Here is a 281,716-nt window from a genome sequence, read left to right as displayed (position 1 = left end):
GGGGAATGAAAGGGAGGTTGAATGAAAAGGGTAAAGGGGATCAAACACAAGGAACACAAGGTGACAAATTAAAAAAAAAACATACAAGGTGACAGAAGGAAACTAAACTTCAGGTTGTGAGCATGCAATGGAGGATACAGAGATTGTATTGTAGACTTGCATACCTGAACTAATATTACCCCAATCAATTTAATTTGTTTTTAATTTTAAAAGTTATGTATCTTGCCCTAGCTGGGTTGGCTCAGTGGATAGAGCACCAGCCTGTGGACTAAAGGGTCCCAGGTTCAATTTCGGTCAAGGGCAAATGCCCGGGTTGCAGGCTCGATCCCCAGTGGGGAGCGTGCAGGAGGCAGCCAATCAATGATTCCCTCTCATCACTGATATTTCTCTCTCTCCCTCTTCCTTCCTCTCTGAAGTCAATAAAAATATTTTTTTTAAAGTTATGCATCTTGATCTGAGCAGGGTTACCTGTAACAATTCACCAAGTCTTACACTTAGTAGCTGTACATTTTCTAAGATTTGTGAATTTTGCCCAGCCAGTGTGGCTCAATGATTGAGCATCAGCCCAGGAGGTCAGGGTTTGCTTCCTGGTCAGGGCACATGCAAAGGATGTGGGCTCAATCCCAGGAGGGGCCATGCAGGGGGCAGTTGTAGAATAATTCTCTTCCATCATTAATGTTTCTCTCTCTCTCCTCTCTACCTCTCTCTGAAATCAATAAAAATAAATTTTAAAAAATTTTGTGAAAGTTGATGCCTTATGTATATATATTTAAAATGCTAAAGAGCAATACACCCTGTCTATAAAATCTTTAGTAACAGAAAAACTGATGGGGTACTTTGAAGGAAAAAAGAGATAAAGATTGTGAGCCTCTGAGATATTTTAGGAGCTCACAGTAAAAACTTAATAAATGGAAACCAATGTTAAATGTAACAGCAACATCATCATTATCATCACCCTTCTGTGATTTTCTCCATTGCCAATTGATTGGAATGCCCTCAAGTATCTATGTTTTATCATAACATCTCAGTTACTGCAGAGACTATTCTTTGTCCAAGCTTGGAGTCTCAATTCCAAAGGGCATGGTGAGAGGGCAGGACGGGGTGGGGCTAACTCCTGACTCCATTTTGTTCTGTGGGGCAGGGCGGAGCTATCCTCCATTTTGTGTAACTGGACCCTAGCCCTCACCCAACCAATCAGGGTCAGCCAAAGCAGTGACATCACCACCCCTATAAAACCCCTTGATCTGTGAAGCTCCTGCTCTTCCGCCATGCCAAAGTTGGTATGAGTGGGACAGAGCCCATGCTGGCACGGAACAGGCTTTCTGCTATTGCATCGGACTCGGCTCCCTGGTGGTCCTTGGGGATCACAAATCTGGGCGTAACAATGGCTTTGCTTTGCTTTTGCTCCAGGGCCTCGGAAAAAAGTACCAACATCCACCTGAGACCGTAGGTCCCAAGTCCAATGCCAGCCCCACCCAGGAGAGCCCCCGGCAGAGCGTCAGGAGGAAGGCAGGGGACGGCACGGGTCCTTCTCTGACTCACTGTCCAAGCACAATCACGAGCATTCTTATTTCACAGGAGCTCACGGGATTACATCAGAAAGCAGCATGGGGTGGGCAACAAAGTGCTCTCGCACGAATAATCATCACTCCTGGCCTTCACTGAGCGCTTCCGGTGTGCGGACACCGTGCTGAGAGGCGTATGTCCCCTTTCCCCCCTTTAGTCTTTAGAATGCCTTTAAAACACATCGCTTGGTAGCCTGCCTCTTTCCCCCTTCGGCAGTACACTTTGGGCATCTTTCCATGTCAACAAATATAACCAAGGCGGCGAGCACTTGATTCAAAGGCTGAGAAACTTAAACAGCCCCGCAGCCACTGCCCAGGTGAAGATCAATAATAGTTAACATTTATTGAGTGCTTGATTACGCCTAGCCCTGTGCTAATTGTTTAAGGTGAACTGTCTCTTATTTGATCCTTCAGGCAATCTCGAGGGAGCTGCTATTATTATTCAGATGAAGAATCTGAAGCTCGAAGAGGTAAAGGAACCCCCCAAGGTCAGACGGCCGCTGTGAATCAAGCCCAGGCAGGTCTGACTGAGCACTGGGCTCTCAGGCCTCGTATTTGAAGCACCTGAGGGGGTAGGACACAAGGGAAGGTCCCTCAGGGGAGAAAGCAGTCCCTCACCAGTCCTGAGGGCGGGCCAGAGGTGGTGTGGGGAGGCCACGGAGGAGGCAGTCTCTGAACGGCCGCAGTCCACAGCGGAGGACACAGACAGTCTTCCTCGGACACGGATTCACATCCTAACTGTGCCACTCCCTAGATTTGTGGTTGTGTTGTGTTTTGTTTTTAAACAGCATTATTGAGGTATAATCGATGTACAATGAACTACGCCTATTTAAATTGCATGATTGGATGAGTTTTGGCATACGTACATACCCATGAGCCCGTCACTACAATCAAGATGATGGCCGATTCTGTCACCCCAAACTTTCCTTCTGCCCCTTTCTCCCCGTCTTCTCACCACCCCTCTCCTTCCCTGACAACCACAGTCACTGAAGATGCGTTTCGTTCACTGCAGGTGACTTTAAATTTACGGAATTTCATGCAAGTGGAAACACACAATTCGTACTTTTTTCCCCCCCCATTGAGCAGAACTATTTCGAGATGTATCCACGTGTTAGTAGCTTCTTCCTGTTTATTGCATATATTTATGTTTGTTTACCCCACTCTCCTGTGGATAGACATTTTGCCCCGGTTTTGGCTATTGTAAGTGAAGCTGCTGAGAACATTCATGCACGTGTCTCTGAGTGAACAAGTACTTTTATTTCTTTGGGCAAATATCTAGGAGTGCGGTTGCTGGGTCATATGAGTATATGCTTAACTTTTTAAGAAACTGCTGAGGATTACTTTCCAAAGTAGTTGCACCGCCTTGCATTCCCACCAGCAATGTCTGACGTTTTAGCTGCTAGGGTGTCTCTGTATATGTCAGCCATCCCAGAAGCCCTGTTGTTTTTTTAAAAAAAAAACAAAAACAAAAAAAACAAACAAACCTGTGGAGCCCATTGATGGCTTCCTAGCCTTTCTGGGTTCGAGGGGGGCCCATAGAGATGGTGAGAGGAGAGGGAGGGTATCACTCGACAGGCACCTTCTAGCTGGCCTCAAAGGCTCCGGACGCAGCAGATGCTAAAAGCTGCCCCATTCTGTTTCGGGACGCTGTGGTGGACTCGTGGAGACTGCCATTTCGTTAAGTCCTTCTCACCTTTGACCTCCATGGGTGCACCCTTCTTCCTGGAGGAGGGGGAGGGGGAGGGAGGCCCTTGCAATTCTTCTTCCATCTTTGGGAATCTGACATCCAACTCCAGCTTCTGGCTGCCGCCACCCCTCTGCCCCTCTAGGAGGCGCTACAGGACAAGGCCCACGTTGGCTCCTTGTACCTGCTTTCTGCCCACACTGGTCTGTGGGAAACAGTCAAGCAGCCTTTCCCAGGGGCACCTGGAGGGCGGGCTGACCTCCGCAGACCCACTCTCTGGCTCCTTCACCCACACAGCCAGGCATCCCGCTTCTCCCGGCCTCCAGATGCTCCCGCCCCATCGCACCATTGGGCCCTCGTGTAGGGGTCACACGTTAAACTCTCCAAATGGCCACCACCACCCGGAGGAGACCCCGTGGTGCCCACTCCACCTTCCGAGAAGGTGACCCCAAAGGATTCCTTGCCCCTTCTTCCCACCACAGAACAGCTGTGGGCAACGTGAGGCGGGATAATACATCACGGAACTGGGGCCAGGTTTGAGCAGGTGTGGGCTTTCCCTGTGCTCTTGAAAAGCAATCCCTGCCGAAACCCGTTTGGCTCAGTGGATAGAGCGTCTGCCTGCGGACTGAGAGGTCCCAGGTTCGATTCCGGTCGGGGGCATGTACCTTGGTTGCGGGCACATCCCCAGTAGGGGGTGTGCAAGAGGCAGCTGATCTATGTTTCTCTCTCATGGATATCTCTCTATCCCTCTCTCTTCCTCTCTGTAAAAAATCAATAAAATAAAAAAGAAATCCCTGGCTGTCACAGCAGAAGTTTCGAGTCACATCCACCTCCCCGGGCCCCCGTTTTCTCATCTCTTCGTGCCGGTGACCGTACTGCCCAACCAGGCTGTCGGGAAGGCTGAGCGACACAGTGACTCGACAGAGCATTGCCGGATGGACAGCCTGTGATCCCACAATCACGGACCTGACGCTCCCTGCCTGTGTGTCTGTTTACAAGTGCCTCTGCCTGGCTGGGTCTCCTCTGGCTTTCTCACCTCTGCTCCATCGCCTGTCTGTGAGGCTAGCTGGGTGAGTCCACGGCACCGTGCTTAGGAGGAGCCTGGCATTTGGTAAGAAGCTGGTCCTGTGGGATGTTAATACACAACGGAGTGTGGGCCGCGTGGGCTCTCACGCTGGTACCCGTGAGGTAGAGGGGGTGCTGTCGCCCCCTCTCCTCGTCCGCTACCATGCCCAGCCCGGTTTTGAAATGCTTCAGCCTGACTGGGAGGCAGAGCCCCCGGGACAGCGAGGACGGACGGCAGCTCCTGGCAGCGGTGCTGAGTCACGTTAGAAAATCAATGTGTGACCAGAAACACACAGCGGGGCTCCCGCCTCTTCTGGGAAGTCCGTGCAGCCAGCCCCGGGCCCGTGGAAGGTGGGCAGCTCTATGCTGGGTCCTGACTTTAAGGCTTCTGGACAAAGCCTGGCACACAGGAGCCTCTGGCTCCTTGAGGCACACCCAGCCCATGGATCACAAGCTTCACACGACCCCCCGACTGGGGTCAGGCATGTCTGGCACTTGCCAAGCTCTCGACTTCTCCCAGCCCCAGTCTGGATGCTTCTCAAGCCAAGCCAGGCTCCGGACCACTGATTGGGCAACCCATGACCTCAACCTGGGTCAGATCCACCCGCTAGCCATCTGTGTAAGAGGAGGAACATTTTGTCCTTTAGAATCTGAAGGGCCAAAGAGTGTGAACCGTCCCCACCACAGCGCAAACCCCCAACTCTTCCATTTGTTAACCTGGTAACCGGGCAAGGTCTTCATCTCTCTGATTCCAGTTTTCTCATCTAGCAAAGGCGGACTAACAAGTACCTCTATGGTCCAGGGGAGACACACACATTGGCAGGCACTCCATAGGGGGAGTTATTATTTGTACAAAAAGGGGCACTGGCTGAAACCGGTTTGGCTCAGTGGTAGAGCATCGGTCTGCGGGCTGAAAGGTCCCAGGTTCGATTCCGGTTAAGGACATGAACATTGGTTGCGCACATCCCCGGTAGGGGGTGTGCAAGAGGCAGATGGTCAATGTTTCTCACTCATCGATGGTTCTAGCTTTCTATCCCTCTCCCTTCCTCTCTGTAAAAAAATCAATAAAATATATTTTTTTAAAAGGGGGGGGGCACTGAACACCAATTTAAAAAAAGGTAAGGTAGGCACACACACACACATACACACATACACGATGAGATATGGGTCAGGCTGCCTGGGTTTAAAATCTGACTGCTCTGCCACTTTCTGTGAGGCCACAGATGACCTCTTTGAGCCTCAATTTTCTTCCCTGTATAATGGGGATAAAAATAACAAGGTTGTAAAAATTCAGTTAGATTACATGCACTAGGAACTGTCCTGGCACATAATAATTACTTAATAAGCATCAGCTACATTTAATTAGTCACACAAGGGAGTGAAATCACACAGGTAAGGGTTTTCCACATGATTGACAGGGAAGGGGAATCATATTTAGTGAGCACCTGCTATGTACCTGGTACTCCCAGAAGCTATATATACATATACTAGTATGTATATGAACACACACAAACACATACAGAGTGAAGTAGTTCTGTTTTCATTAAACACACACACACACACACACACACACACAACTTTATGTTGTTAAACAAACCACAGGTGCAGAAAATCATGCAAATTAAATTTGTAGCTCAGGGAGTCATTTCAAGACAAACACCCTTGTCAATACCACCCAGGCCAAGAAATAGAATTTTGCCAGCCACCCATGAGTCCCTCCATGTCCCAGCCACAGCTCTTCCCCTGACTTTTATAGCAATGATTTCCTTGCATTCTCTATGATTTAATCATCTGAGTGTGCACCCCGACATTCAAGCTCAGTCTTGCCCATTTAAAAAAACTCAATGTGCCGAGACCGGTTTGGCTCAATGGATAGAGTGTCGGCTTGGGGACCAACGGGTCCCGTGTTCGATTCCGGTCAGGGGCATGTACCTTGGTTGCCGGCATATCCCCAGTGGGGGGTGTGCAAGAGGCAGCTGATCGATGACTCTCTCTCATCGATGTTTCTAACTCTCTATCTCTCTCCCTTCCTCTCTGTACAAAATCAATAAAATATATTTAAAACAAAAAAAAAAAACAAAAAAAAAAAACTCAATGTCTTTTAAGCCTCTTTCTGTGCACAGGTTCCTCCCTCCATCTCTTTCTTTTCCTCGCAGTTTATCTGTTGAAGAACTCAGGCTGCTTGGCCTGTATAGTTTCTCAAAGTCTGGATTTTGTCAATTGCATTCTCATTGTACAGTTCAGCTTGGCCCTTTGACCTCCCCATTTCCTGCAAATTAGGATCAGACCCAGGTTTCATTCCTTTGGCATGATAGCAGGTGGTTCTGGGTTTTTCATCAAGAATCATGTACATGGCTGGAGTTTTGCGCTCTCTCTCTCTCTCTCTCTCTCTCTCTCTCTCTTTCTCTCTCTCTCTCTCGGTACATGATTTTATAGCAGGCTGCAAAATGGCAATCATTCTGTTTTCATTTATTCACTGTAATAATTTTTTAATCCTTAACTGATAACATGTTTTTATTGATATTTTTTATAAAGAGAGGGGAAGGGGGTGAAAGAGGGAGAGAAAGATTGATGTAAAAGAGAAACATCAGTTGGTTGCTTTCTGTATGGGCCCTGACTGGGAATGAAACCTGCAGCCTAGGAATGTGCCCTCACATTCAAAACTTTTGGTATATGTGACGACACCCTAACCAACTGAGACAGCCAGCCAAGGCAATTAGCTATAATCCTATCTAATAAAGAGGGAATGTGCAAGTTGATCGTCATTCTGTAACACACAAGATGGCTGTGCCCACAGCAGAAACAGGAATTCTGTAACACAAGATGGCTGTGGCCAAAACCGGTTTGGCTTAGTGGGTAGAGTGTCGGCTTGCGGACTGAAAGGTCCCAGGTTTGATTCCAGTCAAGGGCATGTACCTTGGTTGCGGGCACATCCCCAGTAGGGGGTGTGCAAGAGGCAGCTGATTGATGTTTCTCTCACATCGATGTTTCTAACTCTCTATCCTTCTCCCTTCCTCTCTGTAAAATATCAATAAAAAATATTAAAAAAAAAAAAAAAGAAAGAAAGAAAGAAAGAAAGAAAGAAAGAAAGAAAGAAGAAAGAAAGAAAGAAAAAAATGGCTGTGCCCACAGCAGGGCTTGATGGGGGACCTCAGGCCATGCCCTCCACTTGGCTGGGGTGAGTCGGCCGGGTTTGGGTCTCGAGTGATTTTGAGGTGCACGTGGGTGGGCGGGGACTTGACTCTGGTTCCCATGGCACACCTCAGACTCTAACAGGAGGAAAATTTTCATATACATTTTACTAATTTTCTTTAATCTCTGACACTTCTATTATAGAGAAATAGCAATATTAAAATATTTCCTCTAATTAATTCCCTTTTAATGTGCATGAATTTCACGCACCGGATCACTAGTAATTTTACAAGAAGTTGTTTTTCTTAACCTACTATTTGATTACCCAGTGGTATAATTAATAAGTAAAAAGTGGAATATTTGCCCAGCCAGCATGGCTCAGTGGTTGAACGCTGACCTATGAATCAGAAGGTCATGGTTCAATTCCCATCAGGGTACATGCCCGGGTTGCAGGTTTGATCCCCTATGGAGGGCGTGCAGGAGGCAGCCGATCAATGATTCCCTCTCATTATTGATATTTCTGTCTTTCCCTTTCTCTCTCTGAAATCAATGAAGGCATTTTTTTAAAGTGGAGTAATTGATTCTTTCCTTTTATTTACCTAGTTTTTAAGAATATAATTTGTTTCTATGCCATCCTCAGAAGGTGATTAGTATTTTTGCTGAATATGAACTCTTTTTTTGCTGGTTTTATGAATTCAAGGATTGAAACGTATTTGATGAGTTTCAATCAATTGCAATGATCTTCATTGCAGCTGAAATTATCTCATCTTCAGGTTGGTTTCTAAGTCCTTTCGATGTGACCCTTGTGCCTTTGATAGCTTCTTTGTTATCAAGTATGACAAGACATTCCAGCCTCATCTTGTATACAGTATCTGTAATCAGCAATTTCTCTGAGCGGTCCCTTTACGTTTTTAAATAGAAAAATAGCATTTCAAGGCTAAAATCTGTGTTAGATAGGCTCTTTGTTACTAGATTAGTATTTGTTTCTAGGCCTTTCTAGGGGATAGAACTAGGCATGTTAAATATACAGAATATAGTATATTAATGTATGTGCCTATATATATGTATGTATACATACATAGTAGTATACATTTCTTTCCAAAAATAAAACATCTCTTGAATTCATACTGATATTTCCAATGCAAATGCAGCATTTTGGGGCTTTTACTTAACTTCTCCTATTTTACATATGTAGTTTCTTTCTTCCACACAGGAGATAAAATTCAAAGACTCTGTAATGCTGGTTTTCACACAATCTAGCATCTCACACTCGGGTCGGTTCCCATCTCTCTGGGCCCTCTTGCCCCTGGGGTGGGGAAAGGAAGGAATTAGTCATCTCTTGGGTACGCCTTTGGAGTTGAGTCCTCCTGGATGACAGCACATCTCTCTCCAGAAATGGTTTAGCGTCTTTTCTCTGCCTGATAGAGGGACCTAGCTTTCTCTCAAAGTTGTCGTTGCACAAAATACTCTATATGTTGGCGGCCTGGGGATTTTAATGGATAGGGGTTGTTGGCTAGTAGAACCTTATTCAATTTACCACTCCCATCAAGGGGACTTCATGGACCCCAAAGCAGAAAAGAATCCTGGAAGGCTAATCCCGAAATCTAAGTTTAAAGTAATTTACTCCATTGACTGCCAGTTTCCCTTTCATGAAAGTTTCCATCAATATGAGGATTTACCGAGAGAATAAATGCAAAACACCAGGCGCACGGTAGCTACGTTCTCTGCAAAAGGCAGCTCTTTTCCTTCCTTCTCTGGGCCTCAGTTTCCCCAGCTAGCCCATCTGAACGTGCAGGCGTCAGCCAGCCTCTCCCCGGGCTCCTGTCCCACTGCGCGGGCTCCGGCCGCCAGGTGGCGCCAAAAGACCGACACCGCGGCCAGACACCGCACATGCGCACTAACGGCGCCGCTTGTCTTCGCACGCCCTGGCACGTCACTTCCGGTTGCGCGAGGGGCGGGACCGGGCGGGCCAGGAGTGCGGGTCGTTCTGCGCGCGCTGCGGACGAGGCTTCCGCCGCCGACTGACCCGCGCTCCGCCCCGCAACCGGGCTGGTGAGTGCCTGCGAGCCCGTCCGTGGCCCTGGGGGACAGGGAAGGGGACCCTTGAGAGGGAGGGAAAACCGGAAGTGGGGGACCCGAGGAGAGAGACCCCAGGAAATGGGGCCTCCTGGGGAAGGGGTGACAACCGGAAGTGGGGGGTCTCGAAAGGCTGCTAGGGAGGTAGGGTGTGTGGGGGCTCCAGGAGCGATGGCCTCTAGACCTCTCCTGGTTTGGGTGGCGTGGGGAGGAAGGTGATGCAGGATGATGGTGATGCTCACGGGATGATGGTGATGCTCACGAGATGATAGTGATGCTCACAGGATGATGATGATGCTCACAGGATGATGGACTCAGGTGAGGAAGATTCGTGGCTCCACCCTAACTGATAGGGTTTGCACTCCTCCCTGGGCCTGACAACTGCCCAGACCCTGGAGATTAGCCCGGAGGCTGCAGGTGGAGTGTAGAGCCCGCTGGGTGTGTACCCCTGGCTCGTCACTTACCTCCACACCATCCGCCGACAGTTCTGAGCATCTGTGAACGTGCCAGGCAAATTGTCTGCCCCATGGAATTTACATTCTAGTGGGCAGTTTCCTCCCTTTGTAAATGGGAGGAGTAATAGAGCCGTCCCCAAACACTGTGAAGATTAAAAGAAAAGTTGTTATCACCATGCTCAAATACATATTATCCCTTCAGTATTCCACTGTAAGTTGAACTTCCTAAGGCCAAGAACTTTATTGTTCGCTGTTGTATGTCCATTGCTGTGAGCACAGTGCCTGACTCATATGATAGGTGATCAGTGATTACTTGACAATGAAAGGTTGGTGAGACAGACCCTGAGGAGTGGTTTATGTCTTGAACTGCCATTTCTGAAAGAAGCAGGTGCTGTGGAACACAAGGGAGTTACCCTAGGGCCGTGGTCGGCAAACTGCGGCTCAAGAGCCACATGGGGCTCTTTGGCCCCTTGAGAGTGGCTCTTTCACAAAATACCACAGCCTGGGCAAGTCTATTTTGAAGAAGTGGCGTTAGAAGAAGTTTAAGTTTAAAAAATTGGGCTCGCAAAAGAAATTCCAATCATTGTACTGTTGATATTTGGCTCTGTTGACTAATGAGTTTGCCAACCACTGCCTTAGGGGAATCAGGGAAGGCTTCACAGAGGAGGTGACAATGAAGCTGGGTCTAGAAGGTGATGAGTTGTCTGGGTGAGAACAAAAGGAGAGGAAATTTCAGTAGAAATATCATAAATGCATGAGGTGTTCTGAGAATGGTGGGACATTAGTTTGTTTTGACTGGCACTTAGTATGCATTGAGAGGTGGGAAACTAGGAGACAGTTGAAAAAGACCCGAGGCTGTAACGTGGACGTGGCAGTCTTTCTCCTGGGTAAGCACGGAATTGGGATTACAGGCATCTATGGTAACTCCCCTGGAAACAAAGCCCAGGGTGGGTCCTGTGAATCTGTGCTTGTTCCATTCCTTGCTCAGCATACCTCTGCCAAGCAGGTGAAACTCATTCAACAAATATTTATGGAGCTCGGACTGTGTGCCTGGCATCCTGGTAGGTGTTGGGTTTAAGGTGATGAGCAAGACAGTTGTGAATGCCGCTCACAAATTGCCCACAGACAGCAGTGGAGTGGGAGAAGTGCTATGTCAGGGAGTGGTGGCCTGGAGTCCGAGAAGGCCTTCAGCTTCAAGCACCGCCATCTCCCGCCTGGATTATTGCAGTGGCCTCTAAATGGTCTCTTCACTTCCATCCTCATCCCCTTCCAGTCCATTTGCAAGACAACTGAACTGTCCTCTTAAAATGTAAATCTGGTCATGTCACTACTCAGAACCCTCTTGGCTCCCTCCAAACTCAAGGTCAACTTTATTGGCCTACAAAGCTCTGGTCCAATGGGTGCCTCTCTAAATTCCTCTGCTAGTACTCCCTGCCTTGCTCATTTGGCTCTAGCCACACTGGCCTCTCTGTTCCTCGGAAAGGCCAGGCAGATTCCTGCCTCAGACTTGACCCTTGTTCCCCCAGATACCCACCTGCACAACGTGCTCCCCGTCTCCTTTGTCTTCACTCCATTGTCATTGGGTGGGGCCTTCCGTGACCACCCTACTTACAACGGCAACTCCTGTCCCCAGATACAGCCACCCCCTTCCTGCTCTGTCTCTCTCCATAGTGCTTGTGGAGACTGTATAGTTTATTTTGTTTATAGTGCCCCCCACTAGTATCCAAGCTCAATAAAGGCAGGATTTTATGTTCACTGCTGCGTCCCCAATGCCTGGAAGTGATCCTGGCACATAGTAAGTTTGTTGAATGAATAAAGTGGCATCTAATTGGAACTTGAGAATGAATCAGGTGATGAACTAGAGGGCGAGCATATTAGTTGGAGGAAACAGGATGTACACAAGACAAGAAAACACCTCTGGGAGGAAGTGAAAGAAGCTGGGTAGGCTGGAGGTTAGAATGCAAGGAATGGAATGGGCAGCCCTGAGATGCAGGGCAAGTAACCTGGTCACAAGGGCTGCTGTGCCCTTGGCATGACTGGCTGCATGCAGAGATCCCTGAGATGGCCCTGCCTTCCTGTTGGGCTCCAGGGGTTCGGTGACAGCCCTTGGACAGCCCTACTGCTGTCTTATTCCTGGGATGTCTAAGGCAGCTGTTTTTGTTTCTGTTTTTCACTTGATAAGTGTGTTGGTTCTGGTCTTCTAAGAAGCAGAAACTAAGATGAGATTAGACATGCAAGAAATCCACTGGCAGCAACGCCCATGAAGCATAAAGGGAGGGGAGCTGGCCCTGTGAAGGCGGTTCGGGCAGTGAGACTGCATGCAGGGCAGTGAAAGGTTCGGCTGGCCAGGCTGAGGGCGAGTCCCTGAGGCAGAGGGTTACCTGTTAGAGGAGTCCCATGTCTCCGTCATTGGCTGGGGGCAGTCTGTGCAAAGTGTGAATCCCCTGGATGGTGGATCCAGGGGGAAAGCAGCTGGGGCCATCTGTCACTAATACTTCACCCCAGCAGGAGATCTGATGAATTGAGTTTCATGACCACCATAATAAGTCACATTGCAAATGGTAAAAAAAAATTCAAACAGTACAATAAAAAGTCTCTCTCACCTCAAATGTCCACAGTTGTTCTCTGGGAACTATTGGCAACAGTTTCCTGTATCTCTTCTCAGAAATTTTAGGTATATTGACAAGTGAATATATGTATACATTTTAAAAACATAAGTGCTATTATTTTTATTGATTTCAGAAAGGAAGGAAGAGGGAGAGAGAGTTGGAAACATCAATGATGAGAATCATTGATTGGCTGCCTCCTGCACGCCCACTACTGGGGATGGAGCCTGCAACGCAGGCATGTGCTCTGACCAGGAATCGAACCCTGACCTCCTGGTTCATAGGTCGATGCTAAACCACTGAGCCACACCTGCCAGGCCCTCGCAACATGACTACTTTATATACATTGTTCTGCAACTGCTCCCTTCCCTTATCAGCTTCTAAGTTCTGCCTGACTTTCATGACCGAATAGCATTCCATTCATTTGGCAATATTACTTAATCAGTCTGCAACTAGTGGATAATTAAAGTGTTTCCAGTCTTTTGCCTTTATAATCCCACAACCTTTGGGTGTACAGGACGACATTCTAAACAACTGAGCCACCCGGACAGGGCTAAATTTTGATAGATAATGACAAACTGCAGTCCAAAGAGGCTACTTAGTTTATTCTCCCAACAGCAAGCATATCAGAGTACCCATTTTGCATTTTGCCAGTCTGAATTTCAGAGTTGTTTTAACTCATGTTTCTTTAATTACAAGTTACGCCGAGCCCGCATGCATACCTCTGTGAGCGAAGCCACGGTGTTGGGTGAGGAGTGTGCGTTTCCTGCTGCAGGTCTGGGCGCCTCCATAGAGATTCTAACTTAATCCAGCCTGGGGTTGGACCTGGGCACGTGGCTCAGATCCAGTTCACGCCTGCACCCCAGTTGAGACTCAGTGCTCTGAGGTTACTTGGCTTAACAAAAATGTTCCTGTCCCCTTACATCGGCTGCCCTGGGGTTTGAGACGGCCAGTTAATAATGCTGCACTTTGCTAATCCGCTCGGGGCATCTGTCTTGACAGGCATCCTGGTAGCTAATGTCAGAAGAAAGTGACTCTCTGAGAACTAGCCCTTCTGCGGCCTCACTTTCCGAAAATGAGCTGCCGCCAGCACCCAGGCCTCCTGGCTATGTGTGCTCGCTGACGGAAGACCTGGTCACCAAGGCCAGGGAGGAGCTGCAGGAGAAGCCAGAATGGAGGCTTCGGGACGTGCAGGCCCTCCGCGACATGGTGCGGAAGGACTTCCCCAACCTGCGCACCTCTCTGGACGACGCCTTCCTGCTGCGCTTCCTCCGGGCCCGCAAGTTCGATTACGACCGGGCCCTGCAGCTCCTGATCAACTACCACAGCTGCCGGAGGAGCTGGCCCGAAGTCTTCCATAACCTGAGGCCGTCGGCCTTACAAGAGGTCCTCGCTTCCGGATTCCTCACCGTGCTGCCCCACACCGACCCCCGGGGCTGCCCTGTCCTCTGCATCCGCCCAGGTATTGCCCAGAGCTGTTGTGGGGTGCTTGTGCACTGCCTCAGTTTGGGATGTGTCTGGCCAGCCCCTCTCTCCCTTTCCTTTTCCGTTTTATCCCCTCCTTGTGTTAGTCAAGGCCTTTTGATGGCAGATAACAAACCCTACTCAACTTGGCTTAAGAAAACAGGGAGGATTTAGTCTGAGGAGACAGGAGCCTCTCACAGAACCAAGCCCACACCTGGAGCCCGGAGTCAACGCAATTTTACCCAAACGGTATGGTTAGCGTGGGAAGAGGTGGTTCCCCCAGGAAAACCAGGGTGATGTCCTGAAGATAAAGGGACACATCTGATGGCAGAAGGCATAGGTGTCCATTTAGATAAGTATTATTGACCTGGCTGGTGTGACTCAAGTGGTTAGAGCATCCTCTCTCGCACCCAAGGGATACGCCATCACGGCCATGATTCCCCATCAAGGGCACGTACCTGGGTGGCAGGTCCATTCCTGGCCCTGGTCTGGGTGTATGTGGGAACCACATTGATGTGCTCCTCTCACATAGATGTTTCTCTCTCTCTCTCTTTCCCTTCTCCATCCCCTTGCTTTCACTTGCTCTAAAAATCAATGGGAAAAATAAACTCTGGTGAGGATTAGCAAAAAATAAAAATAAGTACTGTTATCCCATTCTATTTATGAGGCGATGTAGGCTCAGACTAAGGAAGTAACTTGCCCAAGGTGTAACTTCAGAGTTCACACTTTTGACTTCACCACAATTGCATTTCCATTTCAGGAGTTAAGAAATGTCAGCTGCTGCTGAAGGTGTCCAGTTTCCTAACCTCAATAGAGCCATGCCAGTTGAATATCATCTTGCTTTTCTGCTTTTAAAGGACAGTGTTAGCACAGAGATAAAGCTTAGCGTGTCTGATTGTTTGTATGTATTTTTGTAGCATACTGACCGTCTCTTATGACCTTAGACAGATGGATACCGAGCAACTATCCAATTACTGAAAACATCCGAGTCATCTATTTGACATTGGAAAAACTCATTCAGTCTGAAGAAACCCAAGTGAATGGAATTGTCATTCTTGCGGACTACAAAGGAGTGAGCTTATCAAAAGCATCTCACTTTGGCCCTTTTATAGCCAAAAAGGTGATTGGCATCCTTCAGGTATGGCCCCCATGTGTCGTGCGCCTGTTCTGTTGTTTCCCCAGGGCCCTGTCCAGTCACCCATGTGATACGCACACCCCACTTCCCGTTCCTACAATCAGAAAAATACGAAAGCGTTAAAAGTTCTATTTACCACTCATTCCCATGAGGGTCTCCAGTAGTTCTGAGGTACCTTTAATCTAGGCAAGATCAGCTTTCAGGACAAGACTCCAAAAACCAGAGCAATGCTTTCTGCTCTTTTTTTGGTCAAGGAGACAGAGGAGAAATTCTCCTAACAGATGGAACTGGGAAATTGTGTTTCTGCCCACGGTCACAGAGCCTGCTGTGCCGCCTGTGGGACCTGCGGCGGGGAGGCCTGTTGGACTGTTTGGCCCGATGCTTTCACCCCTCAAGTTGTGTCTCAGAACACAAGTCACTGAGAACCATCAGGTTCCCAACATAATGCAAGGCCCGGTCATTATGTATCTTCACAGGGTGTAATGGTTGGCAAAGAAAAGACTTTTACCATCATCATAACCCATTCAGTGCTCTAAGGAATCCTTTCAGATAGACAAGTCAAGAATTCTTTTTCTTTTTCGGTTAGGCGGAGAAAGTGTGGCCCAGGTCTCTCCGGCTTGACTCCTAGCTCATTCTGACCCAGCCCATGGGTGCTGGCTCCTGTGAGCTGTGGGGACCAGAGATGGAACAGTTCTCAGTGTGTTGGAGGCCCTGCTGTGCCCCAGGCTGAGGACTTCAGAGTCACATTTGGTCATTATTTGAAGTTTGAATTCTGGCTTTGAGGCAGCGCTCTGGCTTTCCTTGGCTTCTACTCTTCTGATGCCTCCTGCTAAACCCCAGGTAGATTTAAGGGTCAGCATAATGAGTTTAGATTATTGTTTGCTGTAAGATGATCTGAGAGACAAAATCCCAGGGTTAAATAAATTTGAGAAATATGATAAAGCAAGTCCCTTCCTTGTGACTGTCACTGTAAACATTTGCATTTAAGGCTCTGAACGTCCTGCAGTTAAAGGAAATCTGGCTGACTATATTTATTTGCTACTTCTCAAACTCATTTACCTGCCACGGAATGCTTTACATCACACCTTGTAACATCCTGAGAAATACATTTGGGGCAGCTCTGATAGTTACTAGATCCATCCACCTAGGCTCAGACCACTTTTTACCTTCCTGTTTAGCCCCTGCCTGGGTTTCTTTGAGGAGACCTTGAGAATCAGACCAGACTGAAGGTTTCACGAGGGAGGCAGGCTGTGGTAACAGACAGTTTGCAAATACTCCGTATGTTCTAACATCCCCTTCCCTTCCCCCACAGGATGGCTTCCCCATTCGGATTAAAGCTGTCCATGTCGTGAATGAACCTCGAATATTTAAAGGCATTTTTGCCATCATAAAACCATTTCTGAAGGAGAAAATAGCAAACAGAGTAAGTGATGGTCCTACTAACTTAAGATACTTTACTTTTGTTTCTGCTTCCTTGTTTGTGACATCAATAAACTTAGTTTATTATTTATGCCCTGGAACTATTAATTTGGAAAGTACAATGAACAATACTTTCTGTGAGGTGAAGAAGAATAAGAATATATTTGACAATAGAGAGAGCAAAGCCAGAATTGTTATCTAAGAGCTTCGCTGCTCTGTGATCAGTTAGACATTTTCATGTCCTGGCTGGCCATTGTAAACCAACATTATATTTTACATGTAAGAGGATGGAAAGGGGTAGTCATGTGGCAGGTGCTTAAGAAGAGCTTTGGAGATTTCTTACTACAGCTCCTTGGGTTTCAAAATACTATTTAAGCCTTCCCAGTTACCTAATTTGTTGTCTTGCTGTATAAAGTTTGTGGAATAATTCAAGGTTCATGAGGTAGTTGAGCTTTTAGCTTAATTCTTATTTAAGAAAGGGTAAATGACACTTGAAAAGATGGAAGAGCCTTCTCCAGCTCCGTGATTGAAATGAGGTGGGTGGTAGTTTTCCGCTCCCGAGCCTCGGAACATTGTGATCACTCCAAAGACTGGGTCTTGAATTACATAATTTTTTTTTTTTTCAAAGAGGAAGCACAGAAAGAGAATCTCAAGATTGCAAGAGAAAGAACTTAAAATCCAGATCCCCAGACCTTTTTCTGAAGATTTTTTTTAAAATATTTTTTTATTGATTTCAGAAAGGCAGGGAGAGAGAGATAAAAACATCAAAAATGAGAGAGAATCATTGATCAGCTGCCTCCTGCATGCTCATACTCTCCACTGGGGATCAAACCCACAACCCTGGCATGTGCCCTGACCAGGAATTGAACCAAGACCTCCTGGTTCTTAGGTCAACGCTCAAACCCTGAGCCACACTAGCTGAGGTCCCTGAAGGTGTTAATTCATCAGCTCAGGGGTAGAGCCCAGGAATCTGTGCTTTTAAAATCTCCTAGGAGATTCTGATGCACAGTTAGGTCTGAGAACCACTAACTTGGTGGCCTCCAGACCTGGGTTTGAGCCTGTGTTGGTTTCTGGAGCTCCTATTTGGAACTGGCTTTTTCCAAAGCAGGCTTTGGGCCAAGTCTTTTTTCTACATCTGTGAAATGACCTTATTTGTGGCCCACAATCTTGTTCCTTTGGTCCTTCATATGGTCATTCATTCATTCAAAAATATTGATCAAATACTATGTGTGAGTATGTTCTAGATCAGTGGTTGGCAAACTCATTAGTCCACAGAGCCAAATATCAACAGTACAACGATTGAAATTTCTTTTGAGAGCTAAATTTTTTAAGCTTAAACTTCTTCTAACGCCACTTCTTCAAAATAGACCTGCCCAGGCCATGATATTTTGTGGAAGAGCCACATTTAAGGAGCCAAAGAGCCACATAAGGTTTGCGAGCCGCAGTTTGCCGACCACGGTTCTAGATAAACAAAATAGACCAAATTCTTGGTCCCCAGGAAGCTTACATTCTAGGGCAGGGGTGGAGAAATTCTAGTCCACAGGCCATATAAAGTCCACAAAATCATTTGGCCTGGCCCTGCCAAGGCAATAGGGGTGAGTCAAATAAATGTTTGACCAAACATAGCAGGCTGATTTTTAAGTTAATAATTTTGTGTGGCTTGAGAATGATGTTATAAATATCCAGATGGCCTTTGGCAGTAAAAAGGTTCCCCACCCCTGTTCTAGGGAGACATAGACAACGAATTATATGTTACCTGGTATTAGAATGTGATGAGTGCAATGGAGAGAAATGAAGCAGAGGAGGAGTTAGTGAGTATGGAAGGGGGAAAGGGTTGTAGTATTCAACAGGGTGGTAGCGTCATTGAGAAGTTGGAGTAAAGTATTGAAAGAGGCAAGGGAATGAGCCTTACAGATCCCTGGGACCAGCAACAGCCCTATCCTGGGGTGGGAGCGCGCCTGGCATACAGGAGGGGCAGCAGAGGGGAAGTAGGAGAAGGGGGAGGCAGAGAAGTAACGGGGGCTAGATCATATGACCTTTGGCATTTAATCTGTGAGATGGAAGCACTGGAGAGTTGTACAGAGGAGTGACATGATCTGACATCCCCCGAAATGAGCTCAGATTGTGGTGGGACAAGGTGCAAGCAGGGAGACCAGGAGGTGGTTGTGGGAATCTAGGTAGAGACGATGGTGGCATAGCACCATTAGAGTGGCAGTGAAGTGGTTGGATTCTGGGTATATTTTAAAGAAGCAGTCTACGGCCATACCACCCTGAACGCGCCCGATCTCATCTGAAGGAGCAGCCAACAGAGCACTTGGTATAAAAAATAGAAAATTAAGGATCCTCAAGCTTTTCAAGGAACTGGAGGGGTAGAGTTGTCATCAACCATTTCTTAATTCATTCAAGATATTTATTTGAGCACATCGCATGAAAGAGGTCAGTGAATTACTGACTAACCTAAGGCCAGGTGTGTTTTCATTTCCTTCCCCTCTAGTTTTTCCTCCACGGGTCTGACCTCAACTCTCTCCACACAAACCTTCCAAAAAGCATTCTCCCCAAGGAGTACGGGGGCACGGCTGGCGAGCTGGACACGGCTGCCTGGAACGCGGTGCTGCTGGCCTCGGAGGAGGACTTTGTGAGAGAGTTCTGCCAACCTGTCCCTGCCTGCGACAGCATCCTGGGGCGGGCCCTGCTGCCCGAGGGGCTGACCTCAGAGGCGCAGTGCGATGACTCCATGCGGGCCGTGAAATCACAGCTGTACTCCTGCTACTAGCCAGTCCCTCTGAGCATCACCAGCTTTAAGTCCTTTCCTTTTTCTCTTTGGGGAGGCACATGGAGAATTTTAGGTGCCATGGATTCTTGCTCCTGCAGCATGGAGGAAAAGCTGAGCGTGAGTGAAAGGGCACGCCCTTTATTACTTGAATTATTCCATGGAAGACATGGAAAACGTCCCCAATGATTCCCAAATTTGTGGAATCCCAGTTTGCAACCATTCATCTCGAAGTTGTATCTGGTTCTTAAACATCTCAAAGCAGGAAGAATGAGGACCAAAGTCACTTTGATCCCATCTTCGGGAGAAAACAACCGATTGGCCAGTCAGCACACTATGAAACACCGGGGTCAAGCCTGCATGGTGGCCAAATGTGAGACTTGAGGAGTTTGTGTCTTTCCCGTGAACCCTAACTCCAGACTTCTGTTGCTCATCAGGAATCTACAAGTCTTCGGCCCAGGCCCGTTGCCATCATGGGTTTGGAAAGCACCTTACCTGGATCAGGCACACAGTGGGACATCAGCAGCTTGACCGGGGACTTCCTGGTCAAGTTCAGGAGCCAAGGCTTCAAGCACCTGTAGGATTCATTGGTTGAATCTTGCAGTAGAAACTTGTTTTCCCAAATCCATAAAGCCTTAGTCCTGGTTCTCAACAGAATCGTGCAAGGTCCGAGAAGTGTATAATTTTATTCAACCCAAAATACAGGAGGCCAGGCCTGTGTGGCTAAAAGAATGCTGGCCAAAGAATTAAGAGACCTGTGCTCCAGCGTCAGACGTGTGGCTCTGTGAGCTTCAGTGTCCTCATCTGTAAAATGATGCTAAATGAAATGACACATCCGCCCCTTTGGGCTGCTGAGGTCCTGGGGTCTGGTTTCGTTATTGGACCTTAGACATTGCTTTTCCGCCTAGAAAGAGGACTCTCTAGATGCAAGTGGCAGGATCCTGTTTTCTGTGGTACACCTGGGCCTTTCCAGGAGGGATGTGTCAGTCAGTCACCATTTGGCCCTGCCTTTAAAGAAACAAGTATGTATATTCCTGGAACTCAGTGATACCAGCCTCCTTTTCCTAGTGAGGGTTAAACGTGAATGGCTTTTGTGAGGGCAGGCAGGTGAGACGACCAGGTTCTTGTATGAACTCCATCCCTGAGATTCTGGTCGTATAATTGTAAAGCTGGCAGCAGGGAATGGTTAAGTTACTTGGGATTCTGAAATTTTGGTCTCTGGAAATGAATACAAGGTCACTCCTGAGGGCCCCTGCCCTCCCAGACCCCCGGCATTTCTCTGTGTTGTGGATGGGCACACTTTAGTCTGTCCAGCCAGAGTGGATGTTTGTTCTGCAGTTCCATACTTTTAGACTCATCCTGTCAAGAATTTAGCCTTTGCCCAGGCATCATATTAGGTGGTTCATCTCATGGCTTTTGACTTATTTCCTTTCCTATTCATGTAAATGATGATGTTAAAGGAACCAGTACTATGTGTTGTGTGTGTACCTTCTCTGTGCACTTACTCGGCCACCAGGCAAGGTGGAAGTGAACAGTACACCGAAATTCCAAGGCCAGTCTGTTGCAAATAAGCTATTCATCTTTATAGCACTTTAAAAATGTCTGGAGAGGTTGTTGGTAGGAGTTATGTACCTCATTAGTGCCAATTCTAGGGAAAGTTCTTTTCACCATGATACTAACCCTGGATCCTCTAGGGACCTGGCTAAGCTGAAAGTGTCAAAATGTACACCCCTGGCTGCCTCTAGTTCCGTCTTGACAGTGACGGTGTGACTGGCATTGCTGAAAAGATCGAAACAGGACAAGTGGGGTGGCTACTGCAGGTAGAGGTTTAAGACCCATCTGCCTGGATGGGAAAATTGGTTAGAGGCTTTCCTAGTTCCCAAAGAGATTTTTTTTTTAAAGGAAAAAAAATTTTTTGAAAACCACTAGACAGAGAGAAATGAGTTGCTCAGCCCCACCAAGTTTCCAAGGTTGAAACGGCATCCATTGCATGCCTTTGTCTAGGTGACTTCAATAGGAGTGGCCAAGCTCACCTAGAGAATCATCTCAGAGACCAGCAAGGCTGCTGGTCAGGCCTTTGTCATTGGACCCAGGAGCTGTTTCAGCTTCTGAAAGGAGTCAGAGCCAGGGTTTGTCTGCCTGCCTGCCTTCTAGAGCTGCTGCTTTGTAGTGGCCCCTCAGAGGGATCCAATCGTTTGGCACCTGAGGAGTCTGAAGCAAGCTGGGAAACCAGGGCCTCCCTGCGGGAAAATCAAGGCAGTCTGTGTGTGGCTTCACAAGCATCTCATTTCCCCATTAGGAGGACAGGCAGCGCCCAGGGAGCCACACTCATTAGCGGAGGCACACAGATGGCACAGCCGTGAACAGCGGAGAACGGGGAGTGCTTTCCTTTAGGGAAAAGCTCCAGCCCATCCCACAGGCTCCTGAAAACGGACTTTCCCCACAACGCAGGGTAGTGTGTAGAGTGGGGAATGGAAAAGAAGAGTCAAGCAGGAGACCTGAGTTCTAGCTGTACCTAGCTGTGTGGTTTGGGGTGCACACTCCTGAATCCATTCTGTACTAAACGGGATCACACCCTGACTCTGAACCCTCCCTTCCCAGCATCGATCGTCCTGCCCCAGTCCCTTCTCCCTCCCCCCGCCCCAAGCTGGGTAATTCAGGAAGTACCTAAAACTTGCAAATGTAGGTTTAGGTAATATGGTTCCTCCTTCCCCCATACTGCTACACAAAAGTGTGTCTCTCCCTGGAATCCCATTCTACATTCATGGGGAGGTAGAATCTATAGAAAGAAATAGAAACAGCCAGAAATGCAACCCTGGCTACCTCTTGAACTCCCTCATGTTTCATCCTGCTTTCACAGGGAGCCACCTGTCCTTAGGTTTATAAACACTTTAATATATTTTTATTGATTTTTTACAGAGAGGAAGGGAGAGGGATAGAGAGCTAGAAACATCGGTGAGGGAGAATCATCGACCAGCTGCCTCCTGCACCACCACCACCACCACCACCACCCCCACTCCCCCCCGGAGATGTGCCCGCAACCAATGTACATGCCCTTGACCGGAATCGAACCCGGGACTTTTCAGTCCGTAGGCCGACGCTCTATCCATTGAGCCAAACCGGTCTTGGCAGGTTTATAAATACTTTAGCTTATAAGATATATATATTTATTTTTTTTAGCCAAAAAGTGGCAGGGTAGAGAATTTCCCCTTAAATTCCTGTGAGACATTGAGCCTTTCAGAATTCTCCCTGGTGGGCAGTTTCTTTAAATGCCATCTGATTCTCAGATCAGTTGTGGGGTTATTCTTTTTATTTGGGTAGGCAAATGAAAAGGTGGTGGTACCCTGGCATTATTATAATACCTCATATTAAAGTTTTCCTTTGAAAGCTCTTTCGTTGAGGGAGTAAAATGATAGCTAATGTGTAAGTATGGCTGTCCTGTGGCATGAAAGGGGTGGAGATGCCAAACATGGACTGTTCGGGAATGATGGCGGTTCTCACACTCCTGGGTACTGGGATCTGTTAATTTTGTGAATTTCACTTCATTTTCTTTCTGCTTTCTGGACTCAGAAAATGGCTTGCTTGAAATGCAAAGAGCAGACATCAGTCAGATATCCCTCCTTAGCATTTGCTCCATGGGGAAGCCCAGTGTGATTTGTGGATGAAGATGCTAGTGATGAATTCACCGTTTGCCAATTCGCTGCATTTCCTTCCACCTCACTGGGCGACGTGTTCAGCCGGACAGCCAGTCAGCTGCCCTCGGGGATTCCTGCAGATGTGCGTCGCCTCCTGGCACATCAGGTGGGACCCTGTCACAAGTGAAATACTTGAAACTTTCCTGGGGCCAGCAGCCTCTGACCCCACTCTGATGGGTGGGAGGTGGGCCAGCTTTCTGACCAGATTGGGGCACCATTTCAGCCACTGGTCACATTCCTCACTTCAAACTGAAATTCAGTTTGGCTCTGAGTATAGGGACACATGGTGGTGGAGTCATCTACTTCAGTGTTTGTTTTGACCAAAAGTTTATTTTTCTAGTGCATTTTCTAAGTCAAAGTGGTGAAAACGTGTAATTTTAGTATGCATGACTGGGTCTCCAACAATAAAAACCCCTGGAAGGACAAACGTGTGTAGAGTCCCTTTGTGACAATGGCAGCTTGTTATCCTGGCATGCAGGCCGGACACAGCCTCCCCGCAGCGGAGGCAGGGGGGCGCTCCCAGCAGTGCGTCCTACAGGCGCAGGGCTGCTGCCCTGGAGGTCACGTGCGATTAGAAGACGCCAGTGTGTAGAAAGGAGGACGGAGCGGATGCAGTGGTGCAGTGTGCACATTTTTTGGTTCTCAAGGCCCAGATGCACTTTCTGGAGCAGGCCTGAATCCTTCTAGTGATAGCGAACAGTTCCTGAGAGCTCAAGTGGGCTGAGCATGATGGTGTCCTTCACATAACCTCGTTTGTCAAGGCCCTTAGTGAAGCAGGATTATTGCCCGGTGGGGTGAGAGGCAGAAGCTGAGCATTTTGCCCAAGGACACACAGCTAACCCAGTAGAACTGGGATTCAGAGCCCGGCATTCAGCTGCTAGGCTGTGCACTTCTAATTCTTATTGTCAGTCCATGGACAGAACACAAAAGGGAGGAACTTTTAGAGTGAGGGAGCTCTAAAAGGCTTTATTTAACTTAGGCTTCTTAGAAAATACAGAGTTTCTTAACTTCTGACACCCAAGTTGTAATGGAACATATTATTCTAGAAGCACCTATAAGTAAACCTACACTCCTTGGAAGGGTAATGGGTATGGCTTGATCAATGGGCCTCTGCATGCTTAGCCGTTTCTCTACCTGTCCCATTTGTTTCTATAGAGGACGCACTCTGCCCCAGAGACAAACCCAGGTCCCCATGGTGGGTCTTGTGTGTTGGTGATGACTCGGTGAGAAACACTCATGCAGGATGTCCATACATTCACTGTTGGCTTCTGATGACTCGACAGGTAAGGACTCACATTGCAACATAGCTCTTCAGGTCAGTCTTCCCGGAGGAACCCTTGGGGCTTATGCTCAGTTTGTCTCTCACACCTGGAAACATGGAGCTAATGGCCCCAGTCCTCACCTTACAGCAGTGTTACAAGGTAGTTATGACGCACTTTATAAGCCACTGGAGTTACTGTCTATGTTATGAGTCAGCATTTTCTTCTTTTCTAAAATACCTTAGTTTCCCTCCTGCCCACTCTTGACATAGTACTGGTTTGGCATTCCTATAATAAATGGCAGCAATTATTTCACATTATTGCATTTATAGCTGGTGAGTAATAAAATCATTTAAGGTGCCACTTTACTGGGAAAAATGTTTTTAACTAAATGTTCACCCTCTTACCTGACAAGGTGCCAGCCATTAGAGATAGTGACCTATTAAGATGCTAGGTACTGCCTTTGGGGGATGACTAAGTTTCCTCTATTAAGTGATGGGTAAGCTTAGAGCGCCAGCTGACTCCTCTGTAGGTCCAAGCAGTCTCTAGTTGACATTTCTCCTGCATCCTATTATAGTAGGCCAAGGGACAATGGGGCCTAACTGAGGAAAGAACCAAGCTTGTTTCTGTGTAACTGTGGGCAGATCACAAAGCTCTCTCAGCCTCGGTTTGACCTGGAAAAGAGAGAACCGCCACCACATCGCAGGGGTGTGGACAGTGTGTGTTCACTGCTTGGTACATGTAGGTATTTATGTGGTAGTCATGACTGTTCTTCGCCCGAGGTTACAGGCATGGCGTGGTGAGTCACCCAGCAGGACTTAGAACATCTCTGAGTAGGTACCACGATGGAAACAATAGACCAACACAAAGAAGTAAAGAGATGAAGTGCTGCTCCCGTTAGTAAGCATAAGCCTGGTATCTGCCATCAATCTGCAAAGATCAAATGCATGACTCATATTATTGAATACTCATTTTAACTTAATGTATAAAAAGAAAAGTACAGTCCAACAAGGACTTGGACAAAAAAGCTGTCCTGGTTTAAATTAAGCTTGAGTTAGGATTGGGCCCAGAACATTAAAAGCACCGACAACCAGGTTCATGGTCATTCTTTGGCAGTATCTTCGGTTGTCAAGAGAAAGTTTTATTTCCCAAAGAAATGAGTACCTTGTAATAACCACCTAGAAAATAATGGACCTACGAGCTTTCTCCCAGACGTTGCCTTTGATGAATCCCTACAGCATACTGCGGACCTCCAAGCCAGGGCCTGGTCAGTAGTCCTGGGAGACAGACAGGACTGTGAATGGTGATGAAGCCCTGGGCGACTCATCTGAGTGAGATGGCACCATGAGGTCTGAGGATTCAGAATACCCCCCTGCTTTCCAGTCTGACCCTGGGCTTAGTCAAGATGCTGATACCTATGCTTGTTTGTGAGTCAGCACTCATGTGGGCAATCACTTCAATCTTGGCTACACTACTGTGTTTTCAACTTAACACTATGTACAGGGGGACACTGCCCCCTAATTTATAAAGAAAATTTGTTATTTTAAATTAAATATCAAATTTTCTATCATGATAAGAAACAATTTAAAAACTTTATGAAACCTATTTTACCGTTTAGTATTGCTTTTATTTTGAATTATATAAGGTGGCGAAGGGGGTGTACCATGTTTCCGAAGTTTAGGACCTTTAATGAGTTTGATCTGGGTGGCCCTGCTGTTAAGGAAAGTGGGGTATCTGCTTTACACTGGGAAAGGGCTAAACCTGCCCTATCTGACCCCCAAATCCTTTACAACCTTATCTCTGCACCCCAACATTAACCACTGGTTTAAAAGATGGTAGTTCCAACAATTCCTATTATCAAGCCCTGCTTCCCTACCCCCCAGCACCTGCACCCCAACCGAGATTGTGGCCTCTATGTTCTCTGTTTAATTCTGTAAGAATACCTCATTCTAGCCTGCACTAGATTTTGGCTGAAAATCTATGACTTCGAATGTTGTCCAGTTGCTTTTTAGCCCATATTCAGATTACCAGCTACTACCAGAGAGCTCAAGGTGGGTTAAGCACTTGACAAAGTAGCTTTACTCTCTAAGCAATCTCACGTACTAGGTGCTATCTTTTGTTCAAACAAAGAAAACAATGAGCCTCAGACAGGTAGTTACCACCCAGGGTCATAAAGCTTAGTATATTCTCAATAAGTATTAGATGTTTGACAATAGAAAATGGCAAAACTGATGCAAACCCTGTTGGTCTTCCAAGCATATGCTCTTAGCCATTCCTAAGGGACCACACCTTCATCCTTCTAACACACCTTGTCCCTCTTCCTGCCCCTCCCATACATATAGAACCACCACTGACCTAGGTGATTAAACCAGAGTCACTCAGGAATCTATTTCTCCCCCATAGCTAATCACCTGCCCATTTTAAAATTTTAATTACTAAGCAGCTCTGATCTGTCGATTTCTCTCCATCCTCATGTTTACTTCTCTGTTTCAAATCTTACATGGACTACTTTGGTCTTCTCTCTCTAACCCCATTCTCTATATACAGTGATTGAAGACACAATTTATTCATGCCACTATGAATATGCTCCCCACTGCCCTCAATGTCAGGTCCAAACTCTTTAGTGTGGTTTATAAAGCCCTTCCTAACCTAGTCCCTGCCCATTTCTCCCCAGTCCAGCTTTACTAAACAAGTCTTTAAAAACCTCCCTGCCTTTAACATGCAGACTTGTCTGCTTTCCAGCACTGTGGTCCCACTTCCCATCTCTTAGCTAACGTCTAACAATTCGTGGCTTACACATCCCTTTTTCCAGGAAGCCTACCATGAATTGACACCCTCACCTGGGCACCTTTGCAATTCCTAAGTCACAGGACTAATCACACACATTGTACCAGTTGTCAGCTCATTTTCACCCTCTTGGAAACTGAGTCAAGATGGTAGAGCTAGTGTCTGTCATTCTTAAAGCTGTATCCCAGAGCCTGATGGGCTGGTAAAGAACAGACAGTAAATCTTCGCTAAAAGAACAGATCTCTAACTCCTTGCCTGCTCTCTCTCATGGAGGGTTCCCGCCAGTCCCTGTCCCCGCCTCTCACCTACCCAAGGGTCTTACCTAGAGAAGGTATTTATTGGTACACTTTTTGAATGAGTTCAAGACTTTTCTCACCAGTCCTTAAGTTTTAGAAGGAATAGATGCATTCTGCTGATAAATTTGACTGCCTATACAAGTCTAAAAAAATATAGAATGGCTGCTAATTCATAAAAGCTGTTAAAGGGCCTTAAAAGTGTAAGTCTATTTTAATCAAATACCTTATAGTGCAAATATAATAAATTCACGTGCATTTTACTTTTACATACTCATAACAAAATAATTACATAGACTGAAGCTGCAGTTTTTTCCTAAGTGAGTCCTCATTTTTAACCAAACCTACAAAGCATTTATTGAAATTAATGTTCTGGCAAAGCCACATACTTGAATCAAGCAGTGTCAATGCTGTAGTATAAAAAAATGAAGTCTTAAGATGCAGAAGCAGCAGCCCTATCAGCAACCCCTCTTTTGGGGAAGGACCCCAAATATACTCCTTTGCCCAATTATTATGATACTATTCCTCTTAAGAGTTTATGGTCTGAACAGAATGTTTGCATCAACAAGTAAAGACTTTCACAGAGGAAAACTGTCATAGAAGTACATTATTACTTTTTCTTTCTGCTCTTAAAGGATATTGCAATAGAAATATATTAACAATGGCCTCAAATATCCAATATTTTTCTATTTTAAAACAAAATTGTAGGAATCTACGAGTCTTAATAAAGAACACTCTTCACAGCACAGCTGTAGTTCACTTTACAAGGCAAAAAGTTCCCTTTGCACTATTATATCCTTAAAAATAAACAATGTACATGTAAATAAAAAATTCAGATCCTGTATCAATCATAATTCAATCTTGCCTGGGGATATGCACTTGGATATAGTCAACTTCGCAAAGCATTCACTTAATAGTTTAGTTGAAGCAAAAGTAAAAGGGCTTTCCGCAAAAGGAACCGTTATGTGGTGTCCCGGGCACTCAGAGGTTCAGCTGAAGTCTCGACTGGTGAGGACAACTGGAGCCACAAGGCTCCAGGCGTAGAGGAGGAGGCAGACCCAGCTGGAGCTGATCTTGACCCACACAGCTGGCCACTTGCTGGTAACATTCTGGAACTCTGCATCAGGGCTAAGAAAACAGAAGAAAGTCAGAAAAAGGAGCCTGACACTAGAATCGAGCAGCCCCCACTCCAAAGCCAGGAAATTCTCCAGGGAAACTTGGCTGACACTATCCTTAGTAAGGTTCTAGAAGGGATCTAGGAAACGGCTACTTTAATTTTTTTGAGCAGGGAACCCTACCTCTCCAATGGCTTGTATCTTCTTGCCAGCATGAAGAGCCCTGACTACTCTAATCTTTGGGCAGAGTTCTTTGGGAACATCTGATAAAAGTCTAGATCAAAATGGTCTCCCTGAAACTCACCTTCCTTACCAATCATTACTTGGATCAGAATACTCTATATGACCCTCTCTAGACAGAGAAAAATTAGAGATCAAAGATTAGCTTTATGTCATGATTTTCTCTCTCAAGCACTCAAGTTTGGAAGAGCTCCCCATAATCTGCACTGTGAGAATCCCAACTGGATTTTAAATCCAAGAGGAGAAAAAGTCAAAAGTATTTCAGAAAAAGAGTTGGCATTGAATGCAACTTGTTCTATAGGTAAGATAAGGGATTCTAAAGTCAGGAAAATGGATGGAGATTTAGTCAGTGCAAGAAGGCTAAGTGATCTTCCATCTAGTTGTCTGAGCCTCCTACCTGTACCAGCCAGTCACGGTCATCATGATGTACAAGGAAGCCAGGCAGAGCATCAGGTGGAACATAGCGTAGCTATACTGAACGCCCTCTTTCTCGTTGTCCACAGCCCGCCGCGGCTGTCCCTCTTCTTCGTCGCTGGCACCATTGGTAGATGTTTCACGGAGGATCACACTTTCACTTCCTGACAGGGTCAGCTTACTGACCTGGCTATTGGTAGAAGTGCGGATGCTGGAAAGTGATCCAAAGGAAAACAAATCAGAAATGGGCCATGAAGATGAACTGCGGCCATTGGTTTATATACGTACATGAAGGTTATTTCTGAACTGCTCCTACTTTGGGGTCTGACAGGCTTCTGAAAGGCCTGCTTGAAGTTCTGAACTGTTGCCTGCCAACACAAGACAGACAGTACTCTCCTCGGTTACTCCTTGATGGTTTAACTGCTTAGGAGTTTCCCCAAACATACTATGCTCTCAAGGTCTACTTCCATGACTTCACACATACCTCTTCTATTCTTAGAATGTACCGCCCTCCAACCTTCCCCCAGCTAACTTACTTTTCCTTCAGTTCTCTGGCTACGTGCCATGTCCCCTGGAAATCACGAGGCTGGGTTAAATTCCCACAGCTCTTTATGCTTCCCTCTGCCACAGCACTTAACCATTCTTGTCTTTCTTGCTATTCACAGAACTCCTTAACAACAATGACCTTAGTCATCTATGCTTTCTGGCACATAATATATGCTCACTAAAGTTTGTTAAATGACTCAATAACAAAATACATATAAATACAGGACAAAAACTACATAATCATCTCCAAAGACATAAAATAATGCATTCGACAAAATTATTTTTAATATGACAAAAACACTCCGATGGGAATAGAGGAAAATTTTCTCAAAATAATAAAGGGCGTTTATGAAAAACCCAGTGCTAAAATCTTAATAGTGAAAGACTAAAAGCTTTTGTAAGATCAGGAACAAGACAAATACTATACTCTCATTCAAACCAGAGCAATTAGGCAAAAAAAGATAATAGGCATCCAGATTGGAAAAAAGATATAAAATGATCTCTATTGGCAGATGATATGACCTTGTATATGGAAAATACTAAGGAATACACACTCTTGGAATCAATAAACAATCTTGCAAGATACAAAATTAATATACAAAAATTAATTCTACTTCTTTATATTAGCAATGAACAACCTCAAAGATAAATTAAGAAAAAAAAATCTCATTTACAGTGTCATAAAAAAAATAAAATAGGAAAAAATTTAACAAAAAAAATTTAAGACTTGTATACTAATAACTACAAACCACTGAAAGAAAGTAAAGACCTAAATGAGATATCCCATGTTGATGGACTAGAAGCCTTAATATTATTGATCTCTTTCAAAATCCCAATTACCTTCGTTATGTTTTGGCAGAAATTGACAGGCTGAACCTAAAATTTACATGGAAATGCAAGGGACTCAGGATGGCCAAAACAATCTTGTAAAAGAACAAATTTGGATGACGCACACCTCCCAATTTAAAATTTACTACAAAATAGTAGTAATCAAAAAAGAGGTATTGGCATAAGGAGGGACATACAAATCAATGAAGTAGAATTATGAGTAAAAACATAAACCATTACATTTATGGTCAACTGATTTTTAATGCCAGGACAAGTCAATGAGGAAAGAATAGTCTTTTCAACAAACGGTCTGGGACAGTGGTCGGCAAACTCATTAGTAAACAGAGCCAAATATCAACAGTACAATGATTGAAATTTCTTTTGAGAGCTATATTTTTTAAACTTAAACTTCTTCTACCACTTCTTCAAAATAGACTCGCCCAGGCCGTGGTATTTTGTGGAAGAGCCACACTCAAGGGACCAAAGAGCTGCATGTGGCTTGTGAGTGGCACTGTGCCGACCACGGGTCTGGGACAACTGGATATCCATATACAACAGAGTGAAGTTGGACCCCATACTGCAAACCATATACAAAAAAAATAAAAAGACAAGCCAGTTTAAAATATCCAATTGTCCATCAACTCATGAACGAATGAATGAAATATGGTGTTATCACACAATGAATATTATTTCCAGCAACAGAAAGGAATTAAAGATGATATATATTACAACATGGATGAACCTTGAAAACATTAAACTAAGTGAATGAAGCCAGTAACAAAACCATAAAGTGTATGATTCCACACATATGAAACGTGTGAAAAGCAAATCTAGAAACAGAAAAGAGATAACTGTCTGCCAGAGCAGGAGGGTAGGGGGAATGGGAAGTGACTGCTAATGTGCATGGGTTTTCTTTCTAGACAAGTAAAATGTTAAAACTGACTGTGGTGATGGTTGCACAATCTGTGAATATACTAATAAACAATTGAACTGTACATTATTAAAGGGTGAATTTTGCGGTATGTGAATTATATCTTAAAAAAAAAAAAAAAAGGCCACGCCGAAACCGGTTTGGCTCAGTGGATAGACTCGTAGGGGTGTCGAACTCAATCAGAGAAGGGGCCAAAATCTAAAATCCAGCCTAAATCACGGGCCGAATGGTTTACTGAACAGTCATAAACTGACAATGTCATAAACTGACAGCGGAGTGCAGTGATGACAGCGCGGTGCGGGCCACATTGCAAGGCCTGGTGGGCTGGATTTGGCCCGCGGGCCTTGTGTTTGACACATGTGGGATAGAGCGTCAGCCTGAGGACTGAAAGGTCCCAGGTTCAATTCTATCCACTGAGCCAAACCGGTTTTAACTAGGTTGTGGTTTTGATCTTGTGTTGGGGCATGTGAAGTTTTTAAAGATAAGCCATTTCTCTAGCTGATCTAGGATCAGGGGTAGACTTTCTTCTCCTAAACAAATGAGAAGGTATCTTTTTGTAACGTTGGTTGGGGAGAATTATTTGATGAGAGGATTTAATGAGCTTTAAGAAATGGGTAGTCAAGGCAAGTCAAGGACTTTTAATAAAGAAGAGTTAGGCTGTTTTTAAAAAATTCCTCATACTACTTTTTGAAAGCAAAAAAGCTGCTTCACCCATATTAACCTTCATGAGAATCTTGTTCTAAGTATTTTTAAACTTACCTAGAATACACAAGGCAGAGAGCAAAGGTTAACAGCCCAATAAAATTCCCATACTCCAGAAAACGCCCACTTTGTGTTGGTAGATCAGAGGTAGGGACCGGAGCAGTTGTATTTGCAGGAGCCAAAGTTGGTGCAGTCAGGTGTGTAATGATGCTCCATAGGCTTGGATTGCAGGATTGATCTGAAAATGGGAAATATTTTATTATCTTTAGTTATCACCCATCCTGTCCTCTAAAAGATTTGAAGGGTTTGGCTACACTTGCAATTATGACATAAAACATGGGAATGCTATATTTAAAAGAACTTGAAATTAAGCAGCCAGTAACATATCTGTGTTGCAATCAGTGACTTAGTTTTGGGGGAAAAAGAAACAATAATTTGTCAAATTTCACAGATATCAATCTTGATTTTACTGGTTTTGAAGTTTAATAAATCTTCTTGGTTCTACAATTATGTAAAGGCTTTGAGCATAAGGAGTTTATCCCTAATTTTGTTGTCACATATTGACATAAGAATATAATAAAAGTAAGTTGAGCCTGGCTGGTGTTGCTCAGTGTTTGAGCATTGACCTATGAACCAGGAGGTCATGGTTCCATTCCCAGTCAGGGCACATGCTTGGGATGTGGGCTTAATCCACAGTGTGTGGTGTGTAGGAGGCAGCTGATCAATGATTCTCTCTCATCATTGATGTTTCTCTCCTTCCCCCTTTCTCTCAGAAATCAATTTAAAAAAAAATTTTTTTTTTAAGTGGAGTCATCATTAGAGTTTCTGCAATAATTGTTTTCCTTTCAAAGGAACCCACAGAATACTCTATTGAGAAACAACCCTATAACTGCCCAACAGGTATGGCTCAGTGGTTAAGCACCGACCTATGAACCAGAAAGTCACAGTTCGATTCCCAGACAGGGCACATGCCCGGGTTCGCAGGCTCAATCCCTGGTTGGGGACATGCATGAGGCAGCCAGTCAATGATGCTCTCTCATCATGGATGTTTCTATCTCTCTTTCACTCTCCCTTTATCTCTGAAATCAATTTACAGATATTAAAAAAAAAAAAAAAAAAAAGGAAAGAGAGCCGAAACCGGTTTGGCTCAGTGGATAGAGTATCGGCCTGCAGACTAAAAGATCCCGGGTTCAATTCATCAAAGGCATGTACCTTGGTTGTGGGCACATCCCCAGTAGGAGGTGTGCAAGAGGCAGCTGGTCGATGTTTCTCTCTTATCGATGGTTCTGACTTTCTATTCCTCTCTCTTCCTCTTTGTAAAAAATCAATAAAATTTTTTTAAAAAGAAAAGAGAAACCACCCTATAATAACGACAAAAGTAGGTTTCCTACGGCTGTTTCCTCTAGAGTCTGTAACACCAAAGTAAAACACAATTAAAACAATTCTACAAAGAGCCAAGACAATGTTGTGTTTTCTAGCTCTCAACTAGTTTGACTTAGTCCAGGGAAAAGCCTAGAACAGCAATTTTCAACTGCTGTACCACAAGAATTTTTAAAACATGCAAAATCTGACTATTAGTCAGGGGCACTGACCTTTTCCCCCTTAGATTGTCAAATAAAAAAAATGATAACAGCCAACATTGTAGTCATCGGTGTGAATCAATCAAAATATATCTTTTTTTTTTTTTTTTTGTCAGATCGGCAAAAATTAAAGGTTGAAAATCGATGGCCAAGACTAATATAAAGGATTGCAGTTCCTTAGACTGTCAGCTATGAGTAGCTATGAAAAGACATGGAGAATAAAACTTGAAAGGCAAGTATCTGCAGTGACATTATACTTTTCAATGAAGTTTAAGTTTGTTCATTTGTTTGAATTTGCTCTAGCTTTAGTTTTAACTCTACCAAAGGAATAATTTCCTACTTTCATTAAATGAATGTGCTATTGCCATTCTCTTACCAGGCTCATTGGTCAGGGCTGACCATGTGAGGTATATGGTGTAGAGTGTGATGATGGAGGACTGCAGGAGGCCAGAACGAGGGTGGTGTTCCTATGGAATCAAAAAGAAAACAATGCCTCAGGGGTTGCAAGGGCTGACATTCTAAAACTCTCTGGGATCCACTGAATTGTTATTCACTAAGAACCTTCTGATGTTGAAAGATGACAAGTAACCTTTCAATTTAAACTAGCTTGAAAAGAACCCAGGAAGAGGAAGCATATATAGGCAGTCCTGGGGTTACGTCGGATTCGACGTACATTGTTTCGTAGTTATGTACATTGTTTCGTAGTTATGTCACCATCTCCCATTTATTTATAACAAAAAAGAAAGTTGCGTCATTTCTTTTCTTTTTTTTTTTTTAAATATATTTTATTGATTTTTTACAGATAGGAAGGGAGAGAGATAGAGAGCTAGAAACGTCGATGAGAGAGAAACATCGACCAGCTGCCTCTTGCATACCCCCTACAAGGGATGTGCCCGCAACCAATGTACATGCCCTTGACCGGAATCGAACCTGGGACCTTTCAGTCTGCAGGCTGATGCTCTACCGCTGAGCCAAACCGGTTTCGGCGAAAGTTGCGTCATTTCAACATATGCACATATGTGCTTTATGTTTTTTATTATTTATTTACCACAAGTAATGGTCAGTAATTGTTATCTTTTTTAAATTTTTTTTTATTGTTTCACTTTATTACTGCTGTGTATGTGCTCCATGTGAGTGATGTAGGTACTTATATAGGTGGGTTACAGCATGCCGTAGGAACGGATCTCCAACGTAAACCAAGGACCTACTGTATTGGTTCTCAAGGCATTTCATAATCCTGGAGATTTCTGTTTACCACAAAAGGCTTTGATTTATTAGTCTCTTAGTGCAGAGGAATCTTAACTCAGCTTTGCCATTAATTAGCTGGGTGACCCGTCATCTCTCTGGATCTACTTCATTTTTAAAAGGAGGGGTGATGTCTAGATGTTCTTTTCACATCCTATATAATAAAAGGCTAATATGTAAATCAACTGAATGGTGGAACACCCGGTCACTATGACAAGCACTGACCACAAGGGGGCAGACGCAAAATGCAGGAGCTGCCCCCGGTGGTCAGTGCACTCCCACAGGAGAGAGCGCAGCTCATCCAGAAGCTGGGCTCATAGCTGGTGAGCCTCTCCTGCCTCCATGGCAGCACTAAGAACAGCTGAGGGATCCCGGACTACGAGAGGGCACAGGCCAAGCTGAGAGACTCCTCCTCCCCACAGCCCCAGTGCACAAATGTTTCATATATAAAACCCCATTAATTTTTAAAAGTATGGTATTTAAGTGATAAAACTTAGGAGCATGAGTTTTGTTTTTAAGTATTAATAATTCTTTTTTCTAGTTTAATTCCCCTAAAATATCTTGGCTAATGATTCATAAGTATCATTCTCAAGTTGTAAACAATCTTATGAAAATTATAAATTCTCAAGTTGCTTACTTTTTCTTAAATAAGGAAATTATTCATTTAATTATACTACAGGCAACTTAATGGCATATTTTATAGTTACTAAGTTATAATAATATGAAAAATGTTTACCTTGGACATAAATTCATATAGGTTAGCTAGGTTTCAAGTTTAGCATTAGTTAAAAATCTCACAGGAGGAAGAAGCAGAAAACCACCATACCTGAATTTTTGGATGGATGGATATAATAGAAACCACAACACAAAAGATCAGATTAATACTGATAAAGAACTTGTTCTCTGTGCAGCCATCTGGTTTGGTGTAGTATATATAGAGCAAACTGACAGAGATGATTGAAAGGGTATATAGGATGCTTGTGATAAATAGTAAAACTGAAAGAAAAAAAAAGAAAACCAATATGAATACCCAATCCTAACAAACTTTTATATTGAAGACCAATTTTCTTCTCCGTATAAAAGTAAAGAGACATTATTTCACTTTTATGATGGGTTACTCATTTACAGTAAAATGACAGAAACCCCAAGGTTGAAGTTTCAGATTGTGTTCGAGTTGGCTCAATGTAAAATTATAAAATCCACCAAACAACTGAATTCATTTCCTGCATTACCTCACTTGAGTTCATGGGTTGAAAAACCAGACATCTGGTCATTCCAACCAGAGTAAATCCTAACTAAATACAAAATATTGTTCATTATAAGCTTTCCTTAGGAACCTGAAAGATCTCTTAGCCTTCAAATGTCCCAGTTTACAGCAAGCTGAGTGCCAGGGATGGTTCTAGCACTAAACAGGACAAGCATCTTTTGTGGCAGTTTTTCCTCTGTAGCTGCTAGCTACATAAACCTGTTTCCTATCACAACATGACCACATCGGCAGGACCACTGCCCCAATTAGGGAGGCCCAGGCCACCGACAGGTGGGCTGTGGTAGGTGGACGGGGCCTCCCGGGGGTTGGGGGGGGGGTGGGAATCCATCAAGGACCCTCGGCTGGATGGGTGGGGCCTAATCGGTTGCAAGGCTCTTGGACTGTGAGAGGGCACAGGCTGAGCTGAGGAATACCCCCTCCCCAAGTGCATGAAGTTCGTGCACAGGGACTCTAATGTTACTATAAAATGATGATGTACATTAGGTTACTAGAAAGAGTTCTTAATGCTTTTCTATCTGAACATACAAGATTTCTCTACTTTTAGTTTCTCCAAAGTAGGGTATATCTACAATTCATTATTAAATTCTTCTATAGTTGGAGTTACACAAGATGAAATAGACAAAACAGAAGTAAATAGGTAAAAAAAAAAAAAAAAAGAAAGAAATTTTATTAGTCAGAAAGAAGTTGTTTCAGGATTTCCAACCCATAAAGGTAGACAACTTAAAAAATCTTTTTCTGCAATGAACAGACATTACAAACAGTTTAAGTGACCAATAACAGGGCAATGGTTAAATGAATTATGGTACACCATGCCATGGAACATCAGGAATTTTATGGATTGGAATACCATGCAACTGTTAAATAAGTAAGACATACCTATGTTCACTGATAGGAAAGAATACTCATTGTAAAATAAGTGAAAAGAGCTTCCCTAGCTGGTTTGGCTCAGTGAAAAGAGCATCGGCCTATGTACTAAAGGGTCCCAGGTTTGATTCTGGCCAAGATCACATGCCTGGGTTTCAGGCTCAGTCCCCACTATGGGGCATGCAGGAGGCAGCCGATCAATGATTCTCTCTCATCATTGATGTTTCTATCTCTTTCTCCCTCGTCCTTCCTCTCTGAAATCAATTAAGAAATACACTTAAAAAATAAAGAAACAAACTGTATTAAAGGTTACCAAAATTAAAAAAAAAAAAAAAAAAAAAAAAAGCAAGACATGGAACAATATATAGTATAATCCTATTTACGCTGAAACATAACTGAATTCATTCTTATCCAGTTGGTACTGTTTTTATTATCTGTGCTACTCCCAGTGGTTACATCTGGAGAGGAAAGTGGGTTGTTGCAAGTTGGTAGAGCTGCATGTTTTATTCTTTATAAAATTCTACCATTTATGTTATGGTGTAAATGGTGCTAATTTTTTTTTCTTTTTTGATTTAAAAAGAAGCATCCTAAATATGTAAGATGAAAAGAAAACTGGACAATTTGATAACACGTGCTAAAAATATTAAAAATATCCACACCCTTTCACTCTTCTACTTCTGGGAATTTATTCTAAGGAAATAATCAGAAATGTACTCAGAAATATGTTATTAGGTATTTATTGCTGTATCGTAGCCAAACTTATTCACAAGCTATTTCTAAGTTGTAGAAATGATCAAACTATAAACTATTTGAATATATACTATGTTTGAAAAATAAATAAGATACAAAAACAATATACATTTTTCAATAATTTTTTCCTAGACAGAAGATACACATGTAGACTACTATGTTAACAATGAATAATTACTGGGGAATTAGATTATGGGGGAATTTTTTTCTTTTGTAATTTTTGATTTTCAAGTTCTTGACACAGAACAGCTATTATTTTATAATTGGGGTGAGGGGTTTGAGGTGGAGTCAGGGCAAGGAATCTCAACCATTATTTTTAAGACTAAAATACAGCTGGGTCATTGCTCCTAATAAGGGCTCCAAAGTCCCTCCCCATTCTTACAGGCTATAAATTGTGTTCCCAACCTAAAAATGTTAAGTACCCTTTTCCACCAAAAGGATTTCACAAGGGGCTTGGGGTCATACTCTGAACAAAACAGTAAGTACTATTCACGTTCTTCTGCCTATGTTGGCAGATGTCCCATATATACAATGCATCTGAGTCCCCTCTTCCAGGGAAACAAGGAAATATAAACCAGAACTATGCCACTAAATACAATTTCCCCCCTTATATAAATGCATGTACTTACATTACAAATCTCAATATAAGTTAATTGGGGGAACCCAATTATTTATACTATCTGTGCTACTCCCTTCCAGTGATGCATATAATTCAGAATTAACTCAATGGGAAAGTATAGTTTTTAAAGTCAGCTTGACCCTGAAAGTCTGTACATTTAAATCAATGGAGATTTTTCTTTTTTGCCCTGTTTAATGTAGCATAATGCAGTGTGGCTCTCATAGTTGAGTTTAGATACTTACCAGCATACCAGCACCTTGAGTTTCCTTCTTCCATTCGATTTACGCAGCATTCATTCAAAGAGTGAGCCATGTCTATCAACAGCACCAGCTGGATAAGAATGAAGATAGTGGCCCCAATCATGCCAATAACAAACCAGACTACAAATTAAAAGAACAAAGTTATTCTTTACCATACAAGTAACATATCACAATGTTTTAACATTCTAAGAAGATTTCAATTCAAGTAAGAGAGAGGAGGTAAAAACATATTCTGTCTCCAACACTACAGAGCAAGATTACTCTAATTCCAAAATCAAAGGCATTGTCTGAGAAGCGTTCGGTGGGTTTCAGACCTTTTAAAACTTGTTTGAGCTTGTGCCAAGGGGAGCCTAGGATCTAACATTCCAAATGCTCTTATAAGCCTTTTCCTTTACTTTACAGGAAGGAAAAAAATCATAGTGGAAATCCACCTGTCACTCAATGCCACGGTAAGGAAGGAGGCTAAGACAGGGTTGGTAGAGCACATGAGTTATAAGTCCTTATGTTAACAAGCTCTCTGATGAACTGAGTATTGTCAAGTAAGAAGACAGACTGTTAAAATATTGACAAACAATTAACATCTGGTTCCAGAACTGCTGAGAAGTGACCTGACTGCCTTAATATCTAATATTAGTACCAAGTCATATAATAGGACACCATCTCCTTTGTCAGTTCTACAAAATCAATACTGAAAATATAGTTTTAACTTAATCATGTAGAGTCTGTATATTTCACAATTAACCCCCTTAATAGTGAGCCATACCTGTGGTGAAATAACCCCCAGGAATGTAGAAAGATCCAACCATGATACCAACAATGGCAGCAATTTTGAAGAACCAAAACCTATTAAAATATTTAAAAAGGCATTTATGAAATGCTAATTTTCACCCTAATAGTGAGAAAATGAATTTCTAAAATGCAAAAATAAAGGCTTAGTAGCGTTTCCAACATGACTTGACTTAATATTCATTTGATATGGGGCTACCTCATTCAATACTTCACAAAATGTAGGAATAAACAGCACAAGGAACAGATCATTCACATTAAGAGGAACATGTATCCTTAGAGTTTCCCTACTTTTAGCACTTAAAGAGAGGACTTTTTCTTGAATTCTGAAGTGTTCTAGACAAACAATGTTAGCTACATATAGGGCAATTAACTATTAAGTGTGGGGAAAAGTTATTTCCCAATCCTTCTTTTACAACATAGGATATAAGGGCCTTGCTCACAATTACACAGTTCATCACTGGCAAAGCCAAGACCAAACCTGGCTTTTAGTTCATGATCTTGAAAGACTCCTTGTATGGCAGAGTGAAAAGAATCAGACTTTGGAGCTGCACAGACCCGAGTTTCAATCTCAGCTCCAACCCTCATTGGCTGAGATCACAAGCAATTTATATAACCTCTCTCAAATTTAGTTATTGCATCTATAAAAAGGAGATAATTTACGTATAAAGTTTACAAAACTCCCTTTACTCTTCAAATGAGAACTGAGACCAAGAATAGAAAGAAACAGCTGAAGCTGGTTTGGCTCAGTGAATGGAGCGTCGGCTTGGGGACTGAGGGGTCCTGGGTTCGATTCCGGTCAAGGGCATGTACCTTGGTTGCGGGCATATCCCCAGTGGGGGGTGTGCAGGAGGCAGCTGATCAATGACTCTCCCTCATCGATGTTTCTGGCTCTCTATCTCTCACCCTTCCTCTCTGTACAAAATCAATAAAATAAATATATTAAAAAAAAAAAAAGAATAGAAAGAAACAGTAAGTAAATCAGTAGCCCAAATATATCCAGTTTATCTTTCTGAATACTATCCTATATAATAAAAGTATAGTATGCAAACTGTCCCCTTGACCAGAATTTTTCCAGGAGTTCGACCAGGAGGCAGGCGGCCGGGGGGAAGGGAGTACCTAGCCAGCAGCCACTAGGGACCCTACCAGTGCATGAATTTCATGCACTGGACCTCTAGTTTAAATATAACATGCACATTTTATCTTTTAACAATTGAAAGGAAAAATAAATACCTTTATTGATGTGGTACCTAGCATTAATGCTTGAAATATTTCACAGGTGTTCAATAAAATCTAGAAACTTGAAAAAAAAATGCCTGGGATGGGTACAGAGGTGGGATAGAATAGAAGGAGTCAATCAATAGAGGAAAAGGAGGACACCTGGAATATTTCAACAATAAAGATTTAATTAAAATAAAAAAAAGCCAGCTGGTGTGGCTCAGTGGTTGAGCACCAACTCATGAACCAAGAGGTCACAGTTCAAATCCTTGTCAGGGCACATGCTGGGCTTGCAGGCTCAATCCTCAGTAAGGGGCCTGCAGAAAGGCAAGCCGATCAATAATTCTCTCTCATCACTGATGTTTCTATCTCTCCCTCTTTCCCTTCCCATCTCTGAAATCAATAAAAACATATTTAAAAAAAAAAAAAAAAAGGTAGCCCTAGCCAGTTTGGCTCATTGGATAGAGCGTTGGCCTGCGGACTAAAGGGTCCCAGGTTCGATTCTGGTCAGGGGCACATGCCCAGGTGGCGGGCTTGATCTCCAGTGGGGGAAGCATGCAGGAGGCAGTCGATCAATGATTCTCTCTCATCATTGATGTTTCTCTCTCTCTCTCCCTCTTCCTTCCTCTCTTAAATCAATAAAAATATATTTTTTTAAAAAAAAAGAGAGAGATAAGACTCTCCTCATCCCCTCTACCTCCTCCAATGCTACAGGTCTCCAAATGAAAATGACACTGAAACAATTTCACATGTACAAGGGGTCAGACATACATCTGGGCCACTGATTTACATACTCTACTGTTCCCATCAAAATGGTAGCATTAACAGCTGAATGTGAAGGTCCACACCATAATATGACACTTAATAATAAATAAATCTTACATACCCATTGTGTATTGCTGCTCTGGGATCTTTGCTCGTTTTCACTTTTAACATGAGTAGATAAAAGGCAAAGAAAAAGATGGCCAAGGCAAAGCTGATCCGATATGCAGCTTTAAAACCGACCTGCACATCACAATCTTTATCAGCCTTTAAATCAACCACCTTGATTTTAAATTCCCCTTCACAGAATCCAGGAACCTGGGAAAAATAATGTCAATGTTATGGGAACACCCACATTTAAACAGAGATTCTACCCCACCTTAGGAAAGGCTGGATTTACAAAACTGACTACTTCAACAACTGCAAGACTATCCTGTGGGATTATACTCTGTCTTCCAATCATTTACAATCTTGTCACCAGAGAGTTTAAACAACTTGCATGTTGGAAATAAAAGTGAATGCTCTCTTCTTTGCGCTTTTCTACTGATGAGGTTATCTCCAATGATCCCATGAATTTTCATGCTACAACTCACTCCTTTCAAAGGCCCAGATCAGTTTAAATGTTTAAGTTTTAGGGCCACCCTTTTAATATATGTTTTCTCTCTCAGTTGTTAGACTAGAACCTGAAGATGTCCACTTAGACTTCCTTTTTTCTGGGAAAGGACTAATCCCTTCATATTCTGTATCTTAACTACATCCCAAATTACAATGAATTTGATTGACTTTCGTAAGTGAAGAAATAAGTAAGACTCTTAATGTCAATTAAAATTTCGAAGAATATAAAAATAATACATTTAAGGGTTCTGTTACTTCTACTCACCTTCTTCAGCTGATTTTTGACCCCTTCCGTTTGCATGATGCAGGATACAATAGTGCCCAGGATGAGAATAGAAGCATAAATGAGGCGAGTCACAGTGGAATTCTTACTGTTAGGGCAGCAACCGCATAGCAAACATGATGCACCACCACAAAGGCATGGGACCTGTAAGAAGCACAGATGGCTATCTGAGGTCTTTCATGACACAGGCATCGCACCACAGAAAACGAAGCAAGCTTTCACAGAGAATTACAACTGGGAGGAAGTGGTTAAAAGCAAGGGCTCTGGAGTCAATGCTATTTCTGCCACTTTATCTCAGCGCATCTTTTTCTGCATCTGTCACATAGATTCTGACAGAAACTTCCTCCCTCAGACATTATTGTACTAAATAAACACTCAACACAGGATTTAAAACATAGTAAGAGACCAAGAAACTTTATTTATATTCACTCAGGTATATCATCTTTAAAAACAACTTATCTTACTAATGAGAAAAATATAAACCTAACTGCAATTGCTATTTACCAAGAACCCTGGTTACCAAATTTGATATTATAAGCAGCATTACATGGAAGCCCTTATAAATAACTAGAGGCCTGATGCTTGAAATTCGTGCAAGAGTAGGCCTGCCTTCCCTGGCCGCCAGTACTGGCTTCCCTCCGGCACCTCTGGCAGCCCCAGCTGTGTCTGGAAGGACATCCAGTCCAATTAGCGTATTATGCTTCCATTATTATAGATTATCACAGATGATAGCAAGAGCCATTGTGCTCCATTCAAGAGTAACCCAGAGCCCCGGGCAGTGTGGCCCAGTTGGTTGGAGTGTCCTCCGGAACACCAAAAGTTAGTGGGTTCGATTCCTAGTCACGTGACATATGGGAGGCAACTGAGGGATATTTCTCTCTCATATCGATGTTTTTTTTTTTCCTCTCTCTCCTTCCCTTCCTCTCTCAAATCAATAAAAATAAATAAATAGTAATCTGGGAGATTCCTCAAAAAGTTAAACATAGAATTACCATAAGACCCAGTAAATCCACTCCTAAATATAAACCCAAAAGAACTGAAACAGGTATGCAAACAAAAGCTTGTACATGAATGTTCAAAGCAGCACTACTCACAACTGCCAAAAGGCAGAAACAACTCTAATGTCTACCAATTGATGAATGGATGAGTAAAATGTGTTATAGCCACACAATGGAATATTATTCAGCCATAAAAATGAATCAAGTACCTAGTGTGTAAAGATACTTAATCTGTGGAACAAACCTATCCTACTATATGTTTTGTCTCTTCCCTATTTCTAAATGACAACTATTCTTCCAGTTTCTCACTCCAAAAACCTTTAAGTCATCTTTGATGCCTTCTTTTCCCAAAACACTCATCCAATCTGTCAGCATATCAGCTCTACCTTCAGAATATACCCAGAATCTGACCATTTTCATAGCATCCTTAGCTATCATGTTGGTGTAGTCTAAGCCGCTAACATCTCTCACCTGGATTAAATACAATAGCTCATTTCATTACTGTAGCAACCCATTCAGAACCCAGAGTTAGTATAAAGATTATTTTAAGATGAAAACATTTCAGATTCAAAATAGAAGTAGAAAAAGAAAAGCCTTCTCTCAGAGCTTTCTTCATCTGACTAAACACACAGAGGTGAGGCTGCTGTAACTTCTCCCTCCAAGAGTTTTATGGCCAAGAAGAAGATAAAGACTTCTGCATCCACACAAACAAGTTATTGTCACAAACTTTCTTATCTATTTGTTCTCCTAAACACCCATTTGGCTGGGCTGGTGTAGCTCAGTGGTTGAGTGTTGACCAGGTCTTGGTTTGATTCCCCGTCAGGGCACATGCGGGGACTGTAGGATTGATCCCTTGTACCGGGTATGAAGGAGGCAGCCCATCAATGATTCTCTCTCATCTTCTATCTCTCTCCCTCTCCCTCTCCCCTCCCTTCCTCTCTGAAATCAATAGAAATATTTTTTTCTAAATCACAAAAAAACCAACCCATTTGTCTTTCCTAAACAATAAGACAACTTATTTGTTTTTCCCATAGAAGCCCTTTTCTCCTACCTCCTTTTCCCCTAAAGTTAGGAATATAAGCTCTATATTCTAACCACCCCTTTGAGTTGTTCATCACTAAGCAACTGTGTGTGAATGTGGGTTTTGCACGCTAATCTGTCTTTTTGTCACAGATCCCTAACTACCAACCAAGGGGGGAAGAAAAGTTTTACTCCCCTATTTTGTAAATAGTGAGTTTAGCCCACTAGTGGATTGTAAAAATCAATTGACCAGAATTTTTTTTAATGTGGTAGAAAAATTGTACAGCAGATAGTAAAGGTAAGATTTCATGAAACTTGTGTCTAAATGGATGTATTAACTCAATTGTATAAAACTTATTTACTTTGGGTCAAAATAAAAAAAAATTGGAAAACCACTACTCTCAAGGAACCTACCTTTTGTATTTAAGACCTACAATCTTTTTAAAAATATTTTTTTTTATTGATTTCAGAGAGGAAGGGGGTTGGGAGTGAGAGATAGAAACATCAATGATGGGAGAATCATCACTGCCTCCTGCATGCCCATACTGGGGAATCGAACCCACAACCCACTGCCTCCTGCATGCCCATACTGGGGAATCGAACCCACAACCTGGAAGACCATGATCTTCCGGTTCATAGGTCCACCTCAACCTGGAAGCGGGGGAGAGAGGGGAGTGCCTAAGAAATAATAGTGGAATGAGCTCAGGGAGTCCTCTGAAGTGAGTATACGAGGGAACTCTGCATATTCTCTTCTATAGATCCTAAAATTTCCTTTTTAAAATATGGAATTTAAAGTCTACAAAATGACTCAATCGTATCCCACAACAGCATTCCAAGCGAGGAATGCTGGAGTTATTATCCTCGTCTCACGGGACTTATACAAGGTCCCAAAGTTCAGACGACGGCTTCCAATTTTGAAGAAGAATCTACAAGGCCTTCTCCCCCTTGCACCAGGACTGCACAGGCCTCGGTGAAACTCACAGCTCTGCCACATACTCTGCAGCTTTGGCAAATCCCGGGCTACAGGATAGAAACATTATTCAAACCACGCAAATTAGATGGCGCCACCTGAAGAAGGTGCTTCGAAACCAACCAGAGAGCTCCTGCTCTGGGAACTCATTCCTTGGTCTCATTCCAGCGGCTGGTGAACCCAGAGGCCGGAAGGCTCCTGGGGGCGGGGCCACGGAAATTGTAAACAATGGCGGCCTGGCCGCCCACATTCGTCAAAAGCGGAAAGTGAGCCGTCTGATCCCGATCGCGGATTTTGGCCTGGATCCTTGGATACTCTCTGCAGCTCAGGGCCGGTCCCTTCCAATTCCCAGGCGTCTGAAGCCGAGGCCCGTTCGGGGCTGATCTTGGGGCTCACTGTTGTACTCTTCCCCCCCCCCTTCCGTCCCCCGTCTCGTCCAAACCACAGATCAGATCGAGACACTAAGCCAGGAACTCACCCAGCTGGCCAGGGAGCAGACGCCCAGCACAGCTCCCATGGCGACGCCGGCGATGGAAGCGGCGGATCCGGAGGCTCCTGGCGTGCGCTGTGACTGCCAGTTGAGACGTCTCCTCAGAAACACGAACGTTTCTCAAGCCGGAAACGCACGGCTAGCGTCATGGCGTGGCCCCGCCCACCGCCCTCGGCCGCTGCTCAGTGGGAGGGAAAGAAGGCGGGGCTAAATCCTCGCCACGCTGCCATTGGTAGAGAAAGAAGGCGGGGCTAAATCCTCGCCAAGCCGAGGGAGAAGGCGGGGCCAGACTTGCCCGTGCTTTAGGGGTTGTGGAGGCTTTATTTCTCCGCCTCGTTTGTATTCCCTGGGAGCCCATTAGGTGTCACTATCTGGGGTACTGAAGTTGTTAGGGGCAGAAATAGAATATTAGAAATTAACTATAATGATAAGGAATATTGATCATGCTGTGTTAACCGTGATTGTTATTTTCTGATCAGAGAAAGCATAGTCTAACCTCGCTGAGAATTAATTGTACACCCTGGGGCATGGGAGCTAATATCGGAATGCAGTCTGTCCTTCCGAGAACTGCCTATCAGTTTGGAAAGATTTACATCCTGGTGGCGCCTAGGCCTGCAGGCACCTGCTCTTTACAACCCCCTGCCCCTATTACCTGTGATCTGGTCCCAGGGCGCAGAGGCGCCCGCTCTCTGTAACGCTCCCCCTCCCCCCAGCCCACAGGATTTGTAACCTGTAATTCCTACTTTTCCAAGTGATCTTGTCCTTCTACCCAATAGAAGCAGTTGCCTTCTGGTGGGGTGCAGAGCAGATTTTTGTGGGTGACCTACTGCTCTCCCATACTGCTAGCAGTACTGGAATAAACGCTCATATATGATTCACCCCTGTCTCTGCTTAATTGGCTGAAGTAGTGACAGGCAGCCCAGACCCCTTGGTTGTCCGATTACAAAGTGTACAAGAATTTATGGCCTAGTTAAGAAGAGACTGACACCATAAATGCACCGTTAACACACTGTGATGAGTAGTACTATGAAGAAGTAACATAAGGGAATATTCTTTCCATAAAAAATCTAATGCCCACTAGGTACAGGGAAAGCAATTTAGTTGGGGGTGGGAGGCCTGGGAAGTTGTTCGGAGGAATTTAATCTGAGCACTGAAAGATGAGTCACGTTTATCAGGGAAAAATGAGCAGTTTCCTAAAATGTGGGCTGAATATATCATTGAAAGGCACAGAGAAAAGTCCTGTTTCAAACCACAGAAAAGTTTGAAACAGGACTGGTATGTATTTAACATTTTTCTAACACTTGCTTATCTCCCTTTTTAACAGAATGAAGGCTTCATTTTCCACATCTTTCCAAAGGAAACCGCATCTACAGTTAAAATAGCCATTTTGTTTCAGGGTTTGGGTGTGTGTGTTTACAAAAAAACTTCCATTTCTACCAACCAAAGCTGGTTTTCCATTTAAGCAGTGAGGTAAACTTTCTTTTGTAGATGTCAGCAAAAATTAAGATTCTATTTAAAGAAAGAAAACTTGAAAATGATTTATTTAAATGCATAACAGTGTAAGTGGTAGGTAGACTTGCCTATGATGTACAAATGCCCTAAGCAGGGGTAACATTTACCTGAGAATACAAGAACCTGTAGAGTTTGGAATTCTATAATATTTATATTGGAAGACACCTTAGAAATACACTCAGATCTCTTCTTTTACTGAAATGGGAAAAGGCTCAAAGTGAAATGCTTTGCCAAAGGCCACAGGAAGAAGGGTTGACGGGCAGAGGAAGAATTACGCAAGCTTTTCTACTTCCTGCCTCAGCCTATCTCCTCCCCCACCCCCAAACAGCCGCCCAAGTCAGGTTGCTAATTTAGGACCACTGAGCCTTCCAGGTGTGGACGGAAGGAGCCACGTGCTAACCTGACAGGCTCAGGGGAGGCCTGCGTGGCAGTCTTGCAAACTCCGAGACCTAAAATAACCACAAAAGATGGTTTGAAAATTAAATATCTAACTACAAACAGGTTACTGTGGGTAGTCATGTCCCAGGCCGATATTTTCCCTGACAAAGATCAACTTAGATCTTCTTTACTGAGCCCATTTGCCATTTGGCCTCTAAGATAGCATACTGTTTCACAGATAACATATCTGTGAGATGTCTGGTTAACTTGTAACTTCCCTTTTTCTGGAGCCCCTGAGGCACAACCCAATGTGGTGGGCCCCAGGGACAGATGCCTCAAATTCCTTCATTATCATATTGTTTCTGTACCCACCTAAGTATGTGTCCATCATTCTACTTTTTATCCAATCCCAGGGGTTTCCCACCACTTTGCTTTCTCCCACCTCCTTAATCCATCACCAATGAATTTCATGTAACCCACCTATGTCCCTCCTTTGATTGCAATGTATAAATAGAAATATAATCTGCCTTAGAAAAAAAAAGAAAAAAGAAAAAAAGAAAGAAATGTAACCTGCCTTTCTTCGGAGCATTATCTCAATTCATTGAGGTTCTGCTTCCCAGCATATGTCGACAGTTTGGCTCAAACACACAAAATTCTTTACAGGTTTCAATTTCTTTGTTTTGTTTTGTTTTTTCATTAACACAGGTAGCTCTTAAAACCCTGTTATCAAAAAGATTTATTTATTCAGCTTGTTCACTAAGGGAGAACACACACCCGAGAAGCCGTGGGGGATCCTGGTAAGAGGGACTTGGAGTTTATATTAGGATTTGGGTACTCTAAGGGTGGTTTAAGGAAGTGGGGAGTTGTTTCGAATTGGACACAGTCAAGAAGCAGGGACAATTTGATGAGTAGTTATCTTAATTTTTATCCTGGAGGCAGGAAGATTAAGTAAAGCAGGGCCAAAATTGTCATTGAAAAGGAGAAGAAAAAAAAAGAAGGTAGGACTCACTCCCGTTAGAAGAGGAAGTTGTTGAATCATATTTGTCTCTGCCTTGTTCCGAATAAGCAGTGGCCTTGTCTGGTACTTGTTTACATTCTGTGAGCACTGTTTATGTAAGGAGCACGGGGTCAAGCCAGCAGCTGAAGAGTTTTTCATTTTCTTTTTTTTTCTTTTTTTAAATATATATTTTATTGATTTTTTGTATAGAGTGGAAGGGAGAGAGACAGAGAGTTCGAAACATCAATGAGAGAGAGTCATCGATCAGCTGCCTCTTGCACACCCCCTACCGGGGATGTGCCCACAACCAAGGTACATGCCCTTGACCGCAATCGAACCCGGGGCCCTTCAGTCCCCAAGCCGACGCTCTATCCATTGAGCCAAACCGGTCCTGGCGAGTTTTTCATTTTCTGACCTGCAAACATTAGTCCTCCCAAATGTGGTATCCTGCCCATCTCTGTTTTTAACCCTAAGTGGGTAAGTGTGCCTCCTCTGGGCGGCAAAGTTGGAGGACGGCACATCTTTGAGATCCTCTACTCCTACTTTCCACCGCAGCAACGTCTCTTCTAAGATGGTGGGCTCACTGCCACCCAAACAGCCCCTCCCATATTTGCCTGTTGATTGTCAAAGCTAAATGTGTTTTTTTGTCCCCTGTAGGAGAGGAAAATTTGTCTTCTCCTTTTAGGTACAGTGACTGGCCGAACATGGAGGGTTTTATACTAATTGATCAAGACCGGTAAACTTTAAATTTGTAGAGAAGTGGTAAGACAGTGGAAAGGGGTTTAGGCTTTTAGGGGGCATGCTGTGGGGAGGTAGATACATGGCAGAAATTAATGGAAGATAAAGATCTTTTTTTAAACAGGATTTGTTATATAGATTTTCTCTCACTGGTAAGAGTCTAGAATTATCTCCTATGATTATTTTCTGCCTTCCCTGGGGAATAGGAGGAGGGGACTTTACAAAGGGAAATTTATTGGATGAGGGCAGAGAGTCTTTATGTGTCTATTTCTCTCAATTGCCTTCAGCTCAAAATAGTCCTTAGAAAGTAGCATATTTTGGGGTGGCATATTCTGATCTCCTACTTTCCTATATGTTGTTTGGAAAGATAATACATGTACTTGTTTTTTGAAAATATTACATTAAAGCCCTAGCCAGTTTGGTTCAGTGGATAGAGCGTTGGCCAGCAGACTGAAGGGGTTCCAGGTTCCATCCCAGTTAAGGGCACATGCTGGTTTGATCCCCAGTAGGGAGCCTGTAGGAGGCAGCCAATCAATGATTCCTTCTCATCATTGATGTTTCTATCTCTCCCTCAGTCTCCCTTTCTCTCTGAAATCAATAAAAAAAATTTTAAATGCGACATAAAAGAATATACAATGGAAATGCATTATCTTACGCCTCCATCTCCCAGATCTCTTTCCACAGTTCACATGCTGCATATGCCAGCATTATATGTATTATCCATCACCCCCCTTTTACAAGTCTACATCTAAATTGTATCTACATCTTTATCTTCCTGGGCCTCTCTCTGACTATAGTAAGCTGTTTTATGGATGCACCATTATTTATTTACTCAACCCCCTACTAAATGGACCTTAAGACTGGTCTTAACACTTTTACAAACAGTGGAGCAAGGCTTAACCTTCGGATTCGTGTTCCAGTGTATCTGCATGCTAATTCCAAGAAGTGCAATTGCTGGTCACAAGTTAAATTATTTCCAATATGAAATTAAATGTGGTAACCTAATTCTCACCTTGAGCCCAAAGAAACAGGCTTCTTATTTGACACAGCACCGCTTCGGAGATAAAAAAAATAATAATAATAAAAATAAAAATAAAAGGCACCTGCCACCCCGCCCAAGTCAGTTTTGCTGTCTTTAAATATTCCCAGTGTTAGAAGCTTCCACCTAACGGTCTGCATCACAGGTTGCAGGAAGAGAAATTGAGGCACAGGCAGGTCGGAGGCTCAAGGCTTCCGCCGGCCTCGCCGCCCCCCTTTCCCCAGCATTGCCTTCCTCTCTCTTCCCTGGGGGCCAAATCCCAGCAAGCCGACCCCCACGCTGGTCCCTCGCCGCGCTGGGGCCCGCCGCCCACCCGCTTCCCCTCCTCCCGGCCGCGGAAGGCCCGGCGCGCCCTCCGGTCCCCTCCGAGCCGCCGTAGCGGGAGCCGCGGGAGTAAGCAGCTCCGGTCGCCAAGGCAACGGCTCGGCTGCGCTGCGGGCGCGGGCAGCCGGGGGAGGCGCTGCGGGCGGGCGGGCGGGCGGCGGGGCTCGGCGCGGCGGCGGGACGGACGGCAGGTGAGCTGGGGCCGCATGGCAGCCGCGGCCAAACGCGCCGCCGGGTGTCCACTCCGCGGTGGGCGAGCGGCTGGGCGGCGGGGGACCCGGGGAGGAGGCTGGGACCGGACCGTGACCCCTTCAGCCGCGCCGGAGCGGCGGCCCCTCGTGTCCTTTAACCCTGCCCGGCGCGCGTTGGGGCGGTTCATTATATGTTTGGAGCCATTCGTTGGCCCGATCCGAAAGTTTCTTTAAAAAAAACCAGAAAGCCCTTTTTATGGGAGGACCGGGAATCACTCAAAACTGCAGGACATGTCTGTCTGTGTGACTCTTCGGGAGCCAGAGAGGGTTGACTTGGTTGTCAGTTTTCCTGTCTGCGAAATGGGGATAATGATAGCACCTGTTCTCATGAGATTACAAAGTACCTTTCTGTTGAAATTGAAGTCCTCAGTCCTTGGGAGCTTTTGTAATTCCGGCTACAGGCATGCCTCGTTGAATCGAGGTTGGCTTTCCTTGCGCTCCACAGGTGTTGCGCTTTTTTTTTTTTTTTGCAAATTGAAAGCAAGGCCCGCGGCAGCAAAAGGATTAGGACTGACTCTGGGGCATTACTTGCTTTGTTGCCCAGGTCTCGAACCCGAGCTGCAGTATCCCCGAGGTGTGTGCCTCCACTAAAACACGGAGCGTGTTTTCGTGTGCCGGGGCCTGGGCTGGTTGCCACGGGCAGGAAAGTGAACGAGGCGTCTTGCCTTCGGGGAACGCCGCCGTTGTGCAGGCGCAGATAGGCATTTGTTGTGATTCCCATTGTGCTCGCGGACACACAGGGGACTATGAATACGCAGAGGAGGCGGTTAACCCAGATTTCCAGAGATGAGGTTGGGGCGGGTGGTCAAAGACAAAAGGGCATGACTCCCAAAATGAGACACGAATATGCCTTTCATTGGTCAGAAGAGGAGGCTGATGAGTGCCCGGTGTTCTCAGAGAAAGCAGTGTGTGCAAAGCCCCGGGGAGAGCGTGCAGGCTCATTGGGGATTTGCAGGGGTCTCACAGGCTGACCAGAGTCCGATTCCGAGAAGTGGGCATGGTCTGGCTAAATAATGTTTGAGAAATGAGAGGTGCCCCTTCTGAAAGCCTTCTCTTGTGTCTCCTTGCAAGTTTTGAGGAGTTTGGACTCTACCTTGGGGCCACTGGGGAGCTATCAAAGGATTTTGAGCAGTCAGCTGTGTGGGTCATGAGTGTGTGATGTGTGTGATTTGATTGAGATATGGTTACAGAAAGATCAGGGGTTTTTGTTCACTTTTGGTGTCATCAGTTCTCCAGTCTTTCACATTGCAGCCATTCCTTTGATTCAAACATATTTATTGAGCATTTACTACTACATGCCAGGCATTGTGTAGGTAGTAAGGAATTAGGTCCCTGCCCTCATGGCATGTATTCCAAACATTCAAAGGTATATTCATGGAAATGAATGCAGTCTAGTACATAATACTGGAACTTAATCAGCATTGGAAAAGACCCATCAGAGAGGTTAAATATCATTTAGGGCTGCTGCATTGCACACTCTTGGAAGAAACATTCACTTAGACAACACCAAGAAGAAATGGGCAGGTAAGTAGGAGGAAACCTAGGATTGTGTAGTAATGAAAGCCGAACTTTCATTCTCAACTTTGCTGTATACAGCTGGGATTTCAAATTAAGTTAAACATTAAAGTGTCCTTTGGCTAAAGAAGTATCGAGATCACAGGCTGGCAGGGGGGGCAGTTGGGGGTAACCAGACCAGCAGGAAGGGGCAGTTGCGAGTTGGGAGTTGGCTGGCAGCAGGAGGCAGGTAGGGGCAACCAGGCCTGCAATGGGGGGCAGTTAGAGGCAATCAGGCCGGCACGCAGAGGCAGTGAGGGGCAATCAGGCTGGCCGGGAGGAGGGGTGGGGCAGTTAGGGGCGACCAGGCAGGTAGGCAGGTGAGTTATTAAGAGCCAGCGGTCCAGGATTGTGAGAGGGATGTCCGAATGCTAGTTTAGGCCGGATCCCGAGGATAAGGTATCCTATATAATAAAGAGGTAATAGGCCGGGGATTGTGCCTGACCCGGCAGTCGGACATTCCCCAAGGGGTCCCGGGTTAGAGAGGGTGCAGGCTGGGCTGAGGGAACACCCCCCCACATGCACGAATTTCGTGCATCGGGCCTCTAGTTTATTATAATATCTTTTGTACTCTTGTTCATGTTTAATATCTATATATATAAAAGCCCAAGCAACTGCTACAACTGGACGGCAGGATGACCGGTAGCTATAGTATGCACTGGCCACCAGGGGGCAGATGCTTAATGCAGGAGCTGCCCTCTGGTGGTCACTGTGCTCCCACGGCCAACCTCCTTCAACCAATCAACCTCCTGCAGTCCTTCCCCGCAGCCGGCTGACCCCAATTGCCCTGATCACCCCAATCGGGACAGCTAGATGGCCCTGATCGGCCAGAAGGGACCCCAGCCAAGCATGAATTTGTACACCTGGCCTCTAGTTTTCCATAATTAGAAACTATACCAAAAACAAACAAATAAACAAACAAACAAAAACCACACACACACACACACACACACACACACGAAAACCTGGATTCAAATCCAAGGTTTATTAAATGTAGGACCTGGGAAATCCCTGGAATTCTCTGATCTTCAATTTTTTTCATCTGAAAATGGGAATGATAATCCCCACCTCATAGAACTGTTTTGAAGAATAAATGAGATCATGGATTGGATTCTTACAAATGTTAGGAAAACAGTCCTCTCTCTCTCTCTCTCTCTCTCTCTCTCTCTCTCGGAGGCACTCTGGAAACAGGCAGATTGTAGGTGTGTGGGAGGAGAAATGGTAACAAACTGAATCTATTTGGATTCTTAAGAATTTTTTTTTGTAATAACTACTTAATATGACACTGTTTACTTTGTATTGGCCCTTTTCTCTCAAAAGGAAAGTGTCGAAGATATTTACAGTAAATAAAAGTTCTCTGAGTTGCTTATATTTCTTGTTTACTTTCATATTTCCCCCATTAAACATAGAAAGTAAATTTACAGGAGACTGTGTTGTTGAGATAAAACTGAACACAAATAGAAATCAATGCAATCTAAATTGGACTTTGTTGAAAATATTCCAGGTGCGTTTAGAAGAACAGATATGTATCTTTCAGCACTAATGCTTCATCGCAAAATGAAAGGAAGTTAACAGGGGTTCAAGCCTAAGGAACACAAAGGGAACGTTGGCTTTAGTTTGTACAATAGAATGGGTTGGAGGGAGAGTCAGAGTGACTCTCTATAATACATTTCTGATTAAGTCATTTCCCTTCCATTCAATGGCTTCCCTCTGCTCTCAGGAAAAAGTCCAAGCTCCTGAACAAAGGCTCAGGTGGCTCTCTGGCTCCCACCCCCTCTAGGACTGATGGCCCCTTCTCACCCACTCCTCTCCCCTCCTCCACTCCTCTCCCCTACCTCTTAGCTTTTTCCTCCTTCACTCCTCTCCCCTCCTCCACTCCTCTCCCCTCCTCCACTCCTCTCCCCTACCTCTTAGCTGTCAAATCCTGATGCTTCTCCTGACATGTCTCTCAGATCTGCCCCTCCATCCCATTCCTGCTCCCACTGCCCTAGATCAGGCCTTTTTTCTTTTCTTTTTTTTTTTCTTTTTCTCCTGTAGTCCTCCATCTCCCCAAACAGGATAAATATATCCATACTGCTTTTTCTGATTATGAAGGCAATTCATGTTAATAAAAAAGAAAAAGAATGCAATAAGGAAAAGAATAAAAGTCTCCCCATGATCTATTTCGTGACACAGACATAAATAATTTATCTTTCTAGTACATTCGTGTTTATGGTAGCATTATCACAAAAGCCCAAATCAGGAAGCAACCCAAATGTCCAAGTATGGAATGAATAAACAAAACACACACACACTGTATATACAAAATGCTTTGGAATATTATTCTTTTTTTAATGTTTGTTTATTTTAGGGAAAGAGAAACATTAGTTTTGTTCCACTTATTTTTCATTGGTTGATTCCTATATGTGCCCTGATGGGGAATCGAACCCATAACCTTGATATATTGAGATGACCACAGGAAAATATTATTCATTCTTAAAAAGGAAAGAAATTCTGACACATGCTACAACATAGATGAACTTTGAAAACATTATGCTACATGAAATAAGCCAATCACAAAAAGACAAATATTATATGATTCCACTTATATGAAGTATTTAGAGTAGTCAAGTTCATACAAACAGAAAACAGAATGGTGGTTGCCAGGGACTGGTTAGGGAGTGGGAGGAGAGCAGGAATAGGAAGTTGTTGTTTAATGGATATAAAGTTTCAGTTTCGCAAGATAAAAAAGTTCAGGAGATAGATTATACAACAATATGAATATAATTGCACAATATATCTTTAACACTATTCAATTGTACACTTAAAAATGGTTAAGATGATAAATTTTATGTTATGGGTATTTTACCACAATTAAAAATAATAAGTTTCTTCTTTTTTTAAAATAAATTTTTTTGAAGAACTCATCTTTCCAAACTTGTTTTCCTATAAGTATGTATGCATACATCTAAAAAGTAAAAAATAGGAACATACTGTGATCTGCTTTTCATACGTAGCCATATGATGTTAAACATCTTTCTCTATGTATACACTAGAGGCCTGGTGCACAAAATTTGTGCAGTGGGGGGGAGGGTGTCCCTTATCCCAGCCTGCACCCTCTTCAATCTGGGATCCCTCTCACAATCCAGGACTGCTGGCTCCCAACTGCTCGCCTGCCTGCCAGCCTAATCACCCCATAATCATTCCCCAGTCAGCCTGATTGACGCCTAACTGCTCTCTTGTTGGCCTGATTGCCCCCAACTGCCCTCCCCTGCCAGCTTGCTCACCCTAACTGCCTTCCCCTACAGGCCTGGTCGTCCCCAATTGCCCTCCCCTACTGGCCTGGTTGCCCCTAACTACCCTCCCCTTGCCAGCCCTCTTGTGACGACCGTCTTTGACAACATGGGGGCAGCCATCTTGTGCGAGGGCATGAGGGTCAATTTGCATATCACCTCTTTATTATTTAGGACTAGAGGCCTGATGCATGAAATTAGTGCTTTGTCCAGAAGGTCGTTTGGCTGTCTGGTCTAATTAGCATATTATGTTTTTATTATTATACGTAGATAGTTCTGTTATAGGCACCTCTCACCAGCACCAGAGAGGCGTTTTCCTGTCAGGACAGCCCCCTGAGCCAGTGGGAAAGGATTGCTCCCAACCTCGATCCTTGTTTTCTCATACAAATGAATTTATATTAGAGACCTTGACTGCTTTGTGAGAAGCCAATTTATTAAAGTGTGCATCTTCATTGACAAGAGCAAAGCAAGCAAACCTATAACACCTGGCTTCTGAAGCACAGACCAGCTCTCAGCTAATCTGAAGAGCAAGTTGGGTGGGGTTTTGAAGCGTTATGTATCCTCCTGTCCGTAGGCTCCAGAATTCCTCTGCTGACTATTTTGGTACAGATTAATTCTCAAGTTCCCTTTTTTTACTCTGTTGTGGCCTTCCCAGAATTCATAAAAAGCACCTGGCAACTTTATCTTGCCAAGCCTTGAGATGGCTGGCTTCTCTGCTTAGGGAGTAAAATGGCCCTTGTTTTCCTTTCTCCTTTCTGCATTCTCTCTTTAGGAAGGTTTTATTAACCATTTGCTCTGTGTTCTTGGCTGGGGAAGATAATGGCTTGTTAGTTATAAGCTGACTGCAAAGTGCCCACATTGTTTCACCTCCTTTTAACTTTCCTGCCTTGGTTTCCCTATTCCTCCTGCCCTGGAATCCTGTAACAGTTCCCACTTCCTTCTTTTTTAATGGCTAGTAGTACCCATTACATGACTGCACCATAATTTAACCAGTCCGTTTGCAGTTTTTTAATATTATTAAAACATCATAGACAACATCTTTGCATATTTTCTCATTCGGTCTTATGACAGACATCTGGTTTTTTACATATACCCTTTTGAGTATCAATGTCTTGATTTTCCCAAGGGAAAAGAAGTATCTCCTCTTCACCCAGACACCTGTCCTTCACCCTGCCTCCTCCCTCCAGCCAATTCTTGTTCTGTTTGGCTAGCCTGGCATATTTATTTTAATGTTTATCTCTGGTATTTACTTCTCATATTGCCACTGTCATTTCTCTGAAAATTACATTTTCGGACTATTATTGCTTGCATAATACAATTTGCTTTTTGTCTATCTTGTAGCTGCTTGTTTACTTAATTCTATATCTAATTATTTTAACTTAATTCTGTTGAATTTTCTCAGCAGATAATCATATCAGAGACAGACAATCCTGTCATCTAGATAGTCATTAAGACTAAAAGCTCCAGCCTGAACCCATTTGGCTCAGTGGATAGAGCGTTGGCCTGCGGACTGAAGGGTCCCAGGTTTGATTCTGATCAAGGGCATGTATCTTGGTTGCGGGCATATTCCCAATAGGGGGCGTGCAGGAGGCAGCTGATCAATGTTTCTCTCTATTCAATTTTTCTAACTATCTCTCTCCCTTCCTCTCTGTAAAAAATCAATGAAATATATTTAAAATAAATAAATAAATAAATAAAAGCTCTTGGCTCAGGCAGACCTGGATTCAAATCCCATGTGACCTTGTGTAAGCAGTTTTCCTTGGTTTCTTCACCCACAAGCTGGGAATGTAAGGAGGTGCTCTAGCAGAAGCCATTAGACTCCTTTTAAAGGACCTGTGCTGTGGATCTCATCCACTCTCACCTCAGGAAAGTTGTGCGATTGTTTTCCCCCTTCATCTTCCGCATTTCCTCAGCCTCTCTCTCACTTCTCGTTGCCATCAGCATTTAAATCTGTCAGGTATCTCGTGTTTAAAAAGGTTTCACCTGTTTCCCAATCACTCCAGCCTTCTCTCTCTTGCCCTTCACAAACCCTTTCAGCTGCCTACACTTTTGTCTTTACTTTCTCATATCCAGCTCTCTTCACATCCCAGTGATATATTACGCTGAACCTTTGGAAGTTGTCACTATTATAGATTCTGCCCCCACCATTTTACCAAACCTGAACAATTTTGACTTTTTTAAGTCTTTATTGTTGAAAGTATTACATATGTCCCTGTTTTCCCCCCCATTGACCATTATTTCTTAGAACACATTCTCTATTCCTTGCTCACTTTCCTCTCTTTCTGGCACACCTATTATGTGAATATTGTTACATTTTATGTTGTCCCACAGATCCCTTAAGCTGTCCTGTTTTTTAATTGTTTTTCCTTTTTGGTTCTCTGATTAGTGATTTTTTTCTACCTTGTCTTATAATTCACTGATCCAATCCTTGGACCTACTAATCTGCTGTGTATTCCTTCCACCGTGTTCTTTATTAATGCTATATTATTTTTCATAGTTATTATAATTACTCTGAATTCTATGTCAGATAAATTTCTATCTCCATTTTGTTTACCTCTTCTTCTGGAGAATTCTCTTGAATTCTCTTATTCTTTCATTTTGGGCTTTTTGTTTGTTTCTTTGTTTTCCCAATTGGGCTGCCTATTTGGGTCTGTGTCTATGTAGTAGGTAAATCTGCTTTGACTCCCAGTCCGTAGTGCAGGACAATGTCAGACAGTGTTTGTGACTGGCCCTCAGTCCCCTGTTTGGAGCTATGAGTAATCCACAGCTTATGGCTCCCTGTGGAAAGGCCCTGGATGTGCACCAGCCTCTGCTTTTCCTGGCCCAGGCCCAGAACTTATCAGGTAAAGACTCAAAGCCTCCAGAAATCCTCATCTGCCCGCAGTCCAATTGTTATTCTCAGTCTTAATTAGCCTCAGTCTGTAGACTACCGGGTGGGGTGAGAGGTCTTCCAACAGGGTGGGGCAACTCCTTTCCCCCAGGCAAAAACCAGCAGGATAACTGTGGAAAAAGATGTCCTCCCAGGGTGAGGGAATGACTCAGCACAGAAAACCGGGGTGTCCGACCTCCGAGCTCCAACCCCAGAGCCCCCCAATCTTGGACTCTCTTCACACAGCTCCAGTCCACTCTGCTCTCCCACTGCTGGAGTCCAAGATGAGTGGCTACACATGAAATTTTGTGCATTGGCCCTTTCAGAGGATGCCTGCAATTCTAGTTGTCTCTGGCTGGCAGATAGCAACCCTGCTGCTTTTCACAGCCAGATGTTCTGTGGTCTCCTTTATCAGTTCTGGTTTTATGGACAGGGGAATCCAGCTTGGGATTTAGGCCCCAGAGTTCTCAGTGGGAACCCCCACAGCTGAGATATCTCTCCAGACCTTTAGCTGCTGTCTGTGGGAGCCCATCCAGCCCTTTTAACACCTCTGCACTTCCTACCAGTCTCTCTATGATCTCCACTTTCCGTCCATGGTCATCAGGGTTCTCTTCAGGTGGTCTTCAGTTGATTTTTCAGGGTGGTTTTTCTGTATTTTAGTTATATTTCCAATTTGGCCCTAGGACAGTGTCCATGTAGCTTCCACTTACTTTGCAGCCATTTTAAATCTCCTCCAGAATATTTTTAAATAATGCAAAAGCAAAACAAAAATAATGGAAAAAATGGCAAAAGCAAAACAAAACAACAACAAAAAACACACACAGTAAAATAGTGCAGCCTCAGGGAAATCATAGATGTGTTTTTATGTATTCTAAAGAAGCAGTACAAAGTTATAGTTAGGAGGCACTGGAGTCCTTTGGGCTTGACTTCAAATACTAACCCAGGCACTTTCTGCTTTCATGCATAAATTCCTTAATCCTTCTAAGTTTCACCATCTTCTCATTTGCAAAGTAGATGTAATGAGGAATGCATGAGATTCAGGGCTCATGCATGGGGTCTGGGGGTGAAATTATCTTTAGGCTATTCAGGAACAGAATTATGTTTCTGTTAGGAAGGATATTTTTCTGTGAGTAGGAGCAATGTATGAGTAACTGAATTGTGTTTCTGTTAGGAAGGATATTTTTTGTGAGTAGGAGTAATGCTAAGTAGATTGGTCAGCTAGAAATTGTGTTGGCTGCTGATAACTGTGTTAAAATAATGCAGGTTATTTTTCTTTAAAAATAATTAAGTCTAGAGCAGGCAGTCTGTTGATTGGCTGGCAGTTCAACAGTGCCATCAAGCAGTATAGATTTTTTTCTCATTCTGCTTTACCATCTTTATCACATGGCACTCTCCTGGTCAGCTTGTGGCCACAGTGGGCTTCTGGCTCTCTAGCCAGATAGTTTTTCCTTGAGGCAGGAAGCAGTATGAAAGGGGAGAGAAAAGCACACCCTTTAAAGTACTGGAAGTCCTAACCAACTTGTTGAGCTTACTGTCTGTTCTCACATTCTAGGGGAGCTGGTGAATGTAGTTTCTTAGCTGGACACATTGCTCTTCCCAACAATATAAGAATTCTGTTGCTATAGAAGAAAGGTAAAATGGACATAGGCTTGGTAAATGTGTAGTGCCCACTAGGAAAATAGCCAACAGTGTTCATTATACCCTCCATGTGGAGGAAACCAGCTCTATATATACTGAGTGACCAGATCATTATTCATTATGATCTCTGAACACATAATAATCTGGCTACTCAGTGTGTGTGTGTGTTGTGTGTGTGTGTGTGTGTGTGTGTGTGTGTGTATTTTAGAGGCCTGGTACATGAATTCCTGCATGGGTGGGGTCTGGCCAGCCTGGCCACAGGGAGGGGACATGGGCAGTTGGTCGGCCTGCCTGCTGGTCAAACTCCTGGTCCAGGGGACAATTTGCATATTAGCCTTTTATTATATAGGATCAGAGATTATAATAATCTGGCCACTCAGTGTATGTTTATTGTCTTTCTACTTTTGATTTTAAAATCAAATACTAATGATATCATACTTTATATACTGTTTTATAATTCATATTTCCATTCAACCATAATATCAGTATCTTTTCATGTCAGTTAATATATAAGTAGAAGCTTTTTAACTAATCTCCATCTGTTGATCCTCTCCATTCTCATTATAAAACTAATGTTTAATTCCCATGGCTCTGAATGTTCTCAGCTAATAAACAACTCTTCTGTGCTGCCCATTACAGTAGCTACTGGCCACATGCGGCTGTTAAATTGTAGCTAATTAAAATTAAATTGTATCGGACAGCTGTTTCAGATATAGAACATTTGTCTTATATCATTGCCGAAACTTCTGTTGAACAGCACTGCTCTAGAGCACCAGCACACTGAATCTCACTTTTTTGGTTTTAGGGAATTTTAGTGTAGTGGTTGAAGTCACCAGCTTGGAACCAGATTACCTGTGTTAGAATTCTCTGCCATTTATTAGTTGTGTGACCTTAGGCAAGTTACTTAACCCCACTGTGCCTCAGAGTCCTTATTTATAAAGTGATGGTCAAAGTAGTACCTAGTCTCTGAAGAATAGAGCACTTCATATATGTAGAGTGCTTAGAACAGTGTCTGGCACATATTAAACACATTGTAAGTATTTGCCTTGATAATGACGATGATAAAGATAAAGATAATGAATAAAATCAGGTAGGTTTGTTTCCATGCCTGTTCTACTTGTTATTGAATTACAAAATGAGTATTAAATTAATGAAATATGAGAACTAAAGGGGGGCAAAAGACATTGTTTTTCTTAAAAAATAAGTTGAATGCATTTAAAAGACCCAATAAGATAAATGACTAAAAAAGTTCTCGTCAAATTATAGACAGACAAAATCTCTGAAAAGACTGACGATGAACGTTCATAAAAATTTAGGATTTTGGATTTTGCCTTCAGACTTCATTTCACAAGTGGTTTTCCAGTCAAAACTGGAAATCATAGACATGCATCATGGGGTGTGGTTCATGTAGGAACTTTAATTGCCAGAACTTATTCTCAAAAGCCTTGGTTCCTTATCAAGTATCTGATAAATGAATGTACATTTTGAATGATTCCTCTCTAACCAGCTGTTGTTTTGGTTTTGTTTTTAATGAATTCTGCCATCAATAGTTCTGATCACATCAGGGAGAGGATTTTTACTTTATTTCTTTTTAAATTGTTATATGTGGGTTATTGTGCATCAGTTGACATGAATAATATCACCAAACCCTGTTGTTGGACATATATATAGTTTTTCAGGGTTTTTTTTGTGTGTTATAAGTGATGTTATAGTGATTTTCTTTCCAGCTAAATCTTCTCTAATAAGTATGCTTTGATCTTGACTTTTGAGGAATTCTGCCCCTTTTCACCTACAGGCCTGAATTTCTGTCTGGAGATGATTATATTATCAGATAAGAGGGCATGTGGACATTCCAGCCCTAATTTTGGTTTTGGGGTTAGCTCCATTTCTTATTGTGTTTAGATAATGTTTAGTGCTTATTACACCAAAAAGTTTGGATTGTCCCAGAGAGTCACATGTAATGGACTTTGTCCTGATGTGATTTCACTTTCCAATTCACATAGCACTTTGTTTGAACTTTTTATAGCATTTCTCATAAATAATCCTCCTCTATAATTACTTTTGCACTTGTTTTGGTCTGCTACTAAACCCCTAGCTAATTGAGGACAGAAACCTACATTAGACCTTTATTTATCCTAACATAATGGGCACTCATTTTATGTTCGTGGAATAATATGACTTTCTTCTCTTATTACATAGCTATTTTCCATAACACTTCCCTTTTTTTCCTAAACATCTAGAAAATACATATACATATATACATACATATATATGTGTATATATATATATATATATATATGCACACACACATACATATATATTCTTATTGATTTCAGATAGGAAGGGAGAAAGAGTGAGAGATAGAAACACCAATCACCAATGATGAGAATCATTGATCGGCTGTCTCCTGCATGACCCCCACTGGGGATTGAGCCTGCAGACCGGGCATGTACCCTGATCAGGAATTGCACTGTGACCTCCTGGTTCATAGGTTGACGCTCAATCACTGAGCCATGCCAGCGGGGCCATAACACTTCCTTTGAGTTCATTGTTAGTGGAGGCCAGTCTTCCAGGCTCTTCAATAGATTAGATGCCACATTAGAGTAAAAAATGTTAAAGTTTTAAAAGGCAATTTTAAAACATAAAAGTAGAGAGAATAATATAAAGAAATCCCCATTACCCATTATCCAAATTCAATAATCATCAACATTTTAGAGCCAATTTTGATTTGGGATGAGGATAGAGAAAACATGAGGACTTTGGGGTGCTCATTGTAATTTGTGGGGAAAGATGCAGAGATGTTTGGTGGCAAGATTGGTGGCCCAAAGACAAACCTGCCTATGTACCTCAAGGGGTTGTCGTGAAGGTTACATGAGTTGACATGAATGGGGCAAAGAATAATGCTCAGCATGTAGTAAGTGCAACTTAAGTGCTGTCACCGCTTCCATCATTACTGTCATTGCCATTACTGCCACTAGTGCATAGCTTGAGGGAGCTCAGTTTGGTAGCCATGGCATTTACTAACTTGGTGACTTTGGACACCAACGTTTCTGAGCTGCAGTTTTTCCATCTGAAGAAATGGGAATGATAATAGCATCTTATATACCACACTAGGCAATGAAATTATTTATGCACATGTGTTCTGGGGTAAATAGCATTAAGCACAGTTTTCTAGAGTGGCGTTCTGGGCTGAGGGATGGTGCTTTTGGAGTTTTGAGGAAGTCCGACTTATTCCTTTTATGGACTCTCCTTCTGAGGCTTCATATCAGTGGGCCCGAGTTATAATATTTTTCAGCCTAGCAAATAAACATTGTAGTGCAGCAAGCTTCGTTTCCTTTTGCAAAATGTTTGTTTCTAAAGCATGCAAATAATTTTGCTTTATATAGCTTGTCCATATATGTACAAGAAATGAAATACTTATCAACCAAGTTGATGAAGGGATTAAAAATAGTTTGCTGGGGATTAGTGTTGGAAACATTTTACAGCAGAATCTGTTTCACCATCTTTGAAATATAAACACTGTCTTCATTTGTCTATATTTTTCTTACAACACTTTGCTCAATTCCTAATTAAAATAGCTTTATCAAAGCCAGAATTCCTCTAAAAAATGTTTTTTAATGAAGACTAAGTTTTAAACACTCTCCTTTCTCCTCAGTAGTGTAAAGAATTCTAATTATGCAGAGCATTCATCCAAACCACACACATAAATGTCTGCCTGAGATAAGAATTAGTAGATACTGTGGGAAGAGAAGTGGAGTATCCCTGATGGTTATAATAAATGTCTGCAGTGTTTGTTTGGAAGGGCAATCAGCTGTCACGTCTCCTGGGTATGAGAGTTGTATAAATCCAGGTCAGAAAGTCAGTGTCCTAAACTTAAATTCTCAAGAAGATTTTCTCTTTTCAAGCGACCACTTTGCATCAGGTTTGACTTTTTAAAAGTTTGATTCTTGTTGTTTCAGTAGTAAAAATGTGGCCTTTCCAATTGTGATTTATAATATATGGGTACTTTTATAAACTTCTTCAGTCAAACAAATTAAAGACCCATTCTCTATCCTCAAATAACAAAAACAAATAAATACAAAGTGCAGTTTTATCTCAAAAAGAACAATATCTTAATGCCATTCTTTGGCCCCAATGATATATGAACTCTCAACTTGATTTTCCATGGACTATCCTGTTAAATGTTTCATTATATAGTCTCTTTTCTTGAGTCCCCCCCAACCCACCCCACGATTTCAGTGTATTTTGTTAATATTTCTTTCCAAAGGATCTAACACAAAACAATTCTAATAGTCATCTAGCCAATGTTGTATTAAAAGATACGCTACTTTAGCCCTAGCCGGCTGCTCAGTGGTTAGAGCATTGGCCCAAGGACCGAAGTGTTCTTGGGTTCGATTCCCAGCAGTTACCTTAGTTGCAGGTTCCTCAACCCTGGTAGGAGCACCTGTGGGAGGCAACCAATGTTCCCTCTCAGATCAATGTTTCACTCTCTTCCCCTCTTTCTTCTCATCCACACTCTCTCTAGAAATCAATGGAAAAAATATTCTCAGGTGAGGATTTAAAAAAAAAGAAGAGATAATACTTCTAATTTAAATTGCCATTTAAATCTAATTTAAACTTCTAAATTGAGAGAGTTGACAGGAAAAACTTTGGACTTTATATAATTATGGGAATTTTTTACTTTACATATTTATGTCTGAGTGAAAAGAAAGTCTAAATGTACTCCTTGATCTTCTTTGTTAATGATTGAAAAATGAAATTTTGAACTAGTTCTAAGTTCTGAAAGAATTGGGGATTTTACCCAGTATCTGTACCTTATTTATTTATTTATTTATTTATTTTTAAATATATTTTTTTATTGATTTTTTACAGAGAGGAAGGGAGAGGGACAGAGAGCTAGAAACATAGATGAGAGAGAAACATCAACCAGCTGCCTCCTGCACACACCCTACCGGGGATGTGCCCGCAACCAATGTACATGCCCTTGACTGGAATTGAACCTGGGACCTTTGAGCCCACAGATCAATGCTCTATCCACTGAGCCAAACTGGTTTCGGCTGTACCTTATTTTTTTTTAATGTGCTGGAAGTTTAGGATCAATTTTTTCCTTTAATTTCAGCATGGATTGAGTATTTACATACAGTATGTGCTTTGCATTTTGTTCGTTGTTCTACATATTTGGTTTATTTAATTCTCAACAGAAGCACTGTTAGGTAGATGTGATTTAAGCTCTAGTTGCTTAAGCTGAAAACCTTCTCCCTTGCTCTCATTATCCTATTCACACACAGTTCAGTTTGGTTACATTGCTATAGCAACAAAACACCCCCTTCTCCACGATTCAACCTGTGAGCCATCAGACAATAGCAGCAGCCTCCTCACAGGTCTCCCTGATTCCTTTCGTGTCCCCTATAAGATTTATGCTTGTATGTTTAACACGAATACATTGTTATATGTCAAATACATTCAGTAAAACTGAGTAAGGGGAATGAGGACTAAGAGAAACAAGGTCAGGGTTAAATGCAATTATCAAAGGCCTTAGATAGAACTCTATAGTTATGCTGTCCAGTATGGCAGGTAACCATTAGCCACCTGTGACTTTTGAGCACCTGAGATGTGGCGAGTCTGAATTGAGATGTGTTGTACCACATTAGATTTCAAAGACATAGTGCAAAGATAAAGAATAGGTCATTAATCATTTCATATTGATTATCCGCTGAAATGATAATGTCTTAGAAATACTGGGTTAAGTAAAACAGATTAAAGCTTAAAAAAGTTTTATGTATGTATATCTATTACGTATGTATGCATGTATGTATGTATATAAATGTCTACATAGCAGCCAGGGTGATTTGGGGGTGGAGGGGGGAGCTTTTTGAGATAATTGCAGATTCCTATGCAGATGTAGAAAATAATGCAGAGAGATCCATGTACCGTTTTTCCCAGTTTCCCTTAATAATAGATCTTATCTCAAATGTCACCTCCTCAGGGAAGCTTTCCCTGACCACTGTAAAGTAGCCTGCTCTCCCTTCTTTCACTCACCTGTCCCTTACTGTTTCATTTTCTTAATTGAATCTGATACTGTCAGAAATTATCTTACTTATTTAATTTCCCTTTGTCCAGTAGAAGGTGAGCTAAAGAGAATGGGAATCTTATCTATTCTATTCATTACTTTATCTCCAGAGCCTAGAACAGGACATGCATGCAACAGGCACTTGATAAATATTTCCCAAGTGATTGAACTTCATGAATGAGGAAGCTGAGCTTCAGAGTGATTGAGAGACTTCTCTGTGGTCACACAACTAGTAAGTGGTAGAACCATGACTTGAAGCCATGGGCACAAAGGCTTTAAAATAGAGCTGAATTTGTCCGGCTCAAATTACAGATAGAACCAAGAGGCTGGATGGAGGAGGATAGGCAATGAGAGAGAAGGGAGGGGAGGGAGAGAGAAGAGGAGAGAGAGAGAGGAGGAGGGAGAGAGAAAGAAACAGTTTCAAACTGGAGAAAGAGCCAGTCTGGGTCCCCTCAGTCTTTGTAGAATGTGATGAGGAATATGGATCTCATTCTGAGAACAGTGGGAGATATTAGGAGGTTCTAATAAGCAAGGGGAACATTATGAACAACATGGTCCAGCTTAACTCACTGGCATTCTGCCGTGGTACTGGGGTCACATTCCTAGTCTGGAACAAGGCTTTCCTTTTCTTGCTTTGCTCCCATGTGTATACATTTCTCTTGGTAACCACCTCAGGAAAAGGGCCCTGGTCCTGTCACCTTCAGCATATTACCCGTTCATTACACTGGTCCTTCCAATAGGAATTCGGGTAGAATGATGGGTTTGCTGAGGGGAAGATACAGCTCATGCCGGGGTTTGGGGACGTTCAGGAGGAGTTCAGTGTTGCAGAAGACGAGAGAAAACCAAGCAGCACTTTTAGAGAAAAGGAATGACGGTGTTTATTTACACTGGCAGATTTAGGGAATAACTTTCCAAATCTGAGTAAAGTAACATGTAGGGGGCTTTTCTTTTATATCTTTTTGGGGTCTTTGTCCCGCAAATATGGATTATGCTTCCGGTTCTTTTTGCAGGCCTTACAAGAAGGCCCCCAGGTGTTGGGGGTCTCCAGGCCATATCTGATGGTCTGGCCTGGCGCCAGCGTTCATAACCGTCCCTCCCGGGCAGTGCACTGTTCACAGTTTTATGGCCTCTGCTACAGGTTCTGCAAGACCAGTTTCTGGGAAAGAGGTAGTGACTTAATTACAGGTTATCAAGAATGTACACTGAGCTTGCTGGCATGGATTAAGATTGCTAGGTCTCCCCCCCCCCCCCCCCCCAAACATCAGGGATACATTGGAATTAGCGTTTTAGCCTCCTTACCAGGTGACATAGGGATCAGTACTTTAGTGCGTCCTGGCCTCTGAATGTGCAGCACCTTGGAATTCTTTGGGACCACCCTGGCTTTATGTTAGCACAGAAGATACTGTGAAGTAAAGTGTTCTGTTTGGGGCTAAACCTTTGGGTCAAGTTTTTTCTGAGGCATCATTGAAAACAAGGGCAGGTTTCAGACAGCAGATGCAACAGCCTAAATCAGAGCAAGATTTCATAATGAGTCTTCCTGAGGGGCTGTGAGAAGCCTAAGAGAATATATCACAAAGAAAGGCTTTGTCCTCAGGAGTTTAAAGTCTATTTAGGGAGAATCTACAAATGGAAAGGTAATTGACACTTTAAAGCAGCTTATGCTAAGTTTCTGGGAGATTCCAGAGGACAGCCAAGGGATGGCTGAGTCTGGCAAGACTCATAAAGGAGCGCTAGCTACTTGGCCCGTATCCCTAAAGATAAGTAAGAATTAGGAGGGAATATAAGTACAACCAATGGACACAAAACTCTGGGGAGGGAGGGCATGTATGGGGGGGGGGGGGGGCAATGGTATGTGTACACAGATAATAATTTAATAATAATTAAAAAAAAGAATTAGGAGGGAGGAAGGAGTAAAGGTATCCAGGTGGGATGGGGAGGGAATAAAATCAGATGTCTGTGAGAAAAAGAATGCACTAAGTGTTAGAGGCCAAGGAAGAGCTATCTGGCCAGAGCAGATTCAAGAAGGGGGAGAGAGGGAAAGGACCTGATGAGAAGGAAATACAGTAGTGTGAAAAAATTTCCAACTCTTCAACTTGCACAGGTAACTCGAGAGATGGGAGGTATGTGGATGGGTACTGTTTACTGAGGTATGATGCCAATAGCTGTGTCTTCAATAGTGCATTTCTGTGCCCAGCTCTGTTCTACGCAGCTTCCACTTACCATTTTATTTTATCCTTATAACAGCTCTGTGAGGTAGGTACAGATGGGGAGACTGAGGCACAGGGAGGGAAAGTAACCTGTGTAAGGTCACAGAGCTCTAGAGTCTGTGCTATTAGCCTCTATTAATTACCTCTTATTTAATGAGAGGTAATCCCCCCCCCAGAGTTTTATTATGAAAAATTTCAAACATACAGAAAAAAACTAAAAAGTACAATGAGCATCTACATATCAAACAGTGTTAAGGTTTTGCTAAATATGCTTTATCTGCATATGTATATGTGCTTTTCAGTTTTGCGGAACTATTTGAACGTATGTTACAGACATGATAATTTACCCCTAAATACAAAATAGAGCATCGTCTTTCTTTTACATGGTATTTATATCTTTCCTTTTCCATGCAATGTATATTGCCTCTAAAATCAGGCAAAAGTACTTTGTAACACATAAAAGAAGTTAAGTTCTAGGCTCAGAAAATTAAAACAGGTTTTTCACTAGCATGCATATCTTGGTACTATTTGAAAGACAGGTAGGGTAAGGGCAATTTTTGTTTCTAAGCGACTGCCATCTACAATTTTTGTTTCTGAAAGATTTCCTCACAATTTGCTGGATGTTTAACCTCCTGGTCCCCATCTACTAAAAACCAAGGAGGTAATCAACTATTATGACAACCAAAAATGCCTTCCCTTTCAACAGACTAGAGTCCTTGACCTAACTAGTCCCCTAGACCTAACTAAGGAAGGAGCTGTAGGTTAAATTCAAAGAAAATGTATGGTTAGGGCCGACACAATTTCCTTTTCCAGCTTCATTTTTCCATGTTTTGTGGAGGAGCTAAAGGATTTATCCCACTGTCTTGCTCTCTGTACTCCACTGATCTTTGTTTTCACTGTTGCCTGTCAAAATCCATTTGTCAAGCTTATCTCAAATGCCTTGTAGTTCATAAATCTTCCTCAGAGCCCTGATCATGATATAATTAAACTCCGGTAGCAAGTTCTCTCTCTCATAGCTAACCACAGACTGCCTTGTGTTACATTTGATTGGTGTTTTCTTTATCTTCCACATAAATTTCAGGAAATAATGTCCCAGGAAACTCCTGTAATAGGCCTTGTTCCAGATTATGGATGTTGAGAAATAAATCTCTCCTACTAATCCTCTTTTCCTTCTTGATAATTGGAGTAGCCTCATTGCCTTGTCTCCCCTGTGGTACCTTGTGCATTGCTTTGCATGTGGTTATTCATATGTATTTTTGAATTGAGTTTGGGATACAGGGAGACAAGCACTTCAAGTCAGATCTAAGTTCAAATCATAGTGCTACAACTATGCAGCCTTGGGTAACTCAACTTTTGTGAACTCCAGATTCCTTATCTGTAAAATGTTGATAATAATACCCATTCTATGGGATTGTTGTAAGTTTAAAGATGAATTATATGAAGTATCAGGCAGTTTTTGGCACATAGTAGGTGCTCATCCAGTGGTAGTTATCGGGTCTAGTAATAATTAATGTCGTTTTTAACATTCGTTTAAAATCTTGCTTGGCGTTGACTTGTATTGACATAACCTTCAAACACGTGGTATCTACAGAACGTGTGAAGTGCAATTAACAAGTTTTGCTTGAAAAAGTTTGTGTTTGGTTTGGTTTTTGTTGCAAAACTAGGGCTAAGAAGATGGCGGATGAAGAGCATATTCGGCACTGCATGCTTTACGAATTCCAATTAGGAAGAAAAGCAAGTGAGGCTGCAAAAAACATCTGTAGTGCTCTTGGTCAAGATGCAGTTAGTGCCAGAAAATGCCAGCGTTGGTTTGAGAAATTTCGCGAGGGAAATTTTTCGTTAGATGACAAGAGTGGTCGAGGCCGTGTGTCCAATTTTGATCAAGAAGCTCTTCAAGCTCTTTTGGTGCAAAATCCTCAAATTACCCACCAAGAGCTTGCGACAACTTTAAATTGTTCACAAAAAACAATTTCCAATCAATTGTGTGCACTTGGCAAAGTCCAAAAGTTTGAAAAATGGGTTCCTCATGAGTTGACCGACAACAACCGTAATCAAAGAGTCACAATTTGCAGTTTGCTCCTCTCTCATCAAAACCGTTTGCCGTTTTTAGAGCAAATTGTTACCGGAGATGAAGAATGGGTGCTGTATGTTAATTTGAAAAGGCGGCCTCAATGGTTGGACAAAAATGAGGCTCCGCAGCCCACGCCAAAACCTGACTTGCATGCGAAAAAAGTGATGTTGTGTGTTTGGTGGAATTTTAAAGGAATTCTTCATTATGAACTTTTACCATCTAACCAAACCATTACAAGTGCAGTGTATAGTGCCCAATTGGAAAGGTTAGCCCAAGCTTTAAGAGAAAAAGAACCCGCGCTGATTAATCGGAAGGGCGTAATTCTTCACCACGATAACGCACGACCGCATACTGCAAGAATCACTGCTGAAAAACTGCGCCAGTTGGAATGGAAGTTCTCCCTCAACCTGCATATTCTCCTGATATTGCCCCTTCCGATTACCATTTGTTTCGTTCTTTGCAAAACTTTCTTCTTGGAAAAAAATTTAATAATGAAGAATGCCTCAAAAATGCATTGACCGAATTTTTTGCATCAAAATCACAAGAATTTTACAACAGAGGGATTAAAATGCTTCCTGAGCGTTGGGCACAAGTAGTAGAAAACAACGGCAACTATATTGTTGATTAAATTTTGTTGTATTGTTTAAATAAATTCGATTTAAAAAAGGTATTAGAAAACGACATTAATTATTACTAGACCTAATATTATAAGGAAAGCTCAGTCATTCCTTCCTCTGCTCTCCCTCTCCCCCCATCATTTATTTAGGGTCACTTCTGGGAGCAATAGGAGTATTTAGGGTCTTAATTGTCTTAAAGGAAATGCTTACCTAGTCTTGGGGCTTCACAAAGAAGAAACAGGCCCTGGAGAGAGTTTGGCCCATCTCTGATGACCCTTTGTAGAGTCAGTGATCTGAGTCTCTGTTTTGGAACTACTTATATAATGTATACCCCCTGTTATTTGTGTACTTTTAGCAGCCGAGTCGGGTAATCCTAATCATAAGATGTTTTAGTAGAGGGAAAACCCCTAAATGCTTTGTAGAATTCCAAGTGTCTATAGTAGACAGAGCACCGAAGACTGTTTTTTTTTTGAGGTCTTCCTGGAAGGACTCCCAGGCCATCTGCATTTTGAAGACAGCTTTCTAAAAGCATGTCTGGCTACAGAGGCAGTGTTTCTCCTGACTTCATTGACAAACACAGGAAAATAATCACCTTACTGGTTATTTTTGTTACCTACAGAACATGTGACATTTTCTTTTTCTAACAGTAGGGTATTAAAAACGTCCCTAAATGCCTCTGCCTCAGCCCTGCCACCATGGCTTTGTCCGGAAGGAAGTCCAAAAGGTCTCCCGATTTAATTAGCATATTACCCTTTTATTAGTATAGATATTAAAGAACACCCAAGTAAAGGGAGAGATAGATCATATTGCAAATATTAGGAAACTCACTACTGTAAAGATATTGGTTCTTTACAAAACATGGAGTGCAATTCTAGATTAGAGGAGAGTTAGAAATAAATAGTCAAGTTCAAGATAGAGTTCATGATTGGATCCTATATCCATAAAAAAAAGAAAGAAAAAAAAAATCTTCCTTTCATCCTTACCCTTCAGCTACTCTGGAGAGACCTACCATTGTTTCCAATTTCTCATGCATCCTTCTAGAAATACTCTATATGTATGAAAGTAAATATGCACTGTTTTTTCTTGTTACAAATGTAGTAGTATACCGTTCATATTGTTGCACATCAGGCTTTTAAAAATAAATATTTTGGATATTTTGTATCACTAAATAATTATCATTCTCTAAATTATTATGCCTACATACACTTCTATTGTTTGGAAGGACCTTGGTTTATTTAACCTATCTCTTATTGATAGATATTTATATTATTTCTAATCTTTTACTGTAATGCACTCAGTGAATATACATTTCACACTTGTGAATGTATGCTTTTATGATAAAATCCTAAAAGTGAATTTGCCAAGGCAAAGGATGTGTGAATCTATTTGATTGCCTAATGATATTATACCAATGTATGACTATTATACATCACAAATAGATGAAAATTCCTATTTTCTAACACCAAACGGTGTATTATCAGATTTTTTGACATTATCCAGTGGTAGAGGAAAAATAGAGTATCAACTAAGGTTGACTACTTTCCATATATTCAGAATTGTATGTATTTTCTTTTCTGTAAATCCCTGCTCATATTCTGACCTTATTGTCCCTTTGGGTTATTGGACTTTGATTTATCAATTTCTAGAAGCTCTTTATAGATTAAGGAATAGGTTATTCATCATATGAAATACATTTTTCCCAATTTGATTTTTACTTTGCTTATAATTATTTTTACCATGCAAAATAATTTTATTTACACATGGTCAAATTTATCAGTATTTTCTTTAATGACTTCTGTATTTTATATATTTGTAAAGGCCTCCTCCCCCATTGTGAAGTTATAAAATGTTCTATTCTGAATTTTTCTAGTACTTACATGGCTTGATATTTTTGCATTTAACTTTATAGATCCAGGAGTTATTTTCAGTGTGAGGTTTGACTCTAATTAGTAACCTCACCTTCTCAGCTAATAGTAGATGGAGAGATTAATTTTGACTGCAGAAAAGAAAAATCTGGTAGAGTCTTGATCATCTTTTAGGGGATAGAATCTCTTATACTCACAGTAACTGGAATAAGCACCTGAAATCAAAGTTCCCTCTTCCCCACACACAGCAGGTGGGGAAAATGTCAGTTTTAAACTGAGTCCTTTTTAAATATTCCTTTTCACTTCCCCAAATCTATTACCGCTGTAACATAGGCTTCAGAATGTGTTAGGATTTTGTCTCATTTTTGTGCCATTTTGAAGTTGTTAGTTTCTGATGTCAGGAAAGGGCACGCCTTCATTTCATGTATAAGCTCTATCTAAATTGTGGTGTAGCATGAGTTATGAATTTTATGATCATCAGTTTCAGTGCAAATAAATTAACACAGCCATGTTAATTTATTTGCACTGTTTCTATGGCTGCTTTTGCATTGTAGTTGTAGGACTGAACAGTTGTAACAGGAGCTACTTGCTGTATTAGTTCTTTAAGGTAATCAGTTATTGCCCTGGCTGATATGGCTTCATGATTAGAGTGTGGAGGCAACCAGTCAATCTCCCCTCCCCTCTCATCTTCTCTTGTCTTCTCTTCTCTCTTCTAGTTCTCAGCTTCAGATGGTGTCTCCATGTCATAGAAGATCCTATTATTAGAAGTCTAGTAAGCACTCTGCTATAATGTATGATCTTGAGAAATGGCTAGAAACTAATGGCTGTTGAGGAGTACTTAGATCAGTCTTTCCTGTAAGGTAACTAAATCAGAATTATCCTTGCTGATATTTGCAGATAATGAAGTCACTGGTTGGGTGCATAAGCATTGTAGGGACCATAATTCAGGTATAACTTTGTTCTTCTCTTGTTTCAACCTATGAAATATATTCAGTCCAGACTGAAGTCTTCTGGTCTTATTCCCTGATTCTCCTACTGTGGGAATCTGAGGGATCGAGAAGTCACAGTGTCATTGTCCCTTCCAGGATTTTCTTTTTTCACATTCACTCTGAGCTTATTGGCCAGCTTCCTCTAGTTCTGTAACACAAGAGGCCAGCCTGCTTTTGTTCTCTTTCTAATTTGTTTACATTTATCTTCAAGTATGTCACTTTTCTTCTTGTTCTCCTCCTTGGGGCTTCTAAAGACTTTTAGAAACATCAGTACCTACAGTTTTCTTATCTCACTGCCAACAGCTTTTGTCCAGCCAGATAGGGAGGGAAGGGTCCCTTTCATCTTTTGCAAGTCGGCTCTCCTTAAAGTCAGGCCTGGAATTTGTTCCTGGCTAAGAATTTTTATCTGTGGACACAATAGCCTCTTTGCAGCTTCAATAACAGTCTTTTTATTGGTTGTATGATTACACATTAGTTTGAAGTTACCTTTGGACTAGAGGCTCATAGCCTTACTCTTAATTTAATCTTTCATTGTACTAAAATCCACTGGATGTATAGTTATCATCAAGCTGCCAGGAGCAATATGATCAGTCATGGGAAGTGGGAAGAAAGCTCTGAGTCCTTTTTCTGTGATGTCTCCTGAAGGCTTTTGAAGGCGGCTCTGGCTAAGAGCTTGGTGGCTGTTCAGGGCACTTCCCTCTGACCCGAGGGTCCTGCTTCATCCTCCCAGGTTTCCATCTGGCCTTTCTAACACTCTTCCGTTTTCTTCCATTTTATTTCCTTTTCTTTTCCTGGCATCTGCTTCTCTCCTTTCTTTCGCAATTCTTGCTGGGCCTGACCAGCAGCCCCTGAACAATGGATGAACAGGTTACTCCAACAGTTTCACTGTGAAAGAGAATTGCCTGCCTCCTTAGCCTTTTATTGTCGCAGCAGTTGGAGATAAAGTTTATCTTTAAGGTACAGTCAGCAGGGTGAGTAATCTTGGGAGGACACACGTGTTTACATTGTTCTCTAGGCAAGGGTATCCAAGTATTAAGCATGAGGATTCCAGTAAACCCGTGAGGGTCTGCACATGCACAGGCTTATTTGGAAAGGTCGAGGAATAATTAGGGGTGCTGCTTTCGACACTCCCCTTAGTCTCCCTGATGTCAGAATTCCGATAAACAGGGCAGGCGGCCTTTCACACTTTGCTTTTCTCAGAATGTCCTCCTTACAACTTTCCAACCAAGGCTCATGCTTCCCCACGTATTCTTATGCTCTTCATGATCGTTGCCGTCATCAGGTAGCTTGAATATGGTTGCAGTGCCTGAGCAGAGCTTAGAGACTTCATTTTCTCCCTCTTTCAGGGGTGCCTTCTGTTATGCCCAGATTTTGTGATCCCCAAGGACCACCAACCAGGGAGCCGAGTCCGATGCAATAGCAGAAAGCCTGTTCCATGCCAGCATGGGCTCTGTCCCACTTACACCGACCTTGGCGTGGCGGAAGAGCACAAGCTTCACAGATCAAGGGGGTGTATAGGGGTGGTGATGTCACTGCTTTGGCTGACCCGGATTGGTTGGGTGAGGGCTAGGGTCCAGTTACAAAATGGAGGATAGCTCCGCCCTGCCCCACAGAACAAAATGGAGTCAGGAGTTAGCCCCGCCCCGCCCTGCCCTCTCACCTTCTACATGTGGGAAAGGTCCCAGTGCCTACCCCCTGTGCCAGGCACAAGCTGGCAGCACACCTCCTGGGCCAGGCCAGGGGAGTGGAGGGCAGGAGCAGGGCCCTGGAGACTGTGCTCAGCTGGCAGAGTGTGGCTCATGTCTCTCCACTGTTTCCAATGGCCAGACAATGTGTTTAATATTTTGAATGTTTCCATTCTTTCATTGTTATTAATCACTGCTATAAATATCTCTCTCACTTATAAGTCAGAGTGTGTACATATTTGTGGCACTTGGTATATATCATCCGGAGGAACTTAAAAATAGCTTTTTGTCTTTTTCTTTTTATGGAAGTAATACTATGTTTTTATTATAAAATGAATGCTTTTTAGAAAAATTTAAAATACCAATAGACTGAAAGAAAATAAAATTATCTTCAGTGTTCTAGTAGATTGTCTTCTTTTTTATGCAAAATGCTATTTTTCCTTTTTCAAATATGAAACCCTACTGCATACATCTTAAAACGAAAATGAGACTTTTTTCATATCATTGGTAAAAAGTTAGTCAGTGCTGCGCAGGCAGGCTAAACAGCCATCTCAGAGGGTGAATAAAGAAAACTTGAATTTATTTAAGGAAAAGGGGATGGGGGATGGGGATATCCAAAGGGAAGGGCTACACAGCACCAAGCCAAAGGGTACTGGGTTCATGATGGCAGCAAAAATATACTCAGGACAGTGAAACAGGAAGGGCATAGAAGAAGCAACAGGAGCCGAAGCTGGTTTGGCTCAGTGGTAGCGCGTCTGTCTGCGGACTGAAAGGTCCCAGGTTCGATTCCGGTCAAAGGCATGTACGTTGGTTGCAGGCACATCTCCGGTAGGGGGTGTGCAAGAGGCAGTTGGTCGATGTTTCTCTCTCATCGATGTTTCTAGCTCTCTATCTCTCTCCCTTTCTCTCTGTTAAAAATCAGTAAATTAAAAGAAGAAGAAGAAGAAGAAGAAGAAGAAGAAGAAGAAGAAGCAGCAGCAGCAGCAACAGGAGATAAAGTTTATCTTTTAGGTACAATCAGCGGGTGAATAATCTTGGGAGTGCTGCTTTCGCTCACTGAGAAGTCAGAGAAAAGGGGGCTTGGAGACAGATTCAGGGGGTTAGCCCCGGACAAGCTGCCGCTGCCCATTGCTCCCCTGGTTGCAAGTCTCATGGGGACTTAGAGGTTAGGGGATACGTGCTTCCAGGGAGGGAGAAGAGAAGGGAATGGCAGGTCCGTGCTCTCTGGAGGGGGATGGTCACTGGCTCCTTTGTCCTGAGCGTATTTATTTCTCTTCCAGGGTCATGGTCCCTGCTAATTGGTTGGTGCCAGGGCATGGGGTCATTAGTCAGTGTGGCTGGTCCTGAGGTCACCACTGTATCATTTGTCTGGTTTTGCTGCTTTTCTGAGCCTGGAGCTAAAATATACCCGAGGCTTAGATGTTATCTTTAGGGAGGAAAAGGTCAGGGGGTCTAAACTGCTTGACTAGCTAGGAGAAGAACCTGGGGACAAGGTTCTTGTTTTCTCAGTTTTGCCCCTTGTTGAGCATCCTGGGCTTTCTGCCTGCTGAGTTTCTGTACCTCAGCATCAGCCTGCGAACTGAGGGGTCCCAGGTTTAATACCCGTCAAGGGCACATGCCCGGGTTGTGGGCTCCATCTCCAGTGGGGGGCTTGCAGGAGGCAGCCGATCAGTGATTCTCTCTCATCATTGATGTTTCTATCTCTCCCTCTCCCTTCCTCTGAAATTAATTTTTTTAAATGTAAAAAAAATTACATAAATATCTGGTTAATATAATATTGACACGTTGACCTGCAAATTTTTCTAAAATAATTTACATTTCCGCGAGTATAGACATGTTTCTTTTCTTTACCCTCACTAGTACTTTCCTCCTGAAAGTGGCTTATTGAAAGCTTATCTTAGAGACCTTTTTGTTTGTCTTCTAATGAGCTTCCTTAGCAGAGGGAAAAGAAACAAGTTAGTCTCTTCTGTTCCCTCTTCCTAAATTAACCATCCAGCAGCACCCTTCACACTGTAAACCTTTCTTCTCACTTACTGCCCTTTCTCTCTCTGCTAGTTTCTGTCTGCGTAGTGTGACAGGACTGAAAGCCACCAACAATTTAGCCAATGTAGTACGTGCTGATTAACAATCAGTTTTCCCCTTTGGAATTAATGCCTGTCTCGGGGAGATGGCTGATCAGCATTGCTTTTGCTGTAAAAACGAGGGAGCTTTTAGAGGTAGGCTGTTTTTTTCAAACGTGTTTGTTGGCAAAGATATATGTAACACCTTCTGCGAGTTACAACTGTGCAGGAGGCTCTGCATATATTTTCCTTACAGGCAAACCTCTCCTGTTTGGAAATCAGGGCCGTGGGGGGTGATGGGGAGTATTGCTGATCATGAAACACTACAACTGCTTCTGCCCCAGAATTGGTGGGTAGGTAATAAGACATCTTTTGTTTGTTTGGAATGTGTATGCAATTACATATTGTTTGTGGATCTGCTCTTAAACCTTTTTATTATCCTATGTAAACTGTGTCATAAGAAACATTCTCCTGTAAGTCTTGAGCAGGGCTCAGTGTCTTTACAACAGTGTAGGACATGTTAAAATAGAGACCTCATTCCGGTCCTGTTTGCATTTCAGTTGTTTTGTTTTTTATAGAATACACATGTATTAGAATTTAATATCTGATTCACGCCTTAAAGAAAATGATACTGTGTACGGTAGTTTAAACTTATAGACGAATGAATCAAAGTCAGTTGTTCTTGCCCTGACCAGATAGCTTGGTTGGAAAGGTTGTGGGTTTGATTCCTGGTCAGGGCACATACCTAGGTGTTTGCAGGTTTGATCCCGTCAGGGTGGATATGGGAGGCAACCAATTGATGTTTCCCACTCTCTCTCCCTTCCTCTCTCTCTAAAATTAGTAAAAACATAACATTGAGTGAGGATTAAAAAACAAAGGTTAGTTATTTTTTAAATATTGTTTCTTTATATAATATTTTAGAATTCATCAACTTAAGTAAAACACCCCACGGGCAACAAGTGTTAGGGAGCGTGTCTGGGGGTGCTGTGGGGAGGCGATGTGTTTGGTGAGTGTCCGGAGCAAAGCACTGCTCACTTGAAGTGCAGAGATTTGTCATCCAAATCTGTGCAGATTGCCGGTGCTGGAATAGTTTGAACTTCAGTAAACAGCTTCTTCCCCCGAGTTGCTTCGTGGCCATTGTTCCGCTGCCAGAAGAGCCCATCTCACACCAGGCTCATGGCACTAGTGCCCAGCCCTGGGGCTGTTTCTCTGCCAAGCGGAGCCGGAGCCGTTAGCTTACCCGGCAGCTTGAGAGGACCCAGGGCTTCAGTGCCCCACCTTTGGCTTCGCCTGCAGTCTGTTCTATAGCTTTTCAAACCTGCCTCTGCTTAGAGGCACACTGTCAACTATGAAGAGCCTGGGGCCAAAAGGCCTGGACTGAAGTAGCCTTAGGAGATAGACATTCTCTTTTCAGGGCAGAAGCACCCACGGCTTTCCTTTCTTTTGGAGCCAAGAAGATGCCAGTGGTTCTGGGAACTGCTGCTGCCAGCAGCTGAGCTGCGTGCGGTGTGCCAGGCGGGCAGCTGACATTTGAGCAACTGAGGACTGGGTCATTACTCTATTCCTTTTGAGAAAATAGTTTCTTTAAAAAAAAAAAAAAATTCTTGCTTTGGCAGCATTCAGTTAGTGACTCTTATGTCAAATGTCCATGAAGAGGATTAATAACTTGACATTTTATTCTCAAGGGGATAGATGATAAGGAATGAAGGAAAATACTAGTGGATTCTTAGGCACATTATCTAACTTTCCTTAGATTTGTTTTTTCATATGTTGTGAGGATAATCTTGTCTCTCCTGTTTCATGGAGTTGATGAGGAAGTTTATGTAAAAAGTACACATCTGGACTGTACCCAACTAGTGGAATGTAAGGAGCAGTAAGGTGGTGGAAAGAGTCTCCCAAGCCTGGGCTGCTTTGTGACCTTGAGCAAATGGCTAATGTCTCTCGGCCTCAATCTTTTCATCTGTAAAATGGGAATAGCAATACCTGGCTTACAGGACTGTTACAAAGATTAGAAATAACGAACGTAAAGCAATGACAAATGGTAGACATAGTTAAGTGGCCGTAATAGTTATTAGATTTAATGTATAGATGAAGCATAGTAACTTCCATCTTATATAAAAACTGATGTTTGAAATTTTAACCCTGCTATTCTGGCTTCTGTAAACGCTTGCTTGCTTGCTTGCTTAAATAATAGGGAAAATAAGACTACTCCCACTCCAGAGAGGCCATAAACTATGCCCCAGACAGAGTTGTCAGTGCTGGCACTTCTCATGGCCCCTTCCCAGCATGCAGGCCTTCTTTCTCTGAAGGTCCGGAAGTCTCATTCCAAATTTGGGAGACAAAGGACTAGGAAAGATATAGATAGGGAAAGCTTCCTCCGTGTTTTTGCTCAGATTTTGAGAGACATTTTTCTCTGAGCCCACTGGTATAATAATAATGAAGTGTAATTCCATTTCTCTAAGCGTTGCTTGGTTTTTCTCCCGTCTTCTGTAACAGATATTCACACTGGGTTGTTAGGGTTTTTCACCTGGATAAACCGGTTCAGCTTGTAGATGTCAGGATTAGCAAAAGGCCCTGCTAAAAACTGATAGCAATAACTGATGATAATAGATAATATTTTTAAAAGTAAAAGTAATACATGCACATCATTTAAAATTCCAGATATGCATCATTATTCTGCTTAACCCCTTACCCTGAGGGAGCCATTTTAATTTTTTTGTTTGTTAATCCTCACCTGAGGGTATTTTCCCATTGATTTTTAGGCAGAGTATGAGGGAGGGGGAGAGACACAGAGAGAAAATATCGATGTGAGAGAGACACATTGATTGGTTGCCTCTGCACTTGCCCCGACCAGAGCTGGGGATCAAACCTGCAACCTAGATACATGCCCTTGACTGGAATTAACCCAGGACCCTTCAGTCCCCAGGTCAACACTATTCACTTGGCCAAACCGGCTAGGGCTAATTTTTTCTGCTTTTAATTCTTTTGGCGGTTACCTCCATTTAAATATTACCTCCATTTATTTTTTTAAAATTCTTTTTTTTGTCAAAATGGTACATGCACGTATTTGCTTCGTTCTTTTTAAGATAAAATATCATTAAAAACTTACACTAAAAATCACTATACCCTATCCCACCCCTCTCTTCCCTCCTGTTCTTTTCCCAAGAGCATATACTTTTGATTCTATTAGCTGTTTGTTCTAGTATTTTTAATATATCCTAAATAATATGCTTATATAGCTTTATCTTTTTTAAACATATTTTATTGAGCAAATTTTTAAACACATAAAAAACTAAAGAGAATAATATACCACTTCATGAACCACTCATTTCCCAGCTCCAGGAATCAAGATCAGTTTTATTTATACCTACAGCCATTCTCCCCCTGCTACTAGATATCATGTCATTTTATCAATAACTACTTTAGCATGTATCTCTGAGAAAATAAGGGCTCACACACACACACACACACACACAGCCATAATCATATCACATAATTAATAATCCCTTATTATTAGCAAATACCACTAATTCTTTTTTTAAATATATTTTATTGATTTTACACAGAGAAGAATTGAGAGAAATAGTTAGAAACGTCGATGAGAGAGAAACATCGACCAGCTGCCTCTTGCCTCTTGCACCCCCCCCCACTGGCGATGTGCCCGCAACCAAGGTACGTGCCCTTGACTGGAATCAAACCCAGGACCTTTCAGTCCGCAGGCCGACGCTCTATCCACTGAGCCAAACCAGTTTCGGCACACTAATTAATTCTTAAATATTTTGTTGTTGTTCAAATCAGATCCAAACCAGAACCACACACCACCTTACTGCTCTTCCTTTATTCATCAGATTTATTTGTTTGTTTGTTTGTTTTCATTCATCAGTTTTAGATGTTACCTGTTGACCAACAAGCGAGGCTTTAGCTTTTCTAACACCAGAGGGCTCATACATACTTCTCATGCTACTTCTAACTTTTTTCTCCCAGTATCACATTTTGAATTAAAATCTGTGTTACCGAGCCAGTAACATTCTAATTATTTTTTCTTTCTTTGACTATGTTCCCTGGACTTCTTAATAAGGATTTTTTTGTTCCTTATTGCTAAGGCTTTCCATACTTTCCTGTAGACTTTCAATACAGTTTTCAGCAAACCTATCAAGCCGTCCATCAGTTCTGTTTTCCTGGAGCCTCCCACCTTCCTCCTGTGGTCAGACTGGCGCTCCCTAGAGGCCTGAGAGTCAGCCAAGGTCCCGAGCTGCCCTCATCGTCATCCTTGGCATTCCTAGCCTCACTTGTTAGATTCCTGTTTTTCAAATCTCCTTAGTTTAAACCCTCATTTAGGCGAAGTATGTTCTCCAGGAGTTTGCTGAGAAAAGAGTTAAAGAGAAACTTTTCTAAGTTCTTGCATGTCTGAAAATGTCTCTATTGCCTAAAATTCTAGGTTCCAAAAGGGTTCCCTTTCCCCCAGAAAGCATTGCTCCCTTGAGCTCAGGGACCCAGTGCTGCTGATAAGAATTTTGAGCGCATTCCCATTCTTTTATTTTGAAACCGTCTGTTTGCCTCTCTAGAAATTTTTAGGATTTTTTCCATTTTGAATTCTGGAAGATTAGAATCTACAGTCTCTCTTCATCTTTCTCAACACTCTGTTAACTATTCAGTTGGAAGATGCAATCTTCCTTCAGCTTTGAAAAATTTTCCTCATGATTTCCTAGATAATTTCCTGTTGTACTTTTCCCCCCTTTCTATTCGTTTTCTGGAATTCTATTTAGTCTGATGTTGAACTTCCTGGATTACTGTTCTTTAGAGAGATTCTTTTTTATTCTGTGAATATTTTCTCCTATCCTTTGAAAGATTTCCTTTTTCTATTTTCCAGTCCTTACACTGAATTGTTCATTTCAGTATTCATATAATTAATTTTTAAGAGCCCAGTATTATCAGTTTATTTCATGTTTTATGGACACAGTATCTTCAGAATCTCTCTGAAGACATAAGAATTTTTTTAAGCTTCTCATTTGTCCAAATTTCCTTTTTCATTATAGGAACCATTTTCTCTTTATTGTTTTCCTCGGTTGCCTCCTATACATGACCTTAACAGTAGTCAAACCCATAACCTTTAGTGCACAGGACAATGGTCCAACCAGCTGAGCCACCTGGCCAGGGCACATGATACTTTTTAAATTCATGTGTTAACCGAAAAAAACCCATTGCAACCTGTAAAGAATTTTTGTGAGTTTATTTGAGCCAAACTGTTGACATATGCCGGGAAGCACAACCTCAATGGATTGAGATAATGCTCCGGGGAATGCAGGGTTACATCTATATTTATACATTGCAATCAAAGGAAAGGGACCTAGGTGAGTTACATGAAATTCATTGGTGATAGATTAGGGAGGTGGGACAAAGCGAAGTGGGGAAACCTCTGGGACAGGGTAAAAGGTGAAATGATGGACCTAAGCTTCTTTTACAGAGATGGATACAGGATACTCTAACGTAATTAATAGTTGACAATTAACTTGATAACAATAACAGTGAGGGAATGTCTCAAGGCCATTTGTTGTGTCCTGAGGGGTTGGGGGTAAAAAGGAAGTTACAAGTTAACCAGACATCTCACAGATGTGTTATCTTAGAGGAAAAAAGGCTAATGGGCTCAGGAAGGAAGATCTAAGTTGATCTTTGTCAGATAAAATATCTGTCTAGGACATGACTGCCCACTATAACCTGTTTGTAGTTAGATATTTAACTTTCAAACCATCTTTTGTGGTTACTTTAGGTCTCTGAGTTTCCAAAACTGCCACGCAGGCCTCCCCTGAGCTTGTCAGGTTAGCATGTGGCCCTTTTCGTTCACACATGTTATTGCTCCCTTTACCTCAAGCTTATACTACTCAAGATTGTGTGTGTGTGTGTGTGTGTGTGTGTGTGCTTAGAAAATATTGAGTTTCCTTTTCTGTACCAGTGAACAAGGGAGAGATGTTGATCTCACAGAGTTTACAGTCTGGCTGGGAAAGACAGATAACATATACTTCCAATAACGTGTTAAGGGTTATGAGAGGAGAAATGGAGAATGCCACAGGACCGATACAGAAGCAGGAGCTAACTTGGCTCAGGAGGAAGTGACATTTAATCTGACATCTGATGGCTGAGTAGGATTTCAAAGCACAGTGGCAAGTGGCAAAGCGCAGTGGCAAGGGAGAGAGCCTGGAATGATAGAAGGACTTCCTACCGTTAGAGCCCAGGCTCTGCAGAGTCAGGAAGTCTGCCTTTTCTGGACTTGGCGTTCCTCCTCAGGAGCAGAAGGCGATCACATGCCCGTCTCAGTTTTAAACACAACAAGGCTAAGATTGTTTAAAATTTACTCAAGAGTGAGGATCCATCTGTCGCATTACTGCCCCAGTCAGAGACCTGTGGGAAGCGGGTCATGAGAAAGCTGCCAAGGGCAGGGAGGGGCGGTGTGGTGCCCTGCAAACCCCTACCCATTTTCGAGATGTGTGATCAGGCTCCCCTTCTCCGGCCAGCTGTTCGTTGGACTTCGGCAGTAATCTGAGGGGCACAAGGAAGTGGGGTCTTAGAACATGGAACCCTGGAGAAAGCAACCAGTATACCCCCAAACAAACCAACAAAATGGAACATGTTTGTCACCTTTTGTGGGGCTGACTCCTCCCCCCACAAATGACTTAAATGCCTGATTTCAAAACGTTGTTTTGAGAGTAGGTGTGATTCTTTCTGTGTCTGTACCCCAGGAGGATAACTGGTTATTTCTGGGTGGTAGGATGATGGATGATTTTCCTCCCTTTTTTCTGTTCTTCTATATTTTGCTATTTTTTATAATAAGCAATTACGATTATGTTAGAGTATTATATGGCATATGGTAAACATTCGATAAAAGTTTTTGTTGTTTATGGATTTTTATTTTAATAAGTCTCATAATATGTACAAAATGCTCATAATCTAGACCGGATCTTTTCCTTAAGAAGCTCAAATGATAGCAGAGGAGTAAGATCTGCCCAGAAATAAATATGCCTCAAAAGAGAAGAGGAAAAGTTTCTTAAGAAACAGATAAAGCACTAAGGAAATTCCGAGGAGGGAGAAACTCCTTCCAGACTCGGGGTGAGGAGGTGAGAATGAAGGGCAGCTCTGTGGTTTGGGGCTGAGCCTTTCGGGCCAGCTCTGGGCTATGAAGCAGCCAAAGTCTCCTTTATCCTCCATTGGAGCCCCTGGTGCTGGCTGTGAGTCAGGGACTTAAAAATACAGTGTGGGCTCTGTAGATTGGTCAGCCTCTGCACACGTCAGTTTCCACATTTGTAAGACGAGAATATTAATACCTCCTGCACCTGATTGTTGGGAGGATGACATAAAGTGGTATTTATAGAGTGCCAGCAGCAAGCATGGCCCCAAAGTACACCTGCCACTGTCAGAAGACAAAGTGAGTGTGCTGGTGGTGTCACAGTCCTCTCTGTGGATTCTGTCACAGGTGTACAGTTCATCTGTAAGGAAAGTGTTACCAAATACATGTTACAGAAAGAAACCGTATCTTTGTTTTTATGAATGGGCTCCTTACTATTGTATTCATTCAAGTAACAAGACTTGATTCAAAGGACTGAGGGTGATGTCAGTAAACTGACCTGTCAAGAGCCCATCCTCATTTCCTGATGCCACTCGGGCTTCTGGAATAAAGGCCCAGCCAAGCAATGGCCGGCCTCCAGGCCCTCCCCTCTGAGGGCTGCTGCTGAGAGCAGTCAGGCTTTTCCTTCCGTGCTCATCCTCATGTTCTAGAGAAACACTGGGCCCTTTTTCTGGCTTCCCAGCATTCTTGACCGTATTCATTTGTTGTCACATCATCCTCAGGGCAGAGGATGGTAAAACTGAGACAGAATTAGAAAATAATGTCTTTGCTATTAAGATGCTACAGCTTATTTTTTGCAAGTATTTTTTAACTTGTAGTATGTGTCAGGCACCTAACCACATAAGGATTTTGCAGGATATGTGTCATTTTAATTCCTGTTTTACAGTGGTAAACCAAGGCACGTACACAGCTAGGTCAAGGTCATACACAGCTAGGAACAGGAAACCCGGGTCTCTGAGTCATCAACGGCTGCTCTCCCTGGGTCACCAGGCTGGTGTTCTTTTAATTCCACTGCGGTCCCATCCTAACTGTGGGAAAGCCTTCAGATTGGCACACTCCAAGGTGGAGCAAAGTAGGGTTACAAATGTGAGTACATGAAACAGTTTATTCCTGTATTATTATTTATTAGCTAGAAGCCCGATGCACGAACATTCGTGCTAGAATGGGCTTTCCTTTCCCTGGCTGCCGCACTGCCTTTCCACTGCGGCCCCCGGAGCTGCCTCTTTCTGCTCCAGCCCGCCTTCCTGCTGCCCAGAGACAGGGGTGGGGCAGAATGCCTGCATTGTAGCCATGGCAACTGCAAGCGTCCCACCCCCATCATTCAGCCCATATGTGTACAAATTAATCGCCATCTTTGTTGGGATAATTTGCATATCACTTCTGATTGGCTGGTGGCTTAGTGGAAATATGGTCAGTTTACATGATTGTCTATTATTAGGTAAGATTATTGTATTGTTTTCCATACAAATAACTGTAAACTTGCTTTGCCCCACCCTATATATATATGGCCTGCTGGCCTGGCCCTTTTTTGATAAGCATCAAAATTTTCTGAGAACGAATTAAAATTCTGGTTAAGTTCCAAACAACCACAGCCTTACCCACACCTATAAATAGCTTCTTCTTTACCAATGGAGCTCCAACCCCACTACCCATCCACGTAGCATTAAGACAAATCAGATCTGCCCCTTTGTGGGGAGATGACCACACAGGATTCTGGAAGTAAAACAGGTAAGCACCGCCTCTTACCTAGTGGCCCCAAATGTTTTCTTTAAGCAGCAGATTGACCAGCTCTCCCCATCCCTGGCCTGGCTGAGCCCAGGAAAACTCTCCCTCCCACACCTTGCCCATTTGTTTTAATAAGCCTAGCTCATTTTTCTAAGAAGAGTTGATCGCAATTAGAAATCAGGGCCAGACTGGATGAAATAGCCATTTTGAGAAGCAGCATTGGCATGTGTGCTGACCTAATTAAGACTCATTTTCCAAGTCTGGCCCTTTCATCTTGAGCTGTGTGACCTCTAGCACGTCACTTCTCCGTTTCATCTTCCTGTTCAGTAAAAGGAGATGAATAGTGTAGCCCCTGAATTAGAATTAGGTACCTAATTCTCATAAAATGAGACTCAAATGAGGTTATGTACTTCAACAATGAGAGCTACCACCTGTCAACACTTATGTGTCAAAAATTTATAGTTCCCTTACATGTTATGTAATATTCTCACAGTCCTAAAATGGAGGCCCATTTTACAGTAAAAATAAATAAAAACCACCCTGAAGTAGTCACATAGGACTCAGATCCACGTCTCTGGCTCCTAAATTGATGCTGATACTCACTGTACGTGTCACATTGCTTTCCACTGTACACTCAAGTAGGGAGGTTTATATGTCTTCCCCACCAAGCACTCTACAAATGCAAGCAAGTATTATCTCTTGTAACTACTACTGTTCCAGATAGCCTCTAAGGATAGTTAAATTCTCTTGCTTCTTTATCTTATCTTATAATTTATGCTGCCTCTTTCAATGTCCCCCAGGATTTGCTTAGTGAATTTTTTCGGGTTTTCTCCCAGCGAAACAATTCTGCTCCAAAATGAAGGGGGTTTGGGAGCCAGGCTGAGCCTGACCTCTTGAGCAGTGTCCTGGGACTCCTCCTGGGTTCTTCCCGCCCTCAAGCATGTAGTTAGTCAGCTTGTGATAAAATCCCTTTGCATTTGTTAAGCTCCTCAGTCACTGAACTGCAGGAAGGGAAGGCATCAAAGCCGCTTTATTGATTGGGGAACTGACTGACGGCCGTTCATTCAGTTAGGTGGGTGCCTGAGATCAGAATCCGGTTCCTCAAGTTAAGACAAGCGCTCTTAAGCCTTTCCTGTGGGCACCTGTCATTTCCCCAAAGTGAAGGAAAAGCTCACGCATGCACCGTGCCCACATGCACCTAGAAAACTGGGGGGACATTAAACAGCTTGGAAAATTGAGCTGGAAAAAAGCTGGGGGTGGGCTGAGGAAGCAGATCTCCACCCTAACCTGGTAAATTACATCCCAAAGAGATTAGTTAAAATGCTGCAGAGCAGACTAGCTAGCCCACAGTGACTCAGAGGCAAAGGGGTTTGCCGGGAGCCCTGCAGCGAGTGGATAGGAAGCCTTTTGTCAGTAAGGCTACAGTGTTGAAAATTGAAGGAAGGATGTTAGGCAAATGTGACGAAAGCGGGATGTAGTTACAGCCCCCTGGCTCATTGTCCAGAGGAAATGGATCTCTCTTGTGGACCGAGAGTTGGAAACTGAGCACGGGAGCTGAGCGGCTGACATCATCAGGCCGAGCATTGAATTACAACAAATGGGGACTGACTTGGCCGGAGACGTGGGAAACACCCACTAAAACCTCGAAGTGCATTTTATTTAGGAGACACAGGGAGAGTGAGAGGGTGAGAGAGAATCCTGCCTGGTCTGCTTCAAAGGGAGGCTTATCCTCAAAAGAGGCGTTTTGAGTCCTGGTTTCTTAAACTCTACCTTCACCTCTGACTGAGGACCCCTGGACTTTGAAGAAACTCTTTGCTCTTGTAAGTAGAACTTCATTTCCCACCCCGGGAGAAGCAGAGCTTGCAGGCAGAGCTCTCTGGAGAGCTTGCGTTTGTTGGTCACAAAGTGTCTGTTTTTATATTATGATATATTATTGCTCTGAAAGTTATGGCTTTGTCTGAAACTGCTTAGGACTAGAGAGTCTGAGCCTCAGGTCTCACGGATGGGCTCCATTCAAATGCTGTTTTACTTCTTACCCAAGAACTTCGGCAGAGTACCTAGAGCTTTAAAAGCAGCTCTTTGTGTCAAATATAGGTGAAGAACCCCCCCCCCTTAGAAATTGGGGTTTGTAAAACTTGTATGTATTTTTTCTGATTACAAAGATAGTACAAAATTTTTTAGACAGTCCAGAGAGAAATGTCTCTCAAAGTGAAAATTTCCTGCAATATTTTCCTCATATAGTGGAGACTTACCCTTAGATATAAGATTGATATTTTAAATTTAAGATACAGATCTGATTAGACTTTGTGAAGTTATCTCACCACATGTACCCCAGTGCTGCCGGCTGCGTGGGGACTCCAAGATGGGAAGAAGCTTTGGAACGCTAACTGTGGCTTTGTGGTCTCTCTATTGCTTCCTTTTAGAAATTTGCTGTTTATGCCTGGAAAAGAAACAAACTTGTAAGCCCATGGGCATTTTATTTGTCGGGTCTGTTGTCGGGATTTTAATCTTAAACCCTAAGGGTGCCGAGTGGAGGGTTCTCAAATGGCTGGTAGCTGCTGTGTGTCACCTCCCCACCTCCCCGCTCACAAGTAAAAGTCGCTGAAGGATCACAGTTCAGGAGAAAACAAAACGCCTCCATAGTTTAGAAGGCCACCCAAGGGGACTGTGTGACCCTGGGCAAGTGTGTCCGGGCTCCAGCGCCCTCATTTGTATGGCAATGAGGGGGCAAATCTAGTGGATTGCTGTGATCCCAAATTCAGCGTGAAATGAGCCATCAATATTTCTTTCCCCTTGAAGACAGCCCTCAGGGCTTGAGAAGCAAAGTGCCCTTGGTGTTGCGTATCCCAGAGTGCCTCACACTGGTGCCTCTAGGAGAGTTAAAAAGAAGACACAAAACAGACAACATTAAGTTATTTCTGAATTTGTATGGTTTCGTCAGGTTTGGTGTTCCTGAAGAAAGAGAAAGTTTCTGTTTGCAGATGCGTGCGCATGCTCACACACAATGGGGGGTTAGGGGGGAGGGAATTACCATGATTGAGCAACCTCCAAGTGTTATGCTCATCCCTCCATAGCCTGAGGCGGTCAGATCACTCCCTGACTGCTGACCGAGGGTGTCTCCACTCTGTGTTCCCATATTATCCTGAGCTCTTTCCAAGTGTTTACCTGAACTGTGCCCACAGAATTACTGCCATAACTTCTGGCCACTGTGTTTCTGCTAGACCGTATGCACCCTCTCTCTAGGTTAGGGGTGTCGAACTCAATCAGAGAAGGGGCCAAAATCTAAAATACAGCCTAAATCGCGGGCCGAATGGTTTACTGAACAGTCATAAACTGACAATGTCATAAACTGACAGCGGAGTGCAGTGATGACAGCGCGGTGCGGGCCACATTGCAAGGCCTGGCGGGCTAGATTTGGCCCGCGGGCCTTGTGTTTGACACATGTGCTCTAGGTTAAAGAAGAGACTCTCATCTACCTCTGCAACCCTCTGCCTGGCGGAGAGCCTGGCACATAGGTACAGAGGAGACACAGCGACTGAATTTTAACTTAACAGCCCATGGTTCTAGGTCCTGGGTTGGCAAAAGAGAAGGAGGAAGGGGAGGGAGTTCCCTTTATTTGCTCCTTTCCCCTTCATTTCACCTTGACACAGCCTCCACCGCTGCTGGGGCCAGATAGTGGAAGCAAAGCCCAAAGACAAGCAAAGGGAGATGTCAGATCTTGGATAGTGAGTCTCCAAGGTTCTAGGTGTTGGTGATGTAAGGGATTTTTATGTTCAAGGCCATCATAGACCCTGACCCTCAGGGAGGTGTGCATGAATTAAGATCTGGGTTTCCAGTAGGATTCTCAAAGCCCCTCAGCCCTGGAAAGTGGACTGTTGCTGCCATGGAACTCCCCAGGGGCATGGGCAGTGGGAAGGCCTGGACCTCCCTCCACCTCCCTCCATCCCCCCAGGATCTCAGTCTCTGTGTCTCCTTTGAGTAATTTAAAAAGCAATCTCTCCTCCTAAGGAGGTGATGAGGAGATAATAGTATCTGGAAGTAAGTGCCCACGTGGTGCTTGCGGTTCCTGCCTGGGGTGGGGTGGGGGTGGAAGCGTGGTGGAATGCCTCACCGCCCGCGCTCCAGGCCTTCCGGATGACGTGTGTCAGCCACAGGTTTTCAGTGCTCATCCTCACATAATCCACCTGCCTCACAGCACGTTTAGGGCCTCTCAGGACAGGAGGTACGTTGTGGAAGAGACTGTTATGTCCCAAGTTCTTGCTTGGCTTTTATATCTCCCTGAAACACATGTCACACACAGGGCTGGGCATCTTGCAAACAGGGTGGGGCACAAGTAGGTTTACAGTTGTTCATATGGAAAATAATACAATCTTTTCTATTAAAAGAGAAAGAGTGGGAGAGAGGGAGAGAAACATCTATTTGTTGTTCCACATATTCACACACATTGTTTATTATTGTGTGTGCCCTGGTTAGGATTGAACCCGAAACCTTGGGGTATCGGGAGGATGCCCTAACCAAACAGCTACCTGGCCGGGGCTACAATAATCTATTCTAATAATAGAGGAATATGCAAATTGTCCGGACGCCATCACGTAATTATCGTCCAGCAGGCTGTGCCCCTGCCCCCTGCTCAGGCAGCTGCGAAGCCAGGGTAGGTATGCTAGGATGTGATAAGAGGGGATAAAAAAGGAGAGGGAGAGGAAGGCAGGCCTGCATGCAGACAGGCCGAGAGGAGAAACAGAAATGCAGAAAGGGAACAAGAAAAAGACACAGGAATGGAAAAGGGAAGGAAATGTGGGACTGTACGTGGAAGGGGATGGTGACCCCAGGCAGGGGGGGTGGGGGGAGTGAAGTAGCTGCACCCAGTGAGGGGCGGGGCGCAGGTGGCACAGTGTGGGGAGCCCCACTCAGATGGAGGAGGGCGGTGGCCCCTGGCGAGGGCCATTGGGACGGAGGGGTGGACGGTCCGAGGCCTTCCAGGTGGAGGCACTCCTGCTCCGCGGCAGCAGCGCCGGGAGTGGGCCGACCACCCCCGCTGGGCCAGGCGCCTGCCGCACTGGGAGGGGAGGTGCAGCTCAGCTGCGGCGAAGTCGGACACTAAGGAGGGTACCGCTTTCGTCCCCAAGGCCGGACCCTAAAGACACTGGCCAGGGTTAGGTGGGTGTGTGTTAGGTGTACCTGGTTGACTAGAAGTTGGGGCGCAGGTAGGGAATGGGAGGAGGATGGCAGAGGGGAGGCTGGGGAAGAGGGGGTGGCGAAGGCCTGGGGGTTAATGCCCCCCAAATGGAAGCTTTAACATCAAAGTGCGCTCCCTCCGGTGAGGCTGGAAGCAGGTCCCAGAGAGGAAAGGGGAAGGTTCAGAAGAGAGACCAGTGACCATGGCCCAGGGTGGGGTGGGGGTTAATGACAGGGAAGGAGGGAGGGAGAGGCAGGGTTCGGGCTCACAAGGGAAAGGCGAACGGGGTGGGGAGGTGGGAGGAGTAAGGATACAGACAAGGGAGAGAAGGGAGGAGGGAGGGAGGGAGAGGAGCCGTGGGAGGGTCAAAGGGAGGGAAAGAAAGCAGGAAAGAGAAGGATGCTAAAATGGAGTGAGGCCAGGAAAACAGTTAAATAAAAAGAAGAAACAGAATGTGAGAGTGAGGGGAGTTTAAAGGAGGAGTTAGTAAGAAAATTAAGTACAGGGTGATTTTTTAAAAATAGTCGGACATCCCCTGAAGGCTCCCGCATACCTCTCCCCTCTCCCCCCCACACACAAATTTCGTGCACTGGGCCTCTAGTTAATAAATAATAACACAAGAATAAACTGTGTTTCACATATTAAGAACTGTAAATCTACTTTGCCCCACCCTGTATTTCAGTTCATTTCAATCTTCACAGCAACGATGTGAAGCAGAGCATATTTTCATTTACGGGTAAAAGAGTCACTTGCCCTGGACCTCTCGGCTAACAGGTAATAGCTGCATTTCCTCATGAGAGCTGGCTCTCCGGAGGCCCGAGTTCCCACTACACTGACTGACTTTCCCGAATCGCCTTCCGAGTCTCCGCTTCTCCATTATGAAATGAAGTGTGAGGCAGAGTACATTGGCTGAAGCAGAGTGGTTTGGGTTTTGATTTTCGTTTGAATTTGAATGTGTTTAGGTGGGTGTGTTCTCCCCTTTATTCCCAGCTGTGCCGTTCCCTTGCCCAGTCTGTTGCACTCTCTGGTCTCCTGCCTGTCCCTTGGCCTCCATGGGCTTTTGCCTTTTCCACCCCTGGACTGGTTGGTTTCCACAGTTCCTGTCACTTTAGACAATTTCTGGTTCAATGAAAACTGGTGAGGGTAGCCGTAAGAGCTCTATCCTCACCCCCTCCTCGCTGAGACTTCTTAAACAGATGACCCCCTCACAGAGCCTGCTTCTCTTCTGTAAAGTGGGGGTCACCATAACCTGTCTCAAAGGGTACCCTGAGGATGAAATAGGATAGAGCTAGTGTGAACCTAATTGGTACACAGATACATGCTCGGGATTGGCTGCTTTATGGTTTCCAGAGAGAGCGTGTTAGCCACTGCATACAGGCACCTGTCGCCTCTGTCCTCGGATGGCATTTGTCTGAGGAATTTGAAGTCATCTTCGACCTCAACATTGAACCCCCTGTGATGGGCCTTGGAGCCGCCTCTTTGGCTTTTCAAACTGAACCTCAGCACTACTTCCTGTCCCCCAGTCAGGTGCTGAGCCGAACGCAGAAGTGGGTGCTGTCCTAGGACCAGGCGACCTGGCCCAGCCTCTGAAGGAAGAAGCTGGTGGCAGGTGTTACTGTGGAGTGTGACAGAAGCCAAGCTGCTCAGTTAATTCTGCTGTTTTGGCGAGGGGCCAGAGGTGATTCCTGAGTGGAGACAGTCATGGAAAATCTAAAGTTCTTGGAAACAAGTCACTAATCATGACTCAAAGCTGAGCTCACCGCCTCCTGGAAGTCGCACACGTCTTAGGAAAACTTGGAGTGTTGCTGCTCCTTCAGAGAGTGGTTTCTTTGGAAGCTGCAGTCAGCTGGGACGCGGAATGACTCCCAGTTGCACATTTAAGTGCATCCGCTCTTACCGGAGGAAGCCAGCATTTCTCACTTTATTTGAAAGGAGACTCTTTAATTTTCCAAGGTCGGAAGTAGCAAAGCTCTCAGAGAGGGGCCTAGAAGCGTTGCGGAAGAACTCACTAGTCTAGGGATTTAAATTTCCTGCCCTTGCCTTCCGTTGGCTCTTTCAAAACACACCATACACTCTCCCTTCGCCCTCCTCTCCCGCCGTTAGTTCCCGCCCCTGGGTCCAGGGGGAAGGGCAGCTCTATAGGTTGACTGGTGCATCCCGCCTCTGTTTCCCACATCCTGACCATCTGGTTTATTTCCTCCTTACCTACCATCTTCCTTCCCAGCGGCCATTACCCCACCACCTAACTCCTCATCATTGTGTTCAGAACTTTATAGATGTGGTCTTTGACGTTCAATAAACTGTACTGGAGGCCAGCTAGTACTAAGCACGGGGCCAGCGCAACAGGCTGATTAGGAGACAGCCTCTGTTCTCATGGAGGTCTTAGTGCTGCAGGGAATACGGGCAGGTGAACGAGTCATTGCAGGATGGAGGTCCTGGCCTTGAGCTGGGCTGATTACTCCCAAGCTTTCCCTCCATTTCCTGACTCCCCGAGCTTTGTCAGCATTGCATGAGGGAGAAATGAAAGCTGAAGCTTTTACACCTTCCTGTCCCACAAGGTTTCAGACAAAGAAAGACAGTATTCACAAAATGCAGGTCTCTTCCCCGCCTCCCCCTCGCCCCCCAAACCCATTGAGAACCCCAAATCTGCAGTCTAAGTTTAGCGAGGAAACACGGGTGGTGATTTAAAACCACCAATGGGTTTTCTTTTGGTTCCTTTTTATAGCATTTATTGTGTGGGTTTGCTTTTTCAGATTACAAAATTAGAACCTGTTCATGGAAGGAAAGCTTGACAGTCCAAAAAACATACCTACATCATCACCCACTGATTTCATCTCTCTGATTTTTTGTGTTTTTTGTCTTGTTTTGTTTTGTTAATCCTCACCTGAGGATATTTCTTCCTTTGCTTTTCAGAGAATGTGGAAGGGAGTTGGAGGGAGGAAGGGTGTGTGTGTGTGTGTGTGTGTGTGTGTGTGAGAGAGAGACACATTGACTGGTTGCCTCTCAGCAGCTCCGCAAGTTATGTCACAAGTTATGTCGTGCCCTTGTCTGGGAATTGAACCCTTCTTCCATGCGCGGGCTGATGATGTCACCACTTGGCAGCACCGGCCAGGGCTCTCTTCTCTGATTTTTTAATACGGTGTTGTTAGGTCAAAGGAGATGAACTTTTTTTTAGATTTCTAATACAAATTTCCAGTTTGGCACCAGAAAGCTTCTACCTATATAAGCTTCCATTAGCATGCTTTTCCCTCTCCTCCTCTCACCCACACACTACCACTATATATCAAAATTGAAATTAATTTTAATTTCTTCCTGGGCAGAGTCTGTTTGCCAGTCTCGAAGGTGATCATGTTTTCCAAACCTTTGGGTTGGAGGAACCAATGTCTTTGGTTAGTTAGAGGTTGCAGCCTTCGTGTGTATTTTCCCGTATATGCATGAACTCATTCACCTTTGTGTTAGGCATTATGCAAGGTGCTCTGGGGAATACCTATGTAAGTAAGACTTATAATAAGTAGCTCAGAGGCCAATAGGTAAAGAAGTCTTGGATATCTCTTAACACATGATTACTAGAGGCCCGGTGCATGAATTTGTGTAACACTGGGATTTCTCGGCCTGGCCTACAGGATTGAGCTGAAACTGGCTCTCTGACATCCCCTGAGGGGTCCTGGATTGCGAGAGGGCATGAGCCAGGCAGAGGGACCCCACCAGTGCACGATTGGGGCCAGAGAGGGACCATGGGAGGGCTCCAGAGCATGTCTGGCCTGTCTCACTCAGTTCGGATATCATTGAATATCATATCAATGATATTCCAGTTCTGGATGGTGAACAGCAATCAAAGGTTCCTCATTTCTTCCCCCCTCCACCAGGTTCCCACCCCACCCTCCCCCCAGCAGCAAGCTAACCTACCAGTCGAAGCATCTGCCCTCTGGTAGTCAGTGCAAGTCATAGTGAGCTGTTGAGTGGCCTTACCATATCATTAGCATATTATGCTTTGATTGGTTGAATGGACGACTGGACACTTAGCATATTAAGCTTTTATTATATAGGTTGTCCCTCCCCCAAGAGAGGGACAGTGCTGTGCCTGCGAAGTTAGAGGGATGGTAGCTTCTTTCTGGGCCAGCGGTTCTTTGAGTCCCCTTTCTAATCACGTCCCTTGTGACGTCACAGCAGTGATATTCCAGTCCTGGACGGTGAACAGCAAGCAAATGCAGTGCAGGTCTGACCTTCTTCGGCTTGTCCTGAGCAAACTGCTGTGACGCACAGCTGCTGACTGCTAGCATGGCGAGGCATCTTCACTATCCTCCATCTCTGGACTGTTTCTCCTTTGTCTCCTCAGAGTGTGGCTTGGGGCCACCGCCATCTGTGGCTGGAGTAGTCTGGTTAGTTCCTCTCGGATCCATTGTTGCCGGAATCCATATGGGCTGGAGGAGTTTTCTAGAAATATATAAGCATATTCTCCACCAAAGGTTAATAAAGGCATCCTTTCTATAAACTCGTCTCAGGATCCTTTTCGTTCTGCCACACCATTTTCCTTTGGCTTATTCTGACACCTGTGCAATTTCATGGGTGTCCTGCCATCAGCATTACAAGTGAAAAAAATTTAAAGTAAAACATTTTAAGTAATTAAAGCTTGATGTAATTTACTTACAGGAGATTAATCCACTATACCCCCTTTTTTTGTTTTAAATATTATTAAGAGGCTTTTGGAAATCTTGTAATGCAGCCTTGATAGCTTTAAATTCCTTTTTTTTTTTTTTTTTTTTTTGCACAGAAATATGACTGACTGTTCTGGATTCATTATAAGCAGCTTTATTATTAGATAAATCATCAGTAAAAAATTAGTTAATGTTTCAGGAATAGTTTCTTGCTTAGTAAAACTAAGTTCCCCTGAATATTTGTTTTAACTTGCCAATTTAAATTAGTCTGAAATAAGGCTTATTTTCTTTCTTTCTTTCTTTTTTTTTAAAATCAATCTTTATTGTTCATATTATTACAAAGGTTCCTCATTTCTTCCCCCCTCCACCAGGTTCCCACCCCACCCTCCGCCCCCTCCCCATCCCCCATTGTCCTCATCCATAGGTGCACAGTTTATGTTCAGGCTCTTCCTCCCTCCCTTTCCCCGACAGTAAATCCCTTTTCAGATAGTAAATCAGTTACTTAGCATTTTCTCATATCAATAATACCTCCACATGCCCAAAGATACACTTCACACAAAAGACATTTCCAAATAAGTTAACCAACCTCATCCAGGCCTCACCCAAGGCACTCACAGATCAACACCCCAGTGCTATACTAACTCAACACATCCAGATCTAAGCCTTCATCACTTGATTCAGCAGACCCTCAAGTTCCCGCAAAAGTTTCCAGCCATGTCTGAGAGGCAGCCTTGGGGCGGGGGCAGGCGAGGAGCGAGCTGTTCTGGGCCTGGCTGCTCCGGGCCTGGCCTCTGTTGCTCTGGTCCGTTCCACAACCAGCTGCTCCGGGTCTGGCCACTGACGCTCCGGGCCTGGCTGCTTCCAGCCTGGCAGCTGCTGCTCCAGGCCTGGCAGCACCGGACCCGGCTGCTCTGGGCCCGGCTGCTCCGGGCCCGGCCGCTCCCAGCCTGGCAGTTGCTGCTCCGGGCCTGGTGAAATAAGGCTTATTTTCTAACTTCATTTGTGCTTGGGTGTTGATAGTCAATGACACTAATTAAATTTTTGCTATTAGTCTTACATAAGCTTTGTTTAGAGAGGCAAAATGCAAATTATTTTTCTTTTTGAGGCCTACATTGACTTTTAATTAAAATTTCCTAGACCCTTGAACGAAATATCCTTTCATTTTCTCCCAGAGTAATTTCTAGGCCACATTTAGAGAGTTCTTTTAAGAGTCTTTTTCTTTCTTTTACATCAAGCAACCTACATAGTTACTCTGTAGATGCTGACCAATACTGTGATTGCCTACATACTAAGTGACTCTCTTTTATTTATGGTGACTACTAAGGATTAGATTGCCTAAATAATAACCTTCAGTTTACCCTGTAAATATTAGTGGAAGAGATTAAAAAATTTTTCAATTTCTTCACTTTATTAAGCTTAAAATTTACTTTTAAACAGTATTCCTTTTTGCCAGTGCCCATTTGTATACACAGAAGGATCATGGGAGGTCTCATAACTTTCAGAGGACTGGCGGTATGCAAATTTTCTACGTTGGCCTTTGTTAAAGCCAATTACTTACAAAAACATTGGTTTCTCATATAACTGTGTTTATATGAGACCTAGATTATATTTTAAAAAGCTAATTTATTAAGCAATTAAAGTAGGCATCTTTATTGAAAAAGCAAACTTAGACATTTGACCTATGAAGTATAAATGCAGTCCTATCCCCCAACCTGTTTAAAAAGAAGGCTACTAGGGCTTTTTGTCTTAAAAAAAAAAAAAAAATTTTTTTTTTTTTTAATTTTGCTGCTGAGCCTCAATCTGGTCTGGCTCAGTGGATAGAGCGTCAGCCTACCGACTCACTGGTCCCAAGTTTGATTCTGGCCAAGAACATGTACCTTGGTTTCGGGCACATACCCAGTGGGGAGTGTGCAGGAAGCAGCTGATGGATGTTTCTCTCTCATTGATATTTCTGACTCTCTATCCTTCTCCCTTCCTCTCTGTAAAAAGTCAATAAAATATATAAAAAATAAAAAAATAAATTTTGCTTCTGAATTATCTGATTCTGCTTAAGAAACATTCAACAATCCTTCCTTGCCCCCCCTTACAGATTGAAATCTTTATAACATTTAAAATATATGTATATAAATAAAATATGGTTATTAATTTTTATTTAATAAAGCTTTCCATGTGATTTCAAGTATATCAGCTTGGCCTAATTTAGTTTAAAAATATTTTTTAAAGAAGAGAGAATAAACTTTTGAATTACCCAGGGCCCTTGGAATGTCCTAAAATTGAAGTCTTGAAATTAAACTTGGAAAGATTATTAAATATATTACAAAAAGTACATAATATAATATTTAGGTCTTTAACCTATTATGACCTAAAATAATATTAGGTACTTTTTGTAATAATTCTAAACTATACCAATTAAATTTAAACTGGTTTTTATATTAAAAATTTGGTTGCGACTATAGAATTAATCCTCTTTCTTTAATTGGACATAGGTTGAAATTTTACCACATGGACTATAATATATTTGAATTACTAATTTTTCTAGAGAAAATACAAGAATTATTTTCTCAAAAATAAATTTTTATACTTTTGCATTTTGTTATCACAACAATATAATTTCTCCCAACTTAATTTGAACTTTAAACTCTTAGAAGCCTTAAATTTTAGCTGGCAAGTTAAATATTTATTACTTTTCACATTAGTAATAATTCACATTTTAAAAAATACAAGACATGTTTAGCCCTAACCAGTTTGGCTCAGTGGATAGAGCTTCGGTCTGTAGACTCAAGGGTCCCAGGTTTGAGGGATTGACATTTTTTAATAATTAGCCTTTTCTATCCAGAAGCATGCTAGCTAGTTTGGAATATATTCATCCTGTTTGTATATTTTGTTATTTTACCTTTAAAATTTCAATAGGCATCACGAATATTTGTCTAAAGTAAAACAGTATTTCTGTGTTTGTTGTGTATAATCGGGAACCTTAAAAAGTTTTAATTCTAAAATTTTTTTAAATTCTGCTCTTTCTTCCATCTGCAATGTTATTCCTATAAAATATGTAATACTGTCAAATATTGTTGAATTTCTTTTTATCTCATTAGCTGCATTTTACTTAATCAGTACTTCTTTAAATTTACCAATACAATTACTAATTTCTTTGCTCACTATTGATTCTAAAATCTCACTTGTTTTGTGTTCAGTTTCTTTCTGTTGGAGAATGTTCTTGAGTCTCTGAACTTGCTCATTCTTTGTCTAGAAATGTCTTTTTCCCTCACCCTTGCTATTTTTAAGTTGTAGATAGACCATATGTATAATGATCATGAAAGTTGTGCATGCCTCTTTAAAAGTTTTCAATCAAAACAAATTGTTAATGTAAAAAGTGAATGTCTTTCATTCCTTCCCCCCCAGTTTCTGAGTCTAAGAGAAACTACCGTTTATAGTTTGCAGTTCATTTTTTTCTATGTAGATACAAAAAAAGTATATATACACTTTTTTAAAGCATAGTCATGTTCATACTTTAAAAGAGTGATAATATAGCCCATCTTATGCTACTTTTTAACAACACAGCATGCACATCTCTCCGTGTCAGTACAACAAAATCTCCCTCGCTCTTTGTAATGGCTTTATAGTTTCTCATTGTATTGATACACCATAATTTAACTCTTTTCTTATTAACATTTAAGTTTCTTCCTCTTTTTTTTTTCTTTTCCACATTGTTTTGCTGCACATATTTTTATTCATGTGACTCTATCTATAGTATAAATTCCCAGGTGTTTGATCCAAAGGATGTGCATATTTAACATGTTGTTAGATATTGTTCACTTGTCTTCCCAGAAGATTCTTTCAGTGTACAACCCTGGAGTATGACGGGCTCTAATTACTATTTTTTTCTTCTGGTTCCTTAGAATTTCCACACTGATTTGTCAACAGTGGAAAATCTGAAGAGATGCGAGCAGGAAAAAGAGACTAAACCAGGTGGGTAGTCACATTGTCCACACCGCTCCGCTGTGGCGTCACGAGTGTTCGCCTAAAAACCTTCATTTCTGTTTGGAGAAAGACAAGACGGAGGCGCCACATGAAATTAGCCAGGAATTTTGGCCCCATGGAGAAACGGCAGGATGACTCTTTTTAAAAGTTATATGACATAACACTGCAATTTCACAGTCATGATTCCATTTACAGACAGTTTCTTTATAGCATCAGGAAGAGAAATTGCCTCTGATGGCTTAAAGAGAATGGCTTCTTTAGCCATCTGCTTGAGCAGATGGAATCATACACAGGAGTTTTTACAAATACGGGTATGATGTCAACTTTCCCGTCTACCAGTTGTTTGCCATAAAGCTATTTTCACAAAGACGAGGGCACGCTGTGGTAATTTTAATGCTGTGATAGAGGAACAAATGCAAGCAAAACCCAGCCCAGAGAAACGAGCACTGCCCACTGGACTGCTGGAGAGATGGCTCAAGGGCCCTCTAGTTGAAAGAAAAATGCAATTCGTAGAACATGAGTGGCCTGGAGGTATGGCCACCTTGGGTCAGTGTTTATATTGTTATGGCATCTAAACATTTCTGGCATAAGTTAATAGTTTTTACCGGCTTGTGACTCATGCTTCATCCACCTCCCTACGCCCCTACTCGCCCACCTACTCGCCCACCCCCTTTCCGTGCCATCTCCTTGCAGTTAGGGTAGTCTCCAGCCTTTGTTTCTCTGTTCAAGTCCTGATAATCCCGGGAGTTTGGGGGATTTCCAGCTCCTTTGAATTCCCCCTCATGGCCTAGCTGTCCTCCCACACCTCTCCCAGGAGTCCCCTTCTCCAGTGGGCAGTTGCCCTGGACCTGGAACTCCCCAGCAAGTTCTCAGCAGGGCTTCTGGGCCTTGCCATGCAGTAGCTGCCCAAACCGCCAGGCTTGCGTCCTGTCCTGACTCAGTGCCCCTGGGAATCCCCTGGAAGCAGATGTTTGTAGTAATTAGGATGTGGCAATCTGTTCCCAGGGCTGTTTATCTGGCCAGGGCCAGTTTAAGAGGGCAGGCCTGCAAAGGGCCTTCGGTTTCAGCTGCTGTGGGAACGTCGGAGGCTAGAGCCACCGAACCTTGAGAGTGCTTGGGTTGTAGGGAATTTAGAGCTGGGATTTTTTAACCAGAGCTTTATGGTTGGCTTCTGGGACTTCGGAGCCCCTGTAACTGTGGATACAACTTTGTGCACACGCACAAGCGCGCGCGCACACGCACACACACACACACACACATACACACACACCCTTTTCTGAGCAGAATGTTCATTGCTTTCCTCAGATTCTCAGGTGTGTCTGTGACCTCTGAATTTTTAGGACCATTGGTCTAGAGAGAGCATAAGGTGTTGTGGGCCACTGTGTACCCTTGGGCACCAGCCTGTCAGATACCAGGGTCAGGTGAGATCTAACCAGGCCTTTAGGTTTTTCTCTTCAGAGTGAACTGGGACAAATTACTTAGTATTACTAAAACTCAGAGCCATCCCATGGTGTTCGAAAGTCCAGTCATGAGATTGTACCCCCTACCCCTGTTAATATACTGAACATATTATGTGAATTTTCAGGTTTGGGGTCCATAGCTCACAAGACAGCTATACTGACAACATCAAGAACAGTATTGAGACCTAAAATTCAATCTGGGTTACCATTTCCAAGGACAGAATTAAATGCTTTATACACATTATCTTATGTAATCCTCACAACCCTCCATTGAGATTGGTTCTGTTATTTTACATAGGGAGAAACTGAGGCACAGAGAGATCTAGTAATTTTGCAGAGATCACACAGTAAATAAGTGATCACGCTTACCTCAGTGATACATCACCAGAGCACATGAACTTAACCACCAAGCTTAAACTAAAACTAAAAGGCATTTTAGAAGAAAATAAATAAGCAAAAAAAAACAAGGGGCTGTTTAGTGTAGAACAAACAGCCCTGTATATTATAATACTGAAAGCATTGCTGTGTTATACTGGATTTTAATAAATGCTTTAGGGAGCATTTATTAGGTCTGTGCAGCAAGCACTGTGGTAGGTGCTGAGTAAATCACTCTGAAAGTCCGTCTTCCCCATTGTTATAGTACTAGAAGTCTGGTGCACAAAATTTGTGTACAGGTGCTGTCCCTAGGCCTGGCCGGTGATAAAAGCGTGAGCATCTGGCGTGGAAGGGCAGGTCCCAGCTGACCTCTGGGCCCTGGCAGCACCTGGCCCCCCGGGTCCCCACATACCCCCTCCGCCTGAGTCACGGTGCCCAATTCCCCATGCAGAGATGCGGTAAGCACAGCTGGACGCCACGGGCTGGGGCACAGTGTTGGCCTCTGGGCTGCCCTGTGGCGTTGCATGGAAGCCCGGTGAGGAGCCGGCTCTCTCCCAGCCGGCCTTGCACACTGGCTCCTGGGTGAATCCACAGGGAGCCCAATTGGCTCCTGTGATCCCTGCGGCTGTGGCCTGGCTCACCCGAAGACACCGTGTGGGTGTGGGGTGGGCTTCTCACAGGCACCCGGCACCTGAGCCCTGGCATCCCGGGGGAGGGGAGCAGGGGGAATGGACACCCAGCATTCTCACCACACCTCCATCCCTGTCACCCCCGCTCCCAGGTAGCAGGCCTCAGGTAGCCGGCGAGAGGTCACAGCACACTGCTGATGCCCACCATGTTCTGTGCCCTCCCCCCCTGGTGGTCAGCGCACGTCATGGCGAGCGGTCAAATTCCCGGTCTCCAGTTGAACTCCTGGTTGAACGACCGCCCAAGGGAACAATTTACACATTAGGTTTTTATTATATAGGATGTGACCTTCTTTGACCCAGGTGGGGATGGCCATTTGAGCTGAGAAAAGCCAGAGAGGCAGGGAGTTTGATAACAGAACAGCTCTCTGATGGGGATGAGACAGAGCTGTATTATCCACAGCAGGGCAGAGCCATCACCAGAAAGTGCCATCCTAAAGAATGTGCACTGAACCAGGAATGAGGAAACGCAGATTCAAGTCCTGATTCAGTCACTGGGAGAACCTTGGGTGACTCATGCCGAGGGCTCTCTATTGGGAGGGCACAAGAACGCGGTGCCTCTAAAAACACCGTCAGTGTGATTGCGGGAAAGAGGCATACTTGAAGGACTGAAGGAATGACTGAAGGAATGAAGGAACGTGCTGTAAATCTCAGCACTAGAGTCAATTCTAGGCGGCCAGATGACTAGCTGGAGACAGATGTGAATGAGAACAAAGGAGAGACCTCCCTTTCTTCTGCCAGTCGGTCCCCTCCTGCCACTTTAGCCCCTTTAAGCTCACCTTTCTCTAGGGGCCCCACATCCCCTGCCTCCCTGAGCCAAAGAGAGGTGCCACCCTTGGGGCCTTGAACCTAGGAGCCAGCAAGGCTTGGATGTGGACCCAGGGTCCAGTATGTCCTAGTTATGTGTAAAAGGGATTTAATTACACCGGGCTACTTGAAACATAACTAGATGATATGTAGAAAGCACTTGTTACCACGTCTGAAGTATAGTCTATACAACCCCTACATGGCAGCCATTTTTATTTTGTTAATTATCATTGTTTGTTTTTGTCAGGAGCCAGGACTCAGATGGTTATTTTAATCACTGGCTTGAGAGGGTGGATGTTCTTAAGTTCTTGTTTTGTCTGTTTGTTTATTTGTTCATCAATTCGTTCACATGAGTTTATTTATTTGCATCTTCTGTGTGTCGGGAACTGTGCTGGGGATACAGGGACAAACAAGGAGAGCCGGGGTACCTCCTCTTCTTGGAACCAGTTGGGCCCGACCGATAAGAACAAATGCCTCAGTACCTGTGTCAGCCCGGCTGGTGGGAGACTTCAGTACACATTTGCTGACTTTTGGGTGAATTACAAGTGCAGTGATTATCAGAAAGGAGAAGTCAAAGTGCTGCAAGTGGCAAAACAAGGAGGTCTTATCTCTTCTGCTGAGTCAGAGAAGAAGGGGTTCAGGCTGAGGGCCATAGGAGTTACACGGGATACTTGGGCTGGGGGCTGGCAGCCCCATGAGGACTCAGTGCCTGGAGGTGGGGGGTGGAGGGCTGGAATACTGGACTCAGGGGCTGGGAATCTTGTATACAGTGTGTTAATGTGGGCTCCCTGACTGCACCAGGAACTTCCCCTCAGGGCACAGTGGTGCTTTACTGTTTTCATAGCCTGGCATCTAGTCCCAAGCCTGGTACACCCTGAAGGATCAGCTAAATGTTGTTGCCTGAATGAATGGGGAATTCGTTAGCATTACAGAGATATGAGATCTCTCTTTCTCCGCAGTGGGTGAGGGGCATGCTTTCTGTGGCGCTCTGGAGGAACGAGAGGCCCCAGACCTGGACATACCCTTACAGGTCTGTTCTCCATTCCTGGGAGCACCTCACCTTCAGTGCCTAGTGGTCTAAAACAGCCGCAGTCATTTATTATCTCTCAGGCTTTCTGTGGGCAGGAATTGGACATCAGCTTGAATAGACAGTTCTGGCTGGATCTCATGCTGTCGCAGTTAGACAGGGGCTGGTGCTGGAGCAGCCAGGGGCCAGCTCAGCTAGGGGCTGCTAGCCCCGACTCTTTCTGTGCTTTCTCAGGACTCTCGATGTGGTCCCTTCCTGAGGTTAGTTTAGGCTTCCTCACAGCATAGCAGCCTCAGATTTCCTAGATGCAGCTCAAAGCTCCAAAGAGAAGCATCCCAAGAGAGCCAGATGGAAGCTGTGTCACCATTTCTAACCTCATCTTGGAAGTCACATGATGTCCTTTCTGTTGTATTCTCTTAGAAGCAAGTCACCAAAGCCAGCCCATCCATAGTCACCTCTTGATAGGGGGAATGTCAGAGAATGAGACATGTATCAGAGCAGCCATAGAGATGGCCATGTACCCCTGCATTCCACACTCAAACCCCCGAGGCCTGAGGGAAGAACCTCGCCAGAGGGGCCAGCCTGGCATGAGCAGAGCTGGGGTCAGTTCGTCCCGGACTCTGGCTGGCCTGCTTGGAAATGACCTCACTTTCCCTTCCTGCCCTCCCTCCACACTGGGATGGGAACTGCCAGTGACTGGGCACCAAGTTTGATAGTACGTAAACAGCTGGAGACCAGGGAGACCCCACATGGTCTCCAAGCAGTAATTCAGCTGGACCGTCTGCCTCTTTCCAGAGAAGCACAGACTTTCAGGGATTGAAGAGTTTGTGTCACTGTCCCAACCCCCAGGCCTGCCCAGGGTGAAATGTAGCTGCCGGGATGGTAAGAGCTGTACAGTTTGTACCTGAAACTAATTTTACCGTTGCTATGATGTTAGATAACAGACATTAGATGGTGGCAGAATTCAGAGAATCATCAACCCAACGTCACTAAAAAGATTTAAAGACTTTTACCCCAGCTGAAAAATCTGAACAGAATTTTGCTTAAGCAAGGGTAAAAATGCACCTGGGTGTGTTTCCGCCCGCCTTATCGAATGTTTTTTGGGGGACTTTCATTGCTTTCTTCCTCTTCCTTCAGAAATACCTTCTTATGAGGTTGGGGATAGATGAGAATGAAGGGGAGAAAAGGGTCTTTTTAAAAGACCCTCACTATGTAGCAAGTATGATGAATTCATCTCCATGCCTCCAAGCCTAAAAGTACTGAGTGGGCAAGCTACTTAACATCAGCTTCCTCTTCGGCAGAACACGAGTATCCCTTCCTCTTCTTAGAGTCGCTGTAAAATTAAACGAGATAAGGGCTCCATACACGCTGGCTCTGGTTAATCCCAATCACCTTTCAGGGCAGTTGTAACACCCCCATTTTATAGAAGAGGAGCATGCAGTCGGGTGTCACTCAGCCGTGGGGTCAGAAGCTGAGGTAACCCCAGTCCTTGCTGTGGCCACTGCACCACGCAGGACACCCGCCAGGCCTTGGCGTACAGTAATGGTGGGCAGAGGGACTCGGGGGCAGGGCCCCGTGTCAGGGCCTGGAGCAGGAAAGTTTGGAACGTTGAGGCCCAGAATCCACTTAGGAGGCTCTGGAAAGAGCAGAGTGACAGAGAATGTTCCAGGCAGAGAGAACAGTCTCATGAGGAACCTGAGGTCAAAAAGAGTCAGCTGGTTTGAGGAATTAAACGGGGGCCAGTGTGGTCAGAGCAAAATGGGCCAGAAGAGAGTGGAAATGAGACAGAAGGTCACAGAGGAAGGCAGGGCAGACCCACGCAGAGTTTCAGGGGCTGGTGTAGAGTTTGGGTTTTGCCAGATGTGACATAAAAGAAGATCAGAGGTTGAATGAAGCAGAGGAATCACATGACCTGGTGCCTGATCTGAGGCCATCACCCTTCACCCTGGCTGCCTGTGGAGAGAGTAGACCTTGGATGAAGGCCAAGGGGGAAACAGGGACTCGACGAGGGTGCTGGTGGGAGATGGTGGAGACCAAGAGGTGCACGTGGAGCAAACTCAGGCTCTGTTTGGGAAGTGGAAGAGACAGGACCAGTGACAGGCAGGTGGGGGGAGGGGGGGACCCAGGTTTCGGTGTGACAGTGTGGACAGATGTGCCTCACAGAGCTGGGGTCGCCGGGCGGAGCAGGCTGTGACTTGCCATGTGAAGTCTGAGCTGCTGGTGAGATAGCGGAGGACACACTAACTGGGCAGTTAGATTCAGGAATCTTGAGCTCTTAAAACATGCTGGGGCTATTTGAGGATGTCAACACATGCTATTTAGGGAAAAGTTAAGAACCCCAGGGAGTAAATAGAGAAGAGGACCCAGGCCTGGTCCCAGGGCCTCTAACACAAAGGTCCCTGATGGAGGAGGCACTGGTGGATGTGGGGTCTGGAAGCCCCTGGAGGACAGAATGGGGGACCCTCCAGCACCTGCTCTCCCCTCACCGAGAGGACCCCCACAACCTGTCTCCACTGCCTGTCCTGGAGCTGTCGGGCTGGCCTCCAGAGGTCAAGGCCCTGCCTGCCTGCCTGCCTGCCTGCCTGCCTGCCTGCCTGCCAAGGAAACCTCACCAAGGGGCTGCGCTCTGAATGGGCAGTAGGCACTGCCCTGGCAGGATGTCTCTTCTCTGGTGACTCCAGCTGCACGTGGTGAGAACCAGCCGGCCTGCCCTTTGCCAGGTTCTCGGAATGTGCTTGGTTTGGGGCTTTTCTGCTCGCCTCAGCGCCCCTCTGGTTCTGGCTGCCCTTCACAGAGAGGCCGCCTCCCTTTGAGTTGAGGAATGCCAGCTCCGTGGGCACAGTCCTTCCCTCAGAGGAACACGAGAGCATTTGCCCCACCCCCAGGCGCCCTCTCCCATGGGACCAAGTCCCACTCTGCGCTCTGCGTCCTCCACGAAACGTCTGCTTTCTTTTCGTATGGTCTCTGCAAATACAATACTTAATTTTTAAAAAGAAAAAGAAAACAGGAAATGACCTTTCTGGTATATTTGGAAAACAATTTGGAGCTGTAATGGAATCTGCTGTGCGCTGAGGACTCAGCTGCAGACTTGGAACAGACTGTGTAGCTTTTGGCAGAGCTGGGGAGAATGAAAACCGGGAGAAGGTGGCTCCCTCTGGGGAAACCGGCACCAGAGCAGGCACCTGCAGGAGCCGCAGCCTCTGACCCTGGGCCACGCGGGAGAGTCTGGGAACCTGAGTAGAAGGCTCCTCTCTTTTGACAGGGCATTCAGGGTCAGGCTAGTGCCTCACAAGCTTCCAGACCCCAGGAAGGCACCAACACCTCCTGAGGGCGAGGAAGAGGGAAGGGGAATCACTCTTAGGCTCCAGATAAGATAGATCTTAGATCACCGGAGGCCAGATTGTCTGTTAGCTCTGCCTGGGTCACCTCCCGCCTCCCCTTATTATTTATTTATTTATTTATTTATTTATTTATTTATTTATTTATTTTTACCATATGATCTTTAACCAAACCACACAGAGAGCCTGTTTTCTTCTTCCCAGCACTTACCACAGTCTGTGTGGTAGATTCATTTCCCTGGTCAGTACCTTTTTCTCTTTTCAAATTATAAATGTCTTTTTAGGCTTCAGTGTATACTCCATACCTGGCACAGGGCCTGCAGGGCTTACAGAAGGTGCTCAGAAGACAGAATGAATGGAATGTCAGCACTAAAGAGCCTTAGAGATTACTGTGTATCTCAGCCTGGAAGCTGGGGGAGAGGAAGGGACTCCACAGCAGTCGCCCTCCTGCATGGAGACTGAGCCAGACCTTGGCCACCATTATGACGCAGGGCTGTACACCCTGTGGCCCTTTCTACCCTGGCTTCTAGAATATCACTCATTCATCAAACATTTATTGAGCTTCGACTATGTGCTAGGCCTCTCAGGTATAGCGGCGCACATGCCAGCCAGGTCACCACTTTCGTGGAAGTTTCATTCCATTCAGCACCATAAGCACAAAAGAAGGAAGTATTTAGGTTTTGGCCTTCTATGTATCATTAAACAGTAAAAAACAAAGGAGTTGAACAAAAATGTCAAAAGGACAGTTTTATTGATATCACCCAACAACAATAGACTATTCTCATGCTTTATTATTGATATGATCAGTGACCTGTGACTTCAAGGTGATCTAGAATTGTTTTCAGGGTCTATTTGTAAATGAGAACAGCAAGATGGAAAACAATTTTCTGTTTTAAATAAGAAGAAAAAGGAAGGAAGGGAGGGGTGGAGTGATGGGACTTGTGTATTGCATAGAGTATTTCTTGGAGGACATAAGACAGTGCTTGCCTAGGGAGGGTGCCTGTGAGAAGCTCTTCTGTTTTAAACCACATGCACACACAGTCAAAAATGAAATAATTTTAAAATAAAGTGAATGCTTTCACTGTAAAAATTAAGAAAATAGAAAAAGTATTTAAATAACTCATAATTGAATTACATAGTATTAATATATGTGGCCACGTCATTGAGATTCTTCTTCATTTAATATGTGAACATTTCCCCATGTTTTTAAAAAATATTCACAAATAGTTTACTGCCTGAATAGTATTTCACTTGCATTAATTAAATATGTACAGACGTCTCTGTTGTCCATTTAGGAGCACATTTTGGTGTCTTTAGGTTTTGACTAGTATAAATAATACTGTGATGAACGTATTTGTACATTGATCTTCATGCACAACTGGGGTTATTTTCTTAGAATAAGTTATTGTAAGCTGATTTAGTAGACATACTGATTTCCAGGCTCAAGGATCAAGGGAAAATTGAGATTTCTTGATGCATCTTGTCAAGTTACTCCCCAGAGAAGTCCTGACAGCTGAGACTCTTATGAACGGTCTGAGAATGACCAACTCAGAGGACATTGGCTTTTGACTTTAAAGAACAGAGTGAGGGAAGAATACAGATGTTGAAGAAAAACAAAACAATGTGCTTGCACTGCGGTCCAGAGAGCCCCCAGACACAAACCCCAGGCCCATCTTTGGAGCCGCTGTTCCCCGAGGGAATGCAGTGGGGCAGCCAGAGCTTGTCGGCCTGGGTGGTGGTTTCCAGCATTGGGCTTTGACCTTGGCACACTTCCCTCTCCAGCCAGGACGGTCAGCTTCCTGCACCAATTAGGCAGGCAGAGGCAGTTAGCCAGGCAGAGGCAGGAGCCAGCGCCCAGGGTGCCTGTTCCTTTTAGCTGGAGCCTGTACATCCCACCGCGTCAGTTCCTAACGGTAACAGGCACGAACATCAGCACAGCAGCCTGCAGTGAACAGAGCATTTCGCAATAGCCCGGAGGAGTCGTTTTATCACTTTGTCGTCCCCACAGATAGGAAAAGAGGGATGGTGGGAAGGCAGACAGACCAATTCACATTTAATTTGAGGAGGAGTATTGAACGTCAGTTTTGTGCTGGTCAAGAGTCCAAGGATGGAGCAGCCAGAGCATGTGACTTAGTTGCCAGGATTAGGCTTTTCAGTCTGGTGTGGTGAAAATCTAAATAAAAATCTTTATTCTCTGGGAGCCAACACTCTAGTTCAGCGGTTTTCAACCTGTGGGTCGTGACCCCTTCACAGGAATCGCCTAAGACATCCTGCATATCAGATATTTACATTACAGTTCATAACAGTAGCAAAATTACAGTTATGAAGTAGCAACGAAAATAATTTTATGGTTGGGGGTGACCACAACATGGGGAACTGTATTAAAGGGTCGCGGCATCAGGAAGGTTGAGAACCACTGCTCTGGTTGGAGGAAGGAGCACAGACTGCAGGGCGTGGGGAGATGGTGTGGTGCACAGGGCCTGCTCCTTCCTGCAGGCAACAGGCATGTCGTGGGGGAAGAGGCTGGGCCTACGAGCTCCAGGGGCCCAGGTGAGATCTTTCTGAGTCGTGGTTGTGGTTGTATATTTACCTCACTGACCCCAGAGAGCTGTTGGGAGAGTTAGGTGAGGTATGGACAACAGAATGACTTGGTAAATATTACCTTATTGTCAGAATTATCATTTTCACACTCTGTTATTACTGCTATGCAGCAGGCCATTCCCCTGTTCTGAAGCTTTGGGCAGTTTACCCAGAGGGAGAGTGCAGGACTGAAACGTCTATGACCTGCAGAAGGAACCACCTCTGGGACTTCTGAGAGGTTTTTGTTGTTTCTTGCTGAGGAGGAGACAAAGCACAACTAGGGCAATCTCTCTCTCAAGGCAGCTAAGGCCAGGCTGGGCGCGCCCTCTGCTGGAGCTTGGGGGGATTACCTTAGACAGACTGCAGCCCCGCCTTTAACAGATGGGATAACAGGTGCTATCTTGCCCAAGGTCCGGTGGCAGAACCAGGTTCACAACACAGGGTCCCTCTCTTTTTCCTACTAGTGGACACCTCCTAGTAATCTTTGAGTGCCCCCAATTTATTCTTCAGGTGTCTTTTCTGAACTAGATACTGTGATGTCATTCTAGCCAGCCCTCTTCTCTCCTCCCTTTCTCCTCTCTCCCCTTCTCTCTCTCTCACACACACAATCCCCAAAGCACTTACCGAGCCCCACCCTAGGCACTTTGGGGCACTTCTGCCAATGTCACTTACCTTCTGAAAGCATTACACAATGACTTGAACGGATAAAAACTTCTACCTTTACAAAAATATTGTCTTAGAAAGGAAAGTTCTTTTTAGTCCCAAAGAATCATACTTGACAGTTGCTTTTGTGTGTGTGTGTTTCAGCTCCTATCTGCTATCTTTCACCACAGAAACTGGGTTTTATTTTAGGTGTTGTTTTGCAACCTACATTTTTGCAGTTAGCAAGGGTTCTGAGATAAACGGTTATGTCAGTACGGGTCCATCTGGTGCGTTTCTTTTTATGAATACTTTATAACTCATGTAATGCCTGGCTTCCTGCTGGACTTACAGGTGACCCCCTACGGTTCGCCATTACTGACCACATGGGGCAAACATCCTCACCCTACAGACACTGGCATTTTTCATATAATGGCGATACTTGTTGGTAAGGGTGCAGATAAATGGACAGTCTTGTGTGCTGCTAGTGGGAATATAAATAGAACAGCAATGAATTTATAAGGTTTTTTCCCTCATTGTTTTTGTCATTACCAGTTGATTCTTGAACAATGTGTGGGTCGATTTACATGCGTATTTTTAAATTGACCCACACATTTCAGACCTGCATTCTTCAGGGTCACCTGCCAGTTGGGAATCTGAGTATGCAGGGGCTGACTTTGGTTATATGCGGATTATTGACTGCATGGGCAGTCGGCACCCCTAAGTGTCCCACTGTGCTTTTGGGAAGGTAACTTGGAAATGTGTCAAAACAATGTTTTAAAATTATTTCATCCTTCCATTTAGCTCAGCAATGCTAGGAATAAACTCTAAGGATTTACATAAAGACCTAGTAGTGTCTGTAATGGTGTGAAATTGGAAAGTACCTCCATGTTCTTTTCTTTTTATTATTCTTTTAATTTAATTTTTTAAAATTTCTTTATTAAGGCATCACATATTTGTTCTCATCCCCCCATTCCCATCCCCCACCCCTCCTCACTCCTGTTGCCCTTGACCTCTGGTTAGGCTCATATGTGTGTCCTCCATGTTCTTTTCTAGGGGACAGATCAAATCATGGTACAATAACATGTTGGAGAGCGTTCCAAAGAGTAGGCTATAAAATATAATGTATAGTATGATTCCCACATAATTTTTCAAATGTATATGGCTCTTTATATGTATGGTTCTCTTCTCTCTCCAGTGTTTCCCAAAGTGTGGTACGCGTACCCCCAGGGGTATGGGAAGAGTTTGGTGGGGGTATGCGTTGCACCAGAGTTTGGTGGGGATATGCACTGCACCGTGCTTAGCTGCGCCTAATTCTACGTTCTCATGAGTACGAGAGGTACTCAGCGTTACGACAATTATAGAAGGGGTACACGTATGTCAAAAGTTTGGGAAACACTGCTAGGCTATACAACTAACCAGGGTTAGTCACCAAATCTGTGGCCTTGACTTCTAATCTTCTACCTCTCCTCCCCATGCCATGCCCCATCTCTCTTTGGCCTATTCTGCCTTTCCCCTTGAAGGGCTCACAGCATCTCTGAGTTAACATGGTCAAATGGAGCTCTGAATCTTCATCTGCCGTCACTCCCCAAAACACTCCCCCTCTCAGGAAACCACACTTCTGTCCGCTTTTCATCTCAGAAAGCTCTCTTCCCCATCATTCAAACACCAGGTCCTGTTGATCCACCCTCCAAACTACATTTTTGTCAAGACATTGGCGTTGGAGACCAGAGCTGTGTCTTCCCTGCCAAATGCACCTGGGCTCACGGCCCTCCTGCTCTTGTCCCCACAGGCCTGACGAACGATGCGACAGGCATGATGGAGGTCGAGTCCTCCTACTCGGACTTCATCTCCTGTGACCGGACAGGCCGTCGGAATGCGGTCCCTGACATCCAGGGAGACTCGGAGGCCGTGAGTGTGAGGAAGCTGGCTGGAGACATGGGCGAGCTGGCGCTGGAGGGGGCAGGTCAGAACCCTTCAGCACTTTGCACGTCTCCCCGTTTCCGCTGCTAGACAGCCGCCACCCAGCCCTGTGGCTGCCACCTCATGCCCAAGCTCAGATACCAGGTGCTCAGAGGGGCTTTCTCTGGCAGCTCCAATTGGCCCTCCCTGGTCACATGACTCCTCAGCACTCTGACGAGGTCTCCTGGGTTTAAATATGAGCTCCAGGAGAGCAGGGGCCTCTGTTCTCTGGCAAGAGCAGGTGTCTGGCAACCACAGGCTGAATGAGTGGAGGAAACCGTATCTGCTGTCCCCTCGGTGATGCCCCTCTCCCTCCCTCCTTCCCCTGAGTATAGAACAGAGATGACTTTGTGGGGGCATGGGCCGACCCTGTCATGTTATTTAATCTGGACAAGTATGTGCAGAGAAGTGGGTAGCTTGCTCAGGGTCACCAGCAAGTTAACAGAATGAGAACCTGGCTTCCCCCAGCACCTGGCCCAAGGGACACAACCCACATCCCTTCTCTGTTCTGTCAGCCCCCCCTTATCATGTGGCCCACACTCCCTACGCAGGCACACGAGCTCCACCCATCTCACCTGCTCGCCTCAGCTCATCGTTCTCCCGTGGTGCTTCTGTTCTTAAAAGCCCCTTACGGGCTAAGCACCCTGCTTCCTATGCCCTGCCCTCCCTGGCTTTCCCCCTCCTCCTCAGAAACCCAGCTGCTCTGCTGAGAGGCCTTCCCTGGCCACGCCCTCTCCACAGGGGCAGGCACATCCTCTCGCCTCTAATGGCACTCAGCACAGTGCCCCTTCTCCAGCTGCGAGCTTCTCCCACACAGCATCTTTGTCTTGTGCCCGTGGTGCCTGGCAACATTTGGAACATGGTAGAGGTGCCTAGTCAATGGCTGTTCACTGTCCAGCTGCCGCCTGGGCATGCTGCCAGGCCTCTGTACCCGCAGCTCTGGTGAGCTGTGTCAGTCTCCCTCTACCAGTTGCAGCCACTCGTCATGGGCCCAGTCCCTTCTAAAACCTGTTCCATCCAATTCACACTCTCTGAGGGGTCTCCTAGCAGGTGCATTTTCCTTCCAGGGTGCCTGGCATTAAAAAGGACCTGAGAAAGGAAGAGTGCCCACTTCAAGGAAGTGAAGCCCTCATGGTGGAGTGCAGGCCAGACTGGCCGAGGAGCTCTGCTCTGAGCAGTTCCGCAGGCAGGCCCTCCGTGCTCAGTCCGGCACTTACCGAGGGAGCAGCAATCAGAGTCTGATCCTCCTGCTCAGAATATTGGCTTAGAGCTTCCCAGGAGATGGATGCACAGCATGCTAAGTGCAAACCTGTCTTCCCCGATACCTCCTCATGTGAGGAGCACAAACCTTTCCTTCCTTGGCCCTATACTGAGAACAGACAAGACCTAAGGAATGAGGACACTGCCTGCCAGTGGGTAGCTGTGACACATCTTCAAATGGGCCCCAAAAGTCCCAAGGGTGCTGGTTGGAGAGGAAAGTGCTTAAGGCCCTTCTCCTCGGGCCAGGAGAGCCGGGACTGGCACAGAGGAAGCGTTACCATTGGCTGAGGCAGTCCCAGCACACCCCTTCATGAACAGGTAGAGGTGTCATCATCCTCACTTTAAGGATCAGGAAGCAGAGGCTCAGAGAGATTAAATGTTGCCCAGGATTCCACAGCAAGGAAATGGCAGAGCAGAGATTGCTATGGAATCTAACAAGATGCTTCCTACCTGCTGGGGCAGGAGGCACAGGCCCAAATAAGGCATTGCAACGTGGGAAACTTGCCCAAAGTGCCATCTAAATTGTCAGGCTTCTGGGGGGGGCCAGACGGACCCTCCGGGACCAAGCCTTTGTACGAGCATCACCCAGGATAGGAGGCAGCCTGGCAGAGAGACAGATGTCCAACTTCTGCCTGCACCACTGGCTCCTACTAACACCAGCTTCCCAAGGGCAAAATGGTGCCGTGTGGATGGTGACAGGCCTTTATAAACCCCGGCGATGCTGCTTGGCAGGAGTTGAATTTCCTGAAAATGGCACTGGCTCCATCACTTGATCTCAGGCAAATCAATTCACGTCTCTGAGCCTCGGTCTTCTCACCTGTATCAAGCCCCTAATCACACCCCCAGCTGCTGGGTGGGTTACATGGCGCTTGGTATAGGGTGGTGGTTCTTAGTTGTGGGAATTAGCCTGAGGATGCAAAGACAGAGGCCAGAGAGGGAGGTTCGGCTGGTCTGGTGAGGACACCGCAGAATGAAACAGTCGTAGACTCCACCCCTAACCCTGATGCAGGCCATACCTTGGTACCCTCCTGCACTGGCCTGGTCTGATGTCTTTTTCTAATGCTCTTTTCTCTCTTATAAGAACTACCATTCGCTGAGCACCCATGACTTGCTGGGGCCTCCCAGGTGCCATCTCCTCCTGGAGAACCTGCACAGCCCTTGATCCTTAACATCCCTTCGCCTGTTGCTTTTAGCATCCATCCATGATCCTGGCCTTTAAGTTAGTTAATGATGCTAGTAATGCCACATGCATTTTCTTTGTGAGCATTGAAATGTTAGAGACAAGGCTCCAGTTCCCTCCGGCTGCCACCACCTCTCAGCCGGCTCCTTTCCTGCACCCAGGGCTCATCCACTGTTACCATTTTGGCTGGCCCTCCCCTCTCTCCTTTTGTGCTTTACGTTTGTGTATATGTTCCTCTTCCCCTTCTCTCCAGACGGACAGGCGGGGGCAGGTGCCCCAGACAAGGAGGCTAGCAACCAGCCTGCGAGCAGTGACGGGACCACCTCATCTTGAGTCTGACCTTGCCCAAGGAGGCTGGAAGAGAGACCTGCTTCCCCACCTGGACAGGGAGCCCTGGCACTGGCCCGACAGCCTCTTCTGAGCCCCGTGTTCCAGGCAAGCAAGGTCAGACTGAGGCACCCCAGAGGCCCTCACCCTGGGAAGGCCCTCTGCCCACACCCACAGGCTCCACGCTGCCACCTCCTCACCGTGCCCAGGTACACTTCTCAGACACTGTAACCACAGGATGTTATTTATTCACTGGGCACTGAGCCTCGGGGGCTGGGGCCTGCTCACCCGGGGGAGCGGCCCACCCACAGCGGCTCCTCTCCTGGGCAGCCTGGGCGGGCGCCATGGCCCAGTTCTGCCCCCTCGTCTCCAAAACCAACCGTCTCGGTCAAGACCTTCTGATCCGGTCCCTTTTTTAAAAAAGAAACTTTAAAAAATTGTAAACCCTTTTCAGCAGAGAGGGAAGGAGCTGACAATTCACTTTTTTGTGAAAGCCATTTTAATCTAAATTCCGCGCATCTACGCAGCTCTGAGGTTCCCTCCTGGAGCTTTACAGATCCAGTTTTAGGGAAGGGATTTTCGTGCTCAAAACTACCTGATCAACTCTGTCCTTCCTTTCTACCAAGATAAATAACACCTGGGACCCAGGAAATAAATGCTGGTGATTTGTGTGACTGGTTTAAGATTATTATTTCTCCGTTAAACAGCACAAGCAGGGGCTCGGCCACGTCCACAGCTGGCTGTGATCCATTGCTGCCACAGTAAGAAAATACCTGAGCAGAAGCTGGTGTCCGAGGACCTTCTTCCCTCTCGCCCGTCCAGCTTCAGGAACCCAAAAGGAAGGTTTCCCCTTAAAACCCGGAACGGGAGGGGCTGAGAGTCCAGGGAGCCTGTAAGCAGAGGACTCCTCGAGAGAAGCCTGGCTGCTTCGGGAGGGAGGGCAGGCGAGGGCCTCCCCCAGCACGGGAGCTCTGCTGCCCAGTCACAGCCGCCACTGGACAGGCTGCCCTAGACACTCCTCTCTCCTCATCCCACCCACTGGTCTCGCCCAAGACCACACATCACGTGCTGCACAACACCAGCCCTTGGCTACTTTATTGAACACCAGCTTTTCCACATAAATCACCAGAGGAGGAGGGCTTCACCAGAGGAGGGGCTTGATCATGCCATGCTGTGATCGGCAGGGGCACACAGGCATCAAGTAGCAGCAGTGCCGACTGTGGAAATCATGGTCTTCCCCGAGGAGGAAAGGTGGTTCACTCGGCCCCCAGAGCTAAGAAGTCTCCATCCAGGGGGTGCGGCTCGGGGCGGCGGCCAAAATGCCTTCACGGTTGCCGCTCTGCTGGCCGGGTCAGAGAAGCAGAAGGTTAGGCAAGGCCCAGCCTCCAGGGCATAAATCACAGCGTCAGAGCCACAGGCGTCCCCTGCGGAGACTTAGAGCCCGAGATTGCCAACGCCACGCAGGAAAGAGCAGAACAGCCAAGACCTTCAGAAAGTCTCCCCCTCAGACCAGCCTCCAAACAGCATTTACAGAAAATAGGCCAGGCCGAAACCAGTTTGGCTCCGTGGATAGAGCGTCGTCCTGCGGACTGAAAGGTCCCGGGTTCGATTCTGGTCAAGGACATGTATCTGGGTTGTGGGCACATCCCCAGTAGGAGGTGTGCAAGAGGCAGCTGATCGATAATTCTCTCTCATTGATGTTTCTAACTCTCTATCCCTCTCCTTTCCTCTCTATAAAAAGTCAATTTAAAAAAATAAAATAAAAAAACTTAAAAAAGAAAAAAAAAAGAAAAAAAGAAAATAGGCCGGGGTGAGAGGCTGCCCAGCCAGGGCCTGTGCCCAGGCGCCATTGCAAGTCCTTGGTGCTGCCCCAGAGAGGGTGTCTCGCCGGGGGCCCCCTGGAAAGCTACACGAGCCAGGCAGTCAGCAGCCCAGAAGCGCAGACGAGGACATACCTGCAGGTGGTATCCCATAGGCTTTATAGAGCAGATTCAGTAGCTCCTTCTTTTCACCTTCTGGGAGGAAACTGGACTTGGCCGCATTGATATTCTGGAAGGGCCAGAATGGCAGACAACATGGAACAAGAGAATGTGGAAGGGACCCCCGGGCAATCTAGTGATGGTCCACTCTTCACTGAATGGGCAGGTGATTAAGCTCGGAGAAGAAGGTGAAGGTGGATAACTGCCAGGGCAGAGACCGTGCGGTTTGTGATCGCAGCGTGGCACTCTAGCCCAGCCAGTGTGGCTCGGTGGTTGAGCATCAACCTATGAGCCAAGAGGTCATGGTTCGATTACTGGTCAGGGCACATGCCTGGCTTGTGGGCTCAGTCCCCAGTGTGGGGCATGTAGGAGGCAACCAATTAATGATTCTCTTATATCATTGATGTTTCTTCTCCCTTTCCTTTCCTCTTTAAAATCAATAAAAATATATTTAAGAAAAAAATTTTTAAGTGGCACTCCATGATACAGTAATCTGAGAACGAAGTTGGAGAAACTTTGAGAGGCAGGGTGGGATGTAGTGGGCCAAAGAGTCCTGCGGAGACAGGCTCGGGAAGTGTAACATCTAAAAATCAAGAGCTCAACCCTGGATCTGTGAATGGCTTGAAAGTGCAGGATTTTATAGCCGACTTGGGGAGAGGGTGGATGGTTCTCATCAGAGTCTTTGAGGGCAAGCAAAGGGTGAAACACCTGGTCCCCAGGCCAGGATGTCCCCCTGGGGAAGGCATCTAACTCTAGGTCTGGCTTGGCCTATTAAGGTAAACCCACTCCTCACCCTCGGAGGTTCCAGGCCCTGCAGGCCTCACAGTCCCGGAGCCCAGAGCCCACGCCCACTCACCAGTCTCTTAAACTCCTCTTCGGTAAAGCCCATCTTCTCTTTGGTCATCTTGTAATCAGTTTCCAGGGTGGACTTGAAGATGAGCGGGTCATCCGTGTTTAGTGAGTAGTTAGCCTTGTCCCTCTTGAATCTGGATGTGGGCAAGAGCCTCCCTTTACTCTCCTGTGAGCAGTCCCTGCATATTGACCCCGCCACCTTCCCCGAGCCTCACATCTTTAAATACGCCTGGGAGGTCCCCTCAGGCAGAGGAGGAAGCAAATTAGAGAACTTGGGTGACTTGTGCAAGGCCACATGACTATGAGCTCAAGCCAAGCCATCTGATCAAGCCAGAGCCAGGCATCGGTGACACACAGCACCCTCCTCCAGCTACCACCCTCTCTAGCCATCCCCTTCACAGCCAACGTTCTGGGAGGATTGTCAGTGCCCTAGCCCTAGCCCAACTCTAACCGTCCTCAATCCCACCGGGCTCTGCTTCTCAAGAAACTCATGGCACGGTCCCTGCCCACGGCCTGAGCCCAATGACCTTCCAGCTCCCACTGCACGCGGCTTGTGCAGAATTCTACACTGGACTGTTCATGGGACCCTTTCCCTGAATCCTCAGACACCACACTGTGGCTTTCCTCCTGCCTGCCCCCACACTGTCACTTCCTCCTGGGTCCTCTCGTAGGCCCTCTTCCTCCCCATCTTCGTAGGCCATCACTTCTCCCTTCAACCCCCATGTCTGGGTAGATGGCTCTTGAATTTTTCCACAGCCCACAGGTTGTGTGCCCATGTGCCTCCAAGAACCTCCCGGATCGGCCACGGTACTGCACACTCCTCTCCTAAAGCTGAGCTCAGCACCCCCTTGTCATCAATGTCGGAGCCCAAGCCAGGGCTGTCCTGACCGTGATCACCCCGAGTTCTTGCCGTCCTCATCCTGGGTCAGAGGCGGTGGCTATGCCCTCCCAAGGCCTGATGCCACCCCCAGGGCTTAGTCAGAGGACAGTCTGAAGACTGGCCATGGCTGTGCATGGACTGCGGGGTGGAAGCAGTGGAGGGTGGGACAGGCCTTCAGGGAAAAGCTTCAGGGCGGTGCATGTGGGAATGCCCAGAGGAGCCCAGAGAGCCCACGTGAGCAGGAGGCACCCATCCTCCTGACCCTTGGAGGCAGGGTCTGGAGTGCCAGCTTCTCTGGGGCAGCAGGACATCCTGGTATAGCCCAATGGGCTGCAGGCCCCAGCTCTGCTATGTCGTCAGGTTACAGCACTCCCGAGCTTTGGAGTCCTCGTGTGTAAGACGAGGATGGTAACCCTGCTTCCCAAGGCTTCCAACAGACTTTGTAACAGGAGACCCAGCACAGGCGATGCCCCGCCCCTGCATTTTCCCGCCACCCTGGCGCCCCCCCCCCCGCCCCCTACAAGGCTGAACCGGCCCCAGGGGCGAGCCTCACCGAATGGCTGCGTGCTCCGTGTCCGGGTTCCAGGCGCCCGTGAGGTAGCTGGACCAGGGGCAGACCTGGAAGAGCAAGCAGGCGTGCGGCTGGCATAGACATCCCAGGGTGCCCGGCCTGCACCCCCCTGTCCCGGGCCTGGAGCCACCGGTCCCGGCCACGGTCACACGGCCTCCCTGTTGCCGACTCCCATGAGCCGTCGGCCCCAGTCTTCCACCACCACCTGGCAGCTTGAGGGCCCACTCCCCTTCCGCTCCCAGGCCCCTCCTAGTGTCCCACCTCAAAGTGCATGTTCCTCTCCAGCAGCCTCTTGTACAGGGCCTCGTCCTCCACAGTGTGGTAGCCGTGTCCCACCCGCTCCGTATGGAGCCTGTCCACAGCCTGCAGGGAAGCGGATAGAGTCCAGTGAGGGGGTCGGGTGTAGGGAGAGGCCCGCACCCCGCCGGCCGCCGGCCGCCTCACCTCTTTCACCACCTCTGGGGGGCCAACCTCCCCGGCGTGGACTGTGCGGTGAATGCCGCTCTTCACAGCCTCCTGGATGGGCAAGAGCCGGGTGCTGGGTGCCTCGGGGTGGGCCCTGGGGTGCCCCCCTGCAGGCTCAGGGAAGTGAGGAACATGACCAAGGTCAAATAGCCGGGAAGTGGGAAGCCAGGCTCCGAACCCGGGCAGGGACTGTCCGGAGCCCCACTCCCAACCCTGCACCTCACTCCTTCCACAGAAGGCTGAGCCCGCTGCCCAGACAGGCCGGCGAAGAGACCATCTCGCCGAAGGTCACAGCAAATCACAGGCAGAAAGACTCCCCACAGCAAGCGGGGTCTTGTCTTTCTACCAAATTCACACCCCGAGGGCTCGCAGGCCCAATGAGAGGCCTGGGAACCCAGGAGACCTCACACTGAGCAGCCGTGCGACGGCTCCCGGCTGTGGGCAGAGCCACGCTGCTTTCTCCCGGAGCCTCCGCGGCCAGTCCCCGCTCCGTCCCCCAGGACCCACCTCGTAGGCCTTCAGGTGTCCAGGGAAGAGGCTGCTCCCTACGATGGTCTCGTCCCCAGCCAGGTCGATGCCCACCACAGTCTGGTGCCTGTACTTCTTACACAGCTCCACCACCTCGAGGGACCAGTCTGCGGGCGAGACGCCCCCGGGGCTCTGTCAGGAGCCACCTTCCCGAGCGCCTGCTTGCTGCCCCACAACACTCGCCCTCCACCCGAGGCCAGCACATGACAGAGGGCCCAGAGTGCCATCTTCAAATCCCGACTGCCACAGCCTAACCACATGGCCTCAGCAAACTTCCTCTCAGAGACGCACCACCAGCGACTGCACAGGGTCAGCAAGGCTGTGCCCAGATGCTGTGTGGAGCACCGAGGGCAGAGCCTGGGCTCAGTGCACGACCATGGCCATTCTCTCCATTGTCCCCACAGCAGCCCTCAAGGTGGGCTCCTCCCCACTTAAGACGAGGAGAGGGGGGCCCACAGTTTCCCATTTAAATCTAACACGTGACTCGCTGGCATTACTCACCCTATTGCTAAGGAACCGGGGACTCTTAACTGGCAAACTCATTGCTGAGTGTTTTAAAATGAGAGGAAAATCACAGGCTTTGAAACCAAATGGCCTTGGGTTCAAATCAGAGCTTTTTGCCTTCCTGATGGAAGAGCAAGAGCTCCCCCTCTGCCTCAGTTTCCTCATCTGCCAAATGGGATCAACAACGGTAGTCTCACAGGCTGCTGCGAGGATTGGAGGACGTACAGGTGAGCCGCTATGTGCAGGCAGGCTGCACCGACGTTGCTGTGGCCCTCACTCCTCGCGGTGGACAGTGTGCGCCTGAGGTCAGGGAGGGATGGGACTTGCCCACGGTCACACAGTGGGGCTCTGCACCTCGGACGCCCCCTTGAGGCTTGATCAGTGTCAGTCACAAGGGAGACCCCTCAGGACCCCGAAGTCAGACCTACTCATAGTCCTGCGGCCTGAACCACAGGAGGCCTGGCCCACAGGGTCTCGAGGGGCGAACGGTGGGCTGACCAGAGCCTGGCTTAGCTCGTTTTCCGCCGTTCAGGCTCCCTTGGTTTCGAACCGCCTGCAGGTCAGGCGGCTGTGTGCCTGGTCTCCCAGGGAGAAAAGTGCTGCCAGAAGCCCTGAGCCTGCCCAGGAGGACTCCGGCGACTCCAGGAAGCCCTGAGGTGCAGCTGATGGGCTCAAGGGGATACCGGGTGGCAGGGGCGCAGCCCAGCACCGGCCGGGAGGTTGAGGCTGGTAAGATGGGCAGCCCAGGGCAGGGCCGAGGTCACACTCACTGGGCTCGTGGCGCATGCAGCAGAGGATGGACCGCACCTTCACCTTGAAGTCTCGCTCTCCCTCCTGCAGGCCCTGGTTCACTAGGTGCACCACCTCGTCCGGGCTGATGTCCCCTCTGTGTGGAGAGAGGAGTAGGGATGGGCCAGGGACAAAGGAAGGTCTGAAGGACAGCCCTGGGACTGGGTCAGAGGAGGGGAGGAGGGGGAGGAAAGTCCCCTCACCAGCCCACAGCCTCTAAGAGAACACAGGGAGCCGGCCCAAGCTCTAGCACACTCCCTCTGGCTTCATTGGAACTGCCGGCACTTCCAGACCTAGAGAGGGGGGTGGTGTGTGTGTGGGGGGGTGGGCAGCGGCTCAGACACACTCAGCCCTGCCTCCAGGTGGGGGGTACTGCTGAGCTCACCGCGTGTGAGTCCCCCTTGTTCTGTGTCAGAGTCATGGCTAGAAGGGGCAGAGTGGTTGGGTGACAGCACTTCTAGATCCCTGAGGTCCAGGCAAGCAGCAGGAATGGGCCAGACTCACTCCAGTTACGGGGTCAGAGCAGGACCCTGGAAGTCACTGGGTAAGCAGTGACTGCAGGCCTGAGTCTAGGATTAGGGGTGACAAATGCCGAACGCTTTCTCCCGAAGTTAAAGCATAAGCCCAGGTGAGGGGTGGGAACCCTCTCTCAGGACCGAGTGAAGCCCATCTTCCCAAGGCCGCAGACCAGATCAGGGGGATGGGGGGGAATGGGGCAAGATCAAAGTCTTGCTGGGTCAGGGCCTCCCGGCAGTCTGTCCCTCGGGCCCCAGCCCCTCTGCACGGTCACTCACTTCGCCTGGTTCCAGGGGATCGGCTCCACTTTGTCGTTGGCCAGCAGGTGCGGGCTGTAACGCACCTCCACGTACGCCACGCCCTCCTTGGCCTTCATCTCAACGAACTCATAGGCGACCCTTTTGATGGCCTCCCGGCAGCCCCTGGGAAGGGAAGGGAAGAGAAGGGAGCCCTTGGGACAGCCCTCTCCAGTGTCCTTCCAGAGCTCCAGGAACAAGTCTGGCCCAACCCTTGGCAGATCGAACCACTTCTGGCCCCGATCCTTCTCCTCCTGTGCCAAGCTCTGGGCCTCCACTGGAGAAGATCCTAGAAGCACGGCCAGTCCTGTCAGCTCTTGCTTCCATCCTGGCAGTTCTCATCCCCTTCACCCTGGTTCTCTCCCGCCATCTAACTGGTCTCCATGCTTCCCTGTGCCTTTCCTCACAGCAGACAGAGCGGCCTACAAACCAGAGCATAAAGCATAACGCTCCCCTGCTCTGCAGCCTGAGGGCTCCCCTCCTGTGAAACGAAATCCCCGTCTGTATAACGGCCCCTCCCCCCAGCCTCCCCAGCTCTTTCTGTCAAAGGGACAGTCGAGCTTGTTCCCACATCTGGGCCTTCGTGTCTGCAGCTTCCCAGCCTCCATGGCCTTGCACCAGATCGTCCTGTGCTCCCTCCCCTGCTCCACTCAGGCCCCTGCTCCAGTCATACCTCCTCAGAGAGGCGCCCTGACCAACTACCTTATCTTAAAAAGGCCCCACTGGCGTTCTCCGCCCCTTCCCCTGAACATCACTGGTTTATTAGCCAGTTTTCATCTCCCTTCCCAGTGAGTGTGGCCATGGCACAAGGGCTCCTCCATCTGTCTTGACACTGATACACTCCCTCAGCCGCGGCCAGAACCTAGGACACAGCGGCCCCTCGCTGTCTGCTGAGTGATGGATGCAGGCCAGCAGGGAAGAGAAATAAGAGAGAAGGACATACACGGGCCACCAGAGCAAAAATAGACACGTGGGATTGATTACATCACCTGGAGGCTGCACAGCAGAGGAAACCCAGCAGGGAGAGGAGAAGTACGGAATGGGGGAGAGGGCTTGCCAACCGGATGCCTGGTAAGGGACTAATAGCCAAAAAATACAAAGAATTCTAAAGCCTGGCAGGAGTGGCTCTGGGTTGAGTGTCCATCTATCAATATGAGCCAGGAGGTCATGGTTTGATTCCCGGGCAGGGCACAAGCCTAGGTTGTGGGCTCAGCCCCCAGTGTGCGGTGTGCAGGAGGCAGCCAATCAATAATTCCCTTTCATCATTGATGTTTCTAGCTCTCCCTCTCCTTTCCCCTCTGAAATCAATAAAAATATATTTTTAAAAAGAGAGAAAAGGACACAGATGGACAAATATGGAGGGAACTCTGGGGTAGGGAAGACATCTGGGACTCAGACTTGAACCCTGGTTCCCACACTTATCTGCTGCGTAACCCGTTAGTCACCTCTGACACATCCCCCGAAGGGCTATTGAGGACAAGTCAGTTAAACATAAAACTCATCTGAGTCAGTGCTTGGGACAGAACAGACATGCTCAGTGTTCTAGCTGTCATTTCTGAATGTGGGCTCCAGCAGCAAGGCGCAAGCTAACCTGCTGGGCCACTGTGAGTGTGACCAGATGGCAGGGGACCTGCTTCGCTGGGAGTTTCCCCAGGAAGCACGAGGGACGGATTACTAGAAAGCAGACTGAGAGGTGCCCTGCAGAAATGGGCGGCTCCCAGGGCGGGTCACGGAAGGACCTGTGCTTTGGAGAGCCAGGATGAGGATGGGCAGCTGCCTCGGGAAATCCCTGGGGGCGGGGCCAGCCCTGGGGAGGGGGCGGGGCCAGCCCTGGGGAGGGAGCTGGCCTCCCAGGGAGAGGGTCCTTATCTCCCCCATGGCTGGGGGTCCTTCCACACTGCCCTGAGGGCAGGAGATACAGCAAACCGAGCCAACAAAATCCCTGCCCTCACAGAGCCCACAGCCTAGCAAGAGGGACAGGGAAGGAAAGAAGATAAATATACATTCTGGTCAGATGGCGAGTTTTATGGGTACACACACAGAAAGCGGGCCAGGGGAATGTGTGGGGCAGGGGCTGCAGTTTTCAGTGGTGTGATCAGGGAAGTCCACACTGAGAGAGGGACGTGAGCAGAGATGTGAAGGCGAGGAAGTGAGTGGAGTGCTGGGGCCTCCAAGGAACAGTGTACAGGCAGAGGGGACAGCAACGGCAGGGGACCTGAGGTTGGGAGGGGGGGCTTGAGTGATGCCCGATGTGGCTGGAGAGGGGGAGCCAAGCGGCGAGTGGCAAGCGCGGGGGGCTTCCGTGTGACCCCAGTGCGTGCTGCAAGGGGGTGAAAAGTCAGTCTCCAGGGCCATGGCCCCAAACAGCCAGGCAGCTCTGCAGGAGGTGCTGCCTAGCTGCCTGGGTGGGCTGGGCCTGCAGGGACCTGGGCCTCTCTGTCACAGGGCCAGGAGAGGGGTCTAGGCTTGCTCGCACGTTCTGGTGTGGCGGCAGGTGCCTCCAGGGAGGTGGTCTGTGTCTGCATACCGGAGGTGAGGACTGGGACACTCAGTGCCTTCCAGGCTGAGCCCACAGGCTTCCAGCAACAAGTCCTTGCCACACACCGTCCTTCCCAAGGACTGCTCCTACCTGCTTTGCCACTTACCCAGTCAATGCCTCTGCTCTGCCTCACACACCTTCACCCTCCTCCAAGCCTTTCCTCAAGCCTAGCCCCCTGGACAACATCACACCCTCCCTATCCCACAGTTCCTCCTCCAGGCAGCCCTTCCTGACTGCCCCTGCCCCCGTGTCTCTCCCTGCCCCCAGACGACTATAGAAAGCATAGTTCTGTGAGCTGTGCAAATATGATGTTCATCTATGAGAGAGCCTGCTATGAAAAAAAATGGAAGGAATGCAAGGTGACATAAAAGCACCAGGGTGGCGGCTGTCTCCACAGCGAGGGGGGATGCGAGGACAGCACCGTGTCCGGCCCAAACTCCAGCCCCCGGCGGCAGACGGATCACAAGGCCACAGTGTGAACCAGGGGCCTGAGGACCAAGGGAATGTGCCCAACATCACGTCATGAGACTGAGACAAGGACCTGTGTTCCTAACCCCCACATTGTGTCCCTTCTCTACAGAAACTGGATTTCAGTCCATCACACCCACTTTCCAGAGAGGAAAATCAAGGCCCAAAGGCACGGAGAGAGTCAAGCGAGTATACATAATGGTGAACAGCCCCACGTGCGGAAGTGCAGGCCTGGGGCTGGCAGGATGGACTCTGACCAGGGCCCAAGGTGGGGGACTCACGCGATGACAGGCATGTAGTAGGCGAACTTGGCCAGGAAGCCCGGGAGGGTGAGTGGCTTGTCCATGCCAATGATGTTCTTCAGCTCCTCAGCTGTGTTAGCAGGGAGGGGGATCCCTCTCTTCCTGAAAACAGACCATGAGGGTGACGGACTGCCCCTGGGGAAGACCGGACCAACTCCCCAGGGGCCGCAGCTGGAAACCTGAGATCCTCTCCACCCAACTCCACCCATTGGACAGATGGGAAAACTGAGGCCCAGCACATACACAACCAGGATCAGAGTCCTCCCAGCACCTCCTGTCCCCAAGGCCATGACCAGCCAGCGGATTTCCAGGGGCGGGGGCACCTGGGGTTAAAGTCTGTCTGTGTGCATGGACACGTGCCGGGCACAGGAACGGTGCCAGGGCAGCAAGCCCACAACTTTGCCTCAGCCCGAGTGTGGGTACAGCCAACTGGCCCTGCGCCAGCTCAGGGGTTAGGAGGGGCAATAACTACGGGGCAGGGGCAGTGGCCAGGGCGAGCACTGGCCCTCTCTCGCAGACCAACTTATCAGAGAGGCTTGCAGGCCCAGTGTGTGGGGAGGGGGCCGGGGGCTGGCTGTCGACCTCAGAGGCCTTCCTCTCCCGGCCCTCAGCCCCCACACGGGGACACGGCCACCCCAGGAAGGCCTTGCTGAGGACAGCCCTCCACCTGGAGCCCCCTCGTCTCAGCAGCATCTCCGCCTCCCCGGCCAGGGCATTGGGTTCGCTGGGCTGGCGATGCCCTATCCCCTCTGCTCATCCTGGCTCACGGGTCGCCCTGGGCGGCAGTTTTCCCATTTTTTAGATAAAAGAGACACCAGGCACTCAAGAAACACTTCTACCACGAGGGACACAACAAGAGACAAAGGAGTTCTGAGGAAACTAAAAAAGCCGCCAACAAAAAGGAACCGGAACCTAAAATGCAAATCCTCCAGGAGATGAAAGGAGGAGCGTCCTTGGAACAGGAGCCTCGCTTTTTACAAGGGGACATTTCGAGAGTAAGAAAGAGCTGCTGGACAGTTAAAGAATATGGCGGCAGCCATTGGGAGGAAAGGAAAGGGATGGAAAATTCTCCAGCGAGTAGAACAAAAGACAAGGTGATAAAAAAAAGCAAACGGTAAAGAAAATTAGATGATCGAATCAGGAGGTTCCGGCATCCAGTTACCCATAAAGCAAGATGAGAGGAGGAAGAAATGGCCAAAGAAATGGAAGTTGGACTGGACATGCTTACTTACATCCTTTCATGGCTTCCGTTATTCAAATATTAACATGTTTTCCTACACAAATACCTGTGTGTTCTTTTAAAATATTTTATTGCTTTTTTACAGAGAGGAAGAGAGAGGGATAGAGAAACATGGATCAGCTGCCTCCCGCACACTCCCTACTGGGGATATGCCCGCAAGCAAGGCACATGCCCCTGACCGGAATCAAACCCGGAACCCTTCAGTCCGCAGGCCGATGCTCTATCCACTGAGCCAAACCGGTTACGGTTAAATACCTGTTTAAGCCCGTAAATATGCCTTGCTCTCCTCCGGGTGGCTCCAGCCCCTCTGAGTGTCCAGAGGGTATCACCCTGGTCCACCACCAGCCCACAGGCCAGCCCAGCACGTCTCCTCACTGGCCCGCATCCCTGCCCGACGCCAAGCCCAGTGCCCACTGAGCCTCTCCCCTGCTGGCCAGCCTGCCCCAGAGTAACCCTCTCAAGCCCCCCCCAGGCCGCCCCCAAGCCCCAGGCCGCCATCAGGTGTCAAGTGCTGTGCTGTGGCTCACTCTGGGAGCCGGTGGGCTGCAGGCAGAGGAGGTGGTGCTAAGGCTCTGGCTTCCATGTTGGCGGATGCAGGGGCCACATTAGCCTTGGACCCCGCCGCTTCCTGTTGGGGCGCTACCTCCTGACCATTCTCTTCCAGATTTCCTTTCATGGATCTCAACCCAGGACCCAGGGGTCCCCAGTTTCCAACTCCTCTCACACCACCTGCCAGTCTGCCGGGCAGTGAACGGACCGAGACAGACTCATGTGTCTGACCACCCCCTTCTCCTCCCACTCCGGGCTCCACTGGCTCCTCCATCTAACCACCAAGCCAGAGGCAGGGCCTCCCCCCACTCCACCTCCCTGGTCTTCTTCCCGCCTCCCTGGGGCCTGGCCGCGGAGCCCGGCCCAGCGTGTAGCATGGACCCAGCCCCCTGTATGTGCCACCCCACCCCAGGCAGGAGCTGTGCCCTCTGAGGCCCTCCATGTCCTTGTCAGCAAGACTCCGGGCGTCTTCTGTTTGCAGGCACAGAGACGCACACAGGAGGCTCTTTCCGTGTCCCGGTATCACAGCGGGCTCTGAAGCCAAGGGGCCGGGGTGTGCACCCAGCTCCGTCGTAAAGGCTGGGTGGCCTTGGGCCCATTACCCACCCTCTCTGTGCCCACTAGGTCTGGTTCGTGTGAGAAACATTGGCTGTGGAATAACCAAGGAGCAGAGTAGGTCAGAGCTGCCTCTGGAGCACAGTAGGGCCAAAAGCAGACTGGCTTGACCCCGAGCAAGATGGGAGGGACCATGAGAGGGTCTGAGCAGGAGAGAGAGCTGCACAGACCGGTTGTAAGACAATTGTCCTGACTACAGTGCTGTGAGGACGGTAGAGGGGTGAGGCCAGAGTGGACCCCTGGAGACCCGTCCTGAGGCCTTTGTGGTAGTCTAGGTGGGGGACTGGCGGCGGCTCAGACCAGAGTGGTGACAGAGTGAGGACAGCCAGATTGGGACTGGGCCTTAGAGAATGAGGGGATGGGGTCTCGGGAGGAGCCTGGGAAAGTCAGGAGATGGACTCACAGGAAGAAGAAATGGGTGAAAACAAAATCAATGGAGGCCTCCATCAGAGCAGAAAAGGGGCCACGGGCTTTGGCCTGGGGGTAGGCCGCAGGCCAGACACTCCCCTCCTCCATCTCTCCCTCTCCTCAGCCCGGGCCTACCCCCACCAGGAAGCCCTCCAGGACTGCCCTTACTGGAGACCCCCCAACTCCCTGCTCCCCTGCCTCCGACCTCGAGGTCAAACTCCACCAGCATCCCACCCCTCTCCAGGGCCAAGACTGCGCCCAGACACCAGGCGACAGGCAGACGGGAAGTCCAACCAGTCACCCGCAACGGTGGCTCCTGGCCTCCCCCGCCCTGGCGTCTCGCCTCCTGGCTGCGATTCCGAGTGCTCTCTGACCCCTCCACCAGCACCGATTAGATCCCATCTTGGCCTCCGATAACCCGCCCCAACGGCCTCGCCGGGCCCTGTGGCAAGGCTGGCGCTCAACAGTCAAAGGACAGGCAGAGATAAGCCGGGTGCGTGACCCCATTAGCAGAGCCACTGGTTATGATTAATGACACTGAGCTCATTAAGTGCCTTGCTGGAGCCCCGAGTTTGACTTATACCCCAGGTGGCAGGGTCCGGGCAAGGGCGGGCCCCGGTCACAGCTGTGCTTACTAGACAAGTGTCTTCAGCTACCGTGACTCAGTTTCCTTTATATCCGTAACACAGGCGTCCCGAGGGATCCGGACGCTGTTGGCAGGCAGTGAATGCACACACACACACACACACACACACACACACGCACACGCACACGCACAAGCACACACACAGCTAAATAACGAGACCAACAGCAGGACCGCTGGCGTGGGACAGACGGAGCGGCTCCCGCCAAGCTGGCTTGGGGAGCAGGAGCGATGCCCATAGAGCCGGGCTGACTCCAGGAGCAGCAGCTCCTCCTGAGCCCTGAGGGCAGGCGGTCCTTCCGGCTCCACCAGAAGGCAAGTTGGCCGCACTGTGAGGAGCGCAGTGTGCCCAGGGAGGGGCGCCCACCTCCCCAGTCAGCCCTAAGGAAGGCCGCCTCTCACCCTCACCCCAGAGGCCAAGGTCACAGCGAGGAAACCGTCTGGACTTGACTCCAGATCCACTGGCCTTCAAAGCCCCTGTGCTCATAGGTGCAGGGCCCAAGAGCGGCCACCATGGGCCCCTGAGGTGTGGGGAGGGGCACAGGGACCCTTTGGCCGCCAGCATCCAGGGGGCTGCGGCAGGAGGTGGTGCTCTCCCCTGGAAGGTGCGGAGCGTTGGGACCAGAAGCTGCTTCGCGTCTCCCGGAGGCTGTTTCCATGGGGATGTGGGGAACGCTCTGGGGTCAGCTGACCCCATAAACTCTGGACTCTGCCACTGCCTTTGCGTCTCTGAACCTGCTCTCCCTCAGCGAGATGGGGATGGGGAGAGCCTCCTCCTGGGGGGGTGTCACCTGCCACCAGTTCTCTGTCAGAACACAGTGACTGGCTTGGCCCCACAAACTGCTTCCACGTGTGTGTGTGTCCGTGTGTTTGTGTGTGTGTGTGTGTGTGTATATCCATGTGTTTGTGTGTGTGTGTCCCCGTGTGTTGCGTCCATGTGTGTCTCTGTGTGTGTGTCCCTGTGTATGTGTGTCCATGTGTGTGTGTGTGTGTCCGTGTGTGTGTGTCCGTGTGTGTCTGTGTGTCCATGTGTATGTATGTCCGTGTGTGTGTGTCCGTATGTAAGGTGGCATATGCTCCCCTTGGCTCACCTGGAAATAGGAAGACAAAAATCAAAGGCGCCGAAGGCAGGAGACATGGGCTGTGGGTCTCCAGCTCAGAGACCCTTCCGGCCGGGGGCTGGCAGATCCCCAGGGATTCGGGAAGGAGCAGCAACCCCGGATGCTCTGAGTCCTCAGACTGGGGGGAAGGCCTCGCATCCGCGGACTTACCTGCCGTAGTATAAGATCGTTTCAGGCTTAAACGATCCATCCAGGTGGACATGCAACTCTACCTGCAAGGGGCAAAGAGAAGAGAGAGAACACACCCAATGAATGGGGAGGGCCTTCAGAGTCAGTGCTCACTCACCACGATGACCATTCGCCACCCCTCACCGAGCACGCGCGCACACGCACACAGGCACTGACGTCCACACACACCACTGTGACTAATCCTTACCTGTGGGTGGGCCTGTTTCTCCCTCCCTCCCTCCCTCCCTCCCTCCCTCTCTCTCTCTCTCCTCTCTCTCTCTCCTCTTATGCTGAGAACACTGAGGTTCAGAGAGGTTAAGTAACTTGTCCACCGCCACACAGCAAGCCAGTGCTGGAAGCAGGAACCCAACCCAGGCCTGAGTGCTTCCCACAGCCAGTTAACAGAACCAGAATTCTAACCTGAGCCCAATCCCTACACACCAGGACAGCCATGGTCCCGTAGGAGCCACCGAGCCCAGCCACACGGGCAGTCCTGCTCTCAGACAACTCTCTACACAAACTCCAGCGATCACACCACGGGCTGACACACTTCCTGGACCAGCGAGCCATGGGACGCGTTTCAAAAATCCCGCTCCCTGCTCCAGAGCAGATGTGGCTCAAGCACAGCTTCTCAGGGGTCGTACGAAAGCAGCCCCAGGTCCTCCCAGGACTATGGAAACCACACTAGATGCTCGTCCATCTGGCTGATTGTCCCCACGAGCAACGCTCTGCACACCGAGCCAGGAGCCAAGGACCGGGGCTGGGACACGGCCTCTCGGCTCTGCCCTTCCTCTGGCTGCGTGACTTTGACACCACACTCAGCGGCGGGGGCTGCCTCCCTGGCCAAGACCAATGGGGAGGGCCCAGAAATGAGTGTCGGAGGGTCTGCACGGCCCATGAGCAGCCCTGCCTCTGGGTGTCTCGGGCGCTGAGGACAGGAGGGCGCCTTTGGCATCTGCTGGTCCAGCCCCGGAGGAAACGGTTCCTGCGTCCGGGGATCCGAGAACTCCCTGCCGTCTCCCCCAGCGTGGGGCCTGTTCTGGAACTTGGGGATGTGGACAAGCAAGTGGCTGCCTTGGCTGGGGAGGCGACTGGGCATCTGGGACACTCACGGGAGCTGCCTGCCGCAGAGGAACCCCACCCAGGCCCGCCTTTCAGCAGGACGTCCGTCCGATCATCAGAGCTCTCAGCGGCCATCCAGCCGGCTCGGGCCAGGCGGCACCCACACCCAGCCTCGGGGCGTAGCGAGCTGCTGGTTCCCGGACTACAGAGGCTCAGTGGCACTCAGCCAAATGCTTACCGGGTTCCCCTAGAATGCTCAGCATTGGGAACTCTGATGCCTCCAGTCCAGGGACCTGCCAGTCAGCTGTGCGACTCTGGACAGGGCACCCTACCTCTCTGAGCCTCCATTTTCTTATCCTTAAGGCTGCCCATGGGGTGAGGACCCAGCTGTGGTTAGAGCTGGAATCCCAGCTCCTCTCCTTGCTCCCTGGGAGGCCTGGGGTCCCCACCAGCCCAAAGGGAAGGTACAAGGGAGGGCTGACCACGTTAAAGCACGCAGTGTGCTTTGCACGGAGCAAACGCTAAACAATCCTCAACCTCGAGGCCTTCATTCCCAAACATTCGAGGCCCCGCTGGGTGTGGCAGTGGAGCGGTAAGCTAATTAGGACGCCGCTCCTATGACGCTTACAGCCCCGCCAGGGAGAGAGGCAGAGGCGTCACGGCGATAGAGGGCCAACCAGAGCCATGGCAACTCATTGGGAAGCAAAAGCACAGCCCCGTGAAAGAGCCAACACGAGAAGAACCTCGCCCGGCCAGCAGGCGGGCAATGGCTTCCCGGAGGGAGCAGACCTCGGGCTGAGATCCGCGGAGGAAGATGGGAACAGCAGGCAGAGAGAACAGCCTGACGAAGGCGGTGCCGTGAGGAGAGTGTGGTGCAGGGGTGCGGAGGAGAGAGGAGGGGTTTGGGACTGGAGAGGTGCTGGGCCGCCCCCCCCCCCCTGCCCCCCTCTAGGAAGAGCAGAGACAGAGACGTGTCCTGGGACCGAGGATGCAGGGCCCAGGCCCAGAAGGGGTTCCCACCCCGAGGGCCAGGAGCACTGGGGCTTTGGAAAGTCAGATGCCTGTGCCCACCAAGTCAATTCCAGCTCAGCCTTGGGGTGGGCCCGGGCACAGGGGTTTGTTTTGAACACTAAGGCCAAGACCGAGAAGCCCTGCCCTCCGGCTACCACCCCCGAGGCCGGCGTGGGCAGGATCCACACGGGAGGAGGGGAGCCAGAGCAGAGGGAAGGACACGGAGGCACTCTGGGTGGATGTGAACTGTATTCCTTTTCCAGGCGGAAGTGACGTGCATTTCTTTTTCGTGTTTAAACGATGACGGAGGAGACTGAAGTTGAGAAAAGAGTTGCATGAGGTTCGGAAGGCGGGCGAGGTTAGAAGACGAAACCAGAGCACCCCAAAGTTCCCCGGGGGCAGGGAGCCTGGGGGGGTCCGTGAGGCTCCCTCTGCCCGAGCCCTCCCGTGCGCTTCCCTCCCGCCGCACGGACACGTCCAGGACGGCAGCCGCCCCTCGCCTGCGCCCCGCAGGACTGTGACGAGCAGACTGTGACGGGCATGTCACACGAGCAAGCATGGACACCTCTGGCCCGGCCGGCCTGGCTCCGTGGTTAAGCATTGACCTATGTACCAGGAGGTCAAGGTCTGATTCCCGGTCAGGGCACATGCCCAGGTCGCAGGCTCAGTCCCCAGGGTGGGGCATGCAAGACGCAGCTGATCAATGACTCTCTCTCATCATTGATGTTTCTCTCTCCCTCTCCTGTCCTCTCTGAAATCAATAAAAATATATTAAAAAAAAAAAAAGACTGACACCTCTGCCGCCTGACCCCTGGGGACGTTGGTTACTGCAGCAGGCCGGAGTCTATCCTTTCAGAACTCATTGTACCAACAGAGGTGGGAAAAGGAGCCAAAGGCTTGAGGAAAAGAAACACACCAGGGGGTGAGGAGAGGGTGTTGAGGCGGGTGGAGGGCAGTAACTCAAAGTGTTTAGAAAAGATCGCTTTGTGTGGGGGGAATGGGAGGGAATAGGGGAATGAGTGGGGAAAGGAGGAGAAGGACAGAGAGCTGTTCCAGAGGGAACCGCAGGTGCTAAGCAATCGGGGGACGAATTGGTTCAAGTGCAGAGAATGGTGGTGGTGAGAGATGAAGCCAGAGAGAGTCCGGGGGTGGAAGGCAGGGGGACCCCCAGATAACAATGAAGGGGTCCACTGATGTTTCAAAGGGGGAGTGACCTTCTCAAAGCGTTTTCTGCTGCTGCATGGCGAGCCGGTTGGCGGGAGGCAAAACGGAGGACGGAGGGCTGGCTCGGGATCCAGAGGGGAGCTGAGCAGTGGCCAGAATCCCTACGGCATCACACAGGAGGTGCTCAGGAAGCAGGAGCTGCCGGCACTGAGTGCGCGGCCGGAGGTCGCAGGAGGCAGAGGGCCCCTGGGAGGGCGCAGGCAGAGCCCAGCTGCTCACCGTGCCCACAGGGGCCGCCTCCTGTGGGAGAAGCAGAGGCAGAAGCCACCTCCTCGAGCAGCCCAAGCTCAGGCAGGCCTCCCACTGAACCTTCTGGAAAACTGCCATGGAGAAGTGTCACCCAGATAACAGCGAGGTGCAAGCTCAGAGACTGCAGTGGGGACCCTGCTCCGCGGGGCCCACTCAGGGAGAAGGAGCAGCAGGTGCCGGCCCACCCACAGGCATGAGCTTACTTCATCCTGACAACCTGGGAGGTTGGGATGTCACTCCTGTCTTACAGAGGGGGAAACCGAGGCAAAGAAATCTCTAAGGACACAGTCAGTCAGTGATGGAATCAGGATTTGAACCCACGTCTGAGTCTTGAGCTCCCACAGGCTTAGCCTCCGGTGTAAATGCAGCAGAAGGAACAGCAGCTGCCGGCTAGCAGGCCCTTGGTCTCATTTGTCTCAGCCCCTCAGCAGAGCTGCATACGAGCTCCATCGGGACTTGCCAAGCTCAACCTGGAGAAATGCAGTGACCTGCCCAGGGCCACGCTGATCTACGGTGGCCGAGCGGGGCTGGAACCCAAGTCTCTCCAACTCCACGCCCACGTCCTGCCAGGGCCACACACCTCCCTGGCCCTGCGCCAGGCCTCCTGGGAAGACTATCGGGCCCCGTCCCCTGCTCCTGCTCTCCGGGAGGCTGACTCACAAGCAGAACTGCAGGAAATCCTCCCAGATTTGAGCAGGAAGCATCCCCAGTAACCAACAAACATTTACCATGGGGCCCCCTGGGGAAACTCGCCGAGCCCCTCAGGAGGTGCCAGCCGGACACGCGAGGCGCGGGCGGTGCGCTCACCGGCCCAGGCTCCCCCAAGGGGGCAGCAGCGGAGCCAGGACGAGGACCCAGGCTGGGGGTCCTGGGCTGTCCCCTCCCGGGCTTTCCCCAATCGCTGTTCTTTCCCTCAGGGTTTCCCAGGCCCCCAAGCACATCACTGTTTGTTTCCCATCCACCGATTTTAGAATTCCCTCACCAGGCCTCTTTCCCCGCTATTAGTTTCCTGGGAGCAGAGACGGTGCCCTCAGGCTGTACCCTGGGTGCCGGGACAGCGCTCAGCAGGTGCCGAGACCAGGGTGGCCTCCTCATCTCCCTGTCCTAGGCCAGCAGAGGGTCCTCTCCCTGCCCGGAGAAGGGGCTGGCTGCCCCTTGGCTTGGCAGAGAATCTCAACAGGACAGAGTAGCCAGGATTGCCTGACCAGACCCCTGAATCTGGCACTACTGTCAGAACCTGGGCCAGCCCCGGTGCCCACTGCCGGGCAGACAGTCCCTCCCTTCCTAGCCCTGCTCTTGGCAATGAGCTGGGCAGCGCCAGGGGGCAGTGCCACCAGAGCAGCCCTGGGGCTGACCCTGTTTGAGGGACGCCTCCTCCAGGATGCCCTCTGTGCTCAGCCCACCCGGGCTCCTGAGGCTCTGCGGGGCAGGGGGAGGGGGCAGAGCGTCCCGGTGCCTCCTGAGGACTGGGAGCCTGGAAGACTCCGGTGCTGCTGTGAGCTTCCCGGACGGACGGTTCATGGAAGGCAAGCTGTGCCTCTGGCCAGGGGGCTTCCGTGGGCCACAGCCCTGGAATGCCGCAGTCACCTCTCTCTCCAGGTGAGGAAATGAGGCTTGCCTTCGGTCACAGATCAGTGAGTGCACAGGAAGCCACAACCACCCCTTCGCCCTGCATATCAGCACTGAGTCAGCGCTGCTACAATACAATCTGAACAGAATGGTTAATAATACGAGGAGGATGGATGATCAGTTAGCAGTTAGCACCGCCGTGGCCCGCCTCCAGCCCCCGCCCCGCCGCTCTGGCAGCCAGGCCTGTACTCGGTGTTCATGCAGGTGGAGAAACCACGATTCCCGTTTTAACACGGGCAAACTGAGGCACGCAGAAGCAACGCAAACTCCCACCGTGGGCGAGAGGACACAGCACTCGGACCCAGGCAGCCTAGCCCAGCGGCTCCCCGGGTTTAAACTCGCTGGTCTCCCTCTCACTGGGCCAAAGGACCCCGAGGCCACTTCCTCTCAATCCACAGCCCGAGGGCCTCAGAACCCCGAAGGGGAGGGGAAGCCAGCCCCCAACACTCCGGGCAAATACAGATTCGAACTCGCTTTGGCCTACTCTCCTCCCCTGGTCAAGCCAGGCCACGCTCCTGCCCTCCCTCCCGTGCTGTGGGACACGCCCCGGGGCAGCGGGCGGGGGGACAGGGTCCTCTCAGGTCCGGCCCCCAAGGTCAGCTCCGGGGTCAGGAGGCTGCTGGCCTCCTTCGCCTCCCTGTGACCAGACGCCGTGCTTCCCCTCCCTCCTCCTGGCTTCCTCTTCGGTCAAACAGAGACTTCGCTGAAACCCAATCCCTGCTCCCCTGCCTCCGGCTGCCATAGGCGGCCAGGGTCAGGCGGGCTCCTCCCGGGGCACCTTTATTTAACAGGTGGCTCTGGTCACCGAAAACACCGCAGCCCAGAGCGGCGCTGGCTGGCTGGCGGGGGGGGGGGGGGGGGGGGGGGGGGGGGGGCTCTGTGGCAGAAGGGAGACGCGGCAGACGGAGGCTCCCCGAGGCCACAGCGCCCCCCACGGCAGCCCGGGAGGAACATGCTCCAGCCAGCAGGTCACTTCCCCTCAGGAGCCCCAGGATCTTGGTGTATCAGCCCGCTTTAGAGAAGGAAGCTGGGGTTCAGGGAACTGTTCACCTGAGCCCTTCTAGCTGCTAAGTCTCAAGACAGGGATCCCACCCGGGTTGATCTGAAGTCCAAGGTCACCCTAAGTCTAGCTCCTCCCCCAGAGTGGGGGTGGCAGGTGAGTACAGCAGGTATCAGCACCCACGTCAGTTTCAGCTAGCCCTCCCCCCCCCCCCCGCCCCCTTCCTGGCTGTGTGACTTTGGCAAGTTCTTTCCCCTCTGAGCCTCAATTTCCTCCTATGTAAATGAGACTCACAGGACCTACTGCAGGAGGGCTGGTGTGAGCATTAAATGAGTCAATACAAGCAAATATGCAAGTCAGAACAGCGCCAGATTCGGAGTCCACATTCAAACAAGAGAAAGAAAAAGTGCCTAGGACATTTAGCCCCAATTCTCCGCTTCCTCTAAAAGGAACAGTTCAGAGACTGCTGTTCCAACATGGCTGCTCGCTCAGCTCCCAGAATGAGTAGCCTTGGGCAAGCCACTCACCTCCCCAGGCCTCCGCCTCCTAGTCTATAAATGGGGGGCAAAGGGGGGGTACACATCTGCCTCCGTGGACAGAGCAGCATAAGAGGAGGCGGCCCGATGGACAAGCTGAAGAAGGTGCTCAGTGGGCCAGACAATGAGGACCAGGGCAGCCTGGCCGAGGCGGGGTTGGGGGCTGGGGAGGGGGGAGATGGAACCTTCCTTAAGCTGGGATGCCAGGATAGAAAGCTCCCTGCGTGTCTTGTTACAGGAGTTCTCTGCTCCCTCCTGGGCAGCCTTCTGCTCTGGCTGCCAAGGAGGGACTGGCCCTTCGCCGGTTTACACCGCCGGCAACACCGGCAACACCGCATCCATTGGGAGCCTTCCCCCCGGGGCCCACGGAGCAGCTGCAGAGAACGCTCCGCCCGTGGGTGTGATGGTAACCATCACGTGCCGCTGTGATTTGCGCTCGCCCCGTGTTCTGCCTGTGGTGGCCTGACAAGGGGCTTCCCTCGTCTCCTGCATGCTGCAGTCTTGGGCCTGGCGTGGCACCTTGCCTTCCTACTATTTGCAAGCGACACTGTGACGCTGTTCTCCTGTGTCTTGCAGAACACACCGCCAGTTCTGCAGCCTTGGAGTCCCTGTGGGTGGATACCGCCCAGCCCTCTGGCTCACAGACATGTTCCTCTCCTCTTACCGCAACGGGTTCATGGGACCCCAACATCTACACGGCAGGGGGTGGCTGGCATCCCCCAGAGAGGAGTCTTCCCCATCACCCCTTTCCCCCTGGGGTGTCGTTCCCCGGAATTCTCGGAAATAAAATCCGCATTAAGCAGCAAAAAGAATGAAAAGAAAATATCTGCCTTGTTAAGTTGTCCAGAGGATTCTGAGAGATAAATCATGGAAGGTACGGGAACCCACACTTAAATGGCAGCTGTTACTATTATTAAAATACCAGGCAGGTGGTCCGTATTGCCCTGTCTGACCAAGAACTCTCAGAGCCTGGGCATTTCCCGGCCCTGCCCTGCGGACACAGATGAGGGCCACCCCCCATCCCCCTTTGCACCTCCTCCCACCTCCTCCAGAGTCCACAGCGGCACAGGAGGCACTTGCTGGAATGCCATAACCAACCCAGGAAGGGAGCTGCTAGGGTCTTGCTACCTCAAGTGTGGTCCGTGGACCAGCCGATCAGCATCACCTGGGAGCGTGTCAGAGGAAGTGCCTCAGCCCCCGCCCTAGACTCCTTCACGCCCTAGACTCCTTCACGGGAGGGACCAGGAAGCCAGCTCCCTAGCTCGGCTGCCGTGCTCTGCCTAACCCAGTGGTTGGCAAACGGCGGCTTCCGAGCCACATGTGGCTCTTTGGCCCCTTGAGTGTGGCTCTTCCACAAAATATCACAGCCTGGGAGTGTCTATTTTGAAGAAGTGGCATTAGAAGAAGTTTAAGTTTAAAAAATCTGGCTCTCCAAAGAAATTTCAATCCTTGTACTGTTGATATTTGGCTCTGTTGACTAGTAATGAGTTTGCTAACCACTGGCCTTCCATAGTTCATCTCTGTGCCTCTGCTTCTTTGTCTGTAAACAGGCTGAATGTTATCCAGCACCAGGTGATTTGAGTACACTTGAACGTTTGGAAAGCACTGCTCGGCTCTGGCTGCTTGCTCTGGCCGGGGCCTGGCTTCACCTGGAGGTGGCCTGAGCAGCCAGAGGCCTGCACCTGGGGCTCTGGCACCTCCACCATCAGCGGCTTCTGCAGAGGCAGCTCAGGAGAGCTGTCAGGGCCCCGGGACTGTGAGGCCAGCCCCCAGCTTGGCCACTGTGATTTTCCTAACCCAATGAACCTGGTGCCTGTCTCCATCTATAAACTGGAGTGACATCAGCTATGCCACAGAGTCACAGGTAGAACCAGATGGATTAGTGCAGGTAGCATGCTCAGCAAGGGGCCTGGCATGGCAAAAATCATCTCCATTGAAGCACCGGTTGCTAATACCTGGAGTTCAGCACCTGCCCCAGCGTGAAGCGGCTGAGACTCCTGTTCCCTCTGCTTCCCTGCCCGCTCAGGCACGCTCCTTCCTCTGAGGATAAACGTGCACCACACCTCGCCCACACAGCAGGCGACCTCTGGATGCCTCTACGAGCAGGTGTGGCCCACTTCCAGGTGTGGAAACTGAGGCCCAGCGAGGGGAAGGGACCTGCCAGCTTGAATCAGAGGAGAGGATTGGGCTGGGCAAAAATTGGGAACAGCGATCGTTGCTCCATCGCGGGGTTGTTAAAAGTGTTGCAAGGATCAGATTGGCGCATACAGCCAAGATCCATAGCAGCGCTACCTTTTATTTCTCTCCATAAGTCCCACCTCACTCCCCATTAGGGGGTTTGCCTACTGCATTGGAGTTCATTTCAGGCAAGGTGGTTCCCAGACCAAACATAGAGGGAATCCAAGAACAGTTAAGGCAAGATAATAAAACAAACAGAAAAACAGCCTTCAAAGGAAGAACCGCTAAGGATGGAGCATGGGCATTCATACAAGGTGCGAAGGGGGCACGGGAGGGGGGGGGGAGCAGAAGTGATTCCCCAGAACTTGGAACACCTGGGAGGATGTAGCTGAGCATCTGCCCGGTTAGGGCATGGGCAGTGGGGGTGGGGAGGTGGGCTCTAGGCTTTGCTTCCCCTCTCCTCTGTGCACACACATGGGATTCTTACCCAGACTTCTGTGACATCTGCCGTCATCACATACACCTGTTCTCAGATGGGTGCGTGAAGCAGACTGAAACTTGCACCACACAGACCCCGCAGTCTCAGATCCCACAAGCTGCTGACTGACTCCGCTGGGCGGACTTCAGGGCCGCTCCCCTCCCTGGTGAATCTCAATGCTCTGAAGCCCACCAAGTGGGCCTGGACTCCCCTGACCCCACCATTCCCTCCCAAGACACCACAGCTGGTGGGGGAGGCGGGAGAAGAAGGTTATCCTTTGGGGCCGGTGGCTCTCGAATCTTACCAGAGCCCAGAGCCTAAGGCCCTCCCAAACCCCCTGGCCCCGTCTCTGGCATGGCTCAGTTCTTCCCGTGATACAGCCACAAACGACAAGACCATCAGTGTTAGAGTATGAAGCTGTTTACACTCATAGAGCACCATACCCAAACACCACCTGTGGCTGCAGACACCGCGCCCCAAGCCCCATCTTACGGATGAGGTCCCAAGACAGCGCCCATTTGACAGATGGTAAAACTGAGACCCAAAGGAGGCGAGTCAGCGGCAGAAGCAGAACTCGGAGGCCAGCCCGGATGCCTCCAGACTCAGGACCCTCACTTCCTCATTGTCTCTCACTAACCAGCCTAGAGGTGGAGGAGGGCCGAGCGGAGGGAAGAAGCACCCGCAGGGGCCCCGCTGATCCCGCTCCGCGGAAGCCCCTAAGGCTGAGCCCTCCAGCCAGGACAAGGAGCCAGAACCTGGACCCGAGCCCCCGCCCGAGCTCACTTTGGGCTTGTCGAAGGAGGGTGTCTGGGTCATGGTGCCAAGCGTGCGCTCCGCGCCGCTGCTTCCTCCGCTGGATCCCGCGGTCCGGTCGGGGGCTGAACTGGAGGCCGGTTCGTTTCCCCGGGCTCCGAAGCAAGGGCCGCCCGCCTCGCCCTTCTTAACGGGGCCCGGCTCCGCCCCGCCCCCTGCCGACCAGGCCCCGCCCCCTACCCGCCCCAGTCCGCCAAGGCCCCGCCCCTGGCCGTCAAGGCCCCGCCCCGCCCCGCCCCGCCGTCCCCAGCTGTGCTTTTCCTGGAGTTCAGGCCCAGCGCCTTGGCCCTGGGACTTGGGGTTGCAGCCACCTGTGGGCTCAGGCTCCAGCCTCCAGGCCCGGCTCTGCTGCCTGGGTGCTTACAGAGGGCCAGGCCCAGGTGGAGTCTGGGAGCCCGTGAGCATCGCAAACCTTGTGGGGCTCGCTCTCTACCCGGGCTAGACCCACGCTCATTACGTAATAACACAAGTGTGTATGTAATTAGGGAGCTGTAATGGGGACCACCGCGGCCTGCAGGTCGGGGAAGGCTTGTCTGAGCACCTGAGGGAGTGTGCCTGGTGAAGGGAGTTGGAGTGGAAGAGGGAAGCCGGAGAAGGTTCACACTGTGTCCCCGGTAATAAGAACAACACTGGACACACCCCAAGGCCCACCCACAGCGAGTGGGCAGATACCTCTGGTCTCTCCCGCCATGGAATAGTATACAGCAGTGAAATCGAATGAACTTCAGCTGCAAACAGCACCACAGCGATCTGAGAAACAGTGTGGAGTGAAAAAGAAGCACAAAACTACATGGGCCATGAGGTAACTTGTAGACTGTATAATAAAAGCAAAACCCCCAAAATATGCATGTTTAGACACATGCATTTGGGAGAAAATGTTTTAAATCAAGGGCGGCTATGATGCACACTGCAGTGGCCAATCTCCCCCAACCGCCTGTGGCTCCCCCCCAAAGCCCGCCCTGCCCCAATAGGCCCCCATTGGGGTGGGCCTGGCCAGACCCCACCAGTGCATGAATTCGTGCACCAAGCCTCTAGTATTATAAATAAGCCGATAACAATAAGGGGAAAAGAGAGGGCAAGAGAGTGGAGGACAAGCGGCTAGACAACCCGGTGAGAGAGAAAGGCCTGGAGGCTGGAACCTGAGTCCACAGGTCACTATGGGACCTGGTGAGGGCTTTCCCCTGAATGCTGTGGAGGGTTTTAAGTGGAGGCAAGACATGATCAAACTTTTATTTGGAAACAACACTCTCAAAGTGTGGCCGGGAGTCATCAGCGTCGATGTCACCTGGGAGCTGACTGTACCTTCTGACTCTCGCACCCTCCCCGCACCTACTGAGCTGGAATCTCTTTTTTAACACGATTTCCAAAGCTGGTGTGCTCATTGCACGTTAAGCCTGGGCTGCTGAGTCACGGGAATAGGACCGCCAGAGTCCGTCTGCCCCGGACACGTGTGGGTTCTTGGCTTCATGTGGGAAACACTTCACGACAGGAGTCCGGGTGATTCTGAGGGGACAGGGAAACAAAGGAAGAGCCTGGGGTAGAAGAACAACAGGAGAGAGCCGAGGGGTGCTCTGCTTTGGCCCCAGAAGCGTTATAGGAAAGAAGTGAGTCAAGGCAGGGCTGCTCATGGAAAAGTCAGAGAGAAGGGGGCCTTGGAGATTGGTTCAGGGACCAGGGTTCAGCCCGGGACGAGCTGCCACTGCCCTTTGCTCCTCTGACTGCAAGTCTCCTGGGGACCCTCAGAGTTTAGGAGAGAGAAGGAAAGATGCATGCCTGCAAAAAAGACATGGCATGCTCCGGAGAGAGCCCTCGCTGGATCTTTGTCTTATCTGTTTTCTAAAGATGGGGATTTTAGAGGAGAACTTAGGGGAGGATTTCTAATAGAATATTCGTCAGCCTTATGCCCACGTGCCAAAATGAGATTTATTCCCTTAACTTCATCTGTCCTTGGGTGTGGCTGGCACTAATGGCACTTATTGGATTTCTGTTATCTAGCTCCCTGAGTAGGCTGATTTGAGCTATTTAGCCTCTGCTGGGGGAGAAGTGCAAACCATTTATTATTGTGTCCTTGGTTAGGGAAGATAGGCCTTCCCTGGGTAAACCGATCCTTCCTGGACCTTGTGGAAACCAGAGTGTTTTCGCTAAGACCCTTTCCTGGCTCTCTGTGCCGCTCAGGGCAAACCATAACAGCTCTATTCCATGAGGGGTACTTGGAGCAGGTACTCCGAGAAGCGCTTTATTAGCACCATCCCATTTCATCTTTACAGCAAGATCGTGAAGTAGGAAGTGGTCTCCTTTTACAGGAGAGAACACCGAGGCTCCGAGAAAAGAGCAGCCTGCTTGGCACATGGGCTGTGAGTGGCAGCTGGGATTTGCACTTGAACCTGACTCTAGAACCTTCACTCTACCTTATTGCTGTCTCTCCAGCCCCTGCCAGGACATGTAAGTTCCTCTCCAACATGAGTCACTTTTCAGCACAGTCCTCACACACTGGCCAACCTGGATGATTTGCTGGCCCATTAAAGGTGACATGTTGCCGAAACCGGTTTGGCTCAGTGGATAGAGCGTCGGCCTGCAGACTGAAAGGTCCCGGGTTCGCAATTCCTGTCAAGGGCATGTACCTTAGTTGCGGGCACATCCCCAGTGGGGGGGTGCCAGAGGCAGCTGATCGATGCTTCTCTCTCATCGATGTTTCTAACTCTCTATCCTTCTCTCTTCCTCTCTGTAAAAAATCAATAAAAATATATTTAAAAAAATAAAAATAAAGGTGACGCGTTCTTTGCTCTTCTTTCCACGGTGAGATGGAGTCTAATTTTCCTCCTTTTGTACCTGGGCTGGAAGAGGAACTTATTTGCCTGGTGGACTGTGGGGAACCTGACACATCTGGACTTTGAGTCTAAGTCATTAGAAGCCTTGCGCTGCCACTGGGGCCTCTGGAACATTCTCTCTGGAACCCTGAGTGGCAGGGTAAGAAGTCCCCACTGGAGAACCCACATGCAGTCCCTCCCTGGACTGCCCAGCTGAGCGCAGCCTTTTTGCCGCCCCCAAGAGACCAGACACATTAGCAAAGCCATGTGGGACCAGAACAGAAGCCGGCTGACCCCACCCCACACCCCTGACCTGCAGATATAATGTAATAGAATGGCTGCTAATCGAAGTCATTAAGTCTTGGGATAGGTTGTTAGGCAGCAGTAGATAATAGGAGTGCTGACTAATACCCCCCACCCCCCACCCCAATCATGGTGGAACCTCGTTTCTCCAACGGCTCCCACCTTGAGCAATTTGCTTCTCAACCTGACAGCCCTGTCATGCTGATGCCGTGTGATCAGTCACGCATCACTCAGGAGAGAACTGCCAACAGGAGTCCATTTACCACTGCTAACATCTCAGGATACTGTGCTGTGAATATTTTCCTGTGTTTTTGCTTTTTGCTGCTGCTTATAATTATTGTTAAGTTTTTGCATTTTACTGAATAGTTCCTTTCCTTTTTGTTAAATTTTCACTCCATGTCCCTTTTGTTTTTAAAGTGTTTTTTATAGATTAAACCGTACAATAGGCATGTACTGTATATTGGAAAGGTTGAAAGAGGGAATAATTTGGGGGCCTGGAGCAGATTCATTCAATTTATCGAATACATTATTTCTAATGGGAAAAATTATTCCGTTTTTGAGCAGAATCAAGTTCGAGAAATGAGGTTCCACTGTACTTCGGTTAAAATTGCCTGAAATTTCTGTGGGTACCAAAACCACAAACTGATAGCCGAGAAAAGGAAAGAGGACCAAGCAACTGAAAGCTTGGAGCCAGTTCCCTTCCCTCCACGGGCCTCTTCCCCCAACAGCTTCACCAAAGCCTGCTGGGAAGTTTGCTGCTTGGCTGTGCCCTGGCAGTGACTCCTAGCCCACATGCCTGGACTGGCCTTCACAGACCCTCAGCTGGAAGCACTTGAACACATGAAGAAACAAGATGAAAACACAGAAAACCCCCAAATCCAGATGGGCAATGATGTGGGGAGACACCCCTCAAGGGGGGCCTCAGTAGCCTGCAGGGGGTATTCCAGGGCCTTCCCTGGGCTTGGGCAGTTGCCGGCTGACCCTGGAGCTCTGTCTGCCTTGAGGTAAGCACTTGGGGTCATATATCTGTCAGCCCCGGCCAGAGACCTGGCTCTTCTGGTTGGCTCCCTGCGGGCAGCCCATCTGCAGAGACAGGCGCAGTTGTCACAATTGTCGGTCCCCAGCTTGGTGTCATAGAAGTGCCGCTGGGTCCTGGGAGCTGTCCTGCTCTCCTTGCTGGCACACTTGTTGGTACCCATTTGCAGGCTCATGATGAATGGCCCATGGGTGGCAGGATATGGTTCTTGGGTCACCAACAGATGTCTTCGCATGCCATATGCTGTCATGCCTGACTGGCTGGCACACTGTTGGTGCCCACCTGGAGCCCAGTGATGCACTGGCCCGCCTTCGTGGTGGCGTCATCGAAGCTCCACTGCTTGATGCCGATGTCCACACCGCATTTCGGTCCCTTTGTCTTGCCTTCCCAGCCAGAGCCAGAGGAGACACCTGCGCCTGCTTCACGTTTCCACTCTCAAGGTGCTGACCTTGACCAGGCCCACGGAGTTCGTGCCGCAGCTGACTGTGGTCCAGATGGAGTTGGAGAGATTACTGGCTGTGCCAGTTTGCATGGAGCGGTGGATCATGGAGACTGAGTTGGGCGGGAGCTTATTCACAAGTGTGCATAGGATAGTCCCATCCTTCAGGCCCTTCCGGAAGTGGGGACCCACAGACAGGCCCGTGAGTCCCTCCATCCGGCTGCGGAGCCCCGCCTCCTCCTGAGGGTCATGTTTGGGCAGGAGTCAGTTCTTGACCTCGGCCGAAAGCCTGTAGGAGAACCCCTTGTCGAGCTCAACTACAGTGTGATGACTTGGCATGTGTATACATGGCGGAAGGATTCCCCCATGGAGCTAACACACCCATCCCCTCACATATTTACCTCTTTGGGAAGGGGGTAAAAACACTTCTGTTCTGCTCTTAGCAAATTTTAATTATACAATAGTGTTATCCACCAACTACAATCACCATGTTGTACGTGAGATCCTCAGATCTTATCCATTTGATAACTGTAAGTCTTTTATTCAACTCTCCTCAATTACTCAGTTTGAGAGCATCACCTGGTTCCTGCTAAGACCCTGGGTGACGCAGGCTGGTCTTGAACTTCTCCACGCCGGTACACAGTGGGCCAATATCTACAGAGTTGGAGGAGGAATGGAGAGAGAAGCTTTCCAATGCATCATCCACACAGTATCCTTCGCATGTGAAGGCGGGAGAGATGCATATTCAAATGCACAGGAATGCTAACTCTCACGTATCCTTCCTGAAAAAAAAATCTAGTGTCCTCATCTCCTGTGGATTAGGGAGTCATGTACCTTGTCTCACCATGCCAGCCAGGTAGATGGTCTACAAAGATAAGACAGGTTCAGGTTATCTCTGATCTCCAGACCTGACCCAGGCCTGGTGGAGAGCAGGAGCTTGTTAAGTGCTGTTGGGACGAAGGGATGTAATTGGGTGATTCAGGTCAAAGGTCCCGAGCTCCTGAGATATATGGGAAGCCCTCACCTGAGCATGACCTGTGTCCAGTCAGTCCTGTGCAGAGCCCAGGCTGCGTTAGGTTAAGGAGGGAAAAGTCAATGCATAGGGAAAAGGATTTTAAGACACGGGCACATTAATCCGTCCCCACCCCACACACTCACACAAAGTATGTGTCACAGTAACAGCTACTACTTCTCCAGTTGGCCGTCATGAGAAGGGATTTGCATAATCTCATCTAATCCTCCCGGCAGCCCTGTGAGGCACCATGATCAGCCCCAATTGCTGGTGAAGAAACCAAGGCTCAAAGCGGTCACGGTCAGAGGAGAGTGAGAGATGAAGCAGGAATGTGGGTGTGAATAAGCCAGCCCTCAGAGCCTGTGCTCTTGGCCTCTGTCAGCACCAGGAGAAAGCAGGGAAGGTGGGACAGCGGCCAGGGGCAGAGCCCTGGGCAGGCACGCTCCCCTCAGTTTGCACCACCTGAATGCGGGCCACCTCATTCGCTCAGCACAGGGTTCCCTAGGCTGGCCCTGCCGAAGGCCCTGGGGATGTGGAGAAAGCCCCGCTCCCCAGTTGGTTTGCTCCCCGTGCAGCAGGGAGTCGGCGCCATCGATTTGCTACGGTATGACAAGGGCCAGCAAGTATGTCTTCTTCCTTGGTTCTGTTGTTTTCCTCTGCAAACCTCCTGGCAAGTGGTTGGGAAATCAAGGGTTGCAAACACAAATGCTGACAGAGTAAGCATGGAATGCAGACAGTTTGGAGTCTGTGACCTGGGACAAGCTCTCTGAGCCTCAGATTCCTCATCTATTGAGTGGGGATAACACATAGACATACCTAATTCATAGGATAATTCACATATATACCTAACTCATAGGTTAACCCACATCCATACCTAGCTCATGGGATAACCTATACGTGTATATGTGGTCCAGAGTTTGCCCCTGGCCCTGTGGACTCCAGAATAACCAAGGTCTCTGCTGATTCTGATTTAGGATAGCTGAATAGAAAGAAGACAAGGGATGGATGCCCCCAACTCAAATTTAACAGACAGGCCTAGGATCAGTTGCACACAATGCAAAATCCTATATAATCCTATATAATAAAGCCCTAATATGCATGGGAGAACAATTGTTCACTATGATGCACACTGACCACCAGAGGGCAGACGCTCAACGCAGGAGCTGCCCCTTGGTGGTCGGTGCACTCCCACAGGGTGAGCGCTGCTCAGCCAGAAGCCAGGGTCACTACTGGCAGCACGGTGGCGGTGGCCGTGGCGGGGGTGGGGGCGGGGGCGGGGGCGGGGGCGGGGGCAGTGGTGGGAGCCTCTCCCACCTCCGCTGCAGGTGGGCAGTAAGGAGCAAGGGGTCCCGGTCTGGGAGAGCCCCGGATTACGAGAGGCATGTCTGATTGCCAGCTTAGGCCTGATCCCACACCCACCACCCCACTCCATGCATGAATCTTGTGCACTGGGCCTCCAGTCCTAAAATAATAGTAGCAAAAAAAAAAAAAAAAAAAAAAAAAAAGAAGAAGAAGAAAGTCCATTTCTCTGTCATGCAAAAGAAGTCCAGAGGTGGGCAATGTATGGCTGGTATAGCAACTCTGGAAATATGGCTCCTTCCATCTCTCTGCTCTGCCATCCCTCATATATGTCCCTTACCCTCACTGCACAGTATGGCTGCTGGAGCGCTGGCCATCACATCAACTGCCCAGAGAGCAGAGTTCATCTCCTTCTCCTCGTCCTTCTTCTTTTTAGCTTTTTTCTTTTAAAGGCACTTCCCGATTTCCTTACAACAAATTCCACTTACATAATCACATGGCCACACCTAACTGCAAAGGAGACTGGAAACCGCCTCAAGGCGGAAAGCAAGGTAGCTAGCTTTTTTTTTTTTCTTCTTTTTTTTTTTTTTTTTTTTAAAGCTAGGTAGAGGAAGTGGATAGTAGATATTGGAAGGCAACTAGCCATTTCTGCCACATTGAACAGCCTGGCTTGTGAGAAGGGTGTGTGGATGGGTGGAAGGATGTTACAGGCAGCCCGACTCTGCCATTCACTTCTCTTCTGCCTCATAACTTTCTAAGAAATGAGGAGAACAAGACAGAAAGAGGCCATCTACAATAATAAAAGTGTAATATGCTAGTTAGACTGGACAGCTGAATGACCTTCCAAATGACCTTCCAGACAAAGCCAGGGCAGTGAGGGCCGAGGCAAGCTGCCCAGGCTGTGAGGGCCAAGCCCCTTGCATGAATTTTGTGCACCAGGCCTCTAGTCTGAATATAATAATGAGAGCAACAACTTCCTAAGGACCTGTCTATTGGGGCCCTGAGCTGGGCCTTCAGTGAACACTATCTCTGATTTCCATCTTCCAGCCCCTTGCATGAGTGAGCCTCTGCAGTGGTGGTGGTGGTGGTGGTGGTGCGGGGGGGGGGGGGCGGGCATGTCCTGCCTGTGCCAGCTGTACCCTCATAGATAACCAACCAGCCCTTCCATTTTTCAGGCCTGCCTCGAACTCAGTCTCGGGAGGTTCCTGGCCTCTCCAATCCCTGAGTCTTTCTGAGAACCTTAAATTGTGGATCTGAAGGCTCCCCCTGAACATTCAGGCTTCAATTTGTTGGGTTTCTTTCCTAAAATATAATTTATTTCAGAGAGAAAGGGAGAGGGAGAGACAGAAACATCAATGATGAGAATTATTGATCAGCTGCCACCTGCAAGCCCCACTGGGGTTCAAACCTGAAACCTGGGCATGTACCCTGACTGGGAATCGAACCAGGAATCGAACCAGGAATCGAACCATGACCTCCTGGTTCATAGGTCAAAGCTCAACCACTGAGCCATATTGGCTGGGCAGTTTCTTGGGGTTTTTAAATCAGTTCCCATTCACCATCTGCTTCCCAGCTTTCAGAATTTGGTTGACTCCTTTTATATGCTGTTATTTCTTCACATACTCTCTGTTCCAGGAGATAGATGTGGATTTAAAAAAAAAAAAAAATGCCTTGTATTGGAATCTCAGAAGACAGCGAAGATAATAAGTGTGTTCAGGCCACGTTTAACCGGCAGCCTCACACCTGGGTTCTTGACCGGGGGAGCCCCCAGGGGTTATGTGGATTGTAGGGCATTTGCATCCTGACCCCTCCTTCCTCACTGAGCTCAGGAGCCCCTGGGATGCTCAGCACGAGGGCTGTGTCTCCCTCTCTGAGCCCAGGCATCTTCTCTCCTGCCTCCTGGGCCCAGCCCGCCTCAGGGTCCTTTGCACCCAGACAGGACTGGGCAGGCCTGTGGCAGGTAAATAGGAGTCCCTGGTGTGGATCATTCCCGGGAAGTCAGGTCTCCGTGTGGGGCTTTCTGAGTTAAAAGTTGAAGTTGGGGACGAGAGCCAGGCATTTCTAACGTGGAATATCAGAGTAAACTCTCTTGCACGGGGCTATTCAGCTGTGTTTACAATGGAGTCCAAAGTCAACACACAAGGGCAAAGCCTCATGGGCTCGGTTGCCCTGGTCCTTGCAAACCCCTTCAGCAGGTGCCTGGCTTTAAGCAGGAGCCGGGTTGTTCACAGACACACTGCTGCTCGGTGGAAGTGCTGCAGCCAGCATTTCCTCCCGCGTCTCAGGGCCTGCAGGAGATCCTGAGGCTGGATCCTGGTCCTGTGGGCTGGGTGCTCAGGGTGCACACGGGGAGAGGCTCATGGTCCCCAGTTTCCAGGCTGCCTACCTTTCCGGTGGTGTGGGGGAGCTAGGAGCTTGCTGGGTGCAGGACTTTCGGTGCTAAAACTGTTGTGGGTGGCGGGAACAGCCCCAGGGGTTCAGCAACCTCCGCTCTCGAGTTCTGGCTGGGAAAGAATTCAGAGCCAAGACTCAAACTGTAAGAGAACTTTTATTTAGAAAATCACAGAAGAGGACGAAGTAATTCATAGAAGAAATGGGCTTAGGAAACAAGTTACAGAGGGAAAGGAGGGGCCCTTGGAGCTTAGGAGTGAGGAAGGAAAAGGTGACTCCCCTGGGGGGGGGGGGGGAGATGAGGAGGAGGATGGGAAAGGTGCTGGGCCCTCTGCCCTAAGGGGTTTTAGGGCGGAGATTTTAGGGGAGGGCCCAGGGGAAGATCTCAATAGAATATTCCTCCACCTCCCAGGTATGTCCTTCCCAAGTTTAAGTCTCCACTGATTGGCAGGGGGTCATTATCCCAGGCTGCCTGTCCTGAGTCAGCCTTGGGCTTGCTTGTCTGGTTTTGCTGCTTTTCTGGGTCTGGAGCTGAGATACAACTGAGGCCTGGATGTTACCTCCAGGGAGGAAAAGGTTGGGGTCCATGACCCGCTAGGGTTGAAAAGGGCGCCCTGGGGGCGAGGTCTCACCCGGCCATTGTCCTCTGCTGGGCCCCCGGGGCTTTCTTGCTCTGCTCCTGTGTCTCACTGCCTACCTCAGAACCAGGAGAGCTCCAGTCAAACCAGGCTGGTCACCCTAGGAGAAGGCATGTCACAACAGGCTGGCTTCTCACATACCCTCCTGGGCATGTCCGTGTTGCAAAGGCAGCTTAAAACGGCAATTCTGTGCTGTTTAATCCCTACCCTACCACCCCCACTTCGCTTAGCAAGGTGCCTGGCTCTGAACCTCAGCTCCAACACCCACCAGCCAGGAAGCAAGTCACTACACCTCCTTCTGCCTCCGTTTCCTCATCTATAAAATGGGAGGGAGAATAAGAAGTTCTACCCCATAGGTTTATTGTAAGAACCGAGTGAGTTAACGGATGTAAAGCACTTAGAATATATTCAGGCTATGATCCCTTACCTAAAACCCCAATGTCTTGGGATCCCCTATAAGCTGTGGGATTTTGAGAGTTTGGGGTTTTAGAAAGCAAATGCCATGTCCTATGTAGTAAAAGGCTAATATGCAAATCAACTGAACAGTGAGATGGCTGGTCACTATGACATGCACTAACCACCTGGAGGCAGACGCTCAATGCAGGAGCTGCCCTCTGGTGGTCAGTGCACTCCCACAGGGGGAGCGCCGCTCAGCCAGAAGCCAGGATTACATCTGGCTAGCGCAGCGGCTCTCCTACCTCCTCAGCAACGCTAGAGATGTCCGACTGCTGGCTTAGGCCAGCTCCCCAGGGGGAGCAGGCCCGTGTCAGCAGTCGGACATCCCCTGAGGGCTCCCAGACTGCAAGAGGACACAAGCCGAGCTGAGGGACCCCCCCAATTCCCCCCCTTCCACTGTGAGTGCATGAACTTCGTGCACTGGGCTCTAAATAACAGCAGTGGGGTCTGGGTTAGCCTCCCAGTAACTAGACTCATTCATATTTATGCAAAGATTAAGGTCTGAATATTCATACATCTGTTCAAGTTAGGTTTTAGCCACCAGAGGAGTTCTGGTGCTAAACAGATTATTTTGCCCAGGATGTTCTGGCCTCCAGTGCGGGGCAGTGTTGTGGACGTGTGTGAGGGCTGGCTGTCATTGTCATTGCTTGCACACCTAGTGTGACTGCCATGGAATCACTCCTGGGAGGGTTATGGTGGTTGGAGCTGGGGCAGTAAACAAGGCAGGGTCAGGACAGAGGAAGCAGCAGGAGAGCCCAGGCGGGGCTGCTCTGGCTCAGGGAAAAGGGGCCTTGGAGACGGGTCGTGGGGGTGAGCCCGGGAGGAGCTGCTGCTGCCCACGGCCCCCCTGGCTGCCAGTCTCGTGGGGACCCTTAGAGGCCTGAGAGGGAGGAAGGGCAAGGTGTGCTTCTGGGAGGGAGAAGCACCTGGACTCACTTCTTATTTTTTAAAATATGTTTTTAGTGTTGATTTTAGAAAGAGAAGAAGGGGGAACACCTATGTGAGAGGGTCACATTGGTTGGCTGCCTCCTGCACACACCCTCCTGGGGATCGAGTGCTGAGACAGAGCTCAACCAGCCGAGCCACCACGTTGGCCTGGGCTGGGATCACCTCTTAAGGACAATTGAGAACCTCGGCGCCCGAGGCCCCTGTGGCTTCCGGGAATTCTCTGGTGGGGCCTTATAGCACCTACAGCTCTGAGCAGCCTTTGAAGACCGAGGAGACAGTCTCCTCTTCTTTCTCTGCCAGGCCTTTCCGTGTGGTGACATCTTCCTGTCCCTTCCCATGTGATGATGGTGGTGATGGTGGTGGTGGGGGCGGGGGGTGGAGGTCGTGGCTGGGAGAGGGGTGGTTGCAAATTCAAGTCTCCAAGAGTCTCTCCTAGTCCCAGCTGGGGAGCCGGCAGCCCCCAGTGGGCGAGGGGGACGTAAGCTGTGGAGACGGGGTGAGTAAGCGCTGTTTCTGGTAAGGTTGCTATGGGTTCCAGGTCGTGGTCTGGTCTGGGCAGATGAGATAGTGAAGTCCAAGAGGGGTTGGTGGCCCTTGGGGAGCCCCGGGGAGTCGACAAACACCCTGCACTTGCAGAAAGGAGTGCAGGCAGGAGTCTGGATGCCTCCTTAGTTGGGTGTGTATTTTCTGAGCCCTCCGGGAAATGCATGGTGGCTGCTGGAGCTAAGGAGTCAGAATGGCTATGAGAGGGGAGGAGGCGCCCTTCAGCACAGCCACAGGGAAGGGCTCATCTCTCATCTGAAACCTGCGGCCACTCCTCAGAATTCCCTCCAGCCCTCCCACTGGGACCTTCCTGGTACAGTGACCTCATCATGGGATTATTTTGCAAGTACCGTATTTTCCGGTGTATGAGATGACACCCTCATTTTACAGATAAAACATAGGTTTAGGCCTATATTCGCTGTATAAGACTACCCCCCACTTCTGAGGCAACACCAGTTCTTTTATTAATAGACCGCCTCTCTGACTCTGGCCAATCTGAGCAGGCTTTTTACTAGAACACAGTGTACATGTTTGACCGCCTCTCTGACTCTGGCCAATCTGAGCAGGCTTTTTACTAGAACACAGTGTACATGTTTGACCGCCTCTCTGACTCTGGCCAATCTGAGCAGGCTTTTTACTAGAACACAGTGTAGCTTCAGGTACAGAACATGTACACTGTGTTCTAGTAAAAAGCCTGCTTTTTACTAGAACACAGTGTAGCTTCGGGTACAGAATATGTACACTGTGTTCTAGTAAAAAGCCTGCTTTATACTAGAACACAGTGTAGCTTTGGGTACAGAACATGTACACTGTGTTCTTTTCTTTTCTTTTCTTTTTTTAAGAATAGAAAACCAACGTCAATGGGCAGCCCCCTGCTGGGTCTCTCAACAGAGAGATCCTGGGAGAAGGCCTGAGGAGTGATAAAGAGCTCTGGCCATGAGCTCTGGCTGCCCAAGCCAGATAAAGAGTAGGGAGAAGCCCAGATCCCAGGCCCCACAGGTCTGCCCAGCTGTCCTGTGTATCAGATCCAGGCCTCTTCAAGGAGGCAGCAAAAGCACTGGAGGTACTAAATGTAGGGCTCAGATCCTCCACTTCTCAGGAGAAGCACAGAGCTTTGAGCTCTCTCTTGATTGTGTCCTCATCTGTATGATAGGGAAATAGGCTCACAGGGCTATTGTGAAAGTCAAGTGAGATTAATACATACTTGGTGGGAAACCAAGATGGCAGCATAGGTAAATACCTAAACTACTGCCTCACATAACAATTTCAAAACTACAACTAAAAGACAAAACAAACATCATCCAGAACCACAGGTAGGCCAGCTAAGTGGAAATTCTACAACTAAAAGAGAAGAGAAAAGCACCCTGAGACTCACAGCAGCTATGGAAAGCAGAGGTATCCAAGTGTGTGTGCAGAGAGGGCTGGCAGCTGAGTACACAGCTGGCTTTCTCAAGCGGAGAGAGCCAAAAGCTCCGGGTGAGACTCTGGGGACCCAGACTCATATGGGAGAAACTGGACTGTCTGGCAGTAGGCAAAACTCGAGGATGGCTTTCTCTCAGAGGTGCTTGCAGCAATTGCCGTGGGACACTGAGACCCAGGAGCCTCTTAGGGCAGGGTTGACAGGAAACCATTGCTGTTTGCTCCACTCTGAGACTCCACCCCATCCAAGGTGAGCACAGAGGCTTTTGCATATGAATGGCCTGGTCCTTTGAAATCTAAACTTACCTAACAAACTTCAGCTGACTCAATGAGACCAAGAACATCCAAAAGAAAGCCCAAGGTTCCATAGCAGCTTGCATTGCTTCACAACTGGGCCTCATCTGGGCACCTCCAAAACCCAAACAAAGAAGAGGAATCTGCAGATCTCTCTATAGCTCCTGTTGGGTGGCCTCAGGCAGAGGATAAATTAGCACCTCCTTGGAGAGCTAAGAGCCAGTGTACCCAGGGGTCAGAGTGGGACCATCCAGATTACTACTCCTCAGATTTATAAGGGACACACTTGGGGGCAAACTCAGTGAGCACCAAAGCCCCAATGAAGCAAGTCTTGTCTCAATAAAGGTCTCCAGCACAGAAGTTCTCCCAGCATAGACAAAGCTGATCCTCACAACCAATTGGCCTAGAGGTCAATTCCTCCCAGTGATACCAACAACAGTCAAGGCTTAACTACAATAAGACTGTGCCCACAGCCCACAGAGGGGCTTACCAAGAGTGTTCACCTCAGGTAACTGGGGAGGCTAAGCCATTGGGCCCTATAGGACACCTAGCAGACAAAGCCACATTATCTACTCAGGAAAGCAGCCAAAATGCGGAGACAAAGAAATAGGTCACAAATGAAAGAAATGGAGGAAAGCAAATTACTGGATATAGAGTTCAAAACCATGGTTATAAGATTTTCCAAGAATTTTCTAGAAAAGGCCGGTAAATTTAGTGAGACCCTCAAAGATATGAAAAAGGACTAACTAGAAATTAAGCATACACTGACTGAAATAAAAAATAATATACAGAGATCCAACAGTAGACTAGAGGATTGCAAAAGTCAAGTGAAAGATTTGAAATACAAAGGAGCAAAAACACCCAAAAAGAAAAAAGAATCCAAAAATATGAAGCAAAAAGAAAAAAGAATCCAAAAATATTAAGAGAGTGTAAGGAGCCTCTGGGACAACTTCAAGGGTACCAACATCTGAATTATTGGGATGCCAGAAGAAGAGAGAGCAAAGTATTGAAAATCTATTTGAAGAAATAATGACAGAAAACTTCCCCCACCTGGTGAAAGAAATAGACTTACAAGTCCAGGAAGTGTAGAGAACCCAAACAAAAGGAATTCAAACAGGACCACACCAAGACACATCATAATTAAAATGCCAAGGGCAAAAGACAATGAGAGAATATTAAAAGCATCAAGAGAAAAATAGTTAGTTACCTACAAGGGATCGCCCATACGATTGTCAGTTGATTTCTCAACAGAAACTATGCAGGCCAGTCAGGAGTGGCAAGAAATATTCAAAGTGATGAATAGCAAGGACTTACAACCAAGATTACTCTACCCAGCAAAGCTATCATTCAGAATTGAAGGTCATATAAAGAGCTTCACAGATAAGATAAAGCTAAAGGAGTTCATCATGGCCAAACCAGTATTATATGAAATGCTGAAAGGTATTCTTTAAGAAGAGGAAGAAGAAGAAAAAAGTAAAGATAAAAATTATGAACAACAAATACATATCTATCAACAAGTGAATCTAAAAATCAAGTGAATAAAAAATCTGATGAACAGAATAAACTGCTGAATATAATAGAATCAGGGAGTGGACTGACAATTCTCGAGGGGAAAGGGGTGAGGGGGGTGTGGGAAAAGACTGGCCAAAAATCGTACACCTATGGATGAGGACAGTGGGGGTGGAGTAAGGGCAGAGGGTGGGATGGGAACTGGGTAAAGGGGAGCTATGGGGGGGAGGGGGTTAATAATCTGAACAATAAAGATTTATTTTTAAAAATATGTACTTGGCCCCAGAGCCCATGTTTTCAGTAAATGATGTTGTATATTTTCATTGTTGCCTTGGGTCTCTAATTTTATTTTATTTCATTTTATTTTATTTTATTTTATTTTATTTTATTTTATTTTATTTTATTTTATTTTATTTTATTTTATTTTATTATTATAACTAGAGGCCCAGTGCACAAATACGTGCACCAGTGTGGTCCCTTAGCCTAGCCTGCAGAATCAGGCTGAAACCAGCTCTCCGATATCCCTTGAGGTGTCCCAAATTGCGAGAGGGGACAGGTCAGGCAGAGGGACCCCACCAGAGCTGGAGAGGAACGAGAGAGGTTGGCCAGCCAGGGAGGGACCATGGGAGAACTCCAGAGCATGTCCAGCCCCTCTCACTCAATCCCAATTGGCCAGAGCCCAGCAGCAAGCTAACCTACAGGTTGGAGCGTATACCACCTGGTGGTCAGAGCACGTCAGAGCAAGTGGTTGAGCGGCCTTAGCATATTAGCATATTGTACTTTGATTGGTTGAATGGATGACCTGACAACCAGACACTTAGCATATTAGGCTTTTATTATATAGGACTAGAGGCCTGATGCATGAAATTCATGCATGGTGGGGGGGGGGGGGCGGGGAGTGTTGTCCCTCACCCCAGCCTGCACCTTCTCCAATCTGGGACCCCTTGAGGGATGTCCGGCTGTCCCAGTGGGCCTAAACGGACAGCCGGACATCCCTCTCACAATCCAGGATGGGTGGCTCACAACCGGTCACCTGCCTGCGTGCCTGATTGCCCCTAACCACTTCTGCCTGCCTGCCTGCCTGATCAATGCCTAACTGCTCCCCTGCTGGCCCAATTGCCCCTAACTGCCCTCCCTTCCTGGACTGGTTGACCCAAACTGCCCTCCCTTGCAGGCTTGGTTACCCTTAACTGCCCTCCCCTGCTGATCTGATCACCCTTAACTGCCCTCCCCTACAGGCCTTGTCCCTCCCAATTGTCCTCCCCTGAAGGCCTGGTCCCCCCCAACTGTCTTCCTCTGTTGGCCTGATCATCCACCACTGCCCTCCCCTGCCAGCCATCTTGTGGTGGCCATCTTGTGTCCACAAGGGGGCTGCCATCTTTGACCACATGGGGGCGGCCATCTTGTGTGTTGGAGTGGTGGTCAATTTGCATATTACTCTTTTATTAGATAGGATTATTTTGCTAGTCCTCACCCGAGAATATTTTTCCATTGATTTTTACAGAAAGTGGAAGGGAGGCGGGGGAGAGGACACACTGATTGGTTGCCTCCCACACACACCTACAACTGAGGTATGTGCCCTTGACCAGAATTGAACCCGGAACCCTTCATTCCCTCTATCCACTGAGCAAAACTGTCTAGGGCTCTATTCTTTTAAAAAATTATTCTAATAACTTTATTGGGATAAAATTCACATGCCATACGATTTATCCATCTGAAGAGTGATTTTTAAACTGGTGTGCTGTAAGAGTTTTTAAAACATGCCAATACAGTAGGTCCTTGGGTTACCGTACATCAGAGATCTGTTCCTATGGCACCATGTAATGCAATTTTCACCCTAAGTCAGAACCCACCTACATAAGCACCTACGTCACTCACATGGAGCACATACACAACAGTAATGAAGTGAAACAGCAAAAAAAAAAATTTTTGAAAGAAAAATAACAATTCCTGACCTTTACTTGTGGTAAATAAATAATAAAAACATAAAGCACATATGTATATATGTCAAAATGACGGATTTTTTTTTTTATATAAATAAATGGGAGATGGTGACATAACCATGAGACGGCATACATCAAGTCTGATGTAACTCGAGGACTGTCTGTACCTGACTATTTTCCTTTAGATTGTCAAATAAAAAAAAAAGACAATAACCACCACAATAGCTGTCCAGTGGGAACGCCCTGTCTAGAGCCATATATATAGGTCATAATAGCATTGCGTCTTACTGGTCATATTGCATAGTAAGGTTATGTCTGATTAGTTAATTCTTAGAACAACAACAACAACAAAGAACACCACAAAAAACAAAACTTTATATAAGTATATAGGCTCCTGATTTTTTAAAATTGATTTCAGAGAGGAAGAGAGAGGGTGAGAGAGATAGAAATGATGAGAGATAATCATTGATTGGCTGCCTCCTGCACGCCCCACACTAGGGATTGAGCCTGCAACTGGGGCATGTGGCCTGACCAGGAATTGAACTGCAGCCTCTTGGTTCATAGGTCAACGCTCAACCATTTACTATACCGGCCAGGCTAGGTACCTGATTTTTTAAGAACACACTTTGGAGCAAAAAGGGTAGGTAATTACTATTATTATTTCTAAAATCAATCAATCAAAATTTAACCTACTCTTGTCAGATCGGCAAAAAATACATTTTTTTGGTGTGCTGCAGAATTTAGTAAATAATGTGTGCCATGAGATGAAAAAGGTTGAAAATCACTCATCTAAAGTATACAAGTTTTTACTAGGTTTATCAATTTTGGAACTTTCTCATCATCCTCCCCAAAACAGTCTGTAGCCGTTAGTAGTCATTCATTGGCCTCTCTGCCAATCTCCCCACCCCCGGCACATGGCAATCACCTGTTCACTTCCTGTCTCTATGGACTTGCCTATTCTGGACAACTCATGGAATGGAATAAAAACAAACTGGAAACCATACAAAGTCATCTGTAACTGGCTTATTTCGCTTAGTGTGATTTCACAGTCTATCCATGTTGTAGCAGGAATTAGTACTCTATACCTTTTTTATTGCCAAGTAATATTACATTGTGTGGAATTACATACCACTTTTAATGTACTCATTCAGCAGCTGGTGGGCATTTGGGTTGTTTCCACCTTTTGGTTCTTATGAATAAACTGCTGTGAACATTTGTGTGTAGACATTTGTTTTTGTTGGGTCTCTATCTAGGAGTGAAATTGCTGGGTCCATGGTAACTCTAATTTTAACCTTTTGAGGAACTGCTGGACTGTTTTCTGGAAGCCTCTGCTCTCTATATATACATATACATATACATATATATATATATATATATATATATATATACACACACACACACACACACACACACACACACACACACATATATATATATATATATATATATATATATATGCACACAGGCTATTTACTTCAGAACATACATCTAGGAAAGCGGTGCAGATAAAGGGGAAAAGTCCAACTCTTGCCTCTTCCCTGCACCATTCGTTGCTGGCAGGTGTGCATAGGACTGGGTGGGGCATGGACAGATGCTATAGGCTCCAAGGGCTGGCATGACCTAGCACTAACACCTCAGGGCCATCCACGAACTTCCAAACGGGGCAACAGCAACTAAAGGGCCTCCTCTGCTGGGCAAACCCCCAGCCAGAGGCCTGAACCGAGCACCCACGGCGCGCCCAACTCTGCGCCAGGGGCACCGGGGGCTGTCCAAAGGAAGGCATGACCCAGGTCACCCAGGGGTCCCCAGGGGGTGAGAAGAGAAGGTCACACCCTGTGGCCTTTCGAGGAGGCAGAATGGCATACCGGTCAACAGCAAGCGCCTTAGTGACAGACAGCCTGGGTTAGAATCCCGATTCTACCTTTTCCTCTGTGTGATCTGGGCAAGTTAATTAATTGATGGGTGCCCCAGTTTTCCCGTCTGTAAAAGGGGGAAAATTCTAACACCCACCTCTTAGGGTTGCTGCTTCACAAGTGCTACATAAGTATGTGTTTGTAAAATGAGCTGCTTTAGGCCAAGGGGATGTGGAAAAGTGGGGAGGAGGGACAAGCACTGAGCAGAAAGGACTTTCTCAGGATCCTGGTCCTGCATCCCACTAGCTGGATCACCTCGGACAAGTCACACAATCTCTCTGAACCTCAGTTCCTCATCTGTAGGCTTTGTACAAATCACTCTTAATCACTAAAGAAGTATCTATTGAGGACCTACTATGTGCCAGCCATTGTCCTAGGCATGGAGAATACAGTGGCGAGTAAGGCAGATGGGCCCCTGCTTGCATGGAGCCCAGGGCCAGAGGAAGGATGAAATTATGCATCCGGTACATAGTAGGTGTTCAATTAATGTTCCTCTATTAGTTCCTTTTCTACTATTGCAAAGAATCAATATGATAGAGAGAAGGGGGGGGGGGGGCTGAAGTATTCCATCACTCAGAATACCCCCGCGCCCCCAACAAAACTACTAGCTTCATTTTTGCCAATCTCATAAGCCAGTGCAAGGCTTGGCTCAAGGTAAGATGCTCAACAAATCATTTCGGCTAATCAGTACGTTACATTTTTGATCAGCAGAAAAAAAGCTAATTGCACTTGAGCATATTCACTCGATGGAAAGCAGCACAAACAATCGTGGCCACCCTTCTGCACTCAGGGGCTTTTCCCTTCTTGGGGACCAGTCACATTTCCAACGGAGGCTCACAGAGGTCAAGTCGCTTGCCAAAGGTCATACAGACAGAAACCCAAAGAGCTGGCCCCAGCAGTGATAGAACACTTCACTCTTTCGGGCTGTGGGACGCACCCAGGATGAACAGTGGGGCTTTGGCATGATGACCTGGCAGTTTCTATCCATCGCAGCCTGCCCTCACCCCTGACAGCCGGGCCCAGGGACAAAGGATACCTACAGGCTCGTGGCTTGCCTTGATGGGGTCTCTTTTGAGTCCCAGCCACCCCTCATTCTTACCCTGGGAACCTTGAGAAGCCTGCTCTCTCCAGTGGCAAAGCACTGGAGGGCGTTTGTGATGTCTGGGGCCCTCTAGTGGGCAAAAAGAGAAGAACCTCTAGTTCCCCAGGGAGCTGGGAGCCAGGATTGGAGCCAGCTGCTCCCGCTGCTGAGGAGGGCTGCCGCCAGGAGCCCTTACATGTGCAGGCACTTTTACGCCTACTCTAGTGTAATTCCCGCAATACGTCTGTCCACGTGGGAGTCACTGTTACCACTTGACAAACACAATCCGGGAGACCTGGGAAATGGCCTTCCGTGGCGGAGCCAGGAGTCAGAGGGGAAGCCAGCATCACCGGAAGCTTCACCCGGAGCCGGCCTGCAGGTGGACGCAGAGGCGGACTGGCCCTGAGGCTGATGAAGCTCAGGGCGCTTCCCTTCCTGTCCCCGTCCAAGCCCTGGAGGGTCTCTGCAATGCGATCTCGTGGGCACACGTTTTGTGAAATCTACAAATTAAGACATTTCCACTGCCGTGGTTACTTCAGTGTCTAGAACAAGGTCTTCATAGAGCGGGGGATGGATATGTACTAACAAATAAATGATGTGTTTAATAAACGGTGTTAAATGAAAGGTGTTGGAGGGATGAAAGCGTGAAGGGGGTAGTAGGGCAATCTGAGAAAGAGCAGGACTTGGGTGAGTGCTCCCTATGCAGCCCAGGAGCGCCCCCCATAGACACAGACACAGACACAGACACAGACACTCAGACACAGACACAGACACACAGACACAGACACAGACACAGACACACAGACACAGACACACAGACACAGACACAGACACAGACACAGACACACAGACACAGACACAGACACAAATACAGTCACAGACATAGACAGACACAGACACAGACACAGACACAGACACAGACACAGACACACAGACACAGACACAGACACAGACACAGACACAGACACACAGACACAGACACAGACACAGACACAGACACAGACACAGACACAGACACAGACACACAGACACAGACACACAGACACAGACACAGACACACAGACACAGACACACAGACACAAACACAGACACACAGACACAGACACACAGACACAGACACAGACACAGACACACAGACACAGACACAGACACAAATACAGTCACAGACATAGACAGACACAGACACAGACACAGACACAGACACAGACACACAGACACAGACACAGACACAGACACAGACACAGACACAGACAGACACAGACACAGACACAGACACAGACACAGACACAGACAGACACAGACACAGACACAGACACAGACACAAATACAGTCACAGACATAGACAGACACAGACACAGACACAGACACAGACACAGACACAGACACACAGACACAGACACACAGACACAGACACAGACACAGACACACAGACACAGACACAGACACAAATACAGTCACAGACATAGACAGACACAGACACAGACACAGACACAGACACAGACACACAGACACAGACACAGACACAGACACAGACACAGACACAGACACACAGACACAGACACAGACACACAGACACAGACACAAATACAGTCACAGACATAGACAGACACAGACACAGACACACAGACACAGACACACAGACACAGACACAGACACACAGACACAGACACAGACACAGACACAGACACAGACACAGACACAGACACACAGACACAGACACAGACACAGACAGACACAGACACAGACACAGACACAGACACAGACACAGACAGACACAGACACAGACACACAGACACAGACACAGACACAGACACAGACACAGACACACAGACACAGACACACAGACACAGACACAGACACAGACAGACACAGACACAGACACAGACACAGACACAGACACACAGACACAGACACAGACACAAATACAGTCACAGACATAGACAGACACAGACACAGACACAGACACAGACACACAGACACAGACACAGACACAGACACAGACACAGGCATAGACACAGACACAGACACTCAGACACAGACACACAGACACAGACACAGACACACAGACACAGACACAGACACAGACACAGACACAGACACTCAGACACAGACACAGACACACAGACACAGACACACAGACACACAGACACAGGCACAGATACACAGACACAGACACACAGACACAGACACACAGACACAGACACAGACACAGACACAGACACACAGACACAGACACACAGACACAGGCACAGATACACAGGCACAGACACACAGACACAGACACACAGACACAGACACAGACACAGACACAGACACAGACACACAGACACAGACACACAGAAACAGACACAGACACACAGACACAGGCACAGACACACAGACACAGACACAGACACAGACACACAGACACAGACACACAGACACAGACACACAGACACAGACACAGACACACAGACACAGGCACAGACACACAGACACAGACACACAGAAACAGACACACAGACACAGACACACAGACACAGACACACAGACACAGGCACAAACACACAGACACAGACACAGACACACAGACACAGACACACAGACACACAGACACAGACACAGACATAGACGGGCCATGCTCAGGCCAGGAGTGGTCGTGACTGTCAGGGTGAGAATCGGGGCTCACTTGGCGGGCCCTGGGGGGCTACGGGAGGTTTCAGGGCAGAGGAAGGATTCGAGCGTAACTGCCAGTTAAGGGTTGAATGCCAGGTCGGAGGCCAGGGCCCATGGCCCTGCACCAGGCGGGCTCAGAGAGAGCCGTCCTCACCCAGCACCGCGAGAAGCCGGTGCTCAGGTGATGTGATCACACGGGTACCCTCCACGGGGTGCCTCTGGGGAGAAATGACTTCCGAAAGCCCGGCCAGGGCGTCTGCAGGTCCCTGGGAGGGCGAGTCCAGGCGGGGAGGCTCCAGAGGGTATCCACCTGGAGTCGCTCGGCGCTCCTGTGTGCCCAGCCCACCGGGGGAGAGGTCGGGGCCCGGCCCAGGCTCGGCAGGGGTCACACAGTGTGCGGGCCCTCGGCCTTGCAGAACGCCGCGGTCCCTTGTGGTGGAGTGACGTGGCTGGTCCGCAGAGAGGACGTAGAAGCTGGCCTGGCAGTGCTAGAGGTCAAATCACTTGCCAAACGTCATACAGACCGAAACCCCAAGAGCCAGCCCCACAAGTGATAGAACGCTCCACTCTTTTGGGCTATGGGACCGAAAACCCAGGATGCTAGTACATATCCAGTTTTCCCATGAAAACCCAGCTGCCTCCTTTACTAGGCTTTCAGCCCACCGCTGCCTCTCTTCCCTGGTCCCAAACACCCCAGCTTCCACTCGTTTAGCACTTGCTTTGTGCTATGACCACTGCGAAGCACCTTCATGTCTTGTCCTCATTATTCCTCCAGCAACCCCGTGACGGGGAGGAATGGCTACTACTTTTATTTACAGGTGAGGGGCGGAGAGCACAGAGAGGCGGAGTTGCCTGCCTGAGGCCACAGAGCAGCACACGGTAGAAGTGAGATGAAACCAGACTCCACAGGCTCCCGAGTCCCCAGCTGTCCCGCCTCCCCTCCTGGCCCAAGTCCAAGCGGAGCCGCTCAGCCTGGCCGGCAGAGGGAGGCATGGCCTCAAAGGTAATCCTGCTTCCCAGCTCTCGGGCCCACAATGGCCTAGCTGCTGGGACCTGGCGGCTCCCACTATGGCATGATTTGAACTCTCTGGCCTTCGTCCCGGGGTCCGGTGGGGTTGGGGCCCACGGAGAGGTGTTCAGAGAAACAGTACACACAGCCTCGGTGGCTCCCAGAGGAGGAAACGCAGTGGCTTTTCGCACATAAAAGGCGCTCACTCCTCCTGAGGACCTGTGCCAGGTGCACAATGAGCAGGCACTTTCTACAATAATTCCTCAAAGGGGCAGGGGGAGGAGCGAGGGGCGAGGGGTGAGGGGTGAGGGCAAGCTTACATCGTGTGGCATTAGTGCCTATGGAGGCCACCTGGTAAATATCAAAATTACAAACATGCCAAAACCTGTTTGCCTCAGTGGATAGAGCGTCAGCCTGCAGACTGAAAGGTCCCAGGTTTGATTCCAGTCAAGGGCATGTACCTTGGTTGTGGGCACATCCCCAGTGAGGGGTGTGCAGAAGGCAGCTGATGGATGATTCTCTCTCATCGATGTTTCTAACTCTCTATCTCTCTCTCTTCCTCTGTAAAAAAATCAATAAAATATATTTTTAAAAAATTACAAATACACAGGCTTGCTCATAGTCCACTCATCAAAAGCCTGTGTGGGACCTGCTCTATTTCATACAGAAGCCATGAGCCACTTGCCATGTTCTCTGTAAAACGGGGACATTAACCACATCCCTTCCTCCTGCTGATGGGGGTGGGGGTGGGGGGGAGACACACATGTGTCTGACTCTGTAAAGAAACGGTGGCACTGTCGCTGCCCTCAGAGTGCTGCTAACTGGGGGGACAAGAATTTCAGGCCCGCGCCCCATCCCGGGGAGACCATAGGGCTCTGCTAACTGGGCAGGGGCAGTGACAGAGGGGCTGCCCCCGGAGAGGGCCTGTGGGCAGCCTTGGCAGCCGCTGAGCAGAATGGGAACGGATGCGGGAGCGAGTGAGGCATGGGGGGGCGGGAGATGGGGGAGGAGAGAAACAGCACGTGCGGAGGTGGGGACTGAAGGGTCCTGGACCCCAGGATTTACAGCAGAAATTCCCACGAGGCGGGCTGCTGGCTGAGCTGACACACACTTGCATGCTCCTTGGCAAAAAGGATCTGGAAAAGAGTGAGAGGTTGAGCCTGGCCTGTGCGGCTCAGTGGTTGATCACCGAGGGAGGCTCCGCCGTGAGGCCACGGGGGATTGTTATTGCTATTACTCAGTGGGGTGAGGACAATGATTTCCCAAAGGCATGAGTCACTCCTGGTGCAATTCCAGGCATCCGGAGAGGCGGTTCTGGGCAGCAGAGACCAGATTCCACGCAGAGCAGTGACCCTGACCTTGACTCCTCGGGGGAGCCACGCCCTGTCCCTTGGCCCCTGGCTGCTGTGAGGAAGAGCCAGTGAGTGCCACAGGCATATGGGTCCTTAGGGCAGAGCCTGCAGTTCCTTTGCCTCACACAACCCTCAAGGAGGCTCAGAAAGGGCGATGCACTTGCCCAGGGACACACAGCCGAGAGCGGGGGAAGCTGGACTAGAATTTGAAGCTCCAGGCTCCCAGCCCTGCACCCACTGCCTCCCACGTGGCTCCAATTCTAGGAAGAGGGCGCCCATATGGGGTGGGAGAATCTGGAAACCCAAACCGCCTCCAGGTGAAATGGAACTGTCCCCTTCGGTATCTCATGGAGACCGGCCCAAGAACCTTTCAACTCAGAGCCCTCTGTCCTTTGCAAAATCTAGAGGCTACTGGTGACAATAACAATTCTATTAACCGAGCCCTTTGCAAGGTGCAGGCTTAGAGCTGAGCGCGTCACACGTCTGGTCACATTTCATCCCTCCTATGAGCTCCGATCCAGTATCGTCCCCTCTGACAGCCCCAAATCTTAACTCAATGTCATTATCAAGGTCACAAAATAGGCAGAGGCCGAAGCTAGATTTGAACCCAGGGCAGGGTGGCTGTGGCCTCTGTCTCCTGAAGCACAAAGATCTGCTGCTTCTACTGAATCCTGTTCCAACTCGGTGAGGTAGAGACGGGGGGAGCAACTGTGCCCACTGTGCAGGTAGAAAAACTGAGGTTTGGAGCGGACTGGTGGATTGCTGGCAAGGGAGGAGTCAGGGCTCGGACCCGCCCCGCCAGGGCAGACTCCTGTCCAAGACTTCTCCTTGGGGGTGCAGAGGGGGTGCTGACAGAATCTAGCTGCGGTCCCCACTCCGTCAGTGATAACGAGGGCGGCCATCACTTCGGGAGCCCTCACTGGGTTCCAGGTCCTCTAAGTTGCTTATTTCATTTCCTCTTTACCCTGTTGAAGGAATTAACTTCCACCCCCCATTTTTCAGATAGAAACACTTCGGTTCAGGGAGGTGAGCTCACCTGTCCCGCTGGCCAGGCTAGGAGGCTGTGGAATTGAGACGCGGAAGCCTGGCCTCTTATCGACCATGCACACCTCCCTCCCCAAGGAGAGGAGGAAGCCGCAGCCTGAGCAGCCCTGCCTGCCCCTCAGGCCCCAGGGCCCGGGCTCCTGAGAGTCCCCGTGCTAGGGGTTCTGGACAGACACATACTTCTAAGAACCCCAGATTCCCTGAGGGGAGCCACCATACCTTATGAGTCAAGTGCTGCCCGGTTCTCTGCTGTCCATAGGATGGTGCATGGGGTGGTCCAGACAGAGGCCCTGGGTGGCTGGCAGGACAGCTGACCACACTGACAGCTGTCTCCAGAAGCCCTTCCTCTCCCCGTGTGACCCTCTCACCACCACGCGGGGAGCACAGCTGTCTCCCTGAGCCCCATCGCCCCGTGGCCTTCGGTCCAGCTCACGCCCCAAACCCATCGCTCACTCTCCTCCCTGCCCCGTCCTCTACAGCTGCCTGTGCTCCAGTCCTGGGGGCGGGGGACAAAGCGCTCAGGTGGAACCCCTTCCGAAGCCCTAAGCCACTCCAGGCTCTCCAGGCCCCTGGACTGGCGCTTGGGGCTGGGTGTGCATTGGCTGGGCTACGTGTTGTTCGCTGCGGTAACAAGGAACTCCAAGATGTCAGTGGCTCTACACCACAGGCAATGGCTCTGTCTCACATCACAGCACGAGAAGTTTTGGCAGCTTTTTAGACCTGAGACTCTTTGTCGTGTGACTCTGCCTTCCTTGTCCTCGGAGGCCTCTCCATTCAGCCAGCAGATGGAGAGCAAGAATTGTGGGTAGGAGGGTTTTTGGGGTTTTTTTGTTTGTTTTTTTAAATATATTTTGTTGATTTTTTACAGAGAGGAAGGGAGAGGGATAGAGAGTTAGAAACATTGATGAGAGAGAAACGTCGATCAGCTCCTACTGGGGATGTGCCCACAACCAAGGTACATGCCCTTGACCGGTATCGAACCTGGGACCTTTCAGTCCGCTGGCTGATGCTCTATCCACTGAGCCAAACTGGTTTCGGCAAGGTAGGAGGTTTTTATAGGTCAGACCTGAAAATGGTGCATTTAATTTTGCTCGCATCCAATTGGCTAGAATTCAGTCACATGGCCACACCTAACTGCAAAGGAGGCTGGGACCTGCAGCCTCACTGTGTGCCTGGGAAGAGGGCTGGTGAGCACCGGCTGTCTTCCACAAGAAGGCGACCTCGTCCGGCCAAGGGGACAGGAAGCCTGCTGGCAGGCCAAGAAGGGCTTGCTTGATTGAGAAAGCTGTGCAGGGAGCTGCTGCCCTCTCCTTCCCCTCTCCTTCCCCTCTCCTTCCCCTCTCCGTGGTGTGTGAGGATGTGATGTCGGACACGGGCAGCCACATCGAGACCAGGAGGTGGCCAAGCCGGAGGGCTAACGCCGGCACACTGAGGATGCTGGATGGCATCACGGGGCCTCTGACTTAACCGGTTTCAGAGCCACCCACCTCCAGGTGTCTTGAACACCAAGGTCCTTACAGTTGCCGTGAGGAGTGTCAGGGAGTCTGTTACCTGCAGCCTGAGACCTCGAGCTGGCTGGGACTAGCAGCAGGCCTGCCCTGTGCTCACTTGCAGGGAGGGGCAGGGGAAGAAGGAGACTGAGGCAGCTCCTGCGGGGGAAGTGCCCCGGGCCCCAAGGCCTTTCGATGTGAAAAGCTGGGGCTGTCAGAGTCTCCATCTGTTTCCTCCGCCAACCTAAGCCTGCAGGCACTCACACTCCGGGACGGGGGCGCCTGTGCTCCCCGCGTCCTGTTTCTCTTCCCCATCCAGATAGGTAGACCCGGGACAGTACTGACTCAGGGAAGGGTGTTTCAGCAAAAGCAGAAAACAAGTTTTTAGGTTCCAAAAGCCCTGTTCCATTCCAAAACAAACCGTTCCGGAAGGGACTTGGGGCATATTAATTCCTCATGAGTCAGAGAAAGGCGTGATCTGATGCTTTCTCGGTCCCCTGCTGTACACACTCGGGTGGTGACCGCTCCAGCGGCCGGGCCCGGGATCAGGAGACACGGAGCAGAGCTGCGGCTGACCTCAGGAGCCGCAGGACTGACCGAGAAGCAAGGTTGGGGGATGGTTGTTACTGCACCTAACCTAGCCCACCCTGACAGATGCACATCCCCACCCCCTCTCTCCTTCCTCCCAAACAAAAAGGCTGGGGAGAGAGCCAGAGCACAAGCCAGGCGTGAACATATTTTTAATTCTGTGGGTCAGTGTGACCCCAAGAGCTTTGAAGAATCCAGAAGTAAAAAAAAGGGGGGGGGGGGGAGAAGACTTAAGAGATGAAATGGTCATACGATGTGTCTGAGCCAGGAAAGCCCGAGACAACCTCACACTTAGACAACCACAGGGACAGTGTGTGTGTGTGTGTGTGTGTGTGTGTGTGTGTGTGTGAGAGTGATGGGGGGAAAACAACCAAACTGATCAAGATCACTTTTCTTCCTATGTTAGGGTTAGAGTTAGGGTTAGGGTTAGGGTTAGAGTTAGGGTTAGGGTTAGGGTTAGGGTTAGAGTTAGGGTTAGGGTTAGGTTAACTGCAGTGTTGTGCTAAAAATGAATTCAAAATCGAGTACCTTCTCTGAGCACCTGGATTTTGAACTGAAATGTGTACCTGCCACACGGAATTCTAAGATTACACAGTCCCACGGGTGTTGGATTCGGGGCTTTTGCCATGACTCTTCCCTGGGCAGAAGGTTGGACGTGGGCCCTGGGGCTGCCCAGGTCTCAGAAACCATATCTGGCCCTACTCTCGTTGTCACTTTCCTGACCACTGGGTTTAAAACGGAAGTCCCCCATCACCTGGGCATCTGTGACTCCTCTGCTTTGTCTTTCTCCAAAGTACTGAGCATCAACTGATACAATGCAAACTTTACTCTCTGTGTATTGTCTACTCCCCACTTTTAAGTTTGCCAAGGGCAGAGATTCCTTCCTTCCTTCCTTCCTTCCTTCCTTCCTTCCTTCCTTCCTCCCTCCCTTCCTTCCTTCCTTCCTTCCTTCCGTCCTTCCTTTCATTTATAAACTATTTCAAACATACAGAAAAGCACAGAAAAACATATAATGAACAACCACTTGCCATTTGCCCAGCTCCTTGATTTAACAGCTGTTAACCTTTTACTATATTTGTTCCATTTTTTGGTGCCAGCGTTTTCTAAAGTGAACAATATCCGTCACAATATTCCTCTTTAAAAACTTGAAGGTAGAGAGTTCGTCTCTTTTCCTCGGGGCCTTGCTGCGCACCGCCTGGAAGTGGGCAGGCCTCCAATAGCCTTGGAATGAATGGATCTCATGTCATCCTCATGGCAACCCTAGGCAGGAGATATTATTACCCCCATGTTACAGAAGAGGAAACTGAGGCACGCCGAGGTAACGTGGCCCAAGGCCACACAGCTGGGAGGCCGGGAAAGGGGAATCTGACCAGGAGCCTATGCATTCACTGCACTAGGACTCTCTAGGGCGCCTTATCCATCTTCCCACCTGGCCCATCCAGACACCAGCCCACGGGAGAGCCTGAGGAGGAAGAGGGGCCCACGGGCTGGCCAGAGCAGGTCACCGCCATCCGGACAGCAGGGTGGTCTCTCCCGCCCTGGGGCGGAGACGGAACGCTGATTCCCAGACGGGTGACCTTTGGGGTTTGTTATGACTAGAGATTCCTTCTGGGGAACGTGATGGCTGATGCCGGAAGCCTGGGTCCCTAGACTTAACCCCCAGGAATGTGGGGAGCAATCGCCAGACCTCCGCCCCGCAGGCCAGTTCTCCCAGCCACCTGCGTCAACCAGAGCGGAGGGCAGTCCCGCAGCCCCCCCAACCCCCGCTTGCTGGAGCCTTTAGGGAGGTGGACAGGACCTTCGACCCCCAGGCTGGGAGGCAGCGCCTCGGAGTAGAAACAGCCCAGCTTCCAAAACCAGAGAGGCCTGGCGCCTGCCTCCTCCCTCCCAGCTGTGTGACCTGGGACAGGTGCCCACCCCGGAGAAGCCCCCGTCTCACACCCCTCCTACGATCCTGATCCTATGAGGGTAATTACACACCAACCTCACAGCGATCTGGGACGAGGGTGCAGCCAGCCAGGTGCCCAGGGCACAGCATTTAAGGAGGCACTGGCTCTCAGGTGCTGTCCCTGCACATGCATGAGCCCAAGGGTGAGCGCCTCCTTAAATGACCACCCTGACACCTACTGCAGCTCCCTAGTCCCAGTCCTGCTCAGGGTGTCCGGGAAAGAAACCGGCTATTCTGTGCAAACACGTCAGCACGGGGCCTGGTGCGTGCTTAGTGCTCACTCTGAGAGAGGCTGTCGTTGCTGTTAGTCTCACTGACTGCTTTTCACATGGGCTGGGCCTGACTCTGGGCCCTCCATGGCCTCTGTCACTTCCTCCTCCTGTGCGTGCTGCGCCCTTGCCCTTCTCTGTCCCCTGCTCACAGTATTTAATGACCATGAACTTCATTGCTTCCCTGGTCCTAAAGCGCCTGCTCTCTGTTGCTTCATTAAAATTGCAATTGCTAATATCTGCCGGTGCTGACGCTGAGGTTTGTTATTCTTTAACAATAGTTTCTTCCCTGCCTCCCACCTCCTCCTCTGAATGCATCTTCCGTCCGGGCCACTGAGTGGCCGCTACCTGGCCACAGCAGGCTCTGCTCAGACCAGCCAGCTTTGCCTCCTGTTGCTCCACCATTCACACACCTCCGCCGGCACCCCACAGTCTCCCACAAACAGGCCGTGCTGCAGAGCTGGTGAGGGGCTGCCCTTGTCTCTTTGCCTCCCCCGGTCTCCTTTCCCCAAGACCCTTCTGGACCTCCTCAGGCTGGGCTGACACAGGCTGAACCCCCAAGCCTGAGGCTGGCTGTGCAAGTAGCTTAGTGTTAAAAACGCAGGCTTTGGACTCGGACAGATGTGGGTTCAATCCCAGCCCTGCCACCTACCAGCAACAGGGCCTCGGGGTGGCCTGGGTGAGCCTGTTTGCTTCTCTGAACACAGAGAATGAAACGACGACTCCACTGGGGGTGCTGAGGGGTGGAAGGAGGCCACGCTCACGCAGTGCTGGCCGGGGCGTCCCCTTCCCCCCCCCCCCCCCCCCAGCAGCACCCAGTATGCGGGCTCAGGTGCTCACATACTTGCTCTGCGGCCAGGTCTAAGCACCCTCCTGGTCTCAGGCTCTAGGCTGGGCTCTGGGATAGAGCAGAGAGGGAATGCATGTGGCCCCAGAGACTGGGCAGGCAGATGATCACTGTGACCACAGTTGGAAAGATCACCTCCTGGGTCCTTGACTTTGAAGCTCTCAGGGCAGAATCTAAACCTACTGTATCGCCTAAGCTCAACTCCTCAGTCACGGCCTGGATGGTCAGTTGAAAACATTTCTGTAACAAACACTTACGACACTTCATGTGTAATAATGACTACCTCTATGTACATTACAAATATGACGTCATTTAGTTATATCAACATCCCTGCGAAGTGTATGCTGGTATCCCTACCCCCATTTTGCAGATGGGAAAACTGAGGAACAGAAAAGTTCAGCAGGTTTCGCAGCATTATATAGCCAGAGAGGGACACAGTGAGGATTTGAACCCAGGCCACCTGCTCCAGACTCCACATGACCCAACGCCTCTGCTGAGGGCTGCCACCTTCCAGGGGTGTCCAGAAAGGGCATGGTCCTCTGGCTCAGGGAGGCCCAGGTGTGAAGACCCTGCCCCTCTACAATGCCCCTGGCCCCCGGCCTCCTCGTCTTTCCCGCCCCAGGGGGGCCGCGGAGAAAAACAAGGCCCAGCTGCAGCTGCTGCTGGCACTGCCAAGCTGGCACTCTGCGGCCCGGGGTGCCTCAGGGGATCCCAGCCCAGCAGCTGGGCCGGCTCCAGGGCCAGCATTTACGTCAACACCCAGTGAGCCAGCCTCTCGTGGTGAGTCCCTGGGCCGCTGGCCTCGTGGGCAGAGGTTTGGCTGACCCTGCACGGTTTCCTCTGACACGGCCACTTCCACCCCCTCCGCCTGGCTGGGCTTCCAGGAACGAAGTGTTTTCTCTGGGGCCGGAGGGGCTGGGGAGGGGGGTCCCTGGCCCACTTGGGCTCCTGAAGCTGACCCAGGAGCCCCTCACTGCAGCCTGGACAGCCCGTGTGCCTGCCCGGTGAACTGCCTCTGGGGGGTGGGGGAGGGCAGGACAAGGACTCAGAGCCCAGAGGGAGGATGTGGCTGGAACCTACTCTGTTGTTCCTTCCTGAGCGGCTGAGGGATTAACACAACAACCGGAGACAGAGCCAGACAGCTTGGAGATGGAGGGGACAGCTGAGCTATGGCCGTCACTTCCTCCCCACGCTGAGAGTGGCTGCGGGGCCGTGGGGGAGACGAGGAAATACCAGTCATGGAGAGTGTACCATCTCCTGAATGCAACTAGGCCCCAGCCATTCAGCTCCCATGATCGCCTTGCTTGGAAACTGAGGCCCAGAGAGGTTAAGTGACTTGCCCGAGACCACACAGTGAGTGACAGAGCCAGGATGTGATTGAGTCTCTCCCTTCCCTTGGACCCACTTCTTACTGCCTGGATCCCTTTTCAGGCCATCACCGAAGGGGCAATATAGCACAGTGGGTAACAGCAGCGATTCAGGGCCCAGAAGCTGGGTTCAAATCCCAGCTCTGCCTCCTTCTGGTCATGTGACTCTATTAGGCAAGCTATTTAATTTCTTGGCGCCTCTACTTGCCCATCTGCAAAACCAGGATAATAATGATACAGCACTTAGGGGGCTGCTGTCAGGGCTGAATACACACGTGGCGCATGGTCAGCCCTCCATGAATGCTTGTTATTTCTAGTCTCTCGCCAGCCTCCCCGCCTACAGCTGGGAGGCCCAGGCCCAGGGACGGAGGCCAAAACCTGCCGGGTCTTGCCCGGGGCAGAGCAGCTTTAGCCCATCCCTCCTCAGGTGCCACTGAGGCGCAGTGATGTGTCTGCGTTGTCACTGCACTCACGGCTTCCTCTGGAGGGAGGGGGGCCCTGCAGAGGGAAGGGGAAGACAAGGTCCCGAAGGGCAGTGTCGAAGGGCAGTGTCGGGGTTGGTGTGGTGGAGGGGGCAGAGAGGGGAGGAATGAGTCAACGCGCTGCCATCTCAGGTCAGTCCCTGCCCCTCGGGGTCTCAGTCTCTCCTCCCGAGGGGAGAGAGCATTTGGCCTCTTGGACTCAGAGGCTCCGTGGGGCCTCGGGTGGAAGGGAGCCAGAGCTGCTCCCCCGCCTCATCCTGAGTAATTTTCTTCGGGCCTCTTTAAACATTAGCCTTTCAGATGGGATTTGTTCTGAACACGGGGTTGCCGTGTTGAGCGGGGGCGGGCTGTGGACAGCGAGGAGCGTACATGGGGCTCCCCTCCTCCCACCTGGGACCCTGAGGCCCAAGCTGATGACTGGCCGGTGACTCACTCCCTTCTCAGCATTTCCGCCCAAGACTGGGAGCCCACGGGGGCGCCCCTGAGCAGGGTCCCCTAACCAGTGCCCCCCCCCCAACACACATGGGGACTGGGAACAATTACCTCCCTCCTCAGGCCAGACAGATGTTCACGTGGGTATTGGTTTGCTGACCACATGTGCCCCAGGGACTCCCTCAGAGCTGGAAGGGCCCCACGAGGCCACAGGGGTCAACCCTCTCACGTCACAGTGGGGGACTGAGCACAGAGAGGAGAGGCGACCTGCCTAAGGTCACTCAGAGGTAAGGGGGGGAAGGAAGCTGGCATTCTGATGCTGGACCCAGAGCCTTTCTGAATCTCCAGATAGAGTCCCTGGATGTCCCAAGGCCTCTATCCCCATCCCACCCCCAGCTAATCAGCCTGGGCTCTGCAGCCTCATCTCACCCCACCCCACCCGGCTCTCCAGGCCGCATCAGATCATCTACTCAGAGCGCCAAGCGCTCCTGCTCTCCTGCTTCTTCAGTCTTTGTCCTCTGTTTTGGGGTGTGTGTGTGAAGGTTATTGGGTTATTAAAACAAATGTATGTACCTTTGAATAGCAAAATAACATCTAGATGCATATGTCTGTTCCTCTGTTCAAATTGCCTTCTCACCTGGACAACTCCTCCTCTTGCTTCAAGATTCAACTCAGATGTCATCTCCTCCAATAAGACTTCCAAAGCCTCCTCTCCCGCCTCCTAGGCTGGTTAGGTCTTCCCTGTCATCACCATCAGCACTCGGAACTGGCCGCTTACTGTGAAGGAATCATCTCTGCCTTTCTCTCTTTCCCTCCAGTCTGTGAGCTCATTGTGGGAAAAGTCCTTACTTTTGATTCTCCATTTAACAGTAGGACATGGCCCACTACATTCAGTGTGTGTTGAATGAATGCGTGGATGAATGGATATCTGGATGGAATGGATGGGTGAATGGGTAGGTAGATCAATAGATGAATGAATGAATGAATGAATGAATGAATGAATGAACAAACACAAGGATCAATTGTGGATTGATACACCAATGGATGGATGAATTAGACAATGGCGTCTGTAGGAACTCAGATGATGACTGGATATCCTGACCCACAGAGGGGCTCTTGGCTGGGGAGGCAGTAACCTAACCTGTTATTTGCTTCCTCCATCTCTGCTCAGGGGCCTGGTCCCTCTTGACCAACTGATTGCAACTCACTGAGCTTTCTTGAACTCTGGTAATTAGTCAGATATCAGAGATTCTGTAGAAGCCACCTCTGCCTTGACATTCTGGAACTCTGTGCCCCGGGGGGCCTTCCCCCCATGCTTCCCTCTGGGTCAGAGCTGCCACTCCAGAAATTACTCCAGGCCAGAAGCAGAGCTTCCTAGAGCCAAGAGGCCTTAGAAAAGATGGCAGTCATCCCTCTCCCATTTTATAGATGAGGAAACTGAGGCCAAGCAAGGCCATGGAATTTGTCTAAGAATGTACAGCAATAAATCTGGGATTAGACCTTGAGTCTCCCAACTCATTCACTCATTCACTCATTCATGTAACAAATATGTATCTGGCACCTAACAAATGCCAGGTTCAGTGCCTTTTTCTTGGCATATCAGGCCTGCAAATAAACCCACATGCCAATTTCGAAGCCTTTTCCATGTCCCATTATGACCTCCTCCAACTCCCCAGGAGACTTATCTCTGCCTCACCAGCTGCACCCTTGGCACAGCGCCTGTGCCAACCCCCTTCCCCAGAAATTGAGGACAACTCCATTGCCAGGAACTTCCAGCTCACACTGGTATGTGCAGCCGTGTGCAGAGTTGATCACATGCATGTGCTGAGAGCTCTACATTTCACCCTCCCTCAGTAGGGTCCGCATTGGTCCCTGCACTCGGAACCTTGCCAGTTCAGACTGAAGCCAAGTGTTAACCCCTTCAACCAGACAGGAGTCCTGGGGTGAGAGGGGAGCTCATCATGGCATCCAGGACCTCTGGGCCAGGAGCAGAGCTCTGAGCTCCTGTGCAGACTGGGGAATGTGTGCAAGAAGAGGCCATTGCAGGCTGCCTGGGGGATGGATATTTGCAGGCCAGATGAGCAGGCAGCAATCCACCCTACCATTAGCCCCTCCCAACATGGCCCAAGGCAGGGCAGAGCAGAGGCCGCCAGTCTTGGAGAGAGGGAGCCTCCTGTTCAGGGGCAGGAGGCCAGCCTGGGGCAAGCCATGGCCACCCTTCCACGGTCTTCCTGATGGGAGTGACCTCGCTGAAGATGTGGGACAACTTGGGATTTATTATAGGGGCCAACATGAAGTTCAGCTGCTCCTGAGAGGAAACCTTCTGAGATCAAAGCAATGAACCAAAGAGGAAAAGAATGTGGAAGAGCAACAGAACCAAAAGCTATGTCTAGCACAAAATGCACACGAGACAGCCTCCTCATAAAATGGATCAGGACACAAGAGAAAGGATGAAATACAATAAAATACAGAGTCAAAGAGGAGGACATGGAATTAACGGGGATTAAAAGCAATTTAAAACTATTGCAAACGGTTACATGCTTATAAATTTGAAAGCTTAGGGAAAAGGAAGAAATGTATAGAAAGTTATAAAATGACAAAAGATTGGCCCAGGAAGAAATAGAGAATTTAACTAGGTCAATCAGTATTATTAAAACTGAAATGGTAGTCAAGCTCTCCCACCCCCTAAAATCAGACCCAGACGATCTCATAGGTGAGTTCTGCTTAATTTTTAAGAAACAGTTAATGGCTATCTCATACAAGCAAGTAAAAAAAAAAAATGATGCCACCCTCGCTTATTTTATGAGGCAAGAGTCATCATGGTTGCAAAACCTGGATAAGACAACATACTAAAAGGAAATTATAAACCCATCCTGTGTTTCTACTTAGAAATACAGGATGGCAAAACATTAAACCAAATATTAACCAACCGAACAGTGCTCACATATTGACACTGTCTCACCATCAGGAAGGGTCTATCTCAGAAATGCATCAACGTCAGAAAATCCACCAGTATAATTCACTACATCATGACATCAAAGGAAAAACACCAACTGAAAAAGCACTTGCTAAGATAGTTACATATTTATGATTTTTTAAAATCCTGAACAAACTAGGAACGTAAGAAAGTTCCCTAATTTCATTGAGATTTAAGATTAAAAACTAAAACAAAAATAGAAAACCATTCAGCCCAGCTGGTGTGGCTCAGTTTGAGCATCGACCTATGAACCAGGAAGTCACGGTTTGATTCTCGGTCAGGGCACCAGTGGAAGAATGTGGGAGAGCAATAGAACCAAAAGTTGCGGGCTTAAGCCCTGGGGTCCCCCAGGCCAGACCTCCTCCATGGTCATCTTGTCGGCCTGGGACATGAGCAGCAGCTTGATGCTGAGGACAAGGAGGGAGGCACCGGGTTAGGCTGCTCTGGAGAGAGGGCCAGCCCTGGCCAGTGTGGCTCACGGACAGAGAGCCAGCCTACGAACCGAAGGGCCCTGGGTTCCATCCCGGCCGAGGGCACATGCCGGGGTTGTGGGCTCGATTCCCGCGTGGGAGGCAGCCCATCAGTGATTCCCTCCTATCACAGATGTTTCTATCTCACCCTCCTTTTCCTTTCCTCTCTGAAGCCAATAAAAATATATTTTTAAAAAATAAAAATAAAATAAAATAAAAGTTGTGTGCTTGATCCCTAGTGCAGGAGGCAGCCGATCAATGATTCTCTCTCATTGATGTTCTCTCTCCCATTCTCCCTTCCTCTCTGAAATCAATAAAAAATATATATTGAAAAAAAGAAAAGAAAAAAAGAATGTGAGAGGTGTGTCTGCACAGAAGAACATCAGGTTCAGTTGTGGAGGAAGGAGGGGAGAAGGATATTGGATTGGGCACCCATCAGGCTCGGCCACAGACCCTGATTTCCAAAGGAGGACAGTGAGGCCCAGAGAGGAGAGGAAACTCACACCGGCCATCAAGCACATGAGGGGCAGACTTAGGGTTTCACCTGAATGAGTGTGGTACAGGTGTCCCCTGTCAACGGCATGTCCAGCCACGGAGCACTGACTCTGCTCACTCCCAGCCCTGCTTGGGTCCGGGTCTGCTCTGGGTTTCTCTGTCCCCGCCTAGTGTCACCCCTGGGAGCTGTCCCTCGCTCGGGTTCCTCTTCTGGGTGCCACAGAAAGACGACATTTTCTAGCTCTCTTTGCCGTTAAGTTGAGGACATGTGACTACTTCTGCCCAATAAAATATAAGCCTAAGGGATGAACGTCCCTTCTGGTCCGAGGTGGCGAAAGGCCCATGTGTTTTCTCCACTCTTCCTCTCCAAGGTGACCTTGAAGACCCTGGTGGAGACCAGTGATTCACAAACTGTAATATGCATACCAGTTCCTTGGGGGTCTTATTAGAGAGCTTGTTTGGAGGTTCTAGCAGGGGAGCGCAGCTACTCGTATACCCTTGACCGAAGACCGGTCCTCTCCTCTTGGGGGAAAGTCGTCCTCTTCGACCGAGCGCGCAGCTTCGGGAGGGACGCACATGGATCGGTGAGGGAGGAGGGGGACACCCGCCTAGCCAGCCAGATCAGCTGAATCAACCCTGGCGATCAATGGGTGACAGATGTCGCAGCCAGATCGCCCTCACATCCTCTTGGGGGTCTTATTAAAATGAAGGTTCTGAATCATTTCAAACAAGCAACCAGGTGGCGCATGCTTTAGAGCAGACATCTGAGTAGGGAAGACTGCAGGGGGCGGGGGGGCAGGCGGGAAGAGGGGACGCAGGACCAAGACAGAGAGGACCTGCCCAACTTCATTGGACCATTCGTGAACAGAAGGAAACCTCCGTGGGGTTAAACCAGTGGTTGGCAAACTCATTAGTCAATAGAGCCAAATATCAACAGATTGAAATTTCTTTTGAGAGCGGAAAACCAACTTCTGCACACGGGCCACAAAGTTTCAATTGTACATGCGCGTCCGCACACGGTATTTTGTGGAAGAGCCACACTCAAGGGGCCAAAGAGCCACATATGGCTCCTGAGCCACAGTTTGCCGACCACTGGGTTAAACCCCTAAGACTTGGGGGTTTATTTGTGACCTAAGCATACCCTAATGTACTCCAGTGAATACGTTAGTCTAGGAAATTGTTATTTAGTCATTCAACCAATATTTATTGAGTTCCTACCATGCACTCATTCTGTGCCCTGGACATCTTACTCTTAAGAAAGCACTAACTCTCAGGGTCATGCAAGTGCAAGGTCGGCATCTGAGAGTGAGACCGCCTGGCACTTAGCTCCCTGGGTGCCCCTGTGTCCCTCCCAGGCCCAGCGCTGTAAGTCAGTGGCGGAGCCAGGGTTTGAAGCCAGGACCTTTGACTTGAGTCTAAGTTTGTTTCCAGCAATGCAAAGGGCAGCTGTGTCATTCCAGGGTCTTACTGGGGGACAGTAGCAGCAGCCAAAAGATTGATGGGTTCCTGGGACTGTCACATCCCTCTGGTGCCAAACTTGTCAGCTGGGGGGCCTGCACCCCAGGCAAGCAGTCAGCAAAGAGGCAGTCTGGCTGCGGTCCTGCGGCATTTCACACGGGCTTCCTGAATGGCCACGTGAATCGAATCTTGACCTCATGGTTCGTAGGTCGACGCTCAACCACTGAGCCTTGCTGGCCAGGTGTCTGACCCCATCTTTCCTTGGCTCTCTGAAAAGTCACCTTCTTCAGAGAGCTGTCCTTCACCCTCACTTCGTCCTCAGTGTGCACAGAAGTTCCACCTTTTTTCTCACCGCCATCTCCTGCACTGGGCTTTGACCCAAAGTCTGTATTGTGTATCCAGTCCCTGCAGAGGGGCCCTCAGAGATGGCTGAGCTACATGAAACAGATTCGGTTCTTCCAGATCAGCTGGTAGTGCCCAGCAAGCGCAGGCACGCAAAAGGTCCAGCCTGTGTGGGCGCATCCTCCGTGGCCGCCTGCCAGAGCCTGGGAAGCAGGCCCTGGGGTGGCCCCTTGTTGCCAAAAGCAAACAGGCCGCCAGGGAAGTTTTGCTCTGGGTCACACCCGCCTCTGGGTGGCTGGCTGCCAATCCTCCTGCCAGAAACCGCAGGCCCTCCGCAGCCGCCCAGAGCGGGCCGCAGGCTTTGGAGGACTTGGGTCAGCTCTGCTAAGGGGGTGTCTGCCCAGCGCTTCCTGGATCCACAGCCCCCCGGGGCTGGGCAGGGGGTCTGGGCAGGGCGGCAGCAGCTACAGCCAAGGCTTGGGAAGGCCCTCGTGGGCTGGGAGGAGCTACAGAGGCCCCTACCAGCCTGTCACAGGCTCTCAGCGCTGACATTGGCTCTGGCTTTCACACACACACACACACACACACACACACACTGGCAGGCACCCCCTTGGTGGCCTCCACAGTCTCACCTTCAGGTAAATGGGCTCATCGGTGGGAGGCTGAGGATGGGGAGAGAACAAGGAATGCGAAGACTCATGTACATGTAAATGTGCGTGTGCGTGTGCGTGCGTGTGCGTGTGTGTGTGTGTGTGTGTGTGCATGTGTTTGTGTGTGTGTCTGGGAGTGACCTCACAGCCTCCGGAACATAAAGACTTACAGGTCCTGCCTCCCAGGCTCAAAGCGGGCTCCGTGGGGGACACAGTGACATGAGAGGCCCACCACAGACCCGCCTCCTGGCCTTCTCCTTCCTCTGCCTCCTCTCAAAGGTAAGGGGGGCCCGGGCCCCGAATGCTGCTGGCTTCCACGCTGCTGGGGGAGGTGTGACATCGCTGCCAAGGAGCCCTGCGGGGCCCGTGCTGGGCACAGCCAGGTTTCCCTCCTGGGTGCCCAGACAGCTCCTCTGGCCAGCCCTCTGTGTGCCCACAGGCAAGCCCCTTCTCTCGGAGCCTCAGCTGCTCCCTCGCTTGAGTGGGCACAGTGTCCACGAGGTCTTTGTGAGGATCCTTTCTGAGAATTCACCTGAAGTCCCTGCGCAGGGCCTGGCACACGGCAGGGTTCAGAAGGATGTCTCTGATTCTCACCACTCCCAGCTGCCCTTCCACAGCGCAGTGGAGTCCTCCCCGCAAAGGAGGCTCAGGAGATGACCCGCTTTGCCTGACAACGAGCCAGGGTTTTAATGAAGGCTGGTCTACCTCATTGGGAAGGCCATTCTGCAAGGGCCCTCAGGCAGTGAGTGACCCCTGACCCTGGGGAGAGGGGACAAGGAGATACCTCCATAAAATAATGCCTTCCCTTCTGGGACGCTCTCCAAAGAGCTTGTGGAAGGTCTACCTTGCCCAACAACCCTGTCAGGAACTATTAGCCTGTTTTCAGTCAAGCAAGGCTCAGAGAGGGTAAGCAAGTTGCCCAAAGCCACACAGTAAAGAAACACCAGCGCCATAGAGGAGGCGGAGCCCAGGTAGGCCTGGGTGTGTGGGGATGGGGCTGGGGACTTCAGTGTCTACCTGTCCACCTCCAACCTGGATCCCAGTTCCCGGGCCCTGTCATCCCTTCAGCAAATGCTGTGCCCAGTCCCATGGGGATGGACCCCACCCCAAGCCACGATCTCACTGTATTTTCATGCTTCTTTGAGGAGCTTGGCAGGAGTTTCTCCCTCCCGCTCCCACGCTGAGGTGCGGGAAGGCTGAGAACCCTGCTGGCTCCCCATCCTGCTGCTGGTTCTGCCGAAGGGGAGGGGCAGCGCACTGTGCCAGGGTGGGTGGCTGGGTGGTCGGAACAGGGACTTGGGGATTGGGGACCAGGATGAAAGGAAAGACCAACATTAAGCCACCCCCGACTTGCTGTGCACCCCTTCATTCTCCCCAGGGTCCCAGGGGGCCAGGCAGCATCCGACACAGAACATAGGGGCTTTGTCATCACGGACGTGAAAAGCCACCACAATCCTCAGAGAGAGTGCCTGTCCTCCAGGCAGGTGGCTCCTGGGCTGAGGGCTGTGGGCAGGGGTCTGGGGCAGAGACCTAGAAACAAGCAGAGCCATGCTGGCCGGGAGCTGGCCGGGACCTCACTCAGTCCCTGTCACTCCTCCAGGGTGGGTGGCTCCACCCTATTTTCCTGAGGAGGGAACGGCCCCCTCCCCATGGAGCAGTTACGTGAAGTGCTCAGAGTCACACAGCAAGCCAATGCCTAAGCTAACACTCAGACTTCCACTCCTGCCCAGAAGATCCCACGTCCAGGGCTCTTCCCACAGAGCCGTGCGCCCTGGCGACCACGGCAAGGGGCTGGGGAAACCCAGGGAGCAATGGGGCGACTTGAACAGAGGGGTGAAGTGGTTAGGATGGATGCAAAGATAGAAGAAGACCAGAGAGGGCTATGTGGAAGCACCCTCCCTGCCTTGTCATTATTCCCCTTGAAGAAATGGGTAAACTGAGGCAGGGGCTAACCTGGCATCAGAGCCCCAGAGAACAAAGGGGGGAGTGTGGCCGTTAAGAGCCTGGGCCTTGGATTCCCAGGGACCCGGGTTCCAATCCTGGCTCTGCCTCTTACAGGCGATGGCTCTATTTGCCTTGGGCTTTAGCTTCCCCATCTTTGAAAAGGGCTGCCTTACACGGGAGGGTTAGATTAGAGCGTTAAAGGGCTTCGCACAGGGCATGCCCAGGGTAAGTACTCGCCATAATCACTGACAACATCAGTAGCCTCTCCTGGACCTATAGTCCAGCCCCTGCCAAGCTTACGGGGTAGAAAGAGCCCCAAATGGGAGGCCAGGTGCAAAGCAGGAGACCTCTGTCAGGCCCTGCTGCTTCCAGGTGGGAGGGACCCAAGAGCCGGTGCTGGGCAGGGCTCCCCACTTTCCTCAGGCAGCTGCAGGCACACAGCTGCACGCCTGCACCCGTTCACAGAGCCCTCGTAGATGGAGCCCTGCGAGCACCCCCTGCTCTGAGGCCCCCCCAGAAGCTGGTGGGCCTGTGTGGGGCACCCCCTCATGGCCAGGGTGGGAACTGCAAGCCACTGAAAGCGTGTGTCTCAGCTAGGTTTGGGACAAGTGGGCACCAGAGTAAATGGGTCATGGCCTGCTTTGGGGCCACATAGAAGCTATGAGGGCATTGATTTCATCTTCCTGAACGGCAAGTCTTCTGTCCACTCCATAAACCTCCAGGGCCCGAGAATCCTACTAAAGATCAGTCCTCCAGAGACCGGAATATCTTGCATTACGCCTACCTCTTGCTCCCCACCTTCAACTGGACACACAGGGAGCCCACGGCACCTGGTTTGGGTGTTTCCCTGTCCTGAGTGGGGAGGAGCAGTTAGGACGTTTGAGTTGATACCTTGACCCTGCCCCAGGGTCCCTGGCTCAGACTTCCCCCTATTACAGTATTACAGGACAGGTCCACCCCCTCCCTGGGTCCTGGGGCCTCAGTGCGGAAGCAAGAGCCCAGCTCTGCAGCTAACACACTGTGACTTCTGACAAGGCCCTTCCCTTCTCTGATGCTCAGTTGCCCCATCTGGGCATGGCAGGGGGGAGGGGAGAGACAGGAGCAGGGGTGCCAAGGACTTGCTGGGCGTCAGAAGCCCCTGTTAAAACTCAGACCCAGGGCCCTGCCTCCGGAAGCTCTGGCTTGGTAAGTGCCAGAGGAGGCCTCGGGGTCAGTGATTTACCAAGTTTCCTAGTTGATCCGATGCTTGTCTGGGAGCATAATTGGAATTGTTCTAAAGATAAAAATAAAAAAAACTTCCATGAGGCTATTGGAGTCATTCAGCTCTCGAGATAAGTACCAAAGGTCCACCTGCTGGAAATTATAGGACCTGCGGTTGCAATCCCTCATCTTGCTGCTTCTGCCTTTCTGTATTCCTAGCGGGCGGGGCCTGCGCCCTTTATTGTAATTCCAATGAGGAGCATCAGCTACATGCATGGAGCATCTGCTGCACTCCAGGCCTGTGCTAAGGGTTTAACATGCATCATTCCATGTACTCCTCAGAGCAGCCTCTGGGTTAGATACTGCTGTTCCACTCCCTACTTTTTTTTTTTTTTTTAATATATTTTATTGAAGGAAGGGAGAAGGATAAAGAGTTAGAAACATTGATGAGAGAAACATCGATCAGCTGCCTTCCACACACTCCCTACTGGGGATTTGCCCACAACCAAGGTACATGCTCTTGACCGGAATCAAACCTGGGACCTGTCAGTCCGCAGGACGACGCTCTATCCACTGAGCCAAACCGGTTTTGGCTGTTCCCCCTTTTTTTACAGATGAGGACACTAAGGCTCAGAGGGCTTAAGAAACTTGCTCAAGCTTGCTCAACTAATAAGGGGCAGAGCTGGAACTAGAACTCTAGTCCAGAGTCCATGCTCATGACCGCAGTGAGTACCATGGGAGGGCCAGGGTTCAAGAGCAGGTCTGTGTGATTCTGGGGCCAACGAGTGGACCCCACAGGGCCCCGCCTGGCAGAGAGGTGGCCAGTTGCGAGGGCCTCACTGCCCGCCTTGGACGACCACGGCTGAGTGGGGTTTCTGTCTCTGCAGGTGTGTGCCCAGCTGTGCCCAACACCGTGTGCCTGCCCCTGGCCGCCACCCCGATGCCCACTGGGGGTGCCCCTGGTGCTGGACGGCTGCAACTGCTGCCGGGTGTGTGCACGGCGGCTTGGGGAGCCCTGCGACCACCTCCACGTCTGTGACTCCAGCCAGGGCCTGGTGTGCCAGCTCGGGGCGGGCCCCGGAGGCCAGGGGGCCGTGTGCCTCTGTAAGCAGGTTTGCGGGACCGATGGAGGGTGTGGTTGGAGGGGAGGAGGGGGGTCAAGGCCATGTGTCCTCGGTCAAAGGGAAGGCTTTCTCTCTCTACCTTTTACCTTCACTTCAGACCCATCATCCTCTTGCATTTACTGTGACCATGCAAACACCTGAGCAGCCTTCCTCCACTCCTACCTGCCCAAACCATCGCCGTGACCTCCTCCTCGGAGAAGCGCCCCAATATTCTTCTAACCAGAAGGCATCACCCCCTCCTCAGGACCCTCACAGTACTTTTGGGAAAATAAAAGCGCAACCACCCCTTATTTAGGGCATAATATATGTCAGGCACTTTGCTAAGCACGTACCACATAAATCACAATAATCCTGTGAGGTAAGTACTGTCGGACCCGTTTTATAGATGAGGTAACTGAGGTTCGTCGATAGTAACGGACATGCTTAATTTCGCACAGCTTGGGACCTGTTCCAACAGCCTCGAAAGCAACGTCTGTCTCTCTTCCTCCGGGATCGGGAGCCCAGAGTTTGCATTTGGCAGTGGCCCTGATCCTCCACCTTCCACACTCTTCTGGGCCCCCGGGACCCTGATGCTTTAGATGGGGTTCGCAGCTCCTTGCTACGGACATTTGGGACCAGATTATTCTTGCTGTGGGGCTGTCCTGTGCTTGGTAGGACATTCGGCAGTGTCCCAGGTCTCTGCCACTAGATGCCAGTGGCACCCTCACCCCCAAGTTATGACAACCTGTCTTCAGACATTGCTGAATGTCCCCCAGGAGAAAATCATCTCCAGCTGAGAACTCGCTGCTTTAGTTTAGAGAAATAGAAAGAATCAAGGAACTGTTCCTTCCTTCCTTCCTTCCTTCCTTCCTTCCTTCCTTCCTTCCTTCCTTCCTTCTTTCCTTCCTTCCTTCCTTCCTTCCTTCCTTCCTTCCTTCCTTCCTTCCTTCCTTCCTTCCTTTTTTCCCTCATTTTCCCCCCAGCCCCCTTGCTCTAATAAGCCTTGTAGAAAATTGATCTCTTTCACCTATGTGCATGTCACATTTCCATAAAAATAAGAACAAGAGAGAGAGGCGCCCATGAGCCCATCTAACAAGCAAAACAAGCAAAATAACAACACTTGGAGACAGAAAGTTATCCTAGTAAATCCTTGTTACTTTATTGGATCAGAGGAGTATAACAATAAGAAAGGGGCGATTTGTAGATAAACTCATAGATGATTGCTAATCTAAAAAGTGCCTAAAGAAAGGAGACAAGCAGCCTAGCCCATAAGGCTGATGTTTAGATTAGCGTGGCGCTTGTCGGAGTTTATGTATTGCATAGCACGTAGTGTGTGCCAGCCACCAGGGGGTTCACAAATATCACCTCATTTGATCTCCTGGCAGCCATACGATGTAGGTGCAGGTGCTATCCTTATTGTATAAATGGAAAAAGGAGGCACAGAGAGGTGAAGCAACTTGCCCAGAGTCACATAGCTCCTAAGTGGCTGAGCTGGGATTTGAACCCAGGATGCTGGCTCCACAATCTTAGTTTCCATTGCTCTACTGCTTGACACTTGACATATGCTTGGTACCTAGTGGCTGCTATTGCCAATAACTTCATTCAGGGGCCTTTTCTTTCTTTTTTCCATCTTGGTTCAGACTCAAACACCTGGAGGCCAAGGATTTATTTGATCCTGTTCCTTCCTGCAACTCCCAGACCCAATCTGACAACGTGGTGGATGCTCATGAATGTTTAATGATATGAACTGAATTTGGAAGCTGGGAGCTGGTGAACCCCGCAGGGTGGGCCAGAGCCAGCTAAGACATCATAGAGGCTGCACTAGCTCTGGGGGGACATCAAGCCCCTGGTTTCCCACACCCACACATGCAGCTTGTGCAGCTCAGTGGGGGTACCGCGTGCTGTTGGGACCATGCCTGAGTGCACCAGGCTGGGGAGTGGCTGCCCAGGCGTCAGTCCCCCACCCCTTCCACAGCCTGCTCTGAGCTGACGACCCAGGAGAGGCGCCAGGAAACCTTGCTAAAATTATCGCCCCTCCAGCTGACTTTCCTAAACAGTCCCTCTGTTTACAGCTTATCTCAGCAACCAAGAGGCCAGGGACTGTGGCACCAGGGCCAGGAGGCCGGGCTCAGCCAGGCTGGGGAGAGGGATTAAGGTATACCCCTGGCCCCTGCTGCAGTTTTTAGGAAACCAGTGGCCACAGGGACCAGGCCAAAAGGTAGGATTGAAGCGAAAGGGCTGTGGCCTGGAAGGAGGAAGGAGGGAGCACTGACACAAGTCCTGCTCCCCCCGAGGAAGAAACGTATTTATTGAGCATCTGCTATGTCCTGAGCTCGGGGGAAAAGGCTTTGAGGTGGCTGGCTCATTCAATCCTCCCGTGGCCCGGTGCCACGGCTCAGAGAGGTGCAATACTTGCCTTCAGCTTGCAAGTGGGGATCTGGGGTTTGAACCCAAGTCTATATGGTTCCCAACTTCCTGCACGTGTACGGACTGTTTGAGGTTTTTCTCTGAAGACCTAGGAAAACCTGCTTCCCTTCCCAGCCCCCGCTGAACTGCCACCACGTCTCTAGGAAGCTTCCCGATGGCTCCTTCCTTTGCCCTCCCCCCACGGCCCGTGCACCTCTCCAGGGCAGTTGATTGTATATCTTGGAGATGATGACCTTCACATCTGTCTCCCCCTCGGGGGCTGGGCCCCCGAGTCTCCCCAGGCAAGGACTGAGTCTCAGTCCTGTCTAGGAGCACAGCGGTTGGCACACAGACAGGGCGCAATATACGTCTCAGGAATTATAAGGAGTCAGAACTACGTTATCAGTGTCTCTTACATGCTGGGCCCGGTGCCAGGCATCCATTCAAAGGAGGTGGAGTGTCCCATTCATGCTGGGAGCCGTCACGGGGACTGCCAGGATGGACACTCTCAGGCCCAGCCTTCAGGAGGCCGTGTCCAGCAGAGGAGGTGGTATGGATGCCCATGTCTTGAGGGCTTCATTCGAAGAGTGTTTCCTGAGCACCTGCTATATGCCTGGCCCTACGCTGCATGCCATGCACCAATTATCTCGTGCAACTGAAGGGGGAGGTTGCTGCTCTCACCATCACTACTGTTCAGGTGGCTCAGAGAAGTGCAGTGGCTCGCCTGAAGCCACACAGCCAGCCCTGACCTGACGGTGATGACTGCGCAGGCAGACGGACAATGGACGCTTGCTGCCTGAACTCTCAGCGTGCACATCACGGTCACCCATTGGTGATCTATCACAATTAAGCTGATAACTACAACAGAGCAGACGTCTCCTTTCGGGTGCAGTCATTACATACATCAAGCTGTTTAGTCTATACCACGGCCCTGTGAGATACAGGGTGGGCACAAGTAGGTTTACAGTTGTATGTGAAACAGAGTTTATTCTTGTGTCATTATTTTTTAAATATATTTATTTGTTTGTTTGTTTGTTTGTTTATTTTTACAGAGAGGAAGGGAGAGGGATAGAGAGTTAGAAGCATCTGTGAGAGAGAAACATCCATCAGCTGCCTCCTGCACACCCTCCACTGGGGATGTGCCTGCAACCAAGGTACATGCCCTTGACCGGAATCGAACCTGGGACCTTTCAGTCCACAGGCCGACGCTCTATCCGCTGAGCCAAACCAGTTTTGGCTTGTGTCATTATTTATGAATTATTGTTATTGCTTACATTACAACTGTAAACCTATTTTTTTCCCACCCCTGCAAGTAACCCATTTTGCAGGAGAGGAAACTGAGGCAAGAAGAAGGGAAATCACTTGGCCAAGGTCCACAGCTAATAAAGGGGCTCAGACCAGGCAGGTCTTCTCGCCAACCCTGTAGGAGGTCACGCTGACTTCCTGCCGGTGCCAGGGCAGCCGGCCATGGGAGGGGTGCGTGTGGCAGGGCTGCAGCCCCCTGGCAGTGCTCGGATGCCCTGGGGGCACAGCCCCCCAGTGGGACAGAGCCAGTGGAGGAAGTGGCCGGCCCAGCCTCGCCCGGGGCAGGTGCGGGTCACCGACGGGGCCCTCTCTCCCCTCCGCAGGGGGAGAGGACGACGGGGGCTGCGAGGTGAACGGCCGCTGGTTCCGGGACGGGGAGACATTCCAGCCGCACTGCAGGGTCCACTGCCGCTGCGAGGACGGCGGCTTCACCTGCGTGCCCCTGTGCGGCGAGGACGTCCGGCTGCCCAGCTGGGACTGCCCGCACCCCCGGCGGGTGGAGGTGCCCGGCCAGTGCTGCCCGGAGTGGGTGTGTGGCCAGGCCGGGGCGCTGGGGGGCCAGCCCCTCCTGGCCCAAGGTGAGTGCGGGGCCGCCCGGAGGGCGGGCCTCTGAGGGGCAGATGCCTGCAATCAGAGGGAAGGTTCTAGAGGCAGAAGCGGGGCGGGGGCAGGGGCACTGGCCGAGGAGACATAGGAAAGCAGAGTGGAGAGGCACAGAGACCTCTTTAAAACTGACTAAACAAGAAACAGTGAGTGTGTCATTCTATCTAAATCATAAATAAATGAGTCCAAATTGTGGCAGAGTGGAGAAGGGAAAGGAGGGTTGGAATACTTGAACCAAATTCTCACATTTCATAGCAAAGTATACTATTATAATATATACTAGAGGCCCGGTGCATGAAATTTGTGCACGGGTTATGTGTGTGTGTGTGTGTGTGTGTCCCTCAGCCCAGCCTCTCCAATCTGGGACATCCCTCTTACAGTCCAGGACTGCTGGCTCCCAACCACTTACCTGCCTGCCTGCCTGATTGCCCCTAACTGCTTCTGCCTGCCAGCTGATCACCCTCTAACCACTCCCCTGCCAACCTGATTGATGCCTAACTGCTTCCCTGCCAGCCTGTTTGCCCCTAACTGCCCTCCCCTGCTGGCCTGGTTGCCCCCAACTGCCCTCCCCTGCAGGCCTATTCTCCTCTAACTATCCTTTCCTGCTGGCCTGGTCCCCCTCCCACACCTCCCCCACCAATTGCCTTCCCTTGCCAGCCTGGTCACCCATAACTGCCTTCCCCTGTAGGCCTGATCACCCACAACTGCCCTCCCTTGCCGGCAATCTGTGTCCACATGGAAGCAGCCATCTTGTGTGTGGGTGTGATGGCCAATTTGCATATTACCTCTTTATTACATAGGATTCTTTTATACCTAATTGATACATGTTAATAATATATTTATATAACAGACAAATATCCTATAACATATAACACTAATATAATACTAGTGGGCTTGTCAACAGAAACACTCCGAGCTAAACATAGCAGCATGGTTGCACTGGACATGGGCCTAGGGGTGGGCAGGGCGGAGAAAATAAGTTACCTTCTGCCATAAATTCTTTAATTTTAGAGACTTTGTTGTTGATATGTGTGGATTTGTAAAAATTATTATGATGTGAATGTGATATTTAAAAAAAAAAAAAAAAAAAGGAAACTGAGAAGAGAGCACTGACCCCCCAGGCGATGGAGCCGCAGGGGAGGCAGGAGCGTGGGGGGCTGAGCATGAAGCCGGCCCAGGTTCTAAGGCAGCGAGGCCACTGCTGAGCTGCGTGACTCTGAGGAAGCTGCTGAACCTCTCTGTGCCTCGGGTCCTCAGCTGTGAAATAAGTGTCCACCTCACAGAGCTGCTGCGAGGACTGAGGAGTTAACACCAGGGAAAGCAGTCAGTTCAGGGCCTCGCACCCAGCACTCCACTGGGGGCAGCTGTCATCCCGACGGAACGTGACACAGCCGTTCAAATCCACAGAACTCCCGATGGGACGCCATGTGTGCGATCTCTCTCCATTATGTGCATGCATATGTGTCTGTCTGTGAGTATAGGTACATGCACATGATACATGCTGCACACATGTGCACATACCAAAGGGTTTCTCCATCATGGCACTGCTGACATTTGGGCTGAGTGGCTCCCCGGTGAGGGGCTGCCATGCGCATGGCAGGAAGTTTAGCAACATCCCTGTCTGCCTCTGGACCCCAGAGCAACCTCCCTCAATGGTGACAACCACACACATCTCCAGACATGGCCAGGTGACCCCTGGGGGACACTGTTGCCCCTGGATACGGACCACTTGTAGACAGGGCCAGAAGGAAGGACACCGGAATATCAGCAGAGAAGAATCGAACGGGAGGAGGGGACCCCGGTGACTCCCTGATGCCTCACACAGGCTGTCACCTCCGTGTAAAATGGGGAGCCCACTGGTTCCTGGGGGAGGGCCATGGTCAGCACCACCAGTAACCTGATAACCACCCTGTATGAGGTGTTTACAGGTGCCAGGCACTATGCAAAGTGCTTCACCTCCTCCATTATTTTATTCAGACCTAACAGAGGTGAGAGAATTCACACAGGTTCAAGTACCAGCACTCCGCTGAGTACCTCACCTGCTCCATTCGATACTGCGATTAGGAAGTTGACACAGGAAGGAACTGAGGTCCAGAGAGGTGAAGCAACATGGCCCGGATTGCACCACAGCCCAGAGCGTTGATTTGGCTGCCAAGTCCTGACCCAGAGCTGACCCTTCCTTCTCCCCCCAGGACTCCAGGCTCCCGGCCTTGTGGCTCCCCTGCCACCACCGGGGGTCCCCTGCCCAGAATGGAGCACGGCCTGGGGCCCCTGCTCCACCACCTGCGGACTCGGCGTGACCACCCGGGTGTCCAACCAGAACCGCTTCTGCAGGCTGGAGACGCAGCGCCGCCTGTGTCTGTCTGCGCCCTGCCCGCCCGCCAGGGGCCACAGCCCCCTCCTCGGGGCCTTTTAGCGCCAGGCCCAGAGGGCAGTCTCGGCTACAGGCAACCACCCACCGCAGGTGCTCCATCCGGGCCCTGGAAGACATAGATGGGGGATGCATGCCTTAGTCCTGTTCCCTCTGACTCCCAGTCAGGGGTCAGGGGGCGGGGGGTGGGGGCGGCTGACCAGTTTCCAGGGTCTTCTGGTCCATTCCCAGCCTGCACACAGCCTTTACCCAAGATGCACGTGGGCTAGCTTGTCAGGAGATGGGGCAGCCGTCTCTGCTTACCCATGGGCTCAGGCAGGCACTGGGGTGTGGTGGCCATTTTCCCGGGGTGTGGTGGCGAGGGGCACAGGTCTCCTGCGTCTCCCGCATCCTCTCCTTGGGCATGCAAACACCTCCTGACCCTGTGCCAGCGCAGGAAGCTGGGTGCCGGGCGCTGTCAGAAAGCCTTCCGCATCCCGGGCAGAATTCAGGGGCCGAACGCTTTGTGAAAATCGCATGATGAAATCGTTTCTTAAACAAGCCAGAGAACAGGCCCTCAAGCGCTCCCTGACTCAGCTTCTTCGGAGAGCATCCCCCCGCGCTGAGCACCCGCACACGGCACCGAGCTAGGCACTTCGCACAGACCCGCACTTTGCAATGTTTTGGACTCGAGCAGAGCAGGAAGCGTGTCCTCCGGGACTGGGGAACGCGGTCTGAAATAAACCGACCCACGTGGGAAGCTCTGTCCGAAGTCTCATGTCTGTCTGGTCGTGTGAAAAACCTTACCTGTACGTTTACATCCTCCTCTGGGCCTACGGTGTTTGCTCGCAAATAGAAACCGTTTTCTTCAGGATTCAGCGAGGAAATTAGAAAACACACAGTCAGACTCCCAGGCCTCACGGGTAGGATTGAACGAGTCTTTATCATGCACACACCTGTGTGACACGCACCTCAATCCAGGCAGAAACCACTCCCACCACTTCCTGCCCCTTCCTGTTCACCCCTCCGCTCGCTTCCTGGAGGCTGACTGATTCCTGTCACCACAGATGAGTGTTGTCTGTTCTTGAACTTCACATAAATAGAATTGCACAGTAGGTATGTCTTTAATGGTTTCTTTTGCTCAGTACCAGCTCTGGGGCGGAGGGGCCGAGGGGCGGAGGGAGGGCAGAGCCCAGACGCCAGGACCAGCCGGCGGAAGATGGAACCACAGTGGGCTGTCTGCCTGGAGCAGGAGATGCAATCTCCTGAGGGCATGCAATCTCTGAGGAGATGCGATCGTGTAGACCACACGTGTCAAACACAAGGCCCTCGGGCCAAATCCAGCCCGCCAGGCCTTGCAATGTGGCCCGCACCACGCTGTCATCACTGCACTCCGCTGTCAGTTTATGACATTGTCAGTTTATGACTGTTCAGTAAACCATTCGGCCTGCGATTTAGGCTGCATTTTAGATTTTGGCCCCTTCTCTGATTGAGTTCGACACCCCTAGTGTAGACCTTACAAAAAGCGGGTGGAGATGGGGGTAGACCAGCTTCTGCTCTCTCCTGTCCCCCAGTTTCCGGTGGGGCCTCCCATTGGTCAAACCCACTGGAAGGTGGAAGGGGAGGGAACCTGAGAAAACAAGGCCCGAGACACAACACAGAGTAGGGGAGGCGGGGAGGGCTTGAGAGCAGGGGTGAGTCCAGCCCATGAGGGAACGAATGACCCGCCCACTCAGATGCCACCTCCTCCCACTGGGGATCAAACCCACATCCTGGGCTTGTGTCCTGGCCTGGAATCAAACCAGCAACCTTTTGGTGCACTATGATGCTCAACCAACTGAGCCACCCCGGCCGGGGCGTAGAATATTATGTGATTTAAATAAAAATCTTAGTTATTGTTATCTTGGCTTGACTTCTTGGTGCTTTTCGTTTTCCATCTGTAAAACGGGCATAAGTAAGAGAGCCCGCCCTACAGGATCACAGCGATGCCGTCACACAGGGGCTCTGTACGTATTAGGTCATTCCTCTGTGTTTGCCTTACATATAAGCTGTCACCATCCCGCCTCCATGGTCCCCTCCACGGTTCTTGCCAAGTCAGAGAGAGAAGTTAAAGCAAGGGCAGAGAATCTTCTTGTCTGTGGAGAGGAGGAGGAGGAGGAGGTATTGAGGGGCTAAGGTCCCAGGTGGAAATTGGGTTACCCCCTCTGGAACTCACAGCCAGAGGCACCCAGCTCGCCGTTCCCATTATATCTGTGCATGGCATTCAGGGTGGTATAAGCTGTATCCACGTTGCTGCAAGTCACAATCCTCTATTGTGTGAATAGACCCACATTTCCTTTATTCATTCTCCTTTCCATGGGCATTTGGGTAGTTTCCAGTTTGGAACTGTTGTAAATAGGGCATTGTGAACATTCTAGCACATTGGTAAACATTCCTGTTGGGCAAATACTCAGAAGTAAAATTGCTAGGTTGGGGCCTAGGTCAGGTTATGCCCCAGTATAACGGAAGTCTCTACACATAACAGGGACTTATTGCATAAATAGCAAAGTAAGAGCTAACACTTATTGAGCTCTAACCACATAGCAGGCTCTGTTCCAAGCATCTTCTATGCAGTGACTCACTTGACCCCACTCTCACCCTTTAAAGTAAGTAAAATATGCCCATTTCATAGACAGAGACCCTGAGGTACCGAGAAATTAAGGAAATAGCCCAAGAGCACACAGTTCAAAATTGGCAAAGTCAGTATTCAAACCCAGAGCCCCAGCTCCAGAACCCGCACTCTGGGCCACCAGGTCACCCTGACTGAATTCACTACCGTGTTCGGGGGTAAGGTGCCAGGCCTGGAGAAGAAACCGGGAGAGTGGGGAGGGAGAAACAGCGGAGAGAGGAGCCGGGCCTGACCGCACCTGCGGGTCTTGTTTGAAGGATGGATATGAGGAGCAGGGAGATGAGAGCTAACAAGTCCCTGGGCTTCCTGCTGAGGGCGGGAGGGAGGGGCCACACACAGAAGCCAGGAAGAGCACAGGTGAGCCCACAGAAGCAGACAGGAGAGGGCATTTGAGATGTTTTAAGTTTGAAGATGGAGTAGTCACCAGGGCAGGAGGAGGTTGGAGACCAAAGATGGGTCAGGTCTGCCCTAACAGGTTTGGCTCAGTGGATGGAGCGTCGTCGGCCTGCGGACTGAAGGGTCCCGGGTTCGATTCTGGTGAAGGGCATGTGCCTTGGTTGCAGGCACTTCCTCTGTGAGGGGTGTGCAGAAGGCAGGTGATGGATGTTTCTCTCTCATTGATGTTTCTAACTCTCTATCCCTCTATCTTCCTCTCTGTAAAAAATCAATTAAATGTGTTAAAAAAAAAAAAATGGGTCAGGTCTGACACAGAGAGGAGATCGGGTGGAGAATCCGAGTCGTCTGCAGAAAGGAGAGGAGGAGGGAAGGAGGTTGGCAGAGCCAGTCTAGTGAGGGACACAGACAACCAGCATGTGTGTGTGTTGGTGTGTATAACCGGTCATCACCTGGCCCTATCCCATGGGTCCCCGCCGGCCGGCCGGCCGGGCTGCCATCAGCTCTGCCCAGACAGCCTCTTCCCGGGCTCCTGGCTTCCACTCTGGCCCCTTACAGAGTGAGCCAGAGGGACCCTGTGGAAACCAAGCCAGACAACCCACCCCTTTCCCTCCGAGGAAGCGAAAGGCCTTCACACAACCTGCAAGCCCCACCCTCCCCAGTCAGCCCTCTGTCCGCGCCCGCAGGGGCTGTCCCTCCTGCTCACGCTGCTCAGACTGATGGCCTCCCTGCTGTTTCTCAAACACATCAGCCATGCACCCACCTCAGGACCTTTGCACAGGCTGTTCCCTCGGCCTGGCATCATCTTCCCCAATCTCCCCGATGCGTGCAGCACTTACCACCTTTTAGTACGTTACATAACCCACTTATAACGTTTATTATTTGTTGCTAGATTACATAAGCACTGGGACGTTATCTGCTTTGTTCACTGATGCATCTCCGGGACCTAGAATAGTGCCCAGGAGGCTCGGTTGTTATTGAAGGGGTGAGATAATACATCTTGCTTTTTAAAAGGACTTAATGGTGCATTAAAAAGTAAACATGACGTTGACAAATGGGAGTGGCTGCCCACTTCACAGCGATCTCTCAGTGCCATGTCGGCGTGGGTCAGCGCTCAACCCCGCCCCAATCATCAACCTCGGTGTTTCTGAGTGGGGTACCCAGGCCAGAAGCAGCAGCATCACCTGGCACCTGGTGAAAAATGCAAACATCTTGTGGCCCGTTCCAGGCTCACAGACTGCGGGGGTGGGGTTCATAAATCAGTGTTTTAATAAACCCTCCACCTCGTTAAAATCTAGGTCACCTCACACTGTGACTCCAGACAAGAATCCGAAGAAAACGGTGCTGTGCTGCTGCCCCCTGGTGGCATTCTGGTGCACGAACTGCGGAGAAGCGGCCAGCCTGGAGGAGCCTCACAGACTGGGTCCAGCTGCCCCCTGTTTCCCAGGTGGAGAAACTGAGTCTTGGTAAAGAAAGGCACCGTGCCCCAGGTCTCCGAGGGGGGCGGTGATAGATCTAGGCGTAGGATTCTTTCCTGATTGTGACCAATGCAGCAGCTTCCTTTTCTCAAAATATTTAAACAGACGCCGGAAGGTCTGCTGAGCCAGGGCGCCTCCATCTGTCCCCTGGCTGACTCCCTGGTCCCTCTGCCCACAGTCCAGCTCTCTCCTCCCATCGGCCCTGCCGCCCAGCCAGAAAGATCTTTCTAGAGCACAATTATGGTTATGTCACTCTGCCTGAACCCCGCTGAGGCGCGGCACTGCCCTCTGGCCTCCGTCCAGACTCCTTCCGTGACTCACGGCCTGCTGGGTCTCCCAGACTCTTCTGTGCGCCAGCCACACGGGGCAGCTCAGAGGCCGCCCTCCGCCAGGCCTGTCCCAGGCGGCACCCTCCGCCTGGGGCACTCTTTCCCCACCACCCAGAGGACCCCCGATTATTCCTCATGGGCCACAGTTCCCACAGTGACCGAGGCCCAGTGCCCTGCCTGCTGGAGAGCTGTGTGAGGGCCAGATGAGCCCGCCTGTGAACGCACTTGGCACATGCGAAGTTCCGCCTGCATTCTATTGGGTCGGCAGCTAAGTAATTGCGGGTTTCACACATATATGGCTTCAGTTGAATTTTTAGGTTTGCAGACGTAGTAAAATGTAAAACACATTTTGTTATTTGATAGTTGGCTATTCAGCTGTTAATCAGTAAAAAAAGTTTTTTGATCTGTTTTGTAGTTTTCGTTGAGAGTTCGTTGAAAAATGGAAAATCAAAAGGAACATTTTAGTCATATTTTGCTTTTTTATTTCCGCAAAGGGAAAACGCATCGCAAGCTCATAAAAAGTTATGTGCTGTTTATGGTGACGAAGCTTTAAAAGAACGGCAGTGTCAAAATTGGTTTGCCAAATTTCGTTCTGGTGATTTTTCACTCAAAGATGAAAAACGCTCTGGTCGTCCAGTTGAAGTTGATGATGCCCTAATCAAAGCAATAATCAATTCGGACTGTCACAGTACAACATGTGAGATTGCAGAGAAGCTTCATGTATCACATACATGCATTGAAAATCACTTAAAACAACTTGGCTATGTTTTAAAACTCGATACATGGGTTCCTCACGAAATTAAAGAATCACAGTTAACGCAACGCATTAGCAGCTGCGATTTGCTAAAGAAACGTAATGAAAATGATCCATTTTTAAAACGACTGATAACTGGCGATGAAAAATGGGTTGTTTACAACAATATCAAGTGGAAAAGATCGTGGAGCAGGCCAGGTGAACCAACTCAAACAACATCAAAAGCTGATATTCATCAAAAGAAGGTTTTGTTATCAGTTTGGTGGGATTACAAAGGAATTGTCTACTTTGAACTCTTACCACCCAACCGAACGATCAATTCTGATGTCTACATTGAACAACTAACGAAATTAAACAATGCAGTTGAAGAAAAGCGGCCCGAATTGACAAATCGAAAAGGTGTTGTATTCCATCATGACAATGCAAGGCCACACACATCTTTGGTCACTCGCCAAAAATTAATGGAGCTTGGTTGGGATGTTTTGCCACATCCACCATATAGTCCTGACCTTGCACCATCTGATTACTTTTTGTTTCGATCTTTACAAAACTCCTTGAATGGTAAAAATTTCAATAATGATGATGATGTCAAATTGTACCTGATTCAGTTTTTTGCTAATAAAAACCAGAAGTTTTTTGAACGTGGGATTATGATGCTGCCTGAAAGATGGCAAAAGGTCATTGATCAAAATGGGCAATACATTACAGAATAAAGTTATTTAGTTCCATGAAAAAATTGTCTTTGATTTTCTTTAAAAAATCCGCAATTACTTAGCTGCCGACCCAATAATTATGTTTTCAGGAATGTACATTGTGTGCTCATTTCCCCGGGCCCCCCAACAGCCTCTGGGTCCTGGGGGCACAGAGCAGGCAGCCTGCTGAAACCGCAAGAAGACACGAGAAGAGCAGCTTCTACTCTGCCTCCACGGACACCAGCCTCGTAGCTGCAGACAAAGGAGCAAGACGGGCCCTGGTGCCCAGCACCTGCCGCCCGCTCCCTCCTGCCAGAACTCAGGGAGCCAAGAGGTCCAGTGTCTCCTGAAATGTGAGTCACTGCAAGGGGCATGCTAATGGGGCAGGGGCTGGCTGACGGCTCTCTAAACTGTCTCCCTTTTCCTTCTGGGCACCTGGGGAGAGACATCATCTCGCAGCCAGGTGACTGAGGTCTGGCCACGGCATGTGACTCTGAGAGGGCAGGGCGGGGCGAGGATAAAACTCCTGACTCCACTGTGGGGCAGGGCGGAGTTATCCTCCATTAACTGGACCCTAGCCCAATCAGGGTCAGCCATAGCAGTGACATCACCACCGGAGTAAAACCCCAGGACTGGGCGAAATTCGCTCTCTTCCGCCATGCTGCCAGCATGAGTGGGACAGAGCCCATGCTGGCATGGAAGAGGCTCTTTTGTTTATTGCATCGGGCTTGGCTCCCTGGTGGTCCTTGGGGATCATGAAGTCTGGGTGTAACAACCCTCAGCCCCCCTCACACCCTCTATGCTCACTCTCAGCCCTTATCAGCTGGTCCCATGCAGGGGGCCCATGGGGGATTCCAAGGTTCTACATGGCTCTTAACTTTTCTTTTAAAAATATTTATTGATTTTAGAGAGAGAGGAAGGAAGGGGAGGGCGAGATGAGAGAGAGAGAGAGAGAGATATTGATGAGAGAATCATTGATCAGCTGCCTCCTGCATGCCCCTCACTGGGGATGGAGACCGCAACCTGGGCATGTGCCCTGACTGGGAATTGAACCAGTGACCTCTCAGTGCATGAGGTGATACTCAAGCACTGAGCCACTCTGGCTTGTGCTAGACTTTTTTTTTTTTTTTTTTTTTTTTAGCCCAGAACTCCTCAGGCAGTTGATAAAGTCTATGATCTCCTTCTCAGTCTTGTAGTATTAAATATAATGCATGGGATTACAAAGGGAGCAAAGTACTGAAATATGGTAACCATGACGGTCATTATCTGTGCTTCTTTGTTTGTGAGTGTACCCCCACGTCTCACGTGGTTCAGGGTTCAGGCTCTGGAGGAGGCCGCACGCAAACGAAAGAGACAAGACAAGAAAATGCTAACTTGGGAATTGGGGACCGGGCGGAAGCCCAAGAGAGGACTTGCCATCCTTTTATTCAGGTCTGGGATACACCCATAGCCATCAGGCAGGAAATTCCAGTAACAGGCAAACTACCTTATCAGTAAGGATCTACAAGAGACTGAAAGGTGGAAGTTGCTTCAGCTACCTTTGTCCCAACTAGACAGGGGGTGTGTGGCTCTGACCTTTGCCAGAGCTCAAGGTCTCCAGCCTTCCGGGTTCCTTGTCCACACCTCTCTGCTGGAGAAGGCAATGGGCGGCTCCCAACATTCATTAAGATATTAAACAGGTCTAGTCTAATTACCATAGTTTTAATGTGGTGATACTATCACTGCCACGTGATATGGAAATACCGGTGATTCCTTTCGGCAGCAATACGTTTGTGAACACTACTCTGTTGTCTATATTCATACCTGAAGTGTCAGCTGGAGGTCAGTGTAAAGGTACTTATTTTTCCTTCCAAATTCAGGAATCCCTGAGATCCACCCACAGATCCGCTCTGGGACAAGGACTGCTGTTTTAGGGCCTGACAAAGCCACAAAAAGGAGGCACAGAACAGAGGCCCCGCCAAACCAGATGAAAAGATTAAATAGCTGCTCACCTAACGTCGTGAATGGGTTCTTAGGAACTGTGACTTTAAGGGAGACAACAGAACCACAAGCTGATTCAGAGAAACGTGCGTTAAGTTCCTACCCGCGGCTTATTTCTGGTCACAAAAGCATCACCAAACTTCCAAACAAAGACCCCAGCGCTTCTAATATTAAACACGGAAATAGGTGTGCGCCACACACCCAGTAAAGAAAGATGAGTGAAAACAAGAAACACCAGGATGTCCCAGCCTGCTTGTTCCAGTTGAGGGTCTCAGTGGCGGGAGCCTGTCCCTGCAGCTCAGGGTGCAAGGTGGGAACCCCCCCTGGACAGGACGCCTCCCGCTGCAGGGCCCACACGCACCCCGCCCACTCTGAGCGGGACGATGGAGACACACCAACACGCCTCTTTGGAGGGCTGGAGGACGTCTTTGGGGGGTGGGAGGACACTGGCGGACCCGGAGGAAACCCACACAGGCACCGGGAGAGCCTGCAAACTCCACGCAGACAGTGGCCCCAGCAGGGTGTCTTTTTTTTCTTAATCATCAACGTTAAAATGAACCCACATGGAACAAAACCATGCTATTCGAGGACTGCTGTATTGTTTTCTAGGAACATCCAGACTCTGGGGCCGGCCTGACTTACTGTTCCAGGTGGGCGACCCTGAGTGGGTCATCCAACCTCTTTAAACCTCAGCTTCCTCATATAGAAAATGTAGACAATGATTCTGTCTCTTGGGGCAGCCCTGAGGGTTCAAGGGGATCACAGCTCTGAATGTTTGCAAACGCTACGGTCATTTCCAGCTGCGGCCTTCAAGCCCCAGCCAGGGAGCCGGCGCTAAGGAATAAGGGCCACTCATCAAGGCAAATGTGTTCCATCTGCAGAGCTGGCCTTCGCGGGGAACTCCGCACCTTCTTGATGTGAGGGGCGGTGCAACTTATTCTTTCCTGAAAAGGGGGTGATTACAAATAGTGCTTGTGGGTTTCCCCCGGTTGTTACTTTGCAAAAGAGTTGGCCATCTTATTTGAATTCGCAAGTATTTTACGGGACATGGTGGTTTTACAACATGTATAAGAATCGCTGTTTTATGCCGCCACAAAAATAGTGGGATGGAATCAGGGTCTTATGATCACTCCAAACGAATACAGCTTAGAGAGAATTTGATTCCTGACCTGGCATGAGTTGGAAAAATAATAATAATACTTAACATTCATTGAGGGTTTCGCTGTGTCCCAAACAGATCTGAACACTTCATGAGTGTGTAACTGGTTTACTGAATAATCTGAATTTGGTGAAGGAGACCTCAAACATGTCCGCTGAGCACAATCAAATCTCTCCTTTGCCCCTTGCCTCTCAGCCCAGTTTGAACATCCACTCATAATCTGTTGGACACTTCCTCTAAATCAAACTCGACCCTTCACCTCGAGAATGCATTATTTAATTTAATAAGCTGTTAAATAGCCTAACTAGGTGAACCTTACACTGCTGTACATCTTACAGATATGAAGGCCCAGAGAGGTGAGGTAACTTGTCCAAGGTCACACAGCAAGTAAGGTTTCAAACCCAGGCTGTCTGGGTCCAGAAACTTGCCTGTAATCTCTGCATTGCAGTCTTCAGTAGGGCTGAGAGCAGTGTGAGGGTCCTTCTAAGTTCTAGTTTTTCCAGAAGGAGCAGCAGAGGACAGGGGACAAAAATCTAGCTGGTGTTTTTTTTTGTTGTTGTTGTTTTTTTTTTTCAAGTCCTCTTAGGAAGATGGACTCCTTCTGGGTGGCCAGTGCCCAAAGGCTGGCACTCCCGGACACATGAGTAGCTTGTGGAGGGCTCCCTGTATTGGTCTCCTGGCTGTTGAGGAAGGTTTGGGATCCCCTGACCTCTCTTGGGTCCTGTTCCCAGAAGTATGCTTCACAGCCTCTTTCTGCCAGGGTCCTCTTTCCTGGAAAGAAAAAGGGTCATCCCTTTTGGGCAGGGGACTGGCCAGACAGCCTGGCACCCACTGGGCTCAGGAAAAGCTCACCCATTGTTATGCAGCCAAATTGGGGGGGGGGGCTGCCTGCTGGTGGCACTGCCCTGCCTTATCTCTCTAAGCATTTCTCTCCCCACACACAGGCACTGAGGTGTCTGAGCTGAGAATCTGCTAGCACTCACCACTTGGGGGCAGGAACCCCAACTCTCTACTAGTGGAACCTGTCAGAACAGGGGAGTTCCCTTTTCCTTCCTCCAAGACAGCAGAAAAGGTATATCACTTCTCCCTGACCTAGAAGATCATTCCAAATTCTAGTCTTCTGGTTGCGGAGGCTGAGAGGGTGGTGTAGGGTCCCCTAAGGAGGTGTGATGTCCCTAAGGAGGGGTGTCTGTGGCTTTCCCAAATATTGGGGTACTCAGTACCTCATGTCCTTGCTTTGGGGCTTTAACTGAAAATATGAAACAAAGAATAAGTCCCATTTATGAATATGCTAATGCGTGCCATCTTAACTTAATCCTCACAACAGCCCTATTAGCTGTGGTTATTAATTAGGCCAATGGGAGATGCTATAACAAGCCCCCAAATTCAGTGACTTGACACAGTAGAAATGTATTTCTTACTCACATACTATTCCAAGGCGGGTGTTGCTGGTTGGAGGGTGGCATTCCTTCATGCAGTGAGCCAGGTGATGACATGTCACAGCTCCACCATCCTCTCGGCCTCAGAGCAATTGTCTAGTACAGTGTTTCCCAACCTTTTCTCATGATGAGAATCACTTGGTGGAGTTGTTAAAACACAGATTCCTGAATCCCAACTAAGAAGTGCTAAACTAGAATTTTTGGGAACATATAGGTAAAATTGTATACTTAACTAGTGCTCTAAGACAGATGTTATATACAGAGCACTAAGTTAGGTATGCAATTTTACCTATATGTTCTCAAAAATTCTAGTTTAGCACTTCTTAGTTGGGATTCAGGAATCTGTGTTTTAACAACTCCACCAGGTGATTCTCATCATGAGAGAAGGTTGGGAAACACTGGTCTAGTAGATTGCAGAGGGTAGAGAGAAACTCACCTGCTTAAAGGCTCCACCTGGAAGAGACAGTGACCACGCCCACTCACTTTTCATTGGTGGAGACGAGTCCTACTAGGACGCAAAGGGGGCTGGGAAATGTAGTCTGACTGGACAGGCATCTTCCAGAGATAACTCCACATTACAGTCTTTGAGAGTGTGACAGAAAAGCTTTCTTTACCAATGAGTTTCATTAATTCACCAGGGTAACCGGTGCTCCCCATTCTGTCTGAATCCACCACTTCTGCCCCAGCCATATGAAATGCTCACCCGAGCAACTCAGTTCCTGCCCTCGTTCGTCATCCTCCCACTGAAGGGTGTCGTGGACTGAAAGCTGGAAGTCTGTACCCCTTCTATATGGATATGTTAAAACCCGAACCCCAAGGTGATGGTACAGGGGGTGGGGCTTTGGGGAGGTGGTTCAGACATGAGGGTGGAGCCCTTATAAGTGAGATTAGTGCCTTTATAGGATGAGATATGACAGAGCTTGCTTCCTCTTGTTCTCCACCACGTGAGGTGCAAAGGAGAAGCCGGCTGTCTGTAACCCAGGACGAGGGCTTTCACCAAGAACCCGACCATGCTGGCACCTCGATCTCTGACCTCCAGCCTCCAGGACTGTGAGAAATGGATGTTGTCATTGAAGCCACCAGTGTGGTGTTCTGTTACAGCAGCCCAAGCTAAGATAAATTTGCCAAGAATCTGTTGGGTTTCTTCGCAAACTAGATTGTACCAGCCACACCTGTTATTATACTAAGGTAATTTTATTAGATATCCTATAAGCTGATGAAATCTGAGTGCAAAAAGGAAGAGATTTGTTTTTGTGGAAACTAAATAAAGATGAATTGCTAATAATAATAATAATAATAATAATAATAATAAAATACCATCCAGTTAGCCATGAAATAAACAACTCCAGAAGACCTGGAAAAAATTACCTTGAGAATCTAGGGGGACTCTGCTCTCAAGTTGCTACACAATCCTTATTCCACTTAAAATAAACCCAAACTGGAAGTCAGGAGATGGATTCTGGGTGTAGTTTATGTTGGGAGAAGGTGAAAAGCCAATCAACCCTTCACTCAAAGAACAGAGGGGCAGCCCTAACCCGTTTGGCTCAGTGGATAGAGCATCAGCTTGCGGACTGGAAGGTCCCAGGTTTGATTCCATCAAAGGCATGTACCTGGGTTGCGGGCACATCCCAGTGGGGGGTGTATGGGAGGCAGCTGACCGATGTTTCTCTCTCATTGATGTTTCTAACTCTCTATCCCTTTCCCTTCCTTTCTGTAAAAAATCAATAAAGTATATATATATATATATATATATATATATATATATATATTAAACTCAAAAAACAGAGGGGCAAACGTTTGAGGTGTGTCATTCACAATGACCTCCTGCTTCTTTTGTTAACTGATTAATCCCTGGTCCAGTTACAATAGACAGGTGCCCTTCTGTGGGATCATCAGTGATGATCAGGGGTGTCGAACTCAATCAGAGAAGGGGCCAAAATCTAAATCCAGCCTAAATCACGGGCCGAATGGTTTACTGAACAGTCATAAACTGACAATGTCATAAACTGACAGCGGAGTGCAGTGATGACAGCGCGGTGCGGGCCACATTGCAAGGCCTGGCGGGCTGGATTTGGCCCGTGGGCCTTGTGTTTGACATATGTGTATAGGCGAATAAACTGAGGTCCCGGATAGTAGCAGGGAAGAGGTGGAACCACAATTCAAAACCAGCCAAAGTGCACTCTTTTTAAAACATATATTTTATTGATTTCAGAGAGGAAGAGAAACATCAGTGATGAGAGAGAATCATCCATCGGCTGCCTCCAGCACACCCTCTATATACCCCCTCCTGGGGATAGAGCCCACAACCCTGGCTAGGAATGTGCCCTGACTGGGAATCAAACCTGACCTTTTTGGTGTAAGAGATGATGCTCCAACCAACTGAGCCATCCGGCTGGGGTACAAAGTCTCCTCTTGATGCCAGAAATGTCCAGTTGATCTTTCCATGACGATGGAGCTGTCCTATAGCTGCCCCTAACACATGAGCACTTGAAATGTGTCTCATATGACTGGATACCTGCATTTTAAAACTTAATTTTACTCAAATTAATTTAAATATAAATGGCCATGAATGGCTAGTAGCTACCATATCAGCCAGCCCAGCTCTGTGCTACACTGACATTAGCACAGACCTTTCTGGGGGTCCCAGGCACCACCCCCCCCTCTGACTTGACCCTTTGCATCCGTGTTGTCTCCAGAAATGCAAACCGTACCCCCTGCATCAAGATATTCAGACATCTCTGGAGTCCAAGGCAGAATTTGCCTGGAGAACGGGACAGGCTCTGCCAGCAGTGGCTGAGCATGGATTGCCATGTGCAGGCCACTGCTGAGCTCGGGGTGCGGGGGTGGTGGTGGGGGAAGACAGGGCGTGTGGCTTTAGGAGCAAGAACTTGGCCGCAGGACAGGACAGCTCCCTCCCTCTGAGTGGCTTCCAGACAACCTCCACACCCTGCCGAGCCTTGGCTTCCTCCTCTGTGATATGAATTAAAAGTGCCTTGGGCCGAGAGGGTCACATCCAGTGATGCCTGCTGAGCACCTAGCTCCCTGCTCGGATCACAGGAGCTGCCCAGTGAATGTCCTTCAAATTCACTCCAACCTCGGAGTCTCCCTCCCACTCAGACCAAAGGAGCAGCAGGGGGGGAAAAATGGGGGTGCAATGCTAAGCCATACATAAAAGTAAAGAGAATGGTTTACTAACCACCCCCATGCTCGTATCGCTTCGGTTTTTAAATTATTAACCAGAGAAAAGGCCTCCCTGTCTCCATTAACCGTGGGAGGCAGAAGAACAAACTCCCAGGGTTCCAACTAACTCACGTCGGGAATTTCCTGAGCGTCCCTGGCTCGTCCCCAGCAGCCAGAGGCAGGGTGGTCCTCAGACAGTTGTCATTTGTCCCCCAAATACTATCCTCATCGTCCTGGAAGCACTGGTGCCCCTCACACTGAGCACGGCTACGGTGCTTCCCTGGAGTGATCGGGGTTCCATCTCTGGGCGCCCCAAACCACATGGTTTGCCTCCCAGTGCCTGGGAGATTCTGGGAGACCCCCTATCCTACCAATGACATTATTTAAGTTAGCACAAGGTATCTGTTAATTTCTTGCAAGCCACGCCCCTAAGTGATACTCAGGCTGCCGAAAGGCCACCGCTGCCATCTCGGAGGAGCTGGTACCTATTGTCCCCCGAGGTCAAAATAACCCACTCATGCCCAGCTCGCATGGTTCAGTGGTTGAGCATTGACCTACGAACCAGGAAGACACTGTTTGATTTCCAGTCAGCGCACATGCCTGGGCTGTGGGCTTGACCCATGCGGACGGCAGTTGATCAATGATTGATGTTGTCTCTCTCATCATTGATGTTTCTCTCCTTCTCCCTTCCTCTCTGAAATCAATAACAAAATTTGTTTTAAAAAACACATTATTTTAGGAGAGAAACAAGAGAGAGACCTTATCGGGGAAAGCTATAATTTTCCCTCTAGCCTTTGGGAAAATGATTGAACTATATTCAAACTTTAAAAACCAATGCTTTAAGATTCCATAAGCTCTGGCTGGTGTGGCTCAGCTGGTTGCAGCAGCATCCTGTGCACCAAAAGGTGGCAGGTTCCATCCCCGGTGTGGGTGCATGTGGGAAGCAGCTGATGGATGTTTCTTTACTCTCTCCTCCTTCTCCTTCTTCTCTTTCTCCTTCTCCTCCTCCTTCTCCTTCTCCTCCTTCTCTTTTTCCTCCTCCTCCTCCTCTTTTTCCTCCTCCTCCTCCTCCTCCTCCTCCTCCTCCTCCTCCTCCTCCTCCTCCTTCTCCTTCTCTTTCTCCTTCTCCTCCTCCTTCTCCTTCTCCTCCTTCTCTTTTTCCTCCTCCTCCTCCTCTTTTTCCTCCTCCTTCTCCTTCTCCTTCTCCTTCTCCTTCTCCTTCTCCTTCTCCTTCTCCTTCTCCTCTTCCTCCTTCTCCTTTTCTTCCTCCTCCTTCTTCTTCCCTTGCTCCCTTCCTCTCTCTACAATCAGTTTTAAAAAAGAAAAAGATTCCAGTAAGCCTGGGAAATTAGTGGAAAAGGAAAAGGCATACATTGGGCGGGGGCGGTGTCCTAACATTTACTGACACCCACTCCGCGCTGAGCGCTCCTTCTCACCTTCATTCAGTCCCCGCAGGGACACCACTGTGCAGGTATTTTTACCCCGTGTCACAGATGAGGAACCCGGGACTCAGAAAGTGAGACAGAACTGGGGTCTGACTCACCGGACACTCCCGTCCTCTCCTCGCCACTGCCCTACGTTTGCCGTCCTAGATCCTAGATGGCAGTGCTGTCTCTGAGCCCACTCCTCTCCCTGGCTGGCTGGCCACGCTTGCCGGGCTCACACGGCTCTCAGAAGGATCCAGAGTCACAGGGGATGTAAAGGGCTTTCAGTGCCAGGGCCCGATGGGGACTGGGGTCACCTGCCTCCTTGCCCTCCAAGCAGACAACCTTGAGCCACCGAGGAAGACGATCCCGGGCCTCTTGGGAGGCGGCGGGTGTGCCTCCGGCAGGAACAAGGCGGAAAATCACTGGGCCTCCTTCTCAGGTTCCCAAAGGAGGGAGGGGGGAAGGGAGGGGAGGGAGCTGCAGGGGCGCCTTCGGGTGTTGCTGTTTTTGGTGCTTGCACAGCTGATAGTTTTCCAAGCTGAGTAACACACACACACAAACTCCAGCCTCCTCTGGCTTAAAATAGAGCCGCCACACGGAAAATGCCAAGCACAGGGCAGAGTCACCTGCCTGGCGGGCCCAGACAGCTCCCCCGCGACCCCAATAGCACCCATCCCCAGCCGCACATCTGACAAAGCACCTCTCAGCTGCGTGTCACGAGGTCCTCACAATCGTGGGGGGACAACCAGCCAGCACCCCTCAGTCCCATCTTAGAGACGAGGAAAGTGAGGCCCAGAGAGGCGACAGGAAGGGGATAAAGCCAGTGGTACCTGGCCTGATGGGGCTGGGCATGGGAAGGATCAGGACTGTGGTGGCCAGACAGCCCTCCCTGAGTTCAAGTCCTGGCTGGGCCACCGCCTGGCTCTGAGGTCTTGCAAGTGGGGCCTCTTCTCTGTGCCTCTGCTTCCTGCTCTGGGAAGTAAGGGCTCCATCAGCATGTCTGTGAGTGTGCCGAGCAAGGACAAGAGTTCACCAGTTTTAGCTAGGCCCCTGCTATGGAAATGAATTCCTCCTCCTCCTCCTCCTCCTCCTCCTCCTCCTCCTCCTCCTTCTTCTTCTTCTTCTTCTTCTTCTTCTTTTTAAATATATTTTATTGATTTTTGTACAGAGAGGAAGGGAGAGAGATAGAGAGTTAGAAACATCGATGAGAGTCATTGATCAGCTGCCTCTTGCACACCCCCTACTAGGGATATGCCCGCAACCAAGGTACATGCCCTTGACCGGAATCGAACCCGGGACCTTTTAGTCCCCAAGCCGACACTCTATCCATTGAGCCAAACCGGTTTTGGCTGCTGCTGCTTCTTCTTCTTCTTCTTCTTCTTCTTCTTCTTCTTCTTCCTCCTCCTCCTCCTCCTTTTTTAAGAGAGAGTAGAAGGGAAGGTGAAAGACACACAGAGAGAAACATTGATGTGAGAGAGACACATTGATTGGTTACTTCCTGCATGCAACCCGGGCCAGGGATCATGTCTGCAACCTTGACTGGAATCTAACCCAGGATCCTTCAATCTACAGGCTGATGCTATCCACTGGGCCAAAACAGCCAGGGCTGGAAATGAATTCTTGACATCTGTAGTCAGACCGTTGTAAATGGGGGTGGGGAAAAGTGGCTACCCGCTACCAGGCACAGGGAATGTGACAAACTATATTCTATATTAGCTTCGACAAGGTCCTATGAAGCAGGCGTCATTATCGCCCCATTTCTCAGATGGGAAAACCAAGGCACAGAAAATCACAAGTGTTCTATCCACAGACACCTTCCTAGAAAGTGAAAGAGCTGGAATTGAACCCAGGTCTCGTTGCCTCCAGCGGTGTGTTCATGACCCCGACCTCAATAACTATCCTGGGTGTAAGCCTGATCCTAAGAACAAGCCTTCCCCACCCCCACCTGACCCAGCAAGCTCTGCTCAGGCCCTTCTTGTGCCGTAGGTCCCCGGTGCCCTAACCACCCCAGTCTTGGGACCGTAGCCCGGGTTTCTGTTCCTCTGAAATCTGGAAAGGAATCAGAAAATCAAATTTGCTGATGCCATTGCTAAAAATAAGGCCGAGGTAGCAGTGCCAGCACCCGGCTTCTAGGCCACTGGGCTGCACTCCAACTTCAGGGGGTAACGGGGTGCAAGGCTCCCCCTGCAGGCACCGGGCCTGATTCTGCTGGAGAACATTGCAGGGGCGGCTCTGGGGGCCGTGTCCTACGGGTCCAGGCCAGTGCTCAGTTGTGATAACGGTGATGGTGGCTGACCCTTCTAGACAGGTCTTCAGGCCGGACACAGCCCTCAGAGCACCACATCTACCGGCTCATTCCATCCTCACAGCCACCGCAGTTGTTCCCTGTTGCTACCATGACAAATTACCACAAACTTAGCAGCTTAAACAACACACACGTGTATTATCTTCCACTTCTGTGGTGTGGAGGGCTACACAGGTGGGATTGGGCTACAATCGACTAGGACTGCAGGCCGTTCTGGAGGCTCTAGGGAGGGGTCCGTTTTCTTGCCTTTTCCAGGTTCTAGAAGTTGCCTATTCTCCTTGGCCTGTGGCCCCTCCATCAATCTTCAAAGCCAGCATCGTGAGGCAGAGTCCTTCTCATCTCGCATCTCTCTGGTTCTCCCACTTCTGCTTCCATCTTCCAGTTACAAGGACCCTTGCGATTGATTACATTGTGTCCACACAGATAATCTAGGGCAGTGGTTGGCAAACTGCGGCTCGCGAGCCACCTGCGGCTCCTTGGCCCCTTGAGTGTGGCTCTTCCACAAAATACCACGTGCGGGCACGCACGTACAGTGTGATTGAAACTTCGTGGCCATGCGCAGAAGTCAGTTTTTGGCTCTCAAAAGAAATTTCAGTCGCTGTACTGTTGATATTTGCCTCTGTTGACTAATGAGTTTGCCGACCCCTGACCTAGGGTCATCTCCCAGCTCAAGATCAGCTGTTTAGCAACCTTAATTCCATTTGCAACCCTAATTCCCTTTGCGATGTAACCTAGTATATTCACAGTACCAAGGATTGGACATGAGCATCTCTGGGAGGCCAATATTCTGCTGGCTATAGCACCTAAAGAGATAGGAACTTTTAAACCCCATTTTACTGGTAGGGAAACTGAGGCATTGATTTCAAACAGCTGGTAAACAACAGAAGTGGGATATGAACCCAGGCAGTTGAGGTGTACCGTCCACACTCTTAGCCTCTACACGCTGTGACTGCTCCTTTTCCCACAGGTCACTGGTGTGTTTTCTGTGCCAGATCCGGGTGCTGGGGACACAGCGGTGAACAAGATACCTGTCTTCAGCCGGGACCGGTTTGGCTCAATGGATAGAGCGTCGGCTTGGGGACTGAGGGCCCCGGGTTCGATTCTGGTCAAGGGCATGTACCTTGGTTGCGGGCATATCCCCAATAGGGGGTGTGCAAGAGGCAGCTGATCGATGACTCTCTCTCATTGATGTTTCGAACTCTCTATCTCTCTCCCTTTCACTCTGTACAAAAATCAATAAAATATATTAAAAAAAAAAAAAAAAAAGATACCTGTCTTCAGAGGGAACGCAGTATGGGATGCAGGAATCACAATGCAATGTGAGGGACACAAGATGGCAGGAGGCAGAGGCTGCTGGGGAGGAGTTAGGAAGAGAGATGATCAAGTAAACTGAGAGCAGGAGGATGGATAGGGCGTGAGCCGGCTGCACCTACAGCACAACCAGACCGCGATAATTAAGGGCATTAATCCTTGTAAAGTGCTTCCATCTGTGTCTGGCCCCTGGCAGGCATTCAATAAAGGCTGGCTGTTGAGTGGATGGGGAGAGGACAATTCCAAGCAGAGCAAAACTGTGCCAGGAGTTGAACATTTAGTGCGGGGGGGCTTGGGAGAGAGAGGCTGGAGCAGGGTGGGGAGCGGGTGGCACACGCCAAGGCTGTGGCCGGGACCAGGGGACACAGGAGCTTGGACAGCCGCAGGAGAGACTGCCGGGTGCTCTGCCCAGACTCTCCAAAGACCCACCCCTGCTCTGAAATGAGTGTCGTCTTGGTGCTGGGGGCCCGGAGTGGATTTCTTGGGGAGGGAGTGACGTCCATGGGAAGCTTCTCAAGCACCCTGCTGTTCAGGTCAAACACCCAGGGGCCATCTGTTAGTGCCCCTTCGCCCTCCACACCGAGCTATCAGCAGGTCCCGCCGCTCCATGCACGAGGGCAACACTGGCTGCGGTACCAGACTGACCCCATAACGCTGGGCCTTAATACAACAGAAGTTCAAAACAGGTGCTCCCGATGGGAGAGGGCTTTGCAATCTGTCATTCCAGCACCCAGGCTCCTTCCACCCTGTGGCTCTGTCCTCTGAAGACTGCATTCAGCCTGCGGGTGGGAAAGAGAAGTGAAGCCTGGCGTGGGAAAGGCTTTTATGGGCCTTTATGGCCCAGGTCACGTCTGCCCACATTCCATTGGCTACAGCTTCGAAGTGGAGTGAGGCTGGGAAATATGGCCAGCCCTGTGTGCCCAGTTCCACCTCCCTAACCTGTCTCAGGCCCATCAGCTTCTCCCCATCTCCAGTGCTGCTCCCCTGGTCCAGCCACCCTCAGCACACATTGGGACTACAGGTCTCCACTCAGTCATCTCCCCTTTTCCTCATGGCAGTCAGGAAAGCCCTTTTTAAAAATGTCCATCAGATCATTGCTGTATTTGTTTTCCTGTTTATAGCGTTTCCGATTGTCCTGGAGAATAAATCCATATAAGGGCCTGTGTGAAGTTGCCTTTCTGTTGTCCTTCGGCTCCCCCCCTCCGTACCTCCCCCCACAGCGCCCTCATTCTCCAGGCTCCAGCTTCACTTCCTAAAGGTCCTGCACTTGCTGCCTGGATGCTCGGCAGTCACCCTCCTGGAAGGCCACCCGCCCCCCCCCCCCCCCGCCCCCTTCTTTCGCAGACCCAGGCTTTGGGCGCTTGGCTCCAGATGCCACTGTTTGCAGACACATTAGCCCCAGGGCGCCAGCGGGTAAATAAAGGCAGATGTGTGGCAGGGGCTGGGCAGCCGTAGTTGGGGCGGCCCTCCCTGCTATCTCGCGCCGCCCCCCCCCACGCCCCCGCTCCAACACACGCGCCCGGAGGCCCCGCCTCTGGGTGCCCCACTCCAGCCACGCGCAGCCGGAGCTCCTGCAGCGCGGGTCCGGGCGCCGGCCGGTGCGGAGCGGGCACCGTCGGGGCGCATGGCCCCGGGCCGGACGCGGCTGGCGCGGCGCGGCGCGGGGCTGCCATGGAGCAGCAGAGCGTGCGCACCGCCGCGCTGGTCCTGTGCATCCTGTCCTACCTGCTGGTGGGCGCCGCCGTCTTCGACGCGCTAGAGTCGGAGGCGGAGAGCGGCCGCCAGCGGCTGCTGGCCCAGAAGCGCAGCGAGCTCCGGAGGAAGTACGGCTTCTCGGCCGAGGACTACCGCGAGCTGGAGCGCCTGGCGCTGCAGGCCGAGCCGCACCGCGCCGGCCGCCAGTGGAAGTTCGCGGGCTCCTTCTACTTCGCCATCACGGTCATCACCACCATCGGTGAGCGCTCCGGAGCCCCCATCCCAAGCCGCCTGCGGTCCCTGGGTTTGCACCCCGCCTCTGCCCCTGCCCAGGGGGTGGCTTTGGACGAGGAGTCATTTCGGCGGCTCCCCGGAGCCGCACTTGCCTCCCGGTGCCGGGAGGGCTGTCATTCCAGCAGGCTGGGCTGGGAGGAGTCAGTGGGGCCAATTTGCCAAGAGGCTGGCGCGCAGGAATGCCCAGAAAATGCTCCGGGGACTGGGAGGCAGACCAAGTGGGACCTGGGAGCCCAAGCGCCTGAAGTTGCCTCCTCGGCTGCACCGCGCTGGCTGTGTGGCCTGAGACAAGTTGGGTGGCCTCTCTGAGCCTCACTTGTCTCCTCTTTGGAGTAGGGGTGCTAGTCAGCACTCTCTCAAGCCGTGGTGAGAGCATTATCACCCGGGAAAGAATATGTGCAGAAAGTTTCAGCAGGGGGCCTGGCACACAGAAAGCACTAAAAATAGAGATGGATTTCTGTGTTATAGCTGTTGTTCTGTTACTTCCTAAGACTGGGGACCCTTGTCTGTTTCAGTCACTGCAGCAGGGCCAGAGTCTGGCACATAGTAGACACTCAATAAATACAGGTTAGAGGGATGACTGATGAACACAGCTTTGGACCTCACCCTCGGAGATCCAGAGCACTTTCTGCGCAGCATCTGGACCGCCAGCCGTTGCCATGACCACCGCCTGGCTGGTACCTGTGGAGCCTAAGCCTGGGGAAGCAGGGAAGGAGAGAAGCAGGCTCTGCAGGGCTCCTCGCTGGGTGCCAGCGCTCCTGGGCCCCGGCTGTGGATGTGCAGGTGCCCCCCTGGAAGCCCAGGCCGTGGAGGAAAAGTCTCTGTGACGCTCTTGCAAGCGGATGTGAGCTTGTGGGGGTGGCAGCGGCGTTAAAACCCGAGTTCTGCAATGACATAGTCTCACGTCTATTGCCGTCCTGCTTCTCTGAGCCCTGGTTTCCTCAACTCCAAAGGAAACAATGCAGTTGTTCCTAGCTCACTGGGGGGGTTGCCAGGCTTAAATGAGGTCAAGCAGGTAAAATGCTTGGCACAGTGCCCGAGGCTAAGTGGGCACTGTTAATTAGTAATAATGACAATTCATTGTTTGCCAACTGTGGGCCCAACTCCCATTCAGCCCTTATGACCCCTCCTGTCAACATGGGCATCCCTGCTTCTCTATCTTGGCTCAGCCTAAGGACACCCCCTCGTGCTCCTCCCCACCCAGCCCTGCCATCACTGTGCTGGGGGTGGTGTGGGACCCCATACACCTCTTCTGCTTTCCCACGCATTCTTTGGGGGCCTCCCAGCTGTGTTTGGCCTCCTCTCCTGGTTGTTCTCCTCCCTCCCTGCCCCTCTATCCCTCCTGCCCCCCATGCATCTGGGAGCCTGGGGAAGGGACTACAAGGGGAAGCAGGAGTTTTGCCTTTTTGGCCCTTCGGGGGCGCTGAGTGGTGCGGGCTGCATAAGGCCGCCTTGCAGACAGCCGGGACCCAGGAGCATGAGCACTGCAAGGACAGGAGAGAAGCAATGAGGACAGGGGTGAAGAGCTCAGGCCTTGTGGTCTCTGGGCAGCTCCATCCCTCTCATCCTATTTCCTTCTCTGTGCGATGGGGACCGTGTCATCTCATACAGTCCAGAAGGGTTAAATGATAACCCATGTAAAGTACCCGCATGGTTAGCTCTCTTTATTCATGTCCCTCTCTGCCAAAACCCGGGCATAGCCCCAAACAGCTGGAAACAGCCTTCCTGGCCTCTGATTCCCAGAGAGGCCCCTCTGTCTCAGACCCCCTTCAGTTTGGTTTGATCGTTATTGTTAATGATTACATTTTCGTTGACCCCTTAGCTTATCTCCAGGTGCCCTACACCAGTTGAGGGGACTGAGTGGAGGATCACTCCACCAGACGAAGGAGGTGTTTAGGGAGAAGGGGCTTGGAGCAGATCTGGGAAGGAGAGTGGACTGGGGCAGGGCAGATAGGGCATTGGTGGTGGTGGTGATGGAGGTGGTGGTGGTGGTGGTGGTGGGAGCGGAGAGAGGAGAAGAGGCATGTGGTGGGGGACATGCTGGCTGGGGAAGCAACAGGGGGGGTCTGCAGAGGTGAGGGGGATTCAGATCACAAAGGAGCTCAGACACCATGTGAGAACTGGTTCTTTACCCGGTGAGTAGCCACGGAAGCCTGGGAGCCACGGAAGAGTGTGCCTTTTAAAAAAAAATAAAATAAAAACAATTTACATACAGTAAAACCCACCATTTCAGTGACAAATGAAGTCCAGCCAGACGCATTCGGGACAGAACATTTCCACCCCCCTCCAAAGTCCTGCCCGCCCTCCGCAGTGCACCCCTCCTTCTCCGTCTCAATGACTGGCCACCACAGATCGGCTCTCCGTCTCAGCCGTTTTCTGCCAGCGTAACATTTAACTGGAATCACACAGTTTGTGCCTTTGGAGCTTGGCTTCCGCTTAATACATGTGAGGTTCGTCCTTTGTTGCTGCAGATAACCGCAGCCCGTTCCTTTCCATCGCTCCGAAGAATTCCATTGTATGGATGCACTTCGGGTTATGTATCCGTTTTTCCAATCAAGGGGCGTTTGGGTTGTTTACAGTTTGGGATGATAACGGTAAACGTGCAAGGTTTGGAAGGCAGAGAATGGCCTAGACAGGTAGAACTAGCATTTCAAGTTGCTCAGCCCGCTCTGGGGGAAGGGAGGCCGAGGGTTACATACGGCCTTGTCAGATGGCACTGGGTACTCACCACCTCCCCCTCCACTCTCCCTCCAGGGTACGGCCACGCCGCCCCCGGCACGGACTCGGGCAAGGTCTTCTGCATGTTCTACGCGCTCCTGGGCATCCCCCTGACGCTGGTCACCTTCCAGAGCCTGGGCGAGCGGCTGAACGCGCTGGTGCGGCGCCTCCTGCTGGCGGCCAAGCGCTGCCTGGGCCTGCGGCGGCCGCGCGTGTCCACGGAGAACATGGTGGTGGCCGGGCTGCTGGTGTGCGCTGCCACGCTGGCCCTCGGGGCCGCCGCCTTCGCGCACTTCGAGGGCTGGAGCTTCTTCCACGCCTACTACTACTGCTTCATCACGCTCACCACCATCGGCTTCGGCGACTTCGTGGCGCTGCAGAGCGACGAGGCGCTGCAGAGGAAGCCGCCCTACGTGGCCTTCAGCTTCCTCTACATCCTCCTGGGGCTCACGGTCATCGGCGCCTTCCTCAACCTCGTGGTCCTGCGCTTCCTGGCGGCCAGCACCAGCACCGACCCGCCCGAGCGCGCTGCTTGCCGCGCCAGCCCTCCCCGCCTGGGGGCGCCCGAGAGCCGCGGTGCCGCCCTGACCCGCAGCCCGGCGCGCCCCGGGGGCTCCTCCGTCTCCTACCGCGTCCACCAGCTGGAGATGTGGGCCCGCGACAACCTGGGCTTCTCGCCACCCGGGAGCCCTGGGGCTCTGGGTGGCCGCGGCGGGGCGGGCAGGCTCCCTGCCCGGCGGAGGTCCATCTGACAGCCCTACCCCGTGTGGTCCAGGGTTTGGGTTAACCTGTCAGTGCCCCACTCTCCCCGGAGCCTGGGGAGGGGAGAGGGGCCTCGGTTGCAATGCCATCTTCTGCCACAAGCAGGTTCGCGTTCCCTTCTGTGGCCAGCCCCTCTCTCATTTCCAAAAATATATTAAAGTCGTGTCATAATAAGCACAATTACGATTCTAACGTCACCCAGGAGGTGCAAGCCCCTACAGTCCAAACTGTCTTAGGGAGGCGTGGCCACACTACCCAGCCTCTGGAGTGGACACAGGTAGCTGTTCTGCTGCGGGAGAGGCAGGGTTTCGTGTTGCAGGGAAAATGCACGGCTTTGGAGACTGGAGTCCCGCCTGTGAGGCCAGCTGCTCACACCATGAGACACCGGGAAGGACATGGGCTGATGGGAACGGACCCGTCTGCCGCCCAGCGTGGGCCAGCGGGCAAATAGCTGCCGTCTAAACGATCTTGCTCAGCATGCAGAGAGGAACTGGCCCAGGTGGGCCTGAAGCGCGTTCTCCCCACCCCAGCGGATATCGGTCCTGGGCCAGTCCCACTTTGGGATGAGGGGGCCTTGCTGGCACCCACCACGTCACTGAGGCCGCCTGGACGCGACAGACTGCTGTGAGAGCAACTCTTGTCTGGGAGTTGAGAGATCTGGGTTTGCTAGCCCCCCTCCCCCCAATGTGACTTTGGTAAATCCCATCCCCTCTCCGGTCCTCTGTCAGATCTCATCTGTAAAATGACGGGGCTCACCTAGAATTCTGCTCCCTCCTATGTATCCCTGGTTCAGGATCAAGGGGGGCCTCACAAAAGGCCGTGGTGGGACATGCGGACATCCTGCAGCACCCAGCCCCTGCCCTGAGCTTCCCAGGCAGAACGGCTTCCACACAAAGCAGAGCAAGACCAGTTAGAAAAGCCAAAAACTTTAATCGTCAACATGAGCTACAATGGTCGTGAACACAATGCAACGTGACCCACTCCAACCCAGGGGCCGGAAACCCTCCCTCCCCAGGGGCCCGGGCGGCCCCGCTCCAGGAGAGGGGATGACGGGGAGGGTGGCGGATGGAGAGGCCTCAGCCTGAGGAGCCCGGGGCCTGCCCTCCTGCCACCTCCTCGGGAGGCAGCTGAAGAGCGAAAGGGCTCCAGAGCTGCCATCTGAGGCCCTGGGTTCAGGTCTCCATGTTGCTCTCACAGAAGCCATGATTGAAATGGACACGATCAGCCTCCCTACGGGGTTTGTGGGTCAGATGAGCTCATGGACATGAAAGCTTCTCATCACGGAGGTGCTGCCACACAGACACGGGGCCCTCCCTGAGGGCTGTGGGGGTCCTCACAGGGAGACGGGGGGCGGCCCGGTCCCCAGGGCCTGGCACAACGCTGCTGCTCAATAAATAAACACAGGTGGCCTTGCCTGACGCAACAGCTGTGCTCCAAGGGGAAGGGGCTACGTGCTGTTCCGAACCGGCAGTGTGCCCGGGAGCTCCTGGTTTAAAGACCTGCCTGGCTCATCAGCTTGCAGAGTGCACAGCCACCCCCGAAACTGCTGTGCTTACCGGCGCAGGGAAAGCTCGAGCGGCTGGGAGGACTGAGTTCTGGTGTGTGCTCAGCCACTAGCTCCCAGGGGGACCCTAGCAGGATGGTCCCCTTCCAGGGCCTCAGCTTCCCCCTCTTTAAAATGGGGCTGCTAAGGGACCCTCTGAGGGTCCAGGAGATGCCCAGGGGATCCTCTGAGGGTAAAAGCACTTTGAAAGCAAAACAACAGGAAGATCAGATATTACCTCTGAAGGTTGTGTGAGGATCTCACCCCCGCAGCCCCCGCCAGGAAGCGTCTTACCTCCCTCGAGTTAGTCCTACAGTTATGGCCCCTCAGCCGGAGCCCCCGCCCAGTCCCCAAGGCCTGGACCAAACCCTCAGCCAGCTGGGCCAGACCTCAGGAAAGCTAGATATCTAAGGCAAACCCAGGCCCAGAGAGATGGAACCGAGCAGGAGTGGATGACCCAGGGCTTACAGGCCACAGCTACCTCCCTCAGCAGACATGCCCTGGAGCAAGGGTCTCCTGTCCCGTGAAGGGAGGAAGCACAACGGAAGGAACCCTGTTCTGATTTACTGAGGAGTCTTGGGCAAGCCACTTCCTGATCCTGGGCCTGGTTCCTCCCTCTCAGGTGTCCACCATTGGCCCTCACATCTTCTCAAGGCCCCTGGGAGGCTCCATTGAGAGGGGAGGCGGAAAGGTGATGAGAAATGCTGGCCCCCCTCATCCTGCACTGAGCTCACAGGTGCATTGCTGCCCGGGCCTCGCTCTCCCGTCTGTAAAATGGAAATGGCTTCACTGATGGTCCCAGAGCCCCTTGCCCTTTCGTATGGAAAGCAGATTCTGGAGGAGACTAACTCCCACGCCACCGCTGCATGTGACCTTTGGACCAGAGATTGGAAATAAACTCGGTTCCCCCAGAGACCCAGCTCCTCCCCACCCGACTCCCCCCAACACTGCCCTCTCTGATCCTGTCCAAATGGGGGAGTTGGGGACAGGATGCGCTTGGAGATTATAATGAGCACAGTCACCCCCACCCCAAACCCCTATCCCCAGGTGAGGACGCGGTGGTTCCCACGCTAAATGGAGGGTCAGAGCCCCTTGGAAGGGGGAATGTACTCACAACGATGACACAAAGAAAAAGGGCTCCAGCCCCCACCCACCCCACCCCTCCAGGAGGTGAGCTGAGATTTCACAGAACAAACAAGAAAATCAGTGAGGGGGCCCTTGGGGGCAGCCCCAGGATGTTGTTATTGCTTTGGAGCTCTCTCCCTCTTCATGCATGCTGCGCAGACACCAGAGGGTGGGCTCAGGCTGGGGAGCACCAAGCCGCCTCCCCCTCCGGCTGGGACAGCAGGCTCCGCCCCGCCTTTGAAAACTACCCCTGTACAACCGGGGCGTGACAGTGACAGCCGCAGAGAGAGAAGGTGCTCTCCTGGCTCAAAAAATTCCAAATGGCAAGTAATAAACAGAGAAATCACACTGGTTAAAACACACACAGTGAGGGGCTGCTTCTGGGCCTCAAGATGCGAGTCCATCCAGAGCCCAGCTGCCTCCTGACCAAGTCTTGGGGTTCCACCCCCACAAACCCCGGGAGCTCTGAAGGCCTCCTGGGTGAAGGGGCCTTTTCATCACCCCTTCCCAATGCAGTGTGAGGGCTCCATGGAGGCAACTGCGCCCAACCAGACTTTAAAGGATGCCCAGGGCTCAAGCAGGCCGGGGAGGAGAGGGGGGAGGAGAAGTGGGGGTGGAGGTGGGCTAAGGAATTCCAGGTGGAAGGATCACCTGGTCAGTAGCCTACAGTGGAACCAGGGACAAGGTGGGACTGGACACAGCCGGGCGTCCTCAGAGGAAAACCACCCCTCCTAATAGCGTCCAGGCTCCCTCCACCAAGGCCCACATCCTCAGCAATGCTTCATAAATAAAATCAGTACCAAAGGATAATAAATCAGAATGTCTGAGTATAGTGGGCAGCTCCAGCTACAATCCTACAGGGGGAGGGAGGGGGAGGCAGGGGGAGGAGGGCTGGCCTCCTGAGCCCAAGGCCCAGGCCAGCAAGGAGACCGTGGCCTCCTGGAATGTACGTGTGTCTCCCCTCCACCCCGCTCCGGGACTCTGGGAGAACTACGTGCGAGCTAAGGTCAGGCCCCAGGGCTTAGAACGCTAACTACCCAGCTACCCTGGACTACGCCCTACACAGCAGGGACTGGGTCATGAGGGGCGGTGGACTGCTGGGTGCCTCCCAGGGGAGGTGGCAGAAATGTGCTTCTAGAAAGAGGGGCGGCCCGAGTCCTCCCCAGCATGCAGAAGGGCTTCCGTGGGCCCCAGGGAGGGCTGGGCCGGGCCCTGCTCGAGAAGGAATCTCACGGTTCTTTGACTCCAACCTCCTCTCTGTCTCTCCTTGAGCCAAGGAAACTGAGGCCAGGGCAGTGGGTTCTGCCCTTGTACACACGGTTTATTTAAAAAGACTAAAATGGGGGGGATCTGTGGCCTCTCCAGGCCCCGAGCCTGGAGGCAAAGGGATAGGCAAGGTGACTTTTGACCTCGTCCAACAAGAAGGGGTGCTCCTATGGGGGAGACCCCTCGCCTTGGCACCACCAATCCCAACCCCAGCTTCCCCTAGATTCCCTCTCCGATCCAACACCCCACGACGCTGTGACAGCGAGCCCTCGGGGCTCGGGGTGCTCAGAAGCGAAGGCCCCACAGCTCCTCCACTAACACCCAGATGACAACGTTCCTTCCCGACCCACAGTTTCCACAGCGACCTGTTTCCATCGCACAGAGCCCGGCACCCAGGGGCCCGGGCACCTCCTTTCCTTCGGTCCCTGCTGGACCCCAATTCCGCTGGAAGAGAGGCAGGCAGGAGGGGACAGACAGATGGACTTGGACAGGCTGCGGCGAAGCTTCTTCCGCGGGCAGGCGGAGGGAGGCCGGAGCCCCTCGGAGCTGGCTCCGGATCCTTGCAAAGCTGCCCCGTCAGCTCTGGGGCAGGTGTAGCTGCCTGAACCCGGTGCCGCAGGAAAGACACTTGCTGGTAGTTGGCACCACGGAGATGGCTGCTGGGTTCTGGACTTGGCTCCGGGGAGCGAGCTTCCGAGGAGGACGCAGAGAGGGGAGCCGTCAGACCGTGTCTGGGGCAGGAAGAGTGGTCTGCTCTGCCGCCTCAGTCTTTCCCTTCTTCAGATCGCAGCCACAACCACCAGGTCAAGAACCGGCCAAGTCACAAGTGCAGCCAATCCCACTGGGAAAGGAAAGGTCTCAGGGGATAGGAGGCAAAGAGGGGTGAGGAGGGTCCCAAGGGGGGTAGGTCTCCCTATTCTGCTTCCCCACCGTGGGGAGAACCCCGTCCTCCTCTGTCCAAGATGCCCCTGGGCCTGGGGTCCCAGGCGGGGCGGGGTGGTCTCCAGGCCATCTCAGGGAGCCCCTCCCCGTGCCTGGCACTAAGACTGCTCGCTGCAGGGCCCCACGGTGCTCTCGAGGGACAGCTGGGATGCCTGCCGGAGCAGGGGCCCCGTGGCCGGGTCCACCATGGAGGAGGTGGGGAAGAGCTTGTACCAGCCCACGGCCAGGGTGGTCAAGTCCAGCTCCTCCAGCAGCACGCGGGCCACACCCATGAACTGCTTCCGCTCCATCCGTCCGTAGTTCCCCCACACGATCACCTGTGGGGCAAGAGACACAGGGCTCCCATCATCCAGTCCACTCACAGGTCCACAAACAGACCCTGGGGGAACCCTTATGCCCAATTCTCCTCTGAGTCCTGTGGATTCAACCACCTTACAACTGCTCAACCTTAAAATCACTCAAGTTCGACCCTATCATCCTGACTCCATACTTCAATCGCTGTTCGCCCAGATGGCTTTCTGCCTCCAGTCTCGCCCTCTCTGTCCCATTCCATGCTCCACAGGCCCCATCTTGGGGTCCAAGCCGAGGGCTGACCCTACATCCTGACTTCCCTCCCTGCTTCCCCCATGGGCCCTCTGTTTCCAAAGCCCCAGAATCCTCTTTGTGAAACCAAGTTTTAAAAAGTGGCAGGCACGTGCATAGTATCTGGATGACTTTCTGCTTGTTTTAAATTGTATTTGAAGGGTTTTTTGCAGACTTTGTGCCATGTCTCCCAACCCAGGCTGGGAATCAAACCTGCAACCTAGGTTTGTGCCCCTGACCTGCCCTTGACCAGAAACCCAACCTGCGACCCTTCAGTGCTAGGGCTGATGCTCTAACACTGAGCTTCACCAACCAAGGCTTGGCAAACATTTTTGACAGGGATCATCCTTAGCCATCCACACATGGGCTTCACAGCTGAAAGGAGTGTCCCACGAAAGACTTACCTTGCTATAAGTGAGAAATGTTTTCTCTCCTATCCATTTCATTGAAAAACACAACACAAAACTGCTGAGACCAGCTAAATTGAGTTCACAATTCACTGATGGACCTCAACCCACAGGTTGAAAAAAACTGTCACAGACAGGACCTGGGCTTCTCAGTTTAGCAAGAGTCCCACTGTCTTGGCAACTGTAACACCTTGGCCCCAGCCTCATTGTCTTTGCCTGCCCAGGTGAGGAGCAAGAAATTAGGTCCAAGCCACATATGCCCAAAAGACAGCACCAAGAGGACAGGCCCCTGTAGGCCTCTCACCTGGGCCCGGCCGGTACCCACAATGGGCAGCTGTTTCTTGCTCCAGGTCTCAGTCACCACTAGGATTCTCCTTGTGGCCAGAGGGCCAAACACATGTTGGGATACTCAAAAGGCTCCCGGTTTATTATCACTGTGCTGCAGGCCAAACTCTGGCTTCCAGAGGCTGATGATGATGATATATAATGATTATGATGATGGGAGCCATTTGTAGAGGACTTACCATAGACCAAACTTGCAAATACTTTTCTTACACAAAGCACACATCTTACTGTTACTGTCACTATTATCAGTAGGTATTACTAATGTCCCCATTTTACAGATGAAGAACCTGAGGCTCAAAGAAACTTGTTCAAAGTTGCACAGCAAGTTGTGGAGCTCTGATCAACCACAGCACTCTACCTCCTCCAGGGGAGGCCCTCCCCAGGGGCACCTTCCTCTCCCTCTAGTACTGTGCATACACACACACACACACACACACACACACACACACGCACACGCACACGCACACGCACGCACGCACGCACGCCCCTCACCTGCAGGACTTTGCCCTGGGGACCCTCAGGGAACAGCAGCACCTGGTTATACAGCGGGTCCAATGACTTGCGAGCGACTTTGGTCTTCTTCTTGGCAACGCAGACGCCATTCTCCAGCAGGTAGGCCTTGATATAGGCCGCTGGGAACAGGGGGCAGCAGGGTGAGTTGCAGTGTGGGCCTCCAATGGTGGGCACAGGCACAGCACGGGGAGGCTGCCTACCACCAACGGGGATCAGAGTGCCCCCTTGGGGCTGTGGGAGGAGACAATAGGACCAAGCCAGGTGGTAGGTGTGGGTGGTAGGGTGCAGCCAGGGCTGGTGGGGCCTGTTCCACCCCTGCAGGTGGTCCCCCACCTTCCCTTGCTCACTCTGGACTCACCTGTTTTCTTTCTCTGTCACTGACTCACCCTCTCCTTCCCTGGCTTCTACATTCATCGCTACCTATTCACTGAACAAATGTTTTTGGATCTCCCACTGTGTGCCAAGCACCCTACTAGGCACCGGGGTATAATCATAAGCAGGGGAGACCTGGCTCCAGAGGCTGGTGTGAGCTCATCCTGACCAATCCTTACCTTGGTCAGCAAGGGGTGCTGACAAGGTCAGCCGAGAAGGTCAGCTGACAATCTCAACTGAGTTCCCAGAACAAACCCTGAGTCACCAGTTCTTTGTGAGTCACTAGAGTTGAGACAAAGGAGTCCTGCACAGTGGGGCTCAATATTCTCTCCTCTAGACTTATATATCCCTCCAGATGTGCTCCCCAACCTCCACCCCACCTTGCAGCGGGGAGGGCACACCACACCTGGCAGTGTCTTGGAGCCTGGCTTGGCCGTCAGTCCCCGCGCCTGGATGATGTCCACTTCCAGCTGACCGTTCCGCTCCTGCAATCCAATCTCCACGTCCCCTGCAAGAGGCCTCAACAGATGAGACTGGGAAATGGCTTCAATCGAGGACTCAGACCTTCCTGTCTGCTTAGGGTTAAATCCCTTCCTCTGGTCCCAGCCCCACATAACTCCCACCCCACATGCCCAGGCTCCAGCAAATGCAGTCAACACAGAGGGGAAGAAGGGGTGACGCAAGCCTTCCCATGGGGACCCCCCCCCACTTAGGAATAGATCTTGGGGCACTTACCCATCGGTGTGGTGGCCAGGGTCTGGCGGCCCACAAACTGCGCTGGCCCCATGCTGCCCAGGAAGTCACTGAACTGTGCATCCGATGCCAGGCAGACGCCCCCGTAGTTAAGGCTGTAAGAAGACAGGATGAGATAAAAACAGTTGTTCCCAGGGGCCAACCAAGGACTCAGATGACTCAGGTAGTCAACTCTGGAATGTCCCTCATGCCATGATGATTCTGTCCACATCCATCGCCCTGTCTCAGGCAGGCACATGCCCTGCCTCTCCCTCCCTTCCATCTCCGCAGCCCTAAGTTCTCCTGTACCGTCTCCTTATCTCTCCTCGCCCAGCCTTAGGTTCCACCTTTAGGAGATGGGTAAGGTGATACCTGCCTCTTGAGGGGGTTGTAGGCATGTCAGGAGATGGTGCTTGTCGGTGCCTGGCTCCTATGGTTTAAGGCCATGATACTCGGTGTGGTCCAGGGACCAGCATCACCTGAGAGCTCATTAGAAACAGAACTGGGCCCCTCTCCACACCCAGCTGCTGAATCAGAACCTGCCTTTTAACAGGATCCCAGAAGAGTCATTCGCACCTGACAGTTTGAGATCCATGGGCTGGACCTTGGAGGTCTGCATTCATTGCTGCTGCCCAAAGTTCATCCTGTTCCTTTGGGAACAAGATCTCAAATCTCCTTTGGGGAGCCCCTCCCCATGGTATTGATTCCCCCGGAGTGGAGCAGACCTGGCTCCAGAGGCTGGTGTGAGCTCATCCTGACCGATCCTTCCCTGGGTCAGTGACTGGCTCAAAGGCAGCTGTGTGGCCAATTCGGCCATAGGAACCTGGTTGGGAAGTTTCTTTGAACTGTAGGGAGTGAGTAGCTCTTTTCCCATCCTGAATGGGACTGGAGCCTCGGGCAGCTCTCTTGCTGCCACCTAGAGTCATCAAACTGGTGGCACTGCGTGAGCTCCCAGATCAAGTTCTGCCTGCCTGAAGCAAAAGCTACTTTTTTTTTTTTTTTTAAGTTACACAAATCAATAGTAATAACAACAACAATTATAATAATGTCCTTTGCTTAAGCCTATTTTCGTTAATTTTCTCTGAAAGGGGAGTAATAAAATTCCCATCTCCTAGGTCTGAGCCGTGTGAATGGCCTATTCTCGCAAAGGGCCTCAAACTACTAGCAACCTAGTCCTGGCTGCTCAGCTCTTCCTCAACCACGTGAGCTACCCTAGCATCATTCTAATACATCCGGTTTTTACTTAAGTTATCGGCAGAGTTGCTGTAGGATAATAATTTCACATTTTTATCCTGTGTGCTTCTCATTTTCATATATTTACATATGTATATATGCTTTACTGATTTTTAGAGAGAGGAAGGAAAATGGAGAGATGGAAACATCGATAGACTGCCTCCCGCAAGCCCCTTACTGTAGATCAAGCCCACAACCCGGGCATATGCCCTGACTGGGAATTGAACCAGTGACCTCTTAGTTTCTTGGTCAATGCTTAACCACTGAGTCAAAATGACTGGGCATAATTATCATGATTTCCTACTGATACCCTTTCCCCATCCAGGCTGTAGCCAGGAAACAAGACAGTCAGATTCCTGGCTTGTGAGCTACAAATCTAAAAAGAAACAGACTTAGAAGGATAGGTGCAAAGCTAGGCTGCCCTGCATCCAAACAAACAAGCAGACAAAAAGCCCAGCCTGGGAGAGCAAGGTCAGGGTGGGAGGGGAGGGCCAGGGAAGCGGGAGGGTCTTTGAGGAAGGCCTGGGTCCCCGAGCTGGGCTGGCGATCTGCAAATCTGAAAGCAGAGAGGACTGTGACAGTCCTTACTGGGTGGGGCTGAGCAAAGGGCGCAATGCTTTGCAGCAATGGCTGCCAGGTATCCTGTGACGTGAAGCTGTGAGACCCTCCGTGCCCCAGAGCGGAGCACCTGTTCCCGCTGCATCAAGAGAAGGCCAAACCGAGACAGAGGCCGAGTGGCATTTGAATCCATGCAGTTGGACTCCTGAATCTCTTAGCTCAACCATTATGCAACAGCATCAGAGAGAAAGTACGGGAAAAATAACGTAAATACCTGGGGACAGAAATGAGTACCTGTTATTCTTGCAAACCCAAAGACCCTCATTAACAGCACCACAGCTGAGACCCAGGCTCTCTCACTCCACACCCGTCTCTCTCTTTCCACTCCAACCTCCTGGCCATCTGAGGAAAGGGCTGGGGGCTCCAAAGGCCTGAAAAAAGTCAGTGCCGCTTAAACTCCAAGTCACCGAAGGGGCCCAGCCTCCCAAGCAGAGCCTGAAATTGAAAGTTTCCTCCAACATCGTCATTGTCGGCTCCTGGGTTCCTGGTGAGATTGTGAGCAGACAATGGGGAACTGGCAGGCCTGGTAATTAGCAGTAATTGTTTATAATATCTGGGCGGCTGCCTGATTTCCCATCCCAGGGTGCCTCGCCGGCTGCCAAGGAACCAAGCAGACGCCCCAGAAACCCTGGACGGGTTTGAACAGGTTAGCACGAGCTCCATGGGGCTGGAGGAAGGAAGAATACGGTGGTGGCAGGTCCCTGCTGGCCTGAGGGCCAGCTGCACTGGAGACCCCACTCCGCCTTGGGGTCTTCCAGGAGTGGGACGGAGGCAGTGCATGCAAAGGCAGACCTGCTCCTGCTCCTCCCAGCCAACTGCTGGCAAGCTGGTGGTGTGTCTGCACTTGAATCCTCTTATCTGCAAACAAGGCCACACCTACCTCATGGGCAGTGCGCAGCCATTCCATGGGTGGGTGCCGAAAATCTCTGCTCATTGGATCCATTTGCAAAGAGCGTGCTGAATTATTGCCACAGACATGCTACTACACAGACTATGCCTGGTGTGCAGTAGCAATCCAATAAATTTTTCCCTGCCACACCCTTCAGCTGGTCCCAAACTGGGAAAATATAGTGGTTGAGACTGGACTTTGGCACACTATAGACCCTGAATTCCAGTGCTGTGCACCCTCTCTGAGCGGTATGAAATGGGAATAAATTGCAATTGCCTTGCCGAGTTGTTGGGGAGAGGCAGTGAGATAATGCAGGCAAGGCTTTATCCAGGACCTGGCAAATGGAATAAAGGATTGAAATAATACTGTGGCCTGCTACCCAGACTGGAAGAGCCTCATCTCCCTCTTTGGCATTTTCCTGGCATTTCTGATCCCAGACCTCTTAGGAAGTGCAACATCTGGATGCCTGGGCCCAAGCCCGGGCCTGGGGTGGGGGGCGTGGGGGCTGCAGCAGGTGGGTCCTCCCGGAGGGACATGGCACACAGAGGCCTGAAACAGGATTGCAACCGGTTCTCTGCCGGCGTTTTATCTTGAGTTAATGGTGAAATGAGATTATCTGCATTTCAAATCCCGTTAGTTTTGTTTGAGGAGCTGAAACCCATTTGTCTTTTATTATTAATCTTCGACCTCTGTTTGGCCCTGGATTTTCCATGCTCTCCATGGTCAGAGAGGTAATCAAGTTATTGGGGCTTTGACTCTTCCAGATAGATCATCTGTCCCGATTGCATCTGAAGTTAAAAGGCTGCACAGCCTTCCTGGTTCGGAAAGGCTTGGGCGGTTTATGAGCTCTCTGTCCGTCCATTCACCACCTGTCCCACACGTCCACCGTCTGTCCACCTCCCCACAGGCTTGCTGAGCCTATCATGCAGTCAGTTCCACTATAACATGAAATATATTTTCCTAAAAATTACTCTGTCTGCCCAATCCTACAATAAAAATCAGAGAGCTTATGGGGAAAATGGGGTTATGGCACAACACCCAAATACTATGTCAGTATCACAGCCAAAAAAAGAAAGACAGGAACATAGTAAAAATGGTAGCACAGGCTTGTACATGTTGAAAGGTTAAGAAATGCAGAAATACTATGGTAAATATGGTGCTTTACTCTGAAGATGCCCTGAAGTTTGCTTGTGGAAATGAGTGTCAGAAGGACTGCAGCCTGGGAGTTAGTGTGAAGGGGAAGGACTATTTAAATGGACAGAAACACTGGGTGTGGATGGGATAACACATGGAAGCAGGTTATGTCTAAGGTATGTGTGTGTGTTGTGTTTTCCTACATGGAAGCAAACTTTCTGTGTTCACCTACTGTTTCTTGTGCATGAAGTCGTACCTGAGCAAAGGCAAAATGTGCGCTATGCTAAATCCTTCCCTAATATTTCAATTGTGTTGGAACAAATTCACATTTTCAAAACAAGCGTTGTAGCAGAATTCATTACAGGCCAGGATACACAGCTTCACCCAGTCCTGACTGCGGCTTCTCCAGCATTCAAGACAATTCCAAACCTGCCCGTCCCCTCTTCTCCCCACACCCTGCCTGCTATGAGAGTATGGCTCATGGGCACGAAGCCAGGGATTTTATTTATTTTAACTTAAAACTTTGTCCTGAGCCAAGCACAGATAGTACAAGGTTAGCAACATTAATGTGTTTCACTCTCATTTAACAACTCAATGGAAGTTAGGTACACATTACCAACATCCCTTTTACAGACGGGAAAAATCAAGTAACCCAACCAAGGGCTATGGCTAGTAAGTGGGAGACCCGAGGAGTCTGATCTAGAGTTCATCTTTTTGTTGTTGATGTTGTTATTAATCCTCACCCGAGGGTATTTTCCCATTGATTTTTAGAGAGACTGGAAGGTTTGGGGAGAGATATAGAGAGAATAAGACACCAACTGGCTGCTTCCTGCACATGCCCGATCAAGGTCGAGACTGCATCTGAGGGTATGTGCCCTTGACTGGCATTGAACTCAGGACCCTTCAGTAGCAAAGTCTCTGCTCACTGAGCAAAACCAGCCAGGGCTAGAGTTCATCTTCTTAACCAGTTTGCTATACTGTCACTATATGCCCTGAGGGGACCAGAGCTTTGCCCAGAGCAGAGTATAGGTATTTGCAGTCCAAACTTTGGGGTCAGGCAGGCCTGGATTTGAATCTTGACTCCCCACTCACTAGTTAAAACACACCTCTCAGAGCCTGGGTTTCCTTTTTGGTGAAGTAGAAATAAATACTATCTCTAGAGGTTCAGGGTAATGACAGGCTGCCCCCTCAGTACTGTTGTAGATATTATTATTTTTTAAATATATTTTATTGATTTTTTACAGAGAGGAAGGGAGAGAGATAGAGAGCCAGAAACATTGATGAGAGAGAAACATCGATCAGTTGCCTCCTGTACGCCCCCCACTGGGGATGTGCCCGCAACCAAGGTACGCACACTTGACCGGAATCGAACCCGGGACCCTTCGGTCCGAAGGCCGATGCTCTATCCACTGAGCCAACCCGGTTTCGGCCGTGTTGTAGATATTAATAAGAGAAACCCCTCAGGCATAGTCAAAGGCTCCTCAAACACTAGTGTTTACTAAGCCCTGCCTCCTAGCTCACAGCCACATCCAGACCTGGTTTGTCCTTCGGACTCCATGACTGTGCTAACTGCAGGTGGGGAAGGGGGTTCTGACAACCCACCCAGCCTCCTGGGTCTTTGGCGATTAGCAAACAGCCTTGGCAGGAATGAGCCTCTGAGCCCGGGGCCCAGGTGGCCCTGCCATCCGCTCACACTCTGCTTTCTAGAGCTGTGGGCACCGTGACCCAGACACCCAGGGAGCTGGATGCTGATGACCCAGACACCTCAGGACAACCAGAAGCAGAGGAAAGGAGCAGGAGGGGCGCTGGCAGCCAGTTCAGAGAGATTGTTACAGAGAGGATGCTGAGGCCCCGATTCTGTGTGATGAAGGAGACTGGGAAGGAGTGGGGAAAGTAAAATGTGTACATGCTTTCTCTCATGGTACCTACCCATCATTAAACAAAATCTGCAGTATACCATCTGTGGGCCAGGTCCCCTGGTGGGTAGGCACTGAACTCAGTGTCAAGGGGACAGACAGACACACATGTGACAATTACCACAGAGTGGTAGGTGCTGTGATGGAGGAAGAATGAACTAGAAGCTGCTGATACAGTCAGAGGAAGGGCAGACCATGCTGTTCCATTTCCCTGCCCACGCCCAGGGCAGACATTGCTAATCAACTTCAGCACACCTGCCAAGCCTGACTGGGCTCCAGAATCCTTCTCAACACAGCACTCCAGGGAGCCACTATCAATTAACTGGAGCTGGCACATGAGATGAAACTTATGTGCCAGTTCTTAGCTGAGGTCTGAAGGAGGGTGAGTCAGAGGATGCAGCGGGAATAGGGACAGGAAAGGGGGTGCGAGGAGGAGGGAGCAACGAATGAAAGACCTGGAGGTGAGACAGGGAAGGGTAAGAGGTTCAGGGTGCTGGAGTGGCAGCTCAAGGCTGGGGGCTGGGAGAGGCAGGCAGAGGCCGGAGGAAGTAAGGGTTGAGAGGCAGGCTGTGGAGTTCGAACCAAAGGAGGACTTGCAGGTGTCCAGGCAGAGGTGATAGGCTCCTCCCCAGGGGAAGGGATGGGGAGAAACGGATGGAATCGAGAGATAATTAGGAGTGAAAGAATAGAGCCCAATGATGGGTTGGATCTGGAGTGTGAGAGAAGGGGAGCCGTCTAGGAGAACAGCAGGTTTCTGGCTTGGCCAGCAGGACATGGTGCTGTGCTCTCAGGTAGGGGAGCAGACCGCTGACCCCCCAATGCCTCCTGGCCCTCACCACGTCACACTGACTTCTAACTGCAGCACATGCACTGGTCTGGCCCTGAGGACGGTCTCTGGCCTCCAGAGGCCCCAGTGTGCAGGAAAGGCACAGGGTGAACCAGAGTAGTCGTCAACTAGTAACTGATGAGTCTGAGTATGAATACTTCACTCCCTCGGCTCCTGCGGGTGCCTCTCAGGCTCATGCTCCTCACTGGCTCCGAGTCCACCCGAGGACTGGACTCGGGTTGCCCACGTGGCAGCTGGTGTCTCAAGGTGCAGTTATTACCGTCCCATCTCTCTCATGCGATCCTCCGCCATGGTTATCTGGAATCCCCTCCGATGACCTACCGGCACTCGAACCCATGTCTCGGGTCACGAGGAACCCAGTCACCAGGGAGTAACTCAGGATTCAGGGGGGTCCAGGGAGATACTGTTCTGCAGCCCTTTTTCAGAAGGTGTGAACCCTGTCCTTTTGGGGAGATGGGCCAGCTGGTGGGGGTGCTTGGCTGGTTGCTAAACCCACAGCCATTCCCTTCTACCTTTGACATTCACAACCTCATTTTTCAGTGGGGCAGAAAGAGGCTCAGAGAAAGAAAGCCCTTCCTAGCTTCAGGGATGAACCAGGATCAGTCCAACATACTGAGGCCTACGGAAGGAATGGATGGAGGGACTCGGGGCCCTTGATGGCATAATTTAGCCATCAAACCACCCTGGAATCACCTCTCTCCGGAAACAGATGCATCCATTACATAAGGGAAAGAGTCCAGTTTAATGGTTAAAGGGCAGACTCCAAATACCTAGATTTGGACCCCAGCATCTGAAGCCACTTTCTGGCTGTGTGACCGTGGGCAAGTTAATTAACCCCTCTTGGCTTCCATTTTCTTGTCTGTAAAATGGGGAGAGTAACAGTTCCAGTGTCACCAGGTTGCTCTGAGAACTGGAGGAGCCGTTTTGTGTAAAGGCTCTTAGCACAGTGTCTGCCCACAGCCAGTGCTCAGTACGTGTTCTCTAGTCTAGAGCATCACTGTTGAGCCAGTGCTGCTCCATCTTAATGTGCCCACGAACCCCCTGGGGGCCGTGTTAAATGCAGACTGACTCAGAGGCTCTGGGAGGGAGCCTGACAGGCCACATTTCCACTCGGCTTCCAGGGGACGCCAATGCTGAGGGGCCGTGTCCGGAACCGCGAGGGCCGAAGCCACTGTAACCCAGTACAGTATAATCTGGAGCCCAAGGATCTTCACTAACAGGCGGCCCAACCCACATGCACCCCTTTCCCAGCCCCAAGGCCTGGGTAGAATGCAACATTTCCCAAGTTCACAGTGCCTGTCCTCTGCAAGTTCTCACCACTGCCAGTTGCTTCATCAGAAGAAGGCAATTGTAAGTCCCCAATCCCATTTGCTGAAATGAAAATCCACATGGGAGCACCCCTGTGCCCACCTGCAGGAATACACACGCCCGGTGACCAAGTGGCTGGGGCAGACAGACCCAGAAGCGCCCAGGGCCGCAGGCTGGCAGGGCTGTTCAAGCGCCCTGGCTTCCTATAAGCCTCTGCTGGGCGGCAGGAGCTCAGGAGGAGGATGGTACACCCCCTCCTGTTTCAGAGTCTGGAATCTGGGTCCTGCCAGTGCCCAAAATACCTCCCGAAAAAGGAGGAGGCTAACCACAGCTCAAGGTCCCTACCTGTTCCTTCACCTTCCTTTTCTCGCCCAGGTGTTGAGCAGGCTGGCAGCACCTGGCTGAGCTCAGCCCCTCTCAGGCGGGCAAGACTCTGCCCTAGGCTGGACCCCACATCCTACAACCCACCCAATCCTACCTCAACTGGGCTCAAGACATGCGCCCCAAACCCCCTTTTAAAAAACACATATATTTTTATTGATTTCAGAGAGGAAGGGAGAGCGAGAGAGAAATAGAAATATTAATGATGAGAATCATTGATTGGCTGCCTCCTGCACGCCCTACTCTGGGGGATCAAGCCTGCAACCCAGGCATGTGCCCTGACCGGGAATCTGAACGTGACCCCTGGTTCATAGGTCGACACTCAACTCCTGAGCCATGCTGGCTGGGAATCTAAAATCTTTTAATAATTATAAAGCCAACATTTATCCTGTGCTAAGCACTTCATAGATATGATTTGTTCAGGGTGTATCCATTAAGATGCATCTGACCTTGAGGAACAAAACATCCAAATAACAGCAGCTATGTCAGCAACAATCATGACAACGAATAATAATCGCACTTGCTATGTGTCAGTCATTGTTCTAAGTGCTTTCACACACATTAGCTCACTTAGTCCTCACAACAATTTATTACCCTCCCACGCTGCTCCCCTTGGAGACAGGTGTGTGGCACCTCCGAGCCTCCATCTCCTGTTCTATGAAATGGGAGTAGGGGTTTGGCTTCCTGCTCACGGCACCGCACTGCCCTCCCGTGGCCTGGTCCTCTGACGAGATGTTTGCTGGCCTCCTGGTGTTTCTGCAGGCCAGGGGACATGTCCACGGCCACTAGGGTAAGTGGCAGAGCCAGGACTAGGACTCAAACCTCCTGACCCCCTGAAGCTCAGCAGGGACCCACTATTACCCAGCTGCCCAGAGTATCTTCCTCCAAGTTGTGCTGCCTTGCCAAGCTTCTCAGGTTAAAGAAAACATTTGTTCCCTTCTCCTCCTCCTCCTCCTCTCCCTTCCGCCGTCCTCCTCCTCTTCTCGCCCTCCGGAAAGTGTTTCTAGCGGGTGGGTGGAGCGGCAGCATCTGCCAAGGTGAGGCCATTCACAGAGGCCAGAGAGGCCCCGTTTAGGAGGGGCTGGAGGTGGGATGCTTTCAGCCAGCAGGAACCCCCAGCTGTAAGGCAGGGCCCAAAATTTCGGGGAGCCAAGGTGGAGGCTGAGCACTGTGGTATTCTCTTTATAAAAACGTACCCATTTAGTCTTCCTAAGGTCCCTTTAATGTCAGTATTTATCCTCATTTTACAGATGAGGAAACTGAGGCACAGAGAGATGACCCGACCAAGGTCACACAGCCAGTGATGGTGGAGCCAGGATTCAAATCTAGGCAGTCAGACACCGGAGTCTGCCTGTCCTCGGTCTTCTGCAGAGTTTCCTTGCTTCGTTGCCTCCCTTCTGAAGACAGGACAGCGTGGGAACCCTCAGCCAATGCCCCTCAAAGTCTGAGACCCTCCCGCCCCGTGCCAGGGAAGACTGAGAGCCAAGAGGCCTGGGGGCAAGCCGGGCGCACACTCACTTGCCCTCCGAGCCGTAGCTGTTCATGCTGTCCTCGATGGACTCATGGCTGGTTTGGCGCAGCGTCCGGCTGGGCATCTCCACCGCCAGGCCTGTCTCCGTGCTCCTCTGAATGGCCCCCTTCAGCCTCCGGCTGTCCCCTTGTTGGCAGAGAGGCAGGGTGGGAGAGGGCAGAGAGGCGAGACATCTGGTTAGCATTTCAGTGGCTGGTGGTGGCCAGCTTTGGACCCACCCCCAACCCATCAACCTCCTCCTGCCACTGGCCTCACCTGCACCCAGCCTCCAGGGGGCAGTCTCATTCATACCCACCCCATAATCAGTGTCACATGTGCTCTTTCTCTCTTTTTTAAAAAATATATTTCTATTGATGTTTAGAGAGGAAGGGAGAGGAATGGAAACATCAATGATGAGAGAGAATCATTGATTGGCTGCCTCCACACCCCCTACTGGGGATTGAGATCGCAACCCAGGCATGTGTCCTTGGCCGGAATGGAAACTGGGATCCTTCAGTCTGCAGGCAGACACTCTACCCACTGAGCTAAACCGGCTAGGGCACGTGTGTTGTCTTACCTAATAAATTAATTTACATGGACTGTCTCTCCCCTTTGAATTGGGAGTCATGTCTCCCCTGCAACCTTCTCCAAATCCTTTCTCCTCCTCTTCTTCTATGTATTGAGCACCTACTACGTGCTATCCTCTTGTCAACCCAGCACAACTGGCAGTTTGGATGGGATGCTGCTTTGTCGTCGGGGATGTCCTGTGAAGTGTAAAGGTCTAACGGTAACCTGGCCTCTACCCAGTGAATGCCAGGGGCACCCTGCAGTCCAGCGGGACAATCAGAAACGCCTCCAAGACATTGCAAAGCATCCCCTGGGGGCAACAGTCACCCTCGCTACAGGACCACTGATTCAGGCCACTGGCTCTGAAACCCGACTGCCCAGGTTCAAATCCTGGATCTTTCCCTCATCGGCTGTGAGGCTTTAGGCAAATTACTCAGCCTCTCTGTGCCACCATCTCCCCACCTGTAAAATGGGAGAACGACAAGGTTTTAATGAAGACAAGCCATCTCCTGCCCTGGCTATTCCCTCTCCTTGGGCGACCTCTGTCCCACAGCAGCTCAGTCCATGGCCTCCTCCACTCTGTGGTGGCATCTCACCCTAGCAGGGACCCTCCCGGACCACCTCCTGGCTTTCTCTGCCCTGTGGCCGTGCGGTGGCTTTCTTCCCGACTTTCTTCCAACACAAGGCGCATTCTTGATTGACTGGCCGGCTTTCCCCACAAAAAAGGTAAACTCCGGCCGAAACCGGTTTGGCTCAGTGGTAGAGCGTCGGTCTGTGGACTGAAAGGTCCCGGGTTCGATTCCAGTCAAGGGCATGTACCTTGGTTACAGGCACATCCCCGGTGGGGGGTGTGCAAGAGGCAGCTGGTCGATGTTTCTCTCTCGTCGACGTTTCTAGCTCTCTATCTCTCTCCCTTCTTCTCTGGAAAAAATCAATAAAATATATTTAAAACAAAAAAGGTAAACTCCGTAAGGGCACGGAACTTTGTTTTGTCCGCTGCCGAAGCCCCCGGGCTGAGAACAGGCCCGGCCACTGCAGGTGCACAGTTAAAGGTGAAGGAGGGTCGGCCTGAGAGTGGTCTCCACCCACCCACCCAGCGCCCCTGTGGAGATGCTCTGGCTCCCCCTGCTTCAACACCGAGGACACGCGCTCAGAGGTAGAGCCACATGCTCACATCTGTAGAGCCGGAAAGGGGGAGCCAGGGTTTCACCGGGGAGGGTCTGTTCGCTCTGTGCTCCACAGCCTGGTGGTCTCGGGGAGCTTCCCGTCAGCCACCACCCAGCGGGACTGTGGCTTTGTCTTCCGTGGGATCTGCCCCCCAGTCTGGGGTGAGCTGGCACACCTCAGGGGCTTCCCCATTGCTTGCTGACCCTCTGGGGGAAGCAGCACGCCCCAAACCCCACCATCCTGCGTGGAGAGGACAGGAGCGCTGGATCTGTGTACCCGGAGACTGGGCGGGACCAGGATGCCTGCCGCTGGCCTTCTCCAGCCTCCCTCCTCCCAGCTCAACCATGGTGCCCCTCTAACACTCTAACTCAGATACAGGAGCTCTGTGCGTGTTCTCAGAGTGTGCCCACATGTCTGTCTCCCACATGTATCTGTGTTATTCAGATATGGTGCACATATACTCAGAAAAACACAGTAACACACGCGCATACGCAGGAATATACGTGCAAAGACACGGTGTGTCTGAGTGCCCCTATTTGTGTTTCCGTGGGCTTCACGGACCTATCATGCTGTTTCTGAGGCCCCACACACACAGGCGCATACCCATATGCCAGGCAGAGGCCATCCCACTCGGGAAAGCACGCAGGGAAACTGCCACTGCATTTCTGCGTGTCACCCTGCGTGTTTCTGAACACTTCGGGAACCAACTGCCCTGTGTGCCAGTGCTGGGGACAGAGGGCGAGAGCGGTGTGGTGCCTGCCTCCGTGGAGCTCACGGTGCGGAGAGAGGCAGACATCAAACAGATGATCACATGGATTAATCACAAGTGTGTAAGGGCTCTGAAGACAAGTACAAGATGTAACGATAACACCCATTGTGGGGGGACCGGAAGGACGGGGGCTTACACTGATTACTTCATCCCTTGAGCAGTCACTTCAGATCCCTCCTTCTTGGGCCTCTGTGATCATGAGTTCTAGCAGGTTTCCTCCTGTCTCTGACCACTACGACCCTCCTGTATTTAGGGCCTCACCATTTTGTCTTTGGATTCTTTCTCTCCTCTCGATCCTCCCCCGGTTGATTTCATTCCCTTCCAGCAAAACGAGGACCGTCCTAGGTGAATCCTATGCCTCAGCTAGGTGAATCTATAGCCCTCAACTCTGTCAAGAGCAACACTTCCAACTGCACTATGGACATCACCACCTGGATGATGAGCAGGCTCCTTGGATGCAAGCTGGCCAAAGCCACACCCATCCCGGCTCCCACTTTCTCCATCAACTCCTTCCAGTGTGTGTTCCCAACCTGCCCAGTCACCTGGACTCAGGACCCCCAGGACCTCTCTGACCTTTCCCCTCTCCCATCAATACCAGGCCGTACAAAGTCTTTGCCCTTAATCTCTCTTACGTCTCTCCCATCTTATCCCTTTTCACAACCGACCAGCTTCAAGAACCTCAAGTCTAAACTATTTTAACAGCCTCCTAACTGCTCTCCCTGCTTCCACCCACCAAACACGCCATTAACAGATTAACTAACTTACGTTACCACCAAGCTATCCCACCCCAACTAATTCACTCTACACAAATAGTCACAAAAGTACACAAAGATGTGCACGAAGAAGTCCCCCACGGTATCATTTACACCGATGAAAATGCTGGAATTAACTGCCCACCGACAGGGGGCCAGTTTACAAAAGGAAACACCCCACAGGAGAACACTGTGCAGCTGTTAAAAAACAAGCATGCAGATCTACGTTTACAGTAACGAAAAGACTGCCTCGACACGCGAAGCAAAAAACAAAATACGACGTGGAATGGTATGTCAGACCTAAGGCTGCTTTTGGAAAGCTACGGAATATACGTATCTTTGTGTATAGACACAGAACACCAGACTCTTGATGGGGAATAGCTGTAGGGAGAAAGGTTTTTAGAGGGGAGGTGTGGAAGGTCATTTTGAAACATTTTCATTTAAGTATAAGATGATTGAGAAAAGTGCAGAAACCTTCAGTGTGTAGCTTGATGGATGTTCACAAACTAAACGTCCTCATGCAACCAGCACCCCAGTGGAGAATCAGAGCTTTACTAGGACCCGCAAAGCCCACTGGTGTGTCTTCCAGTCTCTGTGTTGCCCCACACGGTTAGCCACTGTCCTGATCTCCAACACCAGACACTAGTTTTGCCTGGGTTTGAACTCTATATACAAAGCATGGCCTTTTTGAGGGGGAGGGGAGCGTCTTCTGCTCAATCTTTGTGGATTATGAGATCCGTCCATATTGTTGGACGTAGTTGTAGGCTTATCACCGATGCTATGCAGTGTTCCATGGTATGAATATGCCACAATCTATGTATCTATTGTGCTGTTGATAGGCATTTGATTTTTCCCCCCAGTTTGGGTCTATCAAGAATAATGTTGCTAGCCCTAACTGGTTTGACTCACTGGATAGAGCATCAGACTTTCGACTGAAGGGTCCTAGGTCAGTTCCAGTCAAGGGCATATACCTCAGTTGCAGGCTCAATCCCCAGCCCGTAGGGAGGCAAAGAATCAATGTATCTCTCTCACATTGATGCTTCTCTCTGTCTCCTCCCCCCCCCCCCCTCCAGTCTCTCTAAAAATCAATGGAAAAATATCCTCAGGTGAGGATTAACAAAAACAACAAAAAGAGTAATGCTGTCGCCAAAACCAGTTTGACTCAGTGGATAGGGTCCCAGGTTCGATTCCGGTCAGGGGCATGTACCTTGGTTGCAGACACATCCCCAGTAGGGGGTGTGCAGGAGGCAGCTGATCGATGTTTCTCTCTCATCAATGTTTCTGGCTCTCTATCCCTCTCTCTTCCTCTCTGTAAAGAATCAATAAAATATATATTTTTTTAAAAAGAGTAATGCTGTTATAATTACTTTACTGCATGATCTGGTAAACACTTGTATCCAGGTCTCTTAGAACTATATGTAGGCCCTGGACAGTTTGGCTCAGTGGATAGAGTATCGGCCTGCAGACTGAAGGGTCCCAGATTCATTTCTGGCCAAGGGCATATGCCCAGATGGCAGGTTCAATCCTCAGTCAGGGGGCATGCAGGAGGCAGCTGATCAATGATTTTCCCTCATCATTGATGTTTCTATCTCCTCCTCTCCCTTCCTCTCTGAAATCAATAGAAATATATTTTAAAAATAACTAGTATATTTAGGAGTGGAATTGCTCCTACAAAGGGCAGGCATTCATTCAGCTTTAGCAGACATTGCCAAATCATTTTCCAAAGTAATTGTACCAATTTATACTCCAACCAGCACCCCGGGGGGACTTCCTCTTTTGTATGCTTCTATGTCTCTTGAAGTTTTAGAGGTAATGGATTAATTCTATAATGAAAATGAAGGTAAAATACAAATCCTATATAATTAAAGCCCAGTAACCGAACAATGGAAGGACCAGAATGATGGGTTGACCAGTCACTATGACGCACACTGACCACCAGGGGACAGATGCAGGAGCTGCCCCCTGGTGGTCAGTGTGCTACCACAGTGGGAGCACCACTCCGCTGATCTGGATGAGTGGCTGCCCCTGCTGCGAACCCTGGGTTGATGGGCCCTAGGCGCCTCCTCCTCCTCACTCCTTGCTGCCTCCTCCTCCAGACCACGGCACTGCTCCAGGCTCACAGAGCTGACCCTGGAGGCCGGGAGGCGGGTTCGTAGCAGCCACAGAACTGAGGCTTACTCTGCTGCCTCTCAATGCTATTGTCCCTGGGCCCAGCCCTGACCAGGTCCTCTGGAGAGGCAAGTACTCTGGCTTCATGGAGGATGCCGGATCAGAGAGCAGCCACTCAGAGGGTGGGTCCACACCCACTCGGCTGACCAGGATCAGCTGTGCTCCCGCAGCAGGCCAATCCCCACAGGCTACGACCCCACCAGTGCCCAAGTCCTGTGCACCGGGCCTCTAGTTTATAAATAAGTCACACCTTCAATCAAGCTATAATCCACTTAAAGCCTTGGAATGGCTTCCCACTGCCTGTCAAATTAGGTTCAACTTTTGCATCAAAGCTTCAAGACTCTCCGTTACCTGATTCCCTCCCCATTTGCTCCTGGTCTCCCTCAGCCTCCACACCCCAGCCCAGCTAGGCACCTCATCACTCACATCAGTAACTTCCTTATCCTGGTTTTCTCTCCTTTACTTTCCTAAGTCCCTCATCTTCCCAATCAAAATTCTAACCATCCTCCAGAGCTAAGTTTTAAATAACACTTATAATTATCGGGCACTCACCAAACTCTTGGGGCTTTTGTAAGGATTAAGTATAACAATCAGATAATGTAATAATATAATTCCAGTTAATCCTCAGGACGTCCAAGGCGGGGGGTGGTGCTCAGTAAGCACTCAACAAAGGCGGCTATTATGAAATTATTAATATTTTGCCAGATGCTATGCTAAGTGTTTGACATAGGCATCATCTCATTTGGTACATAAGACATATACTCACAATAAGTCATAAGATAACTATTACCTGATTTTGAAGGGTAATAAAATGAGGATCAGAAGGTTAAGTAACTTTCCCAAGGACACACTCAGCTACAAATGGCAGAGGAATTCAAGCCCAGGTCTTTCTGTTTCCAATAACCATATTTTTTACTGAATCAATTCACTTGGTTCCTCCACAGACTTCAAGTTCCATCTCTTCTACAAAGGCTTCCATGACCAAACTCCTTGAGCCCTAGTGGCCCTTTATCTTCACCTCTACGGGGGTCTCTATTCCCCCTTTACTTTAATTCAGCATGTGTGTGTTTTGGTGACCATTTGTGCACATTTCTTCTGGGTACACACCTAGGAGTGAACTGTTAGGTCATAGGCTGTGCATTTGAAATGCTTTTTAAGCCAAAACCGGTTTGACTCAGTGAATAGAGTGTCAGTCTGCGGACTGAAAGGTCCCAGGTTCAATTCCAGTCAAGGGCATGTACATTGGTTGAGGGCACATCCCCAATAGGGGGTGTGCAGGAGGCAGCTGGTCGATGTTTCTTTCTCATCGACATTTCTAGCTCTCTATCTCTCTCCTTTCCTCTCTGTGGAAAATCAATAAAATATTTTTTTTAAAAAAGAATGTTAAAAAAAAGAAAAGAAATGCTTTTTATAAGGATTAAGCATGATGTGGACTAAAGAGGTTAACACATTATATTATCTTTCAGCAGGAAGCAATATTCTGCAGAAATGAGGCTCAGGCCTGGAATATTTGGGGAAGAAAGATGGTGGAAAATCAGTTAACTGTCTACCTGATTCATATTTATCTTCTTCAAATGTAATATTTGTTAAATGTACAGAGGGCAGAGAGCACCCAGGACAGGAGAGAAAGGAGTGAAAAGGGCTGGCTCTGGCTGGTGTGGTTTGGTTGGTTGGTTGGGCATCATCCTGTACACCAAAAAGGTTGCGGGTTCAATCTCCAGTCAGGGCACGTGCAGGAGGCAACCGATCGCTGTTTCTCACATCAATGTTTCTCTCCCTCTCTTTTCCTTCCTGTCTCTAAAATTAATTTTAAAAAGGGCCTGGAACATTCAATAAATGCTGACTGTTATCATTAAACTGTTCAAAGATCAATGGTCAACTGCTCACTGGTATTATCTTTCATAATTTGTCATCATTTCATTGATTCTAATACATACGTTTTTCAATATCTCTAAAATTAAGATATGAATGACAGCTGATGGCAAGTCAGAGGTAAATTCTGACATGTTTTATTTCTCTTGGTGCTACATAGAATAAAGCTATCGCTTGCGATTGAATGTGGATTAGATACTATTACATGCAATAGCCACAGAGCCAGCCAGCCACAAGGGGAACTGTCCGTGGTGCTGACCATGAGCAGGAGACCAAGGCTTGTCTGGGGCAAGGGTGCAGCTCACAGGGAGGGGAGACCCCCCCAAAAAATAAGCAACCCCATCCCGTGCTTGTTATTAAACCACAATTCCTTTCCATTGGCTTGCTGATGCCTCAAAGTTCACCATTCCATATGGACAGGCATTTCCACTTACTAAGCTCAACCAGAGCCTATGATAGGTACTCGATTTACATTACTTCATTTAATCCTCACAACCACTCCTGTCTCCATTTTCAGAAGAGAACGCTGACTCAGGGAGATCAATAAGCCTGCCCAGTAAGTAAGAGCGCGATCTTGGTTCAGAGAAGATCAGAGTACCATTTGCCCTTTCGGCTGCTTTACATGAGGAAGGGCGGGGACGGTGAATTCCGCAGGCCTTCTTCCAAGAGGATTTGAAGGGTGAAAAGGGAGAAATCACAAAGAGGCAAAAATTAAATGGATGGGAGCAAGGGAGGCAAAGAGCCCTGGATAAGGATTTAAGGACAAAAGATGGGGAGAATCTGAAGATTTTGAGAGGATCAACTGAGTAACGTATACGAATGTACTTTGTAACTCTGCCCCTGGAAAACAATGTACTCTTATAGGTCCAATAAAATAAACATCTACTGAGCTCATTCCTTATGTCATGCTTTTCTTGGCATTGGGGATTTTATTAAGACACAGCCGTTGTCTTTCAGAAGCTTATTACAGGTAGGGAGGGGGGTGGGGGTGGGGAAGAATGAAACAGATAAATAATTACCATTCATTCAACAAACTCTAAGTGCCTATTACAGGCCTGTGCTGGGGACTTATAACAGATGGGTTAAACCCAGATCTTGCTGAAACCCCTGCCTGCCCTCCCCGCCCCCGTTTGTCAGGAGACAGACAAAGGGACAATTATGACAAGAGGTGTCATAATTACAACACAGGATGGTTCAAGAGCAGAGATATACACAGTATGGTAAGAGCAATAAGAAGAAATGAGCAAAAAAGCACTTCAAGTAGAGGGAGGGTGTGGATTACAAGTAGAATTATCTCAATAATGAATTAAAGTTTATTGCAAATATAATCATAATAAGATTTATTGTAGATGCAGGTATTACTTCTGGAAACTTACAACCGAGAACTATAGTGATAAGTGCAAAACATGAAGAGAGAAGGCAAAAATGTGGAACCAAAATGTAAGCTGAGCACAGAGTTCTGAATGCACAGTAAATGCATTCTGGGCAGCGGGAGGTCCTACGCCCAGCAGTGATGGTCAGGGGAAAGCCGTCTGCTCTATTCCATCTAGCATGGGAAGACTTTCTGAAGAAGGGGCGACTCAGCAATGATTGGAAGGAAGACAATTTACATCCCCACAATGGCCACCTTCCAAAGGAAACCATTGCCACCTGCATTTGGGAAAAGCTGAGCAAGCTCTGCGAGAAGTTGAGTTGTAGGCCAAAACAGAGTCTACAAGCACAGTACTAGTACTCAAGGCTTTCATGATCTGCCCCAAACCTACACGACAGGTCTGATGCCATGCACAAACCAGGTGTTCCATCCACACTGCATCACTCATCACTCACCACTCACCAACCACAGCCTACAGACTTCTCGCACTCACCAGAGGAAAGGTACAGAGGACAAGCCGTTTTCAGCACCGAGGCTGCTGGTAAAGCTGGCCTCCAGCAGTACACACCCTTTCTGCTCCCACTCAGCTCACCCCAATCCCATGACTCCCAAAACCCACAGTCCCTTCCTGCACTGCTCTGCAGGAGGGCAGCTAAGGGTGCCCACGAAGGCTTTCCAGGCAGAACCTCCCTGCACAACTGCCTCACACTCCTAGGACAGAAGTTCAACCTTTATTTGCAAACAGTTGAAACAAAGACCTCCGTTGAGTTGGCCTTGGCAGAGCTGCAGAGCAGCTGGGCGCCCTTGGCTAAGGATGCTTACTTCCCACTCCCTCAGATGCAGGCAGGGAAGGAACTTGCAAAGGTGCCTGGCACTCAGCAGGTACTCCATACCCATCCAGGAAACCAAAGCCTGCTATGCTTCCAAATCCCAGCTCTGCCGCTTCTCAACCTTTAACGTGCAAATGAGGCACCCAGGGAGCTTGTTAAAATACAGATTCAGATTCAGCAGGTGCCGGTGGGCTTGAGAGTCTGCATTTCTGACAACTCCTAGGACCGAGAAGCAGCCCATGCTGCCGGTCTGGGGCCCACTTTGAGTGGCAAGACTTCGGCCCATTTCACTCCCTCTTTTTCCCCCTGATTTCTCTACCTTTCTTGGTTATGCAATGAGCCTCTTGAGACGCTGATGAAAGCTATTTTCTCTTTCCTTAGAAAACTACCTGTCAGCACATACACACCATATGTTGCATAAAATTTCGAGGCTTGCAGTCCATGAGTCAAAAGCCTTTCCTCTGGACAGTCCTCCTGAAAAGATCAGGCAGGAGAGAATGGGGGTGCGGGGAGCCTCATCAGAGAGTTGAGGCTCCCGCGAATGGTCCCAGCTTCACTATGGGCTTCCTGTGTGACATCAGACAAATTCCTGCCCCTCTCTGAGCTTTTATTTCCCCACCGTGAGGGGACAGGATGAGATGATGATGACAAATACATTTCCTTATTCTTGCCAACTCTGGTAGCTGTTACCTAAAATACCCCATGTTAAGAATTCTTAGACTGTCTAGACTTGGCAGAAGAGGGTGCAGTGATTGATTGGTGATTCCTGTCATGGTCCCAGGAAAGGGGGGCGGGGCCTACTTAATTGGTGATGTCTGCCAAGGTCCCAGGCCTGGAGGGCCCTTCGAGCAGTGACATTCCACAGCTCATTTAGAGCCATCTCTGACTGGGGAAAGAGAAGTCGGTGCTTCTCCTCAAGGGGGCGGGACGGGATAATTCTTTAAGCTGCTGGCTTCTCAAACCTGCCACCCTGCAGCCCCCTTCGAGACCAGGTAGCAGAATCCCTGCTTCGTGGCAGAGGACAGCATGTCCTTGTGCTCCCGTCCTTGGCTATTTTTAGCTCCAAGGACAGAGGCTCAGACAGAAGCTGCAATACAAGAGGGCTGCCGCAGGCCCCCAGCCTCCTGAGGAAGGAGAGCCACCCACCGTCTCTTTGTTGGCAAGTTGCTCCATTGTTGGCCAAGTGAGAGTCAAGGCAAGCTATCAAGGAACAGGAGAAGGGAAGCGAGAATTTGCCTCACTTCCCGTGGGAATTCTTCTAGGGGTCTGTCCCCAATGTCCCCAGGCTGGCCAGTGTCCCTCCTTGGTACAACCCCAGACCCTCTGTCCTACCTCCCCACTACCCCTGTACCTGTTCATTCATGCACCCAGCCCACGTACACGTGCCGAATTTCGTACTAGTCCTGAGGACACAGCACCAAGCAAGACTAATGAGGGTCTTTGTCCACTGAGCCCTTCTAGGCTGGGACAGAGGAAAGACTGCACAATTCTGTAGTGATTGTGAGTTTCTCACCTTCCTATCTCCAACACTGAAGACCTGACCTGGCACAGAGGAGGGTTCCAGCATATATTTGTTGATTAAAAATCACATAAGACAAATTCTGGAATTTCAGGATCCTACAGGAACCTATCTCATTCATTCATTCATTCATTCATTCATTCATTCCCTCTCTCCCTCACCAAGTCTTTTCTTGAGCACTTCTATAGGTTAAGTACTCTGCTAACTTGAGTCTTTTCTTGAGCACTTCTATAGGTTAAGTACTCTGCTCTAGCTCCAGCAGAAAACAGCTAGAGCAGAAAACAAAGGAAGGGAAACAAAGTGCCCTCCTGAAGCTCCAATATAGAAGACATCCAAACCTTAAACCACACAAACAGAAAGATACAGAAGGTGCTGGAAGGTGAGTGGAAGGATGGGTGTTTTGTTTCTAAACAGAGATTAGGTAGGCCTCACAGTGATACATGGATAAAGACTTGAAGGAGGTAAAGGAACGAGCCAGGAAGATATCGGGGGGGGGGGGGGGGGGGGGGAGTTCTCCCAACTAGAGAGTGCACACTGACAGACCCTGCAGCGGCTTTATGTCTGTATGTTTGACAAACAACAAGGAAGCCAGGGCGGCTGGAGCAGAAGGACCAAGGGGAATGGTCTGAGGGGAACTTTGAGATGGTGTGGCAGGCAAGGAAGTACAGACTTTGGAAGGCAGACACACCTTGCATCAAGCCGGGCATACAGCAGATGGAAACAAAGGTGATGAGGAGGAAGATGATGATGCAAGCAGCTAGCATTCCCTGGATGTGACCACATGCCAGGTGCTATGCTACACAGCAATCATGGATTCATTCGTGCAGTCCTCACAACCATGAAGTAAGTCCTATGTAATCCCCCCTTTACAGAAAAGGAGGTGGCAGGGCTGGGACAGGAACGCTAGCAGTCTGGACCAGCCCACTGTCTTCCTGATCAGACCAGCCCTATTGCACATGCACCGTGGGTACCAGTTTCTTTCCCTCCCAGAGTTGTTAAACCATTTGGATTCTTTTTTTTTTTTTTGGGGGGGGGGATTTTTTTTAAAGCTGTTTTTCTTCATTTTAAAAATTCTGGTTTTCTCCAGAATAAAAAAACTGATGCACAATGATACAACTTGTACATAATTTCAAGAGTTTCAAGGTTATGAACTCAGGTCCTGAAAGTAATTGCTTTGCAAAGATTTGTAGCAAAAGCAAGAATTGTCACAATTGTCTAAAGTGGCAGAAGGGGAACACAGGCTCCTATAACACCAACTAAAACTACCTCTACAGTTCGTCCAGAGCCTCCAGAGCAGTGGTCGCCAACCTTTCGGACCTCCAGCTGGTGATTGCTGCGCGAGGGAGGCATCTGTAGATTCGTTGTACCTCATTTAAACCCCCCTTTAACCCAGCAAGGTGATTATTATTGTGCCCCTTTACAAATGAGGAAACTGGAGCACAGAGAGGTTGTGCGATTTGCCTATGATCACACAGCTGGTATTTGGCAGAGCTGGACTCCGCCTCAGATTTAGCTGACCTCAGACACCAGTCTCTATTCCAGACACTTCCCTCTGGATTCTCCCATTGTACCCTTGTATTTCCCCAGGGAGGGTTAGAAACTTACTCAAGATCTCATAGCTCTCAGCACATACAGAGATGGGTTCAGGACTGTGTTGCCCAATATATTAGCCACTAGCCACAGGTGACCACTTAAATTAATATTTTTTTAAAATAAAGAATTCGGTTCCTCAGTTGCACGAACCACATTTCAAGCGCTGAATAGTCCCATATGGCCATCACCACAGCAGTTCCTATGGAACGGCCCCGATCTAGAACTTGTCTCGACTCTGAACTCAGGGTTCTTCCAATGTCAGCGACTCCGAGAAATGAGATTTACATGAATAATGAGGTGGATGGAAGGGGAGACCGGAATAGGGCAGCTGAGGAGGGCACAAGAGAGCCAGCAAACTCAGAGAAAGGCTCATAGGAGGAAAGCCTACATCAAAATCTTGCACAGGATAAAAGGCACGAGAGCCACGGGCTTGGGACCTACCTCGCCAGCAACGAACACGCCTGTCCGTCTGATTACAGGGACCCTCTGCTAAGACAGTTCTCGTTCTTCGTTGACATTTGCCATTTCTTTACTTGGGGACAGGACCTTTCAACCAGTAGAGGGAGGCCAAGTTAAATGGCAGTTAGTCCCCTGGAAGAAGATAGAACTCCTGCTCTCACCTCTGGAACAGCCAGGAGACCAAGAGCAGGAGGCATTCTATAGCCAACAAATCGGTGGGGCCTGGACTCCAGGAAGTCACACCGTGGGCACTGGGCAGTGACTCAGGGTGCAATGGGCTGCAGACAGGACAAGGCAGCGGCTGCACCTGCAGATCTGAAGACCCAGACCATTCAGGCTGCAAACCCCACCAGAGAGAGCCGGCTGAGCAGCCGGCCCCAGGGTGCTCCCGGGAACTCCTAAATGCCTGCAGGATGTTCAAAGACATCCGCGCTGGATCTCCGCTGGACTGGTGTGGAGGGAGAGAAGAAAGGACCACAGGGCTGCCCCAAAACTGCCTGGCAGAGAAGAGACGGCTTGGGGGAGACCCTGAATCCTGTGAGTAACGGTCCCTCCCGCCCTCCCTTCCTGCCTTTCTTCCTTTACATGTGAACGATCGCAAAAGGCTGTCAGAAAATGGGAGAGGAGGATTAGGTGAAGACAGATGAAATCCATTCCCATCTCTTATCAGCCGAGTGAGCTTTAGAAACCCCCTAACCCTCTGAGCTTCATCTTCCCATCTGTAAAAGGTGGGTGGTTTTACTACCTACTCCCGCAGCTCTGTGCGGCTCCAATAATACTAATACCACTGGTAACGACAACAGCCATTTAGTAAGAACTTTTTCACGATGTGCCTCATCACCCATTGTAGGGCTGGGCATTCGTTCAGCACTCAATAAAAAAAAAACCTCTCCAATGTTGAATTTACCGTGCAAATGCTTTATGTAACAGGAGTGATAATACTCATAAACTATTATGAAGTGAGTGTCTTACTACTGTCCTGAGCCCATATCACACACGTTACTCTGTCCACCCAGTGGCCTGAGAGGTAGGTATTATTACAATCCCCATTCAGGAGAGGAGGACTGAGAGAGACACAGGTAGGCTGTCCTTGGTTCCAGATCATAGCTAATAGGGCGGGGCAGGAAAGGAGAAGTGGTTTAGATTCCCGTCTGTCTGATTTTAACCCACGTAGTGTCTGCCTTCTTCTTCTTCTTTTTTTTAATCTGTTTTTTTTTTAAATATATATATATTTTATTGATTTTGTACAGAGAGGAAGGGAGAGAGATAGAGAGTTAGAAACATCGATGAGAGAGTCATCGATCAGCTGCCTCTTGCACGCCCCCTACTGGGGATCTGCCCACAACCAAGGTACATGCCCTTGACCAGAATCGAACCCGGGACCCTTCAGTCCCCAAGCCAACTCTCTATCCATTGAGCCAAACCGGTCCCCGCCTGCCTTCTAATTAAATAAGCATTTGGTAGTTAACAAAGGACTGTACAGTATCATCTGATTTGCAGTATCATCGCTGCGTTAGGATTAATGGTGAAGGTGACTTTGAGCATAAGGGGAGAAGGACTTTCTGCAGTCGAGCTGTCTGTCAATGGAAGGAAGAGACTGGTCTGGGGGTGAAGGCGCAGTCTCCAGATGGGAGACGGGATGAGCTCCGTGAATCCCAATTGTGTGTGAGCATCCGAATCACTGGGGGGCAGTGGTCGGCAAACTCATTAGTCAGCAGAGCCAAATATCAACTGTACAACGATAGAAATTTCTTTGGAGAGCCAAATTTTTAAAACTTAAACTTCTTCTAAAGCCACTTCTTCAAAATAGACTCGCCCAGGCCGTGGTATTTTGTGGAAGAGCCACACTCAAGGGGCCAAAGAGCCGCAGGTGGCTTGTGAGTCACAGTTTGCCGACCATGGACCTGGCGAACTTGTGAAGCAACAATTTCCGGGTCCATCTGAGATTTTTAATTGAGTGTCTAGGTTGGAGCTCAGGATTCTGGTTCCGGATGAGAAGGGACGTGCAGAGCAGGATGAGACTCACTGGGTGAGTGAAATGCAGAGCACCCTGCTTATCAATATCGTTGGATTCTAGACACCATGGGAGCCACCAAAGGACCCAGGACATGCCCACAAAAAAAGCATGTGATCACTCAGTCATTACGAAACCGTGCTCCGTGCCAAGCATCACACGCCTGTCTCCATAGACTTCTTCTGCCACACCACTTCCTCCCCGGGTTCCCTGTGCCCTTGCTCCCTGCTTCTGCTCCAGCACCCCCTCCCCCTCCCCCCAGGATCCTTTCCTGACTCCCAGACCCCTCTCCGGCTTTGCAATGACAAGCTTTTCCTCTCCGGACGTCCTTGTCCACGCCTACCCCACCACCCCAGGTTGGGACGGAGCTGGCGGCTCCCTCAGGCCCCGGGTAGGTGCTCATGAACAGTGAGAGGGGTGTGCTCTGCCCCGGAAGGATGGCAGAGGAGGCGGCGGGGAAGGCGGCCGCTGCGGAGAGGAAGTAATCCAGGTCACCAGGTTGGGAGGAAACAGAACCTACAAATCCGCCCTGCCACCGCTCAGAAGCAGCCCGGGCTATTTATAGCGCACAAGCCTTCTGCTTCTTGCATTTAAATGCGGGGCCAGGCGTGGAATAAAATCCTGGGTAAGACTGTCAGTTTAAAAAAAATTTTTTTTTTTTTTTACAAGAACAGGAGCAGAAAGCAGGGAGAAAAATGAAGTGTGGCTGTCAGGCCCAGCTGCCCTGTGCCGTACCTGGCCTGCCCTGGCACATCTGTGGCCTACAGATGGATCGTAGCCACTCCAGACCTGATCCTAGAAATCAGTGTCCCTGTGGAGACCAGCCTGTGAAGGTCCTTCTAAGGTGATTTTTAAATAGTGGCTTCAGTTTACAAAGCAGTATCACAGCATGACCCTGCCTTGGTTTAAGCTTGCATTCCTGCACACACACACACACACACACACACACACGCTCACATACACAACTGAAAAAAAAAATGGCCCCAATGGTTAAATATTCTGCTTTTGGATTACAGAACTAGAGTCACTTTTATTTATTTATTTATTAGTGTTTTATCTGCATTTTCCCCAAAATTTCCACCTTGGATACACACAGCATAGACCGAGCAAATTAGACGCAAGGACACTGGTCCTGCCAGCAGCTGGTGTTTGACCTTGGCGGATTTCCTTAATTTCCCCGTCTATAAAACAGGAACAGCAAGAGGACCTTCCTCGGAGGTTCGCTCTGAGGACCATACAAGGTCACATGCATGACATCAGCACAGCGTCTGGAACACGGATATGCACAGGAAATGCCCACTAGTACAACCCTACAAGTGTTAGCAACGTGTGAAAGCACAACATTGTTCTAAACATTAAAACCATAGTGACTCTCCCACTCCTGTGTAGACCAAGGCCTGGGAGAGCTCAGAGCCCTGAGTTCCATATCTGACCTGGCTGAAAATGTACCAAATGACCTTCCTTCTCTCCATCTCACTTCTCTGACTTTGGGGGGGAAAATGGTGCTGGATGGTAACACAGCTCTGGTCTTCAAGAAGGGCTGAGCCCTGGGCATGGCACACGGGCCTTTCCTAACCCACCCTCTTTCCTGGCCGCACGTCCTCCGCATGTCCATTGGCTAATCCACCTGCCTGGTCCCCATGAGGCATGAATAAGCCACAAGAAGCTCCTCCCTGACCACACATATCGCCCAGAAGACTAAAGCGCCTTCCCCTGGTCCAGCCTGATAAGCAGCTTTTCCTCTTCAGGACTGTGCTCAGCACCGCCTGCTCAACGGGGTCACCTAGTTATCTGCTCTGCTTGTCTTTCCTCCCCGCCATCCTCTCCCACACCGCACCTTTAGGACCCAGCATATCAGAGCAGCGGTCAGTAAATGTTTATTGCATAAAGAATAGTTTTAAAAATTATACAGGGCAATGGCCAGGGTAATAGACTCAATGCCAGCAGGCCTCTGTTTGACCTTACTACGTACGGAATGGCCTTGAGCCAAAGACGAACCTGTCCTCTCTGCACCTCAGTTTCCTTGTCTGTACAATGGGTATGACAATTGTACTCTCCTCATTTTACGATGTTTCAATAGAATAATCCAGGTAAGCGCACATAGTACTTAGCATGCATAAACCCCCAAAATCAACATCAGCTATCATGATGAAGTTGATTATTAAAAGTGCAGGATGTGATAGACAAATGGATAAAGAAGGTGTGATGCATATATATCATGGGACATTAGCCATAAAAAAGAATTAAATCTTGCCATTTGCAACAATATGGATGGACAAAGAGGGCATTATGCCGAGTGAAATGAGTCAGACAAAGACAAATACCATACGACTCCACTTGCATGTAAAATCTAGAAAACAAAATAAAAGGAACAAAACAATTATGTCCAGATCCCAGAGTGCCCACGTTTTCCCTCCTGGTATTGCCTGTGGCTCCTCTCTGGTTCAGGTCGATGGGGCCTGTGAGCTATTGAACAGGCTGCTTGCTACCTGCACCAAGGTGCCCGATGGATGGTGGTCACAGGGCTGAAATCCAGCCTGTTTTCCCTTGCCACACCATGCATACCCCCATTGGCACTAGAGAAGAGGAGCCTTTTTCTAATCCATCCTTCTACCATTTTTAATGTAACCACCAGGGATGGAGGTAAGGGGAAGAAGTGTCTCCCTCTAATTCACACAAAGGTGCCATACAAACCATGTGTCTGCACAGGGCCCAGGACGTGGGGCCAGGAGGGGAAGGGGCTTCCCTGCCTTGTCCTCACACTCAGTTCAAAGGACGATGCGGGGCCCAAGGCAATTGAGGCCCTCATGCTTATTCTAAATATTTAAACGTTCTAAATCAGGCTGTTAAATAAAATATGCCCTGCCCTTCCACTTTGACAAATATGCCTTCCTTATGACCTTGAAGGCCAGGACAGGTTCAAATTTAGAATCCTCAGAGTTCCACGGCTGAATAAGAAGCGAGGAGGGAGCTGGCCCCCAGCTGCAGCCTGCCCCTTCCCTCCATCATCCTCTCCCCACCCCTACACCCTTAGGCCCGCTGCATATCAAAGGGCCCAACTCTATACACCTATGATCTATTCTCACTTCCACAAACTGCCACTTCAGGACCACTTACCAGGACATCAGCCGTGAACAACGTCCATCCTGGAAGTGGTCCATGGAACAGCCCACGGAAGCTGACTCTAAGCCCTTTGGACAGGGAATTCCGGGGTCCCACGTTCCCAGAACACAGCCTGAAAAGAGGGTACCGGGTAGGCATAACCCCATTTGCCCCAGCGAGGAAGGCTGGAGAGCAACCCCGCAGTGACCCCAAATCAGGGCCTTGCTTCCCAGGCTAAAGGCAGCAATGACGCACGCAGCCCACGGTTCTACCAGCTGCCCCTCCCCGCACAGGTTGTGAGAAAACTCACAAGAGACTGACATGAGTCAATTCTTTTGGGGGTGGTGGCCCGATTTTTACCAAACCCTTTCACCAATCAACAGATGTGCCAACCACGTGGGGGTGAGGTGGGCACGAGGCCTCTCTCTCCTTTCTTCCCCAGCAAGGCCCAGAGGGAGGGGTTTACATGTCCGGGGCAGCACCAAACACCTGGAGTCCAGACCCAATCTGAGCGCCTCCTGGGGCTGGAGACACACAGACCCGACTCCCAGTCCCTGGCCAGGATTAGGGTCACAGACAACCTTGTAAACCCAACCTTTAACTAAAGAGTGGTTTTCCTTTATTTTTTTAATTTAATTTTTTTTTTTTTTTTAAGACGTAGATGTTCCCCTCTGGAGAGAAATTACAGGTTTCAAAGAGTTCTTGAAAAAGAGCTCCATTCCAGACATGTAGAGCCGGCATTTTAAATTTGGTTCCTATTCACCGCCGGAGAGCATTAGAACGAAGATTACAAATTTAATAATGTAACGCGGCAGGCCCTGGCCCGGCCTCGTCTCCGGGAGAGTAATTTGTTCCTGCCTTCACACTGGCACTTCCCAGCCTCCCGGCACCACCAGACCAGCCTGGTGACACACACCTGACTCTCCCGTGCCTCGTGCTCTGGCCCTCGCAGCCAGGCCAGACACCAGTTCACACCGTCACCGCGGTGTGTGGGTTCGGTGCTGGAATGGCCAGTCCTTTGGGAACAGTATCTATAGCCAAAGGGAGCCGTCCTGGGGCCTCTTGGCTCCCTGCTTCCTGCCTGCAGCCAAGGAGGCCCAGGCAAACCCCAAATCTGAATCTGTCACTTCGCTGCTGAAAACCCAGCAGGGGCCCCGCTGTCCTCAAGCTCAAGCCAAAGAACCTTGACTGGAAAGGCCTCGTGTGATCCAGTCCTGTTATTTCCCCGACCACGTCCTCTTTTCTTTGCTCGGGCTTTCCACACGCTGTGTGCCCACGGCAGGCTGGCCTTGGCACCGCTGGCCTTAAGAAGAACTAAATTAATAGATCACTACTATGTGCCCAGCACTGTTCTCACCCCTACCCTGTGAGGTAGGCAGGTTAGCCCAGTGGTCAGGCTCAGGCTCCGTAGTCAGACAAAAGGGTATGAGTCCTGCCTCTGACACACACTGGCTGTGTAATCTTGAGCAGCAGACACAACCTCTCTATCCTGTTTCCTCGTCTATAAACAGGGAGAGTGATGGTACCTACCTCACGGAGCAGCTGTGAGGCTTAACGAGTTAATGGAGGTGAAGCATCAGACCGTGATGGGTGCCCTATGTTAGTCATCATTATTCCCATTTTATAGCGGGAGAAACAGAATCACCGAGTGATTCAACAACAATTGTTATGGTCACACAACAATCAGTGAGAGTGTGGTCTCTAGACTCGGAAGCCCTCAATTTTAACCATAACACATCCATTATAAAATTTTTTGAAAAATATCTTTAAAAGCACAAACCAGAAAACAAAAACTACCCATAATTCTTCCATGCAGAAGTAATTATGGTTAATATTTCCATCATATGCTGGGGGGGGGGGGGGGAGGGTGAAGGAAGAGGAAGAGGAAGAGAAGAACAGGGAAACAGCCACGCAGACTCAGAGAATCCGGGATTCAAACCCCACCACTCATAATTGACTCCCAAATCCATGACATCTGCTCCCACTCTCCTGCCTTCACTTGGCCAACTCCACTCATCCCTTAGCTTAGCTGTCCCTTCCCATGCTTGTTCCCCCATCCCAGACAGGTCAGTTCTCCCAGCTCCCCTACCCCTTCCCCACCCCCATCCTACAAATGACCAGACTGCGGGCAAAGACTGGGCTCACCTTCGGTCACCAGCTCCCAGAATAGGGCCAGGCCATCAGCAACTACTGGAGGACGAAAGGGGGGAAATAGAGGGGGCGGAGAGTGGGAAGGAGAGGGAGATTTGGGATTCAGCTCTACCTTTTAGCTCTAAACTGTTCCCGGTGTAAAATGCGGACAAGCATCATACAGTCCCTGACCTGGAGTGGCTCACAGTGTGGCAGTGGAAAAGTGATAGGGGCCAGATTGTGCAAGCGCTGGAGAGAAAGTAGCACAAAGAGCATGTGGGTGCCCAAGAGAAATGGTCACCTCCACCTGAGAGAAGAGAGGTGTACTTCCTGGAGGAGGTGGCACTGGAGCCCTGAAGGGGTGGGGGCGGGGGAGGTAATCCCAGAGGAGGGAATCGCCCCAGCAGAGGCATGGAGGTAGAAAATGCAAGCAAGACCACCAAGAATGGAGGGGTCAATTTTGCCTGGAAATATCAAATAGCTGGAAAGGCTGGGAACATGAAGTTCAATAGTCTGGCCCTACCCAAAACTTGTTTTCCTGTCCATCCTGCCACCTTCTCTCCAGTACACTCTCCAAATAAGCCTCGCCCCTGAACTGGTGTGAGCCATGCTGTTAGTCCCCTGCCCCATATCCTTCATTTGTACCATTTCAATGACTGCTGGCCCTACCTCCTGTGGCCAGCACCTTATTCCTTGGCCTGAGGGCTACAGCCTGTGACAGGTTGGAAATGGTGGCATCAAATAACTCTCCAGCCCAGGCCGAGACACCTGGTCCATTCTCGGTGTTGGGCCCAGGCAGATGAAAGATGTTTCTCCAGACATTTGCTGAAAAATTAATTAATTTCCATCACAGGCCCCAATTAGTGACATATCCTCCCACCCACTCCCAGAGTGACTCCAGGTGGCATTTCCCAGGCAAACCAAGCGCTGGAAACGCAGGATGTGGACTTGAAACCTCAGGTGCCGTTAGGATCCAGAGAGAGAAAAAGGGCCAGCAGGCAGTCTAGAAGCGTGGATTCTATTCCTGGCTGGGCCAGAGACCTGCCGTGAGGCTTTGGACAAACGGTGCAATCCCTCTTTGGGCTGTGAGTGAAGAGGAGTAGGTGACCTCAGAGAGACTTTGCCGTGAAGGCACTAAGATAGTAATAGCTAACACTTCTGATACACTTTTACTGTGTGTGGGTGATCTACAAAGCTCTTCACAAATATTTACTCACTAGAGGCCCAGTGCATGAAATTCGTGTGCTGGGGGGAGGGAACAGGAGGGGGAGAGTCTCAGCTCGGCTGGCACCCTCTCACAATCCAGGAGCCCTCGGGGGATGTCCGACTGTCTGACATCCTTAGTGCTGCGGCAGAGGCAGGAGAGGCTCCAGCTACCACTGCTGTGCTCACCAGCCATGAGTCCAGCTTCTGGCTGAGCAGTGTCCCCCCATCCCTCCACCTTGGGAGTGCACTGACCACCAGGGGGCAGCTCCTGTATTGAGCGTCTTTCCCCTGGTGGTCAACGCACATCATAGCAACCGGTTGTTTTGCTGTTTGGTTGATTTGCATATTAGCCTTTTATTATATAGATGTAATCCTCATGACACCCTCACACAGGGAGGGACTATTATTATCTCATTTTACAACTGAGGAAACTGAGGCTCAGAGAGGTAAGTCACTTGCTCAAGATCACACAGCCAACAAGTGGCAAAGCCAGGATTCAAACACAGGCCATCTTGCTGTGGAGTTCATAATGTAACCATCACCAGACCAAACTGCCTAATATAACCTGACTACTCTCAAATCCTCAGTGCCTGGCAGAGGGCTGGCAACCACCACAAGTGCTTAATGAGAATCTGATAACTGGAATCTAAAGAAAAAACTGGAGCATAAAAGACCAGTGACTGTTTGTGGCAGCAGGACTGGTGGCAGGTGGGAGGGAGGCTGATGTTTTCTTGGATGTCCTTCCGCACTCTTTGGCTTTTTAACCAGGTAACATATTAGTGTCAGTAGCCACCACATAAGGGTTATGAGAGCAGTGTCTGTCCCAAGGAGGGGGCAGAAGAGTCGGAGGATGGAGGTGTCTGGGACACTTTTTCCTGGGTATCTTTCATGCTTTTAAAATGTTTTACCATCTGCACATACTACCTAATCCAAATCGTACTTATTCTTTTAAAATCTATTCAATGACCAATCAGCCAAGGATCAGCTAGCTAGAGAGAAACTGTGGCAGTAGGGGATGCTCTGAGGATGAAAGTGACTGTGGAGGGGTTCTAGCAGAGTGGGGGAGGACCCCACAGGAGGAGCCAGGGGGCCTGGACAAGTGTCCTTTGGTTTCTGGAACCCCCGGGTTGTATCTAAACCAAGCCCACAGATCCTAGTTCTGCAGATAGAGATTCTGAGGCCTAAAAGACAAAGGGCAGCGGCCGGAGGAGACGCTGAGGTTCAGCAGTTGTGCAGAGACCTCTTCTCCTGGCCCCTGCTGCAGCCAGGCACACAGTAACACCAAATAGCCAGCCCAGAGCCAGGCGTCCAACCCAGGCAGTGCACTCCCGTTACCCACCCCCACCCCCACCCCCCTTCACCGGGAAGCCCACAGAGCAGGCAAGGCATCAGCTTCCACTCCCGGCCGCCTATCCATTCTCATTCACTCCAGAACAGTTACCTACCACAGGCAGGAGACACAGCCAGTACTGGGCAGACTCAGGCCCAGGTTTGGGGCCGCCCAAGTCCGTGCTCTTTTGCTGCCCGAGTCACCCCTCTCAGAGAGCTATTTCCCATCAATTCAGGACAAGTCTCACCTGGAAACTACTTGTCAATGTCTCTGTCTTCATATTCTGAGTTTTATGGGACTGGATAGGAATCTTATCACATCATAAGGTTTGTCCCTGCTGCCTCCAATCCGAGCCAAATCTCAACCTTCCCTAGAAAATTATCAGCGACCCCTTTCCGAGAAACATCTACATAACCGCCTCAGAAAACTCCCTGGTAGCTTTCCCCCGCATTTTGTCCCTTTTCATGGGTAATTCCTTGTTCCTCAGCTTTATTTCTTCCCAGCAGAGGCTTGTCCTCAAGTGAACCTCGTGGTTTTCACACACAGCCCTGCCTTCCCCCAACGCAGGACGGGGGCCGTGTCCTGTTCCCCCCCATAAAAAGGTGCCAGATCCGAACCCTTCCGAATCCCCAGAGCTGTCTGAGTCCTCTGTCCTGCAAAAGGATATTATGGCCTGATGTGTAATTCATGTCTACCAATTTATCATTCCTACAGATGAAGCCTTCAAGAGGATTTATGATGTCCTACACCTTCAACTCAGTACGAAGTAAGGCAGCAGTTGAGGCTGATCTGAACTGAGACCCGTGTAATAAAAACAGGACATTAAAACAATGTCCTAGCATCTAAGACACAGGTAGCCAGGAGACATACATCGAAACTTGAGAAAAACCCTTCATTTCTCTCCAGCTCTTTTCTCTAACCCAGGGGTTCTCAACACAAGGTCCCTGGGCCAGCAGCGTCAGTATCAGAATCACCGAGGAACTTGTTAGAAATGAGATTTCTAGGTCCCACTCCAAATGGATGAGACACTCTGCGATGGGGCCCAACAATCTGTGTTTTAATGAGCCCCCTAAATTATTCTGTCCCGTGAACACTGACAGCAATAACTACCATAACTGCAGCAGCTACCACTAACTGAGCATCGACTATTGAGAAAACCTTTAATAATATATATATATATATATGTACATTTTGTGCACTGTGTCATTTATTCCTCACAATAATCCTTTGAAGAACTTAGTATTGTCATGCTCCCATTTTACAGATGAGAAAATTGAGTCCCAGAGAGGTGGAGCCATTTGCTCAAGGTCACACGCCTGAGAAATGGCGGAGACAAGAAGAAAATTCAGATCTGTTGGGTTCCAGAGCCATGTTCTTTCTGTCCCGCCACGGAAGCTCCCCGGGGCCTTTCACAGCTGCATCAGCCTCGGAAGCTATAAGCTGGGTCATGTGAGGTTCGAGGAGGAGAGCAGGACAGGCAGGATGGGCCCTGCCCAGACGTCCACAGGAGCATTTCAGCTACCATGTGAAAGGAAGCCACGTGGTGCATGTAAAGGAACAGCCCTCTCTGTCTAAGAAACAAACCAAAACAAAACAAAAAACAGGGCTTGGGAGGCTTGTTCTCAGCCTCTCTCTGATGTTACCCAGCTTTGGGTGGAGGGGAGCTTTTCTCTTCTCACTCTGGACCTCAGTTTCCCCACCTTATATATTATCATTGTCCACAAGGCCGAATGGTCTGCCCCCAGTTTACGTCTTTGACCTTGTCTCCCCTCACCTACTGTGTCGAACGAACCATGTTGGCCTGCTTTTCGTGCCCTAACCACCCCAAATCACACTGACCTCAGGGCCTTTGCGTCAGCTGGTTCCCTCTGCCTGGATCACTCTATCCCCTCGTATTTCCACTGCTATCTTTCTGGCATGTAGACCTCAACTCAAATGTCACCTCCTCAGTGAGCCTCCTCCAACTACTTTACTTAACCTTACCTCCTATCCCATCAACCTGTTTTATTTTCATTCCACTTAGCACAATCTAAAATTATTTCTTTTTTAATTGCTTAACTGAGTAGTGTCTGTCTCCCCGACCCCAGAGCATAAATCTGTGAGAGCAGAAACTGTGCCTGCCTCGTTCCCCGATATATATTCCCAGAAACTGTTCGGCACTGAGCAGCTAGTTAAATGCTAGTTGAATGAATAAATACCAAAAGAGAAAACCCAGACTCAAAGGCTAGAGTCCTGGCTCTTTAACATGTGACCCTGGCAAAGCCAGTTTGCCTCTCTGAGCCTCAGTTTCCCTCCTTGCCTAACAAGGGGAATGAACTGGATGCTCTCTAAGCATCTTCCAAGACTGCCAGGCTTGGAAAGCCAGGCCTGGAACCTGCCCAGTTGGTCCGGCCAGAAGAGGCAGCTGGCCAGGGTCCCTGCAGCAGCCGCCCCTCCCTACCCCACCCTGCCCCTGCCCAGCCACGCCGTCCTCTCAACCCTCCTTCACAGAAACTGTTAATGAAGTGTGCACTGCTAAATGCGGTTACAATTACGGGGGCTAAGAATAAGAATAAGGCGCTGACATCAGCCTCTCGGTTTCCGAGTGAATCAGAAGGGGAGGGGGAAGGAAGGAGCGGGGAGGAAGAAGAGGAGAGGGGGCATGGCGCTCAGGGAGCTGTCAAGTGGAAATAGCACAGCGTTAAATATAATCCAGCACTGGCCTACATCAGACTGGAGAGGCAGGTGATGGCGGCCCCCGGGGCCAGGGCAGACAACCGGATCCTTCAAGGAGGCCAGGCAGCCCGGTGATGGGGACCATCCAGGAAGGCACCCCGGCGGGCTGAGGCACGTTGTAGCGGGATGGCGGACCCTAAAGGGGTGCATCTGAGTGTGAACAGGCCCCCACATCACAGCCTTTGTCACTTGCTGCTTTGATAGCACAAGCACAGTCCCAGGGCTTACACAGCCCTTTCCCACCTGGAATCTCGTTTCATGTCAAGAGGTGGAGGGTGGCCTATCGAGTCAAACACTCTGGGTTTGAATCACCACCGCGCAACCCCAGGGAGTCGTTAAACGATACCACGCGGCCCGGCTTTTCCTCATCTGCCAAATGGGTACATCTGCAGCAATAGCTGCCTTCTGGATGCTACATGATTCCGTGAGATCTTGGAAAGCACCAAGCATAGCCAAGCAGCCTTCCAATTATCTTATTTTTACAACCATAAGAGATGCCCAGACAAAGAGAATTAACCTTTTTTTTTTTTTTGAATAGGGAAACGGAGGCCCAGAGCCAAAGAGGAGCCAAATCCAAACCCCAGGGATTAAACTGGGCTGGGGAGAAAGAGAACTCCAGTGCGGTTGGTTGGTCACTCCGGGTGACTAGAGGGTGGCAACCAGAGCTCTGAGACAGACAGCAGGACTAACTGTTGACCTGGGGGGGGGGGGGTGTGTGTGTGTGTGTGCAGAGAATAGATTACAGTGGGGGAGATGTTTGCACCCCCCTTGAGCACATTCTCCAAAACTGGCACCTCTCTAACAATTCTTAAAAGGCATGCTGAAGCGATGGTGGTTAAGGCCATAATGAAAAGAGGAGGCAAACTAAGAGAAAGGCCCTGGGACAGGGGAGAAGGCCATCTGACACAGAAGCTCTTCTGCCCTCGCTCTCCTCCACTCTCTGCCAGCCCTCACTCAGTGTTCAGCTAGAGCTGGCTCTGCCTCTGGGATGGAGGAGGGTGGGCAGGGAGGCAGCAGCATGCCCCAAGAGGTGGATGGGTCCCTCCTTCCCCCTTCCCACCAAACAGGACCAGGCGGGCCTCTGGCAGCAGCAGAGGTGTGGAGGCTGGAGTCAGGAGTCTGGCAGCTTGGGGACAGGGAAGAGGAGATTCATGAGGGAGAGAGAATTTAAGAAAAGAGTTCTGCCCTGGCCAGGTGGCTCAGGTGGCTGGAGCATCGTCCCACACAGCAAAAGGTCAGGGCACCTGGTCAGGCCACCTACCTAGGTTGTGAGTTCCATCCCTGTTTGGGCGTATACAGGAGGCAACTGAACGTTGTTTCTCTCTCAGATCGATGTTTCTCTCTCTGCGTCTCCTTTCCTTGCTCTCCAAAAATCAATAAAAATAAAAGAGCTCAGCCCTAGCTGGTTTGGCTCATTGGATAGAGTGTTGGCCTGCGAACTGAGGGGTCCCAGGTTCAATTCCAGTCAAGGACATGTACCTTGGTTGTGGGCACATCCCCAGTAGGGGGTATGCAGGAGGCAACTGAATCGATGTTTCTCTCCCATCGATGTTTCTGACTCTCTATACCTCTCCCTTCCTCTCTGTATAAAAATATATTTTAAAAAACATATATATATATATATATATATATATATATATATATATATATATATATGCTAGAGCTGGCTGCTCTAGCTTATATATATATGAGCTCTAAGCATCAGAGCAGATGCTTATGCCAGTGATCCATGGAATGGGGCAAGGGATGAATCCCAGGCACCTGATGTTTCTGAGGGACTTCTTTCAGGGTAATTGGAGTGAGATAAAGTACTTTGGGTCTGTAGTCTCACAGCTTGAACCATGGGAATAACTGGCTCAATTCTTTACCGTGCCTCGGTTATCCAAATCTAGACGAATTCTGCCCAACGCCCAACACATAGAGGAGACCACGGCACTAGGTGGTAAACTGAGGGAGGGGGCAGGGGGCAGGAGTTGCCCACCCTCGGTGGGAAGGTGGGAATGGAGGCTTCACAACTTCAACTTCATGCCCTCAAGTGGCCTTGACCCCAAAGGATATTTTAAGACCTCCTCCTCACCGGTCCAGCCCCCCTTCTAGGGCTGAAGCACTCTGTCCCCAGCAGGACATTTTGTTTCCCAGAAAAAGCTCAGGTCAAATTTCAAGGACGAAAGTTAGCACTTGGTCTGGGAAAGAGAACTCTGCCAAGTGGAGTAAATGGGGGCGGGTGGGGGGGGGGGGTGTTGGAGCTCGGAGTCCCCCTGCCAGGATCTGTCTGGCACGATATGGGTATCTCCGCCCCACAACCCAGGAGAAGTAACTCAGACAACCTCCTTCCATTTCCGGTCTGTCCTAAAGAGAAGGGGAGTGGGCTTTGGTATTTGTTTGTGGGACCCACCCACCATGCCACCTCGAGTAAAAAGAGGGAGGTGCCATAAAGGGCTTTCCAGCCCAGAGATGCTGCCAGAATGGCTAGGAGAGGGACCGGTAGCCAGCCGGTGTTGCCATGGCAACTTCCTCCCTGCGCTGGATCCTTTGGGCAAATCAGAGCTGGCTGCTCTAGCTTCTCCGCCCTTCTCCTGGGCGGGAGGGGGGAGAACTGGACGCCAAAACCACTTGGTCAGGCTCAGGGACCTCATCCTCCAGCCCGGACCCTGAAGTAACAACCCCCTTTGGTATCTGCTGAAAACTGGAGACACCCCTGCTCCCCAGCTGTGCTCCGAGGCAGAGCGGCAGGGCTAGGACTAAACATGTGATGAAAATTAACTGTTCAGGAAGAACAGGGACACAGGGAGCTGCACTGTTCCCCACCCTCCTGTTCCACATGCCAGTCCCCCAAATTCCCATCTTTAAACCAGTTCCAAGAGAGGAAGGCCCAACTCTGCCTTAATTGCTGTAACAATGCAATGAAATTAGCTTATTAAAAATTTACAAAAGCTAACGTTTTGGAGAATCAGGTTTTCTCCTTCCCCAAGCCCACAGATTCTTTTTCACTATAAACAAGTCTTGGTAATGGGACAGATAACGGCGAACAGGTATTGCCAGCCTACCTGGTGCCAGGTACTGACTGCATTAAACCCTCTGCCTAGCACAGACAGCATAGTAAGCATTAGAAGCACAGATGCTTGAGTCAGATTGTTCAAGTTCAAATCCTAACTCCCTCACTTCCTGCTTGAGTGACCTTGAACGAATACTCTCTCTGTGCCTTGATTTTTCTCATCTAAAGAATGAGGGTGTTGAATGTTTGTTTTATAAGGCTGCTGTGAGGAAAGAATTAAAATCACATATTTAAAGTCCCTAGGAGGATGCCTAGTCACAGGCAGTCATTTTTTTAAATGTTGACCTTATGTGGCCCATGCTCCTATTTTCTTCCTCATACAGACGAGAAAGCCAAGGTCCCGTGCCTAACTCCCCAATTACAAACCCAGTGCCAGGAAGGCTGAGCACTGGAGACACAGACACAAAAATGCCCCCAAGAAGACGCCTCCCTAAAACCCAGCATCTTTGTGAAAAGGGCCAAAAGCAGCGTAAGAAAGGAGTTCTAAGCGTGCTAGGGAAGATGCTTCCTGAGAGGAATTCTAGGAATTTGCAAGGGCCAGCATCCCAAGCCCCAGGGTGGCTAGAAAGGGGTGGGAGGAAGGGGCAGCTTCCTTGGCCCACAAAATGTCCAAATCTCCCAAGCCCCAGGCTGGAGAGTGCTCTGGCCCAGTTACGGCTAATGAAATAGTCTCCTCCTCACACGGTTTCTCAGGAAACCGGCTAAGGGTGGCACGTAAGCCCTGAGGATGGCTGTGGCTCGATCTGGTTGATGGAAAAGGTGCCTTCGACAGGCGTCAGAACCAGCAAAAAGGGGAGGCACCCAGACGAGCCAGACGGGGACCTGGGAGGGAATGGAGAAGAGGACATGGAGTGAACCGGGTTCGGACAGTCCTCCTGAAGCAATCTCTGTCCGGTATCGGAGAGATTATTCAAGCTGCTTTTAGAAATTAGTTCAGCGCGATGCTGTTCTAAAAGCATAAATCCAAAAGGCTTTTCTTAGGAAAAAATTAATGACTTTGAGGAGAACGAGAGAAATTAAACACCAAGACAACGGTCCCTACTTCCGATCTTCACCAGATGCTGGTGAGTCTTCCGGAAATGAAGCTTGACTTTCTTTCCCTCCCAAACCCGAAGCATCCCTTACGATGAGCAGACAGTGAGCAGAGATGCCCAAACCAAGCTCGTGGCTGTCAGCCGCTCCCTGGAGCCTCCTCACCTGGGAACCATTTTCCACACAGTGAGATCTGGCTTTTTAAAATCTTCTTTCAGAGAGAGGGCTAGTGGTTTACTGGAAAGAGAATCTGGTTTTACTCTCAGTTCTCTGTGCCTGCCTCACTGGGTGACCTTGGGTTACACACACACACACACACACACACACACAAACTGGGGCTTCAGTCTCTCTCACACACATATATATATTCTCTCTCTCTCATGCATTTGGGGGGGGAGGGGTCTTTGAACAAGATGATTTCTAGATCTTCTCCAAGTGAAAACCTTAAGAAATTCGCTTGAAAAAACATCAGGTGGACCTTTAAAAAAATTGCTAGCATTACACAAAGTTACCTATTCTGACTTAAGTGAAACCAGAGCAGGTCACTTGCAACCAACATCAACCACCAAGTCACCTGACCCACGACATGGAGCATGACTTTGGAGAAAACCCTAACTGTCCCTGCCATGGATGCTGCTACAAACCCAAGCTGTTAGCTAGCCTGGCTCCCGAGACCCAAGTGGCCTGTTGAACATCAATCAAGTCAGGGGTGGAGGAGCTAACGCACCTCGGTTGGTGGGGCTCCCTCCTCCAGCACCCATGCTCACCTGATTTCTTCTGATTGTGTTCCAATGGAGGCCACTGTGTTAGGGAGCCCCTCAATTCCTCCTCACCTTGCCTTGTCCAGAATAGTACATCTTCCCTCAGCTACCTGAAGCGGGGAGTTAAGCCCCTGAGCCTCAGTTATTTTTTTCTGTAAAATGGCGATTCCATAAAACGGCTCTGCAGTAACCATCTTTACCCCACCCCCATCTCCAGGTCAACAGCAAGACAGGTCTGCCAAGGTCTGCCTCGCTGCTGCCCCCCCCACCCCCCATTCATTCATTCACTTAGCCAACAAAGTCTTCTCCCTTTCCCCACCTGCCTCCTACTCCAACAAGATGTGACCCTCATCACCCTCAGCTCCATTCCATGGTTATCGGATACTGTTTGACCAGACAAGGACCCTGCAGGCAGGGAGTCTTAAGCAGGGCCCACGGACTTCCTAAAACTAAGGACAAAATTCTGTGGGTGTGCACGTGTGTATCAGAGACAGTCCACTGTTTTCATCGGGTTCTCAGGAGTGTCCATGAAGCCATGTTGCTCCTCACCACCACATACACCCCTCTTCCCTTCTGACCCCGGATTGGATATCTCAGATTTTCCGTTTACAAAACGCTTTTCACTTCGCCCTTGTGTCTGAGGCACTGCCATCCCATTTTTCAGATGAGGACGTTGAGGCTAGGGGGCGGCATGACTTGACCAAGGTCATAGGAAATCGGAGAGAGAAGCAAGGCTGGGACCTGATTCTTACTCCCAAAGTGGCACTCTTTGGGGAGCGCTCACCCAAGCCCTCCAGCTACCCCACCTGTTGGTGAATTCGCTTCCGCAGAGCAGAACCTGACTCAGAGCCCTCACGTTCCCTCTGCCCGGCCCCAGAGCCCCAAAGAGCAGGTTTCCCCTACATCCCCCACCCCATCCCTCGGGCTCTGGCTAAGGTGTGCACAGGCCAGGGTGTCAGAGGTTCGGCGCTGGATGGTGCCCAGGTTCAAGAGCACCCGGGGGCAGGGCACACTCAGAGGGCGTGCAGGTGCAGAGTTGGCGCCCCCTACCTCCCCCGCCCCCCGCACGGGAGCCAGCGGGCTGGAAAGGAAAGGATAGGCCGTCATCCGGCCAGTTCCCCCCACTCCACCCTGGGGGTCCGCTCCAGGCTGATAAAACCGGGAGTCCCGAGACCCCGCCTCTAGGAGAAGGGGAGGAGAGATACATGGGCGCTAAGGCCCTGGGCCGCAGGGTAGGGGGTCCAGGGCAGGGAGCCTTCGAGGCAGCCGGGAAGAAGATGGAGAGTGGAGGTCTGTGCGCCAGCTCCAATGGCGGGGGCTGGGGGGCGCACTGGAGCCCCAGGGGTGAGGCAGCCAGAGCCCCTGGGTTTAAGGAGCGGGTGCACCCAGAGGTTCAGGAAGGGTGGCAGGTCCGATCCAGGGACCAGCCAGGAGGCACCCAGCAGGCGCAGGGGGGTGAGGAGCGCGGGAGCCCTCCAGGGCCCACCTGCGGGAAAGGGGAGAACGCAGAGGACCTGCGGGTCCCCGGGGGGCGGCGGAGGCTGCGAGACACCGCCTTCTGGAGACCCCGCGATCCCGCGGGTGAGGAAGGGGACCGGGGCGCATCCCCCAGCGGGGCCGGGGGTGGGGGGAGACGAGAGAAGCCGCCGCTAAAGACGCACCGGGTCCGGGAGGGGGCCTCCGGCTCCGGCTCCGGAGACAGCCCCGGGGGTCAGGGTTGGGGGGATCCGGGAAGGGGGGGACGGCGCGCTTACCCGCGTCCTCATCGTCGAAGGAGTTCATACACGGGAAGTAGATGGCGAGCGCCTCGAAGGAGGCGGACAGGCTGAGGCGGCTCTGCGAGCGCTCCATGCCGGCCCCGGCGCCCGGCGCCTCGGCCGCGGCGGCGGCGGCGGGCGGCTTGGGCAGCTTGGCCGCCCCATTCTTGACGCGGAGTACGGCGCGCGGCGTGGTGGCGGCGGCCCGGGGCCGGCGGGCTCGGGGCGGGCGGCGGGCGGCGGGCTGGCGGCGGCCGGGCCGGGGTGAGCGGAGCCCGGGCGCGCGGAGCTCCGGCGGCGGTGCTGGCGGCGGCGGCGGCGGCTGCGCTGCGCTCTGGCCCGCGGCGCCCCCCGCCGGCGGTGGGGGGCGGGCTGGAGCCGCGCGCAGCCAATGGGCGCCGCCCGCGAGAGGGGCGCCGCGCGCCGGGGCGTGGGAGCCGGGAGGGCGCGCAGGGGGGGAGGCTTCTCGCCCGCCGCCCTGAGCCCGGCAGGTGTGTGCCAAGCCAACGGAGACGTGTGCCAGGCTGTGTGTGACCCGGTCCCGAGGCCGTGCCCAAGCCCTCAGGCTGGCCCTATGCAGGCGGGAGTCCGGTCACCCATGAGACAGGCCTCACGCAGGGACACTGACCCGCTCAGAAGGGACACACTGTGTGTGAGGAGTGGCACATTGGAGGTGGCGCACAGACCTCATCTCGTCAACTCTCCATCTTCTTCCTGGCTGCCTCCAAAGGCTCCCTGCCCTAGACCCCCTGCCCCGCGGCATGCAACACCCTCAGGTTCACGCGTGAACCCACAGAGGAGCTCAAACGGGCACCTGCTCTATTGCATTCACTTTGCAGAATCCATCCCAGCCACCATCAGGCTCAGACGCACACCTGAGAGATTCACCCAGATGTCCCCACTTAGAGAAACACAACCAGAGACAAACTCCAGATACCAGGAGACCCACACAGTTAGATTCACCCACAGACACCCTAGACCCACACAATAGACACACGTGAGTACAGACTCACATCCAGAGACTTGCAGACACACACACAGCAACAAGCATAGACACCATTGGCCACACAGTAAGACCCTCAGATCTCACACAAGTCCACAGAGAAGTTCAACCAGGCACACACTCGCATGTACCCACCCTACTCCCAGACACCCTAGAATTCACACACATGGGCTCTCATAGACTCAGACCTGCACAAACATACTCAGCACCTCCCACAGTGATGGCTCGCTCACTACTGATTCACACGTACACACAAACATTGGCAAACACTGTCAGACTCATACAGTCACCCTTAGACACAGACCCTCAGAGGGAGACACACTCAGACACCCTGCAGTGGGCACACACATGCTCACATTGAGACACAGCCATATTGCTTTTTGGCCTCTTGGCTAAAATCAAGTGGAGACATAGCTACACACAGACTTAGTCACTCCTAGTGACAGATATAGTCTGATGCACAGACGTGCTCAGACTCACACACAATGAAACACACTCCCCCAAGCTCACACAGACACTCCCACATACACACCTTCAGCCACTCAGAGCCCCTGAGAGGAACACAATCACAATCAGAAACTGGAACTCCATTCCCTGGCCTTGACCAGGAGCTGAGGTCCCCATCCAGCCTAACCTCTGCCAGTGGTTCCGACACCCTCTCCATGAAGCAGCCTGGTGAGTTGGTAAGATTCCAGAGTTTCCATCCCAACTGTGGCACCTCACCTACCAGTTCCCTCATTTGTACAATGGGGATGGGACCCTCTATTTTGGATGGTTGTGAGGATTAAGTAAAATAAGTTTCTACTGCAGCCTAACAAACTACAAGGCTTAAAAATAACACCCGTGCCTTAGCTTACAACTCCATCTGTCAGACGTCTGAGCAGACTCACCTGGATTCTTTGCTTGGAGCTCACGAGATATCAGCCAGACAGGGCTCTTAGCTGGAGGCTCTGGAGAAGAATCCGTTTCCCAGCTCACTCGGGTTGTTGGAGGATATTCGGCTCATTGTGGCTGTAGGACTGAGGTCCCTGTTTCCCTGCTGCCCCTTGACTGGAGTCTCGCTCAGCTCCTAGAAGTGTCTCTCTGATCTTTGCGCATGGACTTCTTGATTTTCAAGGTCACCATCAGGATTTTAAACACTTCTCATCCTTTGACTCACCCTAATTTCTGCTTACTAACATGAGAAATTTTTACTTTTCAAGTGCTCTTGTGATTAAATGAAGTCTACCAGGATAACCTCCCTTTGTCATACAATGTGACATAATCACGGTAGTGACAGCTCATTATATCCAGAGGTTTTACCCATACTCAAACAGGAGGGGCTTGTACCAGGGCCAGAATCTTTGGAGTCATTCTTACAATTCTGCCTACCCAACATGTGAAGCACGCAGCACAGTGTCTGGCACAGGTAAATGCTCTTGATCCCTCTCCCCTTCCCAGGAACCAGACCTAGCTTGAAAGCAGCTTGGTTTGATGATTATGAGTCAACAGCCCTTCCCCCCCACCCCCCATCATCCCCATCTTGGTCATTGGCAGCTCCATTTTCTTGCCACTGTTCGGGCCATAAATCTTGGAGTCATCTCTGATTCCTTTTTTTTTCTCTCACCTGCCACATTCAATCCATCAGCAATTCCTATCAATTCTACACACAAAATGTATCCAGAATCTGACAACTTCTCTCCATCCTCCCCACCACCACCAGATCCCGCACCCCCACCATAAGCTCCTGTCATTTCTCCCCAGAGTCTTGCAACAACCTCCTCTCTGGTCTTCATGCTTCTGTCCTTGGCCCCTACAGCGCATCTGCACCCAGCAGCCAGAGGGACCCTGTGCAAACTGAAACCAAAAGCTGGCTCTCCTCTACCAAAACCCTCCTGGGAGACCCACGAGGAATGTCTGAGAGACCAGCAATGAGCCAGCCTTCGGAGCTGAACCCCTGTGGTGGTTTTTAAACACGTGTGCACATTTTTTGTCCTCCCATCGAAACGTGAAGTCTGTCTCTGTCCCTTAAACTGGGTCACCCTTAGTGACTGGCTTATAACCAGTAGAATGCAAAAGAAGCGATATGCCAACTTCTAAAGCTGGGTCAGAGAGTGTCCTGCAGCTTCCTTGTGGCTCATTTGGGTTACCCACTCTGTGGAAAGCCAGCCTCCGTAGAAGAAGTCCAAATGCTCTGAGAGGGTTGTGCTGGCGAGGCTACAGGAAGCCCTGCTGACCCGCAGGCCGACAGCCAGCATTGGCAGGAGGCATGTGAGGAGTGATTTTGGATGTCCCACTTTGAGGCAGCCCCAGTTCAGTTCTGATGGCAGCGCATGAGAGACATTCAAACAAGAACTGCTCAGCGGAGCCCTCCCCCAAATGCCTGACCCACAGAATAAGTGGTTGTGGTTTTGCACCACTAAGTTCTGGGATACATATTATATGCCACCAGGGACCGGTAATCTTGAACAAGTGAATTAGTCTCTGGGCCTCAGTTTCTTCCATTATAAAATGGGGACAGTGCCTCACAGTTTGTTATCATTGACCGAGGAATAAATGTGAAGTTCTTAGAACACAGCCCAGACAAAATAAGTGCTCTGCAAGTGTGAGCTCCTACCTCTAAGGACAGGACAGCTCCCTCTGTAAGAAATAGACATCCGGTGCTAAAAGGATCTGAAAGTTCATCCAGCTCCCTCTTCTGGGAGAGAGGGAAACTGAGGCCAGAGGGTGCAAGGGATTGCCTAAAGCTGCATAGCACCTTGGTCAAATCTGTTACCAGAACCGAAGCCTCCTGATGTGAGCCAGGTTACCTACTCACCTAGCAAGAGTGGCAGGGGGTCCCGGAAGCTGACAGTGTGGAGGAGAGAAGGCAGCTGACAAAGTGGCCAGGCCTCTGGCCCACAATACAGGCAGTGGACTCCTGTGTGATTTCTCCCTACTTGGTAGCTCATGCCTACAGTTCTACCACTAAGGCTTGCACCCATAAGCTTACATCTCTGATCCTTTGTAAATGTATGATTTCCCCACGGGAAATCTACGTTGTCCACTATTTGCTCCTGAGTCTGAATAATGTGCTCTAAGAACAAGCCTGATGGTAGGGGATGCTTAAGATGGTGGGGGGGGAAAGTGGTGAGTGCAGTACAGGGAAGGGTGAGGAATCAGAGGGATGGAGATGTCAGGGGCTGCACGGCTGAGCGGATTGGAGCTGAAGAAGTAGTGCTGCCTGTGTCTGGCCTTAGTTTGGCTTTGTGACCTTGGGGAAGTCCCCTCAGGATTCTCATTGAAAAACAAATGTAATTACTATGTGATTTCACTTTTGTGTAGAATCTAAAGAACAAAATAAATGAGCAAACAAAATAGAAACAGACTGATGCATCTCATAGATGCAGAGTACAGACTGATGGTTGCCTGATTAGAGTGGGGAGGGGGAGGGGGGTGAGTGGAAAAGGTGAATGGAATAATATGTACAAATAGGTTGATACAAAATAGTCACAGGGTTGTAAACAAGTACAGCATAGAGAATATAGTCAATAATATTGTGGTAGCTATGTATGGGGCTAAATGGGTACTTGAATTATAAGGGGGATCACTTTGATATATTGTATAATTGTCTAACCATTATGCTGTATACCTGAAACTAATATAAAGTGATATTGAATATCAACTATAATAGGAAATTTTAAAACAATGTTAAATGAGTTAATAGGATCATGACAGGGAAGACTGTAAATGGAATAATACAATGATGATGTAATGACCGATTCCATCCATTGATCTAAATATTATTCAACTTTAGGCAAACACAAAGCCTTGGGACAATCCTATGAGGCTTAGGAATGCATTGTCTCCAATAATTGAGTTCTCTCCTCTACCTGGGACACTGCCCCCGGTTTGTCATCTAGCCTGTCCTGGGCCATCTGGAGGGTCCAGCAGAGCTGGGACAAAGCCAGGACCTCGGACTTAGTCCACCCTCTCCTGCCACTTCTGGTCTCTGTTCTCCCGCTGGGAAAGCACCTACTGTGCTCTAGTAGTGGGGAGCAAGCATGATGGGGATCATGAAGCAAATGGGGCAGGAACATGTCTTCTTCTCCATGAAAAATATCTTTACTTACTATTTGAGGGGCTTCTGATAAAAATAAAAAATAAAAAAAGAATTGTATAGGGGTGTGATTTATGCCCCCAATAAACCACCTCTTTGGACAAGAGACAGAGAAAGAAGGAAACAAAGGCTAGAAAGAGACAGAGCTTAGCAAAGAAACAGGAACACAGTCACAGAAAGACACAAGAGACAGTAAATGAGGCAGAAAGAAGGGACAGGGAGGGAGGTAACTGGAGATAGGAAGGCAGAGGGAATTACAGTGAGTCGGGCGTTATTGCAGACCTGGGTTGGGCTGCCTCAAGCCAGGCTTCACCTGTAGCAACCGTTGCATCAAGGGCTGCCATTCTTCTTGGGTCATTCTCAACCAATACACACACACACACACACACACACACACACACACACACACATTGGACTGTGATGTAAGCAAGAAATAACATTTTATTGTCCAAAGACACTGAGAGTTCAGATTTGCTTGTTGCAGCAATTAGCTTACGTTGGCTAGTACATCCTCTGTGGGGTATGGGTACTTGAGCTGGGATGAGAAATCAAGGTGGGTTAAAGGAGCCTTGTCTGGGTCATGGGCCATGTGTGGCAAAGAAAGCCAGACTGCGCAGAGAAGCAGGAGCGAGTGGGAAAGAACTCTGTAGAGATGAACAGAGAAAATCAGCCTTGCTGCCTGATATTTCTGTTCCCAGTTCCATTTCCTCTTCTTTTTCCTCCATTTCTTCTTCAAGTCATCTGAAACATACTTACGTGGTGGGTTGCCTACCCAAATCCATCTTCCTACCTCTTTCTCTGTTTTTATTGGGGTAATTCACACTATATAGCCATTTATTTTTCACTTTTTTTGGCCAGGGTTTGGTGTATACATATGACTCAGTTATAACCAATGGGATAGGAGCGAAATCTGGACTTCCCTCACTCTTAAAAAATGGACACACTAGCCCTAGCCTGGTAGCTCAGTTGATTGGAGTGTTGTCCTAATACGCCAAGGTTGCAGGTTCAATCTCAAGTCAGGGGCATATAAGAAGCAATCAATCACTGCACAAATAAATGAAATAATAGTCATGCCCCATGTCGCTCAGTTGGTTGAGCATGGTCCCTTGCACCAAAAGGTCACCAGTTCGATTCCTGGTCAGAACACATACTTGTTTCTGGTTTGATCCCTAGTCAGGTGCATAAGGGAGGCAACCAAACAGTGTTTCTCTCTGTTTCTCCCCCTCTCCCTTCCTCTCTTTCTAAAATCAATTTTAAAAAAACATATTGGAAAAAAATAAGTGGAACAACATATTGATGTCTCTCTCTCATCAATAAATGATTTTTTAAAATAAAAGAAAAATAGATACGTACTGAGAAACATTACCTTTTCCATTGCTGGACATATACTCATTGCAACCAGGAGGGAAGCTAAATTAGGACAAAGCTGAAACACTGTTTGGCAGAGCAGGTAAAAGAAAGAACCCAGATCCTTAATGATGTCACTGAGCCACCGAATTAACCAAGCTTGGAGCTGCCCTACTTAGTATCTTAGTGTAATTGTTAACATTATTGTTTAATACGCATTACTTTGGGCCTTTTTTTTTTTTTTATCACCAAAGCATCCCAAAGGATATATTCACTTGATGGTATTTCCTGCCATTGACCTGTTTGACATTCCCTGCCTGCCTTCAATAAAACCCCCTCCTTGTTTTGTTTCTTTTTATTTTTTTGTATTTCTTTATTGATTAAGGTGTTACATATGTGTCCTTATTCCCTCATTACCCCCCTAGGGGGTAATGCATACTCATTCCCTCACCCCGCTGTTGTCTGTGTCCATTGGTTAGGCCCATATGCATGCTTACGAGTCCTTTGGTTGATCTCTCCCCCTTACCCCTAACCTCCCCTACCTTCCCTACAAGGTTTGATGGTCTGATCAATGTTTCTCTGTCTCTGGATTGTTTTGTTTCTTGAAACCAAGCAAACCTAGACTCAGCCAGACCCACTCCAAGGCACCACTCAACGTAGATTTTAATGGCATTTGTCTTCGTGTCTGATTCGAGGAAGAAAGGGGGCAGACAGGGAGGTGGATGCAGGCCTCGTGTTAATGCTATCATGCTATGTATTTTATTTTATTGCCTCTTTTTATTCAATCAATACTGTTTTTAATTTATGCAACTCTAATTTATTCACTTGAACTACTGTTTAATTTTTATCTTCATTTTTGAAATTTATTTTCAGACGAATGTAACTGGTTGCCATCACTTTGCTTTATAAACAATTCTGTGATGGATATCTTCATGGCTATCTATCTTAGCTAGTTTCTATGCAGAAATGGGATTGCTAGATGGCAGGATTACCAGTGTCTTTTAAACTTATTTGACTATGCATCACAATAAGAAATATATTTTACATCATAATCTGATAAGGCCCCCACCACACACATAAGTAAAACGAAAGTTTTGTGAAATAACACTTACCCTCATTATAAGAAAAGCATTCTGATGTGTTTTATTTTATTTAATTCAACTTCCTTTTTAAAATGTTTATCACAGTCCTGGCCAGTGTGGCCCGGTAGATTGGAGCATCTCCTGTACACTGAAAGGTTGAGAGTGATTCTGGTCAGGACACATACCTAGATTGGGGTGGAGTGCAGGTGGGGTGTGGGTAAGGTGAAGGAAGCAACTGATAGATGTACTTGGGTGAGGATTAAAATGCTGCTCACAGCATGCTAAACTGATTTTATAACATATTAATGAGCCATAACCCATTTAAAAATAATGGGTTAAAATATATTCTGTTTGACTAAATATTTTGAAATTTCTCTTCAGAGTGGCTGGTTACACTAATTTACAAGTCAATAGGGCCTCATTTCACTACATCCTGGCCAGCACTTGATATTGTCTGATGAATGCAAAGCAGTATGTCATTGTTGTTTTTATTGTTCTTTCTCTGGTTTTGAATAAGTTGAGTTTCTCTTCATACATTTATTCACTGCTTGAGTTTGCCCATTTTTCGGTTAGGTTGCCAGTTTCTTTTCTTGCTGATTTACTGCCAAGTTTCTTGTGTAATTTAAATTTTAATCCTTTACTGATTGTTGTGGCAAATACATTTCCCCAATCTGTCAATTATTCATTAATTTTGTATGGGATGTCATTTATTGAACAGAAATCATTCAATCATTTCCTCTATTAAAGATTTGGACGTTTTATATTTATTTAAGAAATGAATATCATAAAGAAAAGATATCCCTAATGCAATATCATAAAGATCTGCCTTTTAATATTTTACAGCTTCTTAAACCATCTGAAGTTTGTCCTTTTGTGGTGTGGATAGGATATAATTTAATTTTTTTTTTTTTTGTCCAGTGGAGCTACTTTCCCCCACACCATTCAAACAACCCATCCTTTCCCCACTGATTTATGTTGCCACATCTATCACACACCAAAGTTCCATATCCATAGGTCTGTTTCTGGATTCTTCTCCTCTGTTCCGTTGGTCTGTAGTTCATGCATTAATATCACACTTTGCCAAGTGTATGTCTCAAAGCCTGGTTGGGTGAGATCCCACCTTTCTATGATTTTTGAGAATACTCATCTTAGCTACTTGTGGGAACTTGCTTATCCTTGCAAACTTTAAAATTGGTTTATCCAAGTTATCTCCTACAAATATTTAGTTAGAAATATATGAATTGGCATAATTACAATGCCAATTATGCCTTACCTTCCAACAAGCATAGGGTATCTCTCCATTGATCCAGATCCTCTATTTATCCAGGACATTTTTAAAAATCTCCTTGGTCAGGGCACATGCCTGGGTTGCAGGCTCCATCCCCAGGGCCAATCAATGATTGTCTCTCATCATTGATGTTTCTATCCCTTCCTCTCTCCCTCTCCCTTCCTCTCCAAAATCAATAAAAATATATATTTTTAAAGTTTTTAAAATCTCCTTTAGTAGTTAAGATAATTTCAAGATAATTCATTTTATTTTCTCCTTTCTCTCTCTTCCTTTTAAAAAATATTTTCCAGTTTAATAGCTGGGAATGGTGTCTTCTTTCAGGACAACCAGGTTTCCTGTACGTTTCCTTCTTGGCCTTTCCTCCTGGATCACCTCTATGGTAAGGAATGACACCAAAGACCTCAGAAATCCAGGCAGAACCAGTAAGGCAGCAGTCAGAGGGGCAGTTACCAAGAGTGCAATCTGTAGAAGGTGCCGAAACAACTTTAGAGATAAATGAGATGGAGAGGATTATATTGACCTGAACTCCTCTCAAGAACGTCACTACACCTGTTTAAAAATGATACTTTAAAAAACTGTTTGGGGTATTGGGGGAGTGGGGGGAGACTATTTAGCCTGCAAGATGACCTTCCAAGGAAGATGGTTTGTCTAAGTGCAGGTCTCTAGTTTCATTAAGCCAGTTATGCAAGTTTGGGGCCAGAGCTGAATTGCTTGTTGCCACACGGAGTCTTCCATTTCAACTCCACCTTTATGCATCGCCCTGTCTCTCTTCTAAACAAATGCTGAACAAACATGGTCAGCATTTTTTTAGAAGAAAATAAAAGGGGGGAAAGAGACACAAAATTATTAGTTGCTCTGGAGCCTACACATCTCAGACTGGCAAGATGTGGTGAAAAGCGATAGTCAGATAGCAAGGCATCCTGAAAAATAGGAACCATGAAATCAGGTAGACCACCAGGGTGAGAACTTGGGAATGGGGACCAAGGCCAAGATGTGCAATAACACATCTATGGCTGAGTTATAAGAATGCTGCCCATGCAGGATAGACCAGGACTTCTTAAATTGGGTAGTGGTCTGATTATTGAAACACCAGCAAATGTTCCAACAGGAAAAAATAGCAAAACACCTGACCAGGCCAATTTCCAAATGAAGGAAGAAAACAATGGCCAATAGAAAAAAAAGAAAAAATGTCCAACCTCACCAGAAAGCAAACCAACATTAAGGGATTTCCCTTCTCCCCTGTCCCCCCAGCCCCTATTTGATAGACAAGGTTTCTTTTTTCTTTGTGTTCTTTCCCCTTTTGTGATGATACTCATTGTTGATAGAATGGTGAAAGGGCACCATTCACAGCTAACATTTTTCTCGTCTTTTCCTCACACACAGCTGGTAGTTCTGTGAGTTGGCACAGCTTCTCTGGAGGGCATTTTGGCAAACTGTGATAAGAAAAAAAGAAAGAAAAAAAAAACCCACCCTGAAGACAAGCATTCTTTTTGATCCAGCTATTCTACGTCTAGGAATTTTTTTCTAAGAAAATAATTAGAAGTGAACATGAAGATGAATAATAGCAGCTTAACATTTACTTGGTGTTCACTCGTGCCAGGCAATATGCTAAGTACTTTACACTCCGCCCATTTACCCCTTCCAGCAACACATGATGAGATGAGTATTACCATGTCCATATTCAGGTGGGGAAACTGAGACTCAAAGAAATGTTGTAAGTTGGGAAAGTTCAAGTAATTGGTAAGGGACAGGCTGGGGCTCGAACCCTGATCTCTTTAATTCCAAACCCATGCTCTGAACCACCTTGCTATCCTATCCTCTGGAAAACTGTGTGAAAGATATACTACTGTTTAAAATAACAAAAATTCACTGCAAAAATTGAGGGATTAGTAAACAAATCACATAGAGTCATATGAAAAAATACATAGCCATGAAAAATAACTGTTGAAAGAAGAATGGCATAAGGAAATAATCATGATATATTCACTGGGGGGGGAAATGACATAAAACAGTTATGTCTCCTTTTAATTTTAAAAATGCATCTATGCCATTTTCATGAAGTTCAAAGCTACACCACACTAGTCTATGGTGATTGAGATTTAGTGGGGAGGTCGTTAACTGGGAAGCCTACTGGGAACATTCTAGGTCTGGATCTGGGCTGTGGTCACATCAGTGTTTTCATACATAAAAATCCATCCAGGTGTATAGTTAAAATTTGTGTGCTTTATATAAGTTTATAGACGTAAATCTCACTTTAAAAATACATAAATGCACAGAAAAGGTCCTGGAGGAAAACATCAGGAAAATGTTAGCAGTGATTGTTGCTAAGTATAATTTTTTCAATGAGCCTATGTTTTCTTTATAATTAGGAAAAATAAGTATCAAGTTCATTATTGGAGAGGGTGGGAGAAGAGAACATGCACATGAGAGCCAGTGGGAGTCCAGACCTGGAATTCTGGGGGTGAGGGCAGGCAGAGCCGTTCAAAGGTGTGCAGTACTGGCGCCCACTTGAGTCTGGTCTTGTAGGTAAGACTCCATGGTTCCAAGAATAAGAGGGCATGGAGGAGAGAAGGTCGTGCCCAGCCCTGCTTGGAAGGAAAAATTGGAGACCCTGAGGTGGCCTAGGACAGACGGAAAGCAGCACCCTTAAGACAAATTCCTCCGACTTTAGAATCCTGCTGAGCGGGTGCTGCACAAAGCCATCCCAGACAATTACTCCTTCTGCTGCCAGTCAGCTGCCAGGCCTCCAGGGAGCACATTTGCTGTCAATCTGGCAGCAGTGAGCTACCTCTGCCTCCTCTCTCTTTTAAAGGGGCAGCTTCTGCCTGGGAGAGGGAAGCAGGTTGGACCACCTTGACTCTCCTCCAATTCAGAGTCTGACTCCAAAGCAGTGGAGACATTAGGGATGTGCAGGCAGATTTCAATGGGTGCTTCCTGGGATAGCAGTCTCAGTTCACCCCAACAATGAAATCCTGCCAACTAAGAAGTGGATCAAAAGAAATTATTCAAGTATAAATAAGCTTTGGTGTATAAGATTACCTGTAAATATTAAATATCCTATCTAATAAAAGCAATATGCAAATCAACCATACTTCTGCTATACCCACAAGCCACTCCCACCAGCCAATCAGGAGCGAGTATGTAAATTAACCCAACCAAGATGGCTGCAGCCACGGAGAGAGCAGGAGGCTTGGGGTGCCCCCAGCAATGGTGGGCTCAGGCCTCCACTCAAGGCTACATAGTTCCAATTATAGAAAATAAATAAATACTAGGCCTCCACTTGGGTCGCTGGGGGGTGTGGCCAGCCTGCAAACCATGACAGGCCCCTCACCCACGCCACCCCACACCCAAGGGGTGTGGACACAAGATGGCTGCCACAAGATGGCCAGCAGGGGAGGGCAGTTAGGAGGGACCAGGCCTGCAAGGGAGGGCAGTTGTGGGCAATCAGACCAGCAGGGGAGGGCAGTTAGAGGTGACCAGACCAACAGAGGAGGGAAGCTGGAGGCAACCAAGCCTGCAGGGAAGGACAGTTGCGGGGGGACCAGGCCTGCAGGGGAGGGCAGTTAGGGGCAAACAGGCTGTCAGGAGAGTGGTTAGGGGTGATCAGTCTGGCAGGCAGAAGCAGTTAGGGACAATCAGGAAGGCAGAAAGGCAAGCAGTTGGGAGCCAGCAGTCCTGGATTGTGAGAGGGATGTCTGACTGCCCAGTTAGGCCTGAGCCTACCAAGATAGGGGTTAAACGGGCAGTCAGACATCCCTCGAGAGGTCCCATATTGACACCTCCCCATGCACAAATTTGGGACCCTCTCCAATCTGGGACCCCTTAAGGGATGTCCGACTGCCCATTTAGGCCAAATCCTAACTGCCCTCCCTTGCAGGCCTGGTCCCTCCCTATTGCCCTCCCCTGCTGGCCATCTTGTGGTGGCCATCTTGTGTCCACATGGGGGCAGCCATCTTGTGTGTTGGAGTGATGGTCAATTTGTATATTATCCTTTTATTAGATAGAATTAGATAGGATAGAGGCCTGGTGCACGGGTGGGGGCCAACTGGTTTGCTCTGAAGGGTGTCCCAGATCAGGGTGGGGGTTCCTTTGGGGCATGGGGCAGCCTGGGTGAGGGGCCTGTGGTGGTTTGCAGGCTGGCCATGCCCCCTGGTGACCCAAGCATAGGCCAGGGCCAGTAGGAAGCAGGTTTCTGGGATTAATTATCTTCTATAATTGAAACTTTGTAGCCTTGAGTGGAGGCCAGGGCCAGCCAGGAAGCTTGGCTTCCTCCATTGCCAGAGGCCACCCAAGCCTCCTGCTCACTCCAGCTCTGTGATGGTGGCTATCTTAGGTTAATTTGCATACTTACTCTGATTGGCTGGTGGGTGTAGCAGAGTGATGGTCAGTTTGCATGTTTCTCTTTTATTAGTGTAGATTAAAGTTATTTCTGATTATCTGTATACATGCATTGAAAGATGTTTGGTACAATGTTCATTTCATTTGAATTATATGAATTTCAAGTGTTTTTGTTTTTATTTTTTAACTTTTAATACTGAAATGATTGTAGATTTATAGAAAAATTGATCATACACAAAGTACTATTCCATTTGGCCTTTAATAGTAACATTCCTCAAATGTCACATAAACATGGAGCAGTTATCAACATTAAGAAATTAACTTGGGCCAAAACCGGTTTGGCTCAATGGATAGAGCGTCGGCTTGGGGACTGAAGGGTCCCTGGTTCGATTCCGGTCAAGGGCATGTACCTTGGTTGTGGGCATATCCCCAGTAGGGGGTGTGCAAGAGGCAGCTGATTGATGACTCTCTCTCATCGATGTTTCTAACTCTCTATCTCTCTCCCTTCCTCTCTGTACAAAATCAATAAAATATATTTAAAAAAATAAATTAACTTGGTAATTGGTATGATAATATTGCATAATCACACTCCCAGCTTTATTCGTATTTTTCAATTTTTCCACTGATGTTCTTTTTCTGACCCAATTTCCAAACCAGAATACTATGTTGCATTTAGATGTCATGTCTCTTAGTCTCCTCTAGCCTATAACAGTTTCTCAGTCTTTCCTGGTCTTTCATAGATTTGACCCTTTCAAAGAGTAGTGAAATTTTGATATTTTATACCATATCCCTCAGTTTTTACTTGTTTGATATTTTCTCCTGATTAGACTGAGGTTATTGGTTTTAGGGACTAAGACCACTAAAATGATGTGCTCTTCTCATCACCTCATATCAGGGGCAAATGATCTCAACATGACGCCATTGGTGATGTTGACTTTGATCACTTGACTTTTTTACTTCTTATTTGTACTTTTCCACTGTGCTTTAATTTTTACAACGAGTACATGAAAACAGGGAATCTGAAAGTGATCCTTAAACTCCACAAATGTGAGGGTTAATTTTTTTTTTATTTGAAGGATAGAACTAATGTCCAAGGCTTGGCTGGAAGAGGGAGGAGAAGATAAGTATAGCTACAACATCAATGTTTAATTGTCTGGAGGCTAGCCAGGGTGGCAAGGAAAGATAGAGATGACTTTGGGATTTATGTAACTGTTAGCAAGGAATTAGGGCCTCATCCAGCTATTTTTAATATAATTGATTTTCCTTTGCCCTATAGCCTGGGGTAAGAGGGGAGGCCACTCGTCAAGTTGGAGATGACGTAACAGAGGAGAGCTGATTCTGCTGGAAAAGTGAGCGGCTAAGGAAAGTAACATTGACTAAGCACCATCTACGTCCC

General features: G+C 49.2%; 7 protein-coding genes and 1 pseudogene across 18 annotated transcripts; 4 read left to right on the top strand and 4 right to left on the bottom strand.

Moving 5' to 3' along the window:
- The first annotated feature begins 9,390 nt into the window (after positions 1-9,390).
- TTPAL (alpha tocopherol transfer protein like) lies at positions 9,391-20,087 on the top strand. 2 transcript variants are annotated; one of them, XM_084888162.1, is made up of 5 exons: positions 9,391-9,498; positions 13,586-14,045; positions 14,992-15,185; positions 16,495-16,605; positions 19,096-20,087. In XM_084888162.1, exons 2-5 carry the CDS (start codon positions 13,601-13,603, stop codon positions 19,372-19,374), a joined length of 1,029 nt encoding a protein of 342 aa, XP_084744288.1. In that variant the 5' UTR covers positions 9,391-9,498; positions 13,586-13,600; the 3' UTR covers positions 19,375-20,087. The 2 variants fall into 2 exon arrangements, with proteins under 2 accessions (XP_084744288.1, XP_084744289.1); XM_084888163.1 differs by lacking the exon at positions 9,391-9,498 and adding an exon at positions 9,723-9,840.
- A 6,363-nt stretch (positions 20,088-26,450) lies between these two features.
- SERINC3 (serine incorporator 3) lies at positions 26,451-46,081 on the bottom strand. Of its 2 annotated transcripts, XM_084888157.1 has the most exons (10): positions 45,897-46,081; positions 42,413-42,574; positions 41,657-41,850; positions 39,530-39,609; positions 38,749-38,886; positions 35,833-36,002; positions 34,138-34,228; positions 32,239-32,419; positions 29,158-29,385; positions 26,451-28,533 (listed from the first exon to the last, which is right to left on the bottom strand). In XM_084888157.1, the coding sequence occupies exons 1-10, from the start codon at positions 45,933-45,935 to the stop codon at positions 28,395-28,397; spliced, it is 1,422 nt and encodes a 473-aa protein (XP_084744283.1). In that variant the 5' UTR covers positions 45,936-46,081; the 3' UTR covers positions 26,451-28,394. The 2 variants fall into 2 exon arrangements, with proteins under 2 accessions (XP_084744283.1, XP_084744284.1); XM_084888158.1 differs by lacking the exons at positions 41,657-41,850; positions 42,413-42,574; positions 45,897-46,081 and adding an exon at positions 40,524-41,467 and having other exon boundaries at positions 39,530-40,282.
- Positions 46,082-50,991: 4,910 nt separating this feature from the next.
- PKIG (cAMP-dependent protein kinase inhibitor gamma) lies at positions 50,992-117,010 on the top strand. 3 transcript variants are annotated; one of them, XM_084888774.1, is made up of 4 exons: positions 50,992-51,087; positions 100,614-100,683; positions 113,400-113,573; positions 116,263-117,010. In XM_084888774.1, the coding sequence occupies exons 3-4, from the start codon at positions 113,423-113,425 to the stop codon at positions 116,340-116,342; spliced, it is 231 nt and encodes a 76-aa protein (XP_084744900.1). In that variant the 5' UTR covers positions 50,992-51,087; positions 100,614-100,683; positions 113,400-113,422; the 3' UTR covers positions 116,343-117,010. The 3 variants fall into 3 exon arrangements, with proteins under 3 accessions (XP_084744900.1, XP_084744898.1, XP_084744899.1); XM_084888772.1 differs by lacking the exon at positions 50,992-51,087 and adding an exon at positions 78,346-78,397; XM_084888773.1 differs by lacking the exon at positions 50,992-51,087 and adding an exon at positions 88,520-88,706.
- A 392-nt stretch (positions 117,011-117,402) lies between these two features.
- ADA (adenosine deaminase) lies at positions 117,403-213,625 on the bottom strand. Of its 5 annotated transcripts, none has more exons than XM_084888741.1 (12): positions 213,607-213,625; positions 131,752-131,813; positions 127,005-127,127; positions 123,699-123,842; positions 122,886-123,001; positions 121,591-121,718; positions 121,063-121,134; positions 120,880-120,981; positions 120,601-120,665; positions 119,172-119,301; positions 118,292-118,385; positions 117,403-117,678 (listed from the first exon to the last, which is right to left on the bottom strand). In XM_084888741.1, exons 3-12 carry the CDS (start codon positions 127,067-127,069, stop codon positions 117,662-117,664), a joined length of 933 nt encoding a protein of 310 aa, XP_084744867.1. In that variant the 5' UTR covers positions 127,070-127,127; positions 131,752-131,813; positions 213,607-213,625; the 3' UTR covers positions 117,403-117,661. The 5 variants fall into 5 exon arrangements, with proteins under 5 accessions (XP_084744867.1, XP_084744866.1, XP_084744865.1 ...); XM_084888740.1 differs by lacking the exon at positions 213,607-213,625 and adding an exon at positions 141,920-142,099 and having other exon boundaries at positions 117,403-117,675; XM_084888739.1 differs by lacking the exon at positions 213,607-213,625 and adding an exon at positions 141,920-142,086.
- Positions 145,981-146,873, bottom strand: LOC311625135 (calponin-2-like; annotated as a pseudogene). The gene has a single exon. The product of its transcript is annotated as a calponin-2-like (transcript).
- On the top strand, positions 181,552-193,898 carry CCN5 (cellular communication network factor 5). 3 transcript variants are annotated; one of them, XM_084887225.1, is made up of 5 exons: positions 181,552-181,843; positions 182,042-182,134; positions 185,887-186,103; positions 190,137-190,391; positions 192,609-193,898. In XM_084887225.1, the coding sequence occupies exons 2-5, from the start codon at positions 182,075-182,077 to the stop codon at positions 192,830-192,832; spliced, it is 756 nt and encodes a 251-aa protein (XP_084743351.1). In that variant the 5' UTR covers positions 181,552-181,843; positions 182,042-182,074; the 3' UTR covers positions 192,833-193,898. The 3 variants fall into 3 exon arrangements, with proteins under 3 accessions (XP_084743351.1, XP_084743350.1, XP_084743349.1); XM_084887224.1 differs by having other exon boundaries at positions 181,584-181,818; positions 182,028-182,134; XM_084887223.1 differs by lacking the exon at positions 181,552-181,843 and having other exon boundaries at positions 181,872-182,134.
- On the top strand, positions 213,402-218,768 carry KCNK15 (potassium two pore domain channel subfamily K member 15). Its single transcript, XM_084888763.1, has 2 exons — positions 213,402-213,835; positions 216,625-218,768. Exons 1-2 carry the CDS (start codon positions 213,553-213,555, stop codon positions 217,338-217,340), a joined length of 999 nt encoding a protein of 332 aa, XP_084744889.1. The 5' UTR covers positions 213,402-213,552; the 3' UTR covers positions 217,341-218,768.
- On the bottom strand, positions 218,261-267,441 carry RIMS4 (regulating synaptic membrane exocytosis 4). The gene is made up of 6 exons (XM_084888750.1): positions 267,182-267,441; positions 235,022-235,160; positions 225,181-225,293; positions 224,852-224,953; positions 224,053-224,192; positions 218,261-222,543 (listed from the first exon to the last, which is right to left on the bottom strand). Exons 1-6 carry the CDS (start codon positions 267,276-267,278, stop codon positions 222,325-222,327), a joined length of 810 nt encoding a protein of 269 aa, XP_084744876.1. The 5' UTR covers positions 267,279-267,441; the 3' UTR covers positions 218,261-222,324.
- Between the last annotated feature and the right edge of the window lie 14,275 nt (positions 267,442-281,716).

Source organism: Pipistrellus hanaki, assembly GCF_964339955.1.
Source record: "Pipistrellus hanaki genome assembly, chromosome: 6".
In the NCBI taxonomy this organism is placed as follows: domain Eukaryota; kingdom Metazoa; phylum Chordata; class Mammalia; order Chiroptera; family Vespertilionidae; genus Pipistrellus; species Pipistrellus hanaki.
This window is presented reverse-complemented; position numbering and strand designations above follow the sequence as displayed.

What these genes read in the sequence shown, in the direction of transcription:
- TTPAL (XM_084888162.1), top strand. Translation starts at nt 13,601, where the DNA reads ATGTCAGAAGAAAGTGACTCTCTGAGAACTAGCCCTTCTGCGGCCTCA. An exon ending in TGTCCTCTGCATCCGCCCAG is followed by an intron (nt 14,046 to 14,991) that starts GTATTGCCCAGA and finishes TTATGACCTTAG; the next exon opens with ACAGATGGATACCGAGCAAC. An exon ending in AGGTGATTGGCATCCTTCAG is followed by an intron (nt 15,186 to 16,494) that starts GTATGGCCCCCA and finishes CTTCCCCCACAG; the next exon opens with GATGGCTTCCCCATTCGGAT.
- ADA (XM_084888737.1), bottom strand. Translation starts at nt 141,952, where the DNA reads ATGACCCAGACACCCTCCTTCGACAAGCCCAAA. An exon ending in ACGATCTTATACTACGGCAG is followed by an intron (nt 127,128 to 131,751) that starts GTAAGTCCGCGG and finishes GTCTGTTTTCAG; the next exon opens with GAAGAGAGGGATCCCCCTCC. An exon ending in ATCCCCTGGAACCAGGCGAA is followed by an intron (nt 123,002 to 123,698) that starts GTGAGTGACCGT and finishes CTCTCCACACAG; the next exon opens with AGGGGACATCAGCCCGGACG.
- SERINC3 (XM_084888157.1), bottom strand. Translation starts at nt 45,935, where the DNA reads ATGGGAGCTGTGCTGGGCGTCTGCTCCCTGGCCAGCTGG. An exon ending in AGAGCAGCAATACACAATGG is followed by an intron (nt 39,610 to 41,656) that starts GTATGTAAGATT and finishes ATATTTTAATAG; the next exon opens with GTTTTGGTTCTTCAAAATTG. An exon ending in CTCTGCCTTGTGTATTCTAG is followed by an intron (nt 29,386 to 32,238) that starts GTAAGTTTAAAA and finishes ATCACTTTCCAG; the next exon opens with CATCCGCACTTCTACCAATA.
- PKIG (XM_084888774.1), top strand. Translation starts at nt 113,423, where the DNA reads ATGATGGAGGTCGAGTCCTCCTACTCGGACTTCATCTCCTGTGACCGG. An exon ending in GCTGGCGCTGGAGGGGGCAG is followed by an intron (nt 113,574 to 116,262) that starts GTCAGAACCCTT and finishes CCTTCTCTCCAG; the next exon opens with ACGGACAGGCGGGGGCAGGT.
- RIMS4 (XM_084888750.1), bottom strand. Translation starts at nt 267,278, where the DNA reads ATGGAGCGCTCGCAGAGCCGCCTCAGCCTGTCCGCCTCCTTCGAGGCG. An exon ending in AGGCTCCAAGACACTGCCAG is followed by an intron (nt 224,193 to 224,851) that starts GTGTGGTGTGCC and finishes CCCTGTTCCCAG; the next exon opens with CGGCCTATATCAAGGCCTAC. An exon ending in CCCAGGGCAAAGTCCTGCAG is followed by an intron (nt 222,544 to 224,052) that starts GTGAGGGGCGTG and finishes CTTGCCCCACAG; the next exon opens with GTGATCGTGTGGGGGAACTA.
- KCNK15 (XM_084888763.1), top strand. Translation starts at nt 213,553, where the DNA reads ATGGAGCAGCAGAGCGTGCGCACCGCCGCGCTGGTCCTGTGCATCCTG. An exon ending in CACGGTCATCACCACCATCG is followed by an intron (nt 213,836 to 216,624) that starts GTGAGCGCTCCG and finishes CTCTCCCTCCAG; the next exon opens with GGTACGGCCACGCCGCCCCC.
- CCN5 (XM_084887225.1), top strand. Translation starts at nt 182,075, where the DNA reads ATGAGAGGCCCACCACAGACCCGCCTCCTGGCCTTCTCCTTCCTCTGC. An exon ending in TCCTCTGCCTCCTCTCAAAG is followed by an intron (nt 182,135 to 185,886) that starts GTAAGGGGGGCC and finishes CTGTCTCTGCAG; the next exon opens with GTGTGTGCCCAGCTGTGCCC. An exon ending in CCAGCCCCTCCTGGCCCAAG is followed by an intron (nt 190,392 to 192,608) that starts GTGAGTGCGGGG and finishes TTCTCCCCCCAG; the next exon opens with GACTCCAGGCTCCCGGCCTT.